General features: G+C 40.9%; 4 protein-coding genes across 5 annotated transcripts; 3 read left to right on the forward strand and 1 right to left on the reverse strand.

The window, feature by feature from the left end:
• Positions 1–2277: 2277 nt before the first annotated feature.
• Positions 2278–77904, forward strand: UROC1 (urocanate hydratase 1). Its single transcript, XM_063291671.1, has 20 exons — positions 2278–2483; positions 14393–14523; positions 18887–18980; positions 22015–22074; positions 29802–29930; positions 30979–31040; positions 32101–32167; positions 34954–35097; positions 37513–37601; positions 38364–38426; positions 39064–39243; positions 42815–42912; positions 43240–43312; positions 46037–46158; positions 59977–60047; positions 63153–63251; positions 64881–64980; positions 66507–66588; positions 74141–74240; positions 77662–77904. Exons 1-20 carry the CDS (start codon positions 2358–2360, stop codon positions 77800–77802), a joined length of 2031 nt encoding a protein of 676 aa, XP_063147741.1. The 5' UTR covers positions 2278–2357; the 3' UTR covers positions 77803–77904.
• A 7026-nt stretch (positions 77905–84930) lies between these two features.
• On the forward strand, positions 84931–110867 carry ZXDC (ZXD family zinc finger C). The gene is made up of 10 exons (XM_063291672.1): positions 84931–86357; positions 87435–87587; positions 87837–87915; positions 88291–88421; positions 89547–89717; positions 91311–91996; positions 92880–92964; positions 103866–104020; positions 107853–107954; positions 108283–110867. The coding sequence occupies exons 1-10, from the start codon at positions 85178–85180 to the stop codon at positions 108367–108369; spliced, it is 2829 nt and encodes a 942-aa protein (XP_063147742.1). The 5' UTR covers positions 84931–85177; the 3' UTR covers positions 108370–110867.
• Positions 110868–110956: 89 nt separating this feature from the next.
• Positions 110957–162506, reverse strand: CFAP100 (cilia and flagella associated protein 100). Its single transcript, XM_063291673.1, has 16 exons — positions 162307–162506; positions 132632–132793; positions 131966–132049; positions 131002–131108; positions 130033–130225; positions 128472–128539; positions 127685–127848; positions 124429–124509; positions 121848–122023; positions 119469–119664; positions 118405–118471; positions 117033–117184; positions 115698–115833; positions 114779–114981; positions 113981–114074; positions 110957–111375 (listed from the first exon to the last, which is right to left on the reverse strand). Exons 2-16 carry the CDS (start codon positions 132696–132698, stop codon positions 111262–111264), a joined length of 1902 nt encoding a protein of 633 aa, XP_063147743.1. The 5' UTR covers positions 132699–132793; positions 162307–162506; the 3' UTR covers positions 110957–111261.
• A 208-nt stretch (positions 162507–162714) lies between these two features.
• On the forward strand, positions 162715–186579 carry KLF15 (KLF transcription factor 15). Of its 2 annotated transcripts, none has more exons than XM_063291674.1 (3): positions 162715–163003; positions 174233–175330; positions 186071–186579. In XM_063291674.1, exons 2-3 carry the CDS (start codon positions 174288–174290, stop codon positions 186237–186239), a joined length of 1212 nt encoding a protein of 403 aa, XP_063147744.1. In that variant the 5' UTR covers positions 162715–163003; positions 174233–174287; the 3' UTR covers positions 186240–186579. The 2 variants fall into 2 exon arrangements, with proteins under 2 accessions (XP_063147744.1, XP_063147745.1); XM_063291675.1 differs by lacking the exon at positions 162715–163003 and adding an exon at positions 163120–163572.
• Positions 186580–288358: the final 101779 nt, after the last annotated feature.

A 288358-nucleotide genomic window follows, 5' to 3' on the forward strand; every position in this document is an offset into this window, starting at 1 on the left:
TCGCGCGCTCTTTGGCGACGGGAAAGGCGGGCGGGCGTATTTCCCACCTTCACTTTCGGAGGCTTTCATCTGACCCGAGGAGGAGAAAGGACGAGCCCACCCAGATGCTGGGCTCGCTTGCCCGCAAAGGCGACGGGAAAAGCTGCCCTTCTCTCGGCCCCGTCGAACCGCCTTCCCGTCGCTTATGGAAGCGTGCGCGGGTGTGTTTAAACTCGGTTATGTCTAAAGAGGGTCGGGGAAGGATTCCACCCCCCCCCCAAAGTCTATCCCTTTGGTTGGAGCTGACTGTCGCCCACCAGCACGCCTTGCTCGCCAGCCGCCCGTGCCCGCTTCCTCTCTTGAGAGGGAGGCTGGATGGCGCCGCGCCCTCGCGCCAGGCTGCCGCTGTCTTGTCTTTCGCCTGCAGCTGAAGCTTCGAGGGGATGCTTTTCCTCCCCTGTCCCTGCAGCGCCCTCTCTCGGACCAAACGGCCCATCACTTCCAATCGCCAGCCGAGAGCGGTCGAAGGGGGAGAGAGGAAGGGACGGGGGCTCTTTAATGCGCTGCTAGCATGATGGGCCTCTGCCGTCCCGTGAAGGGGCTTCGACCACTTAAGGATGACGCTGATTAAAGGGAAAGTTGCAAGGAGAGAAAACGGTAGATTTCCAACCCTTTTTGTACATTGATCAAGACAGGTATCAGTGCAGTGCAGAAAATACTGGCTTGGAGTCCCAGCTGCCCTGCAAAATACAAGGTGAAAAATTCCAGTGCTCTGCTTTTGTTCTATTTCTCTCACTCAATTATAACCCTCTTCCTGTTAAGGCTGATTCTGGCAGGTGGGTGTGCGTTTCACTCCCAGTTGATCTCCCTTGGTTTCCCTTTAATAAGCATCATCCTTTAGTGACTGAACTCTCCTATTATATTTTTTAATTTTATTTTTTAAAGTGCTCTTCTACTTAAAAAGCACTCAGTACAGTTTTCACTTTACAAATAATAATTGAAATTCGGTAAAGGCCAAAGATAAGATTCTATTCATTCAAAAGAGCAACTAGTTCGGAATGCAGCTGTCAATACTGATCATAGCAAGATCCTTTGAAAGCTGAATTCCAATTTTTCAGCAACTTCGCTGGCTTTAAGTTTATTTCTGAACTCAATTTTGAGTTCTTGCAAGCCCCATAATGGCCTGAACCTGCAGTACATGCATCAGAACAGAGGCCCTTCTAATCCAGGATTTTGCGGTTTTATTTACATAACTCTGCCTGAATGCATTTGGGAAGCTCACTGGACAGCAGTAGTCAATGTGCTCTGTTATTTTGTGATATAACCAGGACTCAGGATATGCTGCCCATGATTCAAGAGATGCTGTTAGACAGCCAGATCCTCCAAGAGGTTGTCTAATACCCTTTTGAAGCATCCAGTTTGACTGCCATTACCACAACTGCTCACAAAGAATTCTGCAACTGAATTCTGTGGTGTGTTCTCGCTGGCCACTTGGAGTTACTTGGATGTGCTACTTGCGGTTTTCTCCAGTAGGGACCCATCTACGACATTTTGGATATCCTCACCATGAGAGCTATGAAGCAAGGCTATTCTGGACAGACCTACTCAGTTATAACATTTGAAGATAAACCTCTCAAGTAGGTGTGTTGGAATTCAGCACATTTCTTCCTTAGCCAACATGGATTTTTATGGTGGCCTCCAAATGCCTATAACAGGTTCTAACCTTACTAAGGGGCCCTGTGATTGCATGACACACTATTGAGTCTATTTATAGTTTCAGCATATAGATATTTTATTGCTGTATTGTCATTTTAGAATATTGTTTAATAATAACATTGTGGATTGTACTCTTGCATTAACACTTTGGGATTTCTGGAATCGAAGAGAGAAGCATAAATATTTCATTAAAAGACATGGTAAGAAAAGTGGAAGAGGCTCACAACAATGTCATGCTCACAAATAAAAACACCTGAATATTTGAACATTTGCTTATATGTAGTAAAGTGGATGTGTTTTGCCAAATTTCCAATTAAAATCTTGCAAAATCTCAGGCCCTTCCTATGTCTGAGATGTGTACAAAGTACAGAAGCAGATCAACCGTGATTCAGTGCGACAGAGCGACCACATGTGCAAAGATTGGAGAATAAACAGACCTGTCAATGATTCCTCAGGAGGAGGCAGCAGGACAAACCAATAGGATGACAAGGGGTGTCAAATAGGGTGTCTTTCCCCAGGGGATTGGAGGAATTGGTGCAAAAGCCAAAGGGTGACCTGCTTTCGTCAAAGGTAGCCTTAGCTGCTATAGAACCCCAACCCTTTTCTAAGTCCTGTCCTTCAGGTAGGGCTGACTGTCAGGCACCAGCATTCCCTTACGAGCCATGTCTACTCTAAAAGCAGTTTGTGCTGGGCTCCCTCTCCACCCTCTTCCAGAGAACAGAGGCCAAAAGAGTGGAATCCCTCATGCTCCTGTGAGGAGCCCAAATCTCACAGCACGTGAAGAAAAGGTAAGAGTTTGTGCAATTCTTCTCTTTGGACAGTCCCCCCACTTCCCAGTGAATACCTCCCCATGAGTTGGGACTACGGTATGTCCTCCTAGAGAGAACCAAACTCTGCATTCCTAAATTGCTCCCTGGAACTGAGTTGGGTGGATCTCCCCTGACAGACCTGCGGTGGGTTGTCCCTGAAGTCTTAGATATGGCTCTTGAAGCAGGTCTAGTGGTCTCTGCCCAGCCATGTTGTCAATAGCCACCAGCTGTGAATATAAAGCATTGCACAGTATTACTATCTATTGCCCTTAATGTCTTTCTGTTAGTATCAGGTGCTATTGGGTTCAAATGCATATCCCTGCATATCTCACCCTTAACAACATGGTCTTGTTTGGGAGTCTCCAGTTACTCAGCATTATGAGGTCCTGTTGCTGGGGCTTCTCCCTTTAAGATTTCTGAGGGTATCTTTCTGTTCTGTTCAGTCAAATGTAGGATCCTTCTGCATAGATAATGCCCTTTTGAAATGAGAGTAGCAGGATTAATAGAAAAAGTAATGACTTACCACACTTACCTTAATTCAAGGAACAATGCAAGCAAACATAAACTGAGGATCAGGCCTATGCATCCTGTCTATTCTCAAATTGAATTTGCAGTAATAATCTTTTGTTCTGATGTTTTATTTCATGTCCCTTGGTTTCTGTAAATAATATATAGCCTTTTTATAAGACATGTATAAAGGTCAATATCCATGGGAACTTGTCATTACTCTTGACTTTAACATTCTTGAATCCATATTTGCCAGGGTTTTCTTCTATATACAGTATTTCCTGAATTCTCTTGCTTCCAAACTCCTTTGTTGATTGAAATATGAGATAGTAGCATCCTTCATCTTCTTTTTCCTCTGAGACCTAAGCACATTTACGCATTGCCACTGTTTTCACTGCCCATTCCCTTAAAGAGGGATGTGGTGGTGCTGCGGGTTAAACTGCTGAGCTGCTGAGCTTGCCGATCGGAAGGTTGGCGGTTTGAATCCACGTGGCGGGGTGAGCTCCCGTTGCTAGTCCCACCTCCTGCCAACCTAGCAGTTCGAAAACATGCAAATGTGAGTAGATTAATAGGTACCGCTTCGGTGGGCAGGTAACGGCGTTCCATTTAGTCATGCCAGCCACATGACCACGGAAGTGTCTACGGACAAACGCCGGCTCTTCAGCTTTGAAACGGAGATGAGTGCTGCCCCCTAGAGTCGGACATGACTGGACTTAATGTCAAGGGAAACCTTTACCTTTACCTACTGTTTTCACTGCCCATTCCCTTAAAGTCAGCTTGGGATTGTCTTCATGCCTTTCACCCTCAAAACACAGATAACAACCTTACAGCAACAGACAGAAGCCAAGAGACAGACTGAGATGCTAATGTGAGAGGCAAGTGAGGTGAGAGTTCTTACAGGTGAGGGAACAGGTTGCCCAAACATTTTGCTAAACAGGTGCTTTTGTCCATAAAATGTACCCATTTCAGTACTTCATTGGATAAGCTAGCAGGCCATGTTTGCATGTGAAAATCACTTCTCTTCAAGGAGAGATCTGAGGGTAGAACAAGATAGGGTTGCTCTGATGTACAGAACAAGTTTGGACTAGCAACGGGATTCATTCTGTATTGGGAGTGTCTGCAGGGGTGTGTGTGTCAAAAAAGTCATGGTGACAGCTGTGACAGCATGTTTGAAGCCCCACTTTTTAAAAAAAACATACGATGCACATTAGGAGGAGTGGGACTTCAATTGCATGGTCACAACCATGATCTTGACTTTTTTACCACCCCCACTGCCTGCCTGTCACTCTGTGGGTACCCTGTTCTGTACTGCATGTGAAAGTAGGAGGCTAGCTTGTGGGGTGGGGGAATATTACAGCCTGGTTACACACCTTTGTCTCTTCCAGTGTTACTGCTCTCTCCCAGCGTTGCCATCTGAGGTGATTGCTCTGCCTAATATTAGGGATGACCCTCTCTCTCCTGAGTTGATCCAGCATATGCTAAAATATGTCAACAGGGAATGAATTTACTCATGCAGAGGAATTTACCCTGAAAAAAAAAGATTTTACCCATTTCAACAACTAGCTGTGGTTCAGCAACTGAAAATTCTTTTTTAAAAATTGGCCACTTCTAACAAGAAGTCAAAAGTCTGGTAGCACCTTTTCTGACTAACAGTTTTTATTAAAAGGCATATTAAAAAGCTTCTGTCTTAATAACATTTGTTAGTTGGAAAAGGTGCTACCAGACTCCTAATTTTTTGTCACCATAGACTAACACAGCTCTCCTCTTCTAATAGAAAGGAAAGCCTATTCTGCATCTAGCTCACCTCCTGATAAAGGTAGCTGTGTCTCATCTCGATCCTGTATTTGTTCCTAAATTTTTAAGACAATGTAAACTGTGTGAATAATGTTGTGTCTACTGTGACTTTATCATATTATTCTTAGGGTCTGGCTTCAAGAGAATCTCTCTTTATTGGGTCTTCATTGTAAGCAAACTTTTCTGGCAAAAATGTGAGGTTCCTGTCTTATGGCTGTAGATGATTGCTACTGCTTTGAAATCTGCTGTTTTGCCTTTTAAGTGACAGCAGTTTTTTGGGTAAGGTCAGCTATTCTGAGCTGGATATCCTTCTGAAATATGAGGACTAACTCATATCCTAACTGTAATGGTTGCCTATTCTAAAACACCATCAGACTCATGAGCAGAAATTCAAAGATATCTGATTTATTAAAGAATAGTATGCAGGATCACAGAGAAAGCTGAGAATGATGAAAGCGCGCCAAATTCACACTAAAAACCCTCGGTGCAAATGAAATCCCTCCCCCCGTAAAATCTTCTCAAGTTCACAATCCCAGGTGCTCCTAATGGTCTCTGATGGTCTGCGGGAAAAGGCCTTGAGCAGAGAAGATAACCCAAACACATTCCATTGTACTGATTTCACATACAGAGCTTGGTACAAGGTCTCACAGCAGCTCCCTCCCAAACAAAAACGTGCATCAGAGCCATGGCATGTGAAACGTTATGATGTATAAACTACATTGAATCAGTGAACATGACATACTGCCCCCCCCCCAAATGAAGAATACATTAAGCAGCAGGCTTCAAAGGGTAAGCAAGGTGGAAATGGTTAACTAAACCAGGAGCGTTAACATGGCATGCAGACACCCATTCAGGATGAGGAAAGTGTTTCCATCGGACCAGATACTGCAGGGTGCCTCGAAGCTTGCGAGAATCAATGATGTCCTTGACTTCAAAGTGTTGTTGGCTATCAATCATAATTGGAGCAGGAGGAGGAGGTTGAGGGTGCCAACACGGTGAGTGGTGCACAGGCTTAAGCAAGCTGCAATGGAAAACAGGGTGCAAGCATTTCAAATTGTGAGGCAGTTCCAATTTAACAGTAACTGGATTGACAAGATGAACAACAGGAAAAGGACCAATGAATTTGGGAGCAAGTTTTTTAGAGGGTTGAGGTGATTTGATAAATTTAGTAGATAGATACACCTGATCCCCAACATTGAAGTGTTGCAAAGAATGATGCTTATCAGCTTGAGACTTGTAAGCAGCCTGGGCATCAGCCAAAGCTTGTTGAATTACTGGCCAGGAATCAGACAATTTAACAGCCCAGTCAGACACAGAACATGTTTGGGAAGGGGGCTGTGGCAGTTCAGGGATGGGAACAAAGTTGTGACCAGAAAATATGTGAAAAGGGGTTTGTCCGGTACTTTGATGCACAGCATTGTTGTAAGCAACTTCAGCAAAAGGTAACAACTCCACCCAATCGTCCTGATGGTAGTTAATGTATGCTCTAAGAAACTGTCCAAGAGTGGCATTTAACATCTCAGTAGAACCGTCAGTCTGTGGATGGGACGATGTGGAGAGTGCTTGTTTAGTGCCAATTTTAAAAATGATTTCCAAAATTGGGAAGTAAACTGTGTGCTGCGGTCAGAAATTAAATGGGAGGGGCTACTGTGGAGGCAGTAGATGTGGTGGAGATATAGGCATGCTAATTGTGGGGCTGATGGGATGCATGCACATGGAATGAAATGAGCTTGCTTAGAGAAAAAATCCTTTACAACCCAAATGACAGTTTTCTTCTGACTGGGAGGTAGGCCCACAATGAAATCCATAGAAATCTCGTCCCAGGGGCGGGATGGGCTGGCCACTGGCTGTAGAAGCCCCTGTGGTTTCCCCCCTTTTCGTTTTGACATGGCACAAACGGGACAGGAAGCAACATAGTCTTTTACATCACGTCTTAAGGTTGGCCACCAAAATTGACGGTGAACCAAATGCAAGGTTTTGACAAACTCAAAGTGTCCAGCAAGTTTATCATCATGGGAATGATGCAAAACATCAGCTCTTAAAGTTTCAGGCACATAAAGGCAGTGTTCCACCCATGCCAGACCGTTTTCAAAAGAAACAGTGTCTCTATTAGCTAGCAACCAAGTGTCAGATTTCAGCGTCTGGAGAAAGTCCTTCTGTAACTGGCAAGGAACTTGCACTTTCTGCTTCCCAGACTGGGCTGGGGGCAGGGTTCCCTGCTCACGGGTCTGGCTCCGAGTGACAGCAACCAAGCCCAGTTGTGGTTCAGTGAGAACAGTCCCAACCACATCTGCCACCTGGTCAAGGTCCTGAGGTAAACGTGACAAAGCATTGGCCAGAAAGTTTTTCTTTCCTGGAATGGATTTTAACTAGAAGTTAAAGCGACTGAAAAACTGAGCCCAGCGAATCTGTTTAGGGCTGAGACGTTGTGTGGTGAGGAGGGCTTCCAAATTCCTGTGATTGAAAGGACATTTAGCGCTTTCAAGGAGATGGCACCAGATTTCTAAAGCTGCTTTTACAGCAAACGCCTCCTTTTCCCAAACATGCCAACAGCGTTCTGTTTCAGAAAATTTCATGGATAGATAAGCGCAGGGTTTTAAGCGATTTTCTGAATCCCTTTGTAACAAAATAGCCCCAATAGAGGAGTCAGAAGCATCAACTTGGACCACAAAGGGGCGTTCAGGATCAGGGTGCTGTAGAATAGGCTCAGCAGTGAAAAGGGTTTTTAATTTCTCAAATGCTGCCTGGCATTCAGGAGTCCAATTCAGCACTGCCCCAGGGTTTTTTACTTTGTGTGTCTCCCCCAAGCCCTTGGTATGGAGTAAATCAGTGAGGGGCAGAGCAATCTCAGCGAACCCCTGGATAAATTGGCGATAGTAATTACTGAACTCGAGGAAACTTTGTAATTGCCTCCAGGTGCAGGGATGTTCCCAACTTAGAATCACCTGAATTTTTGCAGGGTCCATTTCTATACCCTGGTCAGACACTCGATAGCCCAGATAGTCACGTTGGGTTTTGTGAAACTCGCATTTGGAAAGTTTGGCATAGAGTTTGGCATCTCTAAGTTTGTGTAACACCTGTTTGAGGAGGCATTTGTGTTTCTCCTCAGTTTCAGTGTAAATGAGAACATCATCTAAATAAACCAGGACCCCTTTAAACAAATGATCATGTAATACTTCATTAATCAATTGCATGAAGACTCCAGGTGCCCCTGTGTCCTAAGTGCCAGGAAACACGCTGAGACAAGGAACTGGTCTCTAATGTTTTATTGCTTGTACATAACAGGAATCCTAACAAACTGAAGAAGCATGGGAAAAACCTAGCCATATAAACCCCAAAGGTTAAGGCGGTCCCGATCTGTGTCTCTTTGAATGGCTACCTAATTCCTCAGTGCTACACATGCGCTTAACAGTCTGGATGGGAGCCCCCTGCTCGCCATCCTTACTCATGACACCCTGCCAACCCAAAAGGGAGGACTTTGTACTGAAACGATCCTAGTGGGCAATTAAAAGCAGTTTTCCACTCATCCCCAGCTTTTATGTGAATGCAGAAATAGGCTTTGCGAAGATCAAGCTTGGAGAAAATCTTGCCCTTTGACAAATGAGCTAACATGTCCTTCATGAGGGGCAGAGGGTACTTGTTGACAATAGAGATGGAATTTAACCCTCGATAGTCCATGCAGAGTTGAAGCGTGCCATCTTTCTTTTCCCGGAATAACACAGGAGCCCCAACTGGGGAATTAGCAGGTTCAATAAACCCCCTTGACAGATTTTTGTCAATGAAGTCCCATAATGCCTCGAGCTCCTTCTGAGTCATTGGATAGATTTTTGGCTTGGGCAATTGAGCATTGGGGACCAACTCTATTGCACAGTCAGTTTTCCAGTGGGGTGGTGGTGGTAACTGATCTGCTTCCATCTCCCCAAATACGTCTGCAAATTCTTGGTATTGAGCAGGCAAGCCTTCTAAATGTGGCAAGTCGGGCGCGGTGTGGTGATCGCTGCCCTTCCAACCCCCGCACATGCAACTATCTCCACTGTAGGAGCTTGGTAAAATCCATCTTTAAATGTCACAGTTCTGTGCTCCCAGTTTATATAGGGGCTTCGATAGGTCAACCAGGGGATCCCAGGATTACCAAGGGATTGCCAACAGGTGCTACAACAAATTTTAAAGTCTCATGGTGGCTGCCCATTTGCATTGCCACAGTTCCAGTGAAATGGGTTGCCGCCGCCACCCCCCCCCCGCTGTTGAACCATCAAACTGTGTGAAGATCAAAGGATGCTGGAGGGGGAAACTAGGCAGTTCCAAAGCAGCAACAGCTCAGGGTGAATTAAACACCTGGAACACTCAGAGTCAACTAAAGCCCATACCTCTGTAGTTTTTGTGCGGGAACCCAATTTCACTTTTACTGCTAAAGTGGGACAGTCAGCACTCACCATAGGATCTTCGCACCCATCCTCTTCCACCTGCCCTCTGGCGCCCTTCATGGCAGGTGACTGGCGTTTCCCGCCGGCTCCTTAGAGTCGTCTTCAGCCTCTCCTGAGGGGTAGATTACTTCTTCAGCATCAGCTGTCCCTTTGGCTGCTGTCATTCGTCGTGAGGGGGTGTGTGATTTGGCCAGCAGCTTCCCCTCTCAATCTCCAGCCTTGGCTTTTGGGCAATCAGCTGCTCGATGGCCCTCCTTTCCTCATCGGAGACACTGACCCCTCACGTAGCGCTGATCTCTCTCCTCATCCCAGGCTCTATAGCTTGGCCGGGCAGCAGTCGCAGCACTTCGGGGTCCTGTCATGGTGGCGGGTGGCTTTTCAGGTTTTCTAGTTTGCATGAAGGTATGCTGAGCATGCTCAGCCTTTCCTGCCAGACAGATCCAGTCATACAATGACTCAGGGTCGTCTCTACACAACACCCAACGCAGGACGTCCTGGTTGAGTCCCTCTTTAAAATGCTCTATTAGAGTTGACTCAGACCAGTCAGTGATTTTCCTAGCCAGACCTTAAAACTCTAGGGCATAATCAGCTACTGACATTTGGCCCTGGGTAAGATCCTTCAGTGCCTTCTTAGCTCTTGCCTTGGCCAGAGGATCTTCAAAATGCAGCTTTAACGCCCACATGAAATCATCGAAATAATCAAGTGCAGGGGAGTCAGCATCACTTAATTGAACATACCAGTCAGCCGCTCGACCCTTCAACTTGGTGGCAATGGCAGTTATTTTAGCCTCTTCGGAAGGGAAGCATGCCCCAAACTCTCTCATATAACTTTTAGCATTAGTTAAAAAGAAAGATAACTTTGTTGGATCCCCATCAAATTTGACAGAAAAGTCTCTCACTCCGCCTCCGGTTGGAGTGGAACCAGCTGGCACTTGAGTGGTTGGGCCCCAGGTTACAGTAGCTTTCCCTTTTCAGGGTGGGGATACTGATGGCCAGGCTCTGCGGGGTGGAGATTCATCCCGGAGCCGTCTCCGGTCCCGCTCCACTGGCGGTCTGGATGGGAGGATGGGGGATGGTTGCGGGAAGCTGGGATCTCCTCTGCGCCTCCCCTGCCCCTCCAGTGACAAAGACAGGTTTTTCAACATGTACTCCATCAATTCTATTTTGGCTTCCACCACAATTAGTCTCTCAGGGGTTTGAGAGTCCCCTCTCCTTCACGTGCCCAGTTTCCTCTCAGTTGACACCGTAGTAGATTCTTTGTCTGGGGTTAGCGGGAACTAATACTTCCAGGACGTCCCCGACATCCCTGGTTGGGGTTCCCCCACTTCATCCAAGGTGATCAACTCTGCGAGCAATTCGCTGGGTGCCGGTTGCTTTGGCTCTTCCCCGTTGTCAGATTCCTCTGCATCAGAACTGGAATTCGATTCATCCCTTGACAGGTCTTGGGATTCTGAAGGTTCTGTGGTGAGATTCAGTTCTCCTCTCTTGACCGTCAACTCGGGCATCAAGCTAATATGAGATCTAGAAAACTGGGAGCTGCAGGGCAACTCTGGAGAATTCCAAGTTAGGTAGCCTATCTGGTTGAGATCACAGTAATCACATACATTCTGTGTGTGTGTGTGTGTGTGTTTGTGTCTCTCTCTCACACACACACAGATATTTACTTTCTCACATATATTGCACAATGAGAAGGCTCTTTCTACCACAGTAAAGATCATGCTTCTTTGCTTTTAATTGTATTTTTGATTCAATTGAACAAAAATCCAAGCAATCATCTTTAAGTTGTGGCTAGCAGCTCACTAAAAGATGTCTATTGCTCTTATGTCTCTGATTGAGCGTTGGCTTAGTATTTGATGTATTGTATATATCTTTGTACATCAAAGAACAGCCTCGTGTGGCGCAGAGTGGTAGGCGGCAGTATTGCAACCGAAACTCTCCCCATGACACGAGTTCGATCCCAGCAGAAGCTGAAGTCTCAGGTAGCCAGCTCAGGTCGACTCAGCCTTCCATCCTTCTGAGGTTGGTAAAATGAGTACCCAGCTTGCTGGGGAAGGTGACGACTGGGGAAGGCAGTGGCAAACCACCCCGCTCTATAGTCTGCCAAGAAAACGTCGCAAAAGCGGCGTCCCCCCAAAGGGTCAGGCATGACTCAGTGCTTGCACAGAGGACCTTTCACCTTCACCATATATCTTTGTATGGATTTATTTTGATTTCCCAACATTTGATGTTGGAGATAATTCTTTCTCCTTGGTGTACCTTTTATTTATTTATTTTGTTAAATTTATCTCCTGTTTTTTTCTCCAGGAGCTAAAGGTGGCCTACTAGGTGATCTCCCTCATTTGTTACACACAATAATACCCCTCTGACATACTGTATGTTGGATTAAAAGAGTTGACTGGCCCAAAATAATCCAGTGAGCCTGCTGCTGCTGAGGGTGGACTTGAAATTAGATCTCCTCTGTCCCAGTCCAATATTTCACCCACACACACATATCTCAGTGACTTTGCACAACAGTAGCTCCTGAATTCAATGGGTATGAATGCAGCTACAGTTTCTCTGTCACCCAACATCCAGGTTGGCTTTTTAAACAAACAAACAAAACACCAAATCATTCTCTTGGCCTCAATTGTCCTGCTGGCACACAGGGTGATTTCCTTCCTGGATGGAACTTGACCACCAATCTGTCCATCCCTCTTTGAACCCAAGTTGCAGGCAGACCAGCCAGCAGGACACAGCAGAGAAAAAATCTTGCTTTGATAATCCAAGATAGCCTCTGTATCTTGGAGGCACAGAGCTATTTCATCTCCTTCCCGCACCCTTGTAAATGAGAACTAAGGGAAGAGAATCAATTATAAGATTTTAATTAAACCTAATGACAATGTCAAAATTAAACCTCAATCTTGCTTTTACCTTCAAATGATAGTGATAATTTGCTGCCTTTCTGTTTGATTTTATTCTTTGGAAGAAATCTCTTCATTCTGTCCATCCCAATGAAGTGTTGGAAAGAAATTATGTAAAGAACCTTGGGACTTTGTCCATCTGTCAGGGGAATAATCCTCTAAGTGCTGAAGAGAACTGGATTAAGTTTGGTGTGGTATGAGAAGCCAGCAAAAGAAAGCTTGAATTTGAGAATGGGCAGGCTCCAGCAGGGGGCAGAAAAAAATCACCCCAATGCATCCTTGGTCTGGAAGAACCAGTTGGGCAGTGGCTTGAAATGCTATTGACCGAAACATTCTGAGCCCTCCTCTCTCCTTCCTGCTGGACACATCAGACAGGTTGGACCATACACAGCCTACCCTGCACTTCCTCAGGCATGCTCAGGCACAGATACGCGCACACCCAGCGACCATATGGGACAGATGCATTATGTGAACAAATCAAGCTTCAGAGTACATATTGTGACAGTCCTGAATTTGGTACGCTGAAGATACGCAATTTTATTCTAATGCCCCAGGTAGTTACATAATTGAAAAAGACGAGTGTGCACTTTCTTAAACTGGTAGTGCTTTTTCTGCTTTTTTTCCCTGGTCCTAGACTTTGACTCTTATGTGCTGCTTCTTCTGTTAATGGTATAGTACCTTTTTGTTTTGGTCTTCTGTTGTTTTAGTTTCTGCCCAAGCATTTCAAACTGTGTGTGAACACCGCAGCAGAATAAAGTGATTAAAAAAATTAAAAAGTGTTTAAGTAAACAAAAATAATGGAATAAATTATGAAAGTATACATTTCAGATGTCATTTTAAAAAAACACACAATTTTTTGGTACCCCGTTTGGAGTACATTGGAGTCAGCAGAGAACTTATTTCCTCCAAGAGGTGTGGCTCTTACAGAGCTTGGGACAAACTATTCCTGAACACGTTCACTTTTCTTTGCAAGAGAGGGATTCTCCTTGTATGTGTGGATGGTGTGTGGAGATGATGATGATGATTCAAATTTTGCTACTGCCCATCTCCTCCAAAAGAGGGACTCTGGGTGGTTTACAATAAAATTAAAACTATGATAATAAACAATTAAAATCCTATAAGAATAAAACAATTTACAAATATAAAATACAATATAAATAATTGTAAAATCCAAGAGGCTAGAAAATTCTAATCAGGTGGGAGGGGCTCTAAGGTGCGAGCCAACCCCATGAATGGCTGCCCACCTTCCCGCCCCATGCGAGACGGCAGAACCAGGTTTTCAGGGCCCTCCTGAAGGTCGGAAGTGAAGGGGCCTGCCTCACCTCTGGGACAAGATGTTCCAAAGGGCAGGTTGTTTGAGATGTTGGGAAATTGCAAATTTGTTTTTTTGTACTTAAGATGGGTTCATATGCTAAACTGTTCATTTGGATTTTCTCTCCTGACTTCGTCTCCTTTTCAGCAATCATCCACAGCCATTTCCCCACTAGTAATTTATAGCAACCTATTAGCATCACCAAGCCTGTGTTGAAGTGACATAAAGTCTGTCCTTATCACTGTTATTTTGGAACAACAGTGGTTAAATGACTGTAGAAGATGCTGTAAATCACTAGTGGGGAAATAACCCAAGAAGCAGTAGGGCAACATTCCGGGTATTTGGTAACCCTAGCACATTTAAATATTGAGTACAGAAGTTCACAGTTTCTTTACACAGCAAAAGACAATCTTAATTAATTAATTAATTAAAATTTCTTTGCCGCCCATCTTGCTTATGACGACTCAGGGCAGCTTACAAATAGTAAAAATAACAAATCACTAAAACAGTTCAATATAAATACCTAAATTTACTAGGTAATTTTACATGGGTGGCATATATTCTGTCATCTCAGGATGACAATGAAGTAGCAGACTTGGCATGACCCATCTATGCTGCCAAAGAGGCAGCAAAGCTTTCTGCTTTGTTTTGTGCTTAATGTAAAGGCCTACATTAATGTTCCTTCATTTCTTCTCTGGAAAATGGATGCAGGACATTATCCTATTCATAGAAAGAGCTGAATGAAAAGATTCCATTGAAAAAGTGCTACTACCTTAGTGGATGGACCCTCATTTTTACTTAAGATCAATGTCCTTGAATGCATTCATAAGAACTGGGCATGTTTCCCACTCAGCCTAATAAAATGCATGTGCTTAATTAATTGTGATAGCCACCCGCTTAGTCATTTTTAAAACTTACTCATGTTTTCTTTTTCCTCCCTTGTTTTGGCAGTTGGCTTTAAAGAACTCTCTGCGTTATTTCCCATCTAACTTGCATGGAATCCTAGCACCAGAATTTGCCAAAGAATTGAGACTCTATGGGCATATCTACATGTACAGGTTCTGTCCCCAGATTGAAATGAGGTAAGGATTAGGATTTGCAGAAAGATTGTCAGTGTGGCTACATCACGGTCCAGCCATGAACTAGGCTAGCAGAAGGTCACTTGTTGATTAACCAGCAAGATAAGACAAAACAAGGCAGAGAAGTAAGCAAGCTGATTTACTGGTCAATGTAGGCAGATGCTGACCATCTGGGAACTTTGGACTGGGTTCAAGCATCATACTAAACCATAACATAGTTAGTTTGTTTCTAGAAGTTTATAAACAATGATTTAGGACAATATATCAAGTCAGTTAATTGTAGATTAGAAAACAAACCATGATAAAAAGCCTCTGAAAGTGTGAATTCAACCTTTGACTTGCTTGAGAGTCAATGCTGACAGCTTCATGATAGAGTGGAGAACAGTGGCCCTTTGTTTCTGATGAATGTCTGTTTCCAGCATCTTCACAGCTGTTGTGGTTGAGATGGCTGAGGACTGTTGTTCAGCAACATCTAGATCTCCAATCCATTTGCTCTTTATAATCTGTAAGTTTGTAATGCAGTTCTTCGCTGTGGCCAACTTCCTTGTGAGCAGCACAGCATATAGCAAACTTATTCTGGAAGAAGTAAGACATACAGAAAATAAGCTGTCAAGGCTTAGCTTGATCCTGGCTATCAAAATACCTAGGCAGAGACTCCCAAGTGCCTTGTTAGGTTCTAATGAAACCTATATAAGAACAAATTCCAGAACTGTATTTCTCTAACAGCTCATAACCTTTTCTAATGTCAAGCCTTTTTCACCAGCACCATCCATAAAAAGTAACCATAATGTAAAAATAACATGTGTCATGACATCATCACATAAATAATATAATTATGCCACAATGTCTGATGCAAATATGTAATATCTCCTATGTGATGACACCATGACATATATGTATTGTTACTAACTATAAAACACTCCACACCATTTTAAGCTTAGTTTAAGCATGTTTAGGGGTACTATATCTGAGTTGAAAAATGTAGATGGCTGATAGATAATAGCAAAGAGTTAGTTTTATGTGTCTCTTGGCTGCCATCTAGTAGTCATCACCCAGATTTTTGCAGTCCGGATATTATCTACAGTCCTAAACATGTTGAACAAACCCAGTGTACAGGTCTAGAAATAGCCTCAGACTATAAGCTGGCATGAACCGGCTTTGTACTTGTAGGTTTTCCCTATATTTCTTCACATGTTTCACTTTATGAATTGCAGCAGCTTCTCCAAGGTGGGGAGACATTATATTTGGACTGCAAGCATCTGGAGGATCATTAGATGACAGTAAACAGATACAGACTAACCCCTTTGCTACCATCTAGTGTTTGTTCAGATATGGGGAACCCTAGTTGTATTCAGTTCCAGCAAACTATGATTTCTTTTAGCCCAAGCTATAACCTACAAGTTAAGATGCAACTATAAAATATAAATTAATTAATTTGAATAGAATGTGTAAAGGGGAGAACATGTAAAAGCGCAGAAGCTGTTTCTTTAATGTCAAGCCATAATTGGATGTGAAATGATTCTGTACCTGTTCGTTTATTTATATGATTTTTAAGGCCAACCCACTCACAGCTGGTGACTCTGGGTGGTATACAGAAAGAAAAAAATGAAAAAGGATGACTATAATACATCAACAGAAAACAAACCTGCCTCCCAAATCAAAACACAATCAATATATAATTGAGGCTGGTTATAAAGACATGCATAATACAGGTCACAGAATGGGCTCGTTTGCCATCCTGGCCCAGATCATAGGAAAAAGAGCCAGGTTTTCACTGGCTCTGCACAATAGAGTTTGTGCCCTTTTGAACTTTGGGGAAAAACATGTTCAAGGGCATGTGTAGCAACCAAGAAGGCATGACCCCTAGGTCCCATGAGATGGTATTGTTTCACAAAGGAAAGGGAATGCGGAGAAACTATGATATAGGCTTATGTGCTTATTTCTTTGTTTGCTTTAATTCTAGTTGGCTGAATGAAGTTCAGAGCAATCTGATTTCAAGCTGTTTTGCTTAACCATCAAGTAAACATTGGCTGTTTTGGAAAGGAAAGAAACATTGACCACTTTGCCCCTGAGAACAAGTGTGATATTATGATTAAGCTGTTGAGTCAGGACTGAGAGGCCCATGTTCAAGTACTCCCTCAGCTGTGGAACTTTGGGACAATCTCTCTCTCTTAGCCCACCCACCTTATAGGATTGCAATGGGGGAAAATGGGAGGAGAGAATGGTAGGCATGTTGCCTTGAGATTCCAGAGCAAGGGTGGGAAAGAAATCTAATTAATAACAAACATAATGAAAAGCGTTTTTTATCATCTCGGCCCCAAGGGAGAGAGGAGGAAAAAGTGCTGTAGCCAAATGCTGTTGCGTTTATCTTTCAAATATCTTTGCTCATTAGATGCAAAGTTCATTTGTTCTCATTGACTGATCTTGTTTACTTCATTTAGTGTTTTTGGCAACTATGTCCTGCTAGTGTGAAAGTGTAAATTATTTTGAACTTAGGGCAAAAATGATTGTAGTGCACTACATAGACCCCATACTGACTGTAGGCTGAAAAAAGCTTAGTTTTGTAATTGTTCTGAGCTGTAGTTTTGAAAATCTGATAAAAGGCAATAACATTCCTCAAATGTAGTGTTCCATTTTGAAGCATATTTGTTAACAATTGCTCAGAATCTGTTTGTTCCAATTGGATTTTATATTTGGATTCTCAAATGAACAGTTCAAATTCTGCCCATGTTCCAAATATGCCTATTAGTTAAAAAAACAACTGCCCAAGGACACGGAGCTCTAATTCTATAAGCATATGCAACTGAGCTGATACAGCTTTTCTGCATTCAGATTCTGAATAAATAAGATCAAGTAACAAGGTCAGCATAAACAATACATTTTCTTCATTCAGCATGGACTCCTTCCAAAACAGACATTGAACAAGAGAAACAATGAAAAAAAATGCTATGATATTCCTTTTGCAGGTGGATGTATTTGCTAACCAAACTGTTTGCCAATGGCACTGTGTCTATTTCTGTGCCAATGTTGATAACTGTTTCTTGTTTGTATGTATGTGTTATGCACATATGTATCTGTGTACCATATCAGGGCTGTGCAGCACTTCAGAACTAATTTGGAAAACATGGTTGGGTTCACACAGGAATGTGGGCTGAACACTTGCCTACAAATCTTTAAAGGAGAAATGTCTGTTCCCAGGATTGTCCAGGTCCCCTCTGTGGCTGCCACATGATCCTGGGAAAAGTTGTGGCTGCTTTAGAGTGTTACAGAGAGGTGCTACATTTTCATCCCCCCCCACCCCTGCTCCATGATCAAAACAACTTTTGGGAATTGAATCTGAAGTACTGCACAAACCTAGAATATGTATGCGTATATGAGTATGTATTGCTTTTTTCACCTTGGAGCCTCTTTCCTGTGGAGTGGTTTTCCAAATGGAATGGCTACTCAGTTGGCCCAGGAGAAGTGGCACCTCATAATATTTGCTGAATGGACAACATGAGCTCAAAGCACACACCTTGGGACTGCAAGAGAAATTACCAGTAGCATTGTACAGTAGTGGCAAGTTCCAGCATCTGGCATTTATATTTGGTTTTCCTTTAATAGCAGTATTCTATCTGTGAACAGGCAGGTTTGAAATAACTGCTCATTTGTTCCTGTGCATTTGTTCTAGTTCGTTCATTCATTTATTCATTCATTCATTCAATCATTCATTCATTCATTCATTCATTCATTACTAGGTCCTGTTCATGGTTCTCTTTGGAGAAGAGATAGAGATGTTCCTCTTTCGCCTGACACTTTGCCTGCTCTGTAGTCAGTTTCCCAAGCCAGCCTGATCAAAGAACACTTCCTTTCCTGCTTCTATAAACAGGGTGTACAATGCTCCTAGATTAAATAGATTCTATTTAATCATTTTATACACTGAGAATGTGTATCCGTGGGTTCAAGTATTTGGTGCCCTTGAGTAATAAGAGAAATTAGGTGTTTTTGTTAACCATATTGAACCAGCTTTCTCAATCTTGTAAACTTCAGAGTTGTCAGACTACACATATCCATACACTATCTGAAGATAATGGGCACTCTAACGTATCTTCAGGGCACTAGGTAGAAAGAAGCCCTTAATAAACTAATCTCTTTTTGGGGGAAAAAAACCCTTCCTATTCTCATCTACTGAGAAGTTAATCTTGATTGAGTCCACATGGTCTTATTCATGATAGGTGTACTACATCCCTAATTGTCTTTATTGCTCTATTAATTTTTTTCTATATTGGTTTTTCTTTTAATTTATCTGTGATAAATTCAACAATTCAACTGTAAAACAAATTGGGAATAATTACTTCATCTCCGCCTTTATCTGTTTTAATTTCAGAGCTTATCCTATTCAGGAATATCCTTGCAAAACCAAACAAGCCGCTGCAATAATGCACATGATTATGAATAATCTTGATCCTGCAGTAGCACAGGTAATGAATATTTGGGGAAAACATGGTCTAGGAAAGAAATCTCCTGTCACATTAATGAGAATGTACTGCCTTTTATGAAGGAACAGATTTCAGTCCCCTTATAACTTGGAGACAGTGATTAGATTCATGCATTATGTTAAACTATGGTTGTTTTGACAATACTTTGTTGAATAAATCTACAATTAGCTAGGTTGAAAAAACTTGATAAGCTATAAACCATAGTTTAAAAACCAGAATGTCCAGTTCTCACCATTCATACATATATAATCAGAACCCTATTTCCTTTCGGGGCAAGCAATATATCAAAGTGCAGAGAAGGAACAAAAATAGTAAACCAAAGGAATTAAAGGCATGAGATAAGAAAAAGAAAAGCAAACATATCTAAAACTGGTTTATATTAGTGCCATTCAGAATACCTCTCCATAGCTTTTGTAGCCTTGCAAACCATCCTTGCTTCCAGTCCATACTCCCATCTAGACCACTGCAATGAGCTCTATGTGAGACTGCCCTTGAAGAGCATTCGGAAGCCTCAATTGGTGCAGAATGCAGCAGCTTGGGTGGTCAATGGCACCTCTACTCCATGAGCTGCATTGGTTGCCAGTGTGCTTCCAGGTGCAATTCAAGGTGCTGGTTGTCACCTTTCAAGCTCTTCATGGCTTGGGACCAGGTTGCTTGAGGGACTATCTCTCCCCAATTGTTTCTACTTGTCCAATCCAATCAGGCAGGATAGGCATGCTTCAGGTCCTGTCAGCTAAAGGATGCCAATTGGTGGGGCCTAGAAGACTTGCCTTTTCTGCTGTAGCACCTGCCTTATGCAACATTCTCCCTCTGGAGACCAGGTTGGTCCCAACCCTGCTGGCTTTTGGTAAGTCCTTAAAGTGTGCTTGAGCCAAGGGCCCTGAGCGTGTGCAGGGACCCATTTCTTGATTAATCTAGTGATTATGGTGGGTGGGTTATTCTCAGCTGCTATGTATTTTATTTTTTGTATTATATTGTAATGGATAATTAGATCTCGAATCATTTTTATTTTTTAAATATTGTTCACCACCCAGAGTCACTTAGTGTGATGGGTGGCCATACAAATTAAACAAACAAACAAACAAACACTCTGCACCGTACCCGGCCTTTTATTCTTTAAACTTCTCACTTCTCTCTTTCTGAGAATCTCATCTCTTCTCTTCTCTTTCTGAGAAGTCCATCCAAGTATGACTTCCATGGTCTTCCTCCTCCTATCAACCCATTCACTTTTTCTCTTATACTGTATATTTGCTTTATTATTCAATCCTTGTTTGTTGTCTCTATATTATAAACAACCAAACCATACAATTTTTGTACTGGTGACTCACTTTTGTGTTCAATCAACATTGATTCATTACCCATTCATTCTTGACTCTATATCTTTTTACACATATGTTTCTTAAGTACGCCATTCCCATTGCATCCAACTTTTATTTTCTCCTGACTTACACAGTTCTCATTTCCAGAGAGATAGTGAGCAGAAGCAAGCTCTTATAAGGAAGTTCCATTTTCACTTCTTTTGACATGCTTCCATTCCTTTTCCCATCTTTAGTAAACATTCTACCAAACTATAAAAATTTATCAACTTGCTCTAATTTTTTGACATTATATATAACTTGCAACCATTCACTCCATTTTCCCTATCAAATATATCTATCTTGACCTTTGATATAATAGTTTTCAGATCTACAGTATATTCCTTGTTGCATCTTACAATCTATCTAACATTCACTGCAAATCATTTTTCTTCTCAGACTCAAACAGCATCATCTGCATACGAAGTACATATATGTTCATGACCCAAGTCAATACATTGTATCATCATCACAAAAGCTTCTTATACATTTCTTATACATTAAAAAACCAAGGGATACATCACACTTCCTTGCCTTACACCCTGATCAGAACTGAACCATTTACTAAGCATTCAAGTTATTCTCACATATGCTTTACTTCTATTATATATTTCTCTTATCACATTCAACAGCCCTAACCAAGTCTTTATCATGCACTTTCTTTAAATCAATATACAATACACAAATTTTTATTTCCATCAAAATTGCTCTGTATTTTCTCTGCCTCATTTAATCTTAACCATTCTTTGCTCTCTTTGACTATGTTCTTTGCAACATTTTGTGTCTACATATTATAAAATAACTTTTATAATTTTTTTTTGCATCAATAATTTTCATATGCATTTTCCCACATTCATAACCTTTTTCATGTCTTCATTCCACTAAGTATCCTTTTTCATACTTCTCATATTTCTGTGGCTCCCGGTAACGTAATTGTTTTTCCTCTGTTTTAGTCAGCATCCACATCCTTTTTCCTTATGTTCACTTCTGTTGGGAAATTAAACTAGCTCCTTATTCTATTTCATACAAGATTTGTACTTCCTTTTCCTGCAGTTCTTTTTCACTTCTTTATTTTTCTTCCATGTCTGTTTTCCCAAGTTCTATTCTTGGCACTACCAAAAAATTGGTCTGTCCCATATTCATAACCTCTGACCGTCCTTGTCTCTGTGTCTCTGATTCTCTTAGCCTTTCATTATACAGTCAATTAAATCATGTTATTTGGATTTATGTTCATTCTTCTGCATATGTATATATGAATTGATGTATGGTTTAACCACATATTCAAAACAAACAAGTCTTTTTCTAAGCAGATACTCACCAGTCACCATTCATTACTGGGTCTCTCCAGTCACTTTTTCTATATTCTCTCATCTCATTCCCATTTTTTCATTTATGTTACCTAATAGATTTTTTTTCCCTTGGGTTGCATTTATTCCCAGTTATTTAAACAATTTAAAAGGGAGGAAAAATTCATTATTCTTAAAGAGAAACCATAGATCATGCATCACTTTTATTTCATTTTTATGATAAGATATTAAGGATATTAAACAAATGTCCTCAAGATGAAGCTCTTGTTCTGGGGATAGAGATAAGAGATCTTAATATCATTGTAAAGGAATTGTTTTGAAATCTTGTATGGATTTAAAATGTACCTTTTGCAGTTTCCTCAGGAGCTTGTAACTTATGGAGGAAATGGACAAGTGTTCAGCAACTGGGCACAGGTATGATGCTGTAGATACATTTTCAGTGACAAATGATTTGAAAACGATTCTCATTCAGTTTAGGAAAAGTTTGATGAGCAGCTGACTATAATTCTAACTTTTACTTATTTTACACACGAGGAGAAAAAATGAGGATGAATCTGCTTGCTCCCCTTGTCTCCATTGGTCTTGTTTTCACTCTTTTTGTTCCAATGGAAGAGAATATCTGTAGCTCAGGGTTGACCTGTGGAGTCCTTACTGCTCTCTGAGTTTGGTTGTTTGCTTGCAGATGTTTCATTATGCTTCAGTGTTAGTGAATGTGGGGTTTGCTCATTCACAAGTATGACATGAGCTCAGCCACCATGGAATAGATATAACTATAGATATTGCTGGGGTGCTTTTGTTTTTTGGTGGGGGTTTTTTTGTGCCTTCCAGTCAGCATTGCCTGGACAGGTCCCTGAAGTTTTCTTGGCAAGATTTCAGAAGTGGTTTGCCATTGCCTTCTTCTGAGGGCTGAGAGACAATGACTGGCCCAAGGTCACCCAGCTGGCTTTCTACTTAAGGCGAGACTAGAACTCACAGTCTCCAGGTTTCTAGCCTGATGCCTTAACTGCTACACCAAAGTGGCTCTCTGTTTTCTTCTATATAATTCAGCCATCACCCTTCTGTAAGGATCGTCCTATTATAAATAACGCGCAGACGCTGCTTCGAGCAAACAGGTTCAGGGTTTATTTAGATAGGTACTTGTCCAGTAAAAAGCCGAGAGTAGCGTAGCCTGTTACAGATTTCAAATATATCCCCTCGTTCCCGCCAGAGTTCCTCCCCCCACCCTTGCTCCGCCCCTTCGCCGGATTTCCTTATTTGGTTGTGATCGAGCCATGACTGCGCATGTCTCAACCACACCCTACCTGTTCCTGCCCTGCTCGTTGTCGGGACAATGGCGTTGATGGTCGAGTGCCGGCTCTTCTCAGGTAGGGTATTTCCAGGCTATTGCTTTCTTTTGTTTTCTAACTACTTCTCCTTTTCCTCTCTCTACTTGAGGCTATCTATTGTCATGTGTGCGCTGCCATGCATTTGCCCCATGGCAGTGCACTCGCAACATACTGCCCTTCCCCAGTGGAAAGTTGAGGGTGGTGTTTTGGGGAAGGGGGGGGTCCCAAGGGGAAAAAAAGTCCTTTTAAACTGCTGGTTTGGCGGGGGGGTCCCAAGGGGGAACAAGCCTTTTTAAACTGCTGGTTTGGCGGGGTATGCATGGTGGAACACGCGGACTAAGTCGGGGGCTCGCACGTCGCAGGCCGCTACCCATTCGGGTTGGGGAAAATGTCGCCATTCCCAGTTGGGATGCGGAAAAGACTGTTCCCATAACCTCAGGGGCCGGTTCGTCATCCTGGGGCAGTCGAGAGAGTGCATCTGCTAGGAGGTTCCTCTTCCCCGGGATGTATTTCAATGCAAAGTTGAACCGGCTGAAGAATTGTGCCCAGCGGATTTGCTTTGGGTTTAGGCGTCGATGCGTTCGAAGGGCTTCCAAATTCCTATGGTCTGTCCATACTTCGAAGGGGTGGGTTGCCCCCTCTAGGAAATGCCGCCAGTGGTCTAGGGCTGTTTTCATGGCGAAAGCTTCCTTCTCCCAAACGTGCCAATGCCGCTCCATTTCAGAAAATTTTTTAGACAAATATGCGCAGGGTTTAAGGGCTCCAGCAGCGTCTCTTTGTAGTAGGATGGCTCCAATGGAGAAGTCGGAGGCATCTACCTGCACTACAAATTCCTTTTCGGGATCCGGGTGGGCTAAGATGGGTTTGGAAGTGAATAGGGTTTTCAACCAGTCGAATGCTGCCTGACATTTGGGTGTCCAGTTGAGCACCGCCCCTGGGTTTTTCACTCTGCGGGTCTCCCCCGTGCCTCGCGTGCGTAACAAGTCCATGAGTGGCAGTGCAATTTCAGAAAACCCCAGTATGAAATTTCTGTAGTGGTTGGCGAATCCTAAGAAGGGTTGTAGTTGTCTGCACTTTCGGGGCCTTTCCCATTCGAGGATGGCCTGGACCTTGCCCGGGTCCCTTTCCACCCCCTATACAGATATCCTGTAGCCCAAGTAATCTAAGCTAGATTTGTGGAACTCGCATTTCGAGAGTTTAATGTACCGTTTGGCGTCTCTGAGTTTAGCAAGTACTCGTCGCACTAGTTCCACGTGATCTTTTTCATTTTCTGAGTAGATTAAGATGTTGTCAAAATACACCAGCATGCCTTTAAACAGAAACTCATGTAACACTTCGTTAATGAGTTGCATAAAGACTCCCGGGGCTCCCGCTAGGCCGAATGGCAGGACTTTGTATTGGAAAGAGCCCAATGGGCAGTTAAAAGCCATTTTCCATTCGTCACCTGCTCTAATTCATACCCGGTAGTATGCCTCCCTCACATCCAACTTGGAGAAAACCTTCCCCGTGCACAGGTGTGCCAATAGTTGCTTAGCTAGAGGCGTTGCATACTTGTTACAAATAGATACAGCATTCAAATTTCAATAGTCCGTGAAAAGTTGTAGAGTCCCATCCTTCTTTTCACGGAAAAGTACAGGCGCACCGACCGGGGAGTTTGCCGGTTCAATGAACCCCCACACGAGATTTTTGTCAATGAATTCCCGCAATGCTGTCATTTCCCGCCGCGACTTCGCATATGTTTTTGGCCTTGGGAGGTGGACATCGGGGAGGAATTCAATGCGACAGTCCGTTTTCCTGTGGGGGGGTAGTTCGTCGGCTTCTTCCTCCCCGAATACATCTGTCAGGTCAGCATATTGTGCCGGCAATCCTTCCAGTGGGGAGTCCTCTCCGGGAGGTTGAGCGATTTCTCCCCTCCCTACTAACACAGCAGAGTCTTTGATGTTGGTCGGCACTTGGTAGGTCCCATCGGAAAGTTCGATCGATCGGTTCTTCCAATCTATACGGGGGTTGTTGCGGGTTAGCCATGTGATGCCCAGCACGACCATGGGCCGGCTTACCGGGGCGACCACAAATTGTATAGCTTCCCGGTGTGTGCCCAGCCGAAGGGTCACTACCCCCATCCCCAGGGTTGCCGGTCCCCCTCCCGCTGTGGAGCCGTCTAGTTGCTGGAATTCCAGTGGTTCTGGGAGGGGAATGCAAGGTGACTTCAAGGCCGCGACTATGGAGGGGTGGATTAGATTTCTGGAACAACCAGAGTCTATAATGGCCCCTGCTGCGATGGTTTGGCCCTCAAAAGTCAGTTCGATGATGATCCTGAGGATCGGGGCGTATTTACTCACGTTGCTAGACCTGCGCATCTCCTCTACCACCTGTCCCTCCATGCCGTTCAGAACAGGTGGAAGTCGTTTCCCGCCGGTCGCGTTGGTGAGTCGGAGGTGTCCTCCTCAGAGTAGAAGTCTTCCGTCTCCGTTGTGGCAGCGACTTTCCCAGTCAGTATTTGTGGCCGTGGTTGGGGTCTGGGGACTGGTTTTGGCGTCATCTTGGGCGGTTGGTTCCTCATCCGAGGTTCGCTGCAGTCTGCCGCTCTGTGGCCCTCTCTGCCGCATTTAAGGCATAGCCCTCGGGTCAGCCGCCGTTGCCGTTCTTCGTCCCATGGAGTTCTCGGTGGTGGTGTCAGTCTTCTGTCTCGGGTGGCCATCTTGTCGCTCCGGGTCGCCATACGGAAGACGTCCTTCGCATGCTCGGTCTTCCCGGCTAAACGTATCCATTCGTTTAGCGAGTCCGGGTTGTCCCGGTACACCACCCATTGCAGGATGTCGCGGTTAAGGCCCCGTTTAAATAAGTCAGTCAGTGTAGCTTGCCCCCATTCCGGGACTTTCCCAGCTAGGACTTTAAATTGCAGCGTGTATTCCGCTACGGATTTCTGTCCCTGTTTGAGTCCCGTAAGGGCGACCTTGGCTTTGTCCTTAGCTAGCGGGTCTTCAAAGTAGTCTCTCAGTGCCGTTAGGAATGCGTCACAGGTAGCCAGGGCTGGGTCCCTGGAGTCCAGCATCTGCACATACCAATCCGCGGCTCTGCCCCGCAGTTTGGTGGCTATGGCCGAGACTGTTGCCCTCTCAGAGGTAAAGTTATGGCCCTGTTGTAGTACATAATCAGTCGCGTTTGCCAGAAAGAAGGAGAGGTTTGCCGGCTCACCGTCAAACTTCACGCCAAAGTCTTTTGCGACTTCGCCCCTCGGGTTGCTTTTCGGGCGCGCTTGAGTCAGGGTAGATGCGGCCGGAAGATTCGTGCGCCAGTTGGCTACAAAATCTTGCACCCGGTCTCCATCCCTCGGGGCCGGCGGTTGGTGAGGTGAGTTGCCGTTGGGCCCCCTTGGTCTTGCTGCCGCTATGTTCGTCGCGATGTCTCGGAGTGCCTGCGCCATGGATTGCATTGTGACCTCGATTGACCGTATTTGGGCCTCGATCCCTTGGCACCAGTCTCTTTGCGCTTCTGCCGCCTGCTGCTCCGTCTGTCGTTTGGTTAGTACTTTCGCTGATGTTCCGATGGAGTGGAGTTGTTCCGCTTTGCGGGGTGACTCTGGTTGGGGTTCAGAGGCGCCATCCCATTCTGGTGTGTCCGGCTCGTCCAGGACTACTTCTAGGTCCCCCAGCTGTATGAAGTCTTCTTCGTTGTGGCATTGTGCCGTTGCAGTCAGGGACCACACTGGTGTGGCCATTGCTAGCTTTTTCTCTCACAAAAAAAAATTCTTGGTAGAGGCTAGCGGGTTTGGAGGTGACTCTCGGCTTTATGTAAGGATCGTCCTATTATAAATAACGCGCAGACGCTGCTTCGAGCAAACAGGTTCAGGGTTTATTTAGATAGGTACTTGTCCAGTAAAAAGCCGAGAGTAGCGTAGCCTGTTACGGATTTCAAATATATCCCCTCGTTCCCGCCAGAGTTCCTCCCCCCACCCTTGCTCCGCCCCTTCACCGGATTTCCTTATTTGGTTGTGATCGAGCCATGACTGCGCATGTCTCAACCACACCCTACCTGTTCCTGCCCTGCTCGTTGTCGGGACAATGGCGTTGATGGTCGAGTGCCGGCTCTTCTCAGGTAGGATATTTCCAGGCTATTGCTTTCTTTTGTTTTCTAACTACTTCTCCTTTTCCTCTCTCTACTTGAGGCTATCTATTGTCATGTGTGCGCTGCCATGCATTTGCCCCATGGCAGTGCACTCGTGACACCTTCCCTGATTATATCATTTTGTTTTAAGAAGAAAAAAGAGGATGCTGGGATAATCAGGCGAGCCCGGTTATTGACCACAGCCTATTTGTTGTCAGTCATCTGCTCCTTTCGCAGTGGTCCTTTGGAAGGCCTGGTTTATGAGTCCTTAGATTTTTGTTGTACTTTCAGGACAAAGGTCTGAAGGAAAGGGACGTTTATTTCCCTGGAGGCCCTTGTTATGTGGAATCTTCATTTCTCAAGGTTCTGCATAGTTGTACAGCTGCAAAATATATTTGAATGCTTCAGGGTCCTGTCAAAAACAGTGGCATAAGAAGAAGAGGTTATAGTCTTTTTCTTTATGAGACAAGCCAGACAGAAGCAAACAGATGGATGTAAGGAACAGTTTGTAGTATTTTTGATGGGAGTAGTTTGGCTTATGTAATGCCCTTGAGAGCCAGTGCAATCCTGTGGTTCTGTGGACCAGTACCTGGGAACAGTTCTCAAAGGAGAATGTACCCAGACCTACCCTGACTTGGACAGAAACATGCAGGAGGACCTATGTGACCACATAGGCCAAGCCAGTCTAGGGCTATCTGCATTCCCTGCTGTCACATTTTTCTCAATAGCAAGTCCCTCTGCACAGAAGGGAGCCTGACTGGCCAGTTCCATCAACTTGTTTTTCAAGAATTACAGTAGGATTCTCAGATTCCCAGGCAGAGTGGAGCCTTCTCAGTTTTTGTTCTCAAAATAGCAACTATGCTTCCTAAAAATATATGATGAACATTATTTTGTATCTAGTGTGCCTTGGTGTACTTCAGGGCATACATCGTGAGTTGCACAGTGCAATTGAGACAGCACAATCTGTGGATGCTTTCTGTCTGTCCTTTTGCTCCCACTTTGATAGGAGTGTGATACCTCGAAAGAGTTTCACAGCAGAGCAAACAATACTTCTTTGTCATTCTGGTTACTTAAGAATAGCCATTGGATGAATGATTTTATTTCAGTGATAAAGCCAGCTTGTTCTCAGTGCTTGGTGTCATGAAAAAGAGACTGTTTTTAAAGGTGTGTGATTGTAGCAAAACTGTACCTCAGAATGTTCTTCCTTGTGCATGTTATCAATGCTACCTCTTTCTTTCTTCTTAACGAGTTACAAAAATGCCTGTTAGTGTTTGCCCTGGAATACACTTTTTACAAATGCCTGAGCCCCATTTTCTCATTATTTATTTATTATATTTGTATCTTGCTCTTCCTCCAGGAGCTGAGATTAATATACCTCCCTTCCTCCCATTAATCCTTACAACAACCTACTGAAGTAGGTTAGGCTGAATGACAGCAACTGGCCCAAAATGGTCTAGGGAGTTTTTCTGAAGCTGAAGTCCAATGCGTTTGGAAGACATTCCATTAAGAATGGCTGGATGACACTATTAATAAATATAACATAAGAATAAAGCAGTGCCCTACTGGATTGGCTCCCTGGCCCATCTAGTCTAGCAGTGTGTTTTCACAGTGGCCAACCAACTCCACAAGGAAACCCACTAGCTGCCCAGCAGATGGCCTCCAGAGGCAGTCACACTGCCATCAAGGCTTATGCCATCATAAGGCTTATGCCATCATAAAACAGCCTGTGATGGTTTTGGAAACAACAAATATGAGACTAGGATGTGGGACTAGAACTAGGAACAAAATTGCCATTAGTACTAATGACAGCTTCCTTCCCAAAAGAAATGGTATCTTTGAGAAAAGGGCAAAGACTTTTTTTTTTGCAGGAAATGGGTACAAAGAATCAATCAAACCAACCCACCCACTCACACACCAACCCAAAAAGGCTCTTTAAAGCTCCTGGTACAAATCCAGGCTTCTGTTAATGTAAACCTTTTGTAATAGAAGGTACTTGTGCCAAAGTCCTTTGATTAGAGGAAAAAACATTAAAAATGCAGTATGGGAAGGTCGGAGGGAGGCACATTGTTATTCACAGCACTTGGGAAATAGAATCCTTATCCTGCTCCCCTTCCCATCTGCCCCGTCTTCTCTCCTGGCATCCCGTGTCACTGTATTTTTCTCTCGGTTTTGTTTTGTGTTCATTGAAATCAATGGGCCAGTAAAAGTAGGACTGGACAGGGAATCCAAAAAACTGAAATTATCCTTGGGATTATGTGTTGCCTGAATAGTTTTAATGCCTTCAGTGAAAAGTTCTTATTGATTTTACAGTTTAAAACACTGAACTGTACTTTGGTTGGAGCGACCATTGCATATAGGTTACAGGGAAATAATTGCTATTCTGCCCTCACAGAAAAGTCTGTTAACCAGTCCATCTTTTCCCTCCACCCTTCTGTTTAGCAGTCTTTCCCTGCTAGTAGGAATACATTTTACTTTTTAATTCCCAATAGGAATAAAAATAATGGGGGAGAAACAGTTTCTGTGTGAAAGTATTAGATGAGGAGCTCGTTATCTATTCTCATTTGATAATGAATTTTTAATCAGCCTTGCCACTTTTGAGGAATTCTCATAAAGTGGTCTCCCACCATTCTGTCTGGTCTACCCATTAAAAATCTGTAGAACAGTGATCCTTTTAAGACAAAAAGCTAATTACTACTTTTTTCCTTTCTCTAGTTCTGGCTGGTGATGCACTATTTATCTGAGATGACTGAAGAACAGACATTAGTCATGTACAGTGGACATCCCTTAGGACTTTTCCCAAGCCATTGCAATGCTCCTCGATTAGTTATCACTAACGGCATGGTAAACAAAGGCAACAATACCTCCTCTTCTCTGTTTCTTTATCATTGCTACAATTCTAGTTTTGACCTTTCAGTAGGTCCTCTATAGTTATTTAATACTAAGCATGAAGCAACTTCTCTTGTAGACAGATTGGGCCTTTCATTAGCAGCTTGTATGTCTCCTTATTTTCAGGGAGGATGGGAGGTCCGCCATCCAAGCTGAATATTGAGGCTTCAGGATTTTCATGGATGCGATATCCAAAATGAGAAGATTCAATTTCCAAAAAACATTCCTTTGATGATGTACAAGGGATTTAACAAATGGGGACCCCATCATTTTCTAATGGGGAGTTCCTACTCAGCTGTCAATCAGCCACCTTGCCCTCAAAGATATCATGTGACAAGGCTACAGATGTTGTAACCTTAGGGCTGGATGTGCTCTTCCCAGAATTTTCCACCAAATTGCCACCAAACTGTAACCTTTAATGTGACAAGAAGATTATTAAACATGGGATATGTGTATGTGAACTATATTTGATTGATTGAATTCAGTGTTTTAAATTTAAGTACAATAACTTTAGCTTTGTTCTGGTCCCACCCACGTCTTTGTCCTGATCTTGCCCACTTTTGGGAGGGTGGCCCACAGCATGCCAATCAAAGGCTCAGTATAGCCATTGGCTGAAAAAAGATTCTGCTCCTCATTACAAGGTATACAGCCAATTCATTTCCTTTTCTTTCCTCTGTTTTGATTTTCCAGCTCACATTTGGCATTCTGTAGCTCTCCCTTCTGTTTCATGGTGGGTCAGATCGTGTTAGCACCTAACCACCTCAATCTGCTGTTAGGAGGGATTATTTGTTTCCAAGTGAAGAAACTGAAAGCCTGAAAAAAATAGCTACTTCTTTAAGGACTTCATTCAATCAAGTTAATCCAATCTATTCTGTAAGGATGAGCATATGGCCTCCCACATTGTAAGAATGGGATTTTGCTGGAATATGTTTGAACAAGACCTGGTTCAGAGACTATTTCCTTAATTCTTATCCCTACTAAGTTTGCTTTTTTCTTTATTTAGGTAATCCCTAACTATTCCTCCAGAGAGGAATATGAGTCTATGTTTGCAAAAGGAGTTACAATGTAAGTATCCATTTCTCAAGTTTCTTTTTCTAATCCATTTCATAAAACCATACAGTTGGAATGACACAATGCATTTTCAGCAGAAATCTGCCTGACCTCCCCTTGAATAAATCTAGTGAAGGGAAGGTGATCACCTCTCTGGGCGATTGATTTCACTATCAATTTATCTTACCATTAAGCTTTATCTTTTAACATTCCGTTGGGATTGCTTTCCTGTACTTAAATTCATTGTTCTGTTTCTTGCATTGTGGAAGGATAGATTATAAATCTTGAGCTTCTTCTGTGTTGACGTATTTTCAGGTGTTTGAAGAGTTCTATTAGATTTTCCCCACCTTCATTTTTCTGTTCTCAAGGCCACACATTACCAGTTCTTTAAATTTCTCTTCATAGAACTTAGTTTCTAGTCCACTGATAATTCTCACTCTCCTGTTCCATTTTCTGTGAATCTATTTTAAAATTGGATACAGTACTCTAGATTGGGTCTGACCAGTGCAGATTACAGGGCAGTTAACATATTAATTAATAATTAATTAATACAAGTCTGTGCTTCTAATAATGCACCCTAGAATTCTATTTCCCTTTTTGTCAGAGATATTGCAGTGCTGATTCATACTCAGTTTGTGATCAACTCTTTAAGATCTTCAAGCCAAGTATCCTCCACGCTATAACTATACATCTGATTTTCTTTCCCAAGTGAAAAACTTTGTTTCACTTAAATTTCATTATTTTCAGCCAACTTCTCTAACTCGTAAAAATAATTTTGAATTTTCTTTTGTCATTTTTAATTATCCCACCCAATTTAGTATTATTTACATTTTTGCTATCTCTTCATTCAAGCCATTAATGAAAATATTGAAAACTAGTGGGAACAAGCCTTAATCTTGTAGGATCTCATTTGATATCACACTCCAGTGAGATATTATTGATGATTAACTGGACAATCTATATCATTAGGCTGATGAATCAATGTAATAGCACATTTATTGCTGTTGTTGTTTGCTCTCCTAATATCACCCAGACTTGTTTGAGAAAATAACATTTTTTGCATTCCACTTGACAGGTATGGACAGATGACAGCTGGAAGCTATTGCTACATTGGACCACAGGGGATAGTCCATGGAACTGTGGTAAGAACTGGGATAACATGGCAAAATACTTTTTGAAAATGAGACCACCAATTCATTTTTTTTAGTCACAATATATTTAGACTGGAAAGCGAGTTGCGACCAGCAGGACTCTGTCTGGTGACAGTCTGGTCAGTCAAGGTGAAGGTGATATTTAGACTAGACAGCCAGTTTAGTATAGGGTGAAGGCACCAGGCTAGATACTGGGAGACGATGAGTTCTACTCCCACCTTAGACGCAAAGCCATCTGGGTGACCTTGGCCCAGTCACTCTCTCTCAGCCCTTGGAAGAAAGCAGTGGCAAACCACTTCTGAGAATCTTGCCAAGAAAACTGCGGGGATTTGTCCAGGCAGTCTCTAGGAGTCAATACTGACTTGAAGGCACAATTTATATATGTATGTATGTATGTATGTACATTTGTTTGTTTGCTTGTTTAGACTGGTTCTACTGCTTTGGTGAAGACAGGACTTAGAACTCCATTTTATAATGCTTGAGAGATTTTATTGTAATATATCTAAAGTAGTAATTCCCAAACTCTGTGCCATAAGAGAATGACTATTGTACCCCTAAATAAATTAATGAAGGGTACACAAGCTGGTTTTTTTCAGGTATTTTGGAGTACAACTACATCATAGGATTCCTCTCTACATAGCATGCTGGTTTAGGATGATTTGAGCTATTTGTTAAAATATCTGGAATCCCCTGAATTAAGGCAAAGGGAGACAAATGGCAAAATACAGTATATTTGATGTGCATATGTAAGGGGTGAAGTCTGCATTGTAATGTTACAATGCCCATTTTCTCATTCTGATGAAACCTCCAGATTCAATGGATAATTTTGGATTCAATGAATGCCTCTTGATCTGTAGAGAAGGCTGCCTGCTATGAACAATGTATTTATTACTTTCTCCTTGCCTTCTCTAAATTGTTTTTCATTAGAATTAGATTAGAATCCAATAGAATTTGTCCATTCTCTGTCACGTCTCTAGTTCAGATATTATTGGATTTTTTACTCATAAGCAATGACCATTTCCCCACTAGCGACTTACAGAGTTTCCATAGCATCACCCAGCCATTATTATAGTGATATAAAGCTTGTTCTTATTACTGTAATTATTCTGGTAACTAGAAGATGCCATAAATCACTAGCAGGGGGAAAAAAAACAATGTCTAGATACAGCAAAATTACACTTTAGGATCTGTATGTCAGAAGAAGAAAGTGCAAAAGCTGGCTTGCAGCTAAACCTCAAAAAACCCAAGATTATGGCAACCAGCTTGATTGATAACTGGCAAATAGAGGGAGAAAATGTAGAAGCAGTGAAAGACTTTGTATTCCTAGGTGCAAAGATTACTGCAGATGCTGACTGCAGTCAGGAAATCAGAAGACGCTTAATCCTTGGGAGAAGAGCAATGACAAATCTCGATAAAATAGTTAAGAGCAGAGACATCACACTGACAACAAAGGCCCGCATAGTTAAAGCAATGGTGTTCCCTGTAGTAACATATGGCTGTGAGAGCTGGACCATAAGGAAGGCTGAGCGAAGGAAGATCGATGCTTTTGAACTGTGGTGTTGGAGGAAAATTCTGAGAGTGCCTTGGACTGCAAGAAGATCAAACCAGTCCATCCTCCAGGAAATAAAGCCAGACTGCTCACTTGAGGGAATGATATTAAAGGCAAAACTGAAATACTTTGGCCACATAATGAGAAGACAGGACACCCTGGAGAAGATGCTGATGCTGGGGAGAGTGGAAGGCAAAAGGAAGAGGGGCCGACCAAGGGCAAGGTGGATGGATGATATTCTAGAGGTGACGGACTCGTCCCTGGGGGAGCTGGGGGTGTTGACGACCGACAGGAAGCTCTGGCGTGGGCTGGTCCATGAAGTCACGAAGAGTCGGAAGCGACTAAACGAATAAACAACAACAACAACATGTCAGAATAGGATCTCAAATGGACTACAGATAAAAGTCAACTGTGACTCCAGTATTAATTCAGAAAAAAAAGATTAACTTATCTAGAAACTTGGAAAATACAGTCGTGAAACACTGCTTTCTGCCACTTCAGTTTATTTATTCAAGTTCATCCTATCTTTTCTGACTGGAAGAGTTTTAGATAGAGAGACTTTCCTATCAGCTGCTGACTGGGATTATTTTAACTGGAGATGCCAATGTCTAACACTGGAATTTCTCCTGGCAAAGCCAGTGCTCAGCTCCTAAGTTGTGGCCTTTCTTTGCTAAACACTGATTTGGAGAGGTGCATGTATTTAGAAAATGAGTGCTTATAAGCATTGGAGTTTTGATGACTAATTGAGTTTTCCTCCCAGTATGAGCTTTGAAATTCATTTTCTTTAGCTGAGACATTTGTATCCTGATTGTTCCCCAAGCAGTGCATAAAAATTTATGAAGCAATTTGCCCTGTGGAAACTGTCCAGGTCTGTTTTTGTCACACATAGAAAGACATCTGGCACTTCCGAACTGGGCAGTGCAGGCCATTACAGCAGATTAGAATGCAAATAGAGAGAATGTGAAGTTCAGTAGAAACTGCACATCTCCATTCCCACTGGGGCTGTGTTTGTGGTATGTGTGCACACTAAGTGTACATGCACAAGTACATATAAAAATCCATATGATAAACACCTTTACATGTACATGCACACTAACCACATGGGATTCCTCATGATTAGTACTCTGCTTAAACTGGCTTGCTACTTTTGGCTTCTTTCTCTCTCTTACACACATAAACATGTATGTGAGGATGTAAATGTGCTACAGTTACTCTATTTCCACTATAGCTAACAGTGCTCAATGCAGGCCGCCGATACTTGGGGATGGAGAACCTGTCTGGCAGAGTCTTTGTCACATCTGGCCTTGGAGGAATGAGTGGTGCCCAAGCAAAAGCCGCAGTCATTGCTGGATGTGTGGGAATTATTGCTGAGGTAAGCTTCTGTGTTTAGTTGTACCCTTCTGCTTTCATTCAAGTTCTCCTTCTCGTCGCTTTTCAGTTATATCCATTCATTCCTTCTACATTTAAAAATCAGCATCCAATGTCTCCAAGCTTGATTATGCAGTGGGATCCATGGGATCCTTAGGGTAGGCAAGGGTTTCAGAGTAGTGAAAGCAGCATCCTGGTTCCACAAGGCAAGCCCTGCCCCTTTTCTGTGTGCAGGCCAATAGGGGCAGAGCTTGTAGCGTGATACCACAATGCTGTTTTCACTGTTCTAATGAAAGCAGCGTGAGCTTGCATGTTGCCACTGAATGAGATAAGTCAAGACTAGAAGAAGCCTCACACATCTTCTAGGGCACCTTCAGACAGGAGCTTTGCTAAGAAAAGGTTGAAAAATCTCAGATACTGATGCATATCTTCCACAAAAGGATTTTCTGGCTAGCCACTAATGAAATGTTTACCAATTATTTTTATATTTTGCTCTTCTTTCAAGTACCAGATTGAATGATCCCTTTGTATCCATACAAGCAACTTACAAAGTAGATTTTATGCATCAATGTCCACATTCAGGACAGTTAATGGCTAAGTAGGTATTTCATCCCTTGCCTAACAATCTAGGTAGGCATTGTACAATGCTAGTGTACAAAAAATGGGTCAAAACAGCAGCTACCCTTGCGTGCTTCTTCCTTGTGGAACTTTGCCACTCTGGTATTTAAAATACAATGGTTGGAGGAAGCAATCATACTGAAGCAGTCTTAATGCCAGTCTCTGAAAAAAGGCACATTCCTTCAGATAGCCTCTCTAATTTTTCTGTCTAGAATGACAGCCGTTCTCAATCGTTTTTCTGATGCCAGCTCCATTTTATTTTTAACTGGCTTACAATACCATTACTGTTTTCAAAATCAGTATATTGGGTTTTAGATGCCAGTAATTGTTTTTGAATGCCAGTAATATGCAAACCGAACATGTAAGATTGAAAGCTGGAACTTTACGGTTGATAAAACTGGTGTGAAGCCAGTCCTTTTCTGGAAGAAATTTTTATATGTAGTATCAATGTTAATCTGTCCTTCTGTATCCATTTGTAAGTTTATTATGGCTTGATAATGAACAAGTACATTTTAAGAAGATATATCTTACATACAGTTTGCTAATCAGCGGAAAAAAGTTAATGTCTAAGACATAGAGATGTCTCACTGTTCGAGGGTGGATAACTAAAATTAATGATTATAGACAAAAATAGAGAATTGCTCTTATACTTCATCATCATCTTTAAAAAAGTTATAACATATATTGATAAAATCAAGAGCATTTTAATGTAAATTGCTGTATTATATCCTGTTTTTATTATTAGTTGTTTTATATGTTTGTTTTATGTTTTATAGGTATTTGGATTTTACTTATATTGATTTGTTTGATAATTTGATAATTCATGAGCTGTCTGGGAAGTTATTACATGTTGTTATTGTATAGAATTGCTATATTACTATAACAACAACAAACCTTTTTGTTTCTCTAATTTATTCCTCCCTCCCCTCTCTAAAAACTACCCGATTTCCTCAACACTTTCTTAGAAACTGACATAGACAGGTAAGCTTACTGTAGCTGCAGTGATTTCACTAGGCTTAAACTGCCTGATCATATGGCCATCTTTTTGCAAGGCAATCATATCTGGGTAGCAAAACTCCAGGTACCCACTAGATGGCAACAGAGAGAGCTTTCTGTGTCACAGTTGTTCTCCAGAAGTTTGCATCCCAGATTCAGGAACCCGACATACTGCATATTAATCCCACAAAGTTTAGCAGAATCCTCTTCCTGATGCTTATGAATGGAACGTTACATTTCATGAATGCGATTCCCCTGTGGTCTTAACCAAGCTGCATACAGTCCTAACCATTCCAATTTTACTTCATGAGAAAATTCTTCTGTCTATTTAAATCATCAAATGGAATTTTAAAAGAAAACTCCAAGGAAAAGGAAAGAATTTGCTACTGAAAAGATGCAAATTTTGTTGGGCAGACTCTAATTTTTTGCTGCAGAGAGATTGACATATAGGCCATATCTTGTTCATTCAGTGAAATGTTTCCCCAAGGAGATTAAATGTTTCATGTGGAACAAGCCTCAGTACAATAAGTTTAAAGCTATTAAATACAGCAAGACAAGATTTCAATTTACTTGTGTAATTTTTCATTGATGATTGGGAGAAAATCTTTTTTTCTAAATTAGTTCTAACAAGAAACCTCACTCATAATTTATATTTCTTAAACTATGAATGGCTTGTCCAGAACTAAACTCATGGACATATAGCACTGGTGATTAACCTTATTTTTAACCTACCACTCACAATGGGAATAAAATGCAGAAAGTTTAGTTGTGCCTGATTTTTTCCCCCTCTAATGCACTCTCTCAGGTTGATGAAGCTGCTCTCTTAAAACGTTATCATCAGGGATGGCTGATGGAAATCACTAGAAGTCTGGATCACTGCATTGCTCGACTTAGGTATGACTCAGGAAGCATGTTCTTTAGTGTCTCACTAATTAATACCATATGCCACCCCAAAATTGTGGAATGTCTTCTGAGTTTGGAGAAAAAGACTACGAAAAACAATCTATACCCCAAAGAATGCCTTTCTAAGCCTGACAATTTTGCAACATTTGTGGATGACTGTTGGGCAAACAAGCAGGTTCCATGAATCTTTGATCAGGTCCTATCCACCCAAGACTTTGGTGTTAATTACAGACTTGCCTGGAGGTCTCCCACCCAAGTCCTAGCCAGGTCCAAACCAACTTAGATTTTTAAGAGTAGCCAAGGTCAGTTAGGTGCTGTTAAATTATCTTTGTTAGGAATATAACATGTAGGTTAAGCTTCTTAAGGAAAAGTTTAGAAATAAATTAAATATATCCTTTCACATAAATGTCATTTATGTTCTACAGACTGTCATATTTGGATAAACTTTGTAACAGTTTTATTGTGGGCAAATGTTTTGTAGTGAGACAGTTTGGTGTAGTAGTTAAGGGACCTGGCTAGGAACCAGGAGTCTGTGAGTCCCACTTTAGACACAAAGCCAGCTGGGTGACCTTGGGACAGTCACTCTCTCTCAGCCCTAGGAATGAAGCAATGGCAAACCACTTCTTGCCAACAAAACAGCAGGGACTAGTTTAGGTAGTTGCTAGGAGTCAAAAGTGACATGAAGGCATCCCTTCCCCGCCCAAATTGTTTTGCGTCTTTAATGCTAAAATTCTTTTAAAAATATTTACACAGAGAAGCAAAGAAGAACAAAATGGCTCTTAGTCTGGGATACCATGGCAACGTAGTAGATCTTTGGTAAGTAGGCAGTTGATCTGTGATATGTTGACAGTGATATGTTTTTAATACTTACTATTTTGCTGCTCTGTTACCATAGCCATAAACTGAAACAAATATTTACTCTTTAACTGAGTCTTTCAGTTTCTTCTGCCTCAAACTTGTGTGATATCCTTCCTACCCTGTGTCAATGTTGCTTACACATGGGAGCAGCTCTATTTCAAAGCCCTAATGAAATTTTGAATGCATTTTCTTTATTTATAAAGTGAATTACCCAATAAAGAATGCAACATTTCATTTTTTATTGCACAACAAAAGTGATTCATTTTTAGAGACAAAGTTGATAATATGTTAAATGACAGTATTTCATGTCTCATTGCGGTCATCATCAGAGACTGATGGGTGTATACATAAGTTTTAGAAAATGGCATTGAATTTGCTTCCCCTGAGAAAGAAATCATAAGAGTTTTGAGTGAAACATGTCTTTGAAATAAGTGGGATGTGCACATGCTTTATGTGTTGGCTGAATCATTTATTTCTTATAATAGGCTTTTACCAAATGCACGTTGACTAATAACTTTGTCTAAATTTCCTCAAGATGCTCTTTATTTCTGCTTATTCTTTCTCAGTTGCCTGTTTTTTCTCTTTCTATTTGTAGGGAGAGACTGGTTGATGAATTCAATACTACTGGAGAACAATTAGTTGATTTGGGATCTGACCAAACTTCTTGTCACAATCCATTTAATGGTGGATATTACCCAGTACAGCTAAGCTTTAGGGATGCCAACCAACTCATGTCCAGTGATCCCATAAAATTCCAGGCTCTTGTACAAGAAAGGTATTGCAATAGTTTTCATGTTTTTTTTTTTACCATCTGTGTAAAGTCTTGAAATGTTCATTTTGATTCTCTTTGGGTTCTTTTAGAAGTTTGGGGGGCTAGGTTTTGGGCAGAGAAGATTCATTTTTGAATAAGAGTCAGAAAATCAGTCTGCCAGAATCTAGTTATAAACTCATAGGTAGAAGACAATCTCAGTACACGTGTATCCTTGAATGAATGAATGATCACTCCATTCTAAATGCCTTTATACATATTATCTTTGAAGGTGGGTTGTTGTTGTTCAGTCGTTAAGTAATGTCTGACTCTTCATGACTCCAAGGACCATAGCATGCCAGGCCTTCCTGTCTTCCACTGTCTCCCGGAGGTTGCTCAAATTCATGTTCATTGCATCAGTGATGCTATCTAACCATCTCTTCCTCTGCCATCCCCTTCTCCTTTTGCCTTCAGTCTTTCCTAGCATCAGGGTCTTTTCCAGTGAGTCCCCTCTTCGCATTAGGTGGCCAAAGTATTTGAGCTTCAGCTTCAGTATCTGTCCTTCCAATGAGCAGTCAGGGTTGATTTCCTGTAGGATTGATTGATCCAAGGGACTCTTTTAAAATTCTTCTCCAGCATCACAGTTTGAAAGCGTCAATTCTTCAGCACTCAGCCTTCCTTATGGTCCAACTCTCACAGCCATACATTACTACTGGGAAAACCATAGCTTTGATTATAAGGACCTTTGTTGGCAAGGTGATGTCTCTGCTCTTTAATATGCTGTCTAGGTTTGCCATAGCTTTCCTCCCAAGGAGCAAGCATCTTTTAATTTCATGGTTGCAGTCACCATCTGCGATGATCTTGGAGCCCAAGAAAATAACATCTGTCACTGCTTCCATTTCTTCCCCTTCTATTTGCCAGGAAGTGATGGGACCCGATGCCATGATCTTAGTTTTTTAATGTTGAGTTTCAAGCCAGCTTTTGCACTCTTCTCTTTCACCCTCATCAAGAGGCTCTTTAGTTCCTCTTCACTTTCTGCCATTAGGGTGGTATTGTCTGCATATCTGAGGTTGTTGATATTTCTCCTGGCAATCTTAATTCTGGCTTGTGATTCATCCAGCCTGGCATTTCTCATGATGTACTCTGCATATAAATTAAATAAGCAGGGTGACAAAATACAGCCTTGTTGTACTCCTTTCCCAATTTTGAACCAATTGGTTGTTCCATGTCCAGTTCTAACTGTTGCTTCCTGACCCGCATACAGGTTTCTCAGGAGACAGGTAAGGTGGTCTGGTACTCCCATCTCTTTAAGAATTTGCCACAGTTCATTGTGATCCATACAATCAAAGGCTTTAGCGCAAATGAAGCAGAAGTAGATGTTTTTCTGGAAATCTCTTGCTTTCTCCCTGATCCAGTGAATGTTGGCAGTTTGATCTCTAGTTCCTCTGCCTCTTTGAAACCCAGCTTGTACTTCTGGTAGTTCTCGGTTCATATATTGCTGAAGCCTAGGCTGACCATATTTCCTTGAGACAAAACGGGACATTGGGTTGGCAAAACAGGACGGGGTTAAATTTATGTAATATTCCGTATTCATGAAAAAGACGATAAAAAAAGTTATTGATGGTAAGCTGGGAAGGTGCAGGAGGGGGAGGTGCAGCAATGGTTGAGTCCAGAGAGGCTGGTGCAGTGATGGCATTGGGCTGAGAAGTTGCAGGAGGGCTGAGGGTGGTGGCAAGCTAGGATGGGAGGACAGGAACAGAGGAGGCAGGAGGCTGGAGAAGCGCAGGAGAGTTGCGGCAACGAGCTGGGACGGGAGGACAGGAACGGAGGAGTCTAGTGAACGTTTGTCCCCAACAACCTGTTCCTCTCTGGCGTGCCCTTTTATTTTATTTTCTTCCTGCCGTTTTGGCCTGAGAACCAATCGGCTTCTTATCTGCTGGGTGCACTTTTCCGACTGTCTTCCACTGCACTGATTGGCGGCAACGACTCTTCCTCTTGCTCACCGCCAATCAGCTGTTCCTGCGGTTCCGCTCTAGGTTTCCTGCCAGATTGAGAACTACTGCCAATGAGTAAGTCAGCCTCCTTTTCAAGTTCAATTTCAATTTTTCCCCGCTTTTCTCAATAACAGCTCAAACATTTTTTAAAAAAAGGGATAAAATGGACATTTATATTAAAATGACAGGATGGTCAGGAAATATTAAAAAAAAAACAGACTGTCCCATTCAAAACAGTACATATGGTCAGCCTACTGAAGCCTAGCTTGTAGGATTTTGAGCATAACCTTGCTAGCATGTGAAATGAGCGCAATTGTGTGGCAGTTTGAACATTCTTTGGCATTGCCGTTCTTTGGAATTGGAATGTAAACTGACCTTTTCTAATCCTGTGGCCACTGTTGAGTTTTCCAAATTTGTTGGCATATTGAGTGCAGCACTTTAACAGCATCACTTTAACATTAACATTATCATCATCTTGAAGGTGGGAGAGAATCCTAAATATGTTCTTTAACATATCATTTATCATTTCTTTAATCCTGTAGAATAGGGATGACTAAACATAGTTTACAGGGCATATGCAACCTCCTTATCCGCTGTGTGCTAATGAAAAATAGTGGCAATATAGTTTGCTGTTGCACTTTAGTAGCAGCCTGCTTGAAACAGCTTCTTTCTCTCATATTTAATAAGAAAAAATAAATTGCAAATGGAAAAACATCCATATGGTAGGACTGTATGACATATATTTTATTTTTATATGAAATTAAATTATTTCTCAATATGGATTCCATCCAGTAGGAGAACAACTCAGGTGCCTTTGAGGCAGCCAAAGCATCTGGTCTATACTGACCTGTTAGAACATGCTTAAATTGAAGATACCTCCACTGTCGCGAATTGGGAAGACCAAATTCAATTTGAAGTTGGGAAAAATCCTTAAAATAGTCATTACATAGTAGTTGATTTAAAGTCATGATCCCAACTTCTGCCCAAACTTTCCAACAGAATAATTCATCACCAATTTTCAAAGTAGATTTTTTCCAAATATTTTTTCCAAAAATATTCATGAGTCTTGTTCCTTAAACTCAACCTATGTTCCAGTATGGCCCAAAGATTTCTCACTGCTCATGGTTCTGGAAATAAAACACCTTTTCTGTTATATTTTGTTCAAAACACAAGCCACGATCACAAAGGAAATAGATAATAACTTGGTAATGAAAAAAAAGGTGGTAGGACTGCTATTCAGCATAGCTCAGATGCATTTGGTGATGATAATATAACATGACAGCAGATCAAATTGGCCAAATCATACCCAAAGGGGAATTGGTGATTTCAAGAACACAAAGAAGAATGTGGATGAGGAGAGCTGCATGCTCCCCTCTCCCATCATGATGGCACTACTGAAATCTACAGTCTCTTCTTTTTAGTAAAAGAAAAATTGCTAGAGATTATTTATTTCAGATGTAATTTGAACCCAGATTTCTCATCTTCCACATTTACTCAGTAAATTATCTTCTCTCTCACAGCGTCCCATAATTCAAACTAAGGCTTTTTTTTCTAATGACATATGATGGTGCCAAAAGTAATGTTCTAATTTTTTTTTCTTTCAGTCTTAGAAGACAAGTAGCTGCCATCAATAAGCTGTCTGATCAAGGAATGTTTTTTTGGGATTACGGCAATGCTTTCCTTCTAGAAGCCCAGAGAGCTGGTAAGGAGAGAATTTCTTCCTTTTTTCTTGGCATGGAGTACATCACATAATTTCTGCATGGGAGCAGGCATTTTTCTATGTAGGGAATATGTTACTCTTCTGTATTGTATATGATAATTTCATGATCAGAACAACTATTAATTCATCTCACACAGAAATACTTCTGTATAGAAATGTTATGAATTCCTGTACAGCCCTGTTCCCCAACTAGCCTTGTTCTCAATTAGCACAGCAATATCCAGTCCTATTTCACTCAACTGCTGTTTTGCTATCAAGGGCATTGAGTTTTCTCCTCACTGAACACTTTGCTTTTAAATTCTTTGTAAGGTGCTGATGTTGCAAAAAGAGGAGCTGGCAAAGGAGAATTCCAGTACCCTTCTTATGTTCAGCACATTATGGGGTATGTACAAGAGAAAAATATGAAACATCCATCCTTTTCTGTCTAGAAAGGAATGTATTTGGGACTGGGATTGGGGAAGACCCAAAAGAGCTGCCAAATGTGAGCAATCTTTTTCTTAAGTCACTTTAAGTAACCTTCACATTAGCTCAATTGCCTTGCAGGAGTTAAAGACTATAAACTGAATTCTTGAGTGCTGCATCTCACAAATATTTGGGAAGCTGTGAGAGAAATCTGAACTAGAGAAAAGTAGTGTGGCATTTGAATATAGGAAAGAAAGCTTGTTGTTCTTAAAAACTTCTTCTTGCTGCTGCTGCTGCTGCTGCTGTTGTTATTGTTATTATTATTATTATTATTATTATTATTATTCCTGAAAGAATATAGGCCAGTTAATTCATGGTAAGCATAAAATATCTAACAGTGAAAAAATAAATTCTAAGTGTTTTTGTAATGTTGCTTTCCATTACTATATTAATAAACCAGGAGTTGAATGAAATGCTGTCTAGAAGAGGTTGGCTATGCCTGATTACCACTGACTTCTTCCTTGGCACATATACAGTATATCTAAGCAAATTAAACTGAAATCCACTGCATCTATTATTGTGACATGAGTGGAAGGGAAGGAAAAGCTTTGATACATGTAGTACACCAAAATGGGAGACAGACTATGTCACCCAACCAGCAGCAACCAAATTGTGCTTTTTGATTCTCTTTTATTCGACTCTTACCTACCTTGAGTGTCCAGCTTATGTCCTTTCTCTTTTGAAGCAATGTGCCCTAGCAAAGTAATAAGGACCCAAAGGTGTGTGATAAACCTACTTGTTTCTCCTTACCCTTCTTCAGTAGACCCAGGCTTGGTGAGATATGACCAATACATTTCTCTGGGTATCAACATCTGCATTGCTGGACATCCAAGGCTAACTCTTTTCCTTCCCTTTTCCCCATGATATTCATACCTTTGCAAAGCATCTGCAGGAATAACCTGGAATATGCACTGGCAGGCCCTTTTCACCCATGAATGAATGAATCTTTATTATAGCCAAAGGCCAGAGATAAAAGGCATAACTGTGAACAGCTAAATAAAATTAAATAAAAGTAGAATAATACAGGCAATTGTAATAATTGTACGTATAAAAAGTATGTTACAACTGTGGGAGACCACCCATTGATTGTTCAGTTTTCAATTTCCAACCTCCAAAATTCCAATTTCCAACCTTCCTTCCTTCTGTAGAAATATTGTTAATTGTAAAGTCTTGCATTAAGAGGCATGGATGGTGCTGTCTGGCTGGCAGGGCTCTTCTTCTACCTGCAAACTGATTGATTGGGTCATTTTTTGGATTTCTTACCTGCCAAGCCTTAGTTAGCTGGCAGTATGTTTTAAGGCAGGAAGTTCTGAATTATCTCTGTTTGTTATTTGAAGAAATACAGTATGTGCTTTCAAAACCTGAAATTGATTTAGTTCCTTTCTCTAGCTTGATGTCCTAGTCTGTCCAAAGCATTTGATGCCCATTTGCAGGGTGTCAAGGAATTTAAACATTAACTATTCTTTTCCACAAGGGCCTAACCCTTACATATGAACCATAAACCTGGATTCAGATTAATGTCTTAAATATCCCTGAATAAAGAAAAATCCTTGAGCTTGTCCTACTATGCAGGACTGAAGTGGAGGTACTTCTTTAACATAGATAATTGGACACATGGATCTTGGTGCCATCACAGAAAACTTTACATTTATCTTTGTATGGGTCTTCTGGATGGATCAGAAATTGTATCCAACTTGTTTGGTCTGGTTGGTGCTTGATATGAAACTAAAATCTGCCCTGGATGATACAGTGGCTTCCCATGGGCATACTTCACAATGCCAGTCTAAATTGCAGCCCCAAAGTCAATAAAGGAAACTTCTCTACTATCAGTTCACCCTGCTGCCTGTTGATGATAGAGACTGAGGAAAGTGTGATAGGATACCTTGATCACCACACAGAGAAGGCTAGCCCTATTACATTTCAATCTATGATTGTCCTAACAGTCAGAAATCACGCTGAGATGAGGAGTAGGTCTCTAGTGTTTATTACTGCTACATAAAACAGAATCCTAACAAACTGAAGAAGCATGGGAGAAACCCAGACAGATAAACCCTGAAATTTAAGGCGGGTCTGATCTGTGTCTCTTTGAATGGCTGCTTAACTCCTCAGGACTACGCATGTGTTTTCCACCCTGGATAGGGCCCCCTCCTGCTTGCCATCAGTACTCATGACAATGATCACAGGCACTTGCTCCCTGCATTTGCGGCTGAATCACATAATACATTTATTTATTTAAACCAATTGTCAGGTCCTATTCACAGGGAATGTGCCTGTAATTACAACCCAAGCACACATCCCACGGGTAATCTCCTCACTAGTGGTTTATACAGTGTCTTCATAGCATCATCCAACCATCACTGAAGTGATATAAGATCTATCCTAATTCCTGTTACTTTGACACAACAATGACTAGACAACTCAAGTGGACAAATGACCACAGATACATTGCTTAGGTCTGCAAGTAAAGCTTTACTTAAAGTTCTAAAATAGGGATTCAAAGAGCTTCATGTTTGGATTAGTCTGTTTGAAATAGCTGAAATTCTTCCATCTTCAGTTAATGAAAGAAAAGCATTGCTAACCATAAATATCAATATAACAGGAATTTAAACTATCTTTTAAATATTTAAATATATTTTCTTCCCAGAGACATTTTTTCTATGGGATTCGGCCCATTTCGGTGGGTTTGTACCTCTGGTGACTCAGAAGACTTGGCAACCACTGACTTTATAGCCACAACAGTGCTTGAGGAACTTATACACCAGGGAGGTAAGACATGTTGTCTTTTAGCACAGAGGGTGAATAATAGAACCCAGGAAAAATAACTTGCAGTTAATCGTACCTTATAACTTTAGAGTATAAATATCAAATTATTATACTCTTTGAGTCAATTAAAAGCTTATTTCTCTCATACATGCTGTGTGGAGAAATTGCACTTATGCTACATTATCTTCATCGTATATACTGTAACATATGCATACATATTTATCATTATCAGTGGAACTTCCTGGCATGTGAACATAACTGGAGTCTCCAACTGCTTCAGGCTGTTACCTGAATGCATGTATATTTAGTGTTTCAGGCAAAGTGTATGTAAAGTCTCCCTCATTTATTCATTCATTCAGTCAAATGTATTGAATCAAGCAAAATGCCTGGTGACTTCACAGACATGTCCCTGTAGATTTCTTGGCAAGTGGTTTGCCACTGTCTTCTTCTGGGGTGTTTCCTCCAATTCCCAGTCTAGCTACAGCCCTGGGATTGTGATTTCCCATCAAGGTAGTACAGTAGCCAGTTCCTGCCCTACTTATCTTTTAGGCTAATCAATTTGAATAAATAAATAAATAAATAAATAAATAAAGATAAGTTACAGTCTGCTAGGTGCTACCACCTGACACACACACCCCCAAACCAATCCCAAATGCATGGAAATGTATACAAAAAAACAACCACGAAGTGCATACAAACATAGCTTTGACTATTTAATTATTTACCAAATAGTAACTTAATGAAATTATTTATTTAATTACTTGGGCTCAGAAAGATCCCCCCAAAACAGCAACTTCTCCTTCACAGAGAAAGCACAGCAAGAAAATGCACCTATCCCACAAATCTGCTTTCCCGTAAAAACAAATTAATAGTCAAACAATAAATGCTGTTTTAGATTTAACAGAATTAAGATTGTCATAATTGCAGTATTACTAATTTTAAGAGTAGACAATATATATGTCTTTTAGTTTGATTTTTATTATAGTGGACAGAAATGTATAGAAATAGTGGTAGGAAGGAAATAATTAAATAAATGTTGTATTTGGGGGGGCAAGTTGATTAAGATACACACACACACATATGCATACATGCATACATACTGTATATATATTTCTTTTAATACAAGGGGAAGGAGCAATTGTATTTAGTGACTTTTATAATGTGCTAATAGAATGATTTATAAAAATAATGTGATTTTGGTTTGATATAGAGTAAGGGATTGATTATGGAAATTGCTGTATATTCTTGTTAAAAGTCAGAAGTCACCTCCTTATGTAATCTTTAAAATTCTTTTTTCTGGTGTTTTCACACTTTTTAGTTTTTTCTCTTTTCTTTTTGTAGGTGTTCTTTGCTTTTTTGTAGTTTTTATCTTTGCTTTAAATCTAATAAAATTCTTATAAAAAAAATAAACTGCCTTAATAGCCACTTGAGAGAAAAAAAACAAATTAAAAGTCAGATACAGTAAAACAAAAATGGATCCTCTTTGATAGGTACAATTTTCACATGAGAGCCTTTTCCAAGAATCATGTAATTAAAGTTTGCATTTGTGTCTATAAACTGCACACTAAAAATCATAAATCTAGCATATATCAGCACTGCCAAGGCATAAAACATGGATGAAAGAAATGGACCATTAACATCCTCATGATTTTTACAAGAGGACCACCACAAAGTACAGATCTAATCTGTAGCACTTTGATTAGGATTTTGTTGTTATACATTTGAAACTGTGAAAATCCATCTTTTAAATCCTTTCTTTTTTATGGTTGTGAAATCAGATTAGTAGCGATAGACAATGCAATAAAAATAATAAGAGTTAGCAATCATTTAACTGTCATTTTGGAAAGGACATATGGGAACTTAATGTATATTCATTATAAAGGGTATTTGAGTTATTGGATTGGTTTTATACCTTCTTAACATTTTGTGATTGGCCTTGCCCCCACAGCATTCATGTTATAACTAGCATATGGGCACTGTTTTAGGGCAGCATCTACAAGCATTTTCAAAATTTTCCAGATGTGTCAACATAGGCCTAAGAAGACAAGAAGACCAGGTCTGTGAAGGCCTGCAACAGGATATTTAGAAATTATAAGGCACAACTTCAAATCTGCACGGGACATGAATGGATTATTCTATAAATCAACCAACAGTGTTGTTGGGTGCTTTCCATTATATCATATCCCAGCTTCATTTTGCACAAGTATGCAGTGTCTTTCAGGAAAGACTGCATGTGATGCGTAGCTTCTCCCCAATAAGGCGCAGACTCGAACTTAGACTGGCTAAGGAAAGCTGGTTTATTGAGAAGGATACCGTCACTAGAGAAAGACAGGAATGAGCACGTGTTGTGCTCCTTCCCTTTATATACACGTGTGTCGGCCTTGCCCCTTTCCGCTCCCCCCCCCCCCGTTCGTGTGTCCGTTCCCGGACCTCTTGATGGGTGATCCTGGTGAGACAATAGCCTTGATGGGTGATTCGGGCGGGTGCCGTCTGACTGCCATTCTCCTCCTTCTGTGTCCGTCCCAGGTGAATACCCTGGGGCCCTTTGGAGTGGCCGGTGATTATGTTGATGGCCACCCGGCCTTGGGCGAGCCACCCGTGCAATCTGTTCTTGAGGGGATAAGCCTATGCATGCTTCCTGGCCCTCCCTTCCAACAGGAAGGCATGATCACATTGTGAGGCATGCATGCCTTAGAACAGGGCATGACACTGCACGACATCTGCCAAGCTAAATTTAAAGCTAGGAAGGTTGGCTTCCCTGTTATCAATGAGGAGACCTGCCTCCTCACTGGATCATAGGAAGGCTGTTAGAAATAAGAACTGAAGATTAGTCTCTATCTAATGTACATGGAAATACTGTATATTGGTTCTAAACTGAAAATAATTCACTTGCTGGAATTCTTGCAATTCCATCACCATCATCTCAATGAATCTTGTTAAAGAGAACTCTGTGAGAATCATGCTCAGAAAAGAAATACTTTCAGTTTGAGGCAGTTGCCAAAGAGCCTGGCACCATGTCTGGTAGTGTAATGGTATGTGGGAGTGACCTTGGGAGACTGGGCCCAAAAATGCTGCCTAGGGAACAGTTAGATAAGAGGCAGCATAGTCGGCAGCTGGATAGTGGGCAGGGCAAGAGGCTCAGAAGAGGAAACCCCCCCCCCAATTTCTTGGGGTGTAAATGAGACAGAGGGAGAATTGTACTTTCAGACTTGTAAGAGTCTGTTAATGTAGCCTTACAATAAAGTAGAATTAGCTCATCTGGTCATGTTTCCTGTCTGGTCCACCTGGTAAGGCTGACAGGTAGGCTCCTCAGACAGGAACCCTTCCCAGCCTACCTGAAGAATTTCAGATTGAATGCGGGACCTTTTCTATACAAAGTCTGAGAACTGTACCTTCTGAGAGGTACTGGCAACTACTTTCTGCTTGTATGGCACTATAGCAGCTTGCAGAACATCATTTCCATGCATACTGTTGGATGATAATGTTAAAATAGTGACCCCTAAACTGAGGACTGTGGTGTTCCATAATGTCAAATATTATGAAAGCTGGGCTATTCTTATTCCCAAAGAGCAGAAAGTCTCTGAAGTTATGTTATATCCAGTCCTGGAAAAGCTCCCTCGCATTTCTCACCATTCAAACTGGAAAGCAGCCCTAAGTATTTCATGGTAAATCTAGAGAAGATATTTATCTCATAAGAAAATAACCACTGGAATTAAGTGCACATATATTTAAAGTGACCTTTTACATTCCAGCTGGCTGAAGCAGATTTGGTGGCAATTTAATTATTGAATGCGCTGTTATGGTTGGCAGAGAAATGAGCAACAGAATTTAGACAGAAATAAAGCTGGGCTTCAGTGGAAAGATGCCTGTTATTCTTTCTGAAACTACCTATTGACCTCTTTGGTCTTCAGTGTTCTGTTTGTGGTTTCTCACTTTTGCCATGTGGAAATATTAGTATAGTGAGAAATCAGATCCAGAGTAAGGTACTTTAAAGAGCATGTAATGCTTTGTCATCTATTTGGCTTGCAGTCTAACCCATATTTATCAGAAATTGATGGGATAATAATATGGCAAAAACTATACTAGTGGTCAGACAAACAGAAGGCGACTTAATGCTAAGAGGCTGGAACTCTCGACTTCAATTATTATTTGAATTAAATATTGCCCATTGCAAAAGCAAGTAAGTGAATGGGGAGGCCTAAAAAGGAGTTTGCTGAGGGAATTCAGCAGAAGGAAGAGAAAAGCGTGGCTAGAGGAACTGTATTCTGAAGGATTGTGTGTTGAGCTGCGTGGGTAAAGGTCATCTCCTGAATAGCTGCTGATTGTAAGGGGTATATCCTGACAGCTGCTGATTGCTCATCGTGAGTGATTGGGTGACTGTTTAGTGCTGAGTAAACAGAAAATTAAGAGGAACAGTCTTTTACCCTGCCTAGTCACCTGCCCTCCACAGTTTCCTGATGGAACACATAGCTTTTTATTGAAGATTGAACCAAAATAGCAATGGCCCTACTAATACTGTACAGTGCCTCCCACTCCCAACCCCTTGAGCCAGCCCAGAAGGAGCTGAGCAAATGTCTGTATGTTTAAAAGGAAAAATTACAGTATATCCAGCAAATGACAGAGCAGTCAGTCTGACATCAATACCTGGGAAGATTCTAGAACAGTTCATAAAAGTATCAGTGTGTAAGCACCTTGAAAACAATGCAATAATTACCTAAGTCAGCATAGGTTTGTCAAAAACAAATCCTATCTCATTTTTGGGGTGGACTGGATAACTTCCTTTATAGATTGAGTGTAATGATTGCCTATCCTAACAGACTCAGAAGCAGGAGCTTAAGAATATCTGGTTTATTAAAGAATAGTATGCAAATACAGAGAAAGCTGAGAATGAGCAAAAGCATGCCAAATACAAACTAAAAACCCTCGGTACAAACGTAATCCCTCCCCTCACCCAACCATTTCAAATTCCCCAAGCCCAGGTGCTGTTAACGAGTTCTGCTGATGTCCTGGGAAGAAAACCTTGAACACAGTAGATAACCCAAACACATTTCATTCCCCTGAAGACAGATAACAAACCCAGCAGAAGGAGTTCACAGCCCCCTCTAGACAGGACACGCATCAGCAACTTAGCTTGACATGCGAAACGTTACGATGTACAATGCACATTGAAACGGTGAACATGACATACTGCCCCCGCAAAACAAAGTTAAAACATCAAGGAGCGGGCTTCAAAGGGTAAGCTAAATGAAAGTGCCTAACTAGAACAGGAGCGTTAACGTTGCGAGCTGCCACCCATTCAGGGTGCGTGAAATGCTTCCAGCAGATAAGGTACTGAAGTGTGCCATGGAGCCTGCAAGAATCAAAGACTTCTTTCACTTCGAAATGCTGCTGCCCATCAATCATGATCGGAGCAGGGTGGGGAGGCTGGGCACGCCACTGGGAAGAGTGACTGACCGGCTTGAGCAAACTGCAATGAAAAACAGGATGCAAACGTTTCAGATTATGAGGCAAATCCAACTTAAAAGTGACTTCACAATGCCAATAATGGGGAAAGGTCCAACAAATTTAGGCACCAATTTCCGTGACGGTTGCGTGGACTTTATGAACTTGGTGGACAGGTAGACCTGATCGCCAACCTTAAAGTCTGGCTGAACATCTCTGCGCTTGTCAGCTTGCAATTTGTAAGCAGACTGGGCATCAGCCAAAGCCTGCTGAATCACTGGCCATGAATCAGCCAGTTGAGCCACCCAATCAGCAGCAGAACAGGGCTGGGGAGAAGGTTGTGGCAACTCAGGGATGGGCACAAAGTCCCGTCCTGAAACTACATGAAAAGGGGTGTGCCCAGTGCTCTGATGGACAGCGTTGTTGTAAGCACTTCAGCAAAAGGGAGCAAATCAACCCAGTTGTCCTGCTGGTAATTTATAAATGCCCTTAAAAATTGCTCGAGGGTCGAATTTAAAACCTCCGTAGATCCGTCAGTCTCAGGATGTGACGCAGTGGACAATGCCTGCTTGGTGCCCACCAATTTCAAAAATGATTTCCAAAATTGGGAAGTAAACTGTGTCCCGCGGTCCGTGACCAAGTGGGAGGGGCTCCCGTGGAGCCTATAGATGTGAATTAGGAAAAGGCGTGCCAACTGGGGGGCAGAAGGGATAGAAGCACATGGAATGAAATGGGCTTGCTTGGCAAAATAATCCTTTACTACCCAAATTACTGTCTTCTTCTGGCTGGGAGGAAGGTCAACAATAAAATCCATAGAAATCTCCTCCCATGGGCGGGATGGGCTCGCCACTGGCTGTAGGAGCCCTTGCTTTTCCCCCCCTTTTCGTTTTGACATGGCACACACAGTACAGGAAGCAACATAGTCTTTCACATCATGCCTCAGAGTGGGCCACCAAAATTGGCGTCTAACCAGGTGCAACGTTTTCACAAACCCAAAATGCCCAGCCACCTTATCATCATGAGAACGGGTCAGAATTTCAGCCCGTAACTGTTCAGGCACGTAGAGGCGATTTTGTTTCCAAGCTAACCCACTGTCAAATGAAACATTGTCTCTGTTTGCCTGCAACCAAGTATCAGATTTCAGTGCCTGGAGAAACTGTTGTTGCAATTGAGAGGGAATCTGTGTCCTCCTTCTTGACGGTACAACTGGGGTCTGAGGCAACTGTGCCCGGGTTTGGCTGCGTGTCACAGCCTGGAGGCCCAGCTGTGGCTCCGTCCACACAGTACCCACAATCTCAGTTGCGTGAACAGAATCTTGGGGTAACCTAGAAAGAGCATCAGCAAGGAAGTTCTTCTTACCCGGGATAAATTTCAGCTGGAAATCGAAATGACTGAAAAATTGAGCCCAGCGAATCTGTTTAGGACTGAGTTTCCGGGGGGTGCGGAGCGCTTCTAAATTTTTATGGTCAGTCCAAACCTCAAAAGGGCATTTAGCCCCCTCTAAGAGGTGGCGCCATGCCTCCAAGGCTGCCTTTACTGCAAAAGCCTCCTTCTCCCAAACATGCCACCTCCTCTCGGTCTCAGAAAATTTCCTGGACAAATAAGCACAAGGCTTCAAGTGATTGTCAGAATCTTTTTGCAGCAAAAGCGCCCCAATTGAAAAATCAGAAGCATCCACTTGAACCACAAAGGGTCGCATGGGATCTGGGTGCTGCAAAATGGGTTCAGTAGTGAAAAGGCTTTTAAGTATTTCGAAAGCTGCCTGGCATTCCGGTGTCCAATGGAGTACTGCCTCTGGGTTTTTCACCTTGCATGTGTCCCCCAACCCCTTTGTTCATAAGAAATTGGTAAGGGGCAAGGCAATTTCAGAGAACCCCTGGATGAACTGGCGGTAATAGTTGCTAAATCCAAGGAAACTTCGTAATTGCCTTCTAGTGCGTGGGCGTTCTCACCCCAATATCGCTTGAATTTTTTCAGGATCCATCTCAATGCCCTTGTCAGAAATCCTATACCCCAAATAGTCAAGTCGAGTTTTGTGAAACTCACATTTAGACAGTTTGGCATACAGCTTTGCACTCCTAAGCTTTTTGAGCACCTGCCTAATGAGGTGTTCATGCTCTTCTTCAGTCTCCGTGTAAATCAAAACATCATCCAGATACACCAATACCCCTTTAAACAAATGTTCATGTAACACTTTGTTAATTAATTGCATAAACACCCTGGGTGCTCCTGCCAACCCAAAAGGCAGGACTTTGTACTGAAAGGAACCCAATGGACAATTAAAAGCAGTCTTCCACTCATCCCCTTCCCGAATGCGGATGCGGAAATAGGCTTCCCGCAAATCCAACTTGGAGAAAATTTTGCCCTTTGACAGATGGGCTAACATGTCTTTGATTAACGGCAGAGGGTACTTGTTTGATATTGAGACCGCATTTAACCCGCGATAATCTGTACAGAGTCTTAACGTGCCATCCTTTTTGTCCCAGAACAGGACAGGGGCTCCAACTGGAGAGTTCGCTGGTTCTATAAATCCCCTGGCCAAGTTTTTATCCACAAAGTCCCTGAGCACCTCAAGCTCTTTCTGAGTCATTGCATAAATCTTCGGCTTGGGCAGTTGAGCGTTGGGGACCAGCTCTATCGCACAGTCAGTTTTTCGATGAGGAGGGAGCTGGTCCGCTTCCATCTCCCCAAACACATCAGCAAACTCCTGGTATCTATCCGGCAATCCCTCCAGAGGGGTCCCTGTGAAACTTGGGGTGGCCGCCGCAGCCCTCCCCACTGCAGCACCAGGAACTTGGTCCGCGATAGGGGCTTGGTAAAAGCCATCTGAAAAAGTCAGAGTCCTATGCTCCCAGTTTATGTAGGGGTTTCTTTGGACCAGCCATGGAATCCCTAGGATGACTAAGGGATGACCTACAGGGGCCACTACAAACTGCATCCCCTCACGGTGGCTACCTATTTGCAATGCCACCGTGCCTGTGAAATGGGTCACTGATTCCCCCCCCCCCCGGCTTCTGAACCATCCAATTGTGTGAAAACCATGGGTTGCTGAAGGGGAAAGCTGGGTAGGTCCAAAGCAGCAACCACGTCTGAATGCATTAAGCATCTTGAGCACCCCGAGTCAATCAGCGTCCAAACCTCAACAGTCTTCATGCGAGATCTCAACTTTACCTTTACGTTCAGCGTGGGACAATTAGCACTCACCAAAACATCTTTGTGCCCATCCTCCACCACCTGCCCACAGGTGCTTTTCAGAGCAGGTGGCTGGTGTTTCCTGCCGGCTCTTTAGGATCGCTTTCTTCCTGTACCACGAAATAGGGTACCTCCTCAATCTCGGTCTCCCCCTTTGCTGCCATCATTTTCCTGGTCAACGATGGCGATTTGCCCGCCGGTTTTCCCGACTGCTCCACTGCCTTGGGTTTGGGGCAAGCGGCCGCCCTGTGGCCCTCCTTCCCACACCGGAGGCACTGGCCTTTGGCATAATGCCGCTCTCTCTCCTCCTCCCAGGTTCAATACCCGGGCTTCACAGCCACTGCCGCGGTTCGAGGTCCCTTTACGATTGCCGCTTGCCTTGCCGCCCTCTTTGCCTGTGAAAAGGTCTCTTGGGCATGCTCAGCCTTCCCGGCCAGCTGTATCCATTCATACAGGGTGTCTGGGTCATCTCTGCCCAACGCCCACCTCAGGACCTCCATATTCAGACCCTCTTTGAACTGCTCTATTAATGTAGATTGGGACCAGTCCTCAATCTTCCCAGCCAAAGCCTTAAACTCCAGGGCATAGTCTGCTACTGACCGCTGCCCCTGGCTGAGCTCCTTTAAAGCTCTTTTTGCTCTTTCCTTGGCTAAGGGGTCTACGAAGTGCAACTTCAATGCCCACAGGAATTCTTTGAACTCCTCCAGCTCAGGGGCTTTGCCCTCGCATAACTGAATGTACCAGTCAGCTGCTCTCCCTTTCAACTTGTTGGCAATGGCATTCACTTTGGCTCTTTCTGAACGGAAATACGGCCCGAATTCATCCATATAACTCTTTGCATTGGTGAGGAAAAAAGACAACTTAGTTGGATCCCCGTCATATTTGATGCCAAAGTCTTTCATTCCTGCTCCAGGCGGCCCCCGTCCCACATCTGGTCTCCCACTCGCACCCCTGCTTGCTGGGGATCTCCGATCTCGAGGTGGGGATTTTGCGAGCCGAACTCTGGGAGGTCTCGCCTCTGCCCTGTGCCAACTCCTGCCTCTCTCCAGCGGTGGCGCCGTGGGGGGGGGGGATGGAGAAGGCGAGGAATACCTAGTGCTTGATTCCCCTTCGCTTCTCACCTGGGGCCCCCATGCCATTGACCATTTCTTGAACATATACTCCATCGACTCCATCTTCACCTCCATCACCCTTAGCCTTTCAGGGGTTTGAGAGTCCTCCTTCCTCGTTCGTCCACCTGCCTCCCCTGCATCCTTACAACTGTTGGGGATAACGGGTATCGCTGCTTCCAGGATGTCCTGGACATCCCTGGTAAAGGACCCTGCACCTCATTCCAGGTGATTAGCTCGCCTGGCGACTCTCTGGTGGTTTCGGGTGCCCTTCCTTCTCCAGCTTCCTCTCCATCTGAGCCAGAACTTGAACCCTCCTGGTCCTCACATAGTTCTGGGGTAGAGTTCCTCTCGGTTCTTTTAACTGTGGAATCCGGCACCCCCTCACTCGTTTTGCCACTACCACCGGTCTTGGATTTAGGTTCTGTCATCGCTAGCTCCACTACCTCACAGATCAAATCTGGAAAGAGGCTAACGGTAAAAATTTGGGATTCTCAGCTTTATGTAATGATTGCCTATCCTAACAGACTCAGACTCAGAAGCAGGAGCTTAAGAATATCTGGTTTATTAAAGAATAGTATGCAAATACAGAGAAAGCTGAGAATGAGCAAAAGCGCACCAAATACAAACTAAAAACCCTCGGTACAAATGTAATCCCTCCCCTCACCCAACCGTTTCAAATTCCCCAAGCCCAGGTGCTGTTAACGAGTTCTGCTGATGTCCTGGGAAGAAAACCTTGAACACAGTAGATAACCCAAACACATTCCATTCCCCTGAACACAGATAATAAACCCAGCAGAAGGAGTTCACAGCCCCCTCTAGACAGAACACGCATCAGCAACTTAGCTTGACATGCAAAATGTTACGATGTGCAATGCACATTGAAACGGTGAACATGACATTGAGGGAATGTTGTAAACTTAATATATCTTGATTTTACCAAATCATTTAACAGAGAACTCAATGACATCCTGATTAGCAAGCTAGTTAAGTGTGGCCTGGATGGCATGACAGTAAAGTAGGTGCATAGCTGGCTTAATAATCATACTCAAATGCTGATCAATGTCTCATTCAATTGAAGATAGGTATCAAGTGAGCTGCCATTAGGATCAGTCTGGGGTCCTCAACTTTTCATTATTTTTATTAATGGTTTCAATGAAAAGGTAAAAGGAATGCTTATCATATTTGCAGATGATACAAAACAGGGCATAATACTTTAGAAGACAAATTTCAAACAATCTTGATAGGTTTGCAAAATGGGCAGAATGTAACAGAATTAAATCTATATAAAAAACAAAGTTTTTAATTTAGGAAACAAAAATTAGATATGCAGATACAAGACAATGAATAGTTCTCTTGCAGAGAGAATAAATACAGTTTTAAGCTGCATCAACACAAGTATAATTTCCAGATCATGGGAAATAATTGGGCAGATCTCACTTCAAGTACTGTGTCAAGCTTTCGGTCACATTTTAAAAAAGATTCAGAAGAACCGAATAGCCACAGCAACACAAATGATCAAAGGATTAGAAACATAGCTCTCTGATGAGAGATTAGAGGAGTTGGATATGTTTGTCCTTTAGAAATGGTTGCTTGGTGGGATTATTATAGTACTCTTCACATTCCTGAAAGGATGTCACAGAGAAGAAGGTCAAGACCTGTTCTCTAGTACAGGACATGAAGTAATGGATTTAACTCATAGGAAAGCAGGTTGCAATTACCAAAAGATGGTGGTGTGTTCCCCTTAGTTGGATGTGTTCAAGTGGAGACTAGACCACCATCTGTATGGACTGCTTTAATGCACTGAGCATAGGTTGGAGTTTATGGCCTAAATGGTCCCTCCCAACTCTATGATTTTGTGATTTTAAGTAATCGTTTTTAATGTTGTTGAAGCACACTGACTGTGTGTGCACATACCTCTGGATACATGTATGGATATAAGTTTGCATATTTATATGAGCAGAATGCACCCAGTGACAATTCTTTGAATACTTGACTGTGGAGAATCAATTGTGAACTAACTCATAACCATGATCTCTGTATTATCAAGGAGAAATAGGAAGTATGTAATAGGAAGTACAAGTAAAAAGTTAGATAACTCAGAGTCAATATTCAGCCAAGATCTTCTGGACAAGTTTTCTTATATTCAGAAACCCTTTCATTTCTTGATATCAGAATGTATGGAAAGACATTTGCTAATCCTTTGCTATGACTTTCATTACCAATTTCTCAGTAACCACTGAAACACTAGCATTAGGGATGTTTCTGGGAAGATAGAGACCTTCCTGGCCCCTTCAGTACTAATAAGAATCTATTGATAGTAACTTTCAACAGGTCCCACACAGCAGAATGAGGACATTAGTTTTGTGGCTGTGCCTAGTGCATACCAAAGGCTAAGTGGAATCATATTTTAAAGCTGCTGTTTTGCCCCAGATGCATATACTGCATCCAAAGCAATATGTTTTTGTTCACTTTCTGTATAATAACATTTTAAAATTCAAAATTAGCTGCTTGAAAATTAGCCAGCGTGTCAAAGCTGCCCTACTAATGGGACAAATGGTTGCTCTGTAAGAACCAGAATATGTGTGAAGAAATCAACATTTCCTTAGACCAGGGCTGTAATGGGAGTGCAATGATGCTAAATAGCCTTAAGGAAGAATGTGCTCCCTGTCTTGGGTAAATTTAGATGGGCTTGGATGAAGTACAAAATAAAATAGAAAAGAAAAATTAAAATTATTTGAGGGTGGGAGTTAACTTCCTTTCTGACACAGAGACAATGTTGATGTTGAGGCCTTCAGCCTCTTTTACACCCTTAATAAAGATCAACAAACAGGAGGGGGGACAAAGTAAACTGAGGTAGCAACTTTTTAAAGAAGTGAAAGACAAATGGGTGCAAAATGCTGGCTAGGTGATATGTTTATTAAGCAAATCCAGTCACCAACTGTTGGTGTGTAACTTCACATTTTCAGAATTTTTCATTAGAGAAGACGCTAAGCTGGAGAAAGGGTGGGTAAAGGAAACAAGGCTAATGTTCATACCAGGAACATTACCAGGAGCTTGCAATTTCTTGTAGGAGCATGAAGCTATTTAAATTAGACTGTTGGGACTTTCCCAAGAACTTCTGGGATGAAAAATAAGATACAGTATTTTAGAAAAGATGTTCAAGGTCTAAGATAGTGGAAGGATGGTCAGGCTATCTATGATGGGCAGATGAACTGCAATACTTGGACACATGAAAAGGGATAAAATCATGAGGCATTTTAAAAACATTGCAGTTTCCAACATTAATGCAGAAACAACAGCCTTGCCATATTTTTATTTTATAAAACTCTCCTACGATGCTCCTCTTTGGATATTGCCTGAATATTTGTTGAATATTCGGAGATCCTTTGAAAAAAAATAAGAGATATTAATTGCTTTTCTGATTTCAACGTTTCTACGTCTTTTCATAAAAGTTCCCTTCATAATTTATTGCCAATCCCTTTTATTCTTATTTCAATATCAACATGAATGGGGAATAAGGAGTGCAGGAAAGGAAACAGTTACTTGGGAGAAATTTCTATTCATGTCAGACCCTTAATTCATATTCATTGGAGGTGTTGTTCTTTCAGGTTTTTAAAGAAATTCACAGGTTTTTTGAAAAACAAATTGTCATGCAGTATAATTGCTGCAAAGAACCAAATATTTTGGTTATTGCTCTCAAAAAGGTTGACGCATTAATTTTTGCAGCCTGATTCAGAGTACCTTATGGTAGAAGGACCTTGCTGTGGCAGGCCTGAAATATCTCATTATCAAGGAAAATACATGTATTTTGTATTTCTCTTGAATAGTATACTAAACCCGATCACAGCTGTGCTATGCTTTTCTTGCCTGCAGACAATGCAGGTTATCTGTAAATCTAGAGACAACTAAATAATTTATTCCTTCCCCCTTTGATAATTTGTGTAACATCACTGGGGTCATCCTAAAGGCAGATGTTTCCTGTGCTCTTTCATGGATATTTCAGAATCTGTTTGCAAACTGGCAGTGGCCTGATACTGCTTTTATGAACCATTTTATTTAATCTTCTCTTGCCTAGCAAATGCATCTGTGAAACAGCAGTACTACGATAACATCCGCTGGATTCAGGAAGCCAGAAGACATAAGTTGGTATGTAAATCCAGCTACAATGGTACTTAATAGGAATTCAGTGCCATTATTTCATAGTTTTATTCAATTTATTTTTATGATTTTTATCTCATCTTTCTGCCCATAAGGTGGCTGACAATTTTAAAAGATCCCTTCAAATCATTGCTTGAAAGAACATGTAGCATTTTCTTCATCCCAACTCCATTGTGCAATGGGACATCCAGTCAAAGTTGAGACCCCATAAAAGCTTGTATGTTGCATGTTGAAGCAATTCCTACATACCGTTGGCCGAATCTCAGTTTCCTCAAGGACCGTTTGCCCGGTGCAGCTAGACCCAGGGGCACAACTAGGGTCTGCGTCACCCAGGGCAAACATGGATTCCGCACCCATTTTGGCGACCCCCCAGCACTCATTTTGGTGCCCTCCCAGTGCTCATTTTGGCACCCCACCAGTGCAGCGCCCGGGGCACATGCCCCGGTTGCCCCCACTAGTTGCGGCCCTGGCTAGACCAATGACCATGCAGGGTGGGAAGAATCAAAACTCATTTATTGGAGGTACTTGCAACAAAGGAGGACTCCTCTTTCAAAAGAAGAGCAGTCTTTTATACTCAATTTCTGGCACATTACAACCTGGTTGGTTACAAAGCGTTCCTGCGTCGCAAGGTGATTGGTTACAAAATACAAACCAATTGGCTACCAAGTGTAGTCATGTTGTAAGGTGATTGGTTACAGTTTGCCTCATCGTCAGACATGTGCACTGATTACTGATTACACAATACCAGCTTCCTCTCTTCCTAGTTTTCATAGCTCGCCTTGCCCTGTGGGTGTGATTTTTAATATTATAATAAAACCTAGGTTACTCTAGGTCACTTTCGGCTCCCTGGCTGCATTCTGCGCAGACGCAACTGTCCTCTGGAAATCTCCATGGCTGCATGTACTGCACGTAGGCAGTTTCTCGGCCCTCAATACTGTAATCCAATCTCTTTCTATTAATCTAATCTTAACCTAGTTATTGGGCTTAATCTTGGGCCTAATGTTTAAAATGGCTGGCGAGACTTTCATGGTTATTTTTCTATTTTAAAAAAAAATTTACTTGAAAACCAGATACCAAGAAGAAGGTGAGAAACGTCTACAGTCTGATGTTCTACAACAGTGGTTACCTAAACTGTGGACTGCAGACCCCTGGGAGGGGGCATGGAGTTGTTGTAAGAGATGTACAACTTACCCCAAACATGGAAGGAACAAAAACCAGCTCACATGGTTCTGCTGCCCAAAAGATTCTTCATTGTCTGGGATAAGGTGGGAGAGAAACATTGGGCTGGCCTAGGAGGGAGAGTGAGAAGAATTGCACCAGATGAATTGAGTGGGTTCTTCCTTTCTTCCTCATGTCCAGCGCTGGTATTTCTCTCCCCCTCAGTCTATTCCCCATGCTGGCTGGGGAATTCTGGGAGTTGAAGTCCAGACATGTTAAAGTTGCCAAGGTTCAGAAACACTGGCTGATACTAAGTCTGCATATTTACAGGGATCCCAGCCAGACACCCCCTGCTTTGTATCTGGCTGGGATCCCTATGAGCCCATAAATGCTTTCACTCTATAACCAGCATCACAACTCCATGTGTGCCCCTTTCTGTTCTCTCTGTCCCCAGAGTTGTCCACCTACCCAATCAGGACTCCCTGTATATCTTCCTTACTAGCATTCTGATTCTAATACTTGCCTTACATGCAAAATGTCCCTGATTTGAAACCAGCAGTACTTTTTAAAATAATATTTTCTTTCCCTGAGCCACCTACTTTTCTGCTGCATTTTTTTAAACAGGTCTACCAGTGCACCATTTCATTCATCAAAAAAAAAAAAAAAAAAAAAAAACCCAAAAACACCTGAATGGAGAATTAGGTAGCTCAGGGAATGAAAATAGTAATGTAAAAGAAAATGTTTCTGCTGGGTTTTGAATCAGAGATATTCTACACCAGTGTTTCTCAACCTTGGCAATCTTAAGTTGTGTGGACTTCAACTTCCAGAATTCCCCAGCCTGTGAGTTGAAGTCCACACAGCTCAAAATTGCCAAGGTTGAGAAACACTGTCCTACACATAAGGCAAGTGTGATAACTATTATCCTAGTAAGGAAGATCTGTTGCAGCAGCATCTGCAGCAGATGTTACAGAGGGAAGATGAAAGAAAGGAATATCTTTCCACCAGCAGGGTAATTGTTCATAGTAGACTCATTCACTCTAGACTGAAGACCTTGCAAACTTCTCAGTCTGGACAGGATTGTCTTAAAACTGGTTTAAAGTTAAGCCAGTTAGAACACAGAGTAAGGGTGCAGTGCAGATATGCCTTATATGTGAACTTTGGATTTTCATGCTGTACCAAATGCTATCACTGGCAAGCAGTATTAGGCCTCTGGATGGCCCTACTACAAATATTGGCAGGTACCGTCTCCCTGCTGTGCTTCAGGCCATCGCTTTAGTGGTATCCCTCAGATATCCTGGGCCTGGGAACATGACATTGCCTGGCCTGCTTCAATGATGGTAAAAGCAGATTCAGAATGTGTGAACCTCTTTATTCTCTGCAGGTGCTCTGAATACGTAATCTGAAGAATTTATGTATTAAAAACTGATTCAAATCAGAGCTCCATTTTAATTTGCTTTCATTGCAATAACGTTCTTGTATGATGACTATACAAAAAAATCCTTTAGATGCATCATTTTTAATATTGGGAGACAATGTTTACCATTCCGGGGATAAGCCATGCAAAGTCTCTAGGAAGAAGCCAGATGAATTATTGTAAGTAGTTTTACATTATTGGCAAGAAAAGCTTCCTTTTTAGATTCCAGTTCCATCAGCAGTTCTAGATCTTATCTAACAATAATGTAACAACTAGTACTAGACTTTGAATCTTGATTTTAACTGAGTGGAAAATGGCAACTATAATTAAAATTAGATATCATGGAATGTAAGTGGAGATAAAATCATAGTCAGAAATCCTTAATTATGGAGGATGGATATTTGTAAATTTACTATCCTGCTTTTTTCATTGAATAGACCGGCATTGCCTCTGATCCACATCTGGACTGTGGAGGTACTGTAAGCCAAGGACTTTATTATTATATTATTTCTATATTTTAGGTTGTTGGTTCCCAAGCCAGAATTCTGTATTCTGATCAAAAAGGCCGCATAGCTATTGCAGTGGCTATTAACAAGGGCATTGCTGAAGGAAGAATTAAGGTACAGTTCTTCTGTGTTTTTATTCAACATAACCTGTTAATTTTCTTTGACATAGCAGATTGATTTGGGGATTGAAGAGGTCATACTGAGAGAAACAGAGAATTTTTCTTATAAAAATGCAAACCATCTAATGTCAATGAATTTCCACTAAAGTAACAGAGACGAATAGTTTGAAATGAGTGTGACTACAGTATAATATTAACCACAGGTTGTAAACGTACCACATGTTGTAAGATTTCTGAATGTTATTGTTGAATTCCTGTTGGAAAACCTCACAGTATTTTCTAATTCAGTGAACGAATCTCTTTTGTGCTTCCTAGTGCTTTCATTAGATGAGGTGCAGAGCCCCAAGACCAAATTCAGCCTCTCAATCTACATTTTACACCCTCTGAAACACTCCCAGATGGTGTCAGCAAAATTCAGTGGGAAAACTATCAATTTTCAGGAGCATGATTTTCCAGCTTTTTCTTTCTGGCACTAAAAGGGTGAAAAGTGCAAACATCAAATGGCAACAAGGCTTAACACTTTGTATTTGACTCCATCTGCTTCTCTCAAAAAAAAAAAGGGGGGGGGGAAGGCCAATAATGTTCAGTCCTGCCTTCCCTGGAGGTCTCCAATTTATTTTTTTATGTAAATGTATTGATAAAAAATAAGTTGCATTGCCCAGGTTGCAAAAAGTTGCCTTCTGCTTGACATGAAGATTTGTCACAAAGCATGGATGTTTCCCTGTGTGTTCTTTCTGGATGCATAGCCTGGGAAATAACATGAAGCTGATGCATCAATCACTTCGGGATTGGTCACTCCATGGGAAGACTCAGGAGCCTCTTGTTCAGAATGCAGTCTAGTCCTTAAGCTTCAGAGCCTTCTTCAGGTTCAGAAAGAAGCAGAGAGGTGCTCTCTCACACTCTCCAGCTGATATGGATTGATAATACCTCCAATTTGGTCAGGCTTAGTGTAAACCCAGAAGCCTTGCCTTTGCCTGTATAGATTTATTTTCCAGCTTGTACAGATTCAGGCTACATATAAATATTAATCTCCATGGAATATTTCTACATCTCATCTTTTTTTACCATTGTGCTCAAGACCTTCTGATACTTCACCATTTCAGTGAAACTGGAAAAGTGATCTTCATAATAATCAAGCCATCAGAAACATCACAGTGGTCTTTGGTGGCTTTGACCTAGTAAGATTAATTTTTTGTTGTTGTTGATCTTATTCTATGTATTTGAAATTATTTAGCCTGTAATTTATTTTGACAGTGTATTGAAGGCTTACAGAAAAGCAGCTGATAATTTTAAGTGCCAAAGTTTCATTATTATTGTTGTGCTTGTTGTTTATTTTTAGTATATTTCTCACCTATGCTTTAATTTGGAGCACTATCTGGACAGAGGTTGTCCATCACAATTTCTAAATGAATAAAACTGACTAACACATGGTATTATGTTTTCCCACTGTCTAATTCTTTGATTGGAACTACGTAGTTAAGCCAAATCTCATATTGGTTGATTTCCCTATTCAGGAACTTATCTTTAGCAGAACAATTGATTTCCTCTTCATCTGGATGGACAGAATTATGCCAAACAGCCCAGCTGATTCTGCCCTATTTTTTTCCTGTATACTTCTTTTCAGGCACCAGTTGTTCTTAGTCGAGACCACCATGATGTGAGTGGAGCAGACAGTCCTTACAGAGAGACTTCAAATATCTATGATGGTTCTGCATTTTGTGCAGGTTAGCCAAATAGATTGCAAGTATCTCTAGTAAACAGAATGTCTTTAAGATGAACAGCTACATTTCATGCTTATAACTGGTTTCACCTTTTAGTTTAAAAGTTTCCTTTTCCACTGTGGTTGCTTGTAAATCAAACCCCCCAAAACTGCAGCACCTTGGAGAGTAATCCTGCTGTTACTTGACAGCAGCCTCTTTAGTCAGGTGCTAGAAGTAGACAGAGAAGATGGTATGAAAACATGGCTGGGGTGAAGTTGCATCTTGCAAGTTGAGATGCAAAAAAGAGTAAGGGGGTGAAAAGGAGGGGGGAAAATTATCTCTTTGTACCCTGAACTACAGAAGATATTTAGAAAAAAATAGTCTTAGGAGAAAGCTGCTTTTTAGAGTTCTCTGCTGATGACCTTTGGGAAAGAAATGGGAAACCAGGAAAAAGAGGAATAGTTCAAATCCCAGAGTATTCCACACTGCAGCATTTTGTCACAGGGATCAAAGTATGTCTTAATTACATGTAATATGAACCTGAGACCAGGATAGCTCTAGAATGGCCAAATGCACATAGGGCAAAATGCATTTTAAAAGGGGAAATTTCAAACAATTCACTTTTTCCTGCTCCCAAATGACAAACTGCACCTACTGGAAATCTCACCTAAACAGTTGTCCTGCCCTCTTTTTGCATTTGATTATCCCAGGCAGAGCTACTGACTCAAATAGAATTCTAGTCTTATTCAAATATAAATTTAAAATCAACTGTTGCAAAGAGAATCATGAATGAATAGTGATAATAATTTTTCAATTAGCAAAAACACTGCAGTGAACAGTCAGTGACATTCAGGACAGCAAAATCTCAAAGTGGAGGTTATATTCTCACTTCCTGATAATCTTTCAGGACCTAATTTTTTTTGTCAATTTTTTTCATATTGACTAGGGCTCATGCTGCACATCTGCTTCTCTGCCTCAATAATGCCCTGACATCTGCAGGGTGGGGTGGGGGATATCAAAAAGCCAAGATGGTGGTCACAACAGCACAATCAGAACCCCACCCTTTCATGTCTACATCCTTCTTTCATGATGTCTCTAATAATTTAAACATATCTTGGATATGACTAAAACCTAGTTTAGACATTCAGCTGTTAGCTGATAAGCAGTGAAGAAAAGTTATTTTATTTGCATTCATTTGAGTTCAGGCTAAATGGTGTGCTTTAATTCGAAAGGACTAATTCATATAAATGCAAGGGAGCTTTGGGATAGGGCAAAAGGTCCAATGGACTCATTTTTGTTTGTATCAGTGGAAGATTTATTTATTTGTTAGATTTGTATCTCCAGGAGCTTGTAAGTGTCCAGTTTTCCCAGAAGAGATGCCCTCTAAAGACTTTGGATTTTTGAAAATAATGCAAGAGAAACAGCAATACCTAAACAAAGCCCACCAACAAAGCTTTTGCCCCAATACTTTAAAGATATTGTAGTCCCTCCCCTCCTTCCGCTTCACCATTGTATGTGGTTGTCATTTCTTTCTTTTTCTTCCCTAACAGATATGGCTGTCCAGAATTTTGTAGGAGATGCATTTAGGGGAGCAACCTGGGTTGCCTTACACAATGGTGGTGGTGTTGGCTGGTAAGGAGATTTTGCCTTCAAAGGGGAAGGATATGCTGACCAATGAGTGATGGAAGCTATAGGCAGATAGAAAGGCATATAGTGCTGCAGCTATTCATTGTAGCAAAATGAGCTTTTGCTGAGGAAATCTGATATGGTTTACTTCCCCAAATGTGTTCTCCAGCAGTATTGAATTTCAACTCCCATCATCCCCAACCAGTAGGTGGAGGCAGACTACTTCATGGAATATGTCTCCTTTTCCAGTGCTGACAGTACTTTTTTGACTGGGTTTTGTGCAGAACAATTGATGATTATATTTTTCTTACTGGTTTCTTTTATTTACCAAATTTATCTTAGATCTTCATTGTTTTTTTGGGAAACCCAAAAACTGTTTTGAGCATACTGGGTTTATAGTGGAAAGACAAGCTAAAATGTCATAATAAAATACTTGTACAATATTTTACTGCATACTGCAAATATTGCACAATCATTCAACATGATAGGTATACATGTCCATATGTCCTGGGCCTTGAAGTACCTCAACTTAATATGTTTACTTGTGAAATGATTGTGGTATTTACATTCAATGGATAGCTTCCTTCATCACTGATTATGTTTCAACTATATCCAACCTTTTGAAATGATATATGAAAGGACCATTTTTAAAACTGTTAGCTTCATTTAATTAGTAGACTTCCCATTCTACCAAATGTGGATAATATACACTGAAAACCTCCCTCTCCTCTCCTCTCCTCTCCTCTCCTCTCCTCTCCTCTCCTCTCCTCTCCTCCCCTCTCCTCTCTAAAATGTCAGATGTGGTTCAAGTCATTTTAACTGACTATCTCCTAACTCTTCATTATTTTCTTTTAATTATTTTCCTAGTATCCCAAACGTTTGTTAGGCAGCAGCCATAGCATTCTTTGGAAAACTCAATTTATGAAATGAAAAACAGGATTCCTTAAGGTGTGTGGGTATATTAAAACAGCATTCACTTCCAATTCTGTATTCTTGCATCAGCCTTCAAAATGTCAGTGAATGAGATGTGCATTTAGACTTCCCTCAAACAGCATTTACATCAGTGACCTTTGGGCCTCAATATAACATCCCCATATGCTAAAGGCAGCAGGGTTTGCTGACATAAAACAGGTCAGGTGTGGAACCATCTTTTTCTTCACTTCTGTCCCTAATTAGTTCTAATGTGTTTTTTAAAGAGCAGCAGAGGAAGAACTTACTCAAACTTCTGGTCATTCTGAGCTCCTCACATCTGTCACTTAGTAGCACTGGTGTCACCAGAGGATCTCCAAGTAGAAATTTGAGGCCCTACTGAGCGGAGTAAGCAGGAGGCCTCCAAAAATGAGAAGAGCAGCCTACTATGTTTTGAGGGACATGAATGGTAGTAACATACATTAAATAGCATGTCTGCTTCCTCCCCAGTGAGTCCATTAAGTCCAAGGACTAAAAGGACCTGGCTGGATTATTGCTTCAAGGCAGGGATGGACAATTTGTAAAAGTTATGACTCAGTCCTGTGCCTTGCTGCAGAGCTGCAGGAGACCTTCCAATGACATGCTGATATCACTATAAGTGATAGGCCAAACAAATGTGGGCTGTTGTTCGGAGGCTTAGGAAGGTTTAAAGGTGGAATTGGGAGGGGGAGGCCCCAAGAAGCAAGCACTTCCATTCCCACTCTTAAAAACCCTGCAACTCCCACAAAGAGTATTTGCTAAACTCTGATGGCACAATTTTGTCTCATTCTTTCACAATTTTTTTAGAGCAATTGCAGGGGAATAGGAATGGTTTACTTCCCAATATTCTTCTGTTCTCATTGCAAGCCTTATGTCTGAAGGGAAGGGAAATTGGAAATACTCTACAGCTGGAAACTGGGCAGTTTGTTGCTGAATTTCAATGAGATGATCTTTAGGTGCTTGGGACCATATGCAGCCCACGGCCCATAAGCTGCCTATCCTTGCTTTAGAGAACAGATACGTTATTTATTTATTTAATTTTTACCCTGCCTTTATTATTTTTGTACTCTATAGGGTTCTTCAACTCCCTGGACTATTTTGATTCCATTTGTGCTACTGAAAGGGAACTGACTTCCTCAGATAAAAGGGAATTTTATGAGGATGCAGTGGGATGCCTGAATGGTGTTGACTCTGTAGTTTTTGTAATGTAGTTTTGACTCTAGTTAACTGACCAGGGAGTACATTTTACTGTGTTAAATAGAGGACTAAAACATGCCAACATGAATGTTTGTCATCTGTTTCATTTACTGCTCTGTACTAAATAGGATGAGTAGAAAACAATAGTAAACTTGCTGTACATAAATGAGAATCCAGATGATTGGGCTTGTGCAGATCAGATACAATAGAAACATCTAGCCTAGTCATTGCCATTTCTCCAACATATACAGGTTTTTAATTTTTGATAGTTTGGTTGTGATTATTGTGTTTGTGATATAATGAGAGTTTGAACATTCCATAAAATGGTCAATATGGTTAACTACATTGATTTATCACCAAGAGTGTTCTGGGCTTGTTTTATGTTTAGAGGCTTAAAAGTGGGATTTCCTGTTTTTCCTTATTAGGTTGATAATCAAATAGAGGCAGGCATTATGTGTATAATTTTAGTTGGATCATATATGAAATGACCTTAGGGTTGGCCAATATCACAGAAGCTCAGTTTTGAAAGCCTCTTCATTAGGGGAGGCCAAAGTGATTCATACCAACCAAAAGGCAGAGGCAATTTATGGATTGAAGTACACAGTCAACAGAAGGATTGCTTGAGGGGCTTGGAGTTCTTTGATCACCTTGGAGACAGCCGTCTGGAAATTATTGGAGTAGTTTAGGTCAACATACCACATGTTTCTTTAATTATTTGAATATATGACCAAGTGCTAATGAGGACTCTGTGCTTTTCTATAAAAATGAAAAAAAAAGTTTGGAAAACAAACATGACATTGCAATTTAATTAATGAGCATATTTTGCGTGATTCTTCTGGGGCAACTCTTGATTTCACTTGACTTTGGGTTGATATCGAAATATATGTTAGAATTCTAAATTTCAATTCAGTGCAGGAATCCTAAAACAGGTTCTGCCCAGGCATCATATAGAGAAACTACATCTGTGAAATAGTAATGATTGATGAAACATTTAGTCAGAACATTGTCCAAAAATCTAGCTACTATGAGACCAGTTTGGGAGTACTGATTTAGTTCATAAAAGAACATTCTTAAAAACAGTGCTTGGACCTCAGTGAGCTGTACCATTATTCTCATCCATTTTAAATTCTTCCAGAAATGTAGCCATTCTGATTTATTACAGCAGAACCAAAGAACTGATGAAACAGATTCAGATCTGAAGCTTACATCAAAATCGATTATAGTGCAAGACAATGCAGTTAACCCAATCAGCCTCTAAGATGGTCAGATTTCCTTGTTGGTGGTTCTGGCAGCAGTCACACTAATAGGATCAAAAGTAATCATTTGGGGTATTCAGAATCCCCACCCACTTTATCTAAAAAGTGTCTTTGTGTCTCCTGCCGTACGCCAGAAGAGTTCTGGCAAGGTTTCATCTCATCAAGAGTTCCTTCCCCTGGGCCAGATAGGAAGCAATAGGCATGGCATAGCCACCGTAGTCAATCAGTGCTTGAGTGGTTTGTTCTGTTGTGCTCTGCCAGCTGTTGGTAGCAGGGAATTCAGTAATGGAGAGGCTTGCTTTTTCAGTGGCCCTTTCTCCCCAGTGTCTTTTCTTTTATGATTAGGTAGGCAATATGGGCCAGTCACCTGGGTTTTGGTCTTCCCACAATACTGCTGACTAGGTGGTGTTCATTTATTCCTATGCCAGACTGGCTCTGTCTTGGGCTAAATCTAACTGATTTTTGGTGTTTTACTTAAATGTGCAAGGATAACAAGCCCACTTTACGGTTTTGTGATTTAAAGATGTAAACTAGTAAGTGTACTATAGCATATCTGGGCTGTGAAAACCAGACCATCATTACACTGCAGCAAAATGAGTTTTCTGTGTGTTTGCAGCTATCTTGGATTTTTACAGCCCAGGCATGCTATGATTATTCTGGGAGTCCTAATTCCTATATAGCAGGGGTGGGCAAAGTAAGGCCCCTGAACCTTATTAGCCCCCATTTGTGTATGTATGCCCATAAGCTGCTCTGAAGAATTGCCACAAATTGGGAGCATGTTTAAAGGCAAGAAACCTACACAAATTTAATATATATTATTCTAAATTTATTTATCTTAGGAGGAAAAAAGGCCCACCCCAAACTTTCCCTAAAAATCCAGGAACATTAACAAAAAAATCCTCTTGCTTTTGCCCACATGCATGACAAGGCCCCACCTGTTTTACACCACCTTTTATGAATGAGGAGAAATTTGTTTCCTTCACTATCTCTATTTTATTTATATTTTAAAATGCATTTCCTCCTGATTTAGAAAAGCAGAAAGAAGTGGATTTATTTTGACTGACATGAGTCGCAACAACTAATTTGACATTACCACAATGGAATTCCAAACGGCTGTGCAATAAACTTAAATAAGTTTGTCTTAAATGGCCTGGCCTTTAAGACAACAGCTACTTAATCTCAGACATGTTGGCATTTTCATTATTTGTCTGAACAAGTACATTTTAGATGCAGTTCCTCAGGGGAACTGCAGCAGGCAGGCTCAATAACCCTTGGCATTCACACTAGGATAACAGTTGATCTTGTAGACTATATCGTGTAGGAAAATAATGAAATGGTTGTCTCCTTATCCCATATTAAAATTCTGATTACCTGTCATGTACCTTAAGCAATTTTCAGCAATATAGTTACCTAATTTTAGAACTGAGAGTCTCCCTAAAGATCATCATCTATGTGTTTAGTTACCCACCCAGAAGGAAAGAGAGAGAAAGAGAGGGAGGGAGAGAGGGAGAGTGAGAGAGAGAGAAATGTAGTCAAACTCCTACTCTGTGGGAGAATCTTGCAATACTAGCATTCCTGACAGATGACTCAACAGCACACTTAGAGTAGTTAAAAACCTAATTAAATCCCTCTGGCACACGTAACAGTAGTTATGATTTTTTAGAACAACAATTCTCCTTTTCCATTGGTTTGGGGCAATTTAAAATGAACACCCTATAATGGATCTAGAGGCCTACAGTCTAGCTGGTGACTTAAGTATTCTATAACTAAAGTCACTACCTCTTCCAGCGAAAGCTGAGATGTAGGATTCAGGGGAAGAATGAATTAGAAGTTTTCTTGGTTCCCAGGCAGTCCTGGACAGGGGTCCTCAGAGGAGCAAGGAGGTTAAGAAATAGATTTTGTTTGACTGGTCCTAAAACATAGACCTTCTGCCCAATCACCCTGGGAAAACTACATCTAGTAATGTAAATTTGGCAGGAAAAATATGGAGTGGCCATGTAGGTTATGTGATTTTTTTTTTCTAGTATTGCTTTAATTCAGTTGTATAGCCTTATTTTTGTTCCCATTTTCTGTCTTTCTATCCCTCTATTTGCCCACGTTAATGACTGCTAGTTTCAGTATGCAGATCTTAGTCTTATGCACCTTGATTCTGCTCTTCTGTTTCCTCAAGGCTTTCTTCTGTGGTCCATATTAAAATAAATCTCTTTCTTACTCTAGTGTTGAGTGTTCTACCACTGTGCACTCCAGTACCAGCTAAGCCTAACAGCCCTGTTTACGATAGAAATTGGAGCCATGTATTGAAAACTTTATTCCGGGTGAAGAGGATGTCAGGTTCCCAGACTAGAATTCAGCCAGCTGTCAGGCTTTGAATTTGACACAAGCTTTCCCCACCCTTAACATGTCATGGCTAGATAACATCTTTTTGCATACAAGGATGAAACCACATTGAACAGTTGATTGCCCTCTGCCAACATGAAGTGCAAACTTTTTAATATATCTATAGCAGTTAATTAGAACAGCTGTTTTTTTCCACCTTTCTCACAATTTAACAAATAATTTGCCTTGTGCTTTTCAGCCTTGGAGCTAGATTACTATTTGTTGTTGACATAACTGACATTTCTGTCTTGAGGAACTTTAGCTTCTAACTTAATCCCCACAACATCCTCTTCTCCATCCCTTCCCCTTCCATGTGTCTAGAATGACCAGGAGCCACTGCTTTTCCCTCTTGATTCAGACTGGCAGGAAGGGGAGGGGTTCTTCGCTTCCTCCATCTCCATGGTGATTGCCCCCTCCTTCTTGAGATCAGAATGAGAGGAATGGTTGACATTTCCCCTCCTCCTTCAATCTCCATGTCTGAATGCTATTTTTCAGTTGGAGCTAACAAGTTGCCCACAGCTTCAGAACTGTCTATTTCCAACAGGCAATGGAAATGTCTGTCATCTATCCTGACCTACATGCAGGGTTCCTGCTTATTTTAAGCATAGATTTAGTCAATGTTTAATTCCAAAAGTTTCATTGGGTGAGAAAGGAGTTGTGGCAAGCTCAAAAGATTGTAGCCCACATCCTGACTTAGCATGTAAAATTCTAGCATATTTCCATACTGAACATCTTGCAACAGACAGTGTATTTTATACTTGTTAAATGTCAGCTTCCTGACAGGATCCTCAGATTTAGCTCTCAGCCATGCCATGACAATAATGTAGATGTGGGGTTGCCCACTTTGTAGCTTCCTCAGTCATTTGGTTTATCAAGAATCCTACATAGGTTTGATCAATCGGCAAATCCTCTTATCTCTGGGAATTACACAGTTGACTTCGCGCAAGGTAAACAAGAGATCTTCTTAGATTACTATTATGTTTGGCAAAAAAGCAGGCACTTGGCACCAAATGGCTCTGGTAATGGCAGGTCATGCAGCTGCTGCAAGGTGAGCTGGACTCCCCCTGGGAAAGGACACATTTGTTGGGGTGCCGGTTGATCCTGCCCTACCCCTGGTAGCCCTATGGGTCTGATGTTGGAACAAGCCATTGGCTAACTGATCAATGGTCAGTGGAATTTGTGGGAGTGGAGCCAGTAGCCATTATTTTAAACTTTGGATCACATGCAGTGGCTTTCTTCTCACTGAGGTGGGAATAGATGGGAGGGCATTCAAACTGTCGAGCTCCCTGAACTGAACTCAGCAGAAGCTTCCCAGAACCTCAGTATGGCACTGGCAGGTCGGTATTTTTACTACCTACTGGCAGGAACTTACTTTATTTGATGTTTGCAGTTTGAAGTTGAGACCTTTCTTAAACCTGTGGTGGTGAATTCAAGTGTCTCTTTTCCCTGCCTTTCCCAGTTTAAAGGATATTTCACATTGGACTTTTCAGCCTTGGAGCTAGAAGAGTGTTGGTGGTCGGCATAATTAACATTTCTGCTGTGAGAAACTGTAGCTCCCAATGTAATTCCCGGGGAGTGGGGCAGGACTCTCCTGCCCCAGTCAGATTCCAGGTGAGAGGGATACCTTTCCATTTACTGACAGTGTAACTAGCTGCTTGGGTAGGACAGTTTTACCTGGGGAATAGCCATACCTAGGCACTCTAGAACTACCCCCCTCTCTCAGTATATGCCTGATTAACTCCACAAAAATGAAGAGGTTTTTTTTGTTATTAAATTTAAAGGGGAGAAGTGATCAATGGAGGGTTTGGCCTTGTCCTGGATGGTTCAGCAGGTGCTGAAGAACGTGCAAAGATGATGCTGAACTGGGATGTTTCTAATGGGGTAAGTACATCTATTTTATCTTTCAATGTGAAAATATACATTAAAAAAACCCGTAAACATATACAATCATAGAATCATAGGGTTGGAAGGGACCTTGGAGGTCTTCTAGCCCAACCCCCTGCCCAAGGCAGGAATTCTCATACCATCTCAGACAAATGGATTTTCTAACCTTTTCTTGAAAACCTTCAGCAATGGAGCACCCACAACTCCAGGAGGCAAGCTGTTCCACTGCTTATTATTCATCTATAAAATATGGGTTTTCCTAAATAACTTAGTAAATTTATTGCATATTGCAAGGATATTTGGGTAAATTCCTTTGCTGTCTGGATGCTAACAGTATGTATTACAGATTTGATGGGATCTTCAGGACTTGCTTACTATCTGTATGGGATGATTACAGAATGAGGAACGTGCCTTTCAAGGCAAAATCCATATCACTTTCCGTTTTACCCAAAAGGAAGATGACATAGAATTTAAGACAATTGCAGCCACCCCCTCCTCCAGGATGATACATAGAAAAAAATTATACACACATTCTGTGCAATGTTCAACTTCCCCACTTAGTAATCTTAGGGGGGTTCCTAATTTATTTCCAGATAAACGATATATACTATATATATATAATTGCAGATGCTGTCATATTATACAAGCTCATGGCATCTTAAAAACTTGCTTATTCCATTTACTGAAAGCAGTCTCCTTCAACCTAGTTTAGAACTACCAAATTGCTTTCAATACCTCTCTGAACTAGGAATGCTGAGAATGTCCTTAAAGGGCCACAAATACCACTATCTCACAGATTACGCATTCACAGCCTGTGCTACCTGAACAGCTTCTGTAGTCATCATATTTCATAACTGCAAGAGTAGAGTAGATAAAACAGTGAAGCATATTGTTGCTGTGATTCTTACAGTTGTCACATTAACCACTGAAATGACACCACCTTAGTATCATCTTATCTTGATATCTTATCAATTATGAGATTTCTGAAGTCAACATCCTATCATGTTGGCTATGCTCCCATACTCCATTATAGTGGTCTTGATCTGAGCTCCAAATAGCCTCCAGAAACCAACAGTGGTGTGTGCTAGTGCACTAGGCAATTAATTGATAGCAGCAGTAGCAGCTTGCCATTTTAAAGAAGAATTTCCAGCTGAATCAATCAAAGGCTGCCTTTGCACAGTTCATGTAATGGCTGACGGTTAATGAGAGCATTTGAGAAGGAACGGATTTGTCTCCTTGCCACTAGTGCCACTAGGACACCCTGGAGAAGATGCTGATGCTAGGGAGAGTGGAGGGCAAAAGGAAGAGGGGCTGACCAAGGGCAAGGTGGGTGGATGATATTCTAGAGGTGATGGACTCGTCCCTGGGGGAGCTGGGGGTGTTGACGACCGACAGGAAGCTCTGGCGTGGGCTGGTCCATGAGGTCACGAAGCGTTGGAAGCGACTGAATGAATAAACAGCACCACCACTAGTGCCTCATTGGTTGCAACCCAGGCAAAAGTGGATTGGTTTTGTTGCTTGCCATTCACCTGTTTCTACAGTGTCAGCTGGCTGACAAGCTAGCTAGTTGTTGTTGTTATTGTTATTGTTGTTATTGCTGTTATTATTATATTTATATACCTCCTTTATTATGTACAACCCTAAATGAGGTACTTAATTTTCCCTCCTCCTATTTTTCCTCAGCAATAACACTATGGGTTGGACTGAGAACGAGTGACTAGCTTAGTCACCCATCCAGTTTTCATGCCTAAGGGAGGACTAGAACTCACAGTCTCCTCATTTCTAGTCCAGCACCAAACTGGTTCTCTTGGTAGTTATAAACTCATCTGGTTAGACCGAAATGAGGAGGTATAGGTAGCTGCTAGAGCCACAGCTGCTAAACAGGATGGGCAGTAAGGAGCAGGCTGGAGAAAGCTGCACTCTGAACTTACTTGCCCAGGGCCCCCTCAAACCCAGCAGTGCCTTGCAACTCGATTCAGGGTTTGATCACCTCTAGAACAAGTCTACTAGAGAGGAAGAGCTTTGGGGTATTAACATTGGTTTAGCCCCTAAACAATGTAGGTGCTTAAAGGAATAATGGTTATTTTACTCTGGGGAATGGAACTATTTGTTAGATTTAAAACCCCTAGAGAACATTCTGTTACGAGGCAGCATAAAAATAACATTAAATATTTGGAAGTGTATAAGGGGATCTGCTACTTTGATCAGCATAGCAACCTTAGATACAGACTTCAGAAAGAGTTGTAGTGGCTTGTTCCCAATTATACTTGTCCACTACTGCTGCTGTAAGAAATATCCCCTCCCTCTGAAGTATCCCACTTATTCTCTCATCCCCATCTCTCCTCTGGAGAACTGGGGTATTTCCAAGTGGATCTGAAAAGATATAGAGATGTGGGGGGAGGGGGGAAGGAGAGAAGTGGAAGTGCTATTGGGTGAGGGGAAATCCAGTCATCTGACATTGAGTAGACTTTTTACCTGTGCCTTCTTGACCATTTCTAAAAGTGATGTAGATAAATTGTGACACACAATTAATCATTTGTCCTGAGCTATGAGGTACAAATTCTTAACAAGATTCATTTGTTAGTGTGGGATGATACAAATAAAACCTATTAAAAAAAGGGTCCTACTGATATGGCTAATGTACTGCAAGTAATATCAGAGTTCTCCTAAGCTTCATCCTCTTACTGACTCTTGTTCTGGAATACATGAAGTAATCAAAATAAATAACATTCTATTCTCCAGAATCATTAATCTTGAATTAAACATATGTTTTACCTGCTGGCATATATTTTGCCTGTTAGCTTAGCTCTTCCCAACTTGGCAGCCTCAGCATGTACCAGGACCAGAATTCCTAGAATTCCCAAAGGCTATGCTAGATGGGAACTCTGCGGGTTGCAGTCTCTGAAAGGCACCAAGGTCAGGGAAAGCTATTTTAGCTGAATAATTCAATATGCATGGTTTTCAAATATTGTCTTCAAGGCACAATGTTTTCCCAGTCTTTATTTCTAAGTTCAGCGTTAAGTGATGAAAAATAGCTTACTCTTTCTATGAAATGAACAAGAAATGACATAAATCAAAATAGTATAATGTATTACAGATTACATTTGGTGTGCTAATCTTCTAACCTGAGGGAAATAACCTTGCAAAACATATTCCTTATATTATGTCAATCTCTAGAAGACGCTATCTAGGAATATTTAAAGTAGAACTAAAAATTGTATTATCTTTATCATCTCAGGATATTATTTTTTAAAATTTGTACAAGGGCCAGGTGCTACAGCAAGAATATCAAGGAATCACTCAATTTAGAAAAAAAATACTAGATGTATTTTCTTAAAATACTACAGTATATATGTAAGTAGTTGGAGATCTTATACTTTCTGTACTGTATCCATTCATTTTTATTTTATATGTGCAGGTTGCTAGACGCTGTTGGTCTGGCAACAACAACGCTTATGAAAGCATCTGTCAAGCCATGGACAAAGACAAGAATCTGAAAGTGACACTTCCACATAAGGTGATAGACGACAGCATCTTGGAACAAGCTCTGAGTTGTTAATTGCACACTTCCATTTATTCTGTCTTTTTCTGATTGCTACTTCCTTCCTGTTCTACCCAAAAGCTGTCATTTATGATGCAATAAAAATAATGGTTGAATTTATCTTTCAAGAAAGTAACACTAACATAAATCAACATTAGTAACATTAACTTCAGCATATGTTGAACATTAATGCAAGTTTTTCAAACACAACCACCAAGTGATTCCCAATCTAGGAATCTTGATATGCACTCTAAAATTAGAGCACATGGCCATTCCACTTGACAGATTAGAAATCCAAGCAGAAAGGGCAACAGCCAATTTGACAGATTATTTGACAAATTAGAAATCCAAGCAGAAAAAGCAACAGCCAATACATTTTCATTCCATTTCTACTGCTAATCATAATGCTACTGCTTGCGGCAATTTGTTTTTTAGGGTTGTGGTCAAAACTCAATATTACTGCATTTAGCTCACAACTCCTCTCCTGCCCTTAACGTCACAGCAAAATCTAACTCTCGCTGAGCTCTATTCAAAATCCACTTTAAAAAGCCTTGATTTCAATAGTGTTCTTTGGCTGATTTGTATGGAGATGAAGGATATGTAATACACTTATGATGGCTCCCTAACAATTCGGCCTGTTGACTTCCTCTTTGTTACCTCTGGGCGAGAGAGCTATCGCATGGTCCAACCTTTATTCAGGTTTCAGCTTTTTGCCGATATTACATACTGTCTCAATCAAATTGTAAGTTCACCTCAAAGAGTTATAGTTTTGCTCTCTTTTATATGACTTGGGACCAGGCTATCTGAAAAACCTTATTCTCCCTTATGAGCCTGGCCAGGTTTTAAGATCGTTGGGAGAGGCCGTTATCATGATCTGACCACTGTCAGAGGCATATCTGAAAGAAACACAAGATGGAGCCTTTTCAGTGGCTGCTTACAGGCTTTAGAATTATTTGCTAACGAGGATCAGGATTGATTTCTATTATCTGTCTTTTTTTTCATACAAGCATTTTTCAGATAAATTAAGCTGGTTTGACTATTGAGTTGTGTGGCTGTGATAATTTAAAATAATGTTTTAGTTATTTAGCTGTGTTTTTATTTACTCTCTTGTATGTAGTATGTTCCTGGAAAGAAAAGACCAGATGACATTTCTAACCTTTTAATATTATTCACCTTCTTAGCTACTTGACAACTGCATATACAAAAAGGCTATTTTTTTTTTAAGAAGTCACCATTCTGCTCTTCAGTCCCCAAATATCTCCACTGAGTTAATGGCTTTTGATGTGATAGAGTACCACAGTTGTGGCTGCTACTTGGAATGGATGATAAAATTATCCTTGGCTGCACACGGATAAAACATTTTGACTTACATTGCTGCAGGGATGGATTCTGCTCCATGCTATCACTGAGATGGTGCGCATCGTAGTCATGAAAGCTAGATCAGGGTATTTCTGACTTGGTATCAAATAATCCCCCATATATTGTTCATGTTCCTGCATTTTTAATTTTGTATTTACCAGTAATTTTAAAAGCTCTCAATTTTATTAGAGAATGATTGCATATACCCTGCTGAATACAGCCACAGTAAACATATTTCAGCATCTCACTTGGAAACTGGTGCCTGGACGTTTTAAAGTCAGATACTTTTACTATGAAAACATATTGTTGATTTAAAGTACAGGATCTCCCAATATTCTTTCTTTGAATCACAGGAAGTACCTTCTCATAGCATTATGCCAGATTTATTTCTCATCCTCTTGAATTTACAGGGGCACACAGAGTAACTTTCAGATCTAGGAGTTAGCTGAGTAGCAGACTGCGGTCTGGGTCTGATTCCGAAAGGGCAGGCAACAGTCCAGTGAGATGTAGATAGAAAATGTGTCATTTGAAGGGAGGGCTGGAGATCAGGCAAACAAAGGCCAGAGACAGATAAAGATGATTTCCACATTATTGAGTTACCGTGTTCTCCATATGTCCTCTAATTGGTAGAAAACTACATGGGCATGAAATCTGCTGTCCTCACTATGGATCCCCATCCTGTTGCCTCTGTTCCCAGCCACTGCCAATCACCAGACTTCTTTTCTTAAGGCAGCATTTATTACTTTGACAATGGTGCAGCTAAGGACAATTGGAAGATTATTTCACCCGTAGGCTGGGAAGAGATGAAAGCAACACCATGGGAATATGGGGGGAAAAAGAGGTTGACAGACATTTTTGCACTGTGGTTAAATGCAAGTGGACATGATCATGAAGTGCTGTGATTATTGTTAAATGGGATATTTGCTCTTTTGTTTGGAAGCTGAACAAATAATTTTCATCTCCTTCAAAAAATGTGGTTTTTGCAAGTATTTTGTTCCATGGATCCATGGCAGCAGTTTAAGTTAAATTATTAGTGAATCACTCCTTGTTGACAAGTCTAAGCTAGTTCTATAGCAAATGCTAAATACTTCCTATTCTTAAACATCTTACAAAGATTTCACACTGTTGTGACAACTGAATATTGTCCCACATCAGCTTGGAGAGTAGTATCAAGTGGAGTGCTCCAGGACTTTGGGCCAGGCCCACGCTGTTCCACGTTTTTATGAATGACTTAGCCAAAGGGGATAGTGGACAGGATGATTATCTGATTTACACGTGACACTAAACTAGGAGTGGCTAATCTTTAAAAGGAAAAGAGAAGATTCAAAAAGATCTATACAGGCTCAAACAGTGGGCTGAACAAAATTTAAGAGGGAGAAATATAAATTCCTGCATCTGGGGAGAAATAAAATGAAAAGCACAAGTATAAGATAGAGGAGGTCTGATATGGCAGGAGTACATGTCAAAAAGATCTGAGTATTCTAGTAGATTGCAAGTTGAACATCCGCCAACAAGGTGATGCAGCTGTTAAAAATGTAAATGCAATTTTGGAATGTATTAACAGAAATAGGCTCCAGATCGCAGGAAGTAATTGCCCCACTCTACTCTGCCTCAGTCAGTCCCTACTGGGAATACCTGGCAGTCTAAAAAGGACATCGACTAACTGGAGGAAGTTTAGAGGAGACCTACCAAGATGGCAAGGGGAATGGAACCCAAGTCCTGAGGGGAAATGAGTATGTTTAGCCTGCAGGAAGGGAGGTGTGATAGCAGCCTTCTTCTGTCAAAAGGGTTGTCATATGGAGGAGGGAGTGGACTTCTGGGTTACCCTGGAGAGCAGGTCCAGAACCAGTGGTTCAAACTACAGGGAAGTGGGTTCCAGTCAGATATTACAAGGAACTTGCTGATGGTAAAAGCTGTCAGCCGGTAGAATAGGCTGCTTCATGAAGTGATATGTTGCCTTTCATTAGAGGTCTTCAATTGCTGGATAGCCATCTATCCAAAATGCTTTAGCAGATCCTGCCCTGGGGTTCTTCTTCAATGTAAGAGGTAACAAACCACTAGAAAGGTAGTAACCAATTAAGTAAAATCATTGGAGAATTGAAACTTTTTTGCTATTCAGTTTTAGTAAGATATGTGTGTAGCTTCATTTAAAGCTACAATTCCATATTTAGCAATGAATAATTAGCTTATTGTGCAAATAGATATAAGGTGATATAGCACCACCTACTGTTTGAATTGTATTGTAGGAAAAAATTATCATACTGTACCTAATAATGTGAGAAGGGCAGTTTGGTGCAGTGATTAAGGTGTCAGGCTAGAAACCGTAAATTCCAGTCCTGCCTTAGGCACAAAGCCAGCTGGGTGACCTTGGGCCATCAGGCCTAGGAAGAAGGCAATGGCAAACCACTTCTGAAAAACCTTCCCAAGAACACTGCAGGGACTAGTCCAGGCAATCGCCAGGAGTCAAAAACTGACTCAAAGGCACCCAATAAATAAAGTGAATTCCTCAGCAGCTACAATCCAGCAAATTATGGGAACGTAAAGGTCAAATTGAGAAGTGTTTAAAGGTGCTGAACAGTTAAGATTTTAACTTCAAATATTATATTTGTTTTCATTTCAAGGCACAAAATAATGCTGGAGTTTATGTAGTCAAACCAATACTGGCAACTCACTCAAGATTTATAGAAAAGCAAAAATCTATGAATAGAAAATGGGGGAAAAGCCTTTTCATAATTAAGACTGAGCAGGCTTAGTGAAAATCTGGCCCAAAGACTTGTTTCACAGGACGTTAAAACCAAACCAACCGCATTATGGCTTATCACAGTGTATAGTCAAGTGAACAGTGAATACAAACAACATTTCATACTACAGTATTTTGCTGCAAGTCATACATGCATATGTTAGAATATTTCTTTAACTTCACGGAAATAATGGGGTGAAATCCATAATCAAACAGTTAAGGATCACCAATTCCTGTATTTTTAAGACTATGTCTCAGCTATAATACTGCCTGGCTAATTCTAGGCCAATTTTTCCCCATTTAGATGGGTTGGGGTTTCAAGTCAGCATGGTCAAAGTTGAGAGTTAAAGTCCAAGAGAGTTGGAGGGCACCAAATGGTGGAATGCTATTCTAGAGTGTATAAGAAAGCAGTAAGATGAAAACTGTAACAAACAATATGAATGCCTTAAGGAAAGAAACACCATTTAGTTATCAAATTAATTAGGCTTCAGGGTTGGTGACTGTGGTGCAGAGAGCAGATTCCCTGACATTGCGCCGGCAACTGTGGCTGAAGATACCCAACAGATACTGGCTGTGAAAGCCTATACCAGTAGATCCTGGCTAGTTCCACATAATTCTCTACATCCAATCTGGCTTTGGTACCTTAATTTTGTCACACAGAGACCATCTGGACAGGTATGAATTGGCACTTTTCCTTCATGTGGAAGATTCAGAATGCAACTCCTTCCACTCCCTTTAGCTAAATTTTCATTGCACGTTTTTCTGCCATGCCTCATTAACTAATCTCCCAGGTTGTTATGCAATCTCTTTATGAATACCCTGTAGATTTGCTAATAGTCTCAGCAAAAGTGAGATCTGTGCTCCTTTCTAAGCAGGAGATCTTCCAGCTCTGCCTGGAGTTACATTCCCCCCAAAAGAACAGGTATCCAGTTTAGTGGCAGTTCTGGATCCCTATCTCTGTTCCTCCAGACCAAGTCAATTGCCAGGAGTTCCTTCACCATTCTGTAGTAACACATAAACTTGGCCTTTCTCAAAGCCAATGACTCTAAGCGGTGGTGTACCTGCTGATAACCTCCAGCCTGATTACTGCAATGGGGCTGCATTGGTATGTAGTCCGGAAACTTGAGTTACACAGAATTCAGCAGCTAGACTGACTTCTGGAAGCAGTCAAGGACATCACATTGCACCTCTGCTAAAAGTGCCCTATCAGCTGCCAAGTTGTTTTCAGGTGGAATCTCAAGTGCTGGTTATTGCCTCTAAGTCCCTAAACAGTTTATCCTTCTTTTGTATGATTACACACTCAAGTGCTGGAGATCGTTTGGGGATATCTGCCTATAGTTGCTGCAGGCACATTCACTGGAGAGTTGCCACCCCTGATGTCTGAAGTATAATCTTCCCTTGTTGGTATTCTAGAAGATCTTAAAACACGTGTTAGTGGATGTTTACTTTCATTTTTAATGTTTGTTATTTTACTACCTTCATTAACATGTGAAATGTTTTATGGTAATTTCCATGAGATTACAGTAGTTAGTGGTATAAAAAGATTAGTAAAATAAATAACAGCACAGCGGGAAATATTTGAGGACATTATCTGTACCAATCAGGCCGGAAATCACCCCATCATCTGGTTCAATTGGCTTTGGCTTAATGTGTTGCATAAACCCAGTCACTGTGATTTGTAAATCATGATTTATGGTTTAGTGTGTTATGCAAACCAGCAAAGTGTACCCTAGTCAACAAAGCAAGGTTAAAACAGAAAGTGTGGGTCCAGCCTCAGAGTCATCTGCAGTCCAGTTGTATTATCTGGAAAGAGAATCTGTAATAGACAGAAGCATGTCTACAACTTTTAATAATATTTAACTAAAGCAGCAGCTTTTTTTCAATATATAGAATGCAAACAATACATACAATCTTCTTTCTTAGAAGATACTGCATGCATATCTCTTCCTGTACGATGCTGCTGCCCTACAAGCCCATTACAACTGGGAAGATCTTAGTTTAAGGATGGCTGCCCTAGCTGATACAATTCTGGACCCAGACTTTTCTGCTACTTCCTCAAAATATCCACCTTGCTGTTTCTTTGTTCATACTTCTGTATTTTAAATTACGTGCACCACATTGAGAGGTTTACATACAAATGTAGTGTAAAATAGATAAACAAGCTTATAAAAATAATAAAGGCGGGATCTAAAATAAATAAAAAATAAAATAACTGCTACAGGGAATTAATCCTCTCTCCTGGCCTCCTGTCTTTCTCCTACAGCAGTTACCTTTCAGTGTTTATTTCTGCTTTTCTAGAGTTTGCCTCCCCAAAGGAACCTATTAGACTGGACGTCACTAAACAAAGTATACGCTGAAAACGGTATCACAGAAACCTTGACACTTGCATTAAGCTTAAGGCAGCATTAATACCCACTTCAGACCTGCAAACATAAAGGGCAGTGATTCTGACACACGTACGGCTGCTTTGTTGGAGGCAAAGCAAGCGCCGCCGCGCAAGTCTTCCAGAAAGTCCTAATAATGGCTTGGAAACATTCTTCCATCTCCAGCAGACGAGGGTGCGCGAAGGCTATGATGAAGGGAAGCCAGTTTATACGGGATTAAATTTGGGAAGGTATTTCTAGGTGGAAGTATCAGTAATAAGAAAACATCCGCGGGCAAGGGACTAAGGAATCTGATCTCCGATGACGCTACCCAGCAGTCCCAGCCGTCTTAGCTAATGACGAAGGTCGGATGTCATGAGTGCTCCACAGTCCTGGCGGAAGTGGGATGAATTGAAAGCACCATTTAAGCAAATCTTAGTTTTATTTACGAGGTTCGTTGCTAGCAGAGTGTTAGCGGTATTGAGAGGGTGTCCACTGAAACTAACAGAAGTTACTCTTTAATTATTGCTCTAATATCATGACATTTACTAGATCCCTATTTACCAAGGAGCATAAACCCCATGCAAAGTGGGATTTCTTTCTTAGTAAATATGCTTTAGTGCTGAACAAAAAAGCAAGACGTAATGGGCTTGCAAATCTCCCTGTTCTCGCTTACTTCCACGACACCCGTGTCCTGTACTTCACTGCGCCTCCGGTTCTTCAACCTTTCGAATCTTCCACCTTTCGAATCCCCACCCCTCTCGCTTCTGATCCATCGTCCGGTTTCACGCAGCACTACCGCTTCCTGGTTTTCCACCCCGCCGCCCAGACTCGACTCCTCTCCTGTACTCCGCACTCCGGGTTTCTTCGATCTCTTGGCCGGCTCCGCCCCGCGTCTCCGGTTTCAGCCGCTGCTACAGGGACCCCCAAGATGGAAACGCAGGGGCTGCCTGCCGCCTCGGAGGCGGCCCAGCCCGAGCCCGGCATCCAGCAACATGGCGCTGGTGCGGCCGCCGCGGAAGACGGGGCTCCCTCCTCAGGGCCTGCTCTCCGGCCTCCTCAGCCTCGTGACTCTACGGGGGCCTGGGGCCTGGACGTGACATTCCCGGTGCTGCTGCTCCTCGAGGGGAAGCTGCCGGAGCCGCCTACGCAGCCGCCGCCACCGCCGCAGCAGTTGCCGCCGCCGCCGCTGCCTAGAGCTGCCACCCCCGGCGGCGCTGCCGCCTCTTCCCCGGCAGCCGGAGGCCCCGGGCAGCCGGAAAGTGACGCTCTGCTGCTGGTGCTGAACTTGGTGCGGGGCGGAGCCTCCGGAAGCCCCTCGCGCGGCTCCTCTCAGGACTCTCCCCCAACGCAGCGGCTGCGGGAGGGCAAGCCGGCCGGCGAGGCGGCTGGAGAAGGCCCGGCCTCGGCGCCGCTCTCGGAGGGCAGCGGACCGCAGGAGGAGCCCGGCGGCGGCGGCCCGGGAAATTCCTCCTTTTCGGGCACGCTGACCATCAACAACCAGAGCCTGCTGGTGCGCTTCGAAAATGGGACGCTCAGCTTTGGCGGTCCCGCGCCGGCAGCCCCGCCGCCACCGCCTCCCGCTCAGCCGAACGCCGCCGCCGAGTCCCCGGCTGCACCCTCCGGCGGACCTTCGCGGTCTCCGGCGTCATATCCTCGCCCGGATTCCCGCTGCGCCGAGACCTTTTCCCGCAAGCAGCTGCTGCGGCTGCATCAGCTGTCGGCGCGCGGCGGGAGCCCGACAGGTGCGGCGCAGGAGGGCGGAGAGGCCGCGGCGGCAGCTCCCGCTCCCCCGGCAGGCGCGGCTCGGGCGGTGCGTCCGTTCAGCTGCCCGGTTCCCGGCTGCGCCTGGGCTTTCGCCACCGCCTACAAGCTGCGGCGCCACCTACACTCCCACGACAAGCTGCGCCCTTTTGCCTGCTCCGCGCCGGGCTGCACGAAGCGCTTTACCACCATCTACAACCTGCGGGCGCACGGCAGGGCCCACGAGGAAGAGGCGAGGCTCAAGTGCGAGGCTTGTGGACAGCGTTTCCCCAGCGCCGCCCGTCTCGGGGCGCATCAGCGGCGGAGCCACCTAGAGCCAGACCGGCCTTACCGCTGCGAGTATCCAGGTAACCTGGTCTGCCCCGGTCCCTTTTGTTTGGGCAAATTGCCTTTCACGCTGCTTATGTGTAGTGTGTCTGCCGTGAATTGGGAGAGGGAAGAGGAATACTATACAAGTGTGTATAGTATTCTAGTTACACTACAGACCTTCAGTTTGCAAAACATGTGCCTATCAGTTAATGCCAGAAACACAATTAAGGAAATACTGTTTGATACCTTTTAGTGTCATGTTGTAAATCATGATACATGGTATTATTTCAGTGCAGACTTCAGCGCAGTAACATCAATATAATATGATTAAAAATATTAACATATTATTTAAAAGCTTAAAGTATTGAAAATAAAAAGAGAAAAGTAAAGCATTTATCAGTATTAATTGCCATTTAGAATGTCAGTTTTACAAGCATAAAATTATTTAACTTTTCATCCAAAGTTGAGTACAGTGTAAGGTAAAAAAGAAAAAGTTGCTGCAATTCACATCAAAGTATTAGTTTAAATAAACTTATCATATTAGTTTCAGTCTTATTTAAACCCAGATTTATTTGGTCCTTATTTGAACCCAGATCTAGATCTGAATCCAACGTACTTTCCACTGTGGTACGCTGAATTTTAAGATGATGTTTAAATTTACAATTCTTTGGAATTTTTGTCACCTGTCTGATTTCTAGTTTAATGTTCTAATGGTTTACAGGAGGAAACATTTGGTGAGAATTGGTAAAGAATCCTTTCCCATTGTAGTGTTTTCTACTTACATCATTTTTAGGTAGGATGGTGGCCATATTGTGGTAGAATGGAAGTCAGATCATAGATTCTTATGTTGTAACTTAGGTGCTTAGAGCAGAATAAGCCTGCTTGCCCTCTTACTCTGTTTTCAAAAACATTTAGCTGGAAGAAGATGGAGAAGTTGAATGTGAAGAAATTCCTCTAGTGGCTGTCCCCAGCATACAGTGCTAGGAAGTAATCTGCTTTTGAAAACTGTGTTTTTATTTATCAGTACCATATTTTTTTGAGCTGCCTAAGCCACTTGAATTGTTTGCTTCTGCTTTCCTGCTGAAACACAGTTCACTTTCCCTCTCTTTTTCCAGGTTGTGAGAGGACCTTCATAACAGTGAGTGCATTATTTTCTCATAATCGAGTCCACTTCAGGGAACAAGAACTGTTTTCCTGCTCCTTCCCAGGCTGTAACAAGCAGTATGACAAAGCTTGCCGACTGAAAATCCACATGAGAAGTCACACAGGTGTGAACTAGGGCACTATTAATGTTGACATGTGGTTGACTTAAAAAGCAGTTGCCTTGATTGGACGGATGATCATGCCATCCTTAAAAACTGGTGATCTATTTATAGATAAGGCTTTAACAGTAGCTTGTAAGGCAATTTGATCAGTAAAATCACTAATATAAGAAGTTAATGAATATGAAATCTTTAATCAGATTAGCACATTCATTTTAACAAAAATTCTCTAATTTTTGTATGCTTTTTTTTCAGGAGAAAGACCTTTCATCTGTGACTTTGAAGGTTGTGGCTGGTCCTTCACCAGCATGTCTAAGCTGTTAAGACATAAAAGGTAAATGTTCCAACTGATTATACTGAAAGTCATTACTGTACACAAACTGTATATAAATTTTCAAGGAACCTGCAGTTTAAGCTTTGAGAAGGGGGGCTTCTAATAAGTTCAGAAAAAGAAAATGAACATGAAGAAATGCTCTTAACATAAACAGACTTTGTTTAAATTGAGCTGAGGCAGTCAGCTTAGCTAAAACGTTATTTTTGGAGTTCTTTGAAAGTGCTTTTAAAGCAGCTGAGTTTTAAGTCTAGTAATATGAGGGTTTAAAATCTTATCAGTCTTCAATTAAATCTTATCACTCTTCAATTATTGATATGTGATTTTCTCAGTTCTGTGTACTTAGTGTTTGATGTTAATGTCTAATTACTGTTATAGGAAACATGAAGATGACAGGAGATTCACATGCTCTGTAGAAGGCTGTGGAAAATCTTTTACAAGAGCAGAACATTTGAAAGGCCATAGTATAACTCATCTTGGTACAAAACCATTTGAATGTCCTGTAGAAGGTATTACTTAAACACTTGATTCTATTTCTTCATAGATGGATTGCTATATATAAAAGACCAAATATATCCAATTACCTAGACCAGCTTTTCTCAACCTTTTGACCCTGGAGGGACCCTTGAAATATTTTTCAGGCCTGGGGGGACCCCTGCTCATTCAGGCTCAAATATAGGCCAGAAGTTACAAAACTATTGTATTCGTTTCACGTGTAGGCCTGTATATATGCATTAACAATGCTCTTAATCTAAAAGTAAAGAATGAAACTTCCCTCTTTAATGTGAAGTTGCCTGAATTTGAAATATTTTTTTTAAATAAATTGTGATCTCCCAGGGAACCCCTAGTGACCTCTTGCAGAACCCTAGGCTTCCACAGAACGCTGGTTAAGAAACCCTGACCTAGACAGATGATCAGGATTGGATTGCTACTGAATCCCATGACAGGAAGGAAGGTACTTTCAGAGCAGGACATAGGTGGGAAGAAGGAACTAAATCTTTCTTCCAAAGGCATGCTTTTCTTTCCAAAACTATTTAATTTTAAGTCTTCTTTTTCAATTATAGGGATTATAAATGTTCACCAGTAAAAATTAAAAAAATAAAAAATTGGAGCAGGGGCAGTGCTTTAAGAAATTTAAATTCTGTGCTATATTTAAAGCTTTCATTGCATTGATAAATGCAACCTTAGTTGGATAGTGCAGCTGTTTTAGTTAGTTTGGCTCTGAGTTACATGCAGGGTTCTCAGAAGCTTCTGAAACTGGTATCCCATTTATAGTTTTTGTTCTAAGATTCATAAGATCTCATTACTTCAAGAGTAATTTTTGCTGTCAGTGCACTTGCTTAGCTCTCTTCTTCCTGCTCCTGCGTACAAGGCCGTTTCAGGCATAATATGGTACATATAAGCAATTCGAAGTGGCTTTCTATCCTTAGTAGTTTCTTAGCTTTGTCACCTGGCTAGGGCTTTATAAATCATAGAAAACTGGAAGTAAAAAGATCTGGGGAACCAAAACAGGCCTAGAAGTGAGGGACTGTGAGATGTTGTGCTGCCTGCAATCTCACAGGAGACCTTTGTACTATGGTTTACATCTATAAGTGCACATTATATTCATATGATCCAGTTGTTGTATATTTCAGGTTGTTGTGCAAAGTTCTCAGCACGCAGTAGTCTATACATTCACTCCAAAAAACACCTTCAGGATGTGGACTCATTGAAGATGCATTGCCCTGTATCCAGTTGTAGCAAATTGTTCAATTCAAAGCATAGTATGAAAACACATATGGTCAAGCAACACAACTTTAGTGCAGGTATGATCTGCTACCTGTAGAAGACTCTTGAGTTATATGTGGATTTGAATAATGTATAGAATGTGTTACTGTATATCTAAAGCCTTTGCAAAAGATATTAATTTATTTCACTGAAGCTAGTAACTTGGGGTTACTTTGTTCTTTTGTAGATAACATGATGTATAAATATGAGAAAGAATGTTTACTGTTCATTGATTTACAGAAAGCATATAATAAAATGAATAGGTTTGAATTATATAACATTTTACGTCAACTTGGTGTTGAGTGGTTGCTGAATGTAGTAAGAATGGAGTATGATGGACGTAAAACATGAGGGAATATAAATGGAGTACTTAGCAGATTGTTCAGAATTGAGCAGGGAGTTAGCCAAGGATGAGTGATGTCTCCTTGAGTATTTAAGGATAAATGAATAAAGAAAAGATTGTAGTGATGTTAAAGTGGTATTGTTTGGTGAAGGACAGCCATGTATATTTTCATAGGCAGACAATACTATGTGGCAATTTTATTATAACGAGTGTGGATCTGAAAATTAATGTACTGAAGACCAAATTATTTACTTATTTATTTATTTATCTAATTTGTCCCTGCCCATCTCCTCCTTTAGCAAAGAAAATGGAGTGAATGATGGCAGGTTATACATAAATGGCAAAAATAAGAGCAAGTAAATGAATGTTTGAACCTTGATAAAATGTTGATGAAAGATAGGAATATGAGAGTAGTTTTAAGTAGGCTGTTGCAAGGATTGAATCCCTATCAAAAGAAGCAAAATTGATTCTGTCACTTCGTTATATGGGAGTAAGAACTGGTATACTAGGAGAAAGATAAAAGCTGAATCTAGTACAAATGGGTTACTTAAGCCTGTGCAGTGAAACAACCATTTGTTTTGGGTGTTGCTCAGGAGGTTTCTCAGTCGATACTACTACAGATACCTTTTTTGTTACTGAAATTGTCTTCTGAATAATTCATGTAGAGACTCCACGTAACTATTATTCTCTGTGAATTGGTTTTCTGTATGGCTCAGCCCCATTTAGCAGGCGGAGAATAACAAAAGCAGCATTGCATTTTGCCATAAGGTCTGCCCTTTCTTATGTAGTGTAATATCACAATGCACATGCAGAAGGGGTGGGGCTTGCACCATAACACTGCTAAGGTCTGCCCTTTTATATGTAGTGTGATATCAACACACACACAGAAGGGTGGGGCTTACACCATAATGCCTCCCCTCACCCCTTCTGCAAACACTGCTGGCACATTGACAGCTATGTGAAAATCACTTTTAGCACCACCCATATTGCTAGGAATGCATAGCACATTGTTGGGGTCTGAATGTGTTCTAGCAGGAAGTAAAGATGATCTGAAATCCTGGCAAATTAAAACTAAACTACCATGGCATAGTAGCATTGAGTCTGGCGCCACTGTTTTCTGCCAAATTGGATGAGGGTAGTGTTGGCTGCTTTGATTAGAAGAGGAAGATATAGATGCTTGGGAAGAGGACACGCAGCCAGGTTGGAGGGAGAGGAAGCAGGCAAGATTTGTAGAATATGTCATACTAACTAGTTAGTCTTATAATATGTCTCTCTCGTTTTGTTTCAGATCTATTAAATCAGATGGAAACTATTGGTTCCCTCACACCCAGCAGTGAACTTGCCAGTTCGGGACAAAGCGACCTCAGCAATGTAGATCTGGTGTCCCTTTTTTCTAGTGTATCTGGGAACTCCTCTGGAATTTCAGCTGATATGGCTCTAATAAACTCTGGAATTCTCACTATAGATGTTGCTTCAGTAGGCTCTACGCTTGGAGGCAGTCTTTCTGTCAGTAGCAATTCCCTTGCTCAAACAGTTGACCCATTGATTTTAGTGGCTAGTAGTGACATTCCGCACAGCCTGGATAGCTCTCTTTTATTGGGAACCACCACCACAGTTTTACAGCAAAGCACTTTAAATTTGGATGAAGTACAGACTGTGAATGCAGAAGCCTTAGGCTCATTAGCATCTTTGTCAACAAGAAGTTCCAGTCAAGACTTGCATGGTTTGACCTCTAGCAATAACTTGTCAGTAGACACAGCCACTTTAACCCCTTCCAGCAGCCTTGGTGGAAACAATACATCTGAATTATTAGCTCCAAGTAAAGCAGAGCAAACTTTGCTTCCTAGCCTGGATGTTGTGGAACAACAAGAAGGCAGTAAAGTAGTCACTCAGTTTGTGTTCTCCAATCCTTCAGGAAGTTACAGTGCACAGAAAGAAACTGATCTGAGCACGGTGACTGGCAGCTCTTTTCTGGTATGCAATAAATCTAAATAACTAGTTTTCATTAGTATCTTAGTTTTGAGGATATTGTCATGTGTGATCACTCTCTCTGCCAGATCAAAAAAGTTTATGGAATGTCTGCCCCGAATGATGTTGCCGTATATTTTGTATAATGTAAGCGGCATAAATTGTTTCTGCCTGTGAAAGATTCAGTGCTGTTACATGTTGTACATCATATTAAATGAAAAAGGATAGTCTTTTCCATAGCAGAAGGCTTAGAAGCCAAAGCTTGGAGTTATTCGTTACTCCCTTCCCAAGCTGTTGTAAATATTTAAAACTCTAGATAATGTTTTGGGATTGACTGAGAGGAGAGTATACTGTATTCCAAGCTTGTAGAAAAAGAAGATAATTTGATTTTAAGGCATTTCTTAATGTCAAAAATGTTGACATTTTTAGTCCTTGTTTTCTCCCTCTTGCTATTGAAATATAACCACCCAGAGTCCCTCCTTTGGGGGGAGATGGGCGATGATAAATTTGGTAAAATAAGTGAAAATAAATATGTGTGATTGTATCACTACCTTATTAAAATATAAACTGACAAATATATATCTAAAGGACTGCATGCAAAGACAGCTTGCACAATAGAGTGCTTCTCTTTTTACTGCAACCACCTCTCAAAAATAATCTGCTCTGGAGGGTTTTACATCACCAAGCAGATTTTGGTTCTACAAAAGGAAGGGGAATTAATTCTTTGTGGACTTAACCAAATGGATGCAGCACAAAGTTCAATATAAGCAGGGAAACTGTTAGGGATTAGTCCACGTTGTTTGGGGAAAATGGTATTCATAATGAAAAGCTGCATATCTAACAGTCTGCCTGGATTTAGTGGTGTGAACAAACCTTTTTATCTCATCAGGAGAGTGGTGGGTCTGCAAGAACAGATTATCGAGCTATTCAGCTTGCCAAGAAAAGAAAACAAAAAGGAAATGGGACCGACATAGGTGAGTATTAACTACTTCAGTACAGTATATTATGTCTACATTAAACTGGATCTAAGGATAGTATCATGGTTAAATTTGGAATCCTAAGTTGACTAGAAGAGAGCCAGTTTGGTGAAGAGGTGAAGGCATCAGGCTAGAAACCAGGAGATGGTGAGTTTGAGTCCCACCTTAGGTACCAAGCCAGTTGGCTGACCTTGGGCCTGACACTCTTTGTCAGCCCTAAAAGGAGGCAAGAGCAAGCCACTTCCGAAAAACCTTGCCAAGAAAACTGCAGGAACTTGTCCAGGCAGTCACCAGGAATCAACAACTGACTCAAAGGCACCTCTCCACCCCCCAAAAAAACGTTGAGCAGAACTTACCTCTTAAGAAAATACTATCACGTTGGGGAAGTTGTCTGACATTATATTAGTGGAATGTTCTACAGCTCATATACTGTATATGTGAAAGAACTATGTTCCAAGATGACAGAATATTTTTGTATGGAATGGCAATTGTAACTTATAATTTGCAGTTTGATCCAAATCCACATTTATTAAGAAACAGCAAACCTTCAGATTGCTCATAGCTGTCCCAATTTGAAGCTGCTAGTGGAGCATTTGAGATGGCTGTGCGTGGCATTTTTTAGTTCTGTGAATTTTAGTTTTATAATTTTTATTTATAGCAGTATAAGTATATTTAGACTAGATCCTTCAGGAAGTTCAAACAACCTCTTAGGCAACTGTTGATCAACACACACTACCTGTAGGCGCCAAGTACCCACCAGACTTTCAGGAAACACCATTGAACACCCCCTTCTCCAAAACCAGTTGCTGAAATACATATTGAGCAGAGTGATTTTTTGGGTGGGGTTGTTGCCTTGGTCATTGTCTGAGATTGCACTTAAAACTGCTACTATATTTAGAATTCTTGCTCAATATGACTTATATTCTATAACTTTTATTGAGTGTTTTTACATAATTAAAAGATAAACAAGAAAAAATATATAAAAGGAAAATACAAAAAGAAAAAAATGCTAGAAACAGGAAAAAGAAAGTTAAAGAAGCAGCATCCAATCTTCTTTATAGCAGTTACAAACAAACTTTTACCATTTATTCCCCTTTAGAATTACATTATATAGTTCTCTTCATCCCATTTTCAACCCTTTTTAAACAGCAAATCCAGAAATCACCAGTTCATTTTTGTCCATTTTCAGCAAAGGTTAATACAGGTTTCCAATCTTTTATAAAAGTACTTGTTGTTTTGTTCCTAATCAAATCACTTTTGCCATTTCTGCAAATTCTGCCATCTTCACTGTCCACTCCTCCATTGTGGGTACTTCTGTGTTTTTCCATTTTTGTGCATATAGTAGCCTCACTGCAGTTACCATGTATGAAACCAATTGACCATGAATCCTTTCTAATTGTGTATCCATAAGTCCTAATAAAAATATTCTGGTTTCATCTGAATATTAATTTTTGCTTTTTTGCATGTCTACCATGCATGATAAAATGCCCCTTCATGCTTTTCACATTTCCAACAGTAATTAGAATTACCTTTATACATCTTAGACAATTTCTCTGGTGATATATATCAATGTTACATCATTTTATAAGAATTCTCTTTTAAATTGTAAGACAATGTGAATTTTAAACCTTTTTAGCCACATTCTCTCTCATTGATCCATTTGAATTTTATAACCAAAGTTCGTAGCCCATTTTATCATAAACACTTTAACTTGTTCTTCTTTCCATTTCAGGTCTCTACAAAATTTTGACAAACACATGTTCATCATTTGTACATAATTCATTTTCAAATTCCATTTTATAATGTTCTATTCCTGGTGCTTTTTTAGTCTACATTAAATCTTGCTCTTAATTGTACGTATGAAAACCATTGAAAACTAAGTCCCTATGCAGTCAGTTGTTCTCTTGATTTCATCTTAAATTCTCCATTTTCCTGTACTGACAAATCTTGATATGTTAGCCATTTCTCTTTGTATGCTGTCTTTTTTCTATAAAATGCTTCTTGTGCTGATGCCAATAGAAGTATTTTTGGACACAGCCTGGGTCTGTATTTATTCTATATTCTTAATATGGCTGTCAGCACCTGATCATTCAAGCATTCACACAATCAGAGTCAGGAGGCTGGGATTCCTTTAACTGTTTTAATGAAGGGTAATGAACAGTACAGAAGGCAAGCTGTGAATAAAGATTTCCTGCTCAAACCTAACTTAAAACTACATTCCCTTAATTAGTCCCCTTTCCCATGAAACCATGTCACTCCCCCTCCCATCCAGATGGTATTCCTGGCATATCTCAACCCCGTGTCCTTAATGTCCTCCATAGCCATAATAAACCACTTCACACTCCAACTTCACACCCCCTCCCATCTGGCAACACGGGAGAAGGAAATGATGGGAGATGCTCCGATAAGGGTTTCTGTGAAACCTTTGATCGGCGGGATCTGACATACCGCCCCCCCAAGAAAGACTAAAAAAAAATAATCAGATATCAAATAAATGAAGCAATGAGGCTAGGAAGGAGAGGGCTTAGAAGGATACTTTGCATGAAACTTTTTGGTTAAAAGAGGAGCATTAACATGACATGCATTAACCCACTCAGGATCTGGAAAATGCTTCCATTAAATCAAGTACTGTAAAGATTTGCGAAAAAACCGAGAATCCAGAATGACTTTAACTTCAAAATGCTGATGGCCATCAACCATGATGAGTGGAGGGGTTGCTGCAGGCTGGTGCCACTTAGAACGGTCTGGTGCAGGTTTAAGCAAGCTGCAATGAAAAACAGGGTGAAGCCTTTTTAGGGTGGGGGGTAATTGCAATTGAACAGTCACAGGATTAATTAACTATTGTGATGAGGAAAGGTCCAACAAACTTGGGGGCAAGTTTCTTTGAGGGGTGTTGGGAGCGTAAACATTTGGTAGAGAGATAAACAAGATCACCCACTTTAAATTTCCACTCTGGGCGCCTGTGACGGTCAGCAGATTTTTTCTGAGTTTCATGGGTGTGATCTAATGCCTGGTGGATGACCGGCCAATTAGTGGCAATCTGTGCAGCCCAGTCAGCTATCGAGGAGTCAGGCAAGGATTGCAATTGAAGTTCAGGTATTGGAACGAAGTCCTGGCCATAAACAATATGAAAAGGGGAAAACCCAGTGATTTGGTGAATGGCATTATTATAAGCAACCTCAGCAAAAGGCAGGAGGTCCACCCAGTCGTCTTGTTGGAAGCTAATGTAGCACCGTAAGAATTGCTCTAGAGTAGACTGAGCTCGTTCAGTCGCTCCGTCCGTTTCCGGATGGCTCGACAAGCTGAGGGATTGCTGGACACCAATTAATTTCAAAAATGCAGACCAAAATTTGGAAGTAAATTGGACGCCTCTGTCAGAAATTACACGTGTGGGACACCCATGAATTTCATAGATATGCGTTAGAAATAGCTTGGCTAATTGCTGAGCAATTGGGATTTTAGCGCAAGGTATAAAATGAGCCTGCTTGGAAAACAAATCAATGACAGTCCAAATAACAGTCTTGTTTTTACTCTCAGGTAAATCCACAATGAAATCCATGATGATTTCTTTCCATGGAGCCTTGGGGGAGGCTACGGGTTATAAAAGTCCTTGTGGTTTCCCCCCCTCTTTGCTTAGGCACAGACATGACATGATGTGACGTAGGACTGTACATCAGCACGAAGAGAGCGCCACCAAAATTGGTGCCTCACCAAGTGGAGAGTTTTCGTGAAGGCAAAATGACTTGCAGATTTAATATCATGGGAACGGTGCAAAATTGTCTGGCGAAGAGACTCAGGCATGTAGATTTTGCTGTTACAATACCAGACGTTGTCAATTTCAGTTAATTGGGCTTTGTTACATTATAGCCAGGGATCGTTAGGGAGTGCCTGAAGCAGTTCCTCTTTTAGAGCAGCCTGCATTTTCACTTTTGTAGTGAAAGTGCAGGCTACTCCTTGTTTGTGCGTTACGCAAGCCATTCCAAGCTGCTTCTGAGAGAAAACTGTCTACAATTTGAGTTTGGGCAGTGTGATACTGCGGGAGGCGAGAAAGTGCATCAGCAAGAAAATTCCTCTTTCCCAGAAGGAAATTGAGGGTAAAATTAAAACGGCTAAAAAATTGAGCCCAGCGAATTTGTTTGCCATTCAATTTCCTGGGGGTTTGTAAAGCTTGGAGGTTTTTGTGATCCATCCAAACCTCAAAGGGATAAAGAGCACCTCTAGCAAATGCCTCCAGTGTGTGAGAGCAGTCTTTACAGCAAAAGCTTCTTTTTCCCAAATGGGCCAGTTGTGCTCAGAGTTAGAAAATGTGTGTGAGAGGTAAGCGCAGGGGTGGGGGAAACCTGTTTCATCTTTTTGAACCAAAACTGCCCCAATAGCTGAGTCAGAAGCATCTGCTTGCACAATAAAGGGGTGAGTTGGATCTGGGTGGGCTAGAATGGGTTCCCTAGTAAAAAGAAGCTTTAAATGGTCAAAAGCTGCTTGACATTGAGAAGTCCAGGCAAGTCTAGCCCCTGGGGAGTTAACTTTCCGGGTTTCCCCCCTCCCTCTAGTTTTCAACAAGTCAGTCAGAGGCAAAGCAATGTGAGCAAATTGGGGTATAAAATTTCTATAAAAATTCGCGAAGCCTAGAACACTTTGAAGTTGGCGCCTGGTGTGAGGTGGTTCCCACTCCGTGATGTCTTGTACTTTGGCAGGATCCATTTTGACCCCCTTGGAAGAAATACAATAGCCCAAATAATCCAGTTGAGACTTGTGGAACTCGCATTTAGAGAGCTTGGCATACAGCTTAGCATCTCTGTTTGCGCAAGACTTTCTTGACAAGCTGAACGTGGTCTTTGAAGTTGTCAGAATAAATTAAAATGTCATCTAAGTAAACCAGGACCCCTTTGTACAAATGCTGCTGGAGGACTTCATTGATATATTGCATAAACACTCCAGGGCCCCCCACTAACCCAAATGGGAGGACTTTGTACTGATAGGAACTGAGAGGGCAGTTAAACGCTGTTTTCCATTCATCCCCCTCCCGAATTTGAATTCTAAAATAGGCTTCTCTGAGGTCAAGTTTGGTAAATACTTTTCCCTTCGATAGGTGTGATAGCATGTCTTTCATTAAGGGGAGAGGGTACTGATGGTTTATTGAGATGGCATTTATTCCACGGTAATCCGTGCAGAGTCTCAGAGAGCCATCTTTCTTTGCCCGGACGAGCACCGGGGCTGCCAAAAGTAAATTGGCAGGTTCAATGAACCCCCTCTCTAAGTTTTTGTCAATAAATTCCCTGAGAACTTGTTTCTCAGTTTCTGACATGGCATACATTTTAGGCTTAGGTAGTTCAGCCTTCAGGTCTATTTCAGTGGCACAGTCAGTTTTTCTGTGAGGAGGCAGTTGGTTACACTCCTTCTCATCGAAGACCTCAAGAAAGTCTGTATATTCGGGTGGAATGTCAGGCTGTGCCAGAGGTTCCACCGCAGGGGTGTGGTTGAGGAGGGTGCCGGCTACTTCCCACCCTGGTTGTAGCACAGTAAAGAGGTTGCAAGCCCCATTCTTAAACAATAAAGCACCTGAGTCCCAATTGATTTGTGGCTTTCTACTCTTTAGCCATGGGAGTCCCAGGATGATAGAATAGTTGGCAATAGGGGCTACAATAAATTGCAAGGTTTCTTTATGCCCCCCCCCCCAACCTCATGGCCAAAGTCTCAGTCCAGAATTCCACGGGACCCTGTGGGCAACTGAACCGTCCATCTGAGTGAAAATAATGGGACTTTTTGGTCTCCTGGTTTTAAGGCTCAGTGTGTCAGTTAGGGCAAGGTGTATCAAGCATTTTGTGCATGAGTCTAACATAGCTGTCAAATTAGCTTTGTGCTGGGTTCTTAAGTTTTTTAGTTCTACTTTCACCAGCAAGGTGGGGCAATCATCACTCACCAAAGGGTCTTCTTTGTCGTCTATCTCTGAAGTAGGAACGTTGCGCCCTGGAGTTTCCACCTGCTCGCGGGCGCGATTTAGAACAGGTGAAATTCATTTCCCACTGGCTCCAGTTCCTCCTGTTCGGAGTCTTCGCCTGAATCAATCAGAGACTTCACCTCTGGATCTTTTTGGGCCAGCGCCGATGCAGCTGCTGCCTTGCGTCTGGTCAGTGGGGTTTTAGTTGATTTGGTTGCTCCTTTCAGTGCATCTGGGCATTCTGCTGCTCTGTGGTTGTCCTTCCTGCATTTAAAACAGCTGCCTCTCTTCCCTGGTTGGTCTTTCCAATCATCCTTGTCATGGAAGAGTTTTTGCTGGGTGAAGGGAAATTGACCTGGGGCTACGGTATTTCTTCCCATCGTTTGCGCTCGGAGTTGCCAATGGAATTGGTATTGGGTATTCTCTACCTCCCCTGCTAGGCAGATCCAGTCCTTCAAAGTGGGGGGGGGGTCTCCGCAGTAGAGCGCCCATCTCAGGATTTCTGGCTGCAAGCCCCCTTTGAAGTAATCAATCTTAGTGGTTTCTGACCAGTCCATAACTTTTCCGGCAAGAGCTTTGAACTCCATGGCATACTCCACCACGGTTCTTCCCCCTTGCCTAAGTTGCTGGATACCTGTCTTCGCCCTCATCTTGTCAAGTGGGTCCTTGAACCGGTCTCTCAGTCCCCTCATGAATTCACGCAGGCTGCTCAGCTCCGGGGCCATGGCATCATGCAATTGCACAAACCACTCTGTCGCAGGTCCCCGGAGTCTAGCGCCTACCTGCCTCACTTTCTTGTACTCAGTGGGAAAGCAAGATCCATATTCCTTCATGTATAAGGACACGTTTGTCAAGAAAAATGCCAACTGTCGTGGGTCTCCATCGAACTTAACTTGTATGTCCTTTGGGACTGCAACCTGTGTCACCCTGCTGGGCAGAGCTCTCCCCCAGTTGCCTTGGCTCTCTGGGTGGCCTCCACTCCACCGGTGCCTCACTGGGGATTCGAAATCCTGGGTTGGGTTAAGGTACACCATCTTCCTCGTGAGTCCAGCGATGCCACTCTGGATAGCTGAGTTAAGATCTCTTCCAAGGGGTACTCCATGGTTTCCAGGGTTCTCAATACCTGCTGCAACACCACTTCCATGGCAGACATCCTCGCCTCCAAATTCCGCATTTCTTGTGGAGTTCCATTGGGGTCTGGAATGGTCCCATGCGACCCCGGACTCTGCACCCTTATTTGTGCCTCCACGGGTGGAGGGGCCCTTCCCTCTTCTTCTCTGGCACCGATCTGGGAAGGGCCCATCTGTGGTTCTTCGATAATAATGCTCGGCATCTGAGGCTCTCTTACGAAATTCAGGGAGTGGAGGGCACTTTCCAATTCCGTACTGTTGAGCTGGGGTTCCATCTCGCACTCGCTGTCTCCGCTCCCTGACCTCTCCTCCGTCTCAATTTTTTCTTCTTTCACTTTGGCATACAGCACTGTCCTCTCCGATGATGGTAAAGGCGATGGCTGCTTAGCCCAGGATTTTCCATGTTTAGGCATGGTTTGTCAACTCTCAGCTGATTACTTGCTCAGGAAGAGTTTTCAAAAAGATGGATTTGCAGCTTAATGTCAGCACCTGATCATTCGAGCATTCACACAATCAGAGTCAGGAGGCTGAGATTCCTTTAACTGTTTTAATGAAGTGTAATAAATGGTACAGAAGGCAAGCTGCAAATAAAGATTTCCCACTCAAACCTAACTTAAAACTACATTCCCTTAGTTAGTCCCCTTTCCCATGAAACCATGTCACTCCCCCTTCCATCCAGATGGTATTCCTGGCATATCTCAACCCCGTGTCCTTGATGTCCTCCATAGCCATAATAAACCACTCCACACTCCAACTTCACACCCCCTCCCATCTGGCAACATGGGAGAAGGAAATGATGGGAGATGCTCCGATAAGGGCTTCTGTGAAACCTTTGATCGGCAGGATCTGACAATGGCATGCCTAACATAATGATGATTAAAATCTGCATTAACTTTGACTTTATTTATTGTACTAAAAAGCCATGCCACCCAAACCTCAGGTTGTGCTCTTCTAGTTCCAACATTCTCTTATTTCTCAGCAACAGCCATTCTTTCATCCAAACCAAACAGCAGGCTGCAAAATACAATTTAAGATCAGCAATCCCAGTCCTCCCGTCTCCTTTGCATCTTGAAGAATTTTATATTTAAACTTGGTTCCTTTCCCTGCCATATAAATCTAAATATATATTTTTGCCATTGCTTAAAAGGTGCATCATTAGACAAAACAAGTACTGTTTGAAATAAAAACATGACTCATATTCTAAGTGAAGAGTTACTGACAGGATGGGTTTAAAATATATTTATTTTTTTATTTAAGGATATATTGATGCAGCCATTCCTTAAGAAATTCTTAGATGTAGAGAATTATAATTAGTCATGCAGTTAAAAATATGTATCTGTTGGGAAAAGGTTGAACACAAACTGGATGTCTGGATGACACACATAATCTAGACAAAGGTCTAGATTAAACTAATGGCCCTTCAGAAGTTGGACTCAGAAATTATGTCTTCTGAAGCAAGTATGGTCAGATGTCAAGGAGGATAGGAGCTTTAGTTTAAGATATAGAATGTTATATATTTCCTTATTTTGATTTAGATCTATTTAATTCTACTAAAAGCTTGACTGGTTTTGATACAGAAATAATATTGATTATTCTGCTGAAATACTTTGTTGAAAGAGCTGTGGGAAGTATGACTCTACTCTTCTTCTGAGTTAAAACTGTGAACTGGAAGAATAGTGATAAGGTGCTTCCACTTTTAACTTAAGAGGCTGTTCTAGAAGGTAGTGTCAGGGCAGTTGTGCTATAACATGTTGAATGAACCGAACAGTTCAGTCCTGAACTACAGATACTCTCCACTATCATTCCATCTTATTGCCATGCTCTAATAACTATAGGAAGCTTCCAAATAAAGTCATCAGGGATGTGAAGTGTTACTAGTGTTTCAGTGATACTTGGCTTTATTTCTCCTTTTCATCCATATCTTATGAGGCCCTGCAAATGTTGACTCAATGTCTGGTTTTGGTAATAAGTTGTATAAACTTATTAGCAGCTAGTAAGTTGAATCTCAAACACAAGAAGACAAGATATGAGTGAATGGTTCCATTTAGGGATGTGTATCAATTAAATATCAAGCTGAAGTCAGCTACTTTGGGCCAAATCTGTATGTGGCGAAAGGAGATCTTTGTGAAGTCTCTAAATGACCCAGGAGACTTTGTGAGTGATTACTGTTTTAGAAAAGACATTCACCTTTCCAAAATTACAATATTTTTCTTTTCTAATTCTATTTTCAGTGTGTTATTGGGTCATGAGCAATGTGGAAGGAGTCAAATCACATGAGTTGCTAGATTTCCCTTTTTCAACACAAGGGATAGATCCTGAGGAGCTTTCTAAGTTCAGTGATTTGAATAAGCCCTTTGATTACCAAAGCAGAGGTTATTGAAAAGGGGCATATTAGATGATGAGATTGAGGATGATATGCATTGGCTTATTTCAAATGAGGAATGGAAGTCTTTGGAAGATTTAAGAGAACATTACCCATTCCCAGTATATAAAGTAGATTAAAATTAAACTTTTTTTTAATTTTTAGAAATTGTACCCAAATCAGATACTTATTTGCATAGTTAATTACATCCAAGCTCTTTAACAAACTCCAAGTCAAACTCTTGTGTGACAGGTGTACATCCTTAATTTCTATGTTTGAGAAGTTGAATTCAGGAAGTTTGAGAAGGGATCATACTCCCTGAAAACAGCAGCTTTCTACCTCTGCCTTGGAAGCTACAGCTAATGCAAAATAGGTCCCCCCCCCCAAAAAACCCCTCCTATCTAGTTGGAACAGTGTTCTGAAAATGCTGCACTCATTGCTATTGAGCAGCTCATGAAATGCTGTGATTTTTTTATTCTTGCAGGTATTTCCTGCAGTGGCCATTTCGGTGTGTGTGTGTGTGTGTAAATAAATAAATAATGGATTTAGGGCCAAACATACTGTTTATTGTTGTAGGTATTTTTTGGGGTGGTTTTTATATGCTATTAGCTGGTCATAGTCAATATGGTCAGATGGGCAGCCTTATAAAATAAATAAGTACAAAATATGTATATACCAGTACCAGAATTAGTTGAAATTGATTGGGAACATAACAGTAAGTAGCACATTACATAACAAAAAACAGTATTCCAAGTTGCTCTGAAGGGAAGCATTCTTGTGATCATATAAAGCAAAAATAAGAGAAATGGGACATTGGCAGTCCAAAATGACTTCCTAGAAGACAGTTTTCTAAATAATATAGCAAGTCTCCTCCCCCACCCCCACCCCCACCCCCAGCTTTGAAAGCACATGACATAGGACTAATTAACAGGAATGCAAAACAGAGTGCCTGACTTTTGCATTAGTTAGAACAGATGTTAAGGAAGTTGCAGCAGTTTCATGTAGGATCAAGGAATAAGAAGAAACATGGAAACATGTGATAGATACCCCTTGATGCTGTTATGAAGGAAATGTCCCAGCTTATAATTCACGGAAGGAGGAAGAAAGGTATTTCCCTGTAATGCTTCCTTTCCAAGGCAAGTGAATGGGTATGGAAAATAATTCATATATGTAATCTTCCGTCATATTCCGAGTCCTCCAATTCTTTGGAGCAAATTTTAGTGGGTAGCTAGGCAAGTGAATGGGTATGGAAATCACCCTTTCTCCTCTTTCTGTGTACGGAAGTCTTTGTATGCAGCCCCAACTATTAATATGCTCAACAAAATATTTAAATAATCTGCTCTGTACATGGTAAGAAGCATATGTTTTATTTGAAGTTGCTTAGGGAAAATAATTTTTTTCAGATACCTAATGAAACTTACTTCAGAATACAGCTTTATATTATACAAATACCATCTCTTTATTTTAGGTTCGACTGACTCTGGCATAAGAAAAAGCAAAAGTGATAAAGTTAACTGTTTTAGTCATGGAAATCGGTTATGCAACAATATTTTGCCAAATGGAAACCTAACAGTAAGAGACCCTTCAGCTGGCACACAGTTTGTTCAAATTCAGTTGCTTCAGGTAAGAATTGGCAACTTCCTTATGGAAAATAATCTGTTTTTTTTCAGGAACATGTAGCTGGGATATAATCAAGGTAAACTTGCTTCATTATACACTGCGTGCACAATTATTAGGCAAGTTGTATTTTTGAGGATGAATTTCATTATTGAACAACTGCAGTGCTCTCGGTCAATCCAAAATGTTAATAAACCTCAAACCTGAATATTTAAGAAAGTAAAAGTGAGGTTTTGGCTTACTTAGGAGCATATCTATGTGTGCACAATTATTGGGCAACTATTAGTGTGCAGAATTACTATGCAACTAAATGAAAAATGAAAATTCCCCCATCTCACTCGTTTATTTTCATCTGTTACAGTGAGAATAATAAACAAATAACTCAAAATTTACAAATAAACATTTCTGACATTTCAAACAAAAAATCAGTGACCAATATAGCCACCCTTCTTTGCAATAACAGTAATAAGCCTTCTAGTCATGGAGTCTGTCAGTTTCTTGATCTGTTGACGATCAACTTTTTGTGCAGCAGCAACCACAGCCTCCCAGACACTGTTCAGAGAGGTGTACTGTTTTCCTTCACCGTAAATCTCCCGTTTGAGAAGGGCCCACAAGTTCTCAATAGGGTTTAGGTCAGGTGAGGAAGGGGGTCATGTCATTATTCTTTCATCTTTGAGGCCTTTACTGGCTAGCCACGCAGTGGAGTACTTCGATGCATGCGATGGAGCATTGTCCTGCATAAACATCATGGTCTTCTTGAAAGATGCACTTTTTCCTGTACCACTGCTTGAAGAAAGTGTCTTCTAAAAACTGGCAGTAGGTTTGGGAGTTGATTTTGAGTCCATCTTCAACCTGAAAAGGTCCAACTAGCTCATCTTCAATAATACCAGCCCATACCAGTACCCCACCTCCACCTTGCTGGCGTCTGAGTCGAAGTGGAGCTCTGTGCCCGTTACTGATCCAGCCGTGGGCCCATCCATCTGGTCCGTCAAGAGTCACTCTCATCAGTCCATAAAACCTTTGAAAACTCTGTCTTCAGATATTTCTTGGCCCAGTCTTGCTGTTTCAACTTATGTGTCTTGTTCAGTGGTGGTTGAGTTTCAGCCTTCCTTACCTTGGCCATGTCTCTGAGCACTGAACATCTTGTACTTCTGGGCAGTCCAGGTAGGTTGCAGTTCTGGAATATGACAGCACTGGAGGATAATGGGTTCCTGGTAGCTTCACGTTTGATTCTTCTCAAATCTTTGGAAGTTAATTTGCATCTTCTTTTCTCAACACGTTTATTGCGACCCTGTTGACTATTTGCAACAAAACGTTCAATGGTTCTGTAGTCACGCCCCAATATCTTAGCAATTTCAAGAGTGCTGCATCCCTCTGAAAGACTTTTTACAATTTTTGACTTTTCAGAGTCAGTTAAATCTCTTTTTTGGCCCATTTTGCCTGAGGAAAAGAAGCTGCCTAATAATTATGCACATGATATAGGGTGTTGATCTCCCTAGGCCACACCCTCCCTCATTACACAAATACACATCACCTGATATGCTTATATCCAATAAGCATTCAGGTTTATACAGCTTGGAGGTGGAAAATATGCATAAAAATGATATGGTCAAAATGCTCACTTGCCTAATAATTGTGCACACAGTGTACAATATATTGGTGGAGATGATAGACAGACAGACAGACAGAGCAAGCATAATATGGTTTGGTGCTGCAAACCCAAACTCAGGAAATAATGGCAAAGTTTAAGTTTCCAGCCCGTCTTTTTCTGTTTTTTATCACATGACTAAATCAGTTTTATTAATCTTGTGTTTTTGGAAATAAATATTTCCAATAAATATTTCTTTGAATTATTTCTGTGAAGGATACTGATAATAAGTAACAGAGAAATGTAAAAAAAGATATATTTAGCAGTTGATATGTCAGGAAAAAGGGGAAAATGAGTTCAGGCACAATTTTGTGCTCCTTGGGAAAGGAACTGAGGGGCTATAGGATTTCTTCACCTGTGAAGAGGGAGGTGTGGCACTAAAAATGTCCCTGGTACACTGCTGCAGTAATAAATGTTCCACTGGTACATGGAATGTCAGAACCATGAACCAAGACAAACTTGATGTCAGATTAGAAATGCTGAGAATCAATATTGACATTATGGGAACCACCAAACTTAAATGGGCTGGAATGAGTCACTTCACATCAGAGACGCATCAGATTTTTTACTGCAGAGAAGAAAATCATAGATGAAGTGGAGTGCCATCATTGCTAATAGATGGGTCTCAAAGTGCTAAAGTGAAACTCCCCAAACAATAGAATGATCTCAATTCAAATCCAAGCCATGGAAATTAGTATTACAATTATCTGAGTCTGCTTTCCAGCTCCAGGTGCAGAGGAAGCTATGAGGACTTGTAACACCTTATTGACACAACACCAAATAATATGTCGTATAGATTATAGGAGACTAGAATGCTGAAGTTGAAAGTAAGATAGCATTTTTTAAGCAAGGACAATTTGTCTTTCTTGCTTAACAAATGCTATCTTACTTTCACATTTGAATTTTTATTATTTTATTATTTGGTGTTGTGTCAATAAGGTGTTACCAGTTGTCATAGCTTCCTCTGCATCTGGAGCTGGAACACAGACTCAGATAATTCTAATACTAATTGCCTTGGCTTGGATTTGAATACAAACAGTCCTTGCTTAACAACTGTTTTGTGTTCAGTGGCCGTTTGAAGTTACAGTGGCACTGAAAATGTAACTTTACAACCTGTCTCTGCACCTAGAACTGTCACAGCGCCGCCATGGTCACAGGATCATGATTTGGGTGCTTCACAACCAGTGGGCATTTATGGCTGTTGCAGCATCCCTCGGTCCCGTGATCACCATTTGCACACTTCACAGCTGGCTTCTGACAAGCAGAATCAATGGAGAAGCTGGCAGTAAAATTGCAAGTTGTGTTCATGTGACATCTCGCTTAACGATTGCAGGTGATTCGCTTAACGACTGTGATGGAAGTGAGGTCATAAGTCCATCATGTAACATGATGTCTCACTTAACCTCATTGCTTAGCAATGGAGTTGCCAGTTCCAGTTGTGGTCGTTAAGCAAGGACTACCTGTAATAGAAAAAAATGGCTTTAATGTACAGAGAACAGACTCTGCCAAGAAAATTCAATGTTTATAGCAAATAATTTTATCCCTACCTTATGTATATATAACTCAAGGCAGCAAACATGCCTGCCTCCTATTTTCTCCACAACAACAACCCTGTGAGGTGGTTTGGGCTGAGAGAGAGTGACTGGCCCAAAGTCACGCAGCTGGCTTTCAGGCCTAAGACAGGCCGAGAACTCAGAGTCTCCTGGTTTCTAGGCCAGCTCCTTAACCACTAGACCAAACTGGCTTTCTAGTTTTTTTTTTTCTTCCAACCACCTCAAAGATGACACCATGCATGGATATCACCAAATGGACAACACTAACATCAAATTCACTATATGCTTACTCTGCAAACAAAGATGGAGAAACTCTGGGATGGACTCCCTTTGGCAGTTCATTTAGCTCTGACAACTTTTTCCCTTCTGGAAGAAGTTGGCTGCAGTGGGATAGAAATTTGATTAATAAAAAATTGAGATGTAGGTGTTAAGTCGATATTAGGTAGTGATATAAATTGTGTTGCCTCAATGAAAATGGGTAGGGCTCCTAATTGGAGTCACTAAAATGCTTCATTAAGTATAACGTGTTGCTGCTTATAAGCATGTCCGTATGTTAGTGAAGAATGACCAGGGGGTTGCCGGGGTGGGAGGATGGCTGTCCACCCTCAGAAATCTGCTCTCTCTCCTTTGTTGTTAGGATGATGCTCCAGGAGAAGGAGATCTGCCCTTCCAGCTCAGTTCTCAATCTTCCTCTTCACACTCTCAGCTGACAGTGGATTTACCTGTTCATATTCTTCAGGTACAGAACTTTCAAGTTGCAAATTGGATAAATGCAGCTTCAGTTCATTCATTATAGTAAAATTAACTGCTATTATAAGTTTACAGGAAGGTGCTTTCTATGCTTGGTGGTGTTTTTGGAGTTTGGTGGGTCAATGTAAAGGAGGAGCTGACAGAAACATGTTGCAGGCTTTTTTGGTGGGAGGTTTTGCCAGTTGAGAAAAATGAGAAGTTTATCCCAATAAACATAAAGTTAATGGATTTTGGAGAGTGCGATGTCTGCGTAATCTAAGGAGTTGATCAATTGCCATGAAATTCTGACCTTTTAAAAACCATTTTGCATTAAACAGGAGCCACACAATTCTGCTGAAGAAGATGCCAATTCTGATAATTCCCAGTTTACAGGAAGCACCATCAATCTACAAGACCTTGAATGATTGTGTGGAAGGCAGAAGCATTGAAACGTTCAGATGCAGAAGCATCCTGAGAAATAAGAGCCTGTTGCTGCTTTTAAAGAAAAAAGTGAAAATTGGGAGCATGACCACCGGTGCTGGCATGCTTAATGGTTGTCGTGCGATGGAAAACGTGTTCAGTAAATTTTACTTGATAAGGCATTTGGAGATCTTGGTATGTTCTGTCTTACGGTCAGGAAAAGGTACATACGGGAGAATTTGAGTCCTACCTTAAAATGGATGTGCAGCGGCGATAGTCCACGCTGATTTTAAGAATAATTCTCAGAATACTAGACAGCAGTTAAGCTTAGCACTTTTTTCTTGACACAAGAAATGAACCCCTAATTAAATTTGGGGTTAAAATGAAGGAATTTAAGCAGGAAGACCAATTAAATTTAGTTTCGCAAACTGACATTTTAGAGAGAGAAGCGCATAAAAAATAGTACCATACTCAGGGATAGTGAAGGTTGAATTACTAGAGCAATATGATTTCTTGCTCTTGCTATCTCTAATTTAGCAATGTGCCCTGAACTTTAGAAAGCTGCCTAGCATATATTAATTCTTACCACTTTGGTTATGTTTACAGTAACAAAACAGTATTGCCAATTTGTACGAAGTCACTTTTATTACATAGACCCATCACGTGCATTTTGCTCAGAAATAAGTCTTACTGATTTCAGTAGAACTTACTCCCAAATAAATGTTGAAATGATTACAGTGATGGTCTGTTTACCATTTACATACAGACTATCTAACTGAGGAAAGAGCTTCCAGCTAGTGTCAGTTGCATATATGTAACATCTTGACTGAAATGAAAAGTAGATCTTTAAATACATGTTTTAAAAAACCCTGTTTTTTAATATAGATAATAGGAAATAATTCATACAGCCTTTTAAGAACAAAAACTAAGATTTCAGCTAAGCAAAGAAATAAATAAGATGTCAGTGTTTTACAAAAAAAAAAATTAAGTCTGGAACTTAAACATTCTATACATGAGATGCCTACATGGCATTAAAATTATACATATGTACGGCTTAGTTAAAAAGTTGTGTGAGCACTGTTTTTTTTTATACAAAGATACCCTACAGAGGAACACTTGTGAATTTGCATATTTATTAGCGTTAGGAGATACACTAAGATTAAGGTCAATCGTCTTGAATATATGGAGAGTCAGCAACAAATTTCTCTAGATAGACCCTTCTCCCATCTCATTCCAAATTGGGTTCATATTCCTGAAACTCACACTTAATTAAAACTAGCCTTGCTCTGTTGCCACTGAAACATCTCTGGCAGAACTGAGAAAGAGGAAGACTAATGAACAGCATTCTCTGGACCTTAATCTATTACTGTGCAACATTTGGCATAGTCAGGCACCTGCCATCCCTGCTTTGGAAGTCAGGGGCCTTAGGAAATATATTTCCTAGAGCTGTTGAAATCTGGAGGGAGGTGCTTAGGTCTCTCTTCATATATATCACCAGGAGGATAGTATAGCTGGAATGGCTTTGGAAATGCTGTTTTCTACGGTGTTATTAAACTTCGAATCATTTCTGTCTTAGATTATTCCTAATAGTAATTCCAAATTAAGAAGGTTTACCCATAAATAGAAATATACTAATTAATGCCTGTGCCTTTTGAACTTCATTTTCAGAAGAATGTAGTTTGGAAGCATTTTATACAGATTTACATTAATTCAGATTTTGATTTGCGGATTTTTTTTAGAAAAAAAGTCTTGACTGGATATTTTTCATTGTCTGTGTAAAACGTTTACCTGACTATCTTGACCTATACATTTACATTATCAAAACATAAATTATTTTTACTTCTGAGATAAAACCTTTAAGTGAAAAAGTGAAGAAGCTACTTATTTCTAAAGCATTTTGTCTTTTCTTTCTATCACTGAGGTTCAGTTTTAAAGAGAAATGGGGGCATTTTGTCCTCAAAACTTGTCACCTCAAATAAAAAATCAGTGGAATAGTTCACACACTTACTGTAATAGTGATCCTCTGCAAGCTGGAATGCAAGCCCACCTGGCCCTTACCAAGCTGCAGAGGTAATTTAGATTAAATAGGCGGATCACAAGAAGCCTGTCCACTTCCCCCTTCCCTTTCTTTGAGGAGAAGTATCTTTTTATGGTTTTCACAGCAGGCATGGCCTACATTTCCTTAAAAGCATGTGTGGGGCAGACCACTCAGTTCTTTCTAACTAAAAGAGGATCCCTAACTGGGTAAGAATGTGAACTGTATCCATCTAATGTGGTGCTTCTGTTTTACGGAGTCTTGCTTATTGAAGAATAAGTAATTGCTTCTGTTGGACAGACAATTGTGTTCTTTTATGAAGTTTATATACTCAGTTTTAACTATCATTGTAAATTCCTAATTGCTTGAGAGCAAGCATCAGATTTATTCTGGCAAAGTCCATTGCTGGCAATGGATATTTATAATCACGGAGTTAAAAGGACTAATAAAACCAGTTGATGTCCAATTTTTGCATTTCAACTTTTTTTTTGTTATGTTCATACAGTCTGCTTAATTACAAGAAACTTGAATCTGATTTTGAAGATCGAAACTTTTTAAAAGAAATTCATACATGTTAGTGGTACATTCATTTTCCTAGCTGCAAGTCTGATTACGATCTTTTGGTTCACTTTGGTAGACAGGTTTTCTATCTATTATTTTACAGACAATAAAAATTGAGCAAAATTTGGATTTCTAGTGTACAGCTATGAACAGATGTCATCTATATTTTGATCTGCTGTGTTCACTATACTTGGGATAGGATAGCTTTCTCCTCCAATTTGCAGACTATCCACTGACACATTTTCTCTTTGTTAGTTTGTCACTTGCTGTTCGTTTCGTAATTTCTTCCAGCTTTCAACTGCTAAGTAAAGTAATAGAGCAGCTCTTCTTTTTCTTTATCAATCAGCCCCTGATCCTCATTTTCTTTTTCCTTGAATGCAGGAGGCTCAGAACGAAAAATGAGTCTTCTGCCAGTCTGAAAAATGATCAGAGAGACACTTAAGAACAACTCTGCACATCTGATACTGAAATAAGCAAATAAATTCATTTTGAACTAAGTACACCTCAGTAAAAGCAGGGCCAACTTCTCCTGACCACCTTTTTTTCTTGAGCAGCTGTTTTATCTCTTCCTTCCACAAAGAAGTTTCTAATGATACTTCTTCCTTTCTGACATTATTTCATAAAATATGAATACAGTAGAAAGAAACATAATAAATTGTTCTGTTCCAGCAAGGAGTATTTACTACTTAAAAATTTGAAGTATTTTTACCTGACTTTCCTAGCAGAAGATACTCAACTAACAGTAAAAACAATTACAGTTGCTTTTGCTATTTGCCAAACTATAACTGTGTAGAACAGCAGTAATAATTTCTGTACCACTTCATTCAAATACCTGATTTAATGTACAGTGAGCCTTGCCCAAGTCAGTGCTCCTGAAGGTCTGTAGTCTACCACTTTCTATGGTTTGTCATTTCTGTTCTAATTTTCAAATCACAGTTAGGTCCAGTACATGACCTCAAGAGGCTGCTGCTGACGGAAGACGTGTGTGACCAAAAAATCCCTAGAGAATCAGTTCAAAATGTATTTTGGGAAGTACAGTGCTTGGTAAGTTGTTAGAACTGATCTACAGTATTGTGTAGGTGTAAAGTTCTGTCTCTGTCCACAGCCTGGGAGGACTACTCAGCCACTGCTAGAATCTCCACAGCAGCTAAACTTCTGTCATACCTATAGGATTGTAGCCTATCAGTGTTACTATCCTGGTGCTGCTTGATAGCTGTTGTATTATTTATATAAGAATTATTCTGCCTTTTTGGTACTTAGGTGTCATTGAGAGTGGCATTGAGAGCAGTAGTTAAGATCAATACAAAGCGTAATTAAAAGAGAGGGGCAAATTATGAAGTAAAAACAAAAGAGATTACCACTTCCTGTAGAATGAAATCTTAACCAAGATTAAGTGCCAACCTGGCCTCCCAAGTTACAGAGTTCTACAGTTCAGGTGTACTCTCTAATACGTTCCTTTGCTGAGCAACAACCAATTAGTTTCTTTGCCTTACCAATCACATTTTTGGTATAGTTGTGATACGGAAAAAGATGCCTCATATGGGCAGTCCCTAAGGTATTCTGGATTGAAGTTGTTTAAGGCTTTAAAGGTCATAAATACTTCAAATTGTGCCTGAAGGGAGCCTGCTAAGTGATACAGACTGTATTTTCATAACAGGGCTTTACTTGCAAACATCTGCCAGCTCCCTCCCTGCTACTTTTTACAGTGGCTCTAGTTTCTGAGATAGCCTCATGTGGAGCACATCGCAATTACCCAACGTAGATGTAACTAAAATGTGTAGTCATAATGGCCCTGTCTGACTTTGTAAGGAGCTGGCCCAGTTGACATACTAGCTTTGGCTGGAAAAACCGTGATTCCTCAGAGAAAGATGATCTTACCCAAAATCAGTTGAATTACTATTCCAAATTGTACTTTCTTCCTACCCAGGCACCTCTGTCTTGTCTGGATTAAATCTCCTTTTACAGTATTGGTTTTCATTTAGTCTATGACTGTCAACCCCAAGCATTGATCCAGAACATCAACAACTTCCCTGATTCCTGCATTGTTCTATCAGCATATTGACTCAAATCTAATGACCATTCTCTGTAGATTTGTGTAGATGTTGAATGGCATGGGAGAATATCAAAGGAACACGCTAACAGTTATTTTTAATGCAAAGTTGGGTTTTAACAAGCAAGCACAGGGGCCATCAAGTTGAGAGTGTGCTATGGTTTACTGGGTTGCCTGCATCTCTTAATATAACTTACCCTGTGTTTGGCCTTGTGTGAATGAACTGGTGCTGCTTGTGGAATTGCCAAACAGATTTGATTAGTCAATGTAGGACTAGAGAGGAGATTCCCCCCCCGCCCCCATGCAGCAGTCAAATAGAAAATTTCCCAGCGAGAGGACAGGAAAAAGGCCTCTAGTGAGTGATCCATATTTGCAAGAGTTTAGGTGTTTGGTGCAGAGTGGGCTCAAGGTTCTGCATCAAGAGCAAAAACAAAAGTAACTTTTGCTCTAAAGAGTGATAATTCATGTCCACCTCAGTTGTTTGCAACCTCAGCATTTCATAAATAACTTGAAAATGAATTTGATGTTCTCTAAAATAAAAATATTCTCAGGCTGTTTCTCTGTTCTGTGAAACAGTCAATTTCTTGCCAAGTTAATCTACAAGCTCATTCATTACTTGCTGAAATTGTTGTTTTTGGAAGTTGGGTGGCATATAAATTATTATTATTGGCAGCATTAATAGTTACCCCTTACTATTTTCATTATATGTGATAGTAAACTGTAGAAAAGGGGAAGCCTGAGCTAGGTTTTCACTTAATAACGTCACTGGTCAAAAAACCCTTTTGGATTTGGAAAGCCTGATCTTAGAAACAATGCACAAATGTAGATACTGTATCCAGTCAGACCTTATTCTTGTTCATGTATAGACACAGTTACGAAAGGCTTCTGATGGAAGAATTCCTATAACCGTCGGAGCTACTGAAATCACAAAAGGATGTAAGAGCAGATGCTTAGAAGTTATTCAACATACCTTCTTCTTAACATCAGCTCGGGCTCTTGCCAGGGCCCGCTGCAACCGCTCTTCCTGCAGCAGTCTCTGCTGCCTGATCTTTTCTTCTCTCATCCTGGCCAAATAAAAGAGCAGCTTAAAAGTTAGAGTGGCAAACCACATAGGCCAAATTTGTCTTGGAGAATTCTACTAGCCTGGGTCATACAGGGCCTTGGATCTACAAAGACCTTTGCTCTTCACATAATGCTACATTGAAAGTCTCTGCCAGGATCAAGAGCTAGCTCCAGAGGGGCTAAATGCCTCCTATGTGTCTACTATCCGCAGTACTGATTTATTGTCTTACCTGGTTCTGGGATTTGTATTCTGTATTGACAAACTTTATTTGCAGTATGCACTCTGCAAATGAAGTTAATTGTACTTCCTTTGACACTTCACTTTATTACTCCAATTAGAACCTATTGAAAGTGCTGGTGCAGTTCAAAGTGTCAGTTTAATGTGTCCTTATTAAACCTGTACGATTGACAACAAGCAGACATCCAGGGGATATTTGTGAGGCCAGATGTTTCTATGCATATAACTTAAGAACACTAGATCCACCCATATCAAACTATTACTTCTAGTTTGCAGTCAAAGCTAGATAGTGGCTTTCATCTGATGCTCTTAACATGTTCACAAAGTAGTTTTGATGGCAACAAGTGCCATGGCATCCATAAGATTAACCAAAGGATGCACAAGAGGATGGGGAGGAGGAATATCATCATCATTCTGTTGAAGGCACCATATTGGAGACAACTCTTTGAATAGGTTTTTATATCTTACCTCATCCTTCGTTCTTTCTCTTTGGCTTTCTCAGCTTGTTCTATCTTTGTTTGAGGTACCCTCTCAAGGCATTCTAGTAAATCATCTAACTGGTGTTCTATAACAGTAAGCATCTGCAAGGTTCCTAGGTTTGCCTCATTCTCTCCAATGCAGCGACGATAGACTTCTAGCACCTTTCGATGCAAACTCACCAACATTTTATCCTGCAAATTAAGAACCAAACGTAAACTTTCAAGCTTCACAAATCTAGGTTCTAGGAATCAAACATTAGTTTAAAGTGATTTTCATAATATCTCCTCAAAGCCCTTCCATCTTCACTATCTTTAAGAAACCTAGCTGTTAGTTGGGCTCTTGACAGCAGGAAAGAAGCAAAAACATAGAAAGGCATTTGAATCTCTCCAGGTAGGGAGAACTACAGAAGGTAAAACATTACAATGCGTCATTTGCACACACACACAAATATTTAGATGAGCTCAGACTCTGGTCCTAGTGTTACTCTTAGTGAGATGGGCGGTGATGAAATATGAAATATAACTAAATAAATTTTCCCCTAGGTTGAAGTGGTGGCTTCAACAGCAACAGCATGCCACCTAAATCTTCACCATGTCTCTTTTTACCTTTTCCTGGAATCTCAGTAAAGAGTGGCAGGGGAAGAGCATGAGGTGGAGATTTCCAATATCAATTTCCCCTGCACAAGATCACAGCACTGTTTCTGACATCAGAATGGAGAATCCAAATTATCCTGTGGACTCTTGAACATGGTCTCATGATCTTTTTCTCATGAACATTTTCTTTTCCCCTGGGGAAAAGTATCATCCACCCATTAGTGCCATTCTGTGGGCATGGATTTATAAGTATTGTATGTATCTTCTGATCTTCAGGTTCAAGCTTTATCCATGGACTTGATCTATATACATACCTGAACATCTGCTTTATATTCCCCAAAAGAAAAGACGCGTGCTTTAAGTTCAAGGTCTGCTGCTGTCTCCTCCTCTTTGATAATGTTGGCTTGCAGAGTGACAGCAAGCAGTTTCAACTGTTCTATTTCACAGTCCCTAGTCCAGAAGAGATGAAGTCATTTTTGAAAGTTTTGACATGACTTTTTTTATACCATGCAATTACAGGGGCAAGTATTGCATTAAGTTCATTGAAGTGACCCAACGTACATTTGACTTCTTGGTAAAAGGTACTAGGCAATCTAAATATAATTCTTTAAGACTTGCTCCACATATGCAGTGACAGAGCTGCTTCCTTGTGGAGCTTGGACAAGTGAGCTAATTTAATATCTGCTCAATTCTTACTCTATTAAACACAGTTTTGCAGCATTTTCTCTGGAGCTGCAGAATGAGCAGCTTTCCATTGGCAAGAACATCTGCTTCTCCCCACCTCCCAGGTCCTGGACTTTCCCAGCCCCCTCCATCCTATTGGCAAAGTTGTGTGATGCCTTGCCAGCATCTCTCCATTTGTCCAAGGGTTTAGTTTTTGTGCTTTCCTTTTGGCACAAATGCTGGTTGCTCCATGGGAGAATTTGGGTGCAACGGTGGAGATATTAGTGGGGCTGCAGGATGCTGCTACTGAGGATATATGGTATGTGGAAGTTGGCCCATGCCCTTTTCAGTGTTAGGCCCATAGCCCTTTCAGCTGGCCCGTAGTCCTTTTCAGGAGGGAGCACAGTGTCTTTGAAGTTGCAAACCAGTTAACACTTGGGAAAAAATCCTGAGTAAACTCACTGGTCACTTGATCATAGTCTTCCCTACTATGCTGAGATGCATTGTACTAATATTTAAATCATAGTCATTCCTGCTAATTGAATGTTTTATCATGTAAATTAGCATATGCACATTTTACCTAAAGCTGTTAATCTTACCATTTGTGGCAATACAATACAATACAATACAATACAATCTTTCAGCTTGTGGAAACCATGTAAATCTGTACATTAATGCAACAGCTGGCAGAAATAGATGAAGATGACATGTCTTGACACCTGATCTTCACTCTCAAAAATGGAATGGGAAAATTGGTTGCAACCTTACAAATGTCTTTAGTCTTCCATTTTGTTTCTCACAATAGATGCTAACATGTCTTGGGCTATAAGGGGATGTATGGCACAACATTTTCTGACAGCAGGACTGAAAAGCAATACTGTAATGGTGAATGGTACAGAAATAGTGGCTGAGTCCATTCATTGCCCATATTCAGAAAGAAACAGAACATCCTTGTGTTGTACGAATTATTATGGACGATCACTTACATTTTATTGCGTGTGTTAACCAAAGTATGTCGAAGCTCATCCAAGGTTTCCTCTGTCTCCTGAGAATTCTGAATCAGAGACAAGTTCTGTTCTTCCAGCTCTGTGAAAAGGTGCAGCAGTTGGTGTGGATCTGTAAAGCATAATTCAGGTACCTGCCAAAGAAAGTGTTAACATGAAGGAGTTATATTGTTAATCAAGCTTACAGGTTAAGAGAGAAAGCAATCTTTGCTTATCCTTGATAAGCTTTACTAATCATTTCTCCACAGCACTGATAGAAAGTTAAATTATAGCAAATATTCCTGAGTAGCAAGAAAATGGCAAAAGAGAGAAAAACAGTTTAGCCCCTCCCTTCCTCCTGAAGCCATTTAGTGGCCTGCTAGAACCACTGAAATGGAGCAGAGCTTAACACAGCTGAGAAGCTGTACACAGAAAAAGAATTTCTTAAGAATAGCTTTAATGAGCACATCAGAAAAACATAGGTTATTGATCTTACACATTCAGCCCTCCCAAGCATAAAGAATCACACGCTTAGACAGAGTAGGTTAAGAAGTAAAAAGAGCCTTACTGACTTTATTGTTGTTACATCCATCTTCGGTAGAAAATGAAGTTCCTTGTATCTTTTGTTCTTTCTACATTTAATTCACCCTAAACTCTCATCCCTACAGCTGCCAAGAGCTGTGTGGAAGAAAGGGGCAGAATCCTTCTTTTCTTAGGCCCAACCGCATGGCCCAAGATGGAGGGAGAGAGAGCAGCATGCTTGCTGCCTCCTCAGTAGGTGGAAGGAGGAGGAAGAGAGAGAGAGGAAGTGGGAGTGGCAACAAAACAGCTTCCTCGAGAAGCATGGTGAATTGCATCCTGGGATCAATTCATTTACATGCTAATTAAGGCATGCTGATTTGCTAACACTTCCAACACCTCCCTCCCTCTCTTTCTCTCAGCATCTAGATGCTGTACTTCTTCTTAACTAGAGCCAATGAGGTGCAGGAGTTAAATGTTGGACTAGGACTCTGAAAATCTACTTCACACCTCTATTTAATCACAGAGTTCCCTGAGCCACTATTTATTCTCCCAAGCTATTTCAGAGGATTGTTTGTGTAAGATGAAATTAGGAGAGTTTCCCTCCACATGTGACCACCTTGAGCAGGGTGGGCAACTCATAATCTGTATGGAGCCCATCAACATTCAAGAGGAAAATAATAATTTCTTTAATGGTGCAATTGTTCTCCATTTCTCTCTCAATTTAAACTATTCAATATCTTTCAAGCTACTAAAATTTTTCCACACTGTAAAGAATTCCAGCTTTAAAATGAGCAGTTAATGGCTCAGCTCCACCAATGGTGCAGTTATATGCTAAAAATGTTGAATTACTGACCTCATCATCTTCTTCATCAGATAATTCTGGAGTAATTTTTTCTTCTGATACGGCAATCTGAACACTCCTGTAGAGGTTATTGCTGAGTTAGTTGTTTACCCAGACTATAATGCAACATTTATTTAATACAGTTATCTTGCTGATCCCTCAATGTGTATTTTGAACTGGAATTGGTAACAGATTGCAAGCCATTGTTTTCCATTTTGTGGAAAGTTGGAAGAGATGACAGCATATCCCTAGATGAAAATTATTAAACTGTTTCAATCATTTATCCTCTTTCTTAGGAGCTCCAGGAACTGTAGTTTTGTGTAGGAAACATCCACACACATTTCTAACAGTATATCCTAAAGATGCCCTTATGCTGTGTTCACCTGATGACTACCTGGACACAACGAAACAGTTTTCTTGGCCATGCTATGAAAGTAGTTTACCATTACTTTCTTTTGGGATGTTTTTCAATTTTTCTATCTAGCCAACAACTTGAATACTCTCTGGAGGTCTCTTATCCAAATGTTAACAAAATCTACTCCTGTTTAGCTTTTTCAAGATTTGTTAAGTTCAGCTAAATGCTGCTACCTGTTTCTTCATAGCAAAGGGTTGGATTTTCTTCTCCCCTGCATACTTCCATTTTTTATTTCCTGGAAGGGTGACAACATTTCATGGCAAATTTTCAAAATGGGAATATGGAAGGAAGAAAAGGGAAGTCCCATTATAAAAGCAGAGACTGACTTGTACAACAGTGGATACACAATTCTGGGGAGTGGGAAGTGGAAAAGGGACACTGAAGGTGTAAAGTCAGTTACAAATTGATGTAAACTAACATAATGTAAATTCACAACATAAACAAAGCTTGACTTGCATAAGCCAGCAGCATTTGTGCATAGTGCTCCATGCATCCTACACTTTTGCATTTTTCTCATTTAAGAGGCCAAAATGAAGGCAATTTGAAAGATGCACTACTGTAAGGTAGTGTACTATGATATTTTCCTGTGACACCAATACCCAATCTTAGTGACTTCATTCCTCCTTGTCTCTCGCCCCACTCACCTCCCCAACACACTTACTGTCTTCTGCTTTGTTGAGACCTTACAGTCTGCCTAGAAGATACTCGGATTACTTTGAGAGACTCTTTTTTAGATAAAATTTGGCTTGGAGTTCTGGAAGAGCTAAGGTCTGTATTAATTAGATCAAAACTGGAATGCTTTGTTAGGCTTGTTGCTCGCCGTCGGCTCTTGTCTCGAAGATCTCGAACATCCTTCCCTGAACATGAATACAGAAAAGCCCATTAATTGTGTCATAACATGCATCCCCACTTGAGTGTTATGATTTAAAAAGAAAAAGAAAAAAGACAACTACTGGTGAGTCATAAGAGGGATGGGGATGGGTGCGGTTGCCAGTTTGCTCACTTTAATGACTAAAAGTTTGGTTCCACATCAGCTTATTAATTCAGCCAAAAAAAGAGAAAAACCCACCTCTCCGTGTACATCTCTGTGAAGATATCCTCTAAAATATTTATTTTAATTTAAGTCCCTTAATCATATGTGTCTTTGTGTATATTCAGAGTTGTGAGCTAAGCATGGAAAGTGTAAATTTTGTCATGAGTACATGCTCCAGTTTTTATAGTTTTTTTTTAAAAGTAATAATTTGTTTAAAACATTTAAAGAACAGAATAAATAACTACATACAAGGAAAAAAAGAAAATGGAAAAAGACATAGTGGATGAAGAATAACATATTAGTAATAAAGGATTTACAATTGTCATAACATTTAAAATTCATTATTTTGTTAATTAATTAAACATATAGAACTAGGTTCATTATATCATCTTAAGGAATAACTAAAAATTTCTATAAAACTCTAAATATTAATATTAATATTGATAACACCACTATTTGTCATTCATTCAAAAATAAATGCATAGAATCATGTAAAGAGAAAGAAAAGCGGGAGGGAGGGGAAGGGAGGGGAGAGGAGAGAAAAAGGAAATGAAAGGGCCTTTCCTTTTCCTTTAATGGTGATGAATGCCCGTGTACCTAGATCTATTGATCAGAAGGGAAAATCATATAATGAAAATCTGCAGCAGACATGGATTTTCCTCAATGTCACTCACTGTTTTTGACAATCACCTGCTGTGGAATAAGCTTATCTTTCCTGACACTGAAGACTGAAAAAGACCAAGTCTTGCAAGTTATAGACCTTATTTAGAATCATTAGTTCCCTTTCAAATATAAGCAGACAATACAATGAAAATGGAAATTAGAGCAAGTTAAGTTATAGTTAACAAAATAATCATGGTGAGAAATAGTATCTGAAGCATTTTAAGTAATGACAGTATTTTGCTTGCTTTCTCACCTCTTGAGAGATTCATAGCAACCAAGATCAGAAGGCTGAGCCTTTCATTAATTCCCACATTACAAACATGTCTGGCATAATAAGGCGTATTTTGACATGATCAAAATTGCCCTAACTTGGTATATCCTGTCAGGGGTAAAACTGTCCTAAACAGATACATCAAGCTAAGACAATGCTTAGCTGGAGTGAACACTTATGACTAAACAAAGTCAGATAGTAACAGTCATAAGTGCCCACATCAAACACATTCAGCAAAGATGCCCATTAGCTATTAGATCATAATGAGATCTAATAGCTAATTTACCTAAAAAAATAGGTGCATTGATTTGCCATTGTTCTGTGGCAAATGAGTTTACTCATCACCTTCTCGATAAACTGAATAAAAAAACTATAGTAGTATGCTGTAAATGACCAGTAATTTTCTTCTCCTGGTCCCAGGGTGAATTCATAGAATTAATGGAGAAGCCATTCATATTAGAAAACATGTATCCACACTATAATTACACAGAATTGACAAAATTGGGTTCTTTTGTTTCAGCTATGTGGACGAGTGTGTGTGAAGCAGAATGCTTTTAGAAGGGGAAGGAAAGAAAATACTCAGAGTATCATTTAATTTTTCCTAGGAAGTACTGTTGTGGAATGCTTTCTGAATCTTAAGAAATTTAAAACGTCTGCATTTGTAAAAAGTTGGCTTAAATACTTCCATTTTTTAAAATGTAAAAATACCTCTATATTGATTTTTCCTCAGAATGGACTCCACAGCCTCTTTTAATAATATAAAAGAAAGGACAAACATAAAAGTGGGATAAAATGAATTTATGGAAAATAATTTGAACTATGATAACTAAATGGAATCTTCTTTAGTACCAAACAACTGCACTGTAAAGTGACAACATGGTAGGGTTCACCTGTTTAATGTTACTGTTTTTTGTACTGTTATTTTTATTTTCTGTAGTTATATCATGTCACTTTGCTTCTGGTTGGTTTCTTCTGAAGACAGATGAGGTTAAGTAATTGCCCCTGAAGACCTGTTGTTATTTGTATGCAGATCTGAGCATCACATGCAATCTTGGGATTGAAGAAGTACTTACCTTTTGATAGTGCTGATGAACTTTTTTCTTCTTTAATGTCAGAATTGAGTTTAATTGCCTTTTCTTTCATCCGTCGTCTTTCATAATCATCCCGCCATTCTTTGGGAGACAGTTGGTAGAGGAAATCCCTGAACACCACATACTCCTGCAAAGTGTCCTCAAACCGGGCTATCTCACTGGAGAAAAGAAACAGTCATTGCATCAAGAGCAAAGGGAGATTACTTTCAGGCACTTCCAAAGGATACTGTTGTGGAAAATGGTGATAAGAATCAGGTGTAAAGCCCCCTCCCCAAGTACAGATTCCCAAAGAAAGTAAACTGGTAGCCATAAAATATTTGGACCTAAAGTATGTTGGATAGGACACCGGGAGACAGTAATAGTGCTGGGAAGCAAAACTGCAAGGCGATAACACCTAGAAAAAAAAAATAGGCGTCAACTTTTACTTTTGTGTCAAAGAAGTCAGTCCTCACTCAGATCAACAAGCTGTTGTTTTATAGTGCCTCACTTATTACTTCACCATTACAGACTGCATATGTTGCTATAACCAATCAACTAACTTAATAATTATACACACACACAAGCGCACATATTAATATAACAGGATTTTAGCCCCACTCCTCTTTAGGTTAGTATTTGCTGCCTCCAATATTTTAATAAACAATCTGCCTTTCAATGAAAGTGTGTGTCTGATGCCCGCTATCTAAGAACTCTTTGGAGAAATTTCTCCAACAGTATCATTTCCACTCCCCAATCTCTCCAAATGATTTTGAAGCTGTCGCTCTGTCTGTCCCACTGCAGATGGCAGAATGCAGAGAATGGGCAGAGAGTTATCTATTCAATTTACATAGCCCATCTCACAGTTGTGACTCTGGGCAGCTTACAGTTAAAACATAAACTGTACCCCAAAAATAAAATAAAACAGGAAAGAGGAAGCCCCCCAAATGTCCCTTAAATTTACTGTCTATATATGCCTGAGTCCTTTGGCAGAAGATGAACAAGTAGTTTTATATTGCCTGATGTAAGGACATCTTCACACTAAGAGCATGGCATAGTGATGGGCGACTGTCTTTGTGGGCTGGTCATGAAAAGAATCTGGTCCATCCAGAGCCCCAGCTCCCCATCTCTTTCCTGGAGCCATTTACTTTATGGGCCTATGCTGCTGCCACAATGCTTATTCCTCTGATGCGGCTCCACTGGTTCCCTTTCCTTCTGCCTTCAGACAAGCAGTTCAAACAAGGCTAAATGAAATTTGTCCCAGCAGTGGCAGCATCTAGTTGACCTTGGCAGGTAAGCAAGATCAGACTTGGTTAGATCTTAGATGGGAGGTTATCATTAAATCCCAGAGCAGTAGTAAAAAATGCATTCTGGAAAAGCATCATAGAAAACCAGTTTTGTATTGTTGCCAAGAAAACAGCATTGTTGATGAAGATTCTCAGTCATCCAGGTGGAATTGTCTGTAGGTTGAGCCATGGCAACTGGATTTCTTTCTTTTTGGTTGAAATGTTTCACTGCTTGTCCAAGCAGCTTCTTCAGTCTGGGCAAAGGTTTGTTATAGTTATGTAATCACCCAAATATATATGCAAATATATAAATCACCCAAATATATGTTATAGCTATGTAATCACCCAAAGGGCAAAGCATTGTTATAGCTATGTAATTACCCAAAGTCAAACTCAGATAAAAAAAGTCTTCCTTTTTTAAATGAAATTTTAATTAATTTTCCCCCACCCCTGCCCCTGCCACCCCCAAGGGTCATCATTTCCAGGCAGCAAATCCGGGGGCAGAGATGTTGAGGTTTTCCTACTAACGATTAAGACTGCTATTGTACCTAATCATTTTGGCCCGGTGAAGAGGTTGTATTTGATTGTCTCCTCCCACGTGCTTCATGCAAATTGCCTGGGGGGAGGAAACCTGCTCGGACTTGTTTCTTACTTCCTCTTTTTTCTCTCTGCCGATATGTAGCAAGCCAGGCTTGCTCTCAATGAGAGCTAAGTCCTTTAAATATGTTTTGCTTTTGTTTTGCTTTCTGTAAATAAATTATTTTTATAGAAATGCTTGGTGTGTGACTTTTCTGATCTCTCCTGGGCTAAAGGCTTTCCCAGCATTCTGCCAACAAGAGACACATTTGTTTTTAAGGGGAGAGCATTATTTTAAAGTAATTCCTGAAGCAGGGCTAATTTGCTATTTCTGATACTGGGGTAGAAGAGCAATAGCAACTTTCTTTTTTCATTTTAATGCATTTGAAACAAGGTATTTCTTTACATCTTCCCAAATGTTTCACAGGTAGGGTCATTCCACCACATTCTTGGTGGAAATAACAACAGTGATTGTTATATTTGGGGACATCAGTGTTTTTAGCAATTTATGGGAGTAGAGTTAATTGGAGAGGGAAACCAATGGAAACTTATAGAACCTTGTTACCCATAATTCAGGCATATAATTCATAAGATTGAAGCTAATCATTTAGCACGTTATGAAGATCTACAGAACTACTAGGCATTTGACTGCATTGGGACATCCAGGAAAGGGAAACAGGGAGGAAGGGAAATATACCCTGGATTCTATCTTCTGTAACTGCTACCTTTGGATGTTCATCATTTGTGCTGTCAGCTCTCGGATCTCAATTATTTTCTCCAGTTTTGCTTTGGTTTCTTTTTCAGCACTAAGAAAGAAGAAATAAAGACAGAAATTACCAGCAGACTGTGACAGGAGATAAGTGACGTAAGAATTAAGCCAGACCTCAAAGTTTTAGGCCACCATGGAAAACCAGAGGCAATTGCCAGGGAGATATAAACTTCTTCCTGATGTTGTTCCATTTCTCTCCTTCCCTCAGCCTTTTCCTTCTTGTCTCTATTCATATATTGGTTGGGAATTTGGCTGAAGGATACGTAGAATGTAATACTTCTTAATCTCTTGATTTGACTCATTGTATTAGATGACGCCACAGTGGGGTGACCCTTTTTCATGGTCAACAGTAGAGTGACCATATAACTTTCATCTCCCTGTGTATTTCTTTTGGACAGTTTAGTTGACTCCTGTTTGGTAAATATCGCTCTTTAGGGAGTATGTATAGCCTACATGTTCTTTAGAGAGCAGATAAGGCACCTTTCCTAATCTGTCAGCATAGATTCAATTCCAGAACCTCAGTATGAGTTTTTTTTTTTAACAGTGGAAAAGATAGTTCTGCTGGTGTGGGTTGGAAAATGAAGATACGCCTGTAAAGGGCCCTAACTAGCTGCAGGAAACTTCCTGCGTGCTGTTAGATTACATAGCAGTTTTGTAACCCCTTAAAAATACTAGTAGGTGGTTTTGCTTGCATTTGTTAAATAAGAAAAAGAATAGTATAGAAGTAGATAAATATACTCATGAATTATTTGGCATCTGAATCCTTGAAATGGGGCAGCAGACAAGGTTTGACAGATAAATCAAGTCTTTATTATGAATTCCATGAAGAATTGCATTAACTCTGAATGGGTTTCTTAAAGCAGCTGTTTCTTTTTTCGGGGTTGGGCAGAGGCTTGAGAAACCTTTTAGCAATTTAAGGCAAGAGATGCTGCCCTTGGGCAAGATCTGCAGCATAGGGGTCTGCAGGAGAAGCAAGGTGAGTTATTGTCATGATGCAAAACCTGTAACATACAGATCTGTGTTAGACATTGGGATGCAAGTATGCAAGGGTGGTGTTTGTGTCGTGAGATCACTGTGTGTCTTGCCTTCGACACGAGCTCAGTTTGCTGCAGGCATATATGGCCTGAAGCACTTCTGAATCGTTTTCAAAGCAAGCAGAACCCTAGCAGTTATCATCTCCGATGAAAGCATTAGAGGCAGAATTGCTCAGAGATATGATTCGGCTGTCCTCAGTATGCTGATGAAACATAACCCTGTCCCTCTCTTTGGTGATATAAGCTGGTGAGAGTGTTTTGTTGAAACTAGAAAACGAGGATGTCATTTCTGAAATAAATGTTCTCCAGCCTTTAGACAGAAGGTGAGCATCACTTAAGCCACTCCTTTAGCCCACCAAGCATCTCTGACCACCCCTTTCAAATCAGTAATGAAAATAATGTGCCAGATATGGTCTGCAGCTGGGCAAGCTGAATTCCTTGGGAATTTTGAATGGGTGAGTCTACATACTCTAATCGAAGCAAGTATTTGTATCTCAGGGTTGAACTGTGGAGTCCTTGGTGCTCTCTGAGCCTGGTTGTTTCCTTGCAGAGGTTTCATCACCAGACTAGGCAACAGCTTCAGTGCAACTTTGCACTGAAGATGTTGCTTAGCCTGGCAATGAAACGTCTGCAAGGAAACAGCCAGGCTCAGAGAGCGCCAAGGACTCCACATGCTCTGCAGAAAGAGATGGTGGAAGACTAAGAATGGGTAGGTGGAAGCTACCACTTTCAGACTACATTAAAATGGGATCTTTGAATTCGCCACACATTAATAAAACCCACCTGGAAGTTAAATGGAAACAAAGCTTCCCTGGGAGTGACTGTCTTAATCTAGTGTTAGATTTGCTCTGCTCAATTTTTACTTCAACGTGGCTGGGGTAGAGAGGGACCAAGGGGTGTATATGTTGATTCTTATTTATTTGTTATTTGCATGAAGCCATACAAAAAGTCTCTTTGCAATCTCCAGATTCAACCTGTTCATTCCCGTTGCTCCCTCTCCAGCTGAATGCCACTGTTGCAGGAAGGAAAGGAAGTGCAGGATTCTGATTAAAGAGGAGGTGGGACTAGGAATCCCTGAACCACCTCAAGGAGGACTAAGTGCTATGAGATGAATGCAGTTTAGTGACTAGACCAGTGTTTCTCAACGTCAGCAACTTTAAGAGGTATGGACTACAACTCCCAGAATTCCCCTGGCTGGGGAATTCTGGGAGTTGAAATCCATACCTCTTAAAGTTGCTGACGTTGAGAAACACTGGTTTTAGACTCTTGCATAGCTGCCATCTGTCCTTGTTCTCTTCAGGCATTCCTGCCCAAATGCACAGTGCTCTGCAAATGAAACCAGGGCTGGAAGATTTCATATGAAGAAGCAGCTTGGTAGTGCAGGGTTCCTGCTTGTATGGATGTCAATGCACCTCCATCTGTATGTAGGAAAGTCTAATTGTATAGATATTCACACAATATGCAGAAACATCAGTGAAAGAGCACCACTGCACATTTATTGCTGATGGTGGGGTACAGGGTGTGCTTCTATCCCTGCTTCTACCCCTTGCTCCTTTTTTCCAGTTTCCAGAGCACCCGTGCACAGGTGGCAAGAGGGTGAAATTTATCGAATGTGATTTTCTGTTGCCCCCCTCCCTGCAAGATAATGAAGAAAACAGGTACCTGTATGTTAAATCTCCACTTACAGTAGCCCTATGCACTGTACCTATTCCACTTAGTGTCTGCAGCATCCTGCAGTGATGACTTTATCATGATGGCATTCTCATGTATGTGCAGTGATGATGTAGTTGCAGTCTGACATCTGACACAAATACATACGTCGTTGCATTTGCATGATGATGCCATCACACACATTTCATCCTTTGCCTGCCTGTGCGTGTATATTTTCTTAAAAATTAAAATCCTACAAAAAGTAGAGGAAAAAACCCAAGGCAAATATTGCAATCCCTCCCCCTCTGATGTCATGCCCTGTCACTGCCGTGCCCTCTGCTGCCCTGGGAGACCCCAAAAGAAAGGCATCCAGTGCCCCTTTGTTCAAAGTGATTGCAGAAATGCTTGTAGGGAGCTCCTGCCACACTTGGTGGCAGATTCTGTGGCTCCTTCTACGCAAACTGCCACTTCCCCAGGACTTGAGATTTCTATGAATGCTACAGCATAGAGCCTGCAGTCAAGCATTACATTTTCAGGGCTTGTGCAGAGTTTCTGTCATTCTCTTTCAGGAACTCATCAAACATGGCAGCATCCCTTTCTAGGTCTTCCTCAGCTTTTTCCAGCTTTGCTTCTTCTTCCACTGCCAGATTTTCCAGTTTCTGAATTTCATCTTTTTTGACAGTTACAGCATACTGAAATGTAAGCCAAAAGTTATTGAGAAAGGCAGGAAGGCACAGAAATGTTTCTTCTCAGTTAACTGACTTCTAGTGCTATTACTCAAGAGCTATCCAATTATTTCTCTCTTTCTCTTTTTAACAGATATTTATGGTAAGATGTATTCGTATCTGTATTTATCTGTCTACAGACATGCACATATACATGCCACAAACACACACATTCCTAGACAGGGGAAAACGTGCCATAGCTATACATGGGACATGACAGTGTCTTTCTCCACCAGAATGTATATAGTAAGCAGAGGAGCCCTTGGCATAAGTCAGCAGGCATCTCCCACCAGGCAAAATGATTCCTCATGTTAAAAGCCACCATCAAGTTGCAAGGAAACAACTTCATTTACTGCTGCATTTGTAATCAGCCCTTCCCTTTCCAAAGCACTCATAGTCAGGCCGGTGCAGTTTCCTCCCATTTTATCCTCACAATAATCTGGCTGGAAGCAGCAGCCTCCCCAAGGCCCTCCCGGGAACTTGATGGCCAAACGGGATGTGACCCCAGCTTTCCCCAATCCAGATCCCATGCTCCTCTCCACTACCTCGGACTGACGTACAAGCAACACCACCAGAATGAGAGGAAGTACCTGCAGCAAGAACATCTGCCGTTTCTGATTGATGTAGTCATGCATGGTCTCTCTCTCTACAACCTGGTCTGGGGGAAAAAGAAAGAAAAGAAAGAAAGAAAGAAAGAAAGAAAGAAAGGAGGGAGGGAGGGAGGGAGGGAAAAGGAGGCAGTTGTGCAAGCTACAACATCCAAATACAGTGTGCAACAGGGAGGCAAGAGGGCAATGCTTTCAGCATGGCTTCCAAAATCTCTTTCAGTCGACCGAGCTGGTTGAGAGCCACCTACAGCCAACAATTCAATTGGCTCCAGGGCTTACAGACTGGCTGTTCCATTACTGCAAAGTGTTCGGCTCCCCTGGGAAGCTGCCCTTCATCCCTTCTTCTTATCTTTGTTCTATCATTTAACCTCATTTCCTGAGCACTTGTAAATAAGTTTGATCTCTTTATTAGAGACCTCTTAAATGTGCAGCTGACTAGTATTCATTACAGCAGCAGATACCACTTCTGGAGATAACAGGAATTGGTCGGATTTGGTGCCCATAGAAACTCTCTCATATGACCCCAGGGCATATGATAAGAGCCCTTTAGAAACTTTCAAACTCTGGTGAAGCTCATCTACAGTATATTACAGAAACATTTTAGAAACATTTTGGAGGCGCTTAAGAAAATTTTATTCATCTCATATTCAAACTTATGGTCAAGATGTAAAGCAAATTTAAGCTGATCCTGTTAAAGAGAATCCATATGTAGGGATGAGTGAGAAATTATTCAGTTTGCATTTTAATATGAACCTCCATAATAGGTAATCTGGTAAGGTAAAGCTTCCTGTTTAGTTGTGTCCAACACTAGGGGGCGGTGCTCATCTCCGTTTCATGGCCGAAGACACTTCCGTGGTCATGTGGCCAGCATGACAGGCATGGAATGCTGTTACCTTCCCGCCGAAGCGGTACCCATTTATCTACTCGCATTTGCATGCTTTTGAATTGCGAGGTTAGCAAGAAGCCCACTCCGCCACACGACACTTGGGTCTTGAACTGCCGAACTTGCAACCTTCCAGTCGACAAGCCTGGTGTCCTAACCACTAAGCCACCACGTCCCCAGGGAAGCTGGTAGGCTTTGTCATATTAAAATCCATATTTTTCCCTTTATGGTAAGATCTTTCCTGAAATCATTTGCATATATGTTTCCTTAACAACTTGTTTAAAAAATCCCAAACCACAAATGAAAGATTATAGAAAGACTGATAAGTGTTCAGAGGCCTGCTGCTTTGGCCATTTCCCTTTTCAAAATAATCCTCCCTCTCCAACTGCTTCTCTCTTGAAGGCTTGGAACAGATAATGCTGAATCTGTTTTACTTTTTATGATAATGCTAACATAAGACAGGAAGAGAATGGCTAACCTAAAGCAAGTCTGTACCCTCACCTAGATAAGACCTTTGGGAAACCACTTCTGAAATTGTAATTTTGGTCTGAATGTGGAAAGCAAGACTCGGAAACTGGAAGCTTATGCAGTGTATGCTTTGATACCAGGCAATTATCCTGCTTCATTTTATCCTAGGATCTGGATACTTTCCTCAGCTACCTTTAGTAATTGCTATTTTCCAAGAGATGCTTTCTCGGAGAGCTTTGAGTCGTTCAGCTTCTGCTGCTAACTCTTTGTCCTCAGCTTCTTCTTCCATCTGGATCTCTTTCTTGAACCCCGACTGTTTGGCACTCTGCAGGGTGCAGCAAGTCATCTTCTCATGGACCTTCAGAGTCTTCCGTTGCTCTCGCTCCTAGAGGCAAAGGAAGGGCGGGTTGACCAAGAGCTCCATCCAGTTATCGGAGGTCTCACAAGATGGCTGCATCACCAAAAGCATTATCTCCAGTGTAAAGGACTGTATAAGAAAATGCAGTAGCCCAGGAGATGAGAATTGAATTGTATTTTGTAACATTAGAACCAATTATCCACACTCTGTGAGATCATTTATATATGAAATATACTTGCTATGAAATTAGTTTTGATGTTGCTATCACATATCTGTTTAATCCAATGCTGAGCAACACTACATAAGGGAAACAAAGATCAGGCTTCCCTAACCTGCTGCCCTTCAGTTGGATTGAGTTTCAGTTACCATACTCTCCAGCTAGCATGGCCAAAAGCCAAATCAGTTGCACTGGATGGCGCTGGATTCCAATCTAATGAGACAGAGAAAAAAGATTCCCTCTATCCATGCTGTCTGAATGGTCAATCCTCTCCCATCATCTGTAGTCTTTTTAAAAAATAAGTTCTCCCCACTTCAGCTTAGGTTGCACTTTTGACTCATTTCCAGAACTATTGGTATATCTTATTATTTGTAGCATAGAGTTTTTCCAAAAGTCTCAGAGATTCTCCTTGACCCACGCAGAATAATATTGCAAGAATAATGACATTATTTATCCCATGAAACCTCTTAACTCAATGAGACAGTACGCCAGTTCAGTGGGAAGAAGGCACATTAGATAGTCAGCACCCTGACTGGCCACAGCTGGGAAGAATTTCTTTCAGAAATGTCCTGTATTTTCTACATACCATTCTGGCCTTTTCTTTCTGTTTGTCCCGCAGCAAGAAAATATCAATATCTGCTGGGACTTTAAATGGGTTTGTTTCCAAGAGCAAATCTTTGACTTGAGCAGACCCTGCAAAAAAAAAGAATATTAGGAAAGCAGATAAGAATAATTGGAATGTGTCCAACTGGGAAAAGAAGAATGAAAGAATGTTGGTGAACTTCATCACAAATGAACTTGAACAAATAAGAAAATAAGTTCTTATGCCTCCAAGTGATGGGGGTTTTTTTGCTGTTCATATTAGACATACCATAACTTATTGAGAAATACAGCCCAATGAAAGCATAATTGCAGGAAAAGCACAGTTTGATCATTTTTATAGACCTTTTGGAAACCTTGCAATGTATCATACTAGAAAAGAGATTTGGGCAGAATAGTGCTGTGTTCACACTTAAGTGGGATCCAAAGCACTTATGCCAAATAATTTCTAAAATGTGAACAGCCCTATATTTAGCCTCATTTAAAATCAATTTATGATTTACTACATGATAAATACTGGTTTTGCAAACAACTGCTTGCTGACTATTCTTATCTCCTCTTCTTTCCTTTATCCTCCAGTGTTACCTCAAGATCCTCTGAAAAAGATTTTAAAGGTATGGCAGGGATTGCAAAGGGAAAGGTTTTTTTTGTTCATGAAAACATATAATTGGATTTCAGAAACCAGAGAACATCAAACTATGATGGCTGCATGTTATCTGAAAGATTCTCCAATCTTGAAAGATTCTATTGTCAAGGAAGTTTAGAACACAATAATGCAAGAATGGTAATTCATCCACTCATAATTTCTAAAATGGCAATGGCTTCCTCTGTTGTCTGGTAGTTATAAAAAAACAATCTACAGTACTCCAAATTGCTCAGTGGTGTACCGATGACTGCTTGCATAATGGGATTTGGGAGCTGACAGTAAACAATTAAAAAGAGTGACTTACCTGACTTGGTGTCTGGTCTAGAGCTAGACTTAGCAGATGGTATTGTAAACACATCTCCTGTTTGCTGAGATAACATCCGGGCCCCTGGTCCAATAAAGATCAAACCTCACTTAGTTACCCAGAAACAATTGATTAAGTTATATTATAGGAAAGGTTGCTAGGATTTAAGTGTCAGCATCATAGGACCTCAGTGTTTGAAGACTGAAGACCAATCTGTATGGGATGATTTAGGGGTGTGCATGTGTCATTTGGAATAGAATCACTCATTAATACCATCCCTTCCAACAGACTTAAGAAGATTAAGAAAAAGCAGTCTTCCTGACAGTACAATCATAGGCAACACACACACACAGAGCTGTGTGAACATAAATCTGCAATAAGCAACCTGGTGCCTATGAGCATCACCATGCCAATAGATACTTTTCTTGCCCACCTGCAAGAAATATTCACTTCAGTCCAGAAGACATTTATGTCCCAAGTATTAAACACCAAAGAAACCAAGCATTAGTGAAGTTGGCTGCTTCATAAGGAACAACGTCCATGTACAATAAGGATATTTCTGTATTCTGCTTCAGGAGCTGCCCACACCCTGACATGAATTTTAAAACTGCCAAAAGAAGGAACAAAGGATTAAAGTTCTAGGAAATAAAGCAAAAATAATCTTACTGTAAATTTCTTCAGAGCCTTCTGAGCCCTCAGATACATTTGAAGGTGCAAATGAGATTCCAGACATCTTGAGGGTGTTCTAGCTTAACAAGAAGGCTGACCAATTCCCACTCAGTGAACAGACGTCTTAAGATGCAACACTGGATCTTGGCCTGTAAGGAGCTGCGTATAAGGAATCCTTTGTTAAATGTGATTTTGTTCATTGTGAAGATCAGCTAAACCTTAACTATACAGAAACTAATTTACAGCTGCTAACATTTAGGTCAGAAATTGAAATTGAAATTGTAATGAAAAGGGTTTTGGAGAAACCTCCTAATAACTGGAATTATTTGATACTGGGGCAAACAGTTGCAAATGTTGGTGGGCTTTGACTCACCTGACATCCATTTTCTTCTTGAGAAGGGGGTTAGGCTGGATGATTTTTAATTTCCCTTTCAACATTAAAAGTCTACAACTTTATGACATGTAGAAGCAAAAAGGAATGGAGCATGTGCAGTTTTTCCAGCACAGGAAAACCTTTGAGTGATAAAATGGGCATGGGGTCAAATAGAATGCCGCTAATCAGAACAAAAGACCTGAGGAAATCATCACCACCATCATTTTAAATGACTCCATGGCATGCTTTAAAGGGGTCTGGAAAACTGCAGCTGGAAATTGTTTTCCAATTGTTAACACTCATTCAGCCATGACCTGTAATAGATGGAAGGATCACTGTCACGTTAATGGTTACCAATTCTATTATGAGGCCCTTTCTCAATGTAACAAACTATCAGGTGGTTCACTTTGAAGCAATTGTTTTCAAGAAAACAATTTCACATAATACAAACTCATTTCCTTAGCTTCTAACAAATTAACTTGATATACCGTGGAGTTGGCAGCATCTGACCAACCTTATCTCAGCTTGGAAGATAGGCAGGGCTGGGTTTGTCTGGGGAAACCACCAGGAAATTCTAAGGCTGTAGGCTAGACTGGGAAGTTGAGGAAAAGATCCTGCAAGAAGGCGATGGGAAGCAGTTTCATACTGATGTCTAGAAAATGGCATGGCTGTGTCCATGAAGTCACCAGGAGTCATGCTTAGTTCCAAGACTGGACTTTAGTATAAATATTTGGAAAAATTCTCTCTGCTTAATGAAATGTTCTTTGAGGCTTTAGAGCAGTGTTCCTCAACCTTAGCAACGTTAAGATGTGTGGACTTCAACTCCCAGAATTCCCCAGCCATCATGCTGGCTGGGGAATTCTGGGAGTTGAAGTCCACGTATCCAAGTTGTTAAGGCTGAGAAACACTGCTCTAAAGCTTCAATATTCACTCATTCAGGAGTAGCAGGTCTCATCTTTCAGAATTATCTGAATTGCTTTACCAAGTGAATGAAAAGGCTGAAAGTCTCTCATCATCATGTCACATAAGGAAGCAAGCCACAAGCAAATGTTAGGGAGCCCCCCCTAGGTTTTGCTTAATATGCTTGATAGTTGCAGAAGTATAACTAATGTTAGATAGTGCAGGATTTCATGAGTAACCTTTCAACCTCATAACTGCATAATTAAAAATAGGATTATAAGAGCCATGCAGCTCAAAAGCCAATGATATTTTACTAAGAAGGAAAAACTGCTGTATCCAGTGAGCTGTGTAGCATATATTCATCTGCTGTTCCCAAGGGGATAGATATACCCTTAGCTTTGTGTGGGTCCTGAAAGAGACCACTGTGTGCAAAAGGCTACAATCTGTCAGCTTCTTTTGAAGGGGAGAGGGAAACTACCCTAATCCCATTTTCAATTCTGTTGGAAATTTAAAACTGAAAAACTTTTTGACTTGAAGCCTGCCCTCATGCAAGAGCTGCAGCAGGATTACAATTCAACAATCTGTTTAATCTTATTCTGCTGAGGTTCAAACAGAGCTTCTGGCTATCATCATTTATTTCTCCCACTGCCTCTCCCAGGAAGGTTACATACAGAAAACCAGAGTATAAAATATTAGTGCTTGAATGAGTATATTGCACTTGAAAGCACAAATATATAAATCAGCTGTCAAGAGAGGGGGGGGGGGGAGAAAAAGCAACTGAGCTGAGAATGTACTAAAATATTTTTAAACCTCCAGATAGAAATGTAAGATGAATTACCACAGATGTATTTTGCCGGCGAGCTCACTCGAGAGACATCTAGATTCTCTCTCTCTCTGTGTATTTATATATATACACACATACATACATACATACATATGGATCGGGGTGGGCAGGAATGTTGCTGCTAAATCGACGAGGTTGGTTGGCTGACTTGTTTGAGGGTGTAAAAGGCTTTCAGATTATTCGTTCTAATTCTTTCTCACCAAAACATGGACTTAATTTCTATATTTAGATTTTTCTGTAGATTCTTCCTGCTTTCAAACAACCCAATCGTAGCCCTTTCATCAACGCTGGAAGTTCAAGAAAGCATATCGCGCTCACCCTGAATTCTCTCCCGGCTGGAGGGAAGTAATGACTCTCTATTGAAGGAAAGCACAGTTCAGTGACTATGTTATTTGCCAGTCTCGTCTCTTCACTTCCCAATAAAACGCTTCTCTTTTAATTGCTTCTGTGCGGCGAACATCCGACCCGGAGGTCTTGAGAATCCGTCTGGCCAATTTAATTCAAGCCCAGCAGCGCTTTCGGACGAGAGGCAGCCTCTGGTGTTCTCGACATTCCGCCTCTTCCATTGTTCTCCTTCCTTGTTTACGTTGCCGAGGAAACCATTTTCTCCTGTTGCCAGGAGGTGCTGACGTCATAATGAAAAGAAGCGCTAGTCGACGCAAGGTGGAAGTAGAGGCTGCAGCAAGCTAGACTCGGGTGCGTTAGGTCATGTTCTAACAATTTGGAAACTAAATGCAACAAGATAGTAACGAAAGAATTCGTGACTACTCAGTAAGTGGAGAGTGTTACCAGATTCAAGACAGATAAGAAGCAAGACCCCTTTTTTTACTCTTAATTTAATTACATAAAACGTTAATTGCCTCAGGAGATAGAGATGGCCAGCAGTTTGGATATGGTTGTTTTATGGCAAATCAATTTTTCATTTGGTATTTCCTATAACAAATGTCTATGTCCAGAGACAGTGCATGTTTTGAAGCACAAGACCGGCTGTCATCCAGAAAAAGCCATCAAAATTAATCAGGCCTAGCTTACTACATTTTGAAGTAAATGGAATAAGGCACTTCCAGTTTAAAGAGTTCCCATTGCAACAGTACTAATACCGTAGGGAGGGGCACCTAAGACAGTTAAGTTCAGAATCTAGAATTGCTTGCCATTATGTCTTTAGCAGTTGTTTAATCTGCAGCTATCAGCAGTGTAGCTTAGTGTAGTTTAGCTCCATCTCATAGAAAGTATGTGTTTGTGTGTAATATTTATTAGATGTTCTATTTCAACGTTGAGATTAGGTGTTATTTATAATGCTTGATTAGGCTTCTCTCTCTCTCTCTCTCTCTCCACAGAGAGAGAGAGAGACAAATGTTTATTTGTCTAAAAACACCCTTTTCCCTTAGTGCCAATCATTCTGGTATTGGAATCAGTAAGAAACACTTAATGAAGCAAAGCAAGAAGTGAAAGAATGTTATTGGGAAAAATTAAGAAACAGTAACACACCAAACATCTGTTTGGGCTGTTTAGACAAAATCCTACAACATTCATCAGGAAGAGTTAAATAGATTCTTCCAAGTGCATGTGACTTATTTTGTCATTAATTAGAATTTCCAGAGTGGAAGTTCAGATTTTATACATGTAGAAGACACAGATGTTGAAGATGGTATGAGAGTCACTTTTCCTGTCCAGACCTTAAGAAAAAATGTCTGCTTTCCCCTGTATAGTTAAATAAAATTCATTTGACAGAAGCATGATAAACCTAATTACAGACTATATACTACATTTATGAGGAATGACAAAAAGTACCAATAAAGTTAACAGCAAACAAGCACAAACAAACACAATTTCTAAGTGCTACAGAAGAAATTGGGGAAGTTGTAATGTGCCTAGACAATACCCTAATCTAGTGTTTCTCAACCTTGGCAACTTAACAATGTGGGGACTTCAACTCCCAGAATTCCCCAGCCAGGGTGGAAAGATGTCCCATTCTTTGCAGGGATCCTTAGTCTGGATGTGGGTGGTCCTGCTCACAGGCCATGAAAGACCCCAGATTGCTGCCCTCCACTTAGGATTTAGAAAAAATTTAACAACCTGTTTACACAAACAGGACTGAACCAACTTGATCATACCCATAATACTAATTATACAGAACATATAAAGTAATTAAAAAGAACAAAATCTCGTGTTGCACATGAATGCAAGTGTTGCCCCAGCCCTTAATATTTTTAACCTATTTGATTGCTTGATTTTGGGAGGAAGGAGGTCAACATTTAATTAAATCATTATTCCAAACTATCATTTCTTCCCAGGGCAGTCTGACTGGGCAACAGCATAAAAATGTATCCTATGTTGTTAATCCTGCCTTATTTTGCATCTATAATTGCAACCATTAGACATGTAATTGCATTAATTCTATAGTTTTGTACAGGTATGAGTGCACATCCTCACATGCATGGCTGATTGCCAAGATCATAGTAGGGGTAAGATGGCAATCTGAAAAGGAACTGTAGGTGTATTTGGCTGAATGGCCTTGCCTATGTTTGGAATCTTAAACAGGGCACTGAGCATTAAATATGTCCACTCCATAGAATGTAGCTATTATTTTTGTGCAGGTGAGTACATGCCAGAGGATTTGTGCCTCTTTTTACAGTTCAATATGGAGATGCCATTATTCTTCAAAAAACATAATTTCTTTTGCATCTATTTATAAAAGGCCCTTTGGCAGGTCAAAGAATGAATTGACTCTTGGGGTTAAATTAGATCTGTTTAATTAAATATAATTTTGTCCCAATCACATATTAAGCCAGGAATTATGCAGTATAAAGCAATAAGTAGGAAAATGGGCAATTCATAAAATCAGGGAAGTCAATTGTGATTATGAGAGATTCTAGAGTGGTGAAGGCTCAGGAAATGTTACTGTGCCTTTTTGCCCTGGCATCTGATCCTTCAGACTTCAGGTCAAAAGCCATGTGTGGTTGGCCATGTTTTCATTCTATACCCATAAAATGTCAGCAAAAGTGTGATGCAAGAAGGGCCTCTCATTGCAGCTGTTTTGTTATGAAAACATCTAGTAATAGGTTTCAGAGAAGTTTTTCCATCCTTAAGACATGCAGTACCCAGATCTGCCACGGGGTGTCATTCCATGTTGGAATTTATTTCCTTTCTAGGACAGACACAGATACACATTTTTAACTCTTGTCTTTTCCTTGTGTGTGTGCCACAGAATTTATGGCCAGTATTCTTGGATACCTTTTCAGTTATGCATGTAAAATAGAAAGCGAGGAGCTGTTTTACATCTAATCCATTCCCCATGGCTGGTTGGGGAATTCTGGGAGTTGAAGTCCACACATCTTAAATTTGCCACGGTTGAGAAACTCTGATCTAATAATTTCCTCTATTTCCTGCTCTGTTGCATTAAGAAGCCCCCCCAAGATTGCTCTCACTGATCTAAGCTTCCTCTGAACGAAATCCAACTCACAGAATGCTCCCACCAGTGATGCTGGTTGGGTAACTTTCACTGTTTCCCTCTTTCCTCTGCAGCTTGTGTCCTCCTAAAGTATAGTTCAAGGGGAATGGGGCCCTGCCAGAATAATCATGGGGCTATAGGGAAGAAGGGAGAAATGTGGAAAATCAATTCTTTCTTGTACAGTTGAGATCCTGTAAGATCAGAAAGAGCTGTTCTGTTAACAAATGGAAGAACCACATTTACCATAGTAAACAAAGTTGGGTTTTAAGCCACTGTGGTGTGATAAGTAAATATATAGGGTTGGATAAGTAAATTGGATGGATTCAGATTTAGTCATGTGTAGAACAGATCCATTGAAATTAATGGGACTTAAAAATGATGAGATCTAGATCAAAACCAGTGCATATGATAAAGAGGTCCTCTTTTGAAAGCCTACCTTTTGAGCTAATGGATTGAGATAAAAATATTAGAAGAGTTAAATACTTGCACACTATGTTCCATTCAGATATGACCATTTCTAGCTTGTTCATCCTCCAGCACTTTGAATTACCTAAGGCACCTCCAATTTTCAGAATGCTGACCTTCAAGGAATAGTGATTTTAAAGGAGCTGGATTCCTTCCCTTCTAACGTATTACAAATTGCAAAAAAAGAGAGAGGAAAATATCAATAACAGGCATGAAGGCCTTTGATTATGCCTAAAACACTCCCTTCCACTCCACCTCTGATGTATCAGCCTTGACCACTTTGGTGACATCACTGCCCTGTCTACTATGGTCCTTGGCTGTCCATTGAAAAAAACTGCAGCCAAAGGCCACATGTCTGGGAAATCTGAAAGTTGCACCACCAAACAGATCTGGAGGGTGGTAAGTTGCAGAAGTCTGTCTACTGTTTGGCTATCTCACTTTTGTTAGCGGTCGTTCTTTCTCTCCTTTTTCTAAATGAGTGGCATTTTCAGCTGAAGATAGACATTATTAAACTGTACAAGTGAACCCTGCAGAGTTTATTTTTCCAGCCATGTTCCTTGGGAGTTAAAATAAGCAGAGAGCAAACTGAGCTGAAAAGGCTACCAACTGCACTCATCTAAACTTAGTTGTCCATTCTGGAGGTTACTTGGGGTACTTTCATTCCTATGAGGTTCAAGCCAGGTCAAGCTAATTTCAGCTATAAGATAATTTATTGAAAAGGGCATACCTATATGGGCAGGGCTGCCACTGAATGCCATGGGGCTGTTATTTACAGCTCATTCCATTGGATGGAACAGTAGATATGGGCTGGTCAGAGCCATGTAGTAAGATCGTACCCAGTGTAAACTTTCAAGTGGGTTATGCGCATCTGGCTTGGCAGTCCTGGGAGCTGCAGTCTCAACTCATCGGAAGGCTACAGGTTGGCCAAGGCTGATTTAAAACACAGTTGCTCTTGATAGTATTATTCTCTAGGTTGCAAATGGCAAGACCAGTTCTGCTGATTCACTTCTGAGACTCTACCCATGCCAGTAGATTTCTTACTTCTTTCCCCAACCTAGGCTGGGGAAAAGGAGAGGCATATCTTGTAGTCCATAAACTCTTTTTCTGCATATACCAAGTTGTTTGGGAACTTCAAGATGCTGCATGACGGAAAGATTACTTATACTATATCCACTAGCAAGGTGGGCTCTAGCTAATCTGCTGCTGGACACTTTTGCCACACAATCCTATTCATCTAAACTCAGAAGTACTGTATTTAACCGAGTAAGTAGTACAGGATGCCAGCTCAGAGGTGTCCCCAGCATCCACAGCTTTTGTCAAAATGAAGAAAGCACCGTCCTGGAATCACAGTGCAAGTTCAGCCCTTTCACATGTGCATGGAACATCACAATTCAGGTACAAAAGAGGTGGAGCATGGGTCATTATGGTGCAGTACTGCTTTTATCATTTGCCTCTCTTCATCCCCACCCCATCCCCCAGTAGATGCCACTGAGCCAATCCAAACTGTTCTCCACACATATATAGAGAATTAACTACAATTTTAAAAAGAACTCATGAACTCAGACTGCATTTTGCTTGCCAGAATTTCAGATTCAAAGTATTGAGGCCTCTGTTTTGACACAGATCCTCTTATAACAAAAGCAGATTCCTCCCTGAATTGGTAGGAGGGGATGATGACTGTCCAGGCTTCTCCCAAGCAATACAAGTATTAGAAACCTCACAGGCATTGAGTCAAGGACACACTCATTGACAAGTTCTATTTATTGCAAGAACTAGAAAAGACACTTAAAAAAATCCAAAAAATGCCAAGTCATATTTATGCACTTATATATTTATATATAATTATTTAGGCAATTATTTAGGCAATTAAACACACATTATTTATATGAATATTATAGATTGTATTTTTGCAATGCAGGCCATATTTATAGTGGAAGGTTCAATTTTCATATCTCCTCTCCTGCCTGTGCAGTATAATATGCTGAGAGCTTCATGCTTCTGGGGAGAAGGAATGGTCGATAATTCTGCATTTGCCACTACAATGGTCCAGCCTGGTCTCAGGTGGTTTACTTCTGACCTTGCTAGCACTGGCCCTAAAGTGGATTACTTCAAGATTAAATGTCGAGGACCACCAGCAAAAGCAGCAAGCACGCTTCAGAGCAGAGCATCTCAAGATGCTACGTATCAAAACATTTTGTGCAACGATCAGGAAAAAAAATGCCTCTGAACAAGGGGTAAAGAACAGAGTCCTCCTGATGTGGTTGAATTCTGATCCTCATTAGCCCCAGCCATGGTTACTTTGGGGCATTGTAATCTGAAAAGTTTTGGAAGGACACCATTCTCTCCTCCCATGTTAAGCAAACGACTTAGGTTAGAATGTAAAATACTCACTAGGTTTGGAGTTATTGGGATCAACCAGAGATTTTGGTTGAACAGTATTGCTAGATTTTTACAATAATGCATGAAACAAATATATTTAATCAAATTATTGGATTAGATCAGTGTTTCTCAACCCTGGCCATTTTAAGATATGTGGACTTCAACTCCCAGAATTCCCCAGACAGTATGAGCTGCAGTCCACACATCTTAAAATGGCCAAGGTTGAGAAATATTGGTTTAGACTGATGATAATAAAATGTATAAAAATAATCTTGTCTCTTGCAAAATTCCTACAGTATACAGAGAGGAAGCACCTGACTTTTTAATGTCCTCTTCCTGAGATATCCAGTTGCTGGCAGGATTCTGACGTGTACAGTTATTAGGCCAAATTTGGGATCTGAGTTCATCTCTTAAGTCCAGACTTCCCTTCCAGAGTGGCTCCTGTAAATCTTCTGCACTCCTTCAAAGGATTTTGTTTTCTACAGAGGGCTGGTGGCGATGTATAGGACAGACTTTGTGTTGAGTGTTCGGATCATGAGGTGTACAGTAACAATCCCCATTGTTAAAACAATCGGACCCCCATCAATGCATGAATCAGTAAAAACCAAGATCATCCTTGTTATTTCAAGAGCTTATAAAGATCACAAGTAATGCTGTACAGTTGGGAATGCAGTAATTCAATCCAGAAAGTAAGCATTTATCCTGAAGTGTTTATGTACAATAATCACTTTGCTTTGCCAAATGATTTCCAGGTTGCATCCACACTCAGCACTTCTTCTAGAATTAGCTGGATATGGAACTCCAGCTGTAGTTCCATCCAGCATTTAAGATTCCCCTTGCCAGATGAAGACCTTTGCTCCCTTCTCTCACATTAAGAGAAAAATATTTATCAGCGAGAGCACTGGGATTCCCCCCTAATATTTTTAGCAATGCAGAGGGAAGGAAGCTTTAGGGTGGAGTCAATGTTAGGGAAGAAAGGAATAAAATCTTCCAGTGTGCTGATATCTGAGTAATTCCTAAAAAGTGGAAATAAAGCTACAGGCAGGCTGTGTTGATACAACATTCTTATCTTGGTTATTGAAGTAACCCATTTTCCATGCTCATACATTACTTTAAATCTTACACTAACCAACTGGGTAGGGATAACATCCCATGCTACCTCATAACATACTCCACATGCAAGTCACAAACACCCGAACTAATCCTAGTATTTTGTGCCAATGCAACCACTAGATTTTTTCCTGTGTTAAATGTGTTGTGTCTAATTCATATGTATTAAATATCACATGTCATATGTACTGTAGCCATGGAGAAAGTGGCGCTGCAAAGTTCCATTTCAAAATGGCCATTTAGGGAGGACAAGGAGGGAAATATTTGAATAGTATGTGATTATTTTTCAGGAACAGTCCCACCCAGTTACAATTATTCAGTCCTGGATGTTCAAGTATCTGCGGATAATAATGCTTCTCTATATTGATGCTGCATGCTGCTAATTTTTGCAGATCAAGTAGCTGTTATGAGATACAGAACCTGAATAAACCAGGTTTGCCAAGATTATTTGGCAACTCTAATGACCAAAAATTCAGGTTTCAGCTTTCTTTCTTTGGAAGCTCTAAGCAGTGAAAATCCTTGATTTGATTCCAATCAACACTCAGCTGGAAGGATCCAGCTCAATGACCAATCGTTTTATCTCTCTAAGGTCACACTTTCACAGAGTTCCATGAACCAGGATGTCAGCAGATCCTGGGGGCTGTTTTGCAGCTAAAAGGCCACTTCTGTCAATATTGCATTTAATTGCTTTCCCTGAGTTTTCCCATCCACTGTTTGTACCACAGGTCAGTGCCCGGCATGATGATAAGATTGTTATCAGGGATGGTTGCTATTATAATCCACCTACCACCTTAATATATGAGATGATAACATAGTGGCCTTCTTCTTGCTCTTCTTCCAATTCTAATAGGGTCCTGAACTAACCCCATTCAGTTTAAGGGGGTGGGGTGCTTTTTATCAGAAGGAAGTTTTGAAAAAAACTTTTCTCCCTTCGTCAAGTTAGGGTTTATAAAACATTTTATCAGGCTTAGGTTGAGCAGATACAATTCTTTAAAAACAAATAGTTGAATAATGTCTCTGCTAAGGTTTAAAATCAGCCTTGAGCATCATTACAATTACAAATCATACGTTGTTGTTGTTGTCCCACCTTTTTTCATGTATATGTATATGTAGCATAAGGATCTTTCTGGATCAGACAAAGACTTATCTTACTCCAGCACCCTATTTCCCACAGCAACCAATAAGGTGCTAATGGGAGCCCTTATAACCAGTCACGGGGGCAATAACCTCACCTACTGTTTTTCTCCATGTTGGTTCTGATTTTAGAGGCACCATATAATTATTTGACCCATAGCTATTGGAGATCTTATTCTCCACAAACATGTCTATTTGTTTTTTTAATGTCCTCAAATGCCATCCAAGGTAGATGAATACAGTCAGCCTGATCCAAAATGAATAATGAGTCTTCTGTTCTTCTCTTTCCCTACAAATGGTCACCCAGAATGGCCAGGACAGAGTAGAACCAGACCAAAAAAAAAAAGCAATTGAAGTTTGAATAAATATATTGAATAAATAAAGTCAATAACAGCTGCTCATAACTATTCAGTGGTGGATAGTTCTGAATTTGTTGACACTTGATTTTTATATTGGGTCACAGTCATTGATTGATTGATTATATGCCATCAAGTTGGTGTCAATTCTTAGCAACCACATAGATTTTCTCCAGAACAATCTGTCCACAGCCTGGTCCTTCAGATATTCCAGTGGTGCACCCAGTGCTGCTGTAACTGAGTCCACCCACCTTGTAGGGGTATGCAAAGATTATCCAGTCTGGTTCGAAGTTGATGTCCAGAGCTATGGAAAAGCATGATCATGTATGGATTATCCCAGAGGCAGTGCAATGTAACAGGACTGTGCAGTTCTTCAGATTCAGGGGCTTTGGAGTATGCTGGGGCACAAACATAGCAAGTGTTCACATCCTTGCCCGCCCCAAACACCTTTTTGCCTTTGAATCTGAAGCATTGCACAGCCCTACAATTGAACTCTATGTACAGATCAAGTGTGAGGTTTGTAAAAATAGATCGGTTTTCTCCCATATGTAGAAAACATATACAGCTATAATGTTTTTGTTTTCTGGTAGAATGAGATGAAATTGTAGACATGCTGGACTTCCATGTTGGATGGCGATGGGTTATGTTAAATTTCATTAAAATTGATGCAGAGATTTTGAGGGACAGTCCTTTAGATGTTCTTTCTTTAGTAAGTTATAACTTACAGAAGGAATGAGCAGCAATAACAGCTCTTACAGTGGGGAATGCCTGTGACAAATTTCAGACTGATTACTTAAGGGACTTTTGTGCAGGGAAGCACTGTTTGTAAAGAATGACGACACTCCTTCCTGAATGAAAGGGTGGGGAGGGAGTGCAATGATCAGGGGTGGAGATAGACATATAAGAGGGACGTTTCTTAGTTTTGATATAAAATAAACCACAAATCAAGTAATGCAGATTTGGTGGTGGTTGGGGAATCACACAACCACTCAGGCCAAGAGCAGGGAAAAAATGAAACAAAGCTCATGGACAAATGGTAAAGTTAAGAATTTCTCACCACCCTCTGCTTTATCCATCCCACAAAGACACTAATGGTGACCTGACTGTTTAAAGGCAGGTCTTCCCCTTTTGCCTTTCCCTATCATGTAAAATGATAATTCCCCCCACAGCTCCCTAAAACTACTGGCTTGCTCCTCTTTGCGGTAGACCAGAGTTCCCGATGAAGATATCAAGACTGGAGATTTGTGGAGGCCCAGAATGAAATTGGAGCACATTCAGACCTATCTGCTCTGCCTCTGGGAAATGAAAATGTGTTCCTAATTACTCCACTCTGACTTGGGATCCATAGTTTGGCTGAATCCAATGCATTTATGAAATGGAGACAACACTGTTGCCAAAGCGTAAAAAATAAACAGAAGCTCCCATCCGATAGTTCATTCGTGCTTTCTTTAGAAAATAAGAGGCTCAGATTAAGTTTCAGGGAGCCCAGAGGTACAAGCTGCATGAATGGCAGGAAATTAAGATGCAATCATTGGTCAATTGACAGTTCCCTGGTTTGGTTAAACCAGATGCAGCAAAATGACACATTGCTGGAATTGCACTGAGTTAGGCAAAATGCAGAGGCAAACGAAGGTATGTTTAAATAGTCCTGGATATGTTGCCTGATACACTAGGCCTATTTTAAATGGCAACTATCTGAAACTTTCCCTGGTCTCTAATGGCATTTGCCCAACAATCTGCTTGGCTTCCTGAGAGCTGGGGAGAAACTCTGGGCACAGGGCCAGAAGGTGTCCTTTCCCAGGTGTACTCAGTTAGGAGGATACAGCTTCATTAATCTGGACTAATTTATCCCCCACCCCCCTGTGGTACTTCATAATCTATAGAGAGCGCAAACGTTTTAGCTGACACCTGATCGGCTTATAAATAGAAGGGCTGCTGCAGCTGTTCTAGCCTTGCAGCTGTACTAATGGAAATAAACTATCCTGGAGCTGACTGCTTTGCTTAAGGGAGGCAGGGCCTAAAGATTCCTAGTCTGAAAGAATGGCATTTCTAGTTCCATCTGTTTAATTTAGCATCCTTCAACACAGTCCCAAAATGGGAACTCCTGGTGGAAGGAGTTGTCCCTGCTGCGTTTTATTGCTCTGTGGAAGCTCTTTGACCTTAGGTGATTGGACACGCAGGCATCAGCCACCTTACTGAGCTGGCATCTGAAAGAAACAGCTGCAGTGATCAGTCTAGCATTTGAATCAGGGATAGATGCAATGTCTGGTTCTCAGTATGTTGTTAAGTGCCATTTCCTATCAAATCTAGGCAGCATAGCCAAAGGTAAGGCTGATGGGAGCTCCAGTCCAATAATATCTGGAGGGACATAGCATGAATTATACGATGGGGAGATGATTTCCCTTAACTTCAGGCAGACTGCATTGTGAATCCACGCCTCCATAGGCAGAAGGAAGGTTTAGATGTTTGTTATTCCTGGTCATCTTTTCAATCTTCCTTCCATTACTGACATTTAGATTCAAAACTTTCTGAAACAAAGTTCTACCTGGCTTCCTGTTTATGTGCCTCTGGTTGCAGTATCAAAGAAATTATTGATGACAACACTTACCTGGCCCTTTCAAAACCTTATTATTGCAGACCAGCTTATAATTAAAGTATATGCGCATGCCAGATCCTCTTTTTTTCCTTGGCCAATTGGCAGCTGTATTAGGAATTAAGCCCTGAATATTGAGTGTCATGTGCAAACCCAGTTATTGAATACCAACCATTACATATCCCTGTAAGTGGTGCCAATCCTATACATATCCACTCAGAGGTAAGTCACACTGAGATCCAACAGACTTACCCACAGGAAAAGATGTGTACAACTGTAACCTAATTGACCTCTTCCCAGATTCACAATGTTTCATTTTGAGAATTAGTAATATCTCTGGATTTCTTTGGCCAACAGTGTAATATGTAGTTCATCTTTCTGCATTTCCTTTACTGAGGTAGCCATAGTTGTATGTTCAGAATCATTTTATGTCTGATCTAGTCTTCTGCTCTTGTGTAACCATTCTGTTTTTCAGGACATCTATCTGCAATCCCACTTTGGGCAAACAGCTGAGTTTCATGCTACTGGAATGACGTCAAAGCCTGCAATCTCCTCCCTATGTATCATTTCAACACCAGCAGTGGTAAGGTTTCCAGGTGAGATTGCAGCTGCTGTCACTGAATGGCCAAAATCACATTAGGAGAGTTCGATCTCCACACAGCATGGTTAATAGTTACCAGAGGGGAACATGTGTGAGTCAGGAAGATTTACCAAGGCTTGCATTGCTACCTGCTCTCCCTTCTGCCCCTGTTCCTTTGACAATAGAAATCAGAAATTTATGTACTCAACAGAAAATTGGAAATTGCTTCTAAGAAGAAAAGTTGCTGATGCAAATTCCAATTATTTAAGAGAGTTCCTTCTTCCTTCTTAGTAATATAGCATTATCCTGAAAAACAAAATATCGGTTTTGATAGTGTTTGAGACGGATGCTTAAAACGAAAGAATCAGTAACTTTATAAAAATATACATGATTAATAATAGTAAATTAAAATAGATGAACATAAAAAGCTAATTTAAACACTGGAAACTTTGACAAATGATGTACCGTATATCTTTTTGGATGGTGGAAAACTATTAGAAGTGTAATATGCTTGTAATATTTAATTATGTCCTCCTTTGTTTCAGTCATGGAGGACAACATGAAAGAACTTGGAAGGAAAACAAGATGTAAGGAAAAGGTATAGTTGTGTATCATTGAGTTTAGGAGTTGGAGTACTGGGACATACATCAAGGGTCTACAGTAAGGTAACACCAGCACAAGCCCTCCTTAGCATCATTATCACTAAATAAGGTTTAGGTTATGGAGAAGAGGGGTGATTTGGGGTGACAAGGCTTTAGGATATATTGGCTGGGTAGAAATTTGATAGAATCAAATAGTGGGAAGGGGCTAGTTCAGCTCCCAAGTCCAATCCTTTGCCCAGTGCAGGAACCCAGGTAAGGCATCTCTAACAGATAGTTGCCCAGTCTTTACCTGTACCTATTTAGCACCTCCCTGGTAACATACCTGTTTGGCTTTGCTCAGGGTGAAGCTTGAACCCAACTCTTGTGCAAGGTAGTTTTTGATATAGATGTAATCTACTTTTGAAAGTGGATGCTGGCATGAGAAGTTTCATTTTATTTCATTTTTCTACAAATGTATATGTGTCACAAGCTCCCAGATAACTATAAGTGACTTACAAATATATACTCATTTTAAAACAAAAACCTAGAAGCAGCAACATAAACCCTTAAAAAACTCTAGAAGAGGTTCTACTGCCAGTTTTATTTGTCAAGGGGAGAACAGGATCTGCAAGCTCATAAAATTAGCTGCACAGCTAAGAGAGTATGCACTTGTATTATGGACAGAACTTCAAATAGTCCTAACAGTTCCCTTTTGACTGGCAGCTTAGCTTGTCAGGGCTATTCTTTCACTCCTATTATTTCGGCACATATGCTAGAAAACCTGGATTCATCTTTCATGCAAATCATCATATTGTTTGCTTGGTTTGGGCTGAACCTATCCTGGTTTGTCAACTATGGTAGATGATTTTATATGATTTATAAACCCAGAGAACTGTGGCTTATTCAATAAACAATGGTAAACAGGTCATAGCAGCAGCATCTAACCAAGTAAGGTCAGATTTGGTTAATACTTGGATGAGAGACCATTAGGAAATGCCAAGATTGTAGACTAGAAGTTATAAAAATCTCCCAGAAGGAGGCAAATGGCAAACCACTTCCATATTATTGCCAAAAAATCCAATATGGATGTATCATGGAGTCAACTCAAGGCTTAACTTAATGGTAAAGAAGTCATTGCTTAATGTGATGTGTGAACCCAGATATCTGAGGGTAACTCAGCAAACTGTGGCTTGTAGCACTATGATCAAATACTTAGGGCGTGCTAATTTATAATGTTCATCTATCACTGAGTTGTCAGAAAAGTATACAGGCAAGAAATTTGATGTTTCCATTATCTCTCCCTATTCATATCCTGCCTCTATTGCTTTTGTTCCAAGACAAAGCTTAATTGTATCTTCCCTTCTGTCCCAAATACTACCTTAAATTGTGCAAGGAGAGGGGGAGAGAGGACTAACCATTTTCATACATCATGGTATTAATCCTGACACCCAAATCCTTACATACACATAAAGCACATGATTTTATTTAAAGTAACTCAGCTATTTTTGAGTGCCACAGGTTCTAGTTCAATTCATGGGATCCCCAGTTATGGCTTGATGACAGAAATGATGCTGGAGATCGCACGATAGAATTCTGTAAGACCAATGATTTATTTATTTGCAACACTCTTTTCCAACAACACAATCGACGACTATATACATGGACCTTGCCAGATGGATTACACAGAAATCAAATTGATTACGTTTGTGGAAGGAGACGATGGAGAAGCTCAATACTATCAATTAGGACAAAGGCAGGAGCTGACTGCGGGACAGATCATGTGCAAGTTCAAGCTGAAGCTGAAGAAAACTAAAGCAACTCCAAGAGTGCTAAAGTATGATCTAGAAAACATCCCACCTGAATTTAGAGATCACCTCAAAAATAGATTCAATGCACTAAACACTGATGACCAAAGACCTGAAGAGTTGTGGGAAGACATTAGGAACATGATATGCGAAGAAAGTGAAAGATCATTAAAAAGGCAGGAAAGAAGGAAAAGATCCAAATGGATGTCAGATGAGACTCTGGAACTTGCTCTTAAATGCCGAGAAGCTAAAGCTAATGGAAGAAAGAGTGAAGTAAGAGAGCTAAATAGAAAATTTCAAAGGGCAGCTCAAAAAGATAAGGAAAAATATTATGATGAAATATGCAAAGACCTAGAGCGAGAAAATCAAAGAGGAAGAACACGATCAGCATTTCTCAAGCTGAAAGAGCTGAAGAGAAAATTCAAGCCCCGAGTTGCTATCCTTAAAGATTCTATGGGCAATACATTAAATGACGTTGGTAGTATTAAGAGAAGATGGAAAGAATATACAGAACCACTATATAAAAAAGAGTTAGTCGATGTTCAGCTATTTCACAAGGTAGAATATGATCAAGAACCATTGGTACTGAAGGAAGAAGTTCAAGCTGCACTGAAGGCATTGGCGAAAAACAAGGCTCCAGGAATTGATGGATGACCAACTGAGATATTTCAACAATCAGACGCAGCAGCGGAAGCACTTACTCTTCTATGTCAGAAGTTTGGAAGACAAGGACCTGGCTGACTGACTGGAGGAGATCTGTATTCATGCCCGTTCCAAAGAAAGGAGATCAAACAGAATGTGGAAATTATCGAACAATTTTGTTGATTTCACATGCTAGCAAAATTTTGCTGAAAATAATTCAACATCGTTTGCAGCCTCACATTGACAGAGAACTACCAGAAGTCCAAGCTGGATTTCGAAGAGGACACGGTACAAGAGATATCATTGCTGATGTCAGATGGATCTTGGCTGAATGTAAAGAATACCAGAAAGATGTTTACCTCTGTTTCATTGATTACGCAAAGGCGTTTGATTGTGTGGACCATAACAAGTTATAGTTAATATTATGAAGAATGGGAATTCCAGAGTGCTTAATTGTACTCATGTGGAACCTGTACACGGATCAAGAGGCAGTCATTAGAACAGAAAATGGTGATACTGAGTGGTTCAAAATTGGAAAAGGTGTGCAGCAAGGTTGTATACTTTTCACCATACTTATTCAATGTGTACTCTGAACAAATAATTCGAGAAGCAGGAATGTACAAAGAAGAACAGGGTATCAGAACTGGTGGAAGACTCATTAACAACCTGAGATATGCAGATGATACAACTTTGCTTGCTGGAAGTGAAGAAGACTTGAAGTACTTGCTGATGAAGATCAAAGATTGTAGTCAGCAATACAGACTACACCTGAATGTGAAGAAGACGAAAATACTTACAAATGGACCAATAAACAATGTCAAAATAAATGGAGAGGAAATCGAAGTTGTCAACAATTTCATTCTACTCCAATCAATGATCAATGGCAAGGAAAGTAGTAATCAAGAAATCAAACGGCGTATCACGCTGGGAAAATCTGCCATCAAAGACCTATCTAAAGTTTTCAGAAGTAAAGACGTCAGTTTAAAAACAAAGGTGCATCTGACTCACGCCATGGTCTTCTCAATTGCCACATATGCCTGTGAAAGTTGAACATTAAAAAAGGAAGATGGGAGAAGAATTGATGCATTTGAATTGTGGTGTTGGCAAAGATTATTGAAAATACCATGGACTGCCAGAGGAGCAAACAAATCAGTTTTAGAAGAAATACAACCAGAATGTTCCCTAGAGGCAAAGATAACTAGGCTTAGACTCTCATACTTTGGGTACATCATCAGGATCATTCCTGATGATGAAAAGGACATCATGTTTGGTAAAGTCGAGGGCCAGTGGAAAAGAGGAAGACCTTCAATGCAATGGATTGATACAATTACCGCAACAATGCATGCAAACATTGGAACATTCAGGCACATGGCACAAGACCGAACAGCATTTCGTTCTGTTATACATAGGGTCGCCATGAGTCGTAAATGACTCGACAGCACCTAACAACAACAACAACAATACAACCAGGTATGGCTAGGAATCACTTTGGCTGGAAGCCTGGAGGGTCACTACCAATCAGGAGAAACAATATGAAACAAAATGGATCCACAATTTGACCTGATACAAGGTAGCTTTCTATAGCTCATATTACAGAAGGGATTGTACATTGTATATAGAGCAAATCCTTTATTTGATGCTTCCAACTCTGTCCTGGTATCTCCATGAGAAATATTCTGATTGGGAAGCCACTCCATGTCAGTGAAGGCAATGCAGAACTAGATGGAGGAAGTTATACCTGACTTGGTATAAGGCAACTTCCTATGCTGTTAGATACACAACACCAAAGTGTATGTTTACTCTCTCACATAGATTGCCGCCTCACCCCCCACCCTCCCTAAAAGAAGGAAGAGTCCCAGTCACTGGAGCCCTTTCTTCTATGGTTCATGGTCCTTCCATGGTCCATGCCAGAATTTTGGGTATGCATCTTTACAGGGCAAGTAATCCTTTTGTATGTCCATGGGGAGTCACTGAAGGACTCCTATTTTAGGTGGAGAGATGCAGCAGAATGAACCATCCCTTAGGCAGGGTAATTAGGAGCAAATTAGAACAATAACTGTGCTGCAGCATGGCTTGCAGCATTTTTGGTGGGGTGGGGATCTTGAGCTCTCATCATGTATTTATTATGGCTTGTGGCACACCAGCAGATCTTTTGCAGCATTCACCTATGTTCTGGCACTGAGTCTGGGAAATACTGGCTCATAGGCTGTTTTGTCCAGGATCCAGGACAATTTCATACTGGGTGTATAATTTCCAGGAATGAAATACTACAGTGCATTGTTATTGTTGCAGGGTAAGATTCTTCCAGCCCAGCCTCTTGGCTCTCTCAACCAATTGCAATAAATAATATTAGTGCCCAAAAGTTAAAAAAGGAGATTACTGTATGCACACCTTCTTTAAGCTGCCTGGTTTTCCTAAAAAGTCATCATTTTTGGACCAATAGTAAAGGTTTTATTAGAATATACTGTACATAGCCACAATATTTTGTAGAGGAAAACAGCAATCCTTGTGTTTTTGAAGCTCCTATTAACCAGCCTCGAAACACTGCATTGGCTGCCTGTCTGTTTCAGAGTTTAGTGCGCAAGGTTCTTATTTTGCAAACTGAAGTCATGGTTCCTGAAGAACTGCATTGTTCTACATGAACCTGTTCTGTTCTTGGTCCAGGGACTGCTGATTCTGCACTGCCCTCCACAGCTTTTGGGGAGTAGTTTGCTCAGAGCTGGACACTTTGATATTTCCATTTTAATTTCACACAATGTAACTAACAGAGCGGATGGATCAAAATCAGTGAAGGTGATAGGAAGGGATGTGTCAAATAAAGTATGGAGAGGTAAAGATGGGCCAGGGCATTAAGTGCTTGGGAAATGAGGATAGAAAGCTAGTGAAGATGGTTTGACTGCAAGTGAGTAATGATGGCAGCAGAGAGTTGAATGGATGTGAGTGAAGGTAGTATCAGTGGAGACATGGAAAGCAGAGGAAGAGGGTGCCCAATGGAGGTACTGAAACGGCACTTAGATGGGTAGGAAGAAAACCAACAGAACTGACAATACCATGTTTAGAAGAGAAAGGATATCAACCCCAAGCTTTCCCACCTACTATGCCAGCTGAGAAGAAGGACATTTGCAGACCCACCAAGGTCAAGGAAGTCAGGCTGGGGAAGACTCACCATTGGTCCAACTGGATCTTTTTCTTCTTTTGGAATAAACTGTGCACCTTAGGGCTGAGATCAACGGAAACCCAAAGGGTTTGTGATGGTGAGTAATGAATAGGTAAAAGGGAAGAGGGAAATTGCAATGAAACATAAGTAATTTTCTTCATTTGTTACAATGCGGTAGGCTCAGCCAACAGAGGGACCAGAACACATAGTAGCTGCCTTTTTGAAATACAGTCAGTTAAAAATGAGCAATAGGGTTCCCTTTGCCCCAATAACAGATGCATGTACATTTATTTAAAAATGGGGTCCCAAATTAGCTTCCTATTTCCCTGAAAGTGATACAAATACTTGCACCAGATCTAATGCAAATGTTCTTGACAGTATTCTGTTCCTCATGTGCCAAATGGCCTTCTGTTTTTGTTTTTAATTGTCATGGGGTTTGCATGTTTATTTGATTTAATTTATTTACTTGGAAAACCACTGGAAAGAAGAAAGGGAAAACTTTATGACTATCTCAGGAGCCAACCAATCACTGCTGCAGTGAGCCTCTTTTGGTTGCAAATTGGAAATTGGAGTGTCATTTGGTTTTGATTGAGATGGGGGGGCGTTATTTCTATATGAGTTATTATGAGTGAATTTCCATTGTGAACCATTACAGTGGCTGATATACTTTCCATAGAACTTAATTCCATTTTTTAAGTTTTCTTCTCTCACACATACATAGACACAAAGTTGAAGGCTTTTGTGCTGAAAACTGTTCTGCCTTTAAAAAATTCTTTCTTACTCAATGGAAAAGTAGATGTTTTTGATCTTTTTTTTCCAGAGGAGAAGAGCATTTCAGTCTTCAGTCACTCATGCCCTAGTCATCTCCTGTATAGCCTACGGTATAGTCCAGGTTACCTGAGGGTTTGTCTCATCCCCATTACATCAACCCGTCCCACCTGGTCATGCAGAGAGGGCATGTTGTGGCCCCTGTCCATGACAGAATGTCTGTTGGCAGGGTCCAGGAAGTGGGTCTTCTCTGCTGTAGCCCCTGCCCTTTGGAACACTCTTCCCCCGGAGGTGAGGCAGGCCCCCTCTCTCCTGGCCTTCCGGAAAAAGTTGAAGACCTGGCTCTGCCATCTCTCTTGGGGCAAGGGGGTAGTCACTCCTGGGGGTAGCTAGTGCCTTAAAATGGTCCCCATATATTTATGTATCTGAATCAGAACTTTTAATTCCCATCTTGGATGCTATTTTATACTTTATATTTTATGTAATATATCCTGTTTTTATTGTATTTTAACCTTTTTTAGCTTTATGTAAACTGCCCAGAGTCCCTCTTTTGGGGGGAGGGATTTTATTTTTTTCCCAAATTGGGAACCATAGACAGCCAGAAAGACTGCAAAATGATGGAGAAAGGTGTAACAGAATAACAGCATCCTTACCACCTCATACAGTAAACTAATGCAAAAACACCACTCAAAGAAATTTTAAAGCAATTCTAAAGCACTTTAAGAACGGAGTAAACAAAAATTATTATTTTTTTTCTGGGGGGGAAATGGTAAACTGATTTAGGGGTAGTAATTCACTAGCGGTGCTATTGAGTAGTCTGGGCAAGTGACAGCTTGTGGCTGATCTTGTCTGGGCTCAGAAGCTAAGCAAGATTGGACCTGGTTCATATTTGGATGGGAGACTACTAGAGAATTCCAGTGCTGCAGGCTAGACTCCCATATGAAGGCAATGAAAACCTGCTACTATGCTGTTGTCAAACAAACTGCATGGATCGTTCATAAATGGTTGCTCTTGCCAACCATCAAACTGGCCACTCTTCCAAAATCTGCCAAACCATGTGCCCCTCACATTCATGGTTGCAGAGAAATAGGTCAGTTGCATGTTCCTTTTGCAAATCTTTGTTTTCCTTGGGTCCTTCTGGCAGTACAGTGCTGCTTGCCTTTCCTACTGAACTGCCTCCTACCAGGAGGTAAATGCACCCTGGAAAAAACCCATTTTTCTAAAACCTTAGTGCACTTTGGAGCAAATTCCATGATTACAAGCAAATGTGTATAAAGGAAGCCTTGATACCAGTGGTTTTGGCATTTAATTAAAATGTCCCTTTATCCTCCAGAGCTCTTAGTATTTTCTACCTTGTCCAAAAAAACAGAAGGCTAAGTTTGCATAGACCAGATTGGCTACTGCCATGAGAGAACAATCAGAAGCTGAGGGGCCTGATCCAGCAGATTATCAGCCTCAGAATTTGGTAAGCACTGACTCAGCTAGCAATCAACAGGAGTTGATTCTGGAGGAGTCAGTTGATGAGGATCCTGATCCCACCAAACATTTTAGGGAAGGGTGTTGAGAATATGGTTAGTCTCCTACTCCAGAAGGCCCTGGAGGAAGCAGATTATCTGGACCCCTTCCAGCCAGGATTCAGGCCTGGTCATAGTACCAAGAAAAGCGTTGATCACTCTGGTCAATGACCTTTGGCAGGCTTGGGATGAGGGTTGGTGTAGGAGATTGGGAGTAGGAGGCACGCACTGCTACAGTGTTTCTCCTCTTTCTGGAGCTGATTTCAGTCAGTGTTGATGGGGAAGGAGAGAGATCAAGCCTGAGGGCTCTGCTTTGGGGGTTGTCTCAGAGTTTTACTCTTTCCCCACTCTTATTTAACATCTACATGAAGCTTCTGGGTGAGGTCATCCGTCAACACAGAGTACGGTATCATCAGTCTGGTTATTTATGGGACTACCTTTGTCTAATTATTTCTGCCATCATATAAGATTAGGCAGGGTAGGCATGCACCAATTAAACAGTGCCACCTCACAGAATCCCAGAGCTGTGCCTTCTCTGTCATTGTTCCCAATTTCTGGAACACCATAACCCTGAAAGTTCGTTTGGCTCCCACTTTGCCTGCTTTTAGAAAAGCACTAAAAACCTGCCTTTTCAAACAGACCAGAGGCCACTTTTAAGAAACGATAATACATCTATATTATCTTTAACACAGAATTTAGACCTCCACTCAGTAAATGTTGGCATGAACCAGTACTTTCAATTTCCATATTGCCTAATTACAAAACTGATCAAAAGTGAAAACATCGAAGCCATGTTGTCTGAATGCCCTTGAGAAACATTCTCAGCAATTAATGATGAACCCTTGGTTTGCTGTTTCTGTTTCTACCTTGTATTGCAATACAGCAGTAGAGGATAAGCATGTTCTCTGTGTCAATACTCCTGTAGCATTAAGAGGACTTGGAGTTCTTATCTGGTAATGTTCAAGGATGGCAAATGAACACGGTCAAAACAGCCCAGCTGCCTACGTAGAAATGGAATGCAAACACTTTCATTATTAGCCCAGGCTTTGAACTACTGTGCATCTTTGCTAAATAAAAGGAAAAGAAGGGTTACATGTTTTTAGCTGAAAAAGGTTTTGCTGGAGTATGACTTTGATAGCTTTTATTTCATCATAGCCCATATGAACACTGCTTGGGAGATATAGCATTTGAACCCTTTTGCAAGGTTGATTTGCTTATTTAAAGCATTTCACATGGACAAATGTTGACCTCTACTCACCCTTGCCATCATGTGGCCCTGACTATCATGGGATCATGACAAGAGTCATTGGAACGCATGTGAGTTCTGACTTCCCAGTCCAGTTTCACCTAGCCTTTTGGAACAAGACATTACCATAAAACAAGATTGTTAACACACTCCCCCACCTCGAAGCAACTCATTAATATTAACAACATTAACAAAAGAATCTTGAAATTCAAAAGCAGCCTGAGAATGCAACCCCCCTCTACACACACACACACACACACAGAAAACAAAACAAAACAAAATCAGGAATATTAAGTGGGTTGCTCAATTAGGAATAATTTCTAGAGAAATAAGTTCCCTCCTCATGGTTGTCATCTCTTTGTTTATGATATACTGAAACAAAGTGGATCTTTCAGACTGAGGCTGAATTGAGTTCTTCTTTTGGAATGAATTTCGCTGCTTACGTTGTTAGCGAGCTACACCCCTGCCATGGCATCTGCCCTATAGAACAGCCCTCCCCCCGCAAAGATAACCCTACCAGCCTTTTGGAAGGTCATGAACCCCAGGCATTGGGGCTGGGATGTTGCTTATGGGAGCTCTAGCATTGGCATATGTGCATTGTACATGAGCCTCAACTTGGTGTTTTTCTTACTTTTGTTGGGTTTTGTGGAACACTTTTGTTTTTATTTGGTTTGCCTTGCTGCCCAGACTTTCACTGGATGGATGGGTGGCCATATAAATTCACTCACTCACTCACTCACTCAATCTTAATTAGGGCAACACCTATGAGAGGTTTTGCCTGCTTCGTTAGTAGAGAGGAATGATTATATTCATTTGCTGTCCTTGAAACGCCATTCAGGCTTGAGTTGCTGGAATATTTGCTTCTGTATAGTAGTTAATCATCAGTAACAATGTATCTGCCTACAATCCTGGAGGGAATTTATACTGGCTCATATAATGTTCATTAAATGTACTGATGTAGCAAGTGCAGGACCCATTTTCAGGACGGGTGGTGGTGGTGTAAGAGAATTGCCCAGGTCCCTGGATGGTTCCCATCCAAAGTACATTTCAGTATTTGGAATTATGAGACTGACTGATACTGTTCATTCAAGTTGTGCTAAGCAGTGAACATTTTTTCAGTCTTTTCTGTTTTCTGACACAGTCCAGTTTGTTGGATCATTGGACAAAAAACAATGGGTGAAAAAACAATTCCATTGACTTAAGATGCTTTGAGATAGAAGTGGGGGTGGAGGTACAGGGAAACAGCCTCCCTCTTTCCCTGCCTTCCAAGTATCAGGAAGTATTCCTTATCTTACACTTTTGATCCAAAACACACATATAGGCCAGGATTTCTGGTGATCACTCAGAATTTGCAAAGCCTTGAAGGGGACATTTATTTATTAATTTTATTTATTATTCACATTTCTATCACCGCCCATCTCCCCCTAAAAGGCCTCCCCGTCTGAAAGCAGGTCCAGCAAAGACCTGGACCTGCTTTATTTATTTGAATGCATTGACATTTTGACTTTGATAAACTGCACCTTTATCAGGCAAGGTGGGCTAAGGTTGCCCAATTTTTATTCTAAATCTCAAATCAGTTCAAATATAAATTATAATGTAGCAGCACCAAGCCACAACATATAGAAGGCAGGATTTGTCTAATTTTATAGCCAGTACATCTATCTTGTCTTGATGCTTTCTTTCTGAGCACTCACTATGGCATGCAGCATACAATCAAGCATGGATTTATTTATTTTGTTTTGTCTGCCTTTCTTAATGTTATTTTTAAAGAACATTTTAGTATTTGAAGTCATGTTTTAATCTTCCCAGGAGACTCCAATTATTGGCTGACTTAGAAGGAAAATAAATGAATAAACAGATCAATGAATCAATTGCTTTTGAAGCTGCTTGTCCTAAAAAATAGAATAATGAAACATTTTAGGAATATACTTCCTTAATCACCAATCCAAAGGCAGAATCAAACAAAGTTAGAGAGCATCAAAATATTATTGTTAATATTTTGGTGCTCCCTAACTTTGTTTTAATTTGATTAAACAACAACTGGAACCAGTGACTTGAAATTTTTGCCCTTTTTGTGACATGAGAGATTCACAAGAATTTCTTTTCTTAGCTTTGCAGCATAAGCAAGTTACTGTGTTTTAGCTGGATTAGCTAATTCAGGGTGGGAAGTCTCAAGAAGGAGGAAGATTCCTCAGAAAAGCTGTATATTTTAAGCAGGGGTATGGTGGGGGTGAGCTAACACAGTTCCTTTTACAGAGAGACAGTCTCATCTCTGCAGGGTAAATTGCCTAAACTTTTGCATACTAGTACATATTGGAAGTGCAAAACATCCACGGATTGGTAATCCTGTCTTTTAAGACTGACATGCTGCTGACTGGTGGTCTACAGCACAATTTTTCTCAACCTTGGCAACTTTAAGATGTGTGGACTTCAACTCCCAGAATTCCCCAGCCAAGGTTGGGGAAGCCAATCTTGAAGTTGCCAAGGTTGAGAAACACTGTACCAGGCAAGAAAGAGGAATCCAGGACTTTGGTGTCTATCAAGGTAGCTCACAGGTACACCAGGTTCAGGTTTACTTTTGCTGAAAGGTGGTGGCTTTCCTGGAGATTGACCCCAGCCAGGGCTTTAGAAAAGGAATATCTGAAGAAAGAAAAAAAGGCAGAAAAACCTAAAGCTTTCTTAGCTAGCAATTATCGCGGCAGTAAAAATAAAGATACTGCCCAAGATGAATGTTTTATTTCAAATGGCACTGATTGCAACCTCAGGCAAAGCCTTATAGGATTGGCAAAGAACAGCAAAGAGATTCATATGGGGGGGGGGGAATGAGAGAGTAAGTTAGACAATGGCTGGGCTTCCACATCATCCATGTTTTGTTTGTAGCTTATAACCATTTCCTTGACGTACAGAACTCTGTATCAAAAAAATCAGGAAGGGTAAAATTGAGAGACACTGATGAGACAGTCTCCACATTTCCCATCTGTGCCAGTCCAGTCTTCAAATCCCAAGCTTTGACATTTTAAATACTTGTCTAGTTTTAAGCTAAGTATGGATGTACAGGATGCTGGCTTTTGAGATTAAAGCATCCCCAACAGATGGCAGCCTAGCTTCTGCCTGAACACCTACAGAAGAGCCACCACCTCTCTGGGTAACTGGTTCCACTGTCAAAGTTTTTCTAACATTCAATTGGAATCTTCTTGTATTTAAATCCTTTATTCCATGTCCTGCATTCTGAAGACAAGAGAACAGTCTTGACCTCCGGTGTGGCAACCTTTCAGATATTTGAGAAATGCTATCATTTCCTCCCTCAGTCTTCTCTTCTCAAGGTTCAACATGCCAAATCCTTCACAGAACTGTTCTTCACAGCTATCCACCAATCCCTGAGCACCAGAAAACCGTATGGATATAAAATTTGCTGTCCCTGTTGCCAATCCCTTCCCTGCATGGGGCAATGAGATTGGTGGATTCCCCTGGTTTTATTTCACTCTCCTCCTACCAAATGTCACTGCTGGAAGCAATCCACCAATTACACTCCTTAATGTGGGATGGAGTTGGGGCTGGGGAGGAGGTGAGTTTTGAAAGATGGCTAGACTGGCAGGTTTATTTTAGTCATCTGTCAGAACTTCCTTGGGGTCTTGCCCAACTAACCAAGGGGAGGGGGCTGCCTGTACTAGCCTAAAGTGGCCAATAGGAGCTAGGCTGACCTACCTGTGAGGAGTCACCAGACTAGACCACCAACAGAATGGTTGGGAAAGGGTGTCAGAATGTATCATAGTGCCCCCCCCCCACCAAAGTTTCAGGATAAGAAGGAAAATACTATTTTAAGACCAGAACAGCTGAGAGTATCTTAACTTTGCCTCAGCTATGTCTTGAGGATCAGATGAAGGAAACATCATGAGGGCATAGCAGTAAAAAGAGATTGTTGGGGTTTGTATTGTGGCTGGATGAAGGAATAGTCCTCTGATCATCCTTGTCAACATTCTCAGTTTGTTTCTCAGAATCTTTTTAAAAATGTGGACCCTAGGACTGGGCACAGTACTGGGAGGGGGGTATTAACCCAAGAGAAGCAGAATAAAGTGGAATAATTACTTCTAATCATAGGTTAGTGTAGGATTTATCTGTTCTGAACTTAGGACACATGTTATTTACAGCTTCAACTAATGGCAGAACCAAGGCATATTTGTTCATTGCTCCGTTCCCTGATTAGCTGAAGCTGGATTTCATGCTAAATCCGAAAGGTGATGTAGAAAACTTTGGGGAACCACTTTTTGAGGACTGAGGGCAATACAGGGTGGGGCAATTATACAAAGAGGACAAGGCTAAGCTGTTTCTTGGTCAGGTAGAGGAGAGTCTGCCTTCTTCCCTTCCTCTCTCCCACCCTTTCACTGTACTATTAAACCTATTTAATACATTTTCTGTGTTTCCCAACTGAAAATGGGGGGAAAGTTTCAGTTTTCAAAAACTGTGTTCAGAGGGGGCTCCTGGGGCCACAAAATCAGGTAAACCCTGGAGCTCAGGTAATCTACTCCTGCCCCAAACCAACCACGCTGATTAAGAGAAGGAGGAGTTGGCAGGTGCAAGTGGCTAATCAAAAGCCTAGGCAAGCACGATTTATGAACTGCTTCTGTGTCAGAGACAGATGAGCTGCTGTCCTCTGGTCAACCCCAGTCTGGGGACTGCAGATGTATGGACGTAAACCCCCAAATGCTTAACAATGGCCATACCCTTGAAAGGGTGCCCAGCCTTGGGAAAGGCTGCTGTTAGTGTTTTAGATGACAATTTCTATCAACTGTAGTCAGCATGGGCAATGATAAGGATTCTGGCAGTTGTAGTCCAAAGCTGCTGAAGCATCAGGTTGCCTAGCCCTGTGATATGTCAGTCACATTGTTTACCATACTGTAGCATGCTATGTGTGGGATGCGGAGAGGAGGAGTGGTCAGAAATGGGGTTGTGATCTTAAACCTCTCCCTCCACACTGTGAAAATGTGTCAGCAAGGGAAGCTCCCTTGGAGGCTACTTTCCCTGTGGATTTAACTGATATGTTCCCACAATGGCTATTATTTAAAAGCAACATACTGACAGGTATGCAAAGATAGACTATAATCCAACTCCTTCGTTATAATTCTAACAAACCGATTTATGAAGAAATAAATCCCTTCTTGGGGCTCCTCAAACTTGAACACTCAGTGAGCAAATGCTCAGGACAAGCCTGCATGTGGGATTCTCTTCTCGGCGGAGGATTGCAGAGTTCACAGTGCAGTAGTTGAATGTAGGTGGACTGAACACCAATTCTTCCAAACTGTCTTGACCAATAGGGAGGGCCAGCACAGATGGATTGGCTGACCCTTTATTTTCCAAGCACGGTATCATTTGTAGTGCTGCCTCCTGCAATGCTGGGCTTCCAGCAAAAGTAATCCCCATTTGGCATAGTCAAGGTCATTGCCTATTCTGCTTGAAAGCTCCATTTGTGAACAGGTCTTGCATTTTCAAAACTGCAGCCTTGCAGAGGCTGCACAGAGAAGATCTGTGTTAGGGCCCCCAAAGTAGCTGAGTAGGGCAATGAGTCCTCACATTCCACACCTTATTCGACCCCTCCTTTACGATTGCCCAGCACTACGTTTTCTCCAGGGCTGAGGGACTAGGAAGGAATTATTAATCTGGCGTCCCCGGATTGTACGTGAGGAGCCCAGTTTTCGTGAGAAACCCAGGAGTGAAACCACGTGGATAACAAGAAATGGCAGCTGGGTCTTGTCTCCCTAAAAGCGAAGCGCATTTACCTTTTGGGCCCCTTCCGGGAAGGACTGAGTTCAGACATCCTTGAAAACACCAGGCAAACGACCGAGGGTTGTCAGAGGGGATTGCGCCCACGTGGCTTCTGCCAAGGGAAAAGGGACTTCTGCCGAGAAGCCCGGGAGATTTCCACCTCGCGGGGACGCAGAAGCCCTTTCGGCCACGGCTGGGAGACCGCGCAGAAAGAAGCCAGCGCTGCCGGGCAGGCGGGCTGGCGAGAGAGCGCCCGCGTGCCAGACGCTTCCATTGACGACAAAACCTCCGGTCCGCCCCTCGACTTTTCCTTAGCCAATGAGGCGGCCAGTTTCGGTCGAGCCTCCTTCAAGCCTTCCCCTGCTTTTACTGTGATAACCTCCCTGGCAGTCATGTGATGGGGATATAGTACTACGCGAGGAGAGCTAAAGGACACATCACCCTCTGTATTGCTGCTCGCGCGTCGGAACCCCCTTCGCCTTTCGGCGAGTCCCAAGGACCACGTTGGCTATCCTGTCAGTCACCAGCGTGGGGGTTTTAAATAGCTGCGTTTTTCTCCCATTTTTTCCTTAAATGCCAGGAGGAGCGGCTGCCTGTCGGGATCTTTTTTCCTCCGTTGCTTTTGGGGTAATTTAAAGTTTGGGGGGGTGTTCTTCCCCCACCTTCCAGACTCACCCGCGTTCCGGGCGTTGAGAGACAGACAAAGTTCAGGTAAGGAGCAAAGGACGCGGTCCTGCCTCTTCACGTAGTGGGAGGGCGCGACTTGGGAGCGAACGGGGGGCGGGGGAGAAGGGAAACCCGCAAGGGGGAAAAAGGAGAGAAAGAGAAGCGAGCGGTTCTTGTGAAGGAATCCGACAACGCGTGTCTCTGTGTGCGCGCGCTTGTGCAGCCGCGTCACACGGCAAGGAAATGCGCTGCTCGCAGATCTCCTGGATCACTGGAGAGGAGCGGACCGCTCGGTTAGCCAGCCTCGGGGGGACTCTTACTTTCGGGATGCTAAGCAACTGGACGGACGGAAGGAACGACGGGCAAAGATCCGCCTTTGCTCCCGTACGTGGAGGCGAAGACGGCGTTCTGTGCGCGCGAAGTTGTTTGCAATAAAGGAGGGGCGCGCGGGGGGGGGGAAGAGAACAGCCTATTACGGAGGAGCCCCCTTCTTCCTCGCTTTGAAGGACAAGATCCGCTACCTACGGGAGCCGATTGCTCTCGATCGATCGGAGGACCAAGGTTCCGAAGAATGAGCAAAAAGGCGATTTCCCACCATATGTTCAGGCAGAGAGGTTGGTAGGGCAAGACTCGTTTCATCAGCCGGGCGTAAACCCTTGGAGTTGCTGTGCCGGAGCTCAGTGCAGTGACAGTCGCCTCCCCTTCGGTAGCAAATAATCAGGCAGATACTTTTCCTTTTAGCCCAGGACGTGAGAAGGCCGGTTTTCAGCGCCACCTGACAGGATCCCAGATCTGCCCCTTCTGCTGTTGTGCAAATGCCCCGTTCCCTTTCCTCTCCTTTTTCGACTTGAAAGCTTGATTCCTTCCAGCAGCTCAACAGTGGCTCTGGTTTATGCCAAAGCGGCGCTGCTGCCCCTCTTTTGCACCCTCCCTTCCGCATTGTCCCCGGAGGACAGCAGAAACACCGGCTGAAGGCGAGGTGGATGAGCACAACAGAGAGAAAGTGGTTGGTGCTTATGGTAAGGCTGAATATGGAAGCCATCTGAGGGTGTTTGACTACATCTCCCATAATTCCTGCCAGCATAAGGCTGTTGGTGGCTGAGAATGATGGGAAGATATCTGTGGGGTGCCTTCCTTGGGGAAGGCTGGCCTACACCAACCATAAAAGGCAGAAATTGCTGGGTTAAGTCTAAGAAGCAGCTAACTAGATGTGACATTGCATGTTTAAATGGATGGATTTGTAGGGAGGATAGTAGCAATGCAGAGTTACAGGGAAGGTTTCTTTGATGAGACATGATTTGGGATGTGAAACTTTGCAGTCTGCCACTAGAATTGTTTGCTTACCCAAGAAAATGTATTGTGCTTCTTTTGGGGGACCTACTAATAGACTTGTGTGTTGGAATCATCTCTCTGCCATATTGCCTACCCCAAATCCTATATCCAATATCCCAGAGCTATTCCCCAAAGAGTCTTACTGCATTTTTTTTTTTTTGCAGAAAGTTGTTTGGTAAATTTTTGGGAAAGTACAAGCTTGTTTCCTATTTGGAAGCTCTTCATCTTGAGCGTGGGTGCGTGTGTGGAAGAGAAAGCTGTATATATTATAGCAGTGTTTCTCAGCCTTGGCAACTTCAACTGTGTGGACTTTAAGCTGTGTGGACTTCAACTCCCAGAATTCTGAGAGTTGAAGTCCACACAGCTTAAAGTTGCCAAGGCTGAGAAACACTGCCATCTGAAAGTCACCCATTTATTTTTCCACATGTCAGAGAGGCAGCTCCCAAGAATGTGAGGGAAACCCCGACTCCTATTATTTTTCACAAACATTGCTGAGGCAAAGATTGCTTTTTTCCGCTCCGTTGACCTTCTCCAGCCTTGTCCTTCCAGATACAGTTTATATCTTCATCCTGGCTAGTATGGCCAAGGGCTGGAATGAGGTGCAATCTGCATGTTTAGAGGGCACCCAGCTGGAGGAGATTTCCTTGCACCCAGCTGGAGAAAACCCACAGTGTTCTCATTCTGAATTGCAGGAAGATTTCCCTTCCTTCCTTGCAACATATTTGCTGTAGAAACTTCGTGGCCCTCTTTGCTTACATCATGTCTACCTCCGGAGATGGGATGTTTCCAATGGGAGGCGCTGCTGCAGCAGAAACATTGGGGTGTTGATTTATTTTTCCTGCGCAACTTTGGGGTGCACAGAACTCTTTTTGGAAGGCAATGGTGGGAAAGTAACCTAGAGCAGAAACAGGAGGCGGCGGCTGCATGTTTTGTTCTGTTCTGGCTGTTATGGTAATGCTGAAAAAAGGGAGAGAGAGAGAGAGAGAGAGAGAGAGAGAGAGAGATGGCTGCCGGGTTACTTTCGGTCATTCCAAACTTCAGAGTCCAAAGGGAGGGAGTGGGGAAGAGGGAATAGCACCAGTGAAATTGTGTTCAGACCATTTCTTTAATACCTGCTGTGTAAAGCTGAGGCTGGGTTTGAAAACATTTGGCTAAACTGCAGCATGATTTCATACAGCTGTGCCCGTGCTTCACTTCATCTCTTCTCCCCTTCTTTTCTTCCCCACCACAATGAGTCTCGGAGCTTTCCTCCATTGCCAGCTTGATAGATGAGCACAGACAGGCTCGGGACTGCATGTGTGTGTGACCAGCATGAATGACCAAACAGAAGGTAGTTTGGCCAGAGCGGCGGACTAGAGCTTTCAGATGTTATTGCCGTAAACAAACGTCTTTCCCCTTTCAGAAAAGCATTCGGAATGGATGTAATTTCAAACCAACTAACTGTAGACAGGAAAAGGATATGTGTCCCAAACTTCCCTCCTGTGTTCCATTCCCAGCAGAAGTGTAGATAAAGCTATGAAATCCTGAAAATTAGAAAACAAGCTTGGCAACTGTTTTGAACTTGAATCAGTGCATCCTAATGGCTCCTTTGCTTTAAGAACCAGGAGTCTTACCTTACTGTCTATTCAGCCAAGTGTGACAGGATATGTACTGTAAATTACAAAGTGCAAAATAGTGTAAGAAGCTTAGGAAGTGACCGGTGGTGGGCAGTAAAGGAACTGAGATGGTGCTCTAGTGAGAAAAAAAAAGGGAAAAAATCCTCCCTTTAACATTTAAACCTTCTAAGGGGCCTTCAGAAAATCTGTGCAATATTTTCACTAACAACGAGATCTAGAAAAGAATTCTTCTGCTTGAAAAAGTTGAGCAGGTAGTATTATGTCCCTGTTACTATACAGGGACACACCCCTTATGTAAACATAGGAGAAGAACCATGTTAGCCTATGGTAGTGAAAAATCAGAAGGAGCCTAGTAGCATCTTTTTCAACTACAGTAATAAATTTTATTAAAAGGCATAATTTTCATGAGTTCAGTTCAGATGCATGGAGTAATTAAGTAATATACAGAAATTATTGTCTGATTCTATATAATATTTATTTCTGTAAAACATATAACCAGCCAAAATTAACAGTTCTGAAAGACCTGAGTCTTTCCTAGCCTGGAAAGCCTTTCTTGCAGTAATATACTGTATGCCTAAAAGCAAAGGTTTTATTAAGAGATGCTATACAGTATACATTTGCTTCATTCATCCATTCATCCATTCATTCATTCTTGTTGAGCCAGCATGAACAGCAGAACGTATGATTCAGATTAAAATGCAATTTTTAAAAGTGTTCATATGATACCCACTTTTCCACCAAGCTGAACGGTGCCCAAGTTTGTTTCTAGAATGCTGAATCAGTCAGTCTGAGTTGAAATCTCTGGTTAGCCACATAGTTCAGTGAATGAACTTGAGCCTGTCACAATTTCTCCACCATCCCGCCATATACGCTTACTTGAGTTGGTGAAATCAGAGGACCCACGTTTGCTGCCCTGACTTACGATACATCAGTACCTAACGCTGGATGATTGTATGGCTTGCTCAAAACATGTATGGTATATAGTTTCATTTTTGCATGCTCTATCTGACTCCCTCTTCTATACAGTATTCTACAGTATCATCTGGAGGTTTTTGTTTTTGGAAGAGCTATCAAACCTTAGATTGTGATGATAATCAAGAGCAGAACGCTTGTCACTGTAAAAAGCGGGGAAATGACAGAGCGAGCAAGCTTTTATGTTCAAAGGTGGCTGAGAAGTGCATTGTGTTCATAGATGCACATCTATGGATACACCTAGGGAGGGCCTTTCAATGGAATCTGAAGCACCAAGTGTTAATTGTGGAGGATAATTACTCCCAATGCAGTAATTTACTTACTGTCTCCATGTGGTTAGATGGGAAATAGTGACATCCGTGTGAATGGGAGTGTACACTGCTTTGTGCTCCTTTTGAAGCTTTGGAGCATCAAGCCTCTTTCATCTACCCCAAGAATGCAGAAATCATTGGTTACCGCCTCCACTGGTTACCCCCTCTGTCACCAGCTAAGTATACAACTAAAATCAGAGTGTGTACTCCTTGCATACCAAGAAGGAATCCTGATTGGTCCAGAATTGCCTTTCTAAAGAAATTCCTTATAAGCATCTTTCTGTACATGAATAGGGCCCACTCTCAGCACAGGCTGATGTACAGATGGCTGGGTGACTGAATGGCATGTGTATATCAGTGGCAGGGAGCAGGGCTGGCCAGTGTTCCTCTCTTTAACCTGGTGCTCTTTATAGGGCTGGACTACAGAGACTGTAATCTCTAGTCAGCATCCCTGGTTGCTATGCCTTCTGGAAATTTTATTCCAACCTGTTGGGATGGAGGGAAAAAATGGACCAGGTTGGGGAAGGCTACTCTGCAGTTCAGCAGAGCTTAAATTTCCCTAACTCAAGCAAGTCCAGCCCTGACTGCTGGAGCACATTAGCTTCTGGATTAATGTTTTCCCTATATGAAAACAGTGGCAATGGCATGTTGTGTTCTGGGTTTCTTAGAATTTTTGAGCCATGGCATTCCAGCGAATTTGGGCAAAGACCAGAGTAGAAGGTACATAGGCTATGCCCCAATCTGGGTTATACAAAATGTAAACAAGTATCTACACATTATATCTGTGTAATCTGTCTTGTCAGGAAAGCAGAGATTTATGGGATTGTTTTGCATCAAAGAGGAAAGAGATGTTGGCAGCTCTAGAATGTAGTTGTCAGCATATCCACAGCTGCTTAAAAAACACCAAATAAGCTGATCATGCTTGCAGTGACAGAGCATTCCCTTGTAATGCTCTAAATTCCTCCTAGAATGACAAGCAGATCAGTTTTTGCATAGCTTTCTGCATTCTCCTCTGAATGCTGAGTCCAAAATGCAGCAATACAATTCCTGTCCTTTTAATATTTAGTTGCTGATCTAAACTGACAACTGTTCTTTGGAACAGGGTAACTTTTGTCTTCCTAAGCTTGTCTTAAAGTTGGTAAGAAAGCAACATATGATAACAGCACAGCAGAAACCTGCAGACTATTGTGAATAGTGAAATGGGCTTTTCCTTAGAGCTGGCTCCGGTTCAGTTGCAGCAAATAGGAACATATTCATTATTAAACCAGAACTAGTCTTATTTAGTGAGGGAGCAGATTTCAATACATTAAAATACAGATTTCCCCCATTCCTAGAATTATAATATTATCCTTACTGGTTCCGGAGAATATCAAGTCAAAGAAGAAGTTTGCTCACTTTAGTAAGAAAGGGATTACTACATACTGTATATACTGTACAAAGCCATCACGCTGTTCCCATTTGGAGTGAACATTCTGCGAAGTGCAGAAAAGGAATAAGAAATAACAAGACAAAAATTAAAACCATCAGATAAGAAACAGAAAAACAAACAGCTAAATCTATTTTACACCAACACCATGTACCATCTCTCACCATATGTTTCTATCCATGCAAACCACTCTGGTTTCTGCATCCATGCAGACATTGCTTTTTGTCTCTGGTCCCCTCACCTCACTGTTTCTGAAGATATTATCAACTCCATCCAGCCACAGCTTTCTTGGTCTTTCTCTTTGTCTTATTCCATTCACTTTTCCTTCATATTTTGCAATTGATCATTGCTCATTTTTCCTATATGACCAAACCACCTCAACATACTTCTTTCATACTGGTCACAGACTCCTGGAGTTCAGTCACCCATTCATTTTTGACCCTAGGTCTTCTTGCTTTACCACACACACACCTTTGATCTCCCATTTCCATTGCATTCAGACTACTTCTAAATTTCTCCTGACATCCCAAATTCTCACTTCCCAGTATAAACTAAGTAGGAGTACCGTCTTATACACAACCATCTTCATTTTTTTAACAAGCATTTGTGCTTTGCAACAGATCAGGCATTACCCACAGCTTTTCTTCCAGCATTTACATGTCTTAAAGTCTGTCTATTCATGTTTCTATTTTTAGAAAACATACTACCATGGTCTACAAATTCATCTACTTGCTCTGCTTTTTCACTGCTTACATACAGTTTGCATTTGCATTCCTGCAGTACCCAGAATTGGACCTGTGTGGAATGACTGCTTTGATGGGCACGGGAAGTGGCCTAAGGTCTTGTATCCCTCATTGAGCTGTGCATCTTTACCTTCTGTTCATGTTTCTTGAATGAGATAGTCCTGTGGGTTCCATTGATATGATAAATGAAAGATGAAGAATAGGTGACCTTTAATTAGAAAGCATTCTTTTGATTCAGAGAGTCTGCTAGTATTCCAACTGCCCTCTCATATATCCTGCTCATATTCTTTGGAAATGCTGAACTTCACTATCATTTTTATTTCTGTTTTGAATGGTAGTATCCAACTGGAGGAAGGAAATTTAAGGCAGCCCCACCCAACTAGGAGTTCTCCAAATGTGTTGGGCATACCAACCAACATAAGATGATGAAGCCCAAAACATCTGGAGGCACCCAGTTGGGGAAGCTTAAAATTTACAAAGAGAGCTTTGATCTTTGCTTTCTCTGTCTATCCTTCTGCTCAGCTCTGCATCTTTTACTGGCATAGATGCTTCCCTTCTCCAATGCTACATCTCTTCATTGCTTGCACAGCAGCTTGGATGCGTCACTGTTTCCTACAGTAAATCCAGTGATTACAATACAAAACAAGGCTTAAAGTCACAACCCATTTAACCTTGCTTTTAGTCCCTCTGAATCAATCTTTCTAATTAGAAATGGAGAGAATTATGCTGTAAGGGTGTCTAGCTCTGCGTAGAACTGTGAAAGTAAAAGAACCAGGTTGCTCTAATGGTTAAGGCACCAGGCTAGAAACCAGGAGACTGAGAGTTCCAGTCCCGCCTTAGGCATGAAAGCCGGCTGGGTGACCTTGGGCCAGTCACTCCCTCTCAGCCCAACTCACCTCACAGGGTTGGTGTTGTGGGGAAAAGAGGAGGAGGAAGGAGTATTAGGTATGTTCCCCGCCTTGAGTTATTTATAAAAAAATAATAAAGGCAGCATATTTTTTTAAAAAAAAACCTCAAGAAGAGGAGATGCTCCTATTTAAACATTTAGAACATAGGAAACTTGGGTAAGTATTGCCCAGTTATATATTCCTTAAACATTTGGGGATTTTGATTTGGCTTGCCCTAGTTTAGTTCCGTCACCACAAATTCTGGTGTAGCCCAGTCAATGTGTAAGCTGAAAAACATTTCTTATAGTATGTTTCCCTGTGTATGTCCACAAAACTTAACTTGAGTAAGGAGTTACCCCAAAGGCCCAAGTCAGTTTGTTCCCTTGGGCAGAGCTACACCTGGCTCCCCACTGGTCAAAGTGAAGGATGCACAAGACTAAAATCCCAACAGCAGCTCATCCCTCCTTGGCAGTGCAAATGCAATTACCATTCTCATTGTTAATAGACAATTTGTTGTCTTTTCGTGACATCAGATCTGCTCCCTGAAGAGGCTGTATGGCACAGTCAACCTTGGATACAAGTGCGCTCCCTAATCCTAAGTCCAATGGCAGCCTTAGAACTAGGTCAAACTGGCGATGATGTATAGTATTTACTTAGTTAGTTATTCACTTATAACCATCGTGTCCCCATGATATGACTGCAGAATGGGAAATAATGCTAATATAAAAGGGAAGAAATCAGACTTCATTTTATGTATTACATTTTAGAGTATACTTTCGGTTTGTTTATTTTGGTTTTATTTTTGGCTACTCTGTATAACATAGCACTGGAATGATCAGAAAGAATTTAGCCAGTAAATAATAATTACATAACATGTAAAAAAAGCAGAAATAAAAATGCTGAACTCCCTCTCCCTGCTACCAGGATAAAATATTTCTATCTTTTTCTAAAAGAGAGAGCAAACATCTGGGCTCTTTGTGGGTGGGGTAGAATAAGATTCTGTGATGACTTGAACTTGGATCTCTCTGAGTTCTCTTAAAAAACTCCAACGAAGTTGTGGCAAGGGTTGAATGTTTTATAATGATGGTTTTTATTATTTTTTTAATTTGTTTTTATTGAAATTTTAAATACATAATTAAAAGTTAGAAATAGAAAAAGAGATAGAAATACAAAATTAAGAAAAAGAAAAGAAAAAAGTGTAGTAAAGTAATAGACCGAAAAAAGTATGAAAGATAAATAACTTCCTGTCTATCTCTGGTCATAAGAACATAAGAATCTATCCTAAGTACTAGTTTTTCATACAATATATAGAAATAATTCTTTGTCTAATATATCCTATTATATTTTATAATGATTGTTTATATATTGTGGTTTTGATTGTTGTACGCCGCTCAGAGTCACTTTCAGTGAGATGGGCTGCTATATAAATTTGATTAATAAATAAATAAATGAATAAATAAGGCTAGAGCAGAGAAGAGGTCTTTTCTCAAGTTCTGAGAAACATCATGTTTCTGGAACAGCCAGTGTGGCCAAAGTGTCTGACTAGTATTGGAAGAACTCAGGTTTATCCTGAACTAACCAGAATGGTCAGAAGGACAACCCTGGGCAAAATCAAAACCAAATGGGAGTGCCTTCCAGTTCTATTATTTGCCATCATTGTGGACTTTTTGCATTTTACACAATCAAGTTTTCAAGAGGGCAAAGGAGATTAGTATGTCCATTTTGTAGGCTTATTCACAGTAGTAGATATGGCTTTTCTTTCCTGAGTAAATTCAAGCACCAATTTACAAACTGACACCATACTTGCCTGCCTCCTCATCTGCCTGTCAAAGAATGAATTAATTATCTGATTAAATATAAATTCAATTGTAGACTTAAAAAACTGTTCAAGTTGACTTTTTTCAGGCACAGTGTTATGGGTCTGAAATACACTTATAATCAGTGCTTTATTAAAAGGAAAACATGCCAATGTACCAGCATCAAAACAGCCTGAACAAATAGCCAGATATGTGCCTGCTTCCAGACCTACAGAAACATTTCCCATAGTAGTGATTTAACTAAAGCTTGAGTTAATTAAGCCAGTGAGTAAACTGCTTGAAGCTGCAATCCAATGTACATATACTGGGAATGAGTCCCAAAAGACTTCTGTCTGAGAAAGACACATCTAGGATTATGAGAACATTTGTGGAACCAAGGAGAACATTTTGAAGTACGCGCTGCCATTTCATTGCAATGTAATTGGCTTGCTTTGGCTCGAAACACTTAAATCCGTTATGTGAGGAATACTTTTGCTGTTCAAACTAGGGTTAATCCCACAACATGGGCTCTAACCTTTGCTTGAACTTCTTGTTCTATATATGTGAGCATTTCATAAGTGGTGTCTGTTGACCAAAAGAGAAGCCTGACATTTGTGCTTAAAGTGTGCAACTTGGCAGGCCAGTTAGTGCTTTTTCTTCCAAACTATCCCCATCACCATCCTGGATCAGTCAAGAAGCCATATCTCAGAGAAAAGTCCTTGTCCTTTATTGGATATCCCGTGGAAGGTTAATGGACTGGTGCTGATGGAGCAAGTGAAAGGCATTGTGCAAAATACTTCTTGCTAAATTACCCATTCATCTCATATGTGGGATTTCATTTCCTTCAGGTGGAACAAAACAAAGATGGGGAAGTTAAGTACGCAGAATAAATTGTATCCATTATGTGAAGATGATGTCCTTTTCTTTGGACAACATTGCGGCAAAGTGGTCATAGCAGCAAAAGCAGCAGCATGTTAAAAACAATGAGAAAAGATGTTTGGTGCTTCTTTAATGGCAGACAACAGGTCTTTTATTACAATGCATCTTCTCTAACTTTTGTCTCTCTCTCTGCATGCCTCACAAATCCAGACTCCATAACTTTCCTCCACAATCATTGTATCTTCCATAACTTTCTGTGTGCATTCTCCTTTGGTTAGTAGAATGGATCTCTGTGAGTGATTTTTTTTTGGAATGCTGGGCTTTGTAGAGATGGAACACCTTCCTTCTGAAGTTGAATGAATTGATGGATGTCAGCACTCAGCAGAACGGATTGGTCACAAGGCTTTGAAATCTAAAACCTGAATGAAGTGCTAATTCTAAACCAAATTTAGAAACGGAATGTGGTTTTGATCATTCTAAGGCAATGTTTGCAAATGATAGGTATTTAATAATGCAGGCAATGAGACTGCAACCATTTAATAGCGAACTTGTAGTCGGGCCCAGTGTTGTAAGGCAAAGGAAAAGAAATGAATGTAATTTTTTCCCCATAATCTTTATTTATTTATTGGTGGTGGAAGCTGGCAGGGCAAGAAATGGATTCCATCTACAGAAGAATAACTGAATTCCTACTTGGTTCGAAACCTTATAAGGACCAGCACTGAAGATAATGATGCTAAAAGCTTGATTCATTAATCTAGAAAGGAAAATTGTCTTAGTATATTTGCTGTTGAAGTTCAACCAATATTTTTAGCTCCTGCTGTTCTGAACCTTGCATTACAGTAATTAGGCTATATTTGTATATGTGAAAGAATTAAAAATAAAGTGGTGGAAAACTGCTTCCCAGGAATAAATGCTCTATCTGATGTAGAAGTTCAGGGATGGGAGAAGTCTCAGTATCTTTTTTTTCCTCTCTAAGTATTCTGTAGTTTTATCTGTAGGATTAATGGCTAAAAACAGAACTCTTGTCTTTTTGCCAGCAAACTTTTTGCAAAGAAGGCTGTTGTAAATCTAAAGGATGTATAGTTGTGAAATGGTTTTGGGAGATAATTCTTTTGCAAGCATGTGGTGCAATCTTGGAGAAAGCTTTCAAGCACTCAAGAAACCCTCCTGGGTGATACAAGCTATATCAAAACACGCAGCAACATGTGATGCACTCATTAAGCATTCTAAATCAAGCTACAGGTTTTAGTGTATTGAGATGAACAATTAATTCTGGCTTCTGACTGCCAATGTTTGTGTTTCCCATGTTCAGGTTTTCACCCGTTTGGTACATGCTGGCGGGATACGCATAAAGAGATTACTCAGGAATGGTGGATCACTTGCTTCCTGCGGATGAATCTTTCTCATCCACCAGGCCCTCGATTGGATACTTTGGGGACATGACAGCGGTTGGGAGGTCATACCAAATGCTGCCTTCCCCAGTGTCTGAAGATGACAGTGATTCCTCAAGTTTTTGTTCTTGTTCAAGCCCAGATTCACAGGTTCTAGGCTCCAGTTATGGGAGCTCATCCAGTGCAGAGAATCAGGACAGTATCTTGGACTACTTGTTGTCCCAGGCATCTTTGGGGAGTGGCCATGCTTCTTGGTGGGATAAAAGGAGACTTCAACCTATTGTGAAGGAGGAGAATTTTAGAATGCCTGAGTTCATGCTGGAGATGGAAGATTCTGGACCATTCCAGCCCACCCTTGAGGAGATAGAGGAGTTTCTGGAAGAGAACATGGAGAATGATCTTAAAGAAGGACCTAAGAGTGAGACCAAAGACATGAGAGCTTGCAGCCAAATTACTGTAGCTTCCATACAGCAAAAAGACCAGATGGTGCCAAGTATTAGTTTAAAAGACAGTAAAAATGAACAATCAGATGGTGCAATGGAAGGTAGCCATGCATCTAATGGAGCAGTGTCCCTTGATGGAGGGATACCAGTCATGCTCCAGATCCAGCCAGTTCAAGTTAAACAAACATCAGATGTGAGCCCTAGTTCACAAGGACCAGTGCAAGAAAACATTAAAATTGCACAGCTCTTGGTCAACATCCAAGGGCAAACTTTTGCACTGGTGCCACAACTTGTTCAATCATCCAACTTGAACTCATCTTCCAAATTTGTCCGCATAGCTCCAGTTCCAATAGCTGCAAAACCTATCGGTCCAGGAGGTACAATGCAGGGTCAAACTGGGGTCATCATGGGTCAAAAGTTTCAAAAGAATCCTGCAGCAGAACTAATTAAAATGCACAAATGTACTTTCCCTGGATGTACCAAGATGTACACTAAAAGCAGCCATTTGAAAGCCCATCTAAGAAGGCACACAGGAGAAAAACCTTTCGCATGTACTTGGCCTGGTTGTGGATGGAGGTTAGTACTGACATATGGTGGTTGAATCTCTTTCATAAATTCTACTATTCACTCCACATCTATTGAACAAAGTTAATATTAATAATTCCTTTCTAATACCTGTTCATTAACAAGTGGAGCATGCTCCCTTAAAATTTGGTAACTCTCTAGAAGCAACAGTCATTTGAATAACAGGATAAATCCTGGGATGTAACGTGACATTGGCCTTTTTAAAAACACTCAATTATATCCCTTTTATAAAAGGTAAGTCAGGCTTGACAGAGCAAGGACTGCCGTTTGTATGCTATTGATTCAATCACAGCTTACTTTTTGCAACCTGTACTTTAGTAAGGCTTGGTTACCCACTCAGCTCAGTAGGAGAGGGTATGCTTTGCCTACAGAAGTTCCAAGGTTCATGTCCACCCCACTTCAGAGGTCTGATAGCAGCTGCTGGGAATGACTTGTACTAGAGAGACCATGTTTCTATCTCCCATACCTAGTATCGTCAACTCAGAAGACAAGACTAGGTAGGGATGTGCAAAACACACCAATTCAGGAACGATGTAGGTCAGCTTCCTATATCTCTCCCATTACAGTTCATAAACTGTTAATCGTGTTTTCAAAACCCCTTTTAAACCCTCACATTCAGATCAAAGGATATCTCCATTATGTAAACAGCTTAATTTCTTTCAGAGTATGAATCAACACAAATTTAGTTATACTTTCTCAAATCTGGTCTCCGAATGTTTAGTGGAAATAGTCCACTGCAAGTAGACTCTCTTAAAAATCTAAGATATAAATGACAAACATTTTTCTACTATGAGTAGCTACAAATGTGATCTTCCAGTAGTTTCAGATAGATTGCTTATTACTGTATGTGTGTGTGAGTTTATAAATATATATGTTTGTATGTATGTGTCTATACACACACACACACACACACACACACACAGATTGATTCAAATTAATCCACATGGTTTTTTTTTTCAAGATAAGGAAAGATTAATTAAAATGCCCCTAAATCTGTAGATAAACAGGATTTAAACTTCCATGACCCCCAGTTGTCACTAGTAATAGTTAAGGGATAGTGGCAGTTTTAGGTTGAATATTCAGTATCAGTCACTTGTAAAAGCATGATACCAGGTAGGCCCAAGTCTTAGTTTCTTGAATTTTGAAGTGTGAAAAATTTCAAAATTAGTGATATGAGTTCCTGGCTTGTGTGGTATAAAGTTTCTTGCCCCCTGCTGTTTTTTTTAAGGGAAATCAGTATCTATTAATGATATTTTGTAATAAATAAATATTACAAATGTATCTATCAACATGAGATGGGCAGCTATAGAAATCAATCAAATAAATAAATAAATTTATTTTCCATAATGTAAAACATAATGTAATTGATATCTTCCTGGCAAATGGCTTAAAGAGAAAGAGGATGCAGGGAATAATAATAGAAATGATTCTCCAGCATCACCAGTGGGCTGTATCCTGACAAGTCTACTGAAGGGCTATGGATGACCTTGGCAGCATCAGCCAGCTTTGATTGACTAAGCCTGGGCTACTCTGGAATATCACTCTGTACCTTCCTGGGCATCCATCACCCCTCCATTTTCCACATTCCACATGAGGCATTCTGCAGCTTAGATGGCTGTGGGGTCTAAGTCTCCAGAAGCAAGAGTAGATGAGGCTGCCTTGTCATAGGTGCTAAGAATACTTGTTGGGTGTTTCACCTTGTTTCCATTCCTCATCCCCAAAATATTCATTTGCTATGGGGCACAACAGTATCCTTCTACCCCCAATTTGGAGGTTGTGGGCCAATTTAAGGGCCCATACAGAATATTTGGACACATGCATTTCCCTGGGATCTTTTTTTTTTTGCTTCCAATTCTTTCTAGAGCAGGATGTTCAAAATATTTAATAATGCTTTAGTAGGCATAATAGTCTGTTTCCCTGACTCTCAGAACTTGACAGTTGTATATTTATTACTATGGCCCTTTTCCTGATGATTTGGATGGGTGCTAGAACTGTTGGATTAGTGCAGCTTTGGGCAAACTGAGGTCCCAAGGCTGAATGTAGCCCCGATGACTTTCTGTCTGGCTCTCAATGACTTGTTGACCAAAATTGCCAAAAAATTGTGCCATACTACCCTACCATTTTGAGATGGGAAAGGTGGAAAACTATATGTAAGCCCTAAAAAAGGCTTAACAGTTTAAACAACAGCTACTCCTGCCAACCCTCCCTCCCCACCCCCACCCCCTTGGAAAATCAGAAAATCCAGGACTGGTTCATTTTGCATCTTGGCATCCCCAAGGCAGTCCTTCTGTTTCCCTCCCGCCCCCCTCTAAAATTTGCATTTATGGGTACTTGTTGACTTGAGCAAATATAGACTGCCTAACCTGAATTCAGAAATGGTCTCCTGAATCAGCTAGAAATGATGGCCCTTCTTCAAAAACATGGTTTGTGGACTAGGTATGTCACAAGCTGTGCTGGCCTAAAAAAATTAGAAGAAAAGCGGTGGCATATAATCCTCAGTGCTATGGAACTTAGTAATATCATTCACTTTACTCTTCTGTGCTGCTCCCAGGTGTTAACTCTGAGCACATTTCTGCCCTTCTTGTTTCAGCAAAATATGGTCCTGTAATAGCAATAAGGCGTGATTGGTGTGGTGGAAGACCACAGGAAGGGTAATGTCAGCTCTCCAAGGTAGACCAGACTAGGAAACCAAAGTCATGCTTGCAAATGCTACTTTTATGATAAGGTTATAGTAACAGAATCTTGCAAGTCTGAGTGCGCTTTCCCCCCATCTTTATCTTTGTGAGAACTAGGGAGGGTCTTGTCTGAGATGCTTTCTGAGGGTACCGTTCTGGCCCCGACCCAGATTCCTTTTATCTGACTGTTGTCTTGGTTTCAGTTCTTGATCCTGTTCCTCAAGCCTACTCCTTCTGTCCATTACAGGTAGTGGTTCAGCTTGTGAGTACTGGAAGTGTTGTAATTAACCATCTTGGAAGCTGAATCTCAGTCTTCAGTGACTGTTTTCCTATGCCGCTAATAGACTAGCTACTTATGCAATCAGCTAAATACACAAAACAGCCAAGTAATTTAAGAATTGCTTTTAGGTTAAGGATTAATTAAGTGGTACATAGAGTAGAGCTGTCATTGGCAACAAGCTAGTCTTAGAAATTTCTCAAGGTTTTTTCTTCTGGCTGGGCAAGTGCACTCTGGAAATTTGAATGCCTCCAATCTAATCCCACCTGAATTTGAGTGTTATTCTGATCCCGATCCAGATGTTTGCCCCTGGGATTTGTTGCTATACAGAAGAATGGAAGTTGCTGCCTTTTTCTTTCAAATGTTCCTCTCTTTAGGGACATATCTCTGGGATCCCAACACCACTGCATGTTCTTCTTGAACATCAAAGTCAGATTGACAAATTGACTGAGCCAGCTGAGCTCAGAATTACACAGCTCTCTTTTATCAGCAGGTTATGTTTACTTTTCAGAAATTCAGAGGGAGAGGGAGACCTCACAGGACTGGACCAAATACATCTGAAGCCTCTGGTTTTTTTCCAGGTTGCCTTAAATGCATCTGGTATTTTTCTCCCCTTCTTTATGTCAGGTTGAGTAGAAGTTCTTTTCCAAGTAAGTGCACTTAAGGTTATTGAGAAGCTTGAAAGAAGTTGCACAAGAAGATGTGTGTGTGTGTGTATTCTTAACATATGTGAAAGGGAGCATAATACCTCTCTCTCCATAGATGAAAAATGAAATAACAGGTCCACAAACTGCTGCTGGTTTCAGTATAGGAGTGCCAGCATTTCGTTTTCTGTTCATGGACAGAGATTGTCAGCTCTAAGGGCAATGCTCTGGAGTTCAGAGGAAAAGGGAAAGTCCAGAGCAGAGCTCTGTATAGTTGCTGGCTATTTACTTAAAGCATGTATCTTTAAAAGCAAACGGAACTGCTGAGAAGTATGAAAAACTCATGCTTTATTTTTCTGATTTGAATACACACACACACAAATCTAGCCAGCCAGTTTTTTTAATTGTTTGGTTTTATTGGCAATCCCGTAACAATTCCTTTCTCTTACTAATTATCAATATCATTGGTTCATTTAGTTCAGCATGGTCTATACCAGCTTTGGTTCTCTTTCAGTGTGGCTGGAGATGTTGGGAGCTGGAATTTATTTATTTATTTTTATCCCGCCTTTATTGTTTTTATAAATAACTCAAGGCAGGGAACATACCTAATACTCTTTCCTCCTCCTATCTTCCCCACAGCAACAACCCTGTGAGGTGAGTTGGGCTGAGAGGGAGCGACCGGCCCAAGGTCACCCAGCCGGCTTTCATGCCTAAGGTGGGACTAGAACTCTCTGTCTCCTGGTTTCTGGGCCGTTACCTTAACCACTAGACCAAACTGGCTCAAACATAACTGAAACATACCAAGTTATGATACACTGGTCTGCACTGATGGGCAATGTACCTGGGATTACAAATGTCCCTCCACCCCGCCCCACATTTACAGTCTTCTGAACCATTTGCTGGGATATTTTGATTGCTCATCATCAGAGAGACAGTCCTTCTATAAGGATGCTGCACAACCAGAATTAAATTCTTATTCCCTGCCCCAAGGTTTCTTAAGTGAAGTAGGCCACTGACTATTCCAGAATCAGTAGTCTGTACGTCCCAGCATCAAGGGAGCCCTTAACCAAACCTCAGTGTGAGTTCTAGAGAAAAGGGCTGAATGACAGCCTGGTAGATGTTAGCATACCTTAGCTTGGCCCTGAGTCTCCTGTGATTATGCTCTGAAAAAAAAGCAGAGGAGCAAGTAGGTTGGTGGAGCAGATATGTCAGATGTTCCTGCTTCTGAAATGAGTTTGGACTGCACTATCTCCCATTCTGTTTGTGTCTTACCCTTTCTGCTCCATCAAAAAAATAAAACTGTTCTTGTCACCATTCTTTGGGCTTAATAACCATCCACCACACTTTCTTTCTCTCCACCACTGACAAGCCCAGGGTAACTTAGAGCTTGAGGACAACAGAAGAATGAAGGAAATCTGAAACAGAGAGATGCAAGATTGATGATCCCATTTCCTGATGTATTTTAGAGCTCAGAGTTCTCCCTTGACATTTCATTGGTACTAGTACAATGGAAAGCAACACTCTGAAAAGTACAGTTAACAAAAGGCCCTTTGTCTCTGCTTTTCTGAAGAGCCCAGCTTTTCTTATTTAAATCTTGAGCCAAGCAAGGCATCTGGCAGCAGCTTTGTTAGGGAATGGAAGAATTGGTGTGTGTGAGTGTGTTGTGTGTGTATGTGTGTGTTCCTATTCCTAGCAGCTCCACTCCTGATCAGAATACTTTTGATCCCCCCAACGAACCTGAATGTTCAGGAAACATCAGGAAATCCAATATCAGCCTGTGAGGTGATCATCTACTACTTTCTTCCACCTTTTTCCAGTCTTCTGTTGTGTGGTAGAAGCTTCTTTCTGTTTTCAGTATCTTGTTCGCAGCAGCAACAGCAACAGCAACAGCAACAGCTCCCCTGTTCTGCAGGTTGTGGAGATCTGTCTTGTAATACAGAGATGAGCAATAGCTGCACTCAGATAGCACATCACCTCCAAACTCTATACAGTACTGCAACCTCCCAGCATGAACATGAACATGTCCCAGGTTCAGGAGCCAGCATCTCCAAGCGAAAGGATTAGGTGGCTGGAAGAGACAACCCTGGGCTGGATAGGTAAAATTGCTTTCACAAAATGTAAAACAACTTCCTCTATTCCTATATACACCCCACCTAGTAGTCTAGATTGGGAGAATTTACAAGGTGGTAAAGCTTTGTATGTCATAATTATAAATATTTCCCTGGACAGAGCAGTTGGGTAAGATAACTCCTTTGCTAGCCCTGATTAATTTTTAATTGCATTGATAGTTTTTGTAATTATTGTACCATTATGAGATTCTTAAAAAGCAGTTTCATGATTCTTCTGTGCAATTGGATAAAGCCTGTAGAATAATGATAAAAATCTCCTTTTCACAGAAACAATTTCCCATGATTTGTCCCCCCATATAAATTTTTTAAAGGACCCAACAGAGCTGTATGTTATTACCACAGAAGGAAGCATTAGGCAAATATAAAATATAAGAGATAAGTAAATTGGTAGAAGATTGGTAGAAGTAATGAAAGTGGCACAATTAACTGTATTGTCAGCACATGATCATTCCAGCATTCACACAATCTCTGTTAACTCTGTTTTCAAAAATTCTGCTTGGAGTCTGTTGCAGGTCGCATGCCTAAACTCAGTTCCCTGGATCATATTTCAGTTATGAAGTTAATGTTAATTCCACATCCTTGATACTTAAGGAGGTGATGCTTGCAATTTTATATATACAACAGCCCTTGGAACTCCAAACATATCAGCTATTCCTTCAAAAGATTAGATATATGTATATGAGATTTCCCTTCAATTTCACAGGAAAGTTGGATTAAAAATACTAAAACTGAAACTTCCTCCAAAATTATTCTGGGAGAGGTGTTTTTGCACAGATCCAGTATTGGATCTTGTTCTTCCATTATTTGTTATTACCGCCCTGTGAAGACATCTGTAAGGAATGTTGATCATTGTTCTCCTTCAATTGCTCTTAAGGGTTCCTTGAAGAACTGGTGACCTCAGTGGGCTTTCTGGTAGTTCAGTCTGCCTATAGCAACCACAGTAGTGGTTAATACTAAAGACCCTTTCTGAAGTAAGGGGACTTATGTCTAGTTCAAACCTCAGATTCTTCATCTGATGCAGGTCTGCTAATTGAATATAATTAAGAGACATAACTGAATATCCAGATCAATCAGATGCCTTGGAATTGATTCAAGACATGCACAAAAACCATTTGGGATTGATTCACAGATCTGATATTAGTCAGTTGTAGCTTCCCTATTCCTAGAAATATGATTCCAGTATCGTCTGAGAAGAGAACCTCAAAGAATCAAAGCCACTTTCAAAATAATCTTACTATTTAGCATATTTGATATCACTAAAGTCTTTTAGTTGAGGTGTTCCTGTGGCTACTATTCAAAAGCTTGTGCAACAAAACTGTCTTTTTATCCTCAACATATAACTTTTGTATCATGAAAAAGGCAAAAGAAGTGGTCAGGAAAGATGGGAGGGTTGAAAATGAAAGATGACTGTATCTGGATTACCTATAAGGTTCCATGAATAAAGCATAACCATTGCATGTTAATACCTGATCTATATGCCAACTCAGATCCCAGATTGTATGCAAAGATCTGTGCCCCTTTTCCTAATAGTCAAGCTTGGTTCATATTCTGCTGAGACCAAGAGAGTACTATGATCGTTCCCGGATGCATTGTAGATCATTAGATCAAATGCCAGTCTTCCAAAGAGGCAGACATTAATTTTACTTTTTCCAAATATGTACATTGTTCCACATACTATAAAATTGCACAACAAAAGAAAAAACCAAATTGAAAAAAAAAATCAGTTTATAGAACACATTGTCCATTACTGTTTTCAGGGAGCATTACATAACAGTCTGTAGGCTTTTACTTTTATCTTATGCTTAATCTTTGGATGGGTGCATGTTGTAAACACATAAGGAGCTGCAAATTTATTTCTGTAGTTATAGTAAACTGATACTTTCAAGCAAACCGGATGACATAGCAACATTGTTATCTAATCAACTGAAGGCTTAGCTATGATACAAAATATATTTTTATCGTATTAACTCATGTTCTGTTCCATGGGTCAGGTGGCACATACCCTGAATGTGCATGTACATCTCCCCCCTCCTCCAACAGGTTTTGCTCATAAAGTCAAATGACAAGCATCAAGTAATGTTTTCTTCAGATATGCTTAATAAATATCAGAGAAACTAGAGACAACAAGAACTCTACTTGGCAGGGGTAAGTTTTTAATTCCCCAAAGAACGGAGATAAAACACCAAAAGAAATAAACATCACATGATTATTGGTAGAGTTTCAGTTTGGAAACTCAGGTTCTGTCCTAGGTTGCAAAGAGAAGTTCCATCTTTTTCTTGAGGAAAAACTAACTTTATCCTCTTAAAACAAAGTAGCACCACTTGAGAGCTCAGGGTCCCTGCATGTGGCCTCTCAATGCTTTGGACATGACTCCCAGAATTTTTCCAAAAGTTCCCCCTTTTAATGTGACCGAAGGGGGGAAATTACTGAGATTAATACAATTCACTATAGTTATTAAATCAAATGTAGCTTTTGCTCTTCAGCCTGAAATAGCTGAGTACCCTATTGTAAAAAATGCTTACCTATGCATGATGATGGTGGACGGATGATATTCTAGAGGTGACGGACTCGTCCCTGGGGGAGCTGGGGGTGTTGATGACCGACAGGAAGCTCTGGCGTGGGCTGGCCCATGAAGTCACGAAGAGTCGGAAGCGACTAAACGAATAAACAACAACACGCATGATGAGACATTCAGTTTTTCATATAAACCTGTATTACAGATCCCCCCCCCTTTTCCCCCCTGTTTTTGGCTAAGAAATGGCTCTGATTTCATTTATTTACTATAAAGGAACAGCTGACAACAGTTCTTCTATTCTGTACCCAACTTCGTTACTGTTCTGGCTGACACCAACAGCCAGTGTGATTCTACTATTCAAAGGGTCTCTATATCCAGGTGTGTTTCATGAATACTTGGATTTTCCAACAGAGCTTTCATTTGAACTGTGTGTGCACGTGATATCTTGGAAATGCCCGTGCAATTTCTCTGGGGAAAAGCTCATTCCTGGAGCGGAGGAAGTGGCAGTTTCTTTCGTTACCTCACAGATTAGTTGCAGGTGACAGCAGCAATTATTCCATCCTAGGAAATGGAAAAATACAACCATCTTTTTTGGAGGGGAGGGAAATTGGGCAGGTGAAAAAAAAAATCCTTAGAATTTTTCTTAGCAAAAATGTGGATTTTTAAAGAATTCAGCTCTTGTTTCAGCACTGATTAGATGTAATTCTCAGCTCTTCCCTCTGCCTTGCAGATCTTTAACAGTTCACCTCAATATTTTAAAAAGTATTTGGTCTTTATTTTATTGTCTTTCATGAAGGTTAGCTTCCGTAATGAAAGTATGGAGCTTAATTTATCTAGCTGAGGAACATCAATTTTTCTTCCTGAATGGTTTCAATGTCTGTCTGACTAAGCTTCATTAACACCAAGCCCTTATTAATACATGCAAATGAGAATGTGAGTATGAAATCATTTATTTTTAAAATTAATTTTAGTGGATATGAAACAACTGTTTCAAGTGCCCTTTATGACTGGCATATTTTGGAAAATCTCCTCTTTGTAAACACTATGTTGCAATGGCAAATGTGGAGAAGTAGCCCAGTCTGTGGTTAGATGCACAACTACTGTTGGGTAAGTATTAATCTAACCACAGCTTAGTATTGTGCAAACATGACCAATTGCAGTGTATTCAACAAACAGGTTAAAGCAAGCCATGGCTTTGCATGACATGTCAGCCAGCTTATATATCAACATAAATACCATTATCATGCTTAGTCAATTTGCATGGAAAATGATAAAGTAGTTGTTTTTCTGTCCAATAGATTAAAAATGGTGGGCTGCAGAGGAAGAAGAGTCTATCAAAGTCTCATTATGCTAGTTGGCTATTTCTGCACTCCATCCCATGCTCATTCTGGCTATCATGGAATAAGATGAGCGATAGTCTTTCATATATCTGGGTTATCTTCTAAATATTCATCAGATTCTATACAACCAGTTACCTGCATATAAGTACTATATATGTTTGTACAGATGGTACAGAAATTCTACTAACATTCCAAAACCTAATTACATAATAGTGGTGTAAGCTTTTATTAAAGAAAGCCAGAAACAAAGTAACAGGAACATGCGTGAAATTACAATCAATTGCATAGATATCAGAAGAAGTAACAGTATAATGGATATATGGTGGTCTAGGCTGAGTTGAAAATGGCTGAGTCCATTGTTTCCTCATTCAATGCTAAATTAAGTAAACTTCATATTATCATAAAACGGACTAACCTGCTGATGTTTGGGAAGGTAAGGGCAAATATATTCTAAAAGACCTTTGGACAATCACTACTTTATTATCTACAACGTAAGAATAATAAGGTCCTATTAAGACTGAGTGGTAGAATATTTATTTGAGTCTCACCTCTGCCCCAGTTCCTTCTCATAGCATCCTTTACAATTGTCATTTTCTTTCTCTCTCTCTCTTTTGGGGTGTGTGTGTGCCTGTGTGTGTATTTGTATATAGTATGTGTATATGTATGTGTTGAAGGCAATGGTGAGTAAACAGGGGTGTGGAGGTGATCCAAGATTCTGAAATAACTCACTTTGAAATGAAAGTGTTTCAGATATTGAACCATTGTTTGGATGACTTTCTTTCCATGAATGCTGCTTGGGGCAATTGTCTCCCTGAGTACTTTCTCGAAAAAGTCCTGATGAATAATAATACTAATCTCTTTGGCAGGATTACTGAAGTATTCTTCAGGAGTACTGAAGAACTTGTTTCCCTACTCTTTGACGGCATGATAATAGTGTTAAATATTCTTGGTTGTGCTTTTATATGCATTGATGACCATTAATATTATCATGTTTTGTTTTATTTCATTTCAATGCATTTTTATTTGTATTTGTAAAGATTTGTATTTTATTTGTAATTCTGGTCTGTGACTGTAATAAAATATTGATTGATTGATTGGACCATCCAGAGCTGAAGGCCTCACACTGATAACGTTTTCTTATTTGCTTCCAGGTTCTCACGATCGGATGAGCTTTCTCGGCATCGACGTTCCCACTCTGGAGTGAAGCCGTATCAGTGCCCTGTGTGTGAGAAGAAGTTTGCACGAAGTGACCACTTGTCCAAGCATGTCAAAGTCCATCGATTTCCGCGAAGCAGCCGCTCAATGCGCTCAGTCAATTGATGTGTCCAGTCCAGTCCTTCCCACTATCCCTCCAAGAACTGCCACAAGCAGCATTTGTTCCAGGATCTTTCTTGTGATAATTTATTACCCTCTACATAACAGCTGCCGCAAGGACATCACATGTGCATCTTCTTTCCCATCAGTCACCAACTTGGCCTTTTTCTCTAATTCTTTTTGCTGCTGCTCTGCTGCTGCTTTTTGAAAATTACAGTGCTTAATTTTTAGCCAGTTGAGCTCCAACATCATGATAATTTATGGGCAACATGCTGCTAGTTAATTACAGTTCCGGCATTCCTGAGCACTTTGCTCATGTACAGGGCTATTCATTATGAGTTTTTTTTTAATATATATATATATATATATATATATATATATATATATATATATATATTTAATATTATTAAGTTGACCTATTGTCCAGTTTGAAATAAGCAAATTCCTTTTGAAATGGAAAAGAAATCCACTTCATTTTCATTAGTTCATTTTTGTTGATATGTTGGTTTGATGTTGGGTTCACCAGCTAGATATTTATAGGGGCTCTCAAAAGAGACTGAACAGAAGAAGCATGTCAGCAATATACTGTATGTGTGTGTATAGAAAGAAGGGATTGCCAACAGGTGGGTCTTTTATTAGACTAAGAAATAAACCTGTGTTCGGAATAATAGTTCTAGTCTGAATAAACCCTAGATTTTTCCAGATTGTGTGCACACTACATCTAAGTCTGTCAATTGCTGCCATTTGCAGAACTCCTGGCTCTCCCTCTTAAGATGCTGCAGTAGAACTGGCAGACTTCACTCTCCCTTGTTCTCCCTTGCTTCTAGCCCCGTGTAAAGTTCAGTATGTTTGAAAATGCCTGTTACAACTCATGTGGCTGGAGGAGATAGATAGATTAGGATAAGGCATCTGTGTACTTTTGCCCAATCACCTTGGTTTCTAAAATATCAACCTTTTGTGATTCAGTCCAGGGATAATGGCTTTATATGGGTTGCCCCACAGTTTAGGCACTGGCTTTCTTTAGATGGTATAATAACCATGGTAAATTTCAGAGAAGTAGCCTGTTGCCCAATTCTCCCTTTTGCATCATTCAGATTAATAATCTCTCGATTGGATACATGAAAGGGGCTAAAACTGGCCTTTCTCAACTTGGACACCCTCCCAATAAGTGGACGTCATCTTGCAGAATTCCCCAACCATCATGGTCAGGTTGGAGAAGACCGAACTAAAGCAATTCTCTCATTTTTAGTACCTAGGTTCTGATAATATTTTCCCCAAGGTCTCAAAACTTTAAGCTTGCCATAATTAAAGACTTTCACCAAAGATGAATAGAATTGCCAACTTAAGAAGGCCAAATATTTATCTATTCAATGTATTAAATAATTTATCCAGGAACTTTCCTTTGGTTCTCTACTAGTAAAGCACCAACAAGCATATCAGTCCTGCACTATATCTTATAATGCCAAAATCCAGCCACTGGACAATCTGTTCCTATAGAAGCTAAGGTAGGCTGATGATTTGATAGTTGATTGTGTGTGTGTTTGTGTGTGTGTGTGTGTGTGGCTGACTAGTGCTGTGGAGGAAATGAATGCAATTTTTCTGTGAAGTTCAAACTAACACAGCTAAGGTGCTACTATCAGAAGTAGGCAAAGTGTTGGCAATAGTGTCTGAGTGCTCCAGGCTCTCTACTCAACTTGATATTGTTTTTAAAATACTTTTGACACAAAAAATACATGGGAAGCTGTCATGCTGCAAGGCAAACAGCCATCTTTAACTGCAAGAATGCCTCTTAATCTGGTATGAACTTGATGGTGCTCTTAGAAAATAAAACTCTGGATGAACTGAAGAGGTGGAGAACATTCAGGAGGGCTGAGGTAGTAGTGGAAAGCCATTTCCCCAGTTTGACTATTGTTGAATGAGTGTTTGGTGATTGGCCATCTCCTCCCTTGACAGCCATTGTATGAACAGGCAAACCTTCCTGCATGACAGTCATTTTCTGTCTATGACATGGTTCAAAATTACAAATGTGCTACTGGCCCTGAAAGGTTGGCTACCTCTGTGCTCTGTTGAACAGTGGCAGGGCCGCAACTAGGGTCTGTGTCACCTGGGGCAAACATGTATTCCATGCCCATTTTGGCACCCCCCCCAGCGCTCATTTTGGCGCCCCCCCCTCAGCGTGGCACCTGGGTCACATGCCCTGCTTGCGCCCCCCCCCCCCCCAGTTGTGGCTCTGCATGGTGGAAAGGGATCATGCCCCTCTTTTCCAGGAATGATGCTTGCAATTTATCTTCAATAGGTCCTTCAGCAGAATAGTGATTTCCCCCCCTGTGTTTATGCTCTGGGAGAATGGGGTAGCTGCATGAAATCTTGTGTCAGTTTCTTGCTGTCTCATCGACTTTCAGCATGTGGACAGCCTTAATCAAGTACTATTCCTGCAAAAATATCCATGTGACCTCTTCTGGAATGTTATCCTTAGTTTCTAACCATGCCAATCCATTTGCCACAGCTTCTAGCATCTTCCCAGACTGAAGTGTGAAAACATGCTGAGCCAATTTGCCCTTGTTTACAGTACTGAATAGAATCCATATTCCTAGTGGTTGAGGAGAAAATATTTCAGACTTAGTGAACGTTTTTTGAAAGCACTTTGAGCGATTTAAACAATAAGTGGTACTAAAATGCAGTGTGCCCATAAGGGCCACTATTCAGAGAGCAATGCAACTGGGGCATTGGATGTTCCAGCCAACTAGTATGGTAGCTGTCTTAAGGGCTTTTAATTTTTTTTAAAAAAGAGAATACACACACACATGTCATCTGATGCAGCAGAAAAACAATATTGTGTTAGCCAACATTTCCTTCCACCATTTTTCTTTTTCTTTTCCTTTTTGTACTCTGTTGATTGTAGAATGTTTCTAGAGAAGGAGAATGTAGTAACTAGAGTTGCTGGGTATTTTTAAAGAATAGGCTATGATCACATGGCATGCATAACCAGATCAGTTAAGGACCTTGTGGTGATATTTGTGCAACATTTTAAATTGGATTACTTTTAATGCAGCTTTTAATGTGTTTTTTAGCTTAGATGATTGTGCAAAGCCCCCAGAGGGTCAATTCAATCACAAAACTAAATGTGTTGTACAGTCGCAGCTATCATGTTGATAGCAAACCTGGGCAAACTTAGCCAAGGTTGAATCCCACCGAAAGCAACGGGAGAGGATTAGCCATGACCAGTTCAGGTACCACTGCTTTCAGAGGGGCTCAGTAGCAATGAAGTTTAGCATCATGCCCTGTGTTTTTATGTTAACCAAATAGGAATTAAAACACTGCAATTCTTGGTTGAGTAGGTCAAAACAGAGACCATGTTGTCACTTAAGAGCAATAGTTCCAGTCCTTTCTGCTAGGAACGCATTCCTTTTCTCCTCTGGAAATTTGTATACGTGAATCTCTCTCCTATTGACTGGTTTTTATCTCACATCCTATGAATGTATGTAAATAAAACTGTACATATTGCATATCTATATAAAATATCTTTTAAAAACACGAAGATGATGTAAATTAGAGTCAAAATAATATCTTTAAAGCCAGTGTACATAAGTTACAATTCTGTATATTTTTTTCTTTTGTTCTTCATAAAATATATTTACTTTGACAATAAAAAGAAATTTGAAATTTTACAAATAATGCTATATTAATTTCTGGCTTCCACTCATAAGTTAGAAGTTCTTAAGCTGTCAGTGGTTGCTGTGGGGGTAATAATTTTCTAAATAAATTTGCAACACTCATGGACTATGGTTGGCACATCCAAGACAAAACCAAAAACTGATAATATACATGACTTTAATACAATGAGTTTTCCTTTTCCTTTCTGATTTGACTTATTTTGGTCTAAAGAATGAATATATTTATTATGGTCTTTGACCAGCCTTTACAATAAAAGAAAATAGTTTAACAATTCATTGTTAGGAAAAAGGAAAAAAATAAAACAGTGGAACAATATATCTAATTAAAACTTTTGTGTAATTGTATAACTTGATAAAAATATTTGGCCACCTGTGGTGTGCGAGCGTAGAATCAGCATCCCTTAAAAAGAAATAAAGTCTGTCAAGATGACCCTCAAATTTAGAAATAATTTGGGAGATCACAGCATGTCTTGGGACATCATAGAAAGGACACCGTATGAGGACACGGGCAAGAATCTTTACCTCCGTGGATCCACAAGGGCAAAGTCTCTGTGAATAAGGAGTCCCATGAAGTCTTCCTGCCAGCAGTGCTGAAGGGAGGGCATCAAAGTAGGCTCTGGAAAAGGCCCATCTATATTTGCTTAAGGAGAGATTGTACAAATATCCTGCAGTAGAGGGTTTGTGGCTATCTAGAATTTGACGATAGAATTCGGGAGTGCTGGTAATATCATTTTGTCGATCAATGTCCCTAATTCTTCCTTTTACTATTGATCTGGCCTCCTCCAGGGTTAATCGGCCTAAATATTCAGGAGGGAGGCCAAGACTGCAAAGTTCTTTTGGACAGGTACGGTGCCAATGAGATTGGTAGATGCCTGACAATAGCAGAAGCATCAGGCCTGTAGGGTCAAACATGATTTTGAGTCCTGATGTTAGAATCCTGATCCAGGCCTCAGCCTTAATACTTGGCATGTTAGCTTCAAGCCTCAAAACTGCATTGGGGGTGCATCTTGGAGTACCAAACAAAGTTTTGGTCTAATGCAATCTTCAGCATGCTTGCTCCAGATTTCTATGGGAAATTGTCCCTAAATTTTACTTCCATGATCATATCAATTAGTCAATCCTTAGTGAGATTCAAAGCTCTCTTAATCCACAAAAAAAGTTCTGCTCATTACCAAATGTTCTTACCTACATTTTGGCTTATTAAAGCTTTCTAAAAGCCATATAGTAAGCAATAATGTTTCAAGAGTCCAGGTAACTTTGAAGACTGGAAATTTCCGTTAGTTCAAAATAAAGCTATAAAGTTTGCTTAAAGTTGATAACATGCTCATATTTTGTCAATTGTCAGTCAGTTTCTGAGCCTAAATTAAAGTGTTAATTTTTATTTTTAAAACTACATGGCTTTGGATCAGAATATTTTAAGGAACACCATCTTCCAAAATGATCTGACTGGATCGTTGGTAATCTGTGGAGGTCTTCTTTGGTTGCCTCACCAAATGAAGTGTGGGTACCTACAAAGGAAAAGGTTTTCTTAATTGTGGTTCCTCACTTGTGGAAAGAGAAGACATCCCTGGACCCCCCACACAGATGGCTTATTAATTAATTGATATTTTTCCAGCATTATTTTGATCGCTAGTTTTTAATTTCAAGCACCCACATTATACTGGGATAAAAGCCTTTCTATGGTTTATATATTTCCTGTGTTACATATTTCCTATGAATATATGTTACATATTTCCTATGAATATATTTAATTATTTTTCTGCTTTGAAATATTTTGGTGATTTTATAATCTCTCCAGAGAATGTATGTTATTGGTAGATTAAAGGCAACATTATTACTACTAGAACAACTATTAGTACTAATAACTGGACAATGAAATATATTTCCAACGTTGATGTCACAGTGGTTAAGGTGTTTTTATGAAAAAAGATAATGCAATTTTAATCCCATCTCAGACTGCAAAAATATTAATATAGGCTGGGGCTGGAGGGGGCTTGTAAGTAAATATTGGTTCTGAAAGAAAAGTTTTAAAAATTGCTGGACCACCTGGAAGCCTGATAGTCAGTCCTGTTGTCACTGGTCCTCTTTGCATGACCTGCTTAATTGAGTCATGGGGGAATAGTGTGCTGGGCAAACCTTCGCCCAGACAAATAACCCAGACAACTACTCCCAAGTGAATTAGTTTTACCCCATACAATCCTGAGTCCTGAATGGGTTACCAGCAAGGTAATGCATCCTTTTTCCACCTGTGGTAGTCCTAAAGGGGTCCTGTGAAAAAAAGGGGCCTCTCTAGGACTCCACCTCTGTCACCATGTTAATTTTCACCTCATTGTAAGCACATGGGAGTGAGGGAAAGAAGAATGGGAGAGGTACAGATCTGCTCATGACGATGCCAGACCTATTGCTCCACCTATTGTTCCAATCTAATCTCAGGGGGAAGGATGTTCCAAAGGGTGGGTGCTGTGGCAGAAAAGGCTTTCACTCTAGACACTGCAATGGAGACTGCCTAGCTGACAGTACTGAGAGCATGCCCTTCCTGCCAGGTTGGGTAGGACGGGTAGAGACAATTGGGTAGAAACAATATTAGCAGCCAACTAATATTCAAATATATTTTTGTTGTTTTATTTGCATTTTGTTTATTGTTTATAACCATTGTTTTAATTGTGTGAGATGCCCAGAGCCACATAATTTGAACAAGCAACCAACCAACCAAATAAATAAATTCTCCCTATAAAACGTATGCCTTAACATGTCACAGTTCACTGTCTGAGAATTGCTTTTCCAAGAAAACCTGAAGCTGTTCATGGAAGAAACGGCAGAATAACTATCATTGTATACATACATAATGATATAATTGTATGAGAAGGCCATTTATCTGCATGCATTTTAAAAGTATGATAGGTGAATGTTTCTTATAATTGGAGTAGCTTAAGAACTTCTCTCTTTGCAAGAACTTAAACCGTACTCATGATTTCCAACTTGGTGAAGTTTCCACTTATAAAAACCTTCCCCAGTATGGTGCCATCCACATACAGTATTCTGACAGATTAAAGTAGACATATTTGTTGTCATACTGGTGAGTTCTCACATGATCAGAAGAAAACAAACTGATGCCAGATTTGCTTGTTACCAAAATGAGAGACAAATGGAAACCAGTCTTCCTGCCAAAAACAGAGGGCTGTCCAGCCTATTGTGTAGCTTGGGTAGGAGGAAGAGACACAAAAATAAGAACTTTGATTTCACTATAAATAAGATTTTCATTCCATACACAGCAATCGTTGGAATTCTTTCATAATGGTTTCTTAACTTTTCTGCAATAAACTACTTATCAGAAGTTCCTAGATTCTTGTGCGCCTGGTTAACTGGTTTCAGTCCAACTGTTGGGGAGAAGTCTGATAATATTCATGAGCCCTGGAAATCATTTGACGGCTCATGGATTTTACTGTGAGTGCCATGAAATCACTCCCCAGTACTTTTTAATGTATGAGCAAGCTTTGTATCTGTAACAGAAAGGATGCAACATAGTGTGACTAAGGGCTGTTTAATATAATCAGGAGAATCCATTCCTGGGCTGTATTACATCTGGCTGATGAGCACACAGAGGGGGCTCATGCATTTTAATTCTTCGTTTATGAAAAAAGATGCTGAGGTCATAGAAAAATAGCAACGTCCCATTAGTATTTCCCACTATGCTAATTTTGCATGTGCTGTGTGCCCTCTTCTTCCTCCTTGGAAGCGGGTTCCACAAGGATACCTTCCAACTGTGGCAACATAGTCCAGACCAGTGTTTCTCAACCTCAGCCACTTTAAGATGTGTGGACTTCAAATCCCATGCTGGCTGGGGATTTCTGGGAGTCGAAGTCCACACATTTTAAAGTGGCTGAGGTTGAGAAACACTGGTCTAGAGACAGTACCTTTCTGCCGATGATATAAATAGGCAATAATTGATAGTGACAGGAACTTTCATTGGGAAGTCTTGCCTTGAAATATCTTAATAAAGGAGTGCTAATGAGATGCCAAGAACATGTTCTTTTTGCATAAATTTTCCTATTAAGTTTTTAGATTTTCTGGTCATTAAGCTGTACCACTTTTAGGTGTCTTGCAACCATGCCACTACAATAGCGAATATATTATTGTCCTGGGACCATTTCAGTGAAATGTGGTGGATCTTAGTCCTTTTTAAACCAGCATTTTCTGGAATATTTGTCCTCTTGGTCTCCTTCTCCCTTGAATTCCATGCACTGTCCAAGAATGGTCCAGCTGGGGTATGTTTTTCCTTCTCTAACGTCCTGCTATATGTTTAATCCAAGCAAACAGGTGACTTGAGAACAAAGTGAACTGAAAGAGGGCAGAGTTAATGATTACTGTGACCCTTTGCTGAGTTATGTAAGCTGAACCCTTGATGTTTTTTAAGACGGTACACTCCAACATTGACAGAAGTACACTTGTTTTACGTCAAGTGAGCCAATGCTTCATGGTATGATACCAATGAGTGAAACCAAGACTGCATATACTTGCTAGAAATTTGGATTCACAAGCTTTTTTACAGTGAATATGAACAGGAAGGCATTATCTGGATTTTAAGTACATCAGACACATAAGAAAAGACCATTGCTGGATTTTCCCACTGAAAATTCTACAGGCTTGCATTTTCTAAATTATTTTCATTTTTTCCAGCTTTAGGGTGGCAGTGTTTAAGTATTATTGTGCCATGTTAAGCCTAGTCTAGGACCTAAACATTAAGGTAACACATAAAATAGCTGTAAAACTATGCTGCTGATCCTTGGTGTTCTGCAGCTGAATTTCAGTAGCTCATTTTGTGGGGCTCAATGGCTTGCAAAAAAGCAGTTTGGGGACTGATTTGTCTCTTGGGCTTCAATTTGCCACCATTGCCCTGTAGGAAAGGTCATGTGCAGGAAAGCCTTTCTTTTACATGGTAGACTGCTGATTTCTCCAACCCCAGTCTATCTTCTCAGGTTCTTAAAGATGTAAGGAGTCTCAGACTGAGGCAATCCAACATGCAGTTATATCAGAAGTAGCTTTACTGAATTTAGTAAGACTTCTGAGTTGATGTATATAGGGTTGGGGCACAAAAAGGAAAGGGAAATATGTATGAGAAAAGGACATACATTGTTGGTTCTACTCTAACATTATTTCTTCTGGTGAAATATTCATTGAAATGCATTGATTAGCATAATACACATTTTGTTATCTCTGTTAAAGTTACCTTTTACTTTTGTTAAGCTCCCCAAAGCTGAAAACATTTTAGAATAGCTCTCATGTAATGACTTCTCAGTTCTCCTGATCTCAAAATCACTCCACCCCCAGAAGCAAAATTTTCCACCAGCTGTAATTTGTTATTGAGCACCAGCTCAACCTCATGCAAATTTATTCAGGAACATAACGTATTCTCAGCATTACTTCTTACAGTGTTTAGGATTTCAGCCTAATTAAATTAACACTCATCTAGTTTTTAGTTTTGTGTTTGGAGTTTTTGCAATGTTATATTATGATCCTGAATACTGCTTGGAGTCTTTTAAATCAGGGTGGTAAATAAATGATAATCAATCAATCAATCATATTTGTTACAGCTAAAATAAGTAAATTGCAATTAAAGCAAATTAGGTATATGTAATTTCGATGTGTCTAGAATGACTGCTCAGACATACTTTACACAATGAAGTAGATGACATTTCACAGAGCATTCTAAGCTTCACATCCCACTACAGCAATGTTACTCAATCTTGGCAACTTGAAGATGTGTGGACTTCAACTCCCAGAATTCCCAAACCAGCTATGCTTGCTGGGGAATTCTGGAAGTTGAAGTCCACACATCTTCAAATTGCCATGGTTGAGCAACACTGCACTACAGTATAGGACAGATTGCCACTACTGAGTCTGTCCTTCCTCCAGGTTTAGGAGACCTCTGAATAAGGTATTTTCTGAGACTGTCCTGCTGTCAACCTGTTTTTAATTGACAAAGTGCTGATGGTAATACCATCTTCATTAAGACTACTCTATTAGGGCAACAAACATCTAAACTCTTTGCTGCCATCTGGATTTTTGCAGCCCATGCAGGATATCCTGAATCTTCACCACTGCCTCTGATAGCCAGCCAAATAGTAGGTGCTCTGAAAGTATTGAGTGGAAAGCTGGGCAATCACGGCTTCACTAAGCTGTGACCCATGCCAGGCATGGGTTTAAATAAGGGCATTCCTCCCTGGGTGAGTAGTGTGCAGAAGCTGACTAAAGCAGTGGCTGCTTTCTGGGAGTGGCGCACAGGCAAAGCAGTTCTGTCTCCCCAGGTCATCATTTGAAAATCCTCATCAGTTTGAATCAGCTGCCTGCTATTACTGCTTTTGAAAATAATTTTATGCAAAATGTTGCATAACAGGTGGCGAACACTTGGCTAAGGCACTGAATACTAACTACAATATCAGGCAAACATGCCAAATTGATGCTAGGCATTTAATAAGCCATCCTGTGGCAAAATGTAAGGGGGACATAAACAGTCAGCACTGGCTGCTTTCAAATTGGCCTTTTTTCAGTATCCTATAAATGGCAGCCAGGTAGTCACCTCATTCTGCATCCTGCTGTCTTTAATGAGAGCTATTTTTCCATGGACAGCATGTCCCAGGCCTCATGGAGTAGAAAACAGAGAGATGGTTGGGCTCCCAGTGGCAGCCAGGGAAGGCAAATGTTCTGCAAATATTATTATGCCAAGGAGTGGCAAACACAGGTCTACCAGTTCAGTCTGCAGAGCGTATGTGTTGTGCTCTGGAAACAGAAAAAGACCCAGCAGCTGGGATTGGTGCCAATTCCTACACTTAGTTCTCTCTCACTTACAAGTGGGGAGAATACACAGCTGGATCTCTGTGTGCTGTGGACCAAAATAACCCCTCCACCCAGATGCTAGGCTCAACATAAATCATGCAAATTGGTTGCATTTTCACCTCCGTGCTGCCTTGGCATAGCTTAGACTGCTTCACAAGGTGCATTTCAAGACTTTTGGATTAAAAGATGGGAGGGGGGCAGGAAAAGAGGGCACGACATTTAGGCATAGGCCAAAAATGGGTAACTTGCAAAGAAATGAGGATGTAAAAGAATTCCTCCATAAATACTTCTGGGTTTGGAGTTGTTATTTTTGTTACTTTTCATCCCCAGAGACATGTGTGAGGGAACACACCTTGTCACAAACATAGCCTGGCTACTGTTGGTCCTTTCCCTCTCAAAAGGTCGGCTGAGGAATTGCATGGTAAATTACCTGGTCATTACGGGAAGCACACCAGGTCAAGGGAAAATGTTTTCGGTTACAGCCAGCCCTGCTGTTAATATATCAAGCTTTATAAAAATAAAAGAAGCCATCAAAACTACTTGTGATCCTTTAACCACCTCATCCAGTCTAACAATGTTACCTCCCTTCCTCAACAACAACAACAAATCTGTTCAAACTGTTCTGCCAAGCATAACACATTATATTTTTTATGACCATGCATCCTTAGCTGACAGTCTTTAAGACTACTGATGACCTTTCTCTGGCCACTTCAGGTTTTGACAATAATGTCTGCGCATGAGACTTGAAATGGTCAAGTGTGTCACCATCACATCCTCCCACTTACCATCTATATCATCTTGAATTTTTGTGGCCCCATTTCTGCAGAAAAAATGAAGGTTCTGGTAGGAAATTTTCACCCAACAGCAACAGTATTCCTAAGCAGTACCACCAATTCATTTGAATTCAACCTAGTCTTTTAACATGTAAACATTCAAAGGTTGAGTAAATCTATCAATTTTGTCAAATTATTTCCATTATAATTATAATTATAATTATGAAGACATTCATGCATTTTGGTAAATTCCAATCCAAACAAACCAAATGAAATGCTCAGCCAACCTTACAGTGTAGTCCCTTCTACAGTAGGAATGTGATGTCACCTCTGCTATCAAATCCTTCTTGAAAGCCCATCCTTTCCTGTATATATGTGTATATTTATATTACATTGATTTATATGGCTGCCAATCTTACAAATGCAACTCTGAGCATTTGTTAGAACAATAGAAACAATATTAGCAACAACAACAAAAAAGTCACCGAGGATAAACCCAACTAAGGAACTGATAGAGACCTCTCAAGAGGCCATCACTGGCTTAACCTTTTATCCACATTCTCCACTCCAACCATGCCTAAGCAGACACAATTGCATTTGCTCAGACTGACCTTTGTCTTTCCCTAACTCTCTTTCTCCCCCATTATGAAAGTTAAACTGGAACCCCCTTGCATCCAGGATCTGTTTTCTACTGATGGGATTTTGTAAAGCACCACTCTCTCTTCTCCTCAGTTATTTGAAAGTAGGAAGCCTAGAAACCTACTAAATCTCACCTGTGAAAAGGATAGTTTATGTTGAACTTGGGAACATAAGGTATGTTCAGGGTCTATAAGGGAAAGTCTAGCCAACTGTATTATTTACCAAGCAGTAATTTACAATACTGAGTTCAGAATATCTCCTCTGAGCCATTTGAGGTTGGATGCTGAATAGAAAATAAAGGCAGGAAGAGCAGGGGAAAAAGGGAATAAAGGTGGTTGAAGAGCAGGATTTGTGAAGGCAACATTTGGTCATCTGAATAAGCTCCCTTCTTTATTTTACCAATCATTTCCAGATTTCTGTCTTTGCAATAAATAATTGGAAATTCTCAAAAACACATTTTGAAAAGAGAAGTGTGAGTAATTCATTCACTACATCCAGTGACTAAGCAGTCATCCATTAATGTAGGCAATTGCTTCTGAATATGGTAGGTTTCCTACTTCTGAAAGTTGAAAAGCGGTCTTTATTCAGGCAGTACTGGTTCACTTATTTGTTTGATTCAAGCTTCTCAGATGAAACAAGCCGTGTTAAAATTCATGCAGTCCATTCTATGAGTCTGAAGTAATTTGTTTTTCAGCAGGTTTATTGGATCAATGCATCACTGATCCACTCAGGAGCACTTTTTTTGTTTTGTGTAACATAAGTCATGCTTATGTTGAGCATTAATCTTGATTTTTATTGAGGATAACAAGGAAGGAAGGAGGGTGGAATATGCCATATATAAGGATAGCAGTTGCTGGGATGGATATCAGGATATCAGGATTATTGTCTTCACCATCTTACAGTATATGGGAAACCCCTTTAGTTTATTTAGCATAGAACAATAGAAGGAGGCAGGAACTAGCTTCTGGCAGCACTAGTGGGACTTACTCTCATTTCTGGAAGGCTTTACATCTCATTTTGTGTTTCTCAGAATAAAATAGATTTTTCATCTAAGGAGTCAGTCAGATTTTAACAGAAATACGTTAATTAGCTAAATGTACAGAAATCAGTTTCCCTGAGCTTCTACATCAACATCTTTGACATAATTGTTTTGACTATGAACCTTTTCTGGTTGCAATGGTTCATGCTGCAGCTGAATCAGCTCAGTTTCATCATCCTATATTGCTAAACCAATATGACAGCCGTGGTGTTTTTTGATAACTGCAATACCAAAACTGCCTTGCGCTGGTAGAATGACCTTTGAAATGTTTTTAACTTTTGCCTTGCGTAGCAGATCAGTGAATATGGCTGTAAGGATTAGAGATGGCAATCAGCCAACACAGATTTGTTATAATGTAAATTAAGTGTAATTAACTCACTTTCTTCAGAGGGATAAATAATCTAATGACAGAATGCAAGTAGATATAAAACTGACCAGAGTAATTCTCTTATAAATAAGATGAAGAGTACAATAAGAATGTTAAACATATAAGGCTTAAAGTGGGTGTGGGGTGTGGGAGAGAATACAGGAAAATCTAGAATTGGGTTCAACAAGAACCTTTTGAAAGATCAGTGATGCTCTAAAATGATTGCTACTGGAACATGTTTGAAGTTCATAATGTTTGAATCCACATCATAACTTGTAGTTCTGGAATTTAGGTATAGCAACTAAAATTAATAATTGACAAAAGATTGAGGAGTTGGATACCACAAAATATGGTGATAGACTCTAACTCAGATATCCTTAAAGGGGGACTATTTATGGAATATAAGGCTATCAGTACTTACTAGTCATGATGTCTATATATCATCTGGATATGCAATGGTATCATGCCTTTAAATGAGGCAGAATTCCTGCCCTACTGTGAACTTCATAGATATATTTATATATTCATTAGATTTATATTCCATCTTTATTTTTCACAGTGCTCCCTCCTCCTATTTTCCCCCAAACAAGAATCCTGTGAAGTGGATTGGGCTGAGAGAGTGACTGGCTCATGAGAAACAGGATGTTGGACTAAATGTCCCATCAATCAATTCTAATTTTTCTAAAGCCAGCTTAAACATCTGGCATCTTCCTTTTCATGTATGGCTCTAATTTGCATTGGATGATCCTAAGTGTTATTTTGCTAGTGTGTGAAATTAAGGATATTGTATGATAGTTTGCAAACCATGTTAAATCTCCTTTAGTAGGCATTGGTATGTAGATTGACCTTTTCCAATCTGTTGCCATTGTGCCATTCTCCAGTTTTGCTGGCATGGCTCAGTCAGAACCTTTACTGATTACTCTTCTGCTCCTTGCCATATTTCTGTAGACATTCCTTCAACTCCTGTGGCTTTCCAACTTGGTAACGACTAGAATGCTGATCTAACTTCATCTTCTAGTATTAGATATTCTTTTAAGTTGGGAATGTTTTCTAAGGCATCTTGGATGTTGATATCTCTACTGTACAGGATTTCAATATACTCCTTCCATCTTAGTTTGATCTCCTTTGAATCAGTTACTTTCTGTCCATTAACATCCTTTAGCATACTAATTGGAGGTTTGAACCCTTTCTGAGTTCAGGCATTTTTTGAAAGACTTTTCTTGTTTTACCATGTCTGTTTCCATCTTCAGGGTCTTTAAAGTTGTTGTACTGATACTTGTCTCTTCTAACAATTATCTGAAGCTCTGTAAAATTCCTTTCAGAGATTTTTGTCTTTCTTGGCTTTGGCATCTCTTCTCTTCCTGGCAATTTTCACAGTTTGTTCTGACATTCAGTTGGCTTTGTTCTGTTTCTTCACTTTTGTCATTCTTTCTACATTCAGCCTTAAAACTTCTTTGAATTCATTCATAATTCCTCTGGTTCTTTACCAATGAGGTTCAGGACTTCATAGGGATTCCTGATGTTCTCCTTGAAAATGGTGGGTATATGTTCAAGATTATATCTTCCACTTGAGCTTGGCTTGGAACTTGCATGTAAGCTACTTGTGATCTGTTCCACAGTCAGCCCCTGGCTATCTTTGCTGTTCTATCTTGTCCCAATAACATAGTCTGATTTCATCTGGTGATGTCCATGTATATAGATGTCATTTTGGTTGTCTGAAGACTGTATGAGCAATGAAGAAATAATTGGAAGAAATTAATAAGTCATTCTCCTGCTTTATTTCTGTTTCCTAGGCCATACATTCCAACTACATTTTCCTTCTTAATATTTCCATCTTTGGCATTTCAATCTCCAGCAGAAGAAGCATATCTTGTTTGCATGTTCTATTAATTTCATGTTTTATTTGACCATAAAACTTATCAAACTCTTTTCCTTCTGTATCAGTGGTTGGAACATAAGCTTGGATAATCATCTTATTAAAGAGTTGTCCATGAAGTCTAATTGATACTATTCAGTCACTGATTGCAGTGTGTCCCAGTACTGTTCTTCTAGGCTATGAAAGCAACACCATTCCTTCTTTGTTTTTCGTTTTTAGCACAAAGTGTGATCTTCTGACTGGAAATGTTTAATTCCAATCTATTTCAATTCACTGTTGCCTAAGATAACAGTTTATAATGGTTTCATTTCAACTTTCACTGTGTTGAATTCTTGCTTATTATATTCTATGTTTCCACAGTAATTCTGTCTTTGAAGCTTCAGATTTTCTTTTCCTGCATGGCAACATGGCAGCTAGATATCCTGAAGGCTTTAATCTAACCACATCATACACACCATTAGTATTCTGAAAAATCCTCAGTTCTTCTGCAGTAACATGAATGCCATCCAACCTGAGAGGCCCATCATTTGGCACTATATTGTCAATTATTATATTGTGGTTTTCTTGATAAAGTTCAGGAGTGGTTCACAATTGCCTTCTCCCATGTAGTATGAAACAATGATTTTGCTGTTGTCACTAAAGTGATTATATGCCTCCAACATCTTCCTGTATATCTGGTACCCAATGTAGGTGTCAGTTTGCTTTAGCTAGTCAGCTGGAATGATCTTCAGTAGGCAGTGAGGTAGCTTGGCACATCCATGTTTTTCAGGGCTGTCTGCAATTTGTTGTAGTCTCTACAGACAAAAGCTGTACAATAAAGATGAAACATTGACAAAAGCTGTCAATAAAGTGAAACCAGACATCTTTCTGGAATTCCCTTGCCTTTTGGATTTTACCAATGTGATCTGGGTTGCTTCTGACTCTTTTGAATGCAGTTTGTATGTGTGGCAGTTCTTGTTGCATCTATTGTTGAAGTTCGATTGCAAAATCTTGGGAATTATCTTACTGGCATGTGAGATGAACAAGTGTTCAGTAGTCTGAACATTCTTTTGCATTGCCCTTTTTGATCTTGGAATATAAAAATCCCTTGGCAACAGCTGTGTTTTCTATACCAGCTTACAAATGACAAATAGCACTATAACACCATCATCTTGTAGATCTGAAACTGTTAGGATGGTATTTTAAAAACACCTGATGCTTTGTTTGCAAATTTTCTAGGAACCACTTAACTTTACTTTCTAAAATGCCTGGTTCTAGTTCAGTAATCAACCCTTTAAATGTATCACAGATTTGGGGATATTTTTTGTCCTTCCATACAGTTGTGGCATCTTTCCTTTGTATCTTTGTTCTTCAGTGTAACTTTGTCTTGTCTTTCATCATGCCCATCTTTGCAAAAAAGTTTCCCTTGATTTCTGTACATTTCTTAAATATCTTTTCATTCCCATTTGATCATTGTCCCCAGTCTCTCTTTATTGCTTAAAGGTAAAGGTTTCCCTTGACGTAAAGTCCAGTCGAATCCGACTCTAGGGGGCAGTGCTCATCTCCGTTTCTAAGCCTTGGAGCCGGCGTTGTCATAGACACTTCCGGGTCATGTGGCCAGCATGACGACTCGGAACGCCGTTACCTTCCCGCCGAAGCGGTACCTATTGATCTACTCACATTTGCATGTTTTCGAACTGCTAGGTGAGCAGGAGCTGGGACAAGCAACGGGAGCTCACCCCGCCGCGCGGTTTCAAACCGCTGACCTTCCGATCGACAGCTCAGCGGTTTAACCCGCAGCGCCACCGCGTCCCTTTATTGCTTATTTAGATATAAATAAGTTCTTTGGAATTCAAAGTTTAGTTGGGCAAGTTTTCCTCTGTGAATTGTCTTCTGCTTTCTCCAGCTATTTTCAGCATATCAGGGGACAGACCTCTTTTTGCATTTAGGGGATATTTTCTTTTTTTCTGCTTCTTTAGTGATGACATGAGTATCAGCCTGAAGTTCTTTAACTACTTTAATGAGTTTTTTTTACTTGAGCCACACTCAGCACCAGGTCTGTTCTTGCTGATTGAATTGAGCTTTTCCAGCTTTGCTTGCAGAGTATATCAATCTAATTTTGTGTATTATTATTATGATTGATTGCACAGTCAGCCAGTATACACTGGATTTGGCATTTTTATCCACCTATTGAGTCCCATATTGTTGCTGTTGTTGTTGTTGTTGTTATTTCTTATCTTTATTTTGTATAACTCAAGATGGCACACATAATGCTCCCACCTGTGAGGAGGGCTGGGCGGAGAGAGTGACTGGCCCAAAGTCACCCAGCCAGCTTCTGTATCCAAGGGAGGACTAGAACTCACAGTCTCCTGCTTTCTAGTTCAGGATATACATAATGCTTTGTTTTCTTGGCTGGTGGGATTATTTGGCTGAAATTTCCGAAACACAGTATGCTTCAATCGCGTAAGAGTAGGATTGGCAACAAAACCTACCATTCAACTTTTCTTTTGCCTCAAAAAGCTGCTGGGATTATTAGGCCAAAAAAATCTAACCATAAGCCATCTCTAGAGAAGAGTGCGGCTAAGGGTGGGGGAAATTCAGGTGTATTTCAGTAGTATTGCACTTAGTAAGGTATCCAGATCATACAAGTAACTGGCAATAAGTTACTCAACTTGTGTATTGAACTGTCTATTTATTTAATTTGTTATGATTGCCAATCTGCATGATGCCAGAATAATAAAGAATGTAACCACTTACTTTCCTTATCATCCATGTTATCATTTTAAAGTCCAACTGGCTTAAAACACATGTTTATACAGGATCTTGAATGCAAAACCAGATCTGGTCACTGCCATGCTTGGCTTGAAAACATCAGGATGGGATTACTGCTTTAAAAAGCTCTCAGAAGCTTCAGTTTAGTCTATGCCAGCTGGTATAAAATGTTGTGGTCAGTTAACAGAGTTCATTTTGGGTAACATATGTATCTGATATTCTACATTCCACACTGGTATGTTTTTGAACCCCGTCCCAAATGCTGGTCTATAAAGATGTCAGGGCTTTAGGACCAATTCTACCTACATTAACTTGCCTATCCATTCTAGTCTTTGATGGAAGTCCAGAGCTAGAGCCCATAAGCAACATGTGAATGGTGGATATGCAGAACAGTCTTCTGAGTTTCACTCCCTGGCTTTAAGTGTGGGAGACTAGACTGAATCCTTGGATGCTGTATAAAATCACATCATTTAAGTGGATTTTTAGATTAATCAAGTCTTACTTTTACAGAAAACAGTTTTCTATTTGAAGGTGTCCTCTGTTTGAAGAGATTTCTCACACATTTCTAGCCGTAAGGAACAAAATCATAAGAAAGAAGAGATTCTTGAAGCTGTCCATCAATATTTATTTCTTATATAGCAAGAAGACATGTTACATAGTTTTGTCCATTATGGATGTATATATTGTATTATATCTTAATCCAAGTGATAATTTCTATATTTGTATCTACCTAGCTAGCTTACTGTGCATTACAGTACGGTACTACCTTCACCTTTCCCCTTTCATCTAGTGCCTTCCCACCTCTCTTTGGCAATGTATAAATGACCACTCTAGCTTAATTCTTAACTCTTAATTGGTTCTCCCTTTTTTTTTTTCTGCTGCTATTTCTATTAGTTCATTGACACATACAACTTTGTCTTTGATATTTCACTGGTCTCTCCCTCCTCATGTTTGCTGTGTAACTCAGCTCTCCCTACAGTAATGGTCTTTTCGTGCAATCACAATTATCTATGATTGCTCAATAAAGAGCTCTATGATTGATTGAGAAAACTCATTGAAAGTGATGTCTCCCAATGATGGGACAATGAAAATAAAAACCTATATGTTGAATTGAGTTGAAGGATCATAGTCATTAGTAATGGTAACTGATAGTGTCAAAACTTTGCACAAGAGTTTATATAAGGCTATGTTAAATAGCAGTTTCATGGCTTTTGTTTAACAAGCTCTTGCACAATAATAATGTCTTTGGATTTAATTTCACTTTACTTTTCTTGCACAAATTCTTAGGTGATGTGTGTGTGTGGATGACTCTTTCAGGAGTGAAAGAATTGTTCCGCAAATGGAAGAGCACTTTTGGATTTAATCTGCTTGTTTTTGTGATTATTAGGGAAGAAACAGATAACAAAACAATGAATATTTAAGATATGTATAAATCACATAAATCTTTTTACATAAATCACATCTGGATTGGAATATTGTTCACTTGATAAGGGTTGCTAGGTGAAAGAAGGGAATGATATGGAGAAAAAGGAACAGATGGAAAGTCTATGTTCAGTTACTAGAAGTGAACCTTATTAATTACCTTGGATTTAATTTTCAGTAGACATGTATAATATATATATATATATATATATATATATATAATAATGAGCAGTAATGAGTGGGGTGGGATTCTGCGGCTGAAATCCTTTTAAGAATATATAATTTTTTTTAAATGTGAGATTTGCATGAACATGAGATATGTACTTTGTTCAGTGAGGTCTCTTCTTCTAAATATTATTAAATTATGGATATGACACAATTTATGACTGGTGTGATCATAAAAAAACCTCTTTAAAAACCAATATACAGTATACTGCATCGTGATCACCCAACAAAATTAGCTTAGGAAAACAAAAAGTTATTTTTTTTAATGTAACATGTAATCACCGTTAATATTCTTGTTCAGCTTCTAACTCCTGATGTTCCTGTAAGTGCTCAGGGCAATCCCATTTGGATTCATGCTGTTCAGCTTCAGTGAAGTTTCCACCATTCATTAATCTCACATAGAGTTAAAGTATGAATCTCAAGCTTATCCAACGCGATCCTTCTATTCAATGAAGGTTCTTTGATCTAGCAAAGGCTTCAAACTTTTAAGACGCAACCTGCATAATTCCCCCTTTTCTTCTGCCATTTCCCATACCAATCATTGCATGATTCCAGAAGATACCCCGTGAGTCATTTGGAAGTAATATAACTCTGATCATTAAATTCTAGGAACAAGCACAGAGAATTGCCTTCCCACCCCCCAAGGCTGTGTTTATATGTTTTTTGGTTTTAAAGTCATCCATTCCTGGCTATATCCAAGATTAAACACTGGAAAACAAGTATATTTTGAGAGTGTATTTATAGTTAGTTTTTTGTACCTAATAATTATAGCAATGTTAACAACACAGGTCACATAACTGCCCTGTTCTTTGTTTTTGAAGCAACAGGGTTTCTTTTGCCTTTAGAATATATATCTAGTTTATGTGCCCATGTGCTTGTTTATCATAATTTTTCCTGGGGAAATCCAAATCTCTTCTCCTTGTACAATTCACTGCAATTTCAAAATATTTTATTCATTAAGTATGATCAGCTTATTTCTGATTTCTTCTTTTCCTTTTGAAAATTATGGATAGTGCTTTCTAGCTTTTATAAGCCTTTTTAGCGAACCTGTTTTTATTGTGTGTGTTTTATCACTGTCATTATTTTTTACAATTTTATGTAACTGTCATGATAACTGACTGCATAAAAAAATAAGTACAATTTTATGCTTCTTGTTAAGCACTTTCCTAGGTCAATGGACAGTAATTTCAGGCTCTATAATACTGGTTTCTAGCCAAAGTTTGATTGAGCAATAATCCAATCAATCAAAGATAGAAGCCTATGCTATAAAGAAAAATTGCAAAAACATGGCTATTCCCTTTTGATTCTTTTTATCATTTTGGCAACTGTCCTCATCCATCCAAAGCTAGACAATATTAAAAATAAAGTTAATTTGAATTATGAATAGCAGTTGTACAATCATTAGTGAGAGAGAGGTTGCCAGTTTTCTGGATATTATCAGCGTCAGCTTCTTGATCCACTTAAGTTGTTACGGGTACAGCCACATGTGGACTGTAAACCATTGGGGCAATATCTTTTTAAAAAGCCTACTTACTACTCCATAAATTTTCCATTGAACCCATAAATCATTGGTTGCTTCTCAACTTGTTTATGTACCTAGTACAGGACTCCTGAAGAACATTGGAGTCAGGATGCTGGACTGAAGGATATTCTGTCTGACTCACCCTTACATTAAATCAAGGGGATGTGACCTGGAGTTCTGTGGTTTCAGAACCTTAGATGTGGCTCTTGAACTATTTCAAAAGTTACCATGAAATTGTCATTTTTATTATAACAGAATGAGGAAATTCCTAAATGTATGAGGAGTATTTATATTAACTGTGCTTAACTGATTTGATTTGCACTAAAAACAATCAAATTTAGTTTTTGCTGTAGTTCAATTTCTTTGTCCTGGTCCACCTTTTGAAGGATGCCCTCTAACATGCCACTCCGAGGGTCACAAACATTAGACACTCATGCTTTAAATAATTCCCTGTCTGAAACAATTCTATTTTATCTAGCTGCATCACAGAAGGCATAAAAGGTGCACAAATTGGGAAACTAGACAAGGTTGCTGTTCCTCTCCTACAAAAAAGAATCAAAACAGGGAATGCTTGACTCCCTACAAGCACACACAATTTATGCCATTTAGTGACTGAATTCTATAATCACACAATCTATCCAGCATGTGCATATGCAGTCATCCACAGGGCTGGTTTCTTCTACAGGTTAATCATGTTGACATGATAGATTGGAATCAGTAATGCTTGCACTGTAAAACTCTGTTGCCCATTGTAGTACAAAAGTATCCTGATGAAATCAGGTGCTAGTGGCTAGCCACAAGGTGCTCAAAGCTCAGAGCCCCCTGTATAGGAGATAGCTCAGCCCTACAACATCTCTGAAGCCCTGCCATATGAATTACACCCTGGCTTACCTCTCAGTCCCACTAACTCACATGCCATCTCTCCAACCTCTCTAAAAATAAGTGAATAAATCAGCTGAATGAGACAGGGGATTCAAGTATCTCTCCTCTGGCCTTTAATGAATGCCGTATATTGCTATCTTAGACCAAGGATCTGTTCCTTATGTGGATATAAAAAGAAGGTGGGGTGGGGGGACAATCTGGCAGGGCACTGAGTGCAATGGCTGCAGTGCAAAGTTTCCACAGTAAACATTATTTCTGTTTGCTGAGTGAGGCTTGGTTCAAAGGCAGAGGTGGGGGGAGGGAGGTGGAAGCAAGGGCCTACGCCATGGACTCTTGCTGCTAAGCTAAAAAGCTTCAGTTTAGAAAGTGAATAAGGAAATGACTTCCTTCAAAGTTCAATGAAAGCCTTTAAATGGATCACATTGAAAAACATTGGTACAAACACTGGCTGTTTCCAAGCTGCTTTACACAAACAGCTTTTTACCCTCCCATTCTGAAGTTACCATTTACCATTCCTGAGGCTGGCCTGTAACCTTGTGGGGAAATAGATGTCTGAAGGGTTACCGAACATCTGAGCAAATATTACCATTCCCGTTAGATGGGGGATGAAATCTCCAATGGTGTAGATTAGGGCAGTAGAAAGATTGTTCTTCAGTATCTCTGGGCCCTTTTGAAAAGCATTCATTAAGTTTACTCAGGTATGCATTACATGTGGACTTCTCCATGAAGCAATATATAGTTTATCCTTGCATCAGTCCTGGGAAGTAGGTTAGACTGAGAGATAATGACTGATTCAAACTCACCCAGTGAGATCTGTTCTGAACCTGCTTTCTCCCCAGCCCCACTCCAATATTCTCATTATTATATCATAAAGATTTTCACTCCATATCCCTGCATTGCACACCCAGCCTGATTGTTCCTAATACCTCTTCTGAATGCTTGGGCTTAAACGGTATGCCAGAAGTAGGCATAAACAAAGCGATTCTTGGTCAAGGATCGTGTACATTTTCCTCACTATTAAGCAACTATATAGGGAGTTTTCATTGCAATTATGTCTATAACCCTCACATATGGGGAAAATCTTTTACCCATGAAATAAAAGTAACATTTTGACTGCTTCAAAAACAGATGGCAAAGTACAGAGAATTTTTTTTACTGAAGGGATGATTAAACAAACAAACAAACAAACAAACAAAATATTGACTTGAAATTGACTATAGGGAATGAAGGCTTATGGCATAATGAATATATTAGCTTATAAGATGCCATAATTCTCTTTCTTATCCTAATTCAAACAAAATATAGTAAATGTGAAAACAGTGGTTGTGGTCATTGTGGTAATTACATTTTCCAAGGATAAAATACAACAGAAGAATGAAAGAAAATGGATAGGATCCAGGATACAACTTGTATGGTGGTAACAGACTTTTGGTCCCACTGGAGAGGGATTGTCACCTATTTTTTCTCCAGCTACAGTTCCTTTGCTCCTGAAAAATTGGCCATGTGGAGCTGCCCCTCTGCAGAGGGAGGGAAAATAAATGAAGGCAGTTTTCTGAGTTGAAAACTGGGCAGAGGCCCCACCCTTTGTGTCCAAACCCACAGTGCAGATGCTATTGTATTTAAGGGATTCCCCATGAAAAGTTCTGCGTCTTCTGCACCTTAGACAAACTGTTGAGCATGGCTGTCATCAAATAGCCTTAGTAAACCTTTTTCCTCTTCCTGCAGCTACAGATGATGGCAGCTTCTTTTTTAAAAAAAATAAAGTTGTACAGCATGAGGTCATGTTCTTGTTTTGGCACCTAGACTGCATGTCTGAGGTGTCCCAAATAGGAAATGGAGGTGTAAGGGGCTGAAGGCAAATCATTTCGACTCAACAATACAACATTCATGTTTCGCCTGTGAAATATTGAGGATTCATAGAGCTTTAAGTGCAGTCATTTAACTAACATTAGAGGTAAATAAGGGCATTTTACCAGTTCCATCTAGTTTTATTTGTGAACACAGTTGTAGGAAAAAGAAGTCTACATTTACTGTTTGCTTCAAATGAGAGACTGAGTTCTATAGGAGTTTCTGTTGAAGAAGAAGGAGGAGGAGGAGGAGGAGAGATAATAATAATATTCAGAACATGGAAATACTGATAAACTGGAAGTTATTCCTTGGTTCTTTTGCCCCAAAAAGGTGCTGCTTAATTAATTTATAGTTTATAAATTAATTTATAATTAATTTATAATTAATAATAATTAATTTATTATAAATTAATTCATCCAGCATACAGCTGGATGAAGAAGTCAAACACAGCAGCCTTTGAACTGGATTCTGGGTTCTAGCATGTCTTATCTCTATCCCTCCCTCTCTCTGTTTTGTATCTGGGGTGCCATAAAAGAGCTTGCTATTGCTCCAGCTATAGTTTTTGCTGCAACTAGAAGTGTTCAAAGGCCGTTCACCTATTTTATTCTATTTTATTTGCAGAAACAAATCAGATTAAGCAACCATCTTTATTACTTAAGAAACAGTGTTGTGACTAAAAAATGGGTGCCTTTTTTCTTTGTTAACACAATATGGCCTTAGAACCATTGATGATGGTTAACAGCAAGGATATACAACCATTTTCCATAATCACTCCCTTACTCTATATTAAACCAAAATCACATTATTTCTATAAATCATTCCATTGGCACATTATATCAAATTACTAAATATAGTTGCTCCCTTCCCTTATATTAAAAGAATAAACACACACACACACACACACACACAGTATACATAAACCTCCTAATCAACTTCCCCCCAAAGATAACATTTATGTAATTATTTCCTTCCTACTACTATTCTATACACTCCTGTTTACTATAATAAAGATCAAAGTAAAAAAAAACATATAAATTGTCTTCCATTGTACTTGATACTACAACAGTTTTAATAATTTTAATCATATTAAACCCCAAACCAGATATTTATTATTTTTTATTATACCTTAATAGTCTTAATCCAAATCATTAAAGATAAATGAAATCAGCCAAACCCTAAAAGCAATCCAGATAGATATTCTTAAACCCTTATCCCATTTCAAAATAAACCAGAGTATTTACATATCCCCACAATGCGCACAGACCTTTTTCCTTAAAAAAATCAAACAGCCCAACAGCCCTCCTCAAAAACTCCAACTTCTTTTCAGGAGACCTCCCATTCATAATAACCCCTTCTTTTCCATGGTGTTCCATCAGAAGGTCAGTTTCACTTATGGCTTGCAACTCAATCTCTCCCTTTAATTTCTTCAACTCTACTATCCGAACTTCATCCAGCATTTCAACAGAAGTCCCAATCTCACTCTTAGAGCAGACATTTCTGTTGCTGTTAAATTCCTCAGTTTCATCCACGACATCCCCAACCAGATGACACATTTTAGACCTCATATCTTCGACAATGTCCTGAATGCCTTGCATAAAAACTTGGTAGGAATCAGAAAGAATCTGTTTAAAATCTCGGTAGAAGTCAGAGAAAGTCTGTTTAAAATCCCCCATGTCTGAAACAGTAGATTATGGCGCCCCCTAGGAGCTTAACCAGCAAAAGTTGAAGATATGAAGGAATTCCGGAATGTGTTTACACAAGTGAAAGTGAGATATGCAGACAGTTCCCCAGGGAAAGTAGAAGCAGAAAACTGAACGTTCAGAACAGCTAATTCAATGTGTAGGAAAATACTAATATCTTCAAATTTAGTACAAAATTAATAACAGGGAGACAATTATTTACTCTTAATGCTCCTTAATATTTGGATGAAAAACAAAGTCCAAAACTTAAAAAGAATTTTTTAAAAAATTGATCCCAAAAATAACTATAAGCACCAAGAGAATCCGCTTCTTCTTGCTGTAGAAAGCTTCTCTTAGGGTACATGTACTTAAAAGAAATATAAATTGGGTGATTTAGAAATGGAGTGGCCAGTCTTAGTGTCCCTTTAAGGCTACACCGTGGCTTGGAAATGGTGATGTCCCAGCCTCCCAGCTGCTCTTACCAGGAGGAGGGAGAGAGAGAGGGAGGGAGGGAAAAGCACAGGCAAAATCTTGAGAAATGCTTATCTTTCCCATTGTATGAACCCAGTTGAATACAATCCTGGAGACCCCACTTGTATAAAACAGCATTCCCTGGTAGTCTTCGAATTATGTAATCCCAACATGCAGAATGCCCACATTTTGAGGGTATGCAAGATGAAGGACCTCTGGCTCTTGAATAAGCAAGCGTATCTACCTTTATTTTCTTTTCCTATCAGCAACCATGTGTTCTAGCTTTCTTACCGCTGAATCACTGGAGTTATTCTCCCTAACTATACACTGTGACTGTAGCTTCAACAATGTGCCCTACAGCATTCATTCCTGAGTGGTATCTGCAGATAATCAACAGACTCTGAAAAAGCAGTCTCTATAAACGATAAGAAATATTATCTTTCTCCATACTGCTTTCATTCTCTGATCCCAAGATAGAGCATTATGAAATCCTAAGCCTGTGGAATAGGACATACTTCTCATAATTCTCACATTTCATTTTCTTGCATAACAGCCCATTATAGCTATTTTTTGCACCTTGCCATGCAGTATCTGTTTACTGCCATAGACAAGATACCTGAGTCAAATAAGTCAGTGGTTAGTCATTCATATAAAAATTCCTACAGTCATGTTTTCCACAGGTCTTTCCAGAGTGGTTCCATCAAGCAATTGATAACTAAATGAAGCTAGATTTTTTTTTAAAAAAAATCTTAAGCAAATAGCAGATTGAAGTTAATGGTTAACTTCTGCCCATTTCAACTCTGATAGCTTTGGCATTGGTGTTGCTCATTTAATGCATGTGCCTTTGTGTCGCTATGGCAATCGGGGCCCTGGAAGACCTTGACGTTCAGTCAGAGAAAAATAATAAAGTTAATTTGTTTAGGCCTCTGTCGATAAGTGTCTGTGCTCAGAGTCAATTGTTCAGGCAAACAAGTGTCGGTGTGATCAGAAATGTCCTGCATGTTTTAAAGCAACTGTTGCACAACCTCACCTCTGAAGTTCTTCAGAGCACAGGCTGCGAGTGTACAAACAAACAAAACATCTGCTAAGGTTCATGTCTGATGTAAAGGAAGGCATTATTAGTCTAACAGCTCAGCATCTCTGTGATCGTAACACAACTAAGTGCCATGGTCTACGACTGACAGCCTCTAAAGATAATTTGCATCTGAACTTCAGCACCAAGTGAAGTGCATCCTGATGCTATATAAGCTTCTTTATCTTACTAAAGAGGGTGAGAAGGCCTCAAATGCCCAAAGCCATGATGGGCAGTGGAAGTCAATATCTATGAACTCATCTGGTGATGATCACAGTATCTGGAAGACTGAGAGGAAGGGAGGCAGGCAGGCAGGCCATTTGCTTGTGAAATAGAAAGGAGGCAGCTGATCTTGAAAGTGCAGTTAGCTATTACATGCAGGAAAGTGGAGGTGTGAGTATAACTATGAATGAAAGGGCTAAAATGTAGGCCAGAAGGTATGAATTAATGTAATCTAGGTTGTAAAATGTAATCTAGGTTGCAGAAATAGGAATCCATAGGTTGTTAATGACTGCATGTTTTCACTCCACTGAATGGTGATAATGGAAGAATCAGCAGGGATGACAATCCTTATTCTAACTTTGTTTGGAGAGGGAATGTTTCCTGGAAATGCATTAGAATCTAGACTGTGTGGCTCCATTTTTAGACAACAAAAATATCTGAAAATTGCATATAATTCTGTGAAACTGGAAGCTTTGAACCAAATTCTTTCCTTTAATTCGGGATCAACTAGAAACAAAAAATTAAAAGAGCCCTGCAACTGAAGTTCGGTATTAGAGCTGAACTTTGAAGATCTGATAGTCAAGATTCTTGATTTGGAACCATCTGTGTTCAACTTCACACAATTCTGTAAAAGTAAGGGAGGACAGGTAGTGGTGAGATTGCACTGCTGGTCATTCTATGCATCGGCAGCTGAATATCTGCATCTGATGTAATAACAACAACAACAAGAACAACAACAATCAACTTGTATGCTGCCTGACTCCCAGTGACTCTGAACAATCAAACAAACAAATTACAATAAAACTGACAAAAGATGGCAAGAACAACAGACCAGATGGAATGAAGTAGGGGTTCTCACTCTCCCTCACCAAAGACCTGGGGGAAGAACCAGGCCTTCACGGCTTTTCTACGGAACAGCAGGGTGGGGGGCCTGATTCAGAGGGCAGGCACTGCTACAGAGAAGGTATACTTCCAGGGTCCTGATAGATAACATTGTTTAACCAAAAAAAACCTGGAGCACACCAACCCTGCAAGATCAAATCAGCTAGGCAGATAACTATGGGAGACAGGCGGTCCTCAAGTAACCAGGCCCTATGCAAGATCTTATCCTATAGGCTGTTTGTGTGATTTAGAACCTTCTCTGATTATGGTTCTAAGATACAGAGAGAGCCTCAAAACGCAATGGCCGTCAGGCTGATTCTACTTGCAGTGGCATCCATTCTCTTCCCCACCCTCTCAACATTGCATGAGACAAGGACGAAGGAGGGAGGGAGCTCTTACGAGGCTGGGTTGGAACATCACTCTGTGCAGTAATGCAGCTTCGTCACAAGGCGTTCTTTCTTTATACATGCTAATTTTGCTCACAAATACATTAATTAATTAATAATCTGTCCAAACCTGAGATTCTTGGCTGTGTAGCAATCACCGACTGCGCATATGAGGCTGGAAGAAATGCAGCAATAAATTACAAAGCTGCTGCAAAGAATAAAAATAGATGAGGGCTATAAAAATAAAGTGAAATAAATGCCAAAGAACAAATTAAACCAGCTCTCTTATGTGACCCATCCTCTACTATTTAGCAGCATTTTCCTAGGCAGTTTCTCAATGTTTCAAGTGACCCAATTCTCTTGGGAAGAAGGAAGGGAATGGCTGCCAAGTTCCTGAATCAAGCAGAACAACGATCTCTACCCCAAGAACAGAATCCAAGCTTTCTGGTGGTGAATTACATAGCTGGTGATACAGAACAAAAGACACTATACAATTCTTCTAGTGTATTTAGAGTTCTTGGCCCAAAAGCTAATTTTGCGATTGTAGAAAGGTGTTGGACACAATGCCCCGTTTGACGTAACAGAGCGATACTGTCCTAAGCTCACCTTTTATTTTCTTAATTGCAGAATTTGCATTTAGAGGACTCTCCTGATGGCTCAGGACTGCATCTTTGACTCCTTGGCAGTCAAGCTACAATCTTGGCTTGGAGGCTTCCAGTATTAGCACTGAACTATCTATTTGCTGTTTCCCTCTGAAAATATTTCTGATATGTGTGTTTCCCTAGGACCCTTCAGACTCTGTTTATTGTATCTTATTTTTTTTTTTATGAATACTTGTATTTAAGGATAAGTTGAAGCAGATTCCCTAGCACCATGCTATTATTTTAAAATAAAATATACAATCAATAAAAGCAAAACATCTGAATTTACAATATGGAGGCCAACATGTTCAAACTACAAATACAAGAGCCCAAAAAACCAGTTGAAATAATACGTATCTACAGTCAAAGAAGTTGGTTTAACACCGTAACAGGAATTAAAGCAACAAAGATTTTAAAAGATCTGAAAGAACAAATAAGTTTTAATCTGGCAACAGGAATAAAATCATGATTTGTGTCCAATGAATTTCAGTGTTCTGATTTCTTCCCTGTCCCAATTTGAACAATCAAAAACACGCCTCCCCCCACAATCTCTTTGGGGTGATCTGTCTCCAAGTGGTGTTTCCTTGCTCCTGCCACCTTTCCCCAGAGTTAGTTTATAAGCTGCTCTGAAACCTTTTTGATATAAAGTGCCAGAAATTTGGATCTTTCTGGCTCCAATAGAATCCCATACCTTTTGTAAAGGCACCTCTTATACCCAAATGTCAAATGCTTGACAAAAGGCAGACTCTTCCTCTGTGTACCATAGATGCTGTATATAGAGAGTCCCCACTTTGTTTATAATTTTATACTCTAACTTTATAATTTATCAGATCAGGAGAACACAGCTGGGCTTATAAGAAGATTTTGCTGACTGTGCTTAAAGTTGCCCTCTTAGATCTTTCTATTATATATGGAGATCTCTACAAAGACCAAAGGTTGGGAATAAGACATCTCTGTGTGCTGTGTCCTCCCATGTGCACTGCAGATATCTGCACATAGTATGACTTAATTGTGACTGTGTTGTGGGGAGCATTATGAGGTAATCCAGCAAGCGAACATGTGAAGTTCTAGGGCAGATCAGGAATCTAGATCAATTCCAGACAGAAGAACAGATGAGGGGAGAAGGTCAAAGAGCAAACTAGAAGAGAGTGTTGGGCTAAGATACTAGGTGCAGTGTTTGCCTACGTTCCTTTTGTACTCCACCAAGATCATTAGAGTGCTTTAATCCCGTTTTTGTTTTTTGGATTTTTTTTTTTTAGTTTAGGGAGATAGAAGAGCAGAATGGATGCCTTTATTTCACCCCTTAGAACTCCTGAAACCTTTCCCCTGGAATCAGACTCTGAATGTAGTGACTTCAAATCAAACCCAAAGAAGGGTTCGTGTGTCTTGGCTACACAGAATTGCTTGCTCTGTCTGTGTCTTGGCCACAAGGTCTGGCTTTGAGTTTTGGATTTCTCATTTTGATTGGCTTGCAGACATCAACCAGTTTGTTCACTCCTGCTTGAGTCCTAATTCTGTCTTTTCTTCTCCTTTCTCCCTCATTCTGCTTGCCTCTTTTCTGTTAGGAGGGCAAGACATCCAGAATATCCAGTATTTCATAAATGTTTCAATTCTTCTCAACAGTCCAGTAGCAACAGGAATGCCTTTTGGCAAGCTGTTTATTGATTTTCAGAAAGCTAGTGCCGAGCTCAACGTCCTGTTCCATTTGCCCAATAGTCTTTATTTCTGAAACAGGATTTGGGGCTGAGTGCCCATGATCATGAAAAAGATGCCAGAGGAAAGGCTAAAGCTCTCCACTGAAGATCAAAAAGAAAGTGTAAAATTTTGGGGTTTTAAGAGTCGTGGCCTGGATAGCTCCAATTAAAATAAGGAAATTTGCTTTGCTGGGTATTGTAGCATTTTCTAAAAACAGACATCTTTGTAGCTTTGTCTCCCCCCCCCCCCCGAATTTCTGTGTGTGTGTGTGTCTTGCTGCTGATGACTTTAAAAAAAGTGTTATTCTTATCTAGTGACAGCAACTTAAATCAACAGGTACCATGCTTTGCACACTTTTTATGGCATTTCATCAAATTATGATTTGATTGCATTGTTTTTTGGCCCTGAAGTACAAACAGAACCTGGGAGGGTGGCAGTTTTCCCTTTCTCTTTATTTCTCCTCCTTGGGAAAAAAAATTGTAAAGGGAGTTTGCCAAACATGTTCTTTGCCATCACTTTCCTTGTCCTTGCACAACATCCACATTAAGCTAATCCCAGTATCTGAACTCTCGCTCACTGCTGCTGATGAAATTCTTAGCCCAGATGACAAGTTGTATTTCAGTGTAAATTCCCTTGATGCACTGTCACTGCAGACTAAGCTGTTTAGCTGGTTTGGATATGTAACAAAGATCAAGATTCTTGCCATGTTCTCAAATCATTGGAATAATAATAGGAAACAATAGGAACAGGACTTCCTTCAGGCAAATATTGTGCCAGGGAGATCATATATGATGAAGAGGAAGCCTACGTTCCTCTGTAGGCTTACTTAGGAGCTGATTTCTGAGCAAACCTGACTGGAGTTAGGCCGTAAGGGATCCACTCCCATCCTCACACCCAAAATACATGAATCACAAAATTTAGAGCCATAAGGCTGCTGACTAGGGATTCTAGGTATTGGAGTCCCAATTTATCTGGAGGGTACCTGGTTTTTTATGAAAGCCAGCTGGGTATCCTTGGGCCAGTCACTCTCTCTCAGCCCAACTCACCTCATAGGATTGTTGTTGTGGGGAAAACAGGAGGAGGAAGGAGTATTAAGTATGTTCGCTGCCTTGAGTTATTTATAAAAATAATAAAGGCGGGATAAGAAAAACTATTAAAAAAGGTCTGGGAAGCAACAGTCCTAAGCAGCATTTTATTACAACTACAGCGATCCCTTCTTCTTAAAAAAGGTTGTTGGTTAATAGCTTAGAACTGTTGGCTGATCGATGAGGTTCAGTCATTCAGTTGTTTCTGACTCTTCTTTACCCACTGGACAAAGGTAACTTCCTTTGAGTTCTTGTAAGCAAATGTCTGTGTGATCAATGATGGTACTCAACCACCTTGTCTTCCATTGGTCTCTTTTTCAACTGCCTTTAAACTTGCCAAGCATCAGGGTCTTCTCCATTATGTGCCCTAAATGTTTCAGCTTTAGCTTTGTTATTAGTGTTTCCAGTGTTTCCAGTGAGCAGTCTGATTTTATTTAATCTAATATTTAATTATTTGTTCTTGTGGTCTAAGGTAGTCTCAACAATTTTTCCTAGTACCACAGTTCAAAGGCATTACATTTCCTTGGTTAGCCTTTCTGATGGTCCAGCTCTTACAGTCCTAATTTGAATGTTCTCTTATCACTCCTGAGACTGGCTAAAAAACATTTAAATGAAGAAAAATAATTAAAAAGAGATTAACATGGTAGACAAAACCATAAATTATAGTACAGTAAGTATAATAAAATTATAACTGATGGTTATTCTGACTTCTGAGAAATTTAAGTGAGGGGGAGGGGATATAATTATTTTGATTTATTGATTGACCACAAAGATATATTTCCTCCATGACAATCTGTCCCAAATCTGGTCTTTCAGGTCTTCTAATGATATATTGCCATTGTAACTGAATCCATCCACTTTCTTGCTGGTCATCCTCTTCTTCTCTTTCCTTCCACCTTTCCCAGTATTAGAGTGTCTCTAGAGAGCTAGGTCTTTGCATAATGTACTCAAAGTAGGATAATTAAAGCCTGTGTCTCAAATGAGAACTCTGGGTTGATTTACTGATGATCCATTGGTTTGTTTTCTTGGCTGTCCACAGTATTCTCAGGAGTGTTCCCCATCACCAATACTCTTCAATATCAATACCCTTCCTATCCTGCTTCTTCGAAGTCCAACTTTTGCTTCCATAGAGTATCAAAGGGAGTACCATGGCTGGTACTATTCTGATCTTTGTAGGTATAGACACGTCTCAGCATCTGAATATCTTTTCCAAGGCCTTCATGGCTGCTCTACCAACAACAACAGCAACAGTCTTTATTACGGTCATTAACCAGCCCAAGAAAATTAGTATTCAAATATCCAAAACATCCAAAACCAAATTGGGCTGCTCTACCAAGCGCTAGTCTGCAGCATATTTCTTGACTGCTTGTTCCTTTACTGTTGATGGTTGATCCTAAAAGGCAGAAGCTATCCACCACTACGATATCTTCATTATTAATTCTACGGTTGGTTGTTCTACCTGTTGGCATTAGTTTTGTCTTTATATCTAATTTTAGTCCCGTTCTTTTACTATGCTTCTTGAGTTTTATTACTAGACCTTGCAGATCCTTTGCATTTTCTGCTATTAGAGAAGTATCATCAGCATGGCACAGGTTAGTAATGTTTCTTCTCCCAGTTTTAAAACCATGCTCATGTTCTTCCAATCCAGCTTCCCTTAATATATATTCAGCATATAATGATTATTTTACTCTTTTCCTTTTTTGGTTTTTAGAACTATACAAAGTGTTGAAAAAGATCTTTAAAGTCATGTAGTGTAACCTGTTGCCTCTTGCAGGAATCTTCTACCACAGCCTCCCTGACAAATGGCCATCAAGCCTCTGTTTGAACACTTCCAGTGAAGGAGGGTCCACCTCCAAAACAGTCTGTTTCACTGTTGAATACGTTTTGCTATTAGGAATCTTTTTGCTAGTGGCCAGCTGAAATCTACTCCCTTGTATTTTAAACCTATTTTGTTTCTTGTTCTTTCTTCTCCAACTGCTCGGAGTAATTCTTCCCTGCTTCTACATGACAGCCCTTCACATACTTGAAGACAACTATTGTGTCTCCCTGCAATCTTCTCTTCTCAGCACTAAACATATTCAATGCCTCCAACCATTCCTTACATTTTTCCTTCCACGCCTGTTCTCTCCTTAGCTGTTCTCCTCCAGACATGGCCCAGTTTGCCTGAAAGGCAGTGCCCAAAACTGCATGTGATCGTTTATTTGCAGTTTCATCAATGCAGAATACAGAGAAGAATTACTTCTCTTGTTCTTCCCATCATATACTCATGTCTTTAATCATGCCTTTGATCTTTCCTATCCAAATGTAAGAATTTATGCCTGTTGAAATTCATCCTGCCAGTTTCTGCCAATTTTCCAGCTTACCAATGTTGTTTAGAATCTTGATATTGTTAGCATTCACTGTTCCCCCTTATCTTGTGCTGATCTGATAATCATATGTTTAACTCCACATCCCAATCATTTATAAATATGCTGACCAGTACAGGGCCTAGAACAGAGCCCTATGGCACACTACTCAACACTTTCTTCTAGCCTGATATGGAGCCACTGACATACATTTTTGGGGTATGATGGTTGAGCCAACTCTGTATCCATTTTATGGTAGCATAATTCAATCTCCCTGTTGCTACCTTTTCTTATAGACTCTCATGTGAGACTTTGTTGAATGATTTGCTCAAGATAAAGTACATCCTGTCCTGCATATTCCCATGATCAACTAAATTGGTCACTCCATCAAAATTTTGGATTGGCCTGATTTAATTCTAGATAAATCCATGCTGGCTCCTTCCAAGCAATACAATCTTTTCCAAATACTCACATGCTAATTGCTTAATTGTTTTTGTTCCAGATGTTTGCCTAGTATTGCCATAAACCTGACCAGTCTATGAACTCCTCTTTTTGAAGATAGGAATGTAGGAACAACATTTGTCATTCTCTTGGCCTTTAGCACTGTATCCATTCCCCTTATGATCTTAGAAATCACAAATAGGTACTCTGAAATGACACCTACAAATTCCTCCAAGGATTGGTCAGTTCCCTAAGAATTAAACTTATTCATAGTAGCCATTTCCCCGCTAACCATCTGTTTACTTGCCTAGCATTTCCTTTTGTGAATTGTTCTGTTTTAGGTCCATTTGAATATAATTCCCATTTGGGGAGAAGACTGAAGCAAAGTACAGCAGAAGCTGAAGAGCTCTGACTTCTCCCTATCTCCCTATCTTCTCCTAACAGTAGTTCCACAACCTTCCCCTTTCTTCCTTTTACTACTGATATTGCCAAAAAACCACCCCTTTTTGTTGCTTTTAACTCTGCTTGCAAGCTTCAGTTCTTCTTGCACTTTAGCCTTTTTAACTTTCTTTCTGCAGATATTAGCTACTTGCTGGTTCATACCCTTGGTGATGACACCCACCTTCCATTTTGTATACAGGTCTCTTTTCATCTACATCTCAGTCAGAAGCTCCCTATGCATCCAGAACAGTTTCTTAAACTGCCTCACATTTTTTTCTTACTAGAATAGTGTAGAATTACACTTTTAGTATCTTAATGGTGAGAGAGGTTCCATGTTCCTGTGCTCTCTTTGACCGAGGAATTTCTGTCCATTTTACTTAGTACTCCTCTCAGTTTGTTGAAATTGGCTATGCTGAAGTCTAGTGAACATGTAAAACTATCTTTTAATTTCTTTTTAAGTAGTATTTTGAAGTCCAAAAAGGCATGGTTACTTCCAAAGTTCCCACTGCTTTTGCTTCTTCAACCAGCTCTTCCCTACTGGCAAAGATCAGATCTAGGAAAGCCATTCCCCTTGTCTCTTCTTCAACCTTCTGGAAAATGAAGCAGTCAGCAAGACCACTGAGGAATTTGGGGAAACTTTTAGTCTTGGCTATGTTGGTTTTCTAGCAGATGCCAAGGTAGCTGAAGTCCCCCATTGTTACTATATGTCTCCTCCTTGAAAGTTCTGTAATCTGTTCCAGAAAGATATAATACAGATCTTCTGGCTGGCTTTGTGGTCTGTAGCATCCACCGCCACAATAATATCTTTATATTCCTTATGTTCTTTCTCAAATGGTCTTGACTGGACCCTTGTACTCATCTTCCCAGGTCTCAATGCATTGGTGCAGTTCCTCTACATATAATGTCACTTTTCTTCCTCTTCAAAATTTATAATTATTGCACACTTGCTAACAAAATACAAAAATATAAAGCAGAGATAGCTTTTCTTGGAGTCCTGGTAAAAAAAAATATTGGTTTGGGTAATTCTTACTTTATTAATTCTTAATAATTTCTTATTTTTTAAAAAACAATTGAAGTACTCCCAGGTTCAAACCTCCCACTTTCAAGCTTTAAATGTGCCAGTGAAAATCTTTGTTGCGTGAATTGATTTGTGCATCCTAACAGATGCAACATTTGAAGATGCTGAAATTGTAATAGAGGTGGGTTTCTGAAAAATCAGATGCAGCCAAATATGAGTCAGAAGTGAGTGTTGGACAGCCAAATGTGCATCAACAGAAGTATCACTTACAATATTTATTAATTTGATTTATATCCTGCCTTTATTTTGTCCACCTCAATGTGGTGTACATAACACTCCTTCCCCCTATTTTCCTAACAACAATAACCCTGTGAAGTGGGTTGGGCTGAGAGAGACTGACTGGCCCAAAGTCACCCAGCTGGCTTCCATGCCTAAGGCAGGACTAGAACTCATAGTCGCTGGGTTTCTAGGCCAGCAACTTCACCACTGGCCCTTAGTTTCCATATCAAAAGATGTAACAGCTCCATTATTTTCCAGACTGATCAGATCCCATTCAAATACTACATCTAGTTCCAGCCATTACATTTTTAAAAAGAGTTGGAGAAACTAGAACAGGTGCAGAAAAAGGTGATGAAGGTGATTTGGGGGACTAAAAATGATGGCTTTTGAAGATTATCAGCTATGTTTAGGTTTCAGAAATCTTCAGATACCTGAAAGAGTTACCCACATGGAAGGTGGTCAAAGCCCGGTACCACTTGTCTGCAATTTTTCTTTTAAGTCACAAGGAAGTCAGATTCCAGTTGAATGTTAGAAAAACTCCTAATAGTAAGAACAGCTCAACAGTGGAACCAGTCACTAGGAAGAGTGGTGGATATGTTCATGCAGAAGGTGACATACCTGTTGGGTATGCTTTAATTTGGATTTCTGTTCTGAGCCAGCAGTTGGACTCCATAGGAACTAAATGCTCCCTTTGAACTCTATGATTTGATTATTCAACAGAATGTGCAGTGAGGAACAGAAGGAAAGGAGATGCTTTGCAATACTCCAGTCAGCAGGTGGCAGCAAAAAAAAATTCTGCAGATTTTTTTTTGCAAAAAGAACTGGTTCTGAAGCAAGTTCCAAGCTTCAGTCAAAACCTTTTAATAGTGATTTTGGCAAAGACATAAACCCTCCTATTGATGATTTGTGAGCTAGTAACAATTACATGATGGGGATTGTAATATAAATCTTGGGTGATCTATTTCCATCAATTGGCATAACAATACTGTATCTCAGTTATTATATATCTTGCTACATCCTCCCAACAGCAGACAGCAAACAACCAAACAGGACAACAATATCAACAATAAAGAAAGGATCCAAACTGTTACATTCAAGATCAGAAATAATAGCAAAATTAGCAGCTTTTTTAAAAGGAATTATATTCTAGACTAATATTGATGAAGTTGCTGTGAATAAATATATTGAAAAGTCAGTTATTAAAGAATTTAATGATCAACATGGACAAACACTAACCACACTATAACTGTTTAAGAAATGAAAAAAGCAATAAAACAAATTAAATTAGGAAAAGTACCAGGTCCAGATGGGTTGATAGCTCAGTATTATGAAGAACTTGAACTATCAGAAATATGGAGAAATATGATGCATGAAATTAAAGAAACAAAGGCAATACCAACATCACGGGAAGAGGCATATATACTGTAACTTTGATTTACGAAGAAAGGAAAGACCCAGAGAAACAGCAATCATACAGGCCAACTGCAACAATATTAGCTGACCCAGTGAAGAAATCTTTTATCCCAAAGAGAAATATCCCAAAGTTTTATCCCAATGAGAAATATAAAGGACAACAGTAGGTTTATAATCAATGTAAAGGAGGAGGGCGAGGGGGAGGGGAAGCAGGAGGAAAGCTACGCTAATCTTTTTGGACCTGGAAAAAGCTTTTGACTATTTGCAGTGGCAATTTCTGCTGGCAGTACAGAATAAAATGAACCCTGAGGAAGAGTTTCAAGTTTGGGTTAAAAACATGTATCAATGGCAAAAAGTAAAGATTATGGCTAACAAGAAACATCATAATTTAAAGACATATATGCCTACAGCAGTGAGAATAAATCTTGCTCAACACTGGAAGAAAGTTATAATTCCAACAATATCTGTTTGGGAACTTAAACTTGGAGAATATGCAGCAATGGCAAACCTAACTGTATATAGTAGTTCCCACCCTTTGGAACATCCTGCCCCCAGAGGTGAGGCTAGCCCCAACGCTCCTGGCCTTCTGGAAGAACCTGAAGACTTGGCTTTGCCACCTTGCCTGGGGCGGGGTGGGGAGTAGTTACTCCTGGGGATGGCTGGCGCCTTAGAGTGCTCCTCACACACATGGACTGAGTTACATCTTTTTGCCACTTGGATTTTATTCTTATTTTTATATGTATATTTGATAATTGTATTTATATTTTATGGTTATTGTTTTAATTGATTGTTTTTTTGTAAACTGCCCAGAGTCCCTCTTGTGGGGGGGAGATGGGCGGTGGCAAAATTTGAAAAATAAATAAAATAAAATATACACACAATTGAAGTTTAACTAAATTTAAGCAAGAATGGTTCCCATACATACAACACATCAAATATAATCACTTACAGTGTGGCTTCTGAGGGGCACAAATGCCTACAAATATTGTAAATTAGCAGATGTATAAAAAGAGGGAAGTCAGAAATCTAATCGTCCTTTTTTATTTTCCCTTTTCTTCTTTCTTTTCCCCCCTACATGCTGGTGTTTTAATTTTTGTTAAATTTGCTCCATTTATCTATTTTTTTCCTTTCACTGACATGTAAATACACATACACACACAAACAAGACTTTAATATTAAGTAATTAGTTAGAATCAAAACCTTTGTTATACAACAAATACTTTGGTGTGAGTCGAAGAGGTTCCTTTTTCAATGTTATGTTCAACATAACATTGTTGAAACTGTTCTCACTAGCTATTGCCACTATGAGCACAGCATCCCACAGTGAAAGAGCTGAAAATTATCTATAGGGGAATGAAAAGGGAACCTCCTGCAGCTCCAGTTTTCACAATAAGAATCTGTCACTGATGAGAAGTAAATTGCTCCACAGAGTAACAAAGATGTGCCAAAGGAACAGGAGGAACTTAGCAAGGCATGACCTGTGGCCAGAATTAATGTACCTCTTGCTCTTTGTCTAAGTCATTGTTCTTTGCTGGTGTTTTGTAACTGCAATGGCTATTGAGAAAGCCATTTATTTTGCTCAAATCAGAGTAATACCATATGTTTGGAGAACTGCACTGCTAAAAGAGCCTCAAAAGGCCAGGGAGAATGTCAAATGGGAAAACACTGGTCAAAACTAAGTGGCAAAATATTGTACATCCTCTTGTTGGCTTGTGGTTGCCCATATTACAGTGTTTAAACAAAGTCATTTTCCAGGCCATGCTTTGTATTAATTATTGTTATCTGTTGATCTTTAAAAAAAAACCAGCACTTTTATTGCAAAGCAGCCTGAGAGGTTGCAGTGGTTATTCAGATGGAATGCATAACCCTTTCCATTTCTGCTACTTGGAAAAACTACTCACATTTACTTTCCCTCTTAATGGATAAAGGAATAAATAGTTATGTATTTTTTCAATGAACAAGTACACCAGGTAGAAAATACATAAAACATGATTTAATCCTGGAAATGCCACTCTGTTGCCCCAACAGTTTCAAGTTTTGATGAGATCAGTGCTAGTGTTTCTATTATTATTATTATCATCATCATCATCATCATCATCATCATCATCATCATCATCATCATCATTGGCATACAGAGAGTCCCCTTGAAAATATGAAACCAAATTCCTTATGAAGATGATTCTGATCACAACTTGCTGAAATTTAAAAAAACATACTGAGGGGTCTAGAAATTTGCCTTACAACTGAGCCATGAAGATTCTTATGAAGCTTTAAATTTCAGTTTTTAAATCTACAACATTTAAATCCTATAAAAAGCACTGGGTTGTGTCCTCCAAAAGTTCCAGTGGGAAAAAAATACTACAGAAGTACACGTGAGGTTCTTCTAGTGATCCACAGACTAGACCCTTGGGAGCACATATCTGCCCTCTGCTTCTGCATTGTGCCACCACCCCCTTGGCAAAAATGGCTGTGTTGTTCCCCAATGCCAGGTCATTATCATCCTGGCTTTACAGTCTACATTGTTTTATTTGCATGTGTTCCCCAATATTATTTCTCTTTGTGGCACCATTCTGCAGAGCACGACAGGCTCTCAGTTTGAGACACACCGTGGTTAGAATTGCGCTGGTCTATCCGTAACCTGAATGAAAGGCCTTGCTTTGTTGCAGAGTACTGAATTAGCCAGTCTTTTGGCCTCCCCTCCCCCCCAGCTCTGTGATTCTATGGCATTCAAACTGCAGAACCACTGGTTGATTGCTGGAATTTGCCCTGTATACCTCAAAATGAAGGTAGAATGAAGGTGAATTAATTTAATGAAAGAATTCTGCTATATTATTACTTATAGAGATCAAACAACAAGTGTTTTCTTAGCAACGTATCAACAAACCAATCTGTTTATTTAATGCTCAGCTTAAAAGTTACACAGGGAAGGTGTCTGACAAAGCCTTCCCATATAACCCTGAGTTGGATGACTGCAACAGGTCACTTAGTTAGGGACTGTTCACAGTTAGAACAGCTCAAGGATATTTAGAAGCATATCCTGTCCTCAGCTGAGTACAAGACAGTCCTGAATCTTCCTGCAACGGCTGATAAACACCTGTTAAATGAGACAGATTCTAGATATTCTCTGGCACAAGCAAGAGAATATGAGGCAGGCAAAAAATGAGGTTCCATTTTTCATTTGTGGACAACATTAAGAATTAGAATACCCTTAGAAAATAAGTCAATTATATCTATATAGTGAAACTTCAGGTACTGTTTGGGTTTCTCAGTTGTAATATTCCAAAGGCTTTTTATTAGAAACCTCTCTTCTTCAAGGGTTGCCAGGTAAAATAGGTTCTGCTCCTTCTTCTAACATTTCTTTTGTATTTCTGCCAATCTTTTCTTCAGTTCCAAACATTGTGCCACACTCCCTTCATCCTCACAAGAAAATCCCCGAGAGGTGGTGTGGCCTGAGAGAAGGTGAATAGCGCAGAGTTACCCTAAATCAGTGATCCCCATAGTTTAGTGTGGACTTGAACCTGGGTCTCCCCTGCCTCAGTCCAATACTTTAATCACCCCAGAATGTTAACTCTCTACTGCAGTGTTTCTCAACCTTGGCAACTTTAAGATGTGTGGACTTCAACTCCCAGAATTGAAGTCCACACATCTTGGCTGTGCAGAATTCTGGGAGTTGAAGTCCACACATCTTAAAGTTGCCAAGGTTGAGAAACACGGCTCTACTGTGTCTCCAGCAGTGCCTTCAAGTTCTAGCGTAAGCCGGTTCAAGATGTTGGTATAAATGGAGGAGTCTGGATTATTGTTCAGTGAAATCCTGCAGCCAGTTTTGAATGCAGAGGTGCCATCTGACACCCTGCCATACATTTTTTGAACATGTCCCTTTTGGCTGTGTCATCAAATTATTTCTGTAGAAGTCTAATATACTTTAAAAAGAACAAGAGCCACAACATATTAGGCAGATGTTTTTCAGGAAGGGATTTGGACATTTCAATTGAGTTAAAATTAATAGGAATTGGGCAATTAACTTCCTTAGCCTTGGAAACATCTGAGCAATGTACACCAATCTACTGAATAGTGCACTGTCCTGGAACAGTTGGCATGGTTCACTGAATTGGAACACTGATTCTCCATCATTGTCTTCTTTGGACCCCAGAATTGGTTAGAAAGTTTCTCATTTTAACCAGAGCGCTCATGCAGTACACCCGTGTTTATCTGTTTTCAACTTCTCTTCCATTTCAGTGCCTTCTCAAATTTCTTTTTCTCAGATTGAAGTCTGCACGTATTAAGAATAGATTGAAAAAGCAAGGTTTTCGGGATCAGGGCCACCTTGCACCAGATCTTTTGCTCTAGGATAACAAGTATGGATGTACAACATCCCACAGATAATTCTTCTAGAGAGAAGCCTCAAGAAAAAAAGCTTATGCTTTAGCAAAGATCACATTGGATGCCAAAAGTAACAACAAAATGTGTGATTCTAGTGGACTAGAGAAAAGCAGAAAGGAGATACAGGATTACTTTTGTTCCATGCACTGCAAGCTGGGTATAGTGTGTGGTTCTTATGAACAACGATATTTTTCAAATTTCAAATAATCTGTAAAATTTCTTTTCTTTTTTCTTTTTTTGCTTTCAAGCCAGCTAACAAATCGACCAACCAAACAACAAATAAAACATCAATGCCAAAACAAGTCCTAAACTGGAAAAGATACTCCATCCATCCCAGCCACTCAGATATGCACATATATTTTCATAAATATCCAGCTGTGGCTATTTTGTGTTGTCATTGACCTCATTATAAGTAGACTTCTTTTCTTTTGTAGAAGGAAGAAAAATCTGTTCTGTGATTGCCAATTGCTATAGTACAGTACTGAAATCGTCATTTTGTGTTTTTAATGCTCTCTGCTTTTAGTCCACATTGTACAGTATATGTTGTTGTTGTTTATTCGTTTAGTCGCTTCCGACTCTTCGTGACTTCATGGACCAGCCCACGCCAGAGCTTCCTGTCGGTCGTCAACACCCCCAGCTCCCTCAGGGACGATTCCGTCACCTCTAGAATATCATCCATCCACCTTGCCCTTGGTCGGCCCCTCTTCCTTTTGCCTTCCACTCTCCCTAGCATCAGCATCTTCTCCAGGGTGTCCTGTCTTCTCATTATGTGGCCAAAGTATTTCAGTTTTGCCTTTAATATCATTCCCTCAAGTGAGCAGTCTGGCTTGATTTCCTGGAGGATGGACTGGTTTGATCTTCTTGCAGTCCAAGGCACTCTCAGAATTTTCCTCCAACACCACAGTTCAAAAGCATCGATCTTCCTTCTCTCAGCCTTCCTTATGGTCCAGCTCTCGCAGCCATATGTTACTACGGGGAACACCATTGCTTTAACTATGCGGGCCTTTGTTGTCAGTGTGATGTCTCTGCTCTTAACTATTTTATCGAGATTTGTCATTGCTCTTCTCCCAAGGATTAAGCGTCTTCTGATTTCCTGACTGCAGTCAGCATCTGCAGTAATCTTTGCACCTAGGAATACAAAGTCTTTCACTGCTTCTACATTTTCTTCCTCTATTTGCCAGTTATCAATCAAGCTGGTTGCCATAATCTTGGTATTTTTGAGGTTTAGCTGCAAGCCAGCTTTTGCACTTTCTTCTTTCACCTTCATCATAAGGCTCCTCAGTTCCTCTTCACTTTCAGCCATCATGGTGGTATCATCTGCATATCTGAGATTGTTAATGTTTCTTCCAGAGATTTTAACTCCAGCCTTGGATTCCTCAAGGCCAGCTTGTCACATGATGTGTTCTACATACAAGTTGAATAGGTAGGGTGAAAGTATACAGCCCTGCCGTACTCCTTTCCCAATCTTAAACCAGTCCGTTGTTCCGTGGTCTGTTCTTACTGTTGCTACTTGGTCGTTATACAGATTCTTCAGGAGGCAGACAAGATGACTTGGTATCCCCATACCGCTAAGAACTTGCCACAATTTGTTATGGTCCACACAGTCAAAGGCTTTAGAATAGTCAATAAAACAGAAATAGATGTTTTTCTGAAACTCCCTGGCTTTTTCCATTATCCAGCGGATATTGGCAATTTGGTCTCTAGTTCCTCTGCCTTTTCTAAACCCAGCTTGTACATCTGGCAATTCTTGCTCCATGAACTGCTGAACTCTACCTTGCAGGATCTTGAGCATTACCTTACTGGCATGTGAAATGAGTGCCACTGTTTGATAGTTTGAACATTCTTTAGTGTTTCCCTTTTTTGGTATGGGGATATAAGTTGATTTTTTCCAATCTGATGGCCATTCTTGTGTTTTCCAAATTTGCTGGCATATAGCATCATCTTGCAAGATTTTGAACAGTTCAGCTGGGATGCCGTCATCTCCTGCTGCCTTGTTATTAGCAATGCTTCTTAAGGCCCACTCAACCTCACTCTTCAGGATGTCTGGCTCTAGCTCACTGACCACACTGTCAAAGCTATCCCTGATATTGTTATCCTTCCTATACAGGTCTTCTGTATAGTCTTGCCACCTTTTCTTGATCTCTTCTTCTTCTGTTAGGTCCTTGCCATCTTTGTTTTTGATCATACCCATTCTTGCCTGGAATTTACCTCCGATGTTTCTAATTTTCTGGAAGAGGTCTCTTGTCCTTCCTATTCTATTGTCTTCTTCCACTTCCACGCATTGCTTGTTTAAAAATAATTCCTTATCTCTTCTGGCTAACCTCTGGAATTTTGCATTTAATTGGGCATATCTCCCCCTATCACTGTTGCCTTTTGCTTTCCTTCTTTCTTGGGCTACTTCTAGTGTCTCAGCAGATAGCCATTTTGCCTTCTTGGTTTTCTCTTTCTTTGGGAGTTATTTTGTTGCCGCCTCCTGAACAATGCTGCCAACTTCTGTCCATAGTTCTTCCCAGACCCTATCTACTAAGTCCAGTCCCTTAAATCTATTCTTCACCTCCACTGCATATTCCTTAGGAATATTAGTGAGCTCATATCTAGCTGATCTGTGGGTCTTCCCTAATCTCTTGAGTATGATCCTAAATTGTGCAAGAAGAAGTTTGTGATCTGAACTACAGTCAGCTCCAGGCCTTGTTTTTACCGACTGTACAGATGTCCGCCACCTTTGGCTGCAAAGGATGTAATCAATCTGATTTCGATGTTGTCCATCTGGTGAAGTCCATGTATAAAGCCGTCTCTTAGGTTGTTGGAAGAGAGTGTTTGTTATGCAGAGTGAATTGTCTTGGCAAAATTCTATCAGCCTATGTCCTGCTTCATTTTGTTCTCCCAGGCCATACTTACCTGTAATTTGAGGTGTCATTTGACTGCATTCCAGTCTCCCGTGATGAAAATAACATCTCTTTTAGGCGTGTCATCCAGTAGGTGCTGCAGATCCTCATAGAACTGCTCTACTTCAGCTTCTTCAGCATTTGTGGTTGGGGCGTATATTTGGATCACTGTGATGTTAGATGGCTTGCCCTGAATTCGAATTGAGATCATTCTGTTGTTTTTTGGGTTGTATCCAAGCACTGCTTTAGCCACTTTACTATTCATTATGAAGGCTACTCCATTTCTTCTGTGGTCCTCTTGTCCACAGTAGTAGATCTGGTGGTCATTTGATGTGAAGTGGCCCATTCCAGTCCATTTCAGTTCACTGACACCCAGAATGTCTATCTTTAATCTTGACATCTCACCAATAACCACATCCAATTTGCCCTGGCTCATGGATCTGACATTCCAGGTTCCAATGGTGTGTTGATCCTTAGAACATCGGATTCGCCGTTCACCACCAGCACCGTCGGCCGCTAGCCGTCCTTTCGGCTTTGAGCTAGCTGCGTCATCACGTCTGGGGCTAGTTGAGCTCATCCTCTGTTCCTCCCCAGTAGCATTTTGACCATCTTCTGACCTGGGGGTCTCATCCTCCGATGGTATACTGACATATTTCTGGTTGTACTGATCCATTTAGTTTTCACGGCAAGAATACTGGGGTGGGTTGCCATTACCTTCCCCAGGGATCGCATTTAGTCTGACCTCTCTGTCATGACCTTCCCGTCTTGGGTGGCCCTTCACGGTTTAGCTCATGGCATCATTGAGGTGCTCAAGCTCCAGCACCACGACAAGGTAACGATCCTTTGCTGAAGTGTACAGTATATAGCCCTCCATTAAAGCAACTGCACTTAAAACTGCCAATTAACTACTGATCCAAGTTCAAGGTTTCTACTTTTGACCCTGGAGATGCTAAACAATTTGAGAGCAGAGTATCTGGCACTACAGATTCCCATCATATGATTGGATGATCACTCATATACCAGTACCCCAAATTACACATTGTTACCCTGTGGTTGTGGGACGCAGTGGCACTGTGGGTTAAACCGCTGAGCTGCTGAGTTTGCCAATCGGAAGGTCAGCGGTTTGAATCCGCGTGACAGGGTGAGCTCCCGTTGCTAGTCCCAGCTCCTACCAACCTAGCAGTTCGAAAACATGCCAGTGTGAGTAGATTAATAGGTACCGCTTCGGCGGGCAGGTAATGGCATTCCATTTAGTCATGCCGGCCACATGACCACGGAAGGGTCTACGGACAATCGCCGGCTCTTCGGCTTTGAAATGGAGATGAGCACCACCCCCTAGAGTCAGACATGACTGGACTTAATGTCAAGGGAAACTACCCTGTGGTTACTTCTCCGTTGTGGTTTCTGCTCTTCAGCATGCTTTCCCTACAGAAATCTGTCAGGTATTGTCTTTCTGTCCTTAGGCATTAACTGAAGACCTATCTTTTCAACCAACCTTTCCTGGGTGAATAATTTGGATGAATGGTTTTGTTTTATTTATTTTCCCCCCTTTAAAATAACATTGCATTTCAATTGGGGGGAGGGGACTGTGTGTGTATGTTTCATTTGTGAACCACTGTGATAGAACTAGATAGGAAGCAGTATCAAACTATATTACACAAATAAGTCTAGGCCAGTACTGCAGGATTTCATTAGCCAGGAACTGTATGGTTTTTACTTTATTTACATTAATGGATATCTTCTGTAGATAACTGCGGAGTACTAAAGCTGCATGAGGTCTTCTAAGAGAGCAATTATACCGCAAAACTCATTTAGTTTTAGCCAAGCCCAGTTGGAGCTTTCAGTCATGATCTTTCTTTGTTCCAACACCAACCACAGAGTCCTTCTTCTCTTCCACCATTCATACAGTCCTGTGTGCTTCACCCTCTGCTAAATCTCCAGCTGTTAGGTCCCATTCAGAAAACATCAACCAATTGATCCTGACTGTTCCATCAGCTTAACAAATGATAGTTCAATGTAATATTCTAATATCTTAAAAAGAGATAAAACTACTCTACTTTAAGAGGAATGATTGATAATTGAGTAAAGCTATGCATAAAAATTAAGGCACTACCAGGAGAGAAGTAAAAGTCTTCTCCATTTGCTCCTCCTTTACATTTGCCTCTAAGACTTTCCTGTTGATGATATATGAAGTTTGTATGACTCAGTGTTAACTGTGCTATATGCATTCTATACAAAATGGATCCCTGACATCTCCAGACAGATCTGTCTGACATCCAGGGCAGACAGTGCTGAGTCAGACAGAACACAAATATGTCTACTGCATATGGTCCCTTTCCCCAAAGTCTAGGGCAGTGTTTCTCAACCTTGGCAACTTTAAGATGTGTGGAAAGTCCACACATCTTAAAATTGCCAAGGTTGAGAAACACTGCCCTAGACTTTGGGGAAAGGGACCATTTCTATGTTCTGCCCGACTCAGCACTGTCTGCCCAGGATGTCAGATCTATCTGGAGATGTCAGGGATCCATTTTGTATAGAATGCATATAGTACAGTTAACACTGAGTCAGACAAAGCTCATCTACCACTTTGGGGAAAGGGACCAGCTGGGGAATTCTGGGAGTTGAAGTCCACACATCTTAGTTGCCAAGGTTGAGAAACAATGGTCTAGTGTGTATTCAGCCTTAGCTTTCTCAGATATTTTAACTGAATGCTCAGAGCCCTCATATTTTCCCCATTAAATTTTCACACTCATGTTTCTATGTGTCTCAAACTGTCTTCCTCCCTTCCTTTCCCCCAAGAAATTTAGGCTGTATTTTGCTTATTAAGCATAGATCTACACATATTTGTAATCCTGTATCTGAAATTCCATTGGGATAAAGAATGATAAAAAAAACCCTTTCTAACATACTCTGCATAACAAAGCTTTTATGACTACAAAGGTATGATCATATCATGCATGATCCATGCATTCATTAACTGAGCCCAGAAATATATTTCTTGCAACTATACCTTGTTTTCCCTAACGTTAGACATTTTATCAGATTTTATCTTGGTATTACTTTTTATTGGTATGCTAACTAAACAGATTTTGTCATTCACTTTACAAGATTATTTTTACCACTAAGATCCTATCATCTAACTGTACTGTTTTACAACAGTAATGTACAACAACAGTTCAAAGGTAAAATCTGTGCAGTCATTTGATTATACACAGTACAATATTTTCCCACAAATAATTGTTTTTGCATTTCTACCAAGTCTGTGTAAAATCATCTGTAGGTTTACTGTATTTCATATATATTAGACATATAAATATACAGATATAAAAATAGATTATATATATATATATACACACACACACAGTATATGTGTGTGTGTATTCACCCATTTAAATATCAATACAATAATTTAACAGATATCAGCAATATATTAATTTTACAGATTTTTCTTTCCACATTTACAAAAGGAGATTTGCTGCATCATTACCAAATATAGGTCTTCATATCTTCCCTGCAATTCTTACATCCTCCATCATTATTTTCCATCTTAATTTAACTTTATCTCCCTTATTTTCTTCAGTCATGGTTATAATCCATTATGTCTCGGATAACAATATTCTTTTTAAAGTTTATTTTCCTGTTTAACTTTTTAAAGGGTGCTACTTTTAATTTAATTGACCCTTTTGTGAGTCCTTTACTTTAAAACCTCATTACACATGTTATGATAAAATTAAAATAGTGTCATACACACCCACACACACACAAAGAATAGGTACAACACATGTAGGATACTTTACAAATACACAGGCTGATATTTGATCTGGCATCACCAATATTCCAGATTTGGAGACCAAGCAGTGTTCATGAATAGTCACTTGTTTTGGTCATAGATTCACAATTTTGCTGATTTCAACCCTGCACATAGTTTCTAATAGTTCTTTCCCAAATTATGACTAAATTCTTCCAAAATTCTTTCTTCCTGAAAATTTTCTAGTGCCACATGGTATATAGCTGTTGATAAAGAAAGTGTGACAGTTAGAGATTTGATTGATGGTTTTTAGCTCTATTAACTCATCTTCATCATTGTTTAGATTTCTTGAATGAAAATCCATGTATTCAAATGCTTCATTAGTGTTTGACAACCGGTGCTGTAGTTAATTTAATATTACTTTATGCACGTGCATGTTGATCTTAAAACTTGTGGCACCAACATATAAGGGCTTGGAAAGACAGGCTGTACCATGCCCACAGAAGCAGACATGCAATACAAATCCTTAACAGACCTGTCGGAGTGAGTGTAGCTTACAGAGAAAATTATAATTTAAAATGTGACCATGCTTTATACATTTTTTTTATTATTTCTATATGCTTTTGAGAACATGAATGAAAAAAAAATGAAACTTGTGTGAATATACTCTTCCAACTTTCTGCTGCATTGTTTGATATATTCCATTATATGGAAGGGATTCCTTAAATCCCTTATAATATTTTGAACCAACACAGCTTGCTAGAAAGATTTTTTTTTCCTGCTCTCTTGACTCTATTTCCTTTTTTTAAATAAGAATTTTGTTAAGTTTCAAGCAAAGATAAAAGCTACAGAAAAACAAAAAACTACAAATAAAAAAATAAAAAAATAAAAAAGTGTAGAAACAGAAGAGAAAAATTTTCAAAATTACAAAAAAGAGGTGACTTCTGACTTTTAACAGCAAGGATATACAACAATTTTCCATAATCAGTCCCTTACTCTATATTAAACCAAAATCACATTATTTCTATAAATCATTCCATTGGCACATTATAAAAATCACTAAATACAGTTGCTCCCTCCCCTTATATTAAAAGAAAAAAAAATCCCTTCTCACCCATATGAGTGGTATGTGTCTTCCCCAACCTTGGGTCCTCTACCAGAAGCTTGGGAGTTTGAGGGGATGAGAGGATGTGGAAAGTGAAGGCGAAATAAATAAACAAACAAACAAACAAACAAACAAATATATCCCCTAATCACCTCCCCCCCAAATTTAACATTTATTTAATTATTTCCTTCCTACTGCTATTCTATATATTCCTGTCTGCTATAATAAAGGTCAACGTAAAAAACATATAAATTGTCTGCCATTGTACGTGGTAATACACCAATTTTAATAATTTTAATCATATTAAACCCAAAACCAGATATTTATTTATTTTATTATGCCTTAATAATCTTAATCCAAATGGTTAAAGATAAATAAAATCAGTCAAACACTAAAATCAATCCAGATAAATATTCTTTAACTTTTATCCCACTTCAAAATAAACCAGAGCATTTACATATCCCCACAATGTGCACAGAGCTTTTTTTTTTTTTTTTAAATCAAACAGACCAACTGCCCCTCTGAAAAACTCCAACTTCTCTTCAGGAGACCTCCCATTCATAATAACCCCTTCTTTTCCATGGTGTTCCATCAGAAGGTCAGTTTCACTTATGGCTTGCAACTCAATCTCTCCCTTTAATTTCTTCAACTCTACTATCCGAACTTCATCCAGCATTTCAACAGAAGTCCCAATCTCACTCTTAGAGCAGACATTTCTGTTGCTGTTAAATTCCTCAGTTTCATCCACGACATCCCCAACCAGATGACACATTTTAGACCTCATATCTTCGACAATGTCCTGAATGCCTTGCATAAAAACTTGGTAGGAATCAGAAAGAATCTGTTTAAAATCTCGGTGGAAGTCAGAGAAAGTCTGTTTAAAATCCCCCATGTCTGAAACAGTAGATTATGGCGCCCCCTAGGAGCTTAACCAGCGAAAGTTGAAGATACGAAGGAATTCCAGAATGTGTTTACACAAGTGAAAGTGAGATATGCAGACAGTTCCCCAGGGAAAGTAGAAGCAGAAAACTGAATGTTCAGAACAGCTAATTCAATGTGTAGGAAAATACTAATATCTTCAAATTTAGTACAAAAATAATAACAGGGAGACAATTATTTACTCTTAATCCTCCTTAATATTTGGATGGAAAACAAAGTCCAAAACTTAAAAAGAATTTTTAAAAAAATTGATCCCAAAAATAACTATAAGCACCAAGAGAATCCGCTTCTTCTTGCTGTAGAAAGCTTCTCTTAGGGTACGAGTACTTAAAAGAAATATAAATTGGGTGATTTAGAAATAGAGTCTTCAGCAAAGGATCGTTACCTTGTCGTGGTGCTGGAGCTTGAGCACCTCAATGATGCCATGAGCTAAACCGTGAAGGGCCGCCCAAGACGGGAAGGTCATGACAGAGAGGTCAGACTAAATACGATCCCTGGGGAAGGTAATGGCAACCCACCCCAGTATTCTTGCCGTGAAAACTAAATGGATCAGTACAACCAGAGATATGTCGGTATACCATTGGAAGATGAGACCCCCAGGTCGGAAGATGGTCAAAATGCTACTGGGGAGGAACAGAGGATGAGTTCAACTAGCCCCAGACGTGATGACGCAGCTAGCTCAAAGCTGAAAGGACGGCTAGCGGCCGACGGTGCTGGTGGTGAACGGCGAATCTGATGTTCTAAGAATCAACACACCAGTGGAACCTGGAATGTAAGATCTATGAGCCAGGGCAAATTGGATGTGGTTATTGGTGAGATGTCAAGATTAAAGATAGACATTCTGGGCGTCAGTGAACTGAAATGGACTGGAATGGGCCACTTCACATCAAATGACCACCAGATCTACTACTGTGGACAAGAGGACCACAGAAGAAATGGAGTAGCCTTCATAATGAATAGTAAAGTGGCTAAAGCAGTGCTTGGATACAATCCAAAAAACAATAGAATGATCTCAATTCGAATTCAGGGCAAGCCATCTAACATCACAGTGATCCAAATATATGCCCCAACCACAGATGCTGAAGAAGCTGAAGTAGAGAAGTTCTATGAGGATCTGCAGCACCTACTGGACAACACGCCTAAAAGAGATGTTATTTTCATCACGGGAGACTGGAATGCTAAGGTGGGCAGTCAGATGACACCTGGAATTACAGGTAAGCATGGCCTGGGTGAACAAAACGAAGCAGGACATAGGCTGATAGAATTTTGCCAAGACAACTCAATGTGCATAACAAACACTCTCTTCCAGCAACCTAAGAGACGGCTTTATACATGGACTTCCCCAGATGGACAACACTGAAACCAGATTGACTACATCCTTTGCAGCCAAAGGTGGTGGACATCTATACAGTCGGTAAAACAAGACCTGGAGCTGACTGTAGTTCAGATCACAAACTTCTTCTTGCACAGTTTAGGATCATACTCAAGAGATTAGGGAAGACTCACAGATCAGCTAGATATGAGCTCACTAATATTCCTAAGGAATATGCAGTGGAGGTGAAGAATCGATTTAAGGGACTGGACTTAGTAGATAAGGTCCCAGAAGAACTATGGACAGAAGTCCGCAATGTTGTTCAAGAGGCGGCAACAAAATACATCCCAAAGAAAGAGAAAACCAAGAAGGCAAAATGGCTGTCTGCTGAGACACTAGAAGTAGCCCAAGAAAGAAGGAAAGCAAAAGGCAACAGTGATAGGGGGAGATATGCCCAATTAAATGCAAAATTCCAGAGGTTAGCCAGAAGAGATAAGGAATTATTTTTAAACAAGCAATGCGCGGAAGTGGAAGAAGACAATAGAATAAGAAGGACAAGAGACCTCTTCCAGAAAATTAGAAACATTGGAGGTAAATTCCAGGCCAAAATGGGTATGATCAAAAGCAAAGATGGCAAGGACCTAACAGAAGAAGAAGAGATCAAGAAAAGGTGGCAAGAATATACAGAAGACCTGTATAGGAAGGATAACAATATCGGGGATAGCTTTGATGGTGTGGTCAGGGAGCTAGAGCCAGACATCCTGAAGAGTGAGGTTGAATGGCCCTTAAGAAGCATTGCTAATAACAAGGCAGCAGGAGACGACGGCATCCCAGCTGAACTGTTCAAAATCTTGCAAGATGATGCTGTCAAGGTAATGCATGCTATATGCCAGCAAATTTGGAAAACACAAGAATGGCCATCAGATTGGAAAAAATCAACTTATATCTCCATACCAAAAAAGGGAAACACTAAAGAATGTTCAAACTATCGAACAGTGGCACTCATTTCACATGCCAGTAAGGTAATGCTCAAGATCCTGCAAGGTAGACTTCAGCAGTTCATGGAGCGAGAATTGCCAGATGTACAAGCTTGGTTCAGAAAAGGCAGAGGAACTAGGGACCAAATCGCCAATATCTGATGGATAATGGAAAAAGCCAGGGAGTTTCAGAAAAACATCTATTTCTGTTTTATTGACTATTCTAAAGCCTTTGACTGTGTGGACCATAACAAATTGTGGCAAGTTCTTAGCGGTATGGGGATACCAAGTCATCTTGTCTGCCTCCTGAAGAATCTGTATAACGACCAAGTAGCAACAGTAAGAACAGACCACGGAACAACGGACTGGTTTAAGATTGGGAAAGGAGTACGGCAGGGCTGTATACTCTCACCCTACCTATTCAACTTGTACGCAGAACACATCATGAGACATGCTGGGCTTGAGGAATACAAGGCTGGAGTTAAAATCGCTGGAAGAAACATTAACAATCTCAGATATGCAGATGATACCACTTGATGGCTGAAAGCAAAGAGGAACTGAGGAGCCTTATGATGAAGGTGAAAGAAGAAAGTGCAAAAGCTGGCTTGCAGCTAAACCTCAAAAATACCAAGATTATGGCAACCAGCTTGATTGATAACTGGCAAATAGAGGAAGAAAATGTAGAAGCAGTGAAAGACTTTGTATTTCTAGGTGTGAAGATTACTGCAGATGCTGACTGCAGTCAGGAAATCAGAAGATGCTTAATCCTTGGGAGAAGAGCAATGACAAATCTCGATAAAATAGTTAAGAGCAGAGACATCACACTGACAACAAAGGTCCGCATAATTAAAGCAATGGTGTTCCCCGTAGTAACATATGGCTGCGAGAGCTGGACCATAAGGAAGGCCGAGAGAAGGAAGATCGATGCTTTTGAACTGTGGTGTTGGAGGAAAATTCTGAGAGTGCCTTGGACTGCAGGAAGATCAAACCAGTCCATCCTCCAGGAAATAAAGCCAGACTGCTCACTTGAGGGAATGGTATTAAAGGCAAAACTGAAATACTTTGGCCACATAATGAGAAGACAGGACACCCTGGAGAAGATGATGATGCTGGGGAGAGTGGAGGACAAAAGGAAGAGGGGCAACCAAGGGCAAGGTGGATGGATGATATTCTATAGGTGACAGACTCGTCCCTGGGGAGCTGGGGGTGTTGACGACCGACAGGAAGCTCTGGTGTGGGCTGGTCCATGAAGTCACGAAGAGTCGGAAGTGACTAAATGAATAAACAACAACAAAGAAATGGAGTGGCCGGTCTTAGTGTCCCTTTAAGGCTACACCGTGGCTTGGAAATGGTGACGTCCCAGCCTCCCGACTGCTCTTACCAGTTGAACATGAATGCTGTTTGTGATCTTCTGGCTACAAGCAGCCATCCAGAGAACAGATGGGGTGATTCCAGGTGTTTTTCTTTTTCTGGAAAAAGGCTCCTGGGCTTCAGGAAAAACCTGCCTGAGCCCCAGAAAACTGCCGTGTTGTCAGTTCTGCCCGCTGAGCCCATGGGCACAGCTGTTCAGTCTGCTATGTCCCTACTGGAAGTCCTCTATTTCCTTTTTGTTTCAACTGTCTAATGCATGGCATTCTTTCTTTTACACAGAAATTCCCACACAGCCCATTTGTTTCAGGAAAGAATTGTATTGTATTAATGAATTAGCTATCAAGAAGAGACTAAACCTTTTAGTGGCCTCTGACCCAGAGAAAGAAATGTTCACAAGTTCAGAAACCCCTTCTCACATTTCACTTAACCTTGGAGCTTTGACTTTCAGCTAAGACAAATAAGTTCAAGAAGCCTCCATTCAACATGACCCACACTTCTATCTTTTGACATAAGATTTTAAATCTCTGACTCCCTATTTTAATTTCTCCAAAATAAATATAAGAAAGGATCTCTGAGTGTGTTGGTGAATAATTTGATAGAACAGGAATGCTGCAAATATTCACTTGTTTTGCATTTTTATGTCTTACCAGTTGATACTTCCTGAACTTACAGGCAAATCAGAACATACTAGCATGCCAAAATCCATGCTTTTCTAAATTTTCTGATCAATTCATCCCATATACTTACAAGAGAAAATTGCCTTCATAAATATGCATATTGGGGGAAATTGCTTGGAAAAAAGTGAGTTTATTAGGGAAAAAGCGTATAGATATTTGTTTATTTTTATTTTCTATCCTGCCTATTATTTTTATAAATAACTCAAGGCAGCGAACATACCTAATATTCCTTCCTCCTCCTATTTTCCCCACAACAACCACCCTGTGAGGTGAGTTGGGCTGAGAGTGACTGGCCCAAGGTCACCCAGCAGGCTTTCATGCCTAAGGCAGGACTAGAATATTCATATGAATTTTTGAGTGAACTTTGGAAAGAGTAAATTCTCATACAAATCCAGAAATGAGCTAAGATGAAATTAAGGTTAAAGAAACGAGAGCCAACAAAGCAAGATAAACGATTAGCTTATCTCTCAGTTCAAAATGAATGTTAGATTACTCAACCAGGAAGTTGATAAGGGCCTCATTGGTATTAATTAATGACATAAATACATGCCTTGGCTGTAAATTAAATGACATCTGTTCACTGCTACTTCAATGCATTAATATTACCCATTTTTTGCTTGTTTATTTTGAGACTAATAGGCAACTAGATACAAGGGCACTGTCAAGCCTAGAACAGCAAGGCACAATTAAGGAAGCAAAGGTCACACAGATATCAATAAGGGGGTTTAATTAAAATTAGGGATATGGTACAGAATCTTGGAAACAGAGATAGGAACCTCCTGCCTTTTATTAGTAAGTTCACTAAAGCAGAATCTGAATGCTTTGAATCTCTTCTTCTTTGGCTTTCTGCATTCTGGACTGAGCTGCTGTTTATGAGAAAAGCCACTAACCAGCTCTGCTATCTATAACTGTATTGTTTAAGCCTAGAGTTCCCCCCATTTTTTTCTCCCCCCTCCTCCCCTCCACACACAGGCATCTGCGAACAATTCATTCCTAGCACTTTAAACTGGCCATGGAAGCATCTATTTGGGCCTCCATCTAACTCAGCTTCTCTAGATACATCAAGTCCTTTAATTACTGTGTGAGACTGCTTGCCCACTAGGTATGAGTTGACTACAATAGGGATGCTATTTTTAATCTCTCCATTCCAGATTGTCATAATTGAAATCTATCAATTTTGTTAAAATTGGTAGATTTCAATTAGTGTGTAAACTTCTGGGTAAATGTCTCCTTATCCTGGATGTGCTAAAAGCAAACAGGGATTATAAAAGATTCTTCGGTCACTGTTAATATTTTAGAAAGCAAGCTTAATCCCCATCTGGCTAAACTATGGCTTTAAAAGAAAGGATGAACTAAATTCCTGCTATTGTTCATCCCACCATGATGTAAACCACTCCCAGCAGGCTCTGTGCCAGAGTTCTTCTAAAGCGCTTGTGGCTATGTTTTGAGTTGGCTATGTTTTAGCATTGAAATATCAATGCTAAAGATTTCACTACTGAAAAATCTTTGGGGCCTTTAATATAGCTAATAACTATTTAGAACAACATTAAAGAAACAGCATAGAGATTTACATTTTCAGTAGTATAACTTTTTATTGTAGAAATTTCCATTAATGGTAATTTACTTGGTTTTCTTGTTGATTTTCATAGGAGAAAAACCAGTTGAGAACAAATGTTGGGGAGACCAAGTTGTTCTCTAGATTGCTTGCATATTAGTGAAGTAAAAATGAACCAGAAAACTAAGAGTTTAGAGGAGAGAGAGAATTAAATTATTCTGTTTTATCTCCATATTATAAAGATTCTTTTCTCTTGCATGCTCCCTTTCTCATGTACCCATATTCATGAAAGATAGCAATGTGGGGCTTTTTTTTTTATGATACAATTCTCTGATTCCAAACCATTTAGGTCTATGAGAAGTTGGTAAATATGAAGGGTACCGGCCATTCACATCACACTGTTACCTCACAAGGAGAGAGAAACATGGTTGGGAAACTGCTATCCAACTGCTATGAGAAGCCTATTATATGTATACATTGCCCCTTGTAAATGTGTTTGTGAGTATGTTGGGTTGGGAGGTGGGGAGCAGGTAGAAACCTAAAATGCTTCAGGACATTGCCACAAGACTGCACTGAATGCTGTGTGAGTAGGAGATTGGCACAATTTTTAAAATTTAGGTAGCCACTCAGAGAACAAGGACAGACTGCAAGCTGCCACACATTCCTCCTTCCCTTTTAAGGCAAAACAGTGTCATCTGCTTGGCAAATAGCAGTCTCTAGGTCAGTTCTGTATCTGGATGTTTCTTGGAACTCCCCTGTCAGGTAAAGATGGGAGTGCAATTTGAGACTCAGCTTTGGGCCTCCCTGCTTCCCCCCTACTGCCGGAAGGGGGTTAGCCATTTTGAGTTTAGCACTGTCTCCCGTAGCTGCTATGCTACAAGAGTCTTCTCCTTCAGATGGATCTAGATGCAGATTCCCTGACCTCCCTCTAGGCATAAGAAGGTCTGCCTTTGGAGTTACCAGCACTTCAGCCTTGTATATGTTCCAGTCGAGGGCCTCCTCCTCCAGGATGTGCAAAGTCCCCTGGAGTCAACAGGATGACTCGAGCCAAGAGCAACTCTCTTCCTTCTCTCTGTGTCTCTGCCACCCTCCTCATCACCGGCTTTTGGGGATCCTCAGTATTTTAATCTAAGACTCAGCACATCAGACAGTGCTTCTGAACGTTCTTCCTTTTTATTCAGCCAACAAAGCAACACCAGCCTTTGGTTTCAATTCTACACAGCATTCCTTGCGTTCCCCCCAGCCAGCCTCTCTCCTCCTGGCATAGAATAGGTAAAGGTAAAGGTTTCCCTTGACGTAAAGTCCAGTCGAATCCGACTCTAGGGGGCGGTGCTCATCTCCGTTTCTAAGCCTTGGAGCCGGCGTTGTCATAGACACTTCCGGGTCATGTGGCCAGCATTCAATTAGCAACAATTGCCCAGGCATTTTAAATCAAATTCTTTCTCTACTGGAGAAAAAAGGAAAGCTTCCTGCATCTAGTGACATTACCTGTGTAGTCTGAAGTGTTGGCTAAATATGAGCATTGTTACTCCAGTATTCTACCCCTACCTCCTACTTAAGAAGTGCATACATTAGCTGGCATTCTTCACTTTTGGGCTGGCAGTCACCCTTTCGCTCTTGAGAGGACATGGACTCTCCCTCTCTCTTCAGTCTCCCCCACAAAGACCACCTGCACTGGGTAGAATTGACTCACGGACACCCTTCCTGTTCTGCAGTGCCCTTTTATGGATTGCACCCAGCTCCACTTCTGAGAATCCTGCCCTGGCCTCTTCTTAAATCAACAATCAGCACCATCTAGCTCCCACTTGGTCCACCCCCACCCCATTATTCCTTCATCTCTTCTCCCTCTTTCTTCCCAGGGTTCTTTGTGCTTTTAAGGCTTCATCTATGTCCTCCCTCAGCCAGCTCAGCAATCGTTCCCCCTTTCTTATGGGAAAAATACACCCTTTTTTCTACTGTCAGGATTCTACTATCAGCTAGAAAGAACAACAGGTCTGCTTGGGTATTTGGTATACACGTAACTGGGTGCTAGAGAGCATCTCCCTGAGGGTATCTGCCGATTCCACCAGATTGGATAGAGTAGGCATGAGCCAGGTCCCTTCCCTTAAATGTTGCCATCTCGTATATAGCATAACCTTTTTGTGGCAGTCCCTGCCCTGTGCAACGCCCTTACCTTGAGATCCAGCAAGCCACCTCCCTCTTAACTTTTTGGAAAGCCTAAAGAGTTGACTTTCCCCCCAGCACTGGGATAGGGTGAGGTTGGAACTGGAAGAGGGTGGCATTGGCTGCATCAAGGGAGGTTGGTTGTGGTGCCAGGGTTTTTTGTTTCTGTTTTTCTCATTTTTTGCCTTATCTTTTTTATGATGTTTGGTTTTATATAACTGTTGTCAGCCATCCAGAGTTGTGTTTCTAGGATAAGCGGCCATACAAGTCTTTTAAGGCTGGCCAACAAGGAAGAAGCAGATAAACCAGCATTCCAGTTAATGCCCCCTTCTCATTTCCTCATTCAGTTTGCATTCACAGCAAGGAAACAAACAAACAAACAAGCTGGTAATGAAGCAAAAACCACAAAGTAGGCATTGCTTTGAAGTTGCAGAACATTTTATATACATATATAACCATGAAGTGATGCAAGGTATTCTCTTTTGCTGTATTGTCACTGAGCAATTTGTCAAATAATCTTCTAGGCGTCCAGAACCCAGCATTGGGACAGATTTCTTAAGTTATTTGTCAATAGTTTTACTCATAGTAGGTTCATCTCATTAACTTAAGTGGGCAAACCTAACCAAGAGTTTATTCTGCTGCCATTTCATGTATCGTATTTTTAATTCTTGTTTTTATGAATTATATGTTGCCGAATCAGTTTTTAACATTTTGATTGTAAATTTTGTATTTTTAAATCACTGCCTCCTTTTTGAAGGTTTGTACCTTGAGAAGCAGGCTATAAACCTACAGCCACCCTGGAAGGTAGTTCTGTTGCAATGCATCCAAAGGGTGGTGAATCTGGCCTACGGAGATCAAGATTTTGTGGAGACAGATGGAGACTATGCTCAGCTCTGGTACCTGAAATGCAATAAACAAGTTTTCTGGCTTCAGAATACTTTTGATTCCAAGAATTAGATTTCTCCGGCTGGTGGATCTTAAAACTCTTAATAACACAAAGTAGATTCCACAAGCTTCATATCTATCTAATCCTGACTTACAAGTGTTTGCATATGTTTTCATGGATAAGTGAAAATGATATGCTTGCAGATAAAAGAGCATGTTTATGTGTGTCTGTGTACAATAGTTAACAGAACTGCAGATATGAGTGGAGAGATGCATGGTTTATTTTGACTGCCTTTAAAGTAAGCTCTGTCTTCTGCTTTAAAACTGCTTTTCCCAACTCCTCCTCCTCGCTCCCTCCCTCTCCCCCTTTCTCTTTCCAAAGCATTTAGTATGATGGTATATACAAATACAAAGCAGTGTGACATTTGAACCCACTCCAGCATCTTTCTATGGACATCTTGTTCTCTCTATGTTTATGTCCTTGTGGGATCAGGTTTCTTGTTTACAATCTATCCTAAGTAGGAACTGGAATTCTTGAAGAGCAGCAAAACAAGGACATGTGATTAAGGGCTTATTTCTAGGAAAAGAGGAAGAGGTTCCTAAAAGGGAAGGCAGTGCTTCATCTTCCTCTTCACCTTGTTCTAAAGAGAGGAATGAGTGGATTGGCCATTAAAAAAACATGCAATTTGAGAGTTCCTTAAAGCAGAAAAGCAAATACTAAAATGCAGTTTTTAAAATTTGCAAACTCCTTTCCTTTTATAACAGAAGGGCATTGTTTTGCCACAAATTCAAGGGATTATATGAGTCAAAAAGCAATATGTATGGTATTATGCCAAAGCCAGAATGGTCAAAACAGTTAATAGTGCTTTCTTTTGTTGTGACAGTGCTATCACAACAAAAGAAAGAAACCACAAGATTCAGCAGATCCCTAAGCAGAAATTCCAGACGTAGTTTAAAAAATAAGGACAGTTCCTTCTGGACCAAGTATCATGCATCAGATTCTGTGTTAGAATCTGGAACCAGGTCATTTATTATGACCATGCCTAAGTTGGGGATCCCAAAATTTTAATTGTCCCAGAAGAAACCTAAAAGAATTCTGCTCAGAAAGCCTTAACCCTTAAATTCCTGCTCCCTTCTGTCCTTTGTCGAAGGCATCTTGCTTCTCCAATTGTTTCTGCCTGCCTGGTAAGTTTGGGCAGAACGGGTGTGCTCCAGGTCCCTTCAATTAAATGTTGCCATCTTGTGGGGCTTCTTGAGGAAGTGTGTCTTCTCTGTTATGGCCCCTGCCCTCTGGAGGAGCACCCCACCCCCCGAGATATGGATGACGCCCACCTTCCTGGGGTTCCAGGAGGCCTTAAGACCTGGCTCTGTTCCCAGGCTGGGGCTAATGTGGTTGTTATGTGTTGGTAGGACCCCTGTCATATTTTTGTACTGTTTATTGTTCTAGATGTTTTAGCCTGGGCTTTTAACTGTTTAATTGTTTTTATTGTTCTTTTCTGGATTTTGCAAGCCACCCAGTGTTCTGGAATGGGTGGCCATGACAAACCTAATAAATTAAATTAAATTAAATATTTTCCCCTCTGAAGTCTGAAAAGAAAGGTGTGCTACTGAATGTTTTGTACAAATATCATATTTTTAAAATGGACTGTTGTTAGGGGAATTTCTGTTTTAAATATTCTGTATGTGTGAATGTATATGAAAAAAGAAAAAAAAACAGGGTGATTTCCATTTTGAGCAATCTATATTGACATTGATAAAAATAAGGAGAATAGTAACATGAATTAGGGAACAAAGCTTCCCTGCATTATGAGGCATTGTGAACAGAAATTATACTAAATGTTTCCACTTTTTTTTAATCCATAGAAAAATGTAGATCCTGAATACTGCCCTATTACAGTGGAGAGGATTTTTAGGGATTTGCACTCCACTATTGAAGGACATTTGGTTTTTTTTCGGTCTGGACATCCCACAAAAGAAATCCATAAAAAGCATAACATAATAAATAACACATTTTAAAACAAATCAAGTTCTGTACAGCATAAAATACCATCACTGCCCTAGGATTAGTACCTGCCTGGATAGTTTGGCTTTTGATTGACTGGATGATGCCTAGGCTACCCTATGCAAAAGGAGCACTTTTGGGGAAAATACTATACCATAGAGATCCTGCAGAACTTGGGGACAGTGATTTGGCATTTTGTTTATTTATTCATATAATTATTGGGATGCAACCTCCTCTAACAATTGTCCATCTACGCTCCTTATATTGACTATGGGTGGGGCAGAACTATAAAGGACTTGCTGTCCTGGGACAGTAAGGACCCTAGCAGGGGACTTGCTTTCAAAGATCACCTGCCTTTTTCTTGTGGCCAGGCAGAGAAGAGGAGGACTTGACTGAGGTGGTATCCCTGACTTCCTTGAGATGGGCAGATCATGGACAGACCAACCTCCCATACAGTTTAGACTGGTGGTAGTGCATCTCCCTACAGATGTAAAGGACCTATTAGAATAGTTCAGACTGATGGAGTCCTAACAATTCCTGAATGCTCTGGGAGATTTCCCAACTGGCAAGGCTGTTGATCCCTTTAAGGTCCTTGTCATGGAAAGATGAAATCATTGATACAATTGTTTCTGAATATCCTCTTTGGTGCACTGGCTCCAGAACACCTCTTGATTTTCAGAGCATCTGCATGTGGTAAAACAGGCAATAAATAGGTGGTGCATATTTACTGAGAATAATACAACTGACTACAAGTGAGAGCAATACGTTGTGCCTACTATATGGCAGTGATGAAGACAAGAAAGGCCCATTTACCTTCTCTACTGGATCCTTTAAGTGCAGTCCAACAAAACTATTTCAGTGGAACTGGGGCTTCTGGGCAATGGCCCACTACAGTAGTGATAGTTCCTAAATGCTGGGTTACCTGCTGTAGTGAATTTGCTAAGCATTTTGAGGAGACAGCTGCTCACATCCACACAAAATTTGACACTACAGGTATGGTATCCTGGACCAAGTTACAGCAGACTTCTAATAACTAGGTGTGGTGGTCTGTGACAATATCTTTGACAGACAGGAGGAGGAAGATCTGTAGACTAGGCAATTGTTGGATTCAGCCTGCAGAAGGAATGGGTATGAGACAAACATCTCAGAAGGGAACCTCCCTAATTTCTTGGACCATAAAGGTGAGAGAGGTACTTTCAGACTTGCAAGATTGATGTCAGCCCTTCGAGATAGTCCAAACAAGAAGCACCAACCATGAGTACTAACACTACCTTTATTGTAAGGTTACAGTAACAGAATCCTACAAGTCTGAAAGCACATCTCGACTGATGGACCCAGTTGAGTTCCATAGGGAGCTTGGGGTTTTCGCTGAGAATCGTGGGCAGTTTGGCTGAGGCCCTACAAACTGCCTGGAATGGGCGGATGGCTGGGGCCTTGGATTGTATTGCTCCTATGTGGCCTCTCCCTGTGTGCTGATCCCAGGTGCACCTTGGTTTATGGAATGAGCCCTCCCCTGAGATCTGAATGGCCCCTACTCTGTTGGTGTTTCAAAGGGGCCTTTACCCAGGCCTTTGGTGGGGATGACTGAAACATTATTATATTTATTTTTATGTATTTTATTTTCTATCCCGCCTTTTATTATTTTTATAAATAACTCAAGGCGGCGAACATACCTAATACTCCTTCCCCCTCCTATTTTTCCCATAGCGATGACCCTGTGAGGTGGGTTGGGCTGAGAGAGAGTGACTGGCCCAAGGTCACCCAGCCGGCTTTCATGCCTAAGGCGGGACTAGAACTCTCAGTCTCCTGGTTTCTAGACTGGTGCCTTAACCACTGGTTGTTGTTTTTTGTTTCTACCCACACTTAAAATTTAATAAATCACAATAATAACCCCCAGTACATGACTTCCATCCTCTTCTACTGAAATGTTTGCTCATATCTTTTAGAATAGTAAGCCCGTGTGTTTCAGAGTATTTATAACAACTGCCCCATCATAATGAATGTAACCTTGTTTTATTCTAGCAACAGAGACAACACTAGGGATGATCAACAGGTATGATCTAAATCATGTTGAGTCTCTACAACTATTCTGTATGGATAGCTCAGTGTTCTTGAAAGTTATGCTCACCCAGTCAGGAATAGAGCTAGGAAGCGCATGAGTAAAGTATTCCAGCCATGCTCTGTTACTGTGAGCACAGATTAAATATAAACAGAGGTGACCATCTGGTTTAGGACAGATCACTTTGTTAGTATTTTAAGGGTCATGGATGGAATTGCAGGACAAAAAAAAGTATCAGCAAAAAATATGCAGTGAGCATACTGGGGCTATCTTGTTGTAAAGTGGGAACTTTTAGTACTGTATGCTTCACTGCACGCTGTGACAGTAAGTGATTTCTTGATTGTGGAGAAAGTCCAGATTCCTGAAATGTCCTAAGGGGAAGTAGTTACTTTCTTTGTAATCATTAGAGACATTTTGTACCAATTCTGTTTCCTAATACATGATTAATTCTGCACAGATATAAAGAAGTTATAAGCTGTATAGCATAAAAAAAAACTACAGGCAAGATGTGCTGAGCAGGAGAGGACAAACAAAACCATTAGAAGCTAGGGAAGAAGACCTGCAATATTTATATCTGTGTGTATGTGTGTGCCTTAACTTAGAAGTATGGACTTTTACTACACGGCATTCTCTTTATACAATAAAGAGAATATTGAGAACTGCTACCTTGAGGAAAAGGTCTAAAATTGCAGGTTTGTGTCATCTTGCACCTGTCCTGAAGATTCACATCAATAATATGATGTACATATGGGCCCACCACTAGATACTAACCCGGAATCATATGGATGTGCTCAAAAAACAATGCGGCAAAGCTACACCTCAATTCTTTATGGAAGACATTTTAATGGTTAAACTCCACATTGGGAAAAGTTCTCAAATGTGTTAACCATGCTCAGTCCAATATAAATTGTGCTGAACAGTGGAACAAACAGAAATACCAAGTTATAGTCAATTGCTGTTATAAATGAAAATAAGGCAGTACATCGTAAACCCGTTAACACAAAGCTATCAGAGCTTTGCAAATTGCTGAAAAAGCCTGCTTTGAAGAGTCCTGTTTTGATCATTAATCCAGCTGGATCTATCTAGTTTTCATCTTATATGGACTCCAGAGTCACCCGTGGATCCTCATTCCCCAGTAATTGTTAAATCAGATTCCATATTATTCCAGGGCAAAATTCAGTCAAAAGGTCACATTTTAGAACCTCACATAACTACTTTTTTCCTCCAGCTTTTGGACCAGAGCTCTGGCTGGTCCATAAAGAAAGCAAATTTCCACAGACCCCAGATCAAAGAAATAAGGGTTTCAGTTTTTAATGAACTTAGAAAATTATTGTTCTGCAAGCAGTTTCACTGGCAACTGCAAAATGACCTTTTCATTTTGGTTTTGGAAATTTTGCAATCATCCCTTCAATAAACATTAAAACAAGAGTGGGTATCTTATCAAAGCAACTGACAAACCCATATCTGCTGCGTCATATACTCCATTGATCTCCAAAGCTGGATTTTAGCCTAGATTTTGTCATGGAAAAGCTGTGAAAAACAATGTTGCAGAGCAGTAATTCTCTAGACTCATAAACAATGAGTACTTTTATTCATTTAGCTAGGGTCTATGGAAAGTTGTTTCTAAATATATATTTGACCCTATAGTTCAGTGTTTCTCAGCAACTTTAAGATGTGTGGACTTTAACTCCCAGGATTCCCTAGCCAGCATGCTCTCTGGGGGACTTTGGGAGTTGAAGTTCACACATCTTAAAGTTGCCAAGAATGAGAAACACTGCTATTGTTGGAAGAAAGACATCTGACCCTATAGTTGAAGTAAAAAGTGTGCTGATAAGAAATCTCAAAAATGTGATTCATCCCAGTCTACATCACAGGGCTGCTGTTGTATATATAACATTAAAGACGCTCCCACATACACTGTCCTACATTCTCAGAGAAAAAGGGCAATAGAATTGCAATAAATAAACTGAGTAGGCAGCCTCAAGTTGATGATCAAAACAGAAGGCTTCAAAATATTATTTGTTAATATTTTTCAAAGTTATGGCTGTTTTGCATTATGGACTTGCTATTTTCAGATGGCTCATGTCTTTGTTTTGACCCATAACTGCAACTGAGTGCAATTAGCATTTTTTATTTGGTGCAAACTCTTTGTGCAAACTCTTTTTATTTGATGCAAACTCTTGCAAACTGATTCCCTCCGAATATATTGGCCTCTTACTCCTGATATATTGGCTTGCTACTAAAGGAATATCATTCTCCAAGACAAAATCAAAATACTATTTTTTTTAAAAAAATAATTACGTTGGGCCCATGTTCAGAAGGTATTAATACAATGTATCACAGGCCAGGTTCATTTCTAAATGGTTTGGTTATAATTGCTATATTTCCTTTCATTGTGCCTAAAAGAGAGAACTGTGATAGCCACATTTTAATTTTACATCTGAATTTCAAAGTCACAATTGATCACAGAAACCCTTTTTGCAAGTAAGGATGATGTGGCATTGTCATCATGACAAAGAACCAATCTGCTTGACAGATTAAATGTGCATTCTCTCTTGCATTTCCCCCTTTCTCTTAAGATACTTTCTGTTTTATCTATTACATTTGTACCACAGCTTTCCTCCAGGAAGGTAAAAGTGGCTTTTATAGTCTAAGACACAAACCAAGGCCAAGTCCTCTTAGCTTCAGAAAGTTTGCTGCCTATTCCAGGGAGAAAATTCACCTGGTTTTTCACACAGACAATGAATAGCTCATTTTAGCAGACTCCAAGATTTCCTAGTGGTGGTTGGTTATAGAAAATTATTGATCACACAGCTTTTATGCCTCCTTTAGCATTAAAAAACTAAATAAAGCCAAAAATTATTTCTGTACCAGAAAAGGCATCTCTAAGACGTTATATAGCTCATTTTGTGTTTTTGTAGCCACAGTGTCTAGCTGGGGAGAAAATGTGGTAAAGCGGCAGCCTCAAATACTAGAACAGAGTCATGCTTTGTATTCCAGCTGATACTGAGCACCTTGGCCTCCGTGCTGGACGTCCAGGAGCAACAAATCTTGGTTCAGTCTGCAACCTGAGGAGAGAAGGTATCTGCTATGTGCAGCCCCCTTGACTCCACAGGCAAACAAAGAAAGACCAAAAACCTTGGCCTGAAGGGAAGAACCAAAGAGCCTGTAATGAAGCTGGTTCTCCTCAGACGTAGTGGGATCTCTGCCATTTTTCTTGAGCTGACCAGGCAGAATCCCTGAAGGCAGCTTAAATGAAATTATGCACAGCGTGGGCTGCCCCACTGTTGGAAGCAGGGCCTCTTCTCTGAAGGTTGGCTGCAGCTGTGAAAAGTTTTACAGGACTTATCATGACTCTGTAAAACATCAGCTTCACCAACATTTTACAAAAATAAGAGAGGCCTATCAGGATACAAAAGTGACTGTGGCTGAAGGAGATACAGCCTGGCTCCTGCGCTATCAGCCTTTTAATGTAGCATTCATAACTTTGGCTGGCAAAATGATTGTTACCATCTCTCAGTATGAAAGATATAGTTTGAGACTTTCCAAATGTAAGGAGAACTGGGGAGGCAGTCCCCACACTTTTCAGGCACCCAAGCACTGGAGCAGGGTAATTTCTGGACCAAAACCTAGTGCAGGAGGGACTCAAAAGGGATCCAAGAAGCAGAATGCCCACCAATGTAATGGTTCATTTGATCTTCTGCTACTGATACCCCAAGTCTGTGACATTTAAATAAGAGTATGCATGTGTTCAGATCTCCCACCCAAAGTTGAAACAGTCCATAAACATGTTCTTTTTTAAATGACCATGACTTTTCCTCTGCCAAGGGGCAATATGTATAAACCCCAAACATATGCTAGGCATGATTACATGTAACTGGGGTATCCTAGCTATGGCTGATTTAATTTATTCTGGATTATTGCTCCTTTATGGAGGTCTGTGCAGTATTTTACTGTTAGTTTTATTAGTAGTAAAATTGACATTCCAAATCTGGAAAATATTCTATAGACAAGGTGACTGATGATTTAATTTTCCATTTATCATCTTTGTCTCTATTTCTCCATCCCATATTCTGCTGTAACCAATGGGTAAATGTTTACAGAGAATGCAAATGGGGAACCAAATCTGACTCAGTTGTTCCCTCATACCCTGATGGGGCTTCAGGGATAGAAATTCCACTAATCCCTCCATACGTCTCTCTTGAAACTTCAGCCACTAGAGCAGTGTTTCTCAACCTTATTGGCTGGCTGGGAAATTATGGGAGTTGAAGTCCACATATCTTAAAGCTGTTAAGGTTGAGAAACACTGCATCAGTGTGCATTTCTTTATGCAGTGATAGGCAAGAGCAATCACCCTCTGAACGCCTCTCTTTGCACACAGAAAAGCAGTCCTTCCTCCCTGTGGAAAGGGGTAGGAGTCAGCCCTGATCCGTATGATACAGTAAATAAGTCATGGACAGAGCCATCCAGGTTTGCTAGCTTTGTCCACTGGAAGATGAAATTAGCAGGCACTATCAGAGCATAATCACGATTGCAAAATCATGTCACTGTGCCAAAAGGTAACTAAAGTTCAAGGCATTTCTTACTGAATTAGCAGCTTCAGCTCTATTTCTACATTTCCTCCATAACCTCCAAACAAAGTAACCTCAGGTGATATTCAAAAACATGATCTAACAAAAAGAGAAAAAGGGTTGATGTAGATTGGTTTGGCCTTGAACCTCTCTCTGCAACAAGTGGCTTTCTGCAAGCTAGTGTCAAACGAAACAGTTGCTTCTTCATTCGTAGAGATATACTGTAGTTCATGCTCATCAAAAGCCAACCAATAATTTTTAACTGGACAGTATAGTTATGAGTTCATATCATCTCTCAGCCACAAAGCAGATCTAGACCCTATATAACCCATCCTCCAGTATAGCATTATGTTGTTGTTGTTGTTGTTGTTATTATTATTATTACCATTATCACAAATATCAGAATAGTACAAGCCATGGTATTCCTGTGACACTCTATGGAAGTGAAAGTTGGACTTTGAAGTAGCAGGATAAGAAGGGTATTGATGCTTCTGAAGTTTGGTGTTGGACGTATTCTTAAGAATACTGCAGACAGCCAAAAAACTACACCAATGGATCGGTGAACAAATCAACCCAGAGTTCTCACTCAAGACACAAATGACCAGATTCAAATTATCCTACTTTGGACACCTATCTCTCTGGAGATGGCTTTAATGCTGCGAAGGGTAGAAGGAAAGAGAAGAAGAGGAAGACCAGCAGCAAGGTGGGTGGACTCAGTTACAGTGCTGAGGAATGCACCATTGGAAGAAGTGAAAGACCAGTTTAGGGGCAGATTGTCATGGAGAAAATCTTTGTGGTTGCTTGTTGTTTATTCGTTCAGTCGCTTCCGACTCTTCGTGACTTCATGGACCAGCCCACGCCAGAGCTTCCTGTCGTCATCAACACCCCCAGCTCCCCCAGGGACGAGTCCGTCACCTCTAGAATATCATCCATCCATCTTGCCCTTGGTCGGCCCCTCTTCCTTTTGCCCTCCACTCTCCCTAGCATCAGCATCTTCTCCAGGCTGTCCTGTCTTCTCATTATGTGGCCAAAGTATTTCAGTTTGGCCTTTAATATAATTCCCTCAACTGAGCAGTCTGGGTTTATTTCCTGGAGTATGGACTGGTTTGATCTTCTGGCAGTCCAAGGCACTCTCAGAATTTTCCTCCAACACAACACCACAGTTCAAAAGCATCTATCTTCCTTCTCTCAGCCTTCCATATGGTCCAGCTCTCGCAGCCATATGTTACTACGGGGAACACCATTGCTTTAACGATGCGGACCTTTGTTGTCAGTGTGATGTCTCTGCTCTTAACTATTCTATCGAGATTTGTCATTGCTCTTCTCCCAAGGATTAAGCATCTCCTGATTTCCTGACTGCAGTCAGCATCTGCAGTAATCTTTGCACCTAGAAATACAAAGTCTTTCACTGCTTCTACATTTTCTCCCTCTATTTGCCAGTTATCAATCAAGCTGGTTGCCATAATCTTGGTATTTTTGAGGTTTAGCTGCAAGCCAGCTTTTGCACTTTCTTCTTTCACCTTCATCATAAGGCTCCTCAGTTCCTCTTCTCTTTCAGCCATCGAAGTGGTATCATCTGCATATCTGAGATTGTTAATGTTTCCTCCAGCGATTTTAACTCCAGCCTTGGATTCCTCAAGCCCAGCTTGTCGCATGATGTGTTCTGCATACAAGTTGAATAGGTAGGGTGAGAGTATACAGCCCTGCCGTACTCCTTTCCCAATCTTAAACCAGTCCGTTGTTCCATGGTCTGTTCCATGGTCTGTGATTGCTAAGAGTTGACAATAACTTGATGGCACATAATCAATCAAATCATTATCACCATCATTATTGCCTAATACTCAAAGATCTCTTGATGGATTATAATATTACTTTAAACATTAAAAGTTCAGAAAATTATGGAAACATAAAACAATACACCACATTTAATAAACAGCATAGGAAATAATATTCTATCAAGATGATTATTCTGTTTGAATTATGAACAATTATATTAATATTATGTGTAAAATGAACCAGATACTTTCTAAACTGGTTTTCTCTTGTATGTAACAATGTAGGTGAACTATTTTATTGTTCTTTTTGTATAGCTGCCCTTGTTTGCTTCTAAGCTAATTATGAATCCAAGTCCTCCTAGTGACAGAGTGACTACAGAGATGAACTCCTTGCTTGTAAGGATACTGGAATAAAGCCTTAATGAACCAGAATCAACATTATTCAGTGGGGGAAGGGAAGTATAATAAAGAATCTATATTCTCCTTGTTATGGGTGAAGCCATTAGTGGACAGCTAGAACCACTGAATGGAGCAGAGCTTAACACAGTGGAGAAGCTGCACACAGAAAAAGAATATTATCTTAAATAGCTTTAATGAGCACATCAGAGAAATACAGGTTATTGATCTTACACACTCAGCCCTCCCAAGCATAAAGAATCACACGCTTAGACAAATTAGGTTTAAAAGTAAAAAGAATCTTACTGATTTTATTCTTGGTTCAGTTACATCCATCTTCAGTGCAAAAATGAACATTCTTTGTTTCTTCTGTTCCCTAAACTTAATGAACTCTTAGCCCTTATAGCTGTTAAGTGCTGCATGCAGAAAATGGGAAAACTCCTTCAAGGCCCAAGTGTGCGGCCATAATGGAGGAAGAGAGAGCATCATGGATGCTGCCTCCTCAGCTGGTGGAAGAAGAAGGAAGAGAGAGAGGGAAGAAGTGGGAGTGGCAGCAAGCAGCTTCCTCACACATAGAGTCTGCATCCTAGAGCAACTCATACATATGCTAAGATGAAGCATGCTGATTTGTTAACATCTCCAACAATGGGTTGATTTATAATGAAAGGTTTTAATTCAAAATGCACTGAATTCATCTAGTGGAAAACAGATAATTTCCTTTCCCCATTTAATTTCTGCAAGATGGTGACCGGGAGCAGACACCAACGCTGACCACTGCTCTGAGGGGAGACTCTTGGGTCTCACCTCTTCCTCCTGACTCTCATTTTTGTTCAGGGCTTTGGAGGGGGACTTCTGGGATCCCTGGCCCTCATACCTGATGGGTCAGGGTTGAATGGAGCCCTCTGGATGGAGCAGTAAGGGGCAATGGACCTGGGCGAGCCCCGGAGGCACGGCACATAGCGGTGAGTCCCAGAGGTTTCGTGGCACAGCAGATCAGCAGAGCATTGGACTTGGGGGGGATTCGAGTGGCGTGGGGAGCATTGGCAGTGCGACCCCTGGGGATGCTGGATAGTGGCCTGCAGTGGCCTGGTGGCCTGGAGGCACAGAGGAGCAGTCTGGTGGCGTGGCAGACCAATGGTGTTGTGGACCGGTGGACCGGCCTCGGTGGACCAGCCTGGTGGGGCGGTTTAGTGGCATGTCGGACGGATGGCTTGGCGGCGTGACAGCCCGACTTTGGAGGGCCAGTCTAGTGGAGCAGTTTGGCAGCGCAGCAGACCAGCAGCAAGACAGAACTGCTGACCCACCTTGGAGGTCCAGCCTGGCAGAGTGGGTGAGCAGCACAGCAGACCAGCAGCGCAGCGAGCCAGCGGAATGAACTTGGAGGCCCGGTTTGGTGGAGTGGGTCGACTACCAGCAAGACGGCGAACTGATGGACCAACCAGGGAGAGCCTGGGATAGACCCAGGGGACATGGAGGAAGCTGGGCACGGAGATCTGGCCCATCCCCTCCCTACCTGCCTGGAAGTGGTGGAGAGCTGTTGGGGCCCCTCCAGTGTGAATGAGGACTCTGTCCTGGGGTGAGAGACGAGGGGGGAGTCAGGAAGTGTCTGACGGTGTGGGAGAGCACTCACCTCCTGAGTGAGAGGCAGAAGGTGAGGGGGAACGAATGAGATGCCCCTGGCCAACCAGTGAGAGAGGCCAAACAGGGAGCAGTATGATTGAAGAGTGAATGGATGGGTGATGGCTGGGCCCAGATGGCACCGAGAACGTGAGCTGGTCCGCCAGAGGACTTGCCATTGCCCTGTGGATAACTGTGTATGTGTGAGGGTGTGTGAGTGGATGGAGGGACCTCTACTCCGGAAGTGCTGGAGTGGGCTAGGTAGATTTGGAGTCTCTGGGGGCTGCAGGGCAGGTCATACTATTGAGGTGGTGACGGGTAGGGGATGTTATGGCGGGAGCCGGAGGGCGGGCCATCTTCAGGGAAGATGCCCCTGGTGTTTGTTACTGGTGGTGTGTTCTGGCCCTCTGTGCTCAGACCCAGGCCCCGGTCAGCAGACCCATAGGGGCCCTGGTCTCCGGCTGTTGCTAATTAATGCCAGGCCTGTTAACAACAAAGCCCCCCTCATAAGTGACTTGATCACTGAGGAGGGGGCAGACCTGGCATGTATTACTGAAACCTGGCTGGGCCCCGAAGGGGGGGTGCCACTTTCAGAAATGTGCCCGGCTGGGTTTACAGTATGGCACCAGCCGAGACACCAGGGCAGGGGGGGAGGGGTGGCAGTTGTCATCCGGGGTCTCTGGTGGCCTTCAGGGGCCCTGCCCCACAAGTGGCCGGTTTGAGACCCTGTTTTTCAAGTTGGGTGCACGAGAACAGTTGGGAGTGTTGCTGCTGTACCAGCCTCCCTGCTGCGTGGCAACCTCCCTGCCTGTAATGATTGCCCCAGCCCCAAATACTCAGACTCACAAGAGGATGCTAAATGAGATCTGATTTATTAGAGTACTAAAAGCAATTACAGAGAAAGCTGAGAATGAGCAAAAGCGCGCCAAATACAAACTTAAACCCTTGCTTCAAACGTATCCCGCCTCCCTCATAACAGCCCCGCCCGGCACAGGTGCTAGCAATCGTCAGAGTTGCTAGCCTGGGAAAGTAACCTTGAGCGCAGTAGATAACACAAACACATTCCAAAGCAAAGCCAAAATATAATCGTTCCCATCCTCCCTAGACAAATGCAACACGCATCCAATTAATGACATGCGAAACGTTACGATGCATCGAATACATTGAAACGGCGCACATGACATACCGCCCTCCAAAAATACCCCTAGGGACCTGGTTTCGAGGGATAAGCGGAGTGGAAACGGGCCACTAAAACCGGGGAAGCCACATCTGATGCAGCGACCCACTCAGGATGAGGGAAATGCTTCCAACGAACTAAATATTGCAAAGTATTGCGAAGGCGTCTAGAGTCCAAAATTTCTTTAACTTCAAAGTGTTGCTGACCATCAATCATGATGGGGGTGGGAGGTGGAGGTTGCCGATGCCAACGATCAGAAGGAATAGTCGGTTTGAGTAAGCTGCAATGAAAAACAGGGTGTAAGCGTTTCAGGTTATGAGGCAAATCAAGTTTAAAAGTCACAGGGTTGATCTGAGCTACAATTGGGAAAGGACCCACAAACTTAGGTGCAAGTTTCTTGGAAGGTTGTGATGACTTGATAAACTTGGTAGAAAGGTACACTGAGTCCCCAACTTGGAATGCAGGTTGGGGGGCTCGCTTCCGATCAGCATACAATTTATAATCCGCTTGAGCATCAGCCAATGCATTTTGAATCATTGGCCAAGAGTCAGCTAGTTGTGTTGACCAATCATCTGTAGTGACCGCACCTGCAGGAGGTTGTGGGAGATCAGTGATAGGAACAAAGTCTTTACCCAGAGCCACCCGAAACGGGGTCTGTCCAGTGCTTTGATGCACGGCATTGTTGTAAGCCACTTCAGCAAACGGTAGAAGGTCTACCCAATTGTCCTGCTGATAATTCACAAAAGCGCGCAGGTACTGCTCCAGAGTGGAGTTAACCGCCTCAGTGGCCCCGTCCGTTTGAGGATGCCAAGCCGTGGAGAGGGCTTGCTTCGTGCCTAACAGCTTGAGAAACGCCCGCCAAAACTGAGAGGTAAATTGTGTACCTCTGTCTGAAATCAAGCGGGAAGGACATCCGTGTAGCCTGTACACGTGTACAAGGAATAGGCGGGCCAATTGACGCGCTGACGGAATGGACACGCAGGGAATAAAGTGGGCTTGTTTGGAGAAATAATCTTTGACCACCCAAATGACCGTTTTGCGTTGGCTGGGTGGTAGCTCTACAATAAAATCCATGGAGATTTCTTCCCAAGGGGAAGAGGGGGCTGCTACCGGCTGCAACAGCCCCTGGGGCTTGCCCACCTTGCGTTTGGACATTGCACAAACAGTGCAGGAAGCAATGTAGTCTTTGACATCTTTACGTAATGTGGGCCACCAGAATTGCCTCCGAACGAGGTGCAAGGTTTTTACAAAACCGAAGTGACCCGCGAGTTTGTCATCGTGTGAACGTGTTAACATGTCTTTTCGGAGGCTTTCAGGAACGTAGAGGCGGTCGGACTTCCAAGCGAAGCCTCTGTCAAAAGTAACATTGTCTTTATTCGCCAGCAACCAAGTATCCGTTTTTAATTCTTTTAAAAACTTTTGTTGCAATTGGGAGGGAATTGACAAAGAGCTTGGCTGAGCAGCGCTTGTGGTGGGCGGTTGTTGCGCGCGCGTTTGGCTACGCGTCACAGCTTGCATGCCCAATTGGGGCGCCGACCATAGGGTGCTCACCACATCTGGCGCCGCCCCAGAGTCTTGAGGTTGCCTTGACAAGGCATCAGCCAAGAAGTTCTTTTTCCCTGGAATAAATTTGAACTGAAAATTGAATCGATTGAAAAATTGAGCCCAACGAACCTGTTTAGGGCTCAGTTTTCGAGGGGTACTAAGTGCCTCCAAGTTTTTATGATCAGTCCATACCTCAAAGGGGTGATTAGCCCCTTCCAGTAGATGCCGCCAAGCCTCTAATGCAGCTTTCACTGCAAATGCCTCCTTTTCCCAAACATGCCAACGCCTCTCAGTTTCGGAGAACTTGCGGGATAAATACGCACAGGGCTTGAGGCATCCTGCCTCGTCTTTTTGCATCAACAATGCGCCAATAGAATAATCGGAAGCATCAGCCTGTACAACAAAGGGCTTTGAAGGATCAGGGTGTTGTAAAATGGGCTCTTTGACGAAAGCTGCTTTCAGCCGCTCAAACGCCGTCTGACAAGCAGGCGTCCACCTCAACAACGCTCCGGGATTCTTGACTCGCCTAGTATCTCCCACCCCTTTCGTTCGAAGCAGGTCCGTTAGGGGCAAGGCAATCTCAGCGAACCCCCTTATGAATAATCTGTAATAGTTGCTGAACCCCAAGAAACTTTGAAGTTGCCTGCGGGTACGGGGACTCTCCCAGTCCATGATAGCCTGTACCTTGGCAGGGTCCATTTCTATACCTTTATCAGAAATCCTATACCCCAAGTAGTCAATTTGGGTCTGATGGAAGGCACATTTGGATAGCTTTGCATACAATTCAGCAGATCTGAGTTTACACAAGACTTTCTTTACCAGAGCTACATGCTCTTTCATGGTTTCCGTATAAATCAATACATCATCCAAATACACCAGTACACCTTTAAACAGATGTTCATGCAAAACTTCATTGATTAATTGCATAAATACCCCAGGGGCCCCAGCCAACCCAAACGGCAACACCTTATACTGGAAGGCTCCCAACGGGCAATTGAATGCAGTTTTCCACTCATCACCCTCCTTGATTCGTACACGATAGTAGGCTTCTCTTAAATCCAGTTTAGAGAAAATCTTGCCTTTGGCCAGATGTGACAACATGTCCTTTATCAATGGCAAGGGATATTTGTTGGAAATTGAGACGGCATTTAATCCGCGGAAATCCGTACAAAGTCTCAATGTCCCATCCTTTTTTGGGCGGAAAAGAACCGGCGCCCCCACGGGTGAATTCGCCGGCTCAATGAATCCGCGCGCCAAATTTTTGTCCACAAATTCCCTCAACAAAGTCAGTTCCTTTTGCGTCATGGAATAAATTTTTGGTTTAGGCAATTGAGTGTTGGGCAGCAGTTCTATGGCACAGTCCGTCTTTCGATGGGGGGGCAACTGGTCAGCTTCCTTTTCACCGAATACATCAGCAAACATCCTGTACTCGGCCGGCAAGCCCTCCAGAGGAGAGGCCGGGTAAGGCGGAGTCGCAGCTGCCGCAACCCCCACCATCTCCTCTGGGGCACCCTTCCCCTCTGCCGCTTGATAAAACCCATCCCTAAATGTGATGGTCCGGTAGACCCAGTTTATTTGGGGGTTTTGCTGCACCAACCATGGTACCCCCAACACCACCAATGGGCCCCCTACGGGAGCCACGACAAAAGACAACCCTTCCTGGTGACTGCCCAGTTGCAAGGCTACCCGCCCTGTAAAGTGGGTGACCGGTTTGCCCCCTGCCATGGACCCATCCAATTGAGTAAATGCGATGGGTCTTTGTAGGGGAAAAGTGGGGAGCTCCAAAGCCGCCACCACGTCGGGGTGCATCAGACACCGGGAACACCCCGAATCAATCATGGCCCATACTTCCACCGTCTTGACTTGTGAACCCAATTTCAATTTCACCATGAGTATGCGGTAAGTGCCACTCACCGCTGGAGGCTCGCGCCCGTCTTCTACCACCTGCCCAGCGGCGCCCTTTAGAGCAGGTGGCTGGCGTTTCCCGCCGGTTGCGGGATTTCGGTCTCCCCTTCAATTTCGTAGAACATCACATCGTCTCCTTCGGTCTCAGCCACCGCAGCTTTCTGTTTCCTCGGCAACGCAGGGGACTTTGCCGGCGGTTTTCCGGGCCGTTCCTCCACTTTTGCCTTCGGGCATGCTGCCACTCTATGCCCCTCCTTACCGCATCTCAGGCACAATCCTTTGGCATACCGCTTCTCACGCTCCTCGTCCCAGGGTCGCTGTCCCGGTTTTCCCCCGGTGGTCGATGTGCGGCTGGGCTTCATCTCCCGCCCCGACTTGACGGTCTTCCGCTGGGCAAAGACCTCTTGGGCATGTTCAGCCCTTCCTGCTAGCAGGATCCACTCATACAGCGTGTATGGGTCGTCCCTCCCCAGGGACCAGCGCAGCACCTCGGTATTCAAGCCATCTTTGAAGAGCTCGATAATGGTTGCTTGGGACCAGTCATCCACCTTCCCAGCTAGCGCTTTAAACTCCAAAGCATAATCGGCCACTGATCGGAACCCCTGCTTGAGTTCTTTCAGGGCTCGCTTTGCTCTCTCCTTTGCTAAGGGGTCCTCGAAGTGTTGCTTCAACGCCCAGAGGAACTCCTCGAGATTTTCCAGTTCAGGCGCTTCCGACTGGCACATCTGGACATACCAGTCTGCCGCCCTCCCCTTCAGTTTGGTGGCAATGGTGATGATTCTTGCCTTCTCCGATTGGAAAACCCCCCCCCCATTCTTCCATATAAGCTTTCGCATTAGTCAGGAAGAACGAGAGTTTGGTCGGGTCCCCATCAAACTTGACAGGGAAGTCTCGCATACCGCCTCCCGCCGGGCTGCGCCCCACCACCGGGGCTGCAGCGGCTGGTGCTTCCCTGACTCGGAGCGGCACGGGGCCCCGGGGCGATCGCCCGGGCGCTGATGCGATTTCCATCTGGACCGACTGGTCCCCTTCGCGCCTCCGCACCACCCGTCGCCGTTCCGGGGTCAGCCCCTGGGAGGAAGGGGTTGAATGCCTCTGGCTGGATTCTTCCCGGAGCTCTCGCATCGAGGTTACATCCAAGCTCAGCTGTTTCAGAATAGCCTCCAACGAATCCATTTTCGACTCCAGCACTCTGATTCGATCCGGAGTGGGTGAGCCCTCCGTTGGCTGCACCTGCACCACGTTGGGGGATAAAGGGTATCTCTGCCTCCAGGATGGGCCCCCCGCTGCTGTGGCATCTCCTCGGGTCTCATCCCAGGTGAGCAGCTCACCCGGAGAATTCACGGTGGTCTCCGGGGCCGTTTTCAGCCCCCCGGCTTCGCTCTCCGACCCGGAGCTCGCCTCCTCTCTGATGGCGGACAGCTCCCCTCCTTGGGACGGTCGGCCGGACGGCCTCACGGTCGAGTCCGGTTCCCCTTCCTCCATCATCACGATTTCGGGCTCGGTCATCGCGGGCTCTCTCCCTCACAAGTTAGACGCTTGTCTTCCTTGGACAGGGGCCAGCGGAGTTAGGAACTGAGATTCTCAGCTTTATGTAATGATTGCCCCAGCCCCAAATACTCAGACTCACAAGAGGATGCTAAATGAGATCTGATTTATTAGAGTACTAAAAGCAATTACAGAGAAAGCTGAGAATGAGCAAAAGCGCGCCAAATACAAACTTAAACCCTTGCTTCAAACGTATCCCGCCTCCCTCATAACAGCCCCGCCCGGCACAGGTGCTAGCAATCGTCAGAGTTGCTAGCCTGGGAAAGTAACCTTGAGCGCAGTAGATAACACAAACACATTCCAAAGCAAAGCCAAAATATAATCGTTCCCATCCTCCCTAGACAAATGCAACACGCATCCAATTAATGACATGCGAAACGTTACGATGCATCGAATACATTGAAACGGCGCACATGACACTGCCTGAGCTGCTGGAGGCCGTCTCAGGGTTGGCAGTGGAGTTCCCCAGGTTTATGGTTCTGGGGGACTTCAACCTGCCTTCCCTGGGGCGGGCCTCTGAGGCAGCTCGGGAATTCATGGCAACCATGGCAGCCATGGGCCTGACTCAGATTATTTGGGACTGTGGCCTCACCCCAGACTTAATTTTCTTGTCGGAGCAGTGGCAATGTGACCTGAGGGGAAAGTTACAGCTATCCCCATTGCCATGGCCAGATCATGCCCTGGTGGCCCTGAGATTCTCTTATGCCATCCCTCTCCACAGGGAGGCAGGACCTATTCGATTGGTCTGCCTCCAGTGACTGATGGACCCAGCAGGGTTTCAGAGGGAGCTAGATGTCATACCCGGGGATCTGCTGCATGGTCCAGCAGAGGCCCTGGATGCCGCCTGGAATAGGGAGGCAGCTGGGGCCTTGGACAGGATCGCGCCTGTGCGACCTCTCTTGCCTCATCATACTTGATGCTCCCCATAGTTTACAGAGGAGCTGAGGGTTTTGAAGAGGATTAAGAGACATCTAGAGAGCTGCTGGAGGAAGACAAAAACTGAATCTGACCAAACTCTGGTTAGAGCCGCTATTAAGGCCTACCTGGTGGCGATAAGAGCGGCGAAGTGTGAATACTTCTCTGCTCTTATTGCATCTGCAGAATGCCACCCAATGACCCTATTTAAAATCACTCAATCCTTTTTGGGGAAGGTGGATGCAGTGACCCACCTACAGGGCCATGCAGAGGAGTTTTTGGAGCATCTGCAAGACAAAATCACTTGGATCTGCTCCCCATTAGATTCCAAGTGTGAGGCATGGTCTGGGGAGATACCAAGGGAGTGTACTTACCATGTTATCTGGGAACAGTTTGATCCTGTTGGACCCAAGGAAGTGGACAGGATCCTCCAAACAGTAAATGTCCCTCCTGGATGGTGAAAGCAGCTCAGGAGGTGATGTGTGGATGGGTCCAGGTGATGGTTAATACATCCTTGAGGGAGGGGGTGTTTCCAACTGCCTTTAAGGAGGTGCTGGTACAACCCCTCCTCAAGAAACCATCGCTGGACCCTACTGTACTGGATAATTTTCATCCAGTCTCCCACCTCCCCTTTTTGGGGAAGGTGGTTGAGAAAGTGGTGGCATTCCAGAGGATTCTGGAGGAAACGGATTATCTAGACCCCTTTCAGTCAGGTTTCAGGTCCGGATATGGGACAGAAACGGCATTGGTCACACTTATGGATGATCTCTGGCGGGAGCGGGATGGGGGTAGTGCATCCATCCTTGCTCTTCTTGACCTCTCAGCACCTTTCAATACCATCGACCATGGTATCCTTTTGGGACGGCTCAGGGAGTTGGGTGTGGATGGCGTAGTTCTGCGCTGGCTCACCTCCTTCCTCCAGGGCTGGTCCCAATCGGTGGTGATAGGGAGTGAGAGATCTGACTGTCGACCCCTCCTTTGTGGGGTGCCGCAGGGTTCAGTTCTCTCTCCTCTCCTATTCAACATCTACATGAAACTGCTGGGTGAGATCATCCATCACCACAGGATGAGGTATCATCAATATGCTGATGATACTCAACTGTATATCTCCGTCCTGGGTGAGGTAAGTGATGCTGTGACTGCCCTCTCTTGGTGCCTGGGGGCTGTAGGGGTCTGGATGGGGAACAACAGGCTTCAACTGAACCCTGGTAAGATGGAGTGGCTGTGGGTTAAGGGTTCCTCCATATCCAGGACTTCGTCATCTTTAGTTCTGGATGGGGTTGGACTGCCCCAGACAGACCCGGTGTGTAACCTGGGGGTCCTCATGGACTCACGGCTCCTGCTCAAAGAGCAGGTAGCAGCCATGGCCGGAAGGGCCTTTGCACAGCTTCGTGTTGTGCACCAGTTACACCCTTTCCTGGATAGGGAAGCCCTTTGGACAGTCACTCATGCCCTTGTTATCTCCCATATTGACTACTGCAATGCGCTCTACATGGGGCTACCCTTGAAGAGTATCCGGAAGCTTCAGCTGGACCAGAATGCAGCCACACGGGCTATTTTTGGCGCCCCTATAAGGGCGCACATAAGACCTTTGCTACACGAGCTGCATTGGATACCAGTTTGCTTCCGGGTCCAATTCAAGGTGTTGGTTATCACCTTTAAAGCCCTACATGGCATGGGACTGGGTTACCTGAGGGACCGCCTCTTCCCTGCCTCATCAGCCCGTCCCACCCGCTCATGCAGAGAGGTCATGCTGCGGACCCCGTCAATAAGAGAATTCCATCTGGCGGGGTCCAGGAGGCGGGCCTTCTCTGCAGTAGCACCTGCCCTTTGGAACATCTTGCCCCCAGAGGTGAGATTAGCCACATCGCTCCTAGCCTTCCAGAGGAAGTTGAAGACCTGGCTCTGCCACTGGGCTTGGGGCAGGGAGGAGAATCGCCATACTTGGGGTTGGCTAGTGCCTTGAAGTGCCCCTCGTACATAATGACTGAAGGAGATCACAGCCATCTGGATTTTATCAGATGGGGTAGTTGAGAAATTGTTTTAGAGGGATTTTATTGGAATTTTATTATATATTTATTATTTTATATTGTAAACTGCCCAGAGTCCTTCTGGTCGGAGGAGATGGGCGGTGACAAATCTGATAAATAAATATATAAATAAATTTGTGTTCCCCACTGAAATTTCGACTGGACCATATTTTCCAGACTGAAGTTTTTTGATCATCTGTTCAAAACTAATCTTGAAGTAGTTTTGTTCTCTGAGAGATTATTATGCACTTTGTCACAGATCCAAAGTATTGATCTCTCTGAACTGACATACTTCCCACACACAGAGATCCAATTCTCTGATCTCTCTTAACACAGAGATAGGCTTAGGCAGGAATAATCACTCTGGATTATTCTTACAATGTAGCTACATTTGTATACCTATGTAAGTGAAACTAAAATCATAAACAGATGCTAAAATGATGAGAAAACTGTGTACTAATTTCATTATATTTTTAGCAAAGAACTTCACTCTTTTCTCCTATTCTAGTTTAATTATAATTGCACGTGATCTGGAATCTGAAAACTTGAATATTTACAAACAAGAGTCTGTTGTTTCATATAAACCTGAAATAGCATATGGAGACTGGAAAAAACTTGCATTATTCCACAGGAGACATCGGTGCATAACATAACCCAGGATCTCCACTTCCAAGTTTCCAAAGTAACCTAAGTGGATATCATGACTGAGGGTGCTGAATTCAGATAAGAGAGCCCCATGAACCAGGGGGCAGGATGCTCCTTGCCCCTCTCAACACAGGTGATCTGCTTTTCTTAATGCCATTGAATGTTGTGCAGGCATCTTGTAATCCCTAAAAATATCCTAACCTGAGCTAGGACAGAAGCTGATGGGGTTTGGGGCATTCAGGCAAGCATAGATATTTGCAGTATGTGTGTTTGGGAGGAGAGAGGGGAAAAAAATGTTACAATCCCAAAATCTAGTTGTGGAAAAAATCTACAAAGTTCAAATCACTGTTCAGCAAACTACGTGGTTCTTCCTAAATCTTATATTGGATAGCAAGCTACAAGGTGTCAAAGGAAGAAGCTCATTTGCAAATTTTTGTATATACTCCCCCCCCCCTTTACTATTCTTAGCAGCTCACTGACTGTACAATTACGTAAGATGGCACTAAGGGGAGTGTTCACATTTCTTCCCCTTCAGGAATTAAGCACAATGGACAAGAGGGGGATTCCTCAAGAATGTCAAGAGGCAGTTGAGCAAGTTCTTGGCAAAAAGTTTAGGCAGCTATAATTCCATCTTGGGGGAGGAGCACTATCTTGCCTGGCAAGGTCAGAATAATCCTTGGTTTCAACTGAGAAAGGTGTCAGTGAAAGGATCAACCATGGTGCTGCCAAACCCCAGCTCTGGAGCCAGGGGATCAGTGAAGTGACGTGAACAGACAAAGGTCTTGGTTGCTTTCCCAAAGTGCCTCTGACAAAAAAATAGAAACAATTATGCAGAACTGGAAGACTCTCTATATTTCTGCCTTCTCATTTGCATATATGTAATTTAGGACATGGAAGAAATAAACCTGTTGGCATTACATTAGGATATGTATGAGATAAAGAGCAATCATGACTTTGTGGCAAAGTGTAGGGCCTTGCTTGCCTCTATAAATATTAGCATTTGGGTACATGCCAAATTTTAACTCAAATCCATTCATGTTTGTTAAAGCATACAAGGACCTGACTGCATACGCTACTCATCTCCTGTTTAAAGGGAGTGGTGACAGATTACATTGCTAAATTTAACAGTGGCAGTGTGCAACTAAATCAACATTTTCACAAAAACCAAATTTGTGCAATAGTTAAACAGATGAATCATTGCTGACTTTCACAACTGGAATGGAATGTCCACACATTGCCAATATGATATTATTCCATTTCAAAATGGAATGGCTAGTTTATTTCCAAGGCAATTAGAATGGTGTAGCCTTGCATTTGTCCTTAATATTACTAGCCTTTATGTAGCTAGAGGCCAAGTTCTTCAGACATCGAACCGGTTAAAGCCCAGTTTTAAAATTTTTGTGCTGCTGTTTTTTGCTGTGGAAAATAGGACATGAGTTATGCCAAGCAATGTATCAAACCCCCACTCTCTTGAAGCATCTAGCGTCTCCTGAGTTTTTGCCATTTTGATTTCAAGCATCTTCGGATAGTTCTGATGGCTAGCAATATAACTTGTTTTTGAAAAAGAAAGGTGACATTTTATGGGATTGTTAAATTCTGCATTTCTTTAGCTTAGCCAGTTTTCAGGCAAAGCAATTACAGCCACAGAATTCTCCGTATTATTTCTCTCAGGGCACTGGCGGAGGGTCACTTCTAACTGGAACCTTGAGCATGAACTAATAAAGTGGATCTTCCCCTAGATACACTCCTCAGAAAGGGCCCATCCCAAAACCAGGGCTTGCTGCATTGAGACCGTGTTAGCCTGTGTTATGGAACAATGAAACAGACTGTTTTGGAGGTGGACACTCCTTCACTGGAAGTGTTCAAACAGAGGCTTGATGGCCATTTGTCAGGGAGGCTGTGGTAGAAGATTCCTGCAAGAGGCAAGAGGTTACACTAGATGACTTTAAAGATCCTTTTCAACACTTTGTATAGTTCTAAAAACCAAAAAAGGAAAAGAGTAAAATAATCATTATATGCTGAACATATATTAGGGGAAGCTGGATTAGAAGAAGATGAGCATGGTTTTAAAATTGGAGGAAGAAACATCAATAACCTATGCTATGCTGATGATACTACTCTAATAGCCAAAGTATGCTTATATACAACTCTATGGTGAAATCACATTTGGAGTACTGTGTACAATGATGGTCACTGGCCCCTAAAAAGGATATTATAGAGCTAGAAAACATGCAGATAAGAAAACATGCAGATAAGGGCAACCATAACGATTTGTGGGCTGAAACAGCCACCCATGACAAAAATTCCAGCAATTGGGACTCTTATTTTGGAATAAAGGAAGGTAAAGGGAAACAGAAATTTATAAACTTATGTATGGTATACATAACATGGATTGAGAGGGGGCAGTCACTCTCTAATGCTCCCCAAATATATCCCATGTATGACACAGATTGCTGGACAAAACGGGTTGCTGGTCTGATGCAGGGAGCCTCTTCTTACGTTCCTATGTAACACCACTTGTATTTGCTCTCCAACCTTCTTTCCCGAGGCAGGCAGAGCAATCTGAGAAAGCACAGTCCTTACTGGCTCTCAGTTTACAAGTGCTCACCTAACTTGTGACTGGGTTTAAAACGATCATATCACATTCTGGCAAAGGCAGTTCACCCAGTTCGGTAAGAGGATAGCAAAACATTTCACTTCTACAGGACAGGACAGAAGGTTCTGTTGGGTGGAATTTGAGCAGGGCTAGAAGCCCAGAAGTATTTGCAAATAAAAGGCCACTGGAGCTGTCATAGGCATCTGGTAGAAGTCACAATGATCAAAATGACATGGGCATGATGATGTCATCATGCATACCAAATCACTTATCTTCCCTTCCTTTTGGACTCCTGTAGGTGCTGCCTAGCTGAGCCATTGTACTTACTTAGGTCATGTGTCTTGCAGCTGATTTTAGTGGGAGACCCCCATCATTACATGCAGGCATACAACAGACCACTGGGATCCTGACCATTATTTCCAAATAATACAGCTAATACTCAACTGTGCTCAAACAGATCCAACTGTACTCCCTTCGCATCTAAAATAGCCTTGCTATAATGGCCTGAAATGTCATCAAACAGACCACAACATTTTGTAAGCAGCATGTGCTTGTTTATGACTTTGGCTTCTTTCATTTTGTATATTTTTATATATACATTTATTTTATATATTTATTTTGTTAAATATGTAAAGAAATTTATCTTACATATTGTATACATTTATTTTAGCTATTTAATTTTATAATTTTATATATTCACGAGATCCAGGCCAATATCATCAGACCCCAAATGAGGCCCTCACCCTAATGCCCCTTTGTGCTGTTCTTCCTTGTCCAGATGCCCGATCTCCTCCACCCACGGAGGAGAAACAGCAGCTCCACTTCCCTTGCCCTTGCCCTGTGGTCAATGCTGTAGACTGGGCTCAATGGGCAGGACGAGCAAATGGCAACAGCCTGTGAGGAAGGAGAAATGGACTCACTCAAGATGGAGCGCCTACTGAGGGCAACTTACTGAACACTCTGCTCCACCCAATTCCACTTGAGTCATTTAAAGTGAAATGGACCAACAACCAGAGTGACTTCCTTATCTTCTGTGAGGGACTAAAGAAAGCTGAAGGGGTAGATCTTTCCACCTCATGCAGGCCAGATTACATCAGATCGTTGATGGTGGGAAAGACAAGTCCTTCCTTGTAGCCCAGGTACCGGGTCAAAGCACCATGTTTCATAGAAGGGGGAGCTGAGCAATTGCCAATGCAATCACACATCTAACCTATTAACTAAAAGAGTGTATGCCCTTTGCATGACCACTGACCAGCCAGCTGAGAATATTAGCCAGCTGCTTCAGTCAAGTTTGACCCAGGATTTATTTTATTGCAGAGAATAAAACCTACACAGTCATGCCATTCTTTTTTAAAATAGCATACAGGTTTCACCTTTCTTCCTGAGATCACAAAACATGTTATTTACAAATTAATCTGTTAGGGGAGTACACAGTGGGGTGACTAAAACAGTTCAAACTCAGGAAAATGACCTGTCAAGGGGACTGCTTTCTGCCCCATAATTTTTTCTCCTGCTGCAGGGACTCTACCTTGGTTCTTATTTATTCTCAGAAGTAACTGGTAGTGAGAAAGAAGAGGGTCTTTTCAGCAGTGGGGTTAAATCTGTAGTTCTCTCTCCCTCCCTGGAAGATCCATGTCAGCCCTAAACTATATGCTTTGTGAGGTGATTGTTTCACTGGGCTTTTGGTATAAATAAGGGGTGGGGGTGGGGGTCTATGAAAGCGTATGTTTTTGCATAGCCTTCAAGAAATAATTAAAAAAAAAGGGATGGAAGCAATGCAGGAATAGAATCATTAGAAACTAAGGCAGCAAAATAGACAGTTTTGTTGAGCCCTAATTTTAATTGATATATGTACATTTGCCCAACCTTATTCTTTAACTAGGTTCCTCTGTCTCAAAAACAAATTCTCTTTAATCAACCATAAGTCTGTTTGAGGGGCTTTTCATTAACATTTGGTAGCAATCTGAAATTAATACAAGAGCTCATGATTTTATCTTTCTACCCGGCTGAGATCTCAAGCAAGCAAGTTTGCAAAAGCATCTGGACAAACTTGTCCAATATATTGGCAATGTGTGGATATTTCCATTGTCTCCCCAGATGAAGTAGGAGAATAAGAGAGGCATGGCAAAGAATGCCCTAAGAGAAAACTACCCAACTCTGGGCATGACCACAACAGGAAGGCTAGTGGCTACCAACCTCTAGCTCTTTAAGCAAATATAACTTTAGAGATAATAGGGAGAAGAAACTCAAAAGTCATACTTGCTTAAAGAGCTAGAGATTGGTAGCCACTAGCCTTCCAGTTGTGATCATGCCCAGTGTTGGATAGAGTGAACACCAAGTAAATGTAATGGTATGTACACACCCCAGCTGGTTTTCATATGCATTCATAAATACTCTAGTTATGCAAGACCAACCAATTATATTTAAAGAAAAATAATGATGAAATACACAGTGGAAGTCACTAGAAGAGCAACTATTTCCATCCTAGTTTTTTTTAAAAAACAAATGAAAATATGCATTTCCAACAACATTTAAAAGTTAATTAATCATAGTACTGTCCAATTATTATTTTGTAATTAGTTACTTTTATAATTAATTAATTGTAATTTAATGGCTAAAATTGCTTTTATTGTTCTAAACTTCTATTATTTGCCATGAAAATGATCAGCAAGCTATAATGTGTGCTAGAGACAACTTCAGGTCACTGTCACTTTCTATATGTCCAAAGAGAACCCTTACATTTATTCCTCTGCTCCAGCAACATTCTTGTCTAACCTAATTAGCCTACCTAGTATATTCACAATGAAACGAACAACTGATATGCCTTAACACCCTGATCTCACTAGCAAGCATTTGGAAGTCTAGCCTGAGTGAGAGTTTTGTACAGTTCCATTCCACATATCCAAAGTGCTAAGATTCTCCATAAACACAATTTCTTCTCTTGTAGATTTTACATAGTATTTCATGCTGCCAAGGATCTTTCATATTAAGGATAAAAGGAGATAGACGTTCCTAGTGTGACAGAGGTGCCTGAACTTATTTACTGCTCTGAACACAAATGCCTTTGTTGCAGGGAATGTACAATGAAAAACCAGGCATGAACCAAAATATAAAATTCAGTACACAATATAAAGGAAAAGGAGGAGAAGAGTAGTTTTTAACGTATAGCTTTTTGCTGCTCAGCTTACATACCAATGCTAGAATATTCCTCTTCATGAGCTGATTGAAAGCCACTACAAGTCCTAGTGGACATTTTAGCTAAAATAGTTCCAGTGATCTGAAGTCTTACAATAAACTACTAGATCTGGGCTGCAAGATGACCACTCAATGGCAGGAGTCATCTAGTAACCCTACCAGGCAACTAATGACAATGGCTAGATCATTTAAGGAAATAAGACTTTGAGATGGCTAATAGAAATTGAGTGGGGGGAGGGTAGTGGTAAAGAGAAACAGACATATAGCTGCAAAACACTTATCAGACAAATTGTACATAGAAGAGGGAAAGTATTTTGAAAATGTATGGTAAAATCTCCAATTTAGTAGCTTTCAGATGTCCTTGAAACTAACTCAATCTCCAATTTCTTCATCTATTATCTAGTTTTGTTGGTAACTCTGGAAGTTGTAGACCCAGGACATCAAGCTGAGAAAGACTAACCTATGTTCCCATGGGAATCATCATCATCATCATCATCATCATCATCATCATCATCTTCATCATCAATCTACTTTAACAAGAATAATTGTAAATATAATTTAACATAGTATACTTGCAACAGTAGCCCAAGTGAGATTCATATCTCTATCAAGGGAAACTAAATCACCTGCTAAATCAAGGTGGCATCATTGGCATGGTTGTTTTGAAGACTGAGTCACTGTAACCTTGCCTGATCAGGGTATAAAAGAAAACAGCCTTCACCAGCTGGCAAACAAAAGTTCATGAATACTCAGTGCTGTTTGCTTAACCTTGCGCTTAAGGGAATTGAATGTGAAACACTATACATATTTCAGCATTCTGAGGTCACTTTGCTTCATTCCCATCTCCTTCTTTGCAATCATGTGCCACATTTTTAACCATATCACAAAACTGCAGTGATTGGTTCAGTTGGTCAATACCTGATGCTTGGGCAAACAGGAGTTATGTACTAAGACAACACAACAATTCTGCCCCACCCTAATTCTATAAAATAATCTGTAATTACTATATCCATTATAATAAGATTAGCATGCACAACCCAGTTCTTTGTATTCTCTCCACAATCATCATAAACATAGGCCCTGGTCATGTGTTTTTAAATATCTGAAACTCTCAACTTCATTCTTGTGATGTCGGCTTCTGTAGACATCCATGCATTTGGTATGGACTTCTGCAGAATGAAATCCACCATCTGTACAGTTGTATAGGCTTTCTTCCTGCAGACAGTCACATTGCACAGAGTCCCCCCCAGCCCCCCAAAACCCAGAGAAAGCCTCATGCGTGTGTATTGGACTCAGTCCTGCCTAAGTTACAACTCTGTCCTATCCAGTGAGGCTTCCAGCCATCAAAAGGTTGACCACCCCTTTTCTAAATTATTGATGAGAATAAGATGAATGACAGGAGGGCTGAGATGGGTAAAATCCAGGGGCTACAGATCATAGGCAGCTTGCTTTAATGGAAAGCTTTGCAACAAGGATGTCAAACATACTGCCTTACAGCAAGCATTTTGGTGAAGTTTGTAGTTCTGTCTTGAATTTTTGTCAAAGTGGGGCTGATCTCAGTTGGCCTTTCAGCCTTGCAACAGTGCAAACACATGTTGCCTTGTTAACTGCTGCCTTGTAGAAACACAGCTCTGCCGATTAGAAGCAGGGTGCTGCTTTGTGGAGGGTTGCCAAAAGGATAAAGCTGGCAAGGCAGGAACCAGCAATTTCCAGGCCAAACAGAACCATTATGTCAACATGGAGCAAGTGCTTCCCAATCATAAGGCCATAAGGAAAATGCTCAAATATCCATTGACTTGAAAAGGCAGGAGGAAAAGGCCTAGAATTTAAAACCTGATCAGAGGCATAGATAGAATTTTATTTCTGTGTACTGCAGCAGGCAGATTTTCTGGGTGTGTACGGCCTCGTTCTGCTGCAATAAAGAAACCAATCTGAGTCATGTCTGTGAGACTACTACTAAGCAAGCCTGTTGAAGAAAGGAATTAGTGCCTGGAAAGCCAATATTTACAGCCATGCCTGGAAGAAGCCTGACACATGCTTTGCTTAAATCTCAATCAAAGCAAAGCATCCCTGCGAAGATTCGCACTGTCCTACTCATGGATTTTATAGCTGGAAATAAAGTCACAGATTACTCTTGGCCTGATCCAGCTGTATTCCTCTTATGGGGTATGTCCCACAATAATGCACAATCAGAGGGCAGGTGGGGAAGGGAGAAACTGGTGGTAGCGAAGGGTGTGTGTGGCAGCAGCACAGGGGCCATCTTCCAGGCGCTCTTCATCCCAGGCATGAGGTACCTCAGAAGGAAGGGGCTACCTTGACCCTGGGGGCACCTTCCTTGGTATGGAGACCTCAGGCCCTTCACCAGTTCCTCCATCATTCTTGCCTCTGTATGCACTTTCCAGCACTCTTGAACTCTTTATACTGCTATCACCAGAGCAACACTCTGTTATTGCTCCCAGCACACTTCCTTGGTGTCTCCTTGGATTTCATTTTTACTTTTGTTTCTTCTTTCTTCCTCTAACACTCCTTTTTTGCTTCTGGCTCCTCTCCCATGACGCCACCCTATCCAGTGCAACCAAATCCCTTTTTCTCATTGTTCCTTCAGGGCAAGAAGGTAAGGAGGAAGGAGAGGCAAAAGGATTTTCAGTGAGATGCATCCTTCTTTCAACATGGTGGATCCAATTACAAATGAACGAAAGGTTATAGAGTTCAGCGCCATCTGTAATCACAGGGCCGATCCATCTGGCTAGATGAGAAAACTAGCCATCCAGGAAGAATATGCTTGCAAAATTCATCAAGCCTAGATCTATAAGTTGCTTGAGTTATCAAGATCCAATTGAAGTAAGCTTATCACTTCAGCTGATTGTCTGGGATCACACAGGTATTAAGCCATGATTTTAATCATTGATTTTTCAAAAGCCATCATGGGCTAGATTATACAGAATCTATATCATATCATCCTAACCCAAAAACAAACAAACCATACACAGTCACTTTCTGTTATGTGCACAATATGACTTGAGAAACAAGAGACGGTCTCACCAAGCTAGTGCCTAGTTTTGTCTAGCTGTAGGGTAGAGATGAATGCGTGAGTCCCACTAAATATGAAGGTGCTTATTTAATTTTGAACTGGCAGTAATTTAACCATATTATAAATTATTCAGAAAGAATAACTGAATAATCTAATTCCCGCTTAGAACTGGCATCTTGTAAATTTAGTGAAACATTTCCCATTTATTTTGATAAAAGCACCAGCAGTGTGTTTCTCAGTGCAGTTCATCTCAATGCATGAAATAAATTGGAATAGATGAGTTCATGGTTTGTTTCCAAACAGTGAAGTATGATCTGATACCCTGCAGGGTCATAATTAGTTACTGATTGCATTAAAATCTTGCAAAACTTAATTTTCCATTTAACCTGGTGGGCTGCAATAATAGTATTTAGCAGCAATTGCTAAGTATTTCACACAATTCTTATAATCCTATAAGAACCTGCATTTGATTATTGCATGTGGAGGATTGGCCTAAAGCTACTAAGAAAGTCAAAATAGATTAGCTGATAGCTCTGAAATGGAAAAATCTATTGCCACATGGCAAAGAGAGATTTCCTAGAAAAAAAATCTTTCTTTCCTGAAACATCCTGGAGAGTATAGGGATATACAGTATATTTTTAAAATCACAGAACTCATTCTCCAACCCCCATACCAGTGGCATCCATGGGAAGTAAGGAGTCAAAATAGATAAGACAGTGGTCACAACAGCACAGTCGAAACCCCATCTTATTTTCATGCATAGACATTGCATATGAGAGCCAGTTTGGTGTAGCAATTAAGGTGCTGGCCTAGAAACCCGGGGACTGTGAGTTCTAGGCCTCCCTTAGGCATGAAAACCAGCTGGGTGACTTTGGACCAGTCACTTTCTCTCAGCTCACCTCACCTCACAGGGTTATTGTTGTGAGGAAAATAAGAGGCAGGAGTATTAGCTATGTTCACCGCCTTGAGTTATATATTTTTAAAAGGTGGGATAAAAATCTTATAATAATATGTGCACAAATGGTTGGATCTTGGATTGTGCTCCTGCGGTTGACATCTTGTCGGTTTTGACCTACCCTGTGGATGGCACTGCCTCATCCCTTCACTGGACATTTAATTTAAGCATGTCAATTAATTTGTGAGAGCCAGTTTGGTGTAGTGGTTAAAGGCTCCAAGCAAAAAACTGGGATACAGTGAGTTCTAGTCATGCCTTGGCCACAAAGCCAGCTGGGTAACTTTGGGCCAGTCATTCTCTCTCAGCCCTAGGAAGGAGGCGATGGAAAACCACTTCCAAACAATGTTTCCAGAAAACTGTGTGGACTTGTCAAGAAAAACTCAAAGGTAGCATCATCATCATCCCTGCTCAACATCTTCCCTTTGCAATTGCTACCCAAACATCAAGTGTCTAAGTTGCTCCTTTCTCCAGAAAAAGAGTCAAAAGCTGCCCATTGAAAATGCAAAAAATCTAGATTGTAGGAATGATTAGGCAGTAGCATATCCTCCCTGAAAGAAGGGTCAGTAGCAAAACCAGAAATGGTTATCTTTGGCTTTCCTTGTGAAATCTCCAGACAATGGGGCACATTATAGAATATTTTATCCCTTATCTATCATCAATGTTATGTATATATTTTACTTGCAACATTTTTTGGGAAACTCAAGGTGTTATACATAGTGTATTTTCAAGTTACCCATATTTTATTGATAAGACAATAACCATCCTCTGAAGTTGGTTGGGTTGGGAAAGAGGAACTGGCCCCTAATCTCCCACTGAGCTCTGTGGTTGAACGGGAACTACCTAGTCAGATACCTTAACCATGACATCTCACTGTTTTATGAAACTAGCCTGAATATTCACAGGTTCTTATCAGATCATTTTTCTTTTTATTTACTGACATTATATAGGGGTGTCCTCAAGGTGTGATAAAAACAAGTCAAGATGATAACTGCAATAGTGTGATTGAAGCTCTGTTTGTTTTGTGTGTTGCAGCCACTATTTTGACTTTTTTGACTGCAGATAATCCTGGATATAAATACCTAAGCTCTTCTGAAGAAATATCTACCTTCTGTCAGGTCCTCTTTTTTTACTCACCTTGATAGGCATCAAGTCACAGATGTTTGCTATTACAGGAAGCAATTATGTGTAGAATGTAGCTTGAAGTTTGGCTATACAAAATGAGCCTGCTGCTGTCACTATGGAGTTTAGATGGTTGTGCTCTTCCTTTGCATCAGTCCTGGAGAGGAAGTGTGGGATCCAGAGAAGACATGCCTTTTATGCTTAGGAATTCCATGGTCCTACAATTACAAAAATCTATTGGGGATATAAAGGAAGCACATGCCTTTCACACTGCAAGGAAGACAGTGAACGTGAAATAAGACCATGAAATGTTATTAGAAACACCTCTCAACTTTCAACACAGCTGCTTCTCTTCACAACAGCTGCCAGATGACATTTAAAATGACAGCACAGATTCACCCTCCTCTTTAAGCTTCAGCTATGGAGGGTCTTTTCAGAGCATTCAGATGTATCTGAGAGGCTTAACTTCCTGATATGGTCAGTGAGGGTTATCTTTTCTGCATAGTTTTCTGCTTTTAGGCAAAAAGCAGAATCTGCTCACATGTATTTTCCCTGAACCAACAGGCTATGCCTTGCTATTAAAAATAATTCCAGGTGTAAAATTTGACATTGCTAGGTGGTTGACAGGTGAAGATTTGCAGACAACAATCGATTATAAAGACTATAAACATTTCTTCATGCTGTCATGAATTTTAGGTTGTATTCACTGAATAAGAATCTACTTCTTTATCCTCTGAATGCTGTCCTTTCCATGTTTACCAACTTCTGGTAACAAAAGTAGCTTGGGTGCGATTTGCCATTAGTCATTATCCACAATGTACCATAACTAATGGCCATGTCCTGGGAGAGGTCAAGTTACTCATAAGAAATGTGTTGTGCAGGAGCCTCTTATGTTTTAAACCCACCTTTCCTCAAAACTACCTACTACATCTATCATCCCAATATCTTAGTTTTCCATTTGTGGTAAGTTAAAGGAAGTGATTCAGAAATATAACCTCCCACCTGCCATCTGAAACCTTGTAATCCAGAGTATCTATCGCCCTGCTCCATTTAATGCGTAGGGCAGTTAGACAGAAGATGGGCATTTTTCCACCAGGAGTGCTGCCAGTCTTCAGTCTTTTGGTGTTTTAGGCAATCCCGTTCTTAGACCAGCTTGCCATGTTACTTTGTCTTAATAGAATCTTAAAAATATGAAGGATTGAGGACACATTTCTGGAACTGCCTGTCTTGAGTCTACTTCTTTTTCATACTGTATGAATTGTCCCATGTTGGATCTTACTTGGCAATATATTTGCCTCAGTTCTAAGAAAAATGCATTTGAAATAAAGATGTTACTTCTCAATTAAAAAAGAAAAAATCTGTTATCTCTGTTTTGGCTGTTCCTTGGACAGAATTAGAGTGCAAAGATTGGTCAACTCGATTTTTGAGGAAATGGTTTTGCAAACCATTCTAATTCCAGCACAATCTGGAATGTTGTTTAAAAAGCATCATTGTGTATAGTAAGAATGGTTTAGGAAGATCCCAAATAAGAACATTTTTAGAAAATAACACCTCCGTGGGTGGTCAGTTTGTGGTAGGAGTGTCAAATTTAGAATGCCCTGGTGGTTGTGGCTTTCAGAACTGGAACATGGTGCCATGTTGAATCTGACTAAGAGAAAGCGCCAAGTTGTTCCCAACATTTTGTTGCTATGATTATTCTGGTAAGAAGAAGAGAAACAACCAAGGCTGCTTATTCATTATGAAAAACACAGTCTGCCCTTTAATTAGAAACATGGTTTTATATTATGTAATACTTGTATATGGCTATATCTAATTAATAGGAAACGTTTCAGCTCATTTGTTACTTTAGGTGTGCCTAAGTATAAATGTGCTTAAATATGATTGCCTGAATGTTCACACTTCCATATTTAGATGATGCTGTCATTGCAACAAGTAAGTATAGTCACAAATATCACTGCAACAAATAAATGAAGTCACTGCAACAAATAAATATAGTCAAATATAGTCACTGCAACTAGACTATAGCAGCACACTACACTGAATAAAGACCATAAGAATTGGAGGCACAAAATAATGAACTAGTATTTTGTAGTTATAGCAATCGAAAGAACATTATCTTCTGGGAAAAAATGGCTTCTAAAGCCAAAAGCATCACTCTTTTGCTGCACTTACCTATGGATGTTATCATTAATTATGTTTGTCACAGTGTAGTCATTAATTTTGTGTACTTTTTCTTTTTAAAAAATGTTAAAAAAACAAACATATCCATGTTGTTAGCCTGCTTCTATCCCCTTAGCAAACTGCAGCTTGAAACAGTTGTTTGTTTCCTGGGAAATATTTGTGCATTTTGGAGCCCAGTGAGTCACATATCTCCATTAGGACTGGCAGCAAAAAACAAGCAAATATTTTTCTTTCATGCTGCTAAGTGCCTAATAAATCCTACAAGCACACATTGTGCTAAGGCAGTGGCACATTAATAAACTTTATTAAAGATGAATGCTCATTTACACTGTAAAGCAGCCTTCTCCAGCCTGGTGCTCTCCAGATGTTCTGGATGACACCACCACAATCTCCAACAGGCAATAGCTTGGCCCTGAGGCAGCTGAGAGTGATGTGACTTATAGTCCAACCTACTGAGAGAAGCTGCTTTAAAGCAAGAAAGGGAGATCATATTCCTTTCCTGGGAGACTGAGGCTATCTTTTGCAATGGAGCCTTCTTTAGGTTCTGAGTCTCCATGTGAATGAAAATTAGATCCTTACTTTTCAAAGAAGGTGGGCAATTTCTATTACATCAGTGTGACTCCAACATTATGCAACAATTAAGACAAGGAATAAGCTGCCCTTTACAGGAAACTGCCTTCTGCTGAGTTGGACCATTGCTCCATTTCTCCTCCTTTTGTGGACACTGATTGCCACAAACTCTCCAGAATATGAAACAGAACTCCTCACCTCCCAGGGGATTAAATCTGAGTCCATCTGCATACCAACTGTGTGCTCTATTAAGTCATTAGACTTTCCCCTGGCCAAGATAATGGTGGAATCAGCCCAGGACTTGAGTGTTACTTCATTGATAAACTGCCACGTGGGAGCAGCTGGCCACAGATGCCTGCAGCTCTGACGGGAACCTCTTCTGTCCTCGACTGTGAGAAATCTGCTTTTGGATGCAAGAATGCTTGATGGCGCTGAACTGAGGCAGATGCTCTAAGTTCCCTCCTTTGGCTCCTACACCAGACATGGGAGACGCAGATATGCTATTCACTTAGATTAATAATGATGTTAGCAATTGTTTTTGCTGACTATTGTTTATTTTTATGCCTTTTGAGTGTACTATGGGTAGAAATAAAGTGAAGCCTCCTTCAGGTTGAGCAAAACAACACATGACTTCATGGACACGTTTCTGTAGTGCTTTGGCAACAGTACAGACTTATTGTACCACCCCCTTCTTCTCTTCTGTAACTTCTTAGCCTAGTCTGCAGCCTGGGAGGCTATTCCCAGGAAATTTCCCAGCTAAGTATTTACAAGACTTGATCCTGCTTAGCTTCTGAGCTCAGAGGAGGCTAGCACAGTAATGCCACAGGCTGAAATTTGGGTAGGAAGTCAAGGCAAACATGGAAACAGTAACATAAAGCAGCTCAAGCCATGCATGTTTAGCCAGGAGTCCCAGGACCAAAATATTATAAATCAATTTTTGTTACTACAGTGACTATTAATCTAATTATTCAATTTTTATCCTGCCACAATCTCACATCCCTTGGCAGTTAGTACCACAATAAAAATAATAATGGAATAAAACAACATACAATCCAAATTGCCAAAACAAAACCAATGTAGGGGAAAAAAACAATAAGAACATTAAGGGGTGCAGGTGATGTTACTAAAGGGCTATTTGGAAAAGTTCCATTTTTAATAAATTTAATACTAATAGATAGAAGGCTCTGTAGTTGTTCCATAGCTAAATGCAATTGTTAGTTTTACTATTTTTGTTGTTGTTGCTTTGTATGTCACTCTGAGCTCCTTTAGAAGGAGCAGTGACATATTATTATTACCATCATTTAATGGATCAGTGAAAAAGCAGGTGCTCTTCTAGGAAGCAAAGATGTGTGCCTGTTCAGTTTCTGGATGCTTTGAAAAGGGCAAGCACTTTTCCAAATATATACACAATCAAAATATTTTTAAAGAAATGGTCATGCTTCCCTATGTCAGAAGGTCTGTTTGTTTGTTTGTTTCAAAATTACAGAATGTACTTTTATAACTGTCTGAATTTTATACTCTTTTAAAAAAAAAATCATGTTCTTAACACACAGGGGTTTAGGGAAAGAATAGAGTAATGACTCTGGTTTGCCACCAGACAGCTGACCCACAGCCAAATGGTGATCTCGGTTTCATTGGCTTATTGAAACTAGTGGTTTACACTAGTTTCGTTGAAGTTAGAATAGAGATTCTGACATTCAGGACTTGGTTGCCCTGTACTATTTTTGTACCAGAGTACAGACATTTGAGACTGTGTCCCAGATGAACGTGAAAGCAGCTGGGTGACTTTGGGCCAGTCACTCTCCCTCAGCCCAACTCACCTCACAGGGTTGCTGTTGTGGGGGAAATAGGAGGAGGAAGGAGTATTAGGTATGTTTCCCACCTTGAGTTATTTGTAAAAATAATAAAGGCGGGATAAAAAATAAAATAAATAAAATGAATAGTAAAAGTCTGTGTATGAGGACCTGATGCCTGTAGATTAGGGTTTCAGGGAAGGAGATATGCATTTGGCCCATTGCCTCAGCATCTAGTCATAGCCTTGGCTGCAGCCTGGTTTTTAAAAAGTTCTCAAGGGATTAATCCTATGAGTTGTAGTTGGTTGGCTGAACAATCAACAACATTTACACAAATTTGCACACAGGTAAAAAGAGGACTTCTGAAGCATGATATATGCTGCCTTCTTTTTACTACAGGCATTCCCCCTATGTGCAGGAGAAAGGAGAATGCCTTTCGAGATCATTCTCTAGTTTCCTGTGTTCATTCTTGCTTCTTTTAAACTCCCCAAATATCCTCTGTCTTATACTGTAAGTGGCACTGTTGTTTTTATATGGCATTACTATCACCGGAAAACTGATTGATTGATTGATTGATTGACTGATTTGTTATGTGCCAACAAGTCAATTTCAATTCTTAATGAGCACATAGATTTTCTCCAGCAGGATCTGTCCATAACCTGATGCTTCAGTTCTTCTGATGGTGCACCCATCACCACTGTAACTGAGTCCACCCCCTGCTGCTGGTCTTCCTCTTCTTCTCTTTCCTTCCACCTTTCCCAGCATTAGAGCCTTTTCCAGAGAGCTGAGTCTTCAGATAATGTGTCCAAAGTAGGATAATTTGAGCCTGGTGATTTGTGCCTCAGGAGAGAACTCTGGATTGATTTGTTTGATGATCCACTGGTTTGTTTTCTTGGCTGTCCACAATATTCTCAGGAGTCCTTTCCAACACCAAAGTTTAAAAACAACAATGCTCTTCCTATCCTGCTTCTTCCAAGTTGAACTTGAAATGAATGTACATTAATTGTATATTTAAAATATAGTAATAAACATAGTGGCAATGTTAATGTGAGGAAGAAATGACTGATTATCTAGGTTGCTGAACAATTTTCAGATTCATCCAATAATCTCATAGGTGATTTATCTCAGTGATTATTAGAGCCTTATCTAAAATCCTGGGATACCTCTATTGGAAAACCTTTCCTAGGGTTGAGGGGGAGTGACTGGCCCAAGATCACCTAGCTGTCTTTGTGCCTTAGGTGGGATTGAACTCATGGTCTCCCAGTTTCTAGCCTGGTGCCTTAACCATTACACCGATGGTTTATTAAGCATCTCTCTGAAAATCAGTCTCAGGGGAATACAAGGTGGAAAGGGCAACTGCTTTCCTAGTTTATCTTTAGATGCAGCTGGATGACCATTAGATTAAATGGTCCTTTATCCTTATCCAGCAGCACTTCTGCATTCTTACCACAAGAAATTAATAGTTTCCTATCAAAGTACAGTATATACATAAAAATATCTATCTTTTGGTGTCACTATGAATGGCTTTAGAATTCTCTATACTAACAGAGCCTATGGGCCTTATTTCTCCTGTTACTTATTCTTCATCTGGCATCTCATCTTTTTAGGTGGACTGGGTGTAGGTGACTGGAATTGATCCAACTGATATGACCTTTGTTCCTTCAAATAATCATTATCAGGGTTTATAATGTAAGTCTCAAGTGAGATCTCCAAGTCTCTGTGGAGACCTGAAACTGTAAGGACTATTCTTCAGAATTTAGTCAATGCAGAAGTAGGGAATTTGTAGTGCTCCAGATGTTCCTTCAAACTTCCTTCCCCTGTTTGCAGGGAATGATCATTCAGTAACATCTGGAGGGAAGGTTACATGTTTCACACTGCTCCTTTAAAATCTTCTTAATCTTTTTATAAAGTAACTTTATAAATCTTCCAATGCCCATCTTCTCATTTTGTCCCTGAGGTTTTTTTCAACCTTCAGTTCACCAGGTAATTTATAAAGTCTGCTATCTGAATTAGCTTAGATAGTGAAAAGTTTGCATACACACATTGTTGTACTTCATACTACTTTTGCTTATATAGTCCCACAGTGGACCATGATAAAAGTTAATCAAATGTTTAAAGATAAGCTTCAGCAGAAAGACACTCTATTATTGTAAATCAGCCAGAGTCAAGCCAACCCCAGAAGACAGGGGTTTCCACATTAATGGAAACCACATTTCCACATTTAATAAGAAGAACTATGTAAGAACTACACCACTGCAATTGTGAATCCTCATGCAATTGTTTTCACAGAGGAAACAGAAGTCAGAATCATGGATAGATCTATCACAATATTCACTGCTTGTATTTTGAAGCAGTTTTATTTTACATCTTGGTGGGAAAGTGCAAGATTTACTGAAGGAGTGTTTTATAGTACAGTTTTGCATAACATGTGCACACAGGGAATCCGGGGTAGACTATAAATGCTTCTGTTTGCCTTTACACATAAATTACAGAGATGCTGTAATTATTCCCATGAAGCTGAGTAAGCACTGAGGAAATACAGGACAAGGGTGCTGTGCAGTTAATTGTAAGCATTGTCCTTGACCTGTAGCAAGTCTTGGGTAGCCTTCATGGAACTCATCAAAATGGATGCTTTTAGACCAACACTTTTTGATTACTTTTAGAACCTGTGTATTAATCACAGATGTTTTTAGTTTTTAAAGTATTATTTTCATAATAGATGGAACAGGTTCCATGTTCAGTTTTACTTTTGCTAAAATGTAAGAAGCTGGGGAAGTGAAATTTGTGAGGAAGGTTGCAGGTCATTTACTTGAATTCCCCCTTAAAGCAATGTGTAAAGTAGGTCAGAATAGATTAAAGCATTTCACTATTGATGCTCATTAGTGGAATAAAGGCAAAGTTTAAAAGTATTTTGGGGTATATTTTATTATATATACTGTTAATATACTTCCCAGTTTTGTTGTGTGGTCATTTTTGTTAATGTCTGAGGTTCTCTGTATGGCCAAATCATAACAGCGCAGTTAACACAATGCATTAGACTAGCATAAAATGGAGTTGGGTAGTTTTTGGTTCAGTGAATGCATCCATCATGTTGTCATCCTGCATGAAACAGGCTACCACATTAGACCTCAAGCAAGGGGTCTAAATGACCCCTTCCAGTCCTACAATATGATTTATGTATGTGTTTGGGTATGTATGTATGACATGCAAAGATGGCAATTGTGTCTGGATGATCTCTGTGTATTTAGCAGATTTCTCACTGCGAATGTTTGCTTTCCAACTCATGGAGGGCCAAGGGAGAGAAAAGAGGCAGAGGAAGCAAGCACATCTTTGGTTTTGCTCTCATGATTTCAGCTTCTATGGAGAGGTTAACAGATTGCGCAAGGAAGTTTTAAGAGTCAACCAGCTAAAATATAAGGCAAAAAAGAGAACCAAAACATATGAAGGAACAGGAATCCGTAGTAGCCTCTTCATTCCTTACTATTGATCAGACAAGGAAGGAGATGATCAGGTCCATCCAGGCAATTGGCATGCTGCACTACAGGAATGACTTGCAAGTTAATGTTCAGAAAAGTTCAGAGTGGTTAATTATAAAACAGCACTGTTAGCACAAGATGAAGCTGAAAACAATTAACTCACACACTAATAAACTCTAAATAACTTTGCATTCTTTTGACCTATTTTGCAGAGAGTCTCTCACAGGATTGAACAGTCTCTAAGGTTTTCTGGCTAGCAGGAGAGATTTAATGGCTGGGTTAAAACATCACATTAAACCATAACTTGATTTAACCTTGATTTCTGGAACAACCCATAGTAACTGGGTTCATGCAGAATACTGAACTGAAAGCAATGCAAGAACCTACCACAATCCAGACTGTATAATTAAGCATACAGTACTTCTTCCTGCCAGTGTCATATTCAGTTTTCTCAGGAATTAGGATGGACATGGGAAGGGTTATCATATCTGGGGCACAAACAACTAGTTGTTGACTAAGTGGCAGCAAACAGAGCTTTCTCTGGTGAGAGCTGGTTTTGATAGAGAGCCAGTCTGGTCTACTGGTTAAGGTGCTGTCCTAGAAACCAGGAGACCGTGAGTTTTAGTCCTGCCTTAGGCATGAAAGCCAGCTGGGAGACTTTGTGCCAGACACTCTCTCTCAGCCCAACCCACCTCACAGGGTTGTTGTTGTGGGGAAAATAGGAGGAGGAAGGAGTATTAGGTATGTTCACCACCTTGAGTTATTTGTAAAAATAATAAAGGCGGGATAAAAATAAAAAAATATTGATAAGGTTACACTTCTAATGTTAAAGAGTAGATTCAAGAGATCTGTTCTTTATCAAACTTTGAAAGGTCTTTATATACTAAAAGTGAGAAAATGAAACAATATATATGATTAGTAGCTGTTTCTCAAACAATCTAAAAGGGCAGGCTGATCTACCTTCCCAAAAGTGACAGGCATCCTTCAAAGCCCTTATATCAAAAGAGTGTGAGAAAGGGGATAAGGATGTAACCCCAGATACACATTTCTCATCAAGAATGTAGAATACTCTCTGGCATTCTTGTGTTGTTACCTTTTTTTTTTA

The sequence above is a fragment of the Candoia aspera genome, chromosome 2, assembly GCF_035149785.1.
Source record: "Candoia aspera isolate rCanAsp1 chromosome 2, rCanAsp1.hap2, whole genome shotgun sequence".
NCBI classification, from domain to species: domain Eukaryota; kingdom Metazoa; phylum Chordata; class Lepidosauria; order Squamata; family Boidae; genus Candoia; species Candoia aspera.

Bases quoted from the DNA above. Each gene is read 5' to 3' on its own strand.
- UROC1 (XM_063291671.1), top strand. From the start codon at position 2,358: ATGTCTACTCTAAAAGCAGTTTGTGCTGGGCTCCCTCTCCACCCTCTT. The intron at 18,981-22,014 runs GTAATGAATATT...TACCTTTTGCAG, and splicing joins TTGATCCTGCAGTAGCACAG to TTTCCTCAGGAGCTTGTAAC. The intron at 35,098-37,512 runs GTAAGCTTCTGT...GCACTCTCTCAG, and splicing joins GTGTGGGAATTATTGCTGAG to GTTGATGAAGCTGCTCTCTT.
- ZXDC (XM_063291672.1), top strand. From the start codon at position 85,178: ATGGAAACGCAGGGGCTGCCTGCCGCCTCGGAGGCGGCCCAGCCCGAG. The intron at 87,916-88,290 runs GTAAATGTTCCA...TTACTGTTATAG, and splicing joins AAGCTGTTAAGACATAAAAG to GAAACATGAAGATGACAGGA. The intron at 88,422-89,546 runs GTATTACTTAAA...TGTATATTTCAG, and splicing joins ATTTGAATGTCCTGTAGAAG to GTTGTTGTGCAAAGTTCTCA.
- CFAP100 (XM_063291673.1), bottom strand. From the start codon at position 132,698: ATGTCTGGAATCTCATTTGCACCTTCAAATGTATCTGAGGGCTCAGAA. The intron at 132,050-132,631 runs GTAAGATTATTT...TTATTGGACCAG, and splicing joins AGGCTCTGAAGAAATTTACA to GGGCCCGGATGTTATCTCAG. The intron at 131,109-131,965 runs GTAAGTCACTCT...TTTTTTTTGCAG, and splicing joins TAGACCAGACACCAAGTCAG to GGTCTGCTCAAGTCAAAGAT.
- KLF15 (XM_063291674.1), top strand. From the start codon at position 174,288: ATGGTGGATCACTTGCTTCCTGCGGATGAATCTTTCTCATCCACCAGG. The intron at 175,331-186,070 runs GTTAGTACTGAC...ATTTGCTTCCAG, and splicing joins TGGCCTGGTTGTGGATGGAG to GTTCTCACGATCGGATGAGC.